We start from the raw sequence: 229107 nt of genomic DNA on the forward strand, positions 1-229107 counted from the left end.
CTAGAGTACTTATAACAAGTGCATGTTAAGTAAATATTTATTTGTTAAACAACCGATGTAAAAACAAAAGGAAGGTTCATTTTGTGCAATCTTCATTCTTCTGTGTAGTGCTTAACAGACTTGTTAGCCTGTTCATCTGTATCTTTTTAGTTGTTGTGACTAAATATTTTGTCTTTATTTCTTACTTTTGTCACTCATATTTTCACTTTTGTAAGTCACAACTACATTTTTCTCTGTAATCAGATATAAAGATCTTACATAAGATTTTCCTTAATGTTTTTGATAAATCTAAACCTTTCCTCTAAATCAAAATGTATGTTATTTTTATATTCTACTTTATATCTTTAACAAGAATGCGCCCCGAGTACATCCCCCGCACTATCTTTTTCTATGTTCAGTGGACTGTGAAAATGGGGGAAAATTTCTAATTTGGCATTAAAATTAAAAAGATCATATCAAAGGGAACATGTATACCAAGTTTCAAGTTGATTGGACTTCAACTTCATCAAAAACTACCTTGACCATAAACTTTATCCTGAAGCGTGACAGACAGACAAACGGAAGGAATGACGGACAGATGGAGGGACTAACGAACAGACGCACAGACAAGAAAACATAATGCACATAAATGGGGCATAAAAAAAAAAAAACAGGTGCTCCGCAGGGCGCAGCTTTATACGACCGCAGAGGTCGAACCCTGAACAGTTGGGGCAAGTATGGACAAAACATTCAAGCGTGATACAGCTCTGAATTTGGATTGTGATCAAATTTTTGACATTACATGGGTTTTTTTTACACAAAACAAATGTCAAGATTTTACAAATCAATTAAAGATTTCTTCTTCAAACTTTTTAAATCTAAAATTAAATAGTTGACACAGCATAGGTTTCTGACACAGAATGAATGTGGTCTAATGAACTTAAAAGTTGTTTTTTGCCTTTGAGCAATTCACTATGCTGTTGAATATTAATCCTCTCAAAAAAATGTTTGAAGAAATTTTCTTTTTATTTATGAAATCTGAAATGAGAAAAATTTAACCCCCCCCCCCTTTTTTTTCACATCCCCGTTTCCCTTTTTCCAAAACTGATATCAATTCAAATTTCTAATGGAGTTTGCAACAATAACTACTCTTTTAAATACATCATAAAATATTAAAATGTAAAATAAAGTGCTTGTTATCACTGAATGGTAAAGATTGGTTGGTAGTAAAAGTGAATATACATTGTTTATTGTATAAAACAATAAAAAAAACTTCATCAGCAACATTTTATATTGGCAAATTTCCAATGAAGTTATTTACATAAAGTTATTGGCAAATAAAAATAGAAAATGACATCATAGTCATGTCTGGCAAATTTCCAACATACATTATCTAAAAACATTTTAGATAAGATAAGGAAAAAAAGTTTCATCAGCAACATTTTATATTGGCAAATTTCCAATGAAGTTATTTACATAAAGTTATTGGCAAATAAAAATAGAAAATGACATCATAGTCATGTCTGGCAAATTTCCAACATATATTATCAACTACTATTCTATACAAAGAAAGATAACTCCAATTGAAAATTAATTGCTATTGCACAATATTGTGCAATTAGATATTTCTTGCTATTGTGCAATACTGTGCAATTGAAAATTTCTTGCTATTGCACAATACTTGATATGGAATCCTGATTTGGACCAACTTGAAAACTGGGCCCATAATCAAAAATCAAAGTACATATTTTGATAAAGCATATCAAATAAGCCCAAGAATTAAATTTTTGTTAAAATCAAACTTAGTTTAATTTTGGACCCTTTGGACCTTAATGTAGACCAATTTGAAAACTGGACCAAAAATTAAGAATCTACATACACAGTTGGATTTGGCATATCAAAGAACCCATTTATTCAATTTTTGATGAAATCAAACAAAGTTTAATTTTGGACCCCCATTTGGACCAACTTGAAAACTAGGCCAATAATTAAAAATCTAAGTACATTTTTAAATTCAGCATATCAAAGAACCCCAAGGATTCAATTTTTGTTAAAATCAAACTAAGTTTAATTTTGGACCCTTTGGACCTTAATGTAGACAAATTTGAAAACGGGACCAAAAATTATGAATCTACATACATAATTAAATCGGCATATCAAAGAACCCCAATTATTCAATTTTTGATGAAATCACACAAAGTTAAATTTTGGACCCTTTGGGTCCCTTATTCCTAAACTGTTAGGACCAAAACTCCCAAAATCAAACCCAACCTTCCTTTTATGGTCATAAACCTTGTGTTTAAATTTCATAGATTTCTATTTACTTATACTAAAGTTATGGTGCAAAAACCAAAAATAATGCTTATTTGGGCCCCTTTTTGCCCCCTTCTTCATAAACTGTTGTGACCTCAACTCCAAAAATCAATCCCAACCTTCCTTTTGTGGTCATAAACCTTGTGTTAAAATTTCATTGATTTCTATTTACTAATACTAAAGTTATTGTGGGAAAACCAAAAATAATGCTTATTTGGGCCCTTTTTTGGCCCTTAATTCCTAAACTGTTGGAACCAAAACTCCCAAAATCAATCCCAACCTTCCTTTTGTGGTCATAAACCTTGTGTCAAAATTTCATAGATTTCTATTCACTTAAACTAAAGTTATAGTGCGAAAACCAAGAAAATGCTTATTTGGGCCCTTTTTGGCCCCTAATTCCTAAAATGTTGGGACCAAAACTCCCAAAATCAATCCCAACCTTCCTTTTGTGGTCATAAACCTTGTGTTAAAATATCATTGATTTCTATTAACTTTTACTAAAGTTAGAGTGCGAAAACTAAAAGTATTCGGACGACGACGACGACAACGACAACGACGACGACGCCAACGTGATAGCAATATACGACCAAAAAATTAAAATTTTTGCGGTCGTATAAAAATATTTCAACTAACATTGATCCAATTTTCATCTGCTGACTTGTCTCCTGTTTTAATAATATAATACATGGCACCAAGCAGAATGTCTGTTGAAAAATGTTTCACATCAAGTTCCATAAAGAGATCCGAGTTCAAAGATGCCACAAAAGTCCTTGGCAACAGAAAATCAAAATCAAAATATGGCATCAGAACCTGTAATATATCCCTTGGTGGTCTGAAAAATATAACAAATTAATTATATAATCAGTAACTATTTTGTCCCAAAAGGCTCTATCAAAAATATATAATTAAGAATATACTGGATTAAATAATGTAGTATATAAATCAATTACTACCAATTATTGCAAAACCTGATGAAAGTTTTTGCACAGAGTCATCTACTCTTGAAGGTATTTGAACTCTTGTCAATCACTTTACCCATGGACTAAATACAAATGATATTGTTCTCTGTGTATTTTATTCACTTGGACCTTTAAGTTTCTTCTACGAGAAGTCTATCATTCATTGATTAATTTATATGACCAAAAAATGATCTTCTAAGTAGATACAAATTCATGTTTCAACTATAGTGTTGTCAAATGGTACCGTTTGGCCTAACCAGTTACTCGGATAATTGTTTGACCCATTAACTGGTTAACCGGTAGTTTAACTTGTTTATTTGAAGGCCTTATCTATAGTACCCAACACATGTACGTTTTTGTAATACAACTAATTAGATGTCTCATAAAATAATGTGGAGTGTTTCAATTTGAATTGATTAAGGCTGTTATTCGTACCATCAAGTATACAATATATTAGTTACATTCATGTTGATTTGTGTTTCACAATTTTTTAGTTGGCATATTGTTTTAAAGGGATTTTTCACTTTTCATCTTATTATGTTCATAATACCATAAAAAACATATTCACCAAGTTTTATTTTGATATGAAAAGTAATAAAGAAGAAATTGGGAATTATTAATTTTATTTCTTCAAACTTCCTGACTTATGTGACGTAGTTTAAGTCTTTATGCATGCCAGGAGTGAAATTAAACTTATTTAAGTCTTGTTCGTTAACCATCAAATAACGCTATTTAAAGCGCATCGACGACTTTTGGTGTAGCTATTAACCAACAAAAGTAAGTGATATATAGCCATGCAACTTTATAAAATTAGATTGTAGGATTTATGTGTGGATTTTTTTATACGAATTTTAGTAATTAAAGTGAATAATACAATAGAACATTTTTATGATTTTTTTCTACAAATACTTTAAACAAACATATGAAACTGACATGATCGATAGTGTATTAAAAAATACATGTTTGTATTCTGAACTTTTTGCTTCATTCCAGAAAAATTTTTCACTTGCTTGTACTGTGGAAATAAAATGTGTATTAATTTGTGACACTTAGTGAATGTTGAATGTGTAGTTAAACTCAAGGTAATTAAAAGATTAGCGTTACTAATTCTAATCTTGTGATCTTTATTCAGTGACATCTAGGCGTCATGGTTCACAATTTCAGGTGTGAACAACATTTCGTATGAATGATATACGGGAGTCAGTTATAGTTTTAGACACAGAAATGTAACAAAAAGAATTAAAATCAATTTACAAGAGTAATAAGGTCGCACAATAACTGGATAGCTGTTGAATATTTTTTTATATTTTGCATAAGTTTACTTTTAAATGAATTATGACTTCTGATTACTTTTGTAACGATAAAATACTGAATTATTTTAATTGAATAAATTTATAAATAAAAATAGCCTTCTAAACACAAGTGTATGAACAAAAAATTGTACTTTTTTATATTAGAATCGGCAACCTTTAATATTTCAAACAGATCATTAACAATTGCAATTATATAATTTAGTCCATCCATAGCGATCTTTATTTAAATATTTAGGAATTGATGTTCTCATCAAAATATTTTAAATCTCACAACACATGAATACTTCAGCTATTTGAAAAAAAAGATGTTTTAAAAAATTGACAGGAAATTTAAGAATCTTCTTCGAATGGAATCGAAAAATTACAAATAGATATTCTTTTCAAGTGTGAAAAACGTCAACCATTTATTCATAATCGGGAACATTTATTAATATAGTCTTCGTCTCACAACGTATAATACTTTTCATTTAACCAACGATGTTAAAAAACAAAAGACAACGAATTTAATGTCATCTTTCCCTATTTTTGAATGTAATTATAAGTCTGTTCAACTTCGGGCAAGAATACCCCTAAAGCAGAGAATTGATACTCAAAATTTAAAATCCATGGTGATCTCTTATCTAGCGGAATAAAACTTTAATATCTATTTCTCTTATGGTTGGGGCCTGTTATCTAACTCCCACGTGAATAGATATTTTTCGTATCACACCATACGGAGTGTGATATGAAAAAGTGATATCAAAATTACGTTAATTTGATGATCCCTAGACGATTTTGGTAAATTTTACTTTAAAAAATTGTAAATATCTGTCATAAGTTAAAAAGTACGCGTTGCAAAGAAAAACGGCCGTAGCAACACAACTCGCAACAAATAGGCCACGCACATACAACTTTTTGCCATAAGAGAAATAGGTTTAACAACTTGTGAGAATTAGATATCGCTTGATATCAACTCTCATTATTTAATTTCAATAATAATAAACTCGCCATAGGCTCGTTTATTATTATTGAAATTAAATAACTCGAGTTGATATCAATCGATATCTAATTCTCACTCATTATGAAACCTATAAAAATTTGAGCATTTTTATACAGAATGGACATAATATCAATTTTTGAATTTTTTGCGAAGTTTCCCTTTAAAGTATGCAGTGTCTTGCATATTCAAATATCATGTAAGTCTATGCAATATTAAATAAAAAATGGAATAATTCTTATATGATCTGCATATCTATAAATACTTGAATTAGATTGGTCAATTAGAATTTTTCTCTAAGTTTACACTTCGATAAACCATGTTTCCAAAACTACTTTTGTAATCTATTCATGCGTGATACACAAGCTTGCAGTGATCCCTTGATTTTCAGCAAATTGAGATTAAAAAACAATTGCATAACAGTTGTGACTATTCTAGTGCATATATAACAAAAAAAGAAATAAATTTATTGCACTAAAGCTTCGAAAATGTACAAAAATTAAATTTAATAAAATTCCGCGAAATTTCATGAAGGATTTGGCGAATTTACGTCATGGCAAAACACGACGTCATACGAATGGAAATTTTCAAGGTAAAGATTATTTTGTTACGTGTACGCTTCAAATTCGGATAAAATTTAATTAAAATGAAGTTTTTGAGGTAGGTGCTGTTTCATTTAAGATTCCGTTGTATTTATCGGACATTTATGGTTTTTAGAAAGTCAAGATGGCGGCGTACTCATTAATTACGACTTGCCATTGTGCTTTTGATGGTAAATATATATAGTAGCCATCAACAAAAAAAATGTTTGGCTGAAGAATTATAAGGATTAAACACATTTTTTCTAGAGGTTATTGATGTGTAAACCGGGGCGATTAACTCACAAACTGAATAAAAGTCCGAAGTCTGAAGTTAATCCCAATATTTATTTGTATTACCGATTGAAATTTCTGTATTAAAAAAAACATGTGTACTAATAATATTTACTCAAGATCTTGCTCCGAGCTAATAGACATTGTCTAGTGAGTTCTAATTAATTTTATGTTTTTTTGGTTAACAATAGCAATCAATTATATACTGGACAATTATATACCTGTCAATTCAATTACCACTACAATATGTTTTAGATAGAACAACATTATTGAATGGTTTCAATACACATTTATATTAAATCTATTAAAATTGAAAAAATTCCAGTTAGCGTTTTTAGTATTCCGATTTACTTTGTCAGACTGGTTATTGGGTCACATCCTAAATGTGATATCTTCATCATCAGACATGATGCAAAGACAGTTATTGAAAAATAATAGTTTATAGCAATTATCATCGTGCCGTTCCTATGATGGACTTGGATGACAATCCGAATTATGATGATTTAGACAAATCTGTTAGGTAAGTGATACAATTGCTGTGTCCACAGAATCCTCGGATGTTTTTTTGTCATCTAGAAACCACTTATCCCAAAGAACATGTATTCCTTTTATATTTGATTAGCATTTTAAACTAGTGACTATGTGTTGTGCAACTCTTTTTCCACCAAAATGATAATTATTTCCGCTTTAATTAGAACAGTATTAGCCATACCTACATGGATTCAACGTAAACTTTCTTTTGTAAATAACATTTTGTGCATAATTCAAGATTTAAAGTCAAACTCCTTCCTTTTCAAAATTATTAGAAACGGACCCTTTCACCTAGACCCGTTTCTAATCATTTTGAAAAGGAAGGAGTTTGACTTTAAATCTTGAATGACAAAAAAACATCCGAGGATTCCGTGGACACAGCAATTGTATCACTTACCTAAATCATCATTATTCGGATCATCGTCCGAGTCCATCATAGAAAAAACGGTGAAAGTCGCCGTTGGTTTTGGTGGCAGTATCCGTTTCCATCAGAAGTGGCCGTTATGGTTATGCACCGTGATATATGTAATATGGTTCATTTCCACATTGAAGACTTAAATCCATTCATGATTTTTATAAATAAATAATTTCCCAGAAAATTCCAATGTCTGCTCCAAGCTAAGCAAGCGTTGCTTTCAGAATAATTATGTGCTTGTGCCTAAAACAAAAGCCCTGTTAATTAAGCGCTGATTGGTTAATTCAAATGTAGTGTTAATTTTGATTGGTTATAATTAGTATAAACTCGAAAAGCAATTACATGTAGTAAAGATGATCTTCATCAAAGTTAATATTACAAACCTATTCCATGTCCCTTTTGATTTAAAGGTATTTAGTTCTTTTTCAAATGATTCGTTTCCCCACCACACTGGCTTATAATCTTTATGATTAACTTCTTCAGGAACATCTTGGTAAGGGTGATACTTTCTCTGCAGGTAATGGAGTAGCGGTATGCCACATAACCAAATTGGGTTGTTGCTACTTTTCATCATGTCTTGCATCTGAGACAATAATGTTGATGTTACAGCTCTGGAAAATAATTCAAATATAATGGTTGAAACATCAAAAGAACAATGCATTATTTAACATATAAACAAGAATATGTATTCATTCCCCACTCATAATTTCATGTGTCCACATTCAGTGGACATTGACATTGGAGTCAAAATTGTAATTTGGTATCCAGCAGTGGCAGATTTAGAAATTTTCATAAGAGGGGGCCCACTGACTGCCTAAGGGGGGGGGGGGCAATTCCGTCATGCTTCAGTGATTCCCTATATAACCAACCAAATTTTTTCTGAAAAAGGGCCCCCCCCCCCCCCCCCCCCCCCTCCAGTCTAAAAATTCGACTTAAAATAAACATGTGTACTAAGTTTCAAATTGATGTAGCCACAACTTAATTGTAAAGTTCTACATTATCCATAAACTTTGGTTTAAGGAGGGTTAACTGAAAGGTGACAAGCAAGGGTCCGGAAACAGTCATATATGCCAGTCTTGTTCTTAACTTTTAGTATTTTGTCCTTAATGAGTAATTGGGTTTTAGGACAAATTTCATTTTTTTACAGAAATAATTTCGGTCATTTTGTTGAGATGGAGTTTCTAAATCTCCATTTTGAACTCGGTTTTGTTTTGTTATCCTTTTACTGTAATAAAACTGCCACTCCAGTAAAGTGTTATAATCCTGAGGGCCCTCCTAATAACTATATTAATGCCATGGGGAAATATTGGCTAATGATCGCTAATCTCTTTACCTGTGTTTTTAATTCACACCTGTCTATTGATCACAAGCTCAGAACTAATATTATAAAGAAATTTAAAGTCAATAAAAACTGTCTGCATTATTTAATTACTTTTCAGCTTTGACAATTGTCAATTCTGATTTAAAATTAAATTAAAACTTGATTTAATTTAAGTTGAAAAATATTTTTTTTACTTACTAACACAGTGCTTTGTTGACTATGTAATACGCATGCTTGAAATTCTCTTCCCCAGATTAGACACTAAATCGTATATTCAAAATGATTTCATGCTTAATTTATTCAAGTCCAAGTATTACGATAAAATTATTCAAGCACTATTACAGTGACTTGACTGATAGTGTTGCTATCCAACAATTGCAATTCATTCAAAATTTTGACCAAATTGCAATTTGTTTTATTAAACCAAATTGTTCAACTGGTCAGAAATTTGAACAAATTGTTCAGTCAAAATGTGAAAGTGCAAGGTGATAAAATAAATCATACTTACAATCCTATAAGACTTTAACTCCACTGTGTTGATGTTATTTTTAAATTAGTTTATCAATCTGTATAGGTATATATAGCTATTACCATACTAAAGGTGAACTGTTTTATTTGTAATTGCTATAAAAATGTCCAAGCTAAGCTTTTATATAGTTTTTCTTTCAAAATGTATTCTATATTCATAAGAATCACACAGTATATGAATAAAAACATCATATTCAGTAAAATAATTTGTAAAATTGCAATATATTTGTAGGAAGGGGAGATAATCTTTTTTGGTTTCAAAAAGTCTTTATTCAAAAGAATTAGTATTTTAGGTTATTTCCCCAAGGAAACTTATCAATAGCATATTGTTATTTCACATATAGTTTACTGAATATATGATGTATTATTTTAAAAGATATATGATTCTTATAAATATAAAATCCTTTTCGAAAGAAAAACTATATAAAAGCTTAGGTTGGACATTTTTATAGCAATTCAAAATAAAATAGTTGACCTTTAGTATGGTAATAGCTATAATATAACATATATGATATAATATATCAATACAGTGGAGTTAAAGGCTTATAGGATTGTAAGTATATTTTATTTTATCACCTTGCACTTTCACATTTTGACTGAACAATTTGTTCAAATTTTTGACCAGCTGAACAATTTGGATTAATAAAACAAATTGCAATTTGGTCAAAATTTTGAATGAGTTGCAATTGGTATAATTATATTATATCATATATGTTATATTATAGCCATTACCATACTAAAGGTCAACTATTTTATTTTGAATTGCTATAAAAATGTCCAAACTAAGCTTTTATATAGTTTTTCTTTCGAAAAGGATTTTATATTTATAAGAATCATATATCATTTAAAATAATACATCATATATTCAGTAAACTATATGTGAAATAACAATATGCTATTGATAAGTTTCCTTTGGGAAATAACCTAAAATACTATTCTTTTGAATAAAGACTTTTTGAAACCAAAAAAGATTATCTCCCCTTCCTACAAATATATTGCAATTTTACAAATTATTTTACTGAATATGATGTTTTTATTCATATACTGTGTGATTCTTATGAATATAGAATACATTTTGAAAGAAAAACTATATAAAAGCTTAGTTTGGACATTTTTATAGCAATTACAAATAAAACAGTTCACCTTTAGTATGGTAATAGCTATATATAACTATACAGATTGATAAACTAATTTAAAAATAACATCAACACAGTGGAGTTAAAGGCTTATAGGATTGTAAGTATGATTTATTTTATCACCTTGCACTTTCACATTTTGACTGAACAATTTGTTCAAATTTCTGACCAGTTGAACAATTTGGTTTAATAAAACAAATTGCAATTTGGTCAAAATTTTGAATGAATTGCAATTGTTGGATAGCAACACTATCAGTCAAGTCACTGTAAAGGTAAAAAAATAATAAAAAGCTGATGATTTCCCGTGAATTTGATAAACAAAACTAATCCTGGAAATGAGTCAGGAATTGGTCATTTTAGTATTGTCGCAAAACATCTGGTTATAATTTTGTCCTTTAAAATCGAAAGAAATGTAAGCGAAATTTGAGGAATTTATCATTTTGAGTAATTAAAATCATTTCATTTTTTAACTTTTGCTCTCCCTGAATTGCTCAAGATCGATTTTTAGGAAAATGGTAGGGAAATTCATGAAGTAAATACAATGGAACAGTAAATCAAGTTTGTCGATGCTACAAGTATGACTGTTGAGCATACACAGTAATGTGATTTCGACAATCCTTGTCTGAAAAAGGGCACCAACTTTTAAGTTATCACAAAATGACTGAAATTAGGTGAAAAAAATTTCCAGATCCCTGGTGACAAGCACAGATCAGAAAATATAAGGCACTTCTATTGGAGGTACAGCATTAGCATTAGCATTTGAACATCAAATCATGAGCCAACAAATTAATAGTTTTGTGTGTTGATAGCAGATATTTTATAATCATTGTTCAATTGATTTACAATGTGACCTTACTGGCAAGAATTTGTAGCTTGATAAATATAGTGAACATTTTACTATCTTGTAAAACTTATATCTAAGAAATAAATTTTTGATTTTATCATTTGTTGTTAATAACCTCATACATACAGTTGTTTTCTAGGGGAATAAAACATTTCTAATTAAGCTCCTAAAAGTTAGATCTGAAACATGTTTATTCTTGATTGATGAGGATAGACTAGCTGTAAGTAAAATCAAGAAGTAGATTTGAAAGTTATAATCCTATTTAAGGAAAATACTGATTTTTTTTACCAATAAATTTGACCTTTCTGTATGACACACCCATTACTATATATATGCCTACTTTTGTACATTGGACATAAGAAAAATAAATAATATGATACATTTTCTGTTAATAAAAAACTAGATGCGTCAAAGCGACACGAATGGTCCCCTCACAAAAATTTGAAAAATCTGCAATTTCAATAACACATGTGGACACAAACATGATGGTTGTCTTACATATCAAAAATCAGCTCTAAATCTAGGCCTATAGATAAATGTCCATATAACTGTAATTTTCAACAATTTTCAAAGTTGTAAACCCTCAATTCTGGCAAAAATTAGTGGAGCGGACTGAAACTTTAACTTGGTCTGTAACTCATCATGGTTGGCTCACATACCAAAAGATCAGCTCAATATCTGAAAGCATTTAGGAAAAAGGGCCGTATAACTGTGATTTTCAAAAATTTATCAAAGTCCAAAGCCTGTAATTACAGCAAAAATTAGCGGAGCAGAAAGAAACTTAAACTTGATCTGTAACTCATCATGAGTAACTCACATACCAAAAATCATCCCAATATCTGAAAGTGTTTAGAAAAAAAGTCTGTATAACTGTGATTTTCAACAATTTATCAATGTCCAAAGCCTTTAATTTCGACAAAAATTAGCGGAGCGGAACTAAACTTAAACTTGATCTGTAACTCATCATGGTTAACTCACATACCAATAAACAGCTGCGCCATGAGCGCATGATACGCCCGACATCTTGTGTGGAAGTTTTATGCAATAATCATAAATAGTTTCTGAGAAAGTTTAAAGCAATAACCATATATTGTTTTTGAGACAAGGCGGGACAAAATATTCAATAACTCAAAAAAAAAATTTTGAATCATCACCAAATAGTATACAAACTTTTAGATTAATATAACAAAGACATGTGTAAAGTTTTAAGCAATAATCATAAATGGTTTTTGTAGATATGGTGCGACATGTAAAAAACCCCTCCCCCTTTTTTACAAAATACTAAATAACTCAACAAAAAAATTTTGAATCATCACCAAATAGTATATAAACTTTTAGATTAATATAACAAAGACATGTGTAAAGTTTTAAGCAATAATCATAAATGGTTTTTGTAGATATGGTGCGACATGTAAAAAACCCCTCCCCCTTTTTTACAAAATACTAAATAACTCAACAAAAAAATTTTGAATCATCACCAAAAAGTATACAGATCTTAAGATTAATATAAAAAAGACATGTGTAAAGTTTTGAGCAATAATCATATAGCGTTTTTGAGATATGGCGCGACATGTAAAAACCCCCCTCCCCCTTTTTACAAAATACTCAATAACTCAAAAATGAAATTTTGAATCATCACCAAAAAGTATACAGATTTTGAGATTAATATAACTAAGAAGTGTTTAAAGTTTTAAGCCACAATCAAGAATTGTTTTTGAGATACGGTGTGACATGTAAAAAAAACCAACACCCTGGTTTTAGTTACAAAGTGCCGTAACTCAAAAAGTTTAATCTTATTTTCACCAAAAAGTATACAGATCATTTGACCATAATAAGAAACAACTATATCAAGTTTCATGAAATTTGGATAAGTTGTTCTCAAGTTACGGTGCAACATGTTTACGCCGGACAGACAGACGGACAGATGGACAGACAGACGGACGGACACCGGACATTTGTATACCATAATACGTCCTGTCAAAATTTTGACAGGCATATAAAAAATTTGACCAATATCTGAAGGCGTTTAGAAAAAAAACTCTGTTTAATGGTTTGCTGCGGAATGACGGAATGAAGAAATGATGGAATTACCGAATTACGGAATTATGGAATAACGCCTTCTTCCTTCACTGACATCTACTGACAATCATATCGTAACTACAAATAATGCCAACTTATTTCTAAAATCTAAAATAAGAGTGAGGCCAAAATTAAAATATTGTTTGTTTGCCCTTTTCAGACCCTATGTTCTGAAATAGAGTAGTTAGGTAGGTAAAATATTTTATTTTTTTCAAACAAAAAATAACTTGGCTCGGTTTATTTTTTGTCATGGGTAGGCAGGTAGGTATACTACTTTATTTTATAGATACAAAATCTGCATAATGTCATTTTTGTCTGTTTTGCTTTGGCTGATAAGTTTCTGGGACTATTAGTATAATAGTCCCAGAAAGTTTTGAAAAAAAATTTCAGGTAAAATGTGAGTTGATTCATATGCACTACTATTTTGTTTTCAGACATCAAAATATAGAGCTGTGCCGCATATTTTCAACGTTTATATGCCTGGAACTTTAAAGAGTTTTAACTTGCACTAATATTCTGTACTACGTACCTTGTACGCTTACCTCTACTTAAAGGTTTTCTGTCAGGGAGAACTTTGTCCTGGTAAAATATGTCCGGGCAGACATACGTTACTAGTAGGAAAAGTCCCTAGAGTGTTTAAATTTTCGTGTGTGCCTGTTTCCAATAAAAATGCTAACGCTTGAAGATTTGAAACTCAATTGTCACGTATTTTACATCGCATTTATAAAAAATCTGTATGGAAAACTTGGGCGATTTTACTGCCAAATATTCTCCACTTTTCAGGCTTTTGTCACCTTTGGTTCATGCCAGATATAAATAATATAGCAATGCTGGTCAAAGGCATCATTAACATAATCATCCTAATCTACGGATCACAAAAGGCCATCCCTACATAGAATGCAATGTTCGTTTACAAAGTAGTTTGTACACACGTTTATAATTTTGTATTAAACGAACTTTTTTGTAAATGAACCCGGCTCTTCAAGTATAAAGATACAGAGTAACGTACGTCATATCATGATTTCAAAGCGTTCAACATCGATTTCAAACAAATGCTTTGAAACTCTTAATGCAAATGTTCATGCCAAACGCTCACACGATACCAGAGGATTCCGGTAAAAAAGTTTTGAGCGGGAAATACAAATATAAGATTTTTGGTTGGAACGAAAAAATAAAATAAAATAAAATCCTGCTGGTAAATACAAATAAAATATTTTAAGGCGGAACGAATTTATAGGGTTGGTCGGTAAAGGGCAAACAAACAATATTTTAATTTAAGCCTGAATAGAAGATTTCATAGTACCTGTTCGGTAACATGCCTCTCAAAATCATTGGTATTAAACTATATGGCACCAACAAATTTGTTTGCTGGGCCATAAAAAGAAATTTAAAAGTCAGATACCTGCACAATTCTTCTGTAGGAAAACATTTCTTGAGTCCTTCAAGTTCTGGACAAGATTTTTTGTTTTTGTCCAGCTTTGGTAACAAAGTTTCAAATAGGAATGAAATAACAGTAGAGCTTAGATTAATCTTGTATCTGTTATTTAGGTGTATAACAATCAATGCAATATAAAGCTGAGATTTGTTGCTGGCTTTGTTGCTTTGCATCCATTTCACTGTTAAGTTCAAATACTGCTGAAGATACTAAATAAAAAAAAATCAATTATAATTTTATATAATTTAATTTTGGATGTAACGCGTCTTCTGATTGGCTGATGTTATTTTGTTATGAGCCCATAGACATAATTTAGTCATGTGACCGTAACGTCGTCAACGTTTTTTCCTGGTTTTCTAAGGTTTAAAATGGAATTTAGAATTAAATTATAAGAAATGACTGTAATATTTTTTCTGTCTATTCGAAATAACATAAACAAGAATGTGTCCTCAGTACACGAATGCCCCACTCGCACTATCATTTTCCATGTTCAGTGGACCGTGAAATTGGGGTAAAAACTCTAATTTGGCATTAAAATTAGAAAGATCATATCATAGGGGACATGTGTACTAAGTTTGAAGTCGATTGGACTTAAACTTCATCAAAAACTACCTTGACCAAAAACTTTAACCTGAAGCGGGACAGACGGACGGACGAACGAACGGACGGACGGACGAACGAACGGACAGAAGGACGGACGGACGCACAGACCAGAAAACATAATGCCCCTCTACTATCGTAGGTGGGGCATAAAAACGTGGTGCACACTGTTAAATAACCCGCTACACGCGTTATTCAGTGTGCACCTCATTTTTTATGTTATTTCTTCATAGACAGAAAAAATATTACAGTCATTCCTTAAACAACAAAAGATTAGTGTATGGTTAAGGAATTCTTCTTATTCAATTGGTACAAAACCTGTACGATATTATTCAAAAGATAAACCAAGATGAAAGCAATTGTCGGGTAAAGAAAATAACACATTATAGTACTGGGAAGGTATACTAATATCATGACAAAACAAGAATGTGTCCACAGTACACGGATGCCCCACTCGCACTATCATTTTCTATGTTTAAAGGACTGTGAAATTGGAATAAATTCTCTAATTTGGCATTAAAATTAGAATGATCTTATCAAAGGGAACATGTATACTAAGTTTCAAGTTGATTGGACTTCTACTTTATCAAAAACTACCTTGACCAAAAACTTTAACCTGAAATTTGCACTATCATTTTCTATGTTCAGTGAACCGTAAAATTGGGGTCAAAACTCTAATTTGGCATTTAAATTAGAAAGATCATATCATAGGGCACATGTATACTAAGTTTCAAGTTGATTGGACTTCAACTTCATCAAAAACTACCTTGACCAAAAACTTTAACCTGAAGCCAAAAACTTTAACCTGAAATTTGCACTATCATTTTCTATGTTCAGTGAACCGTAAAATTGGGGTCAAAACTCTAATTTGGCATTTAAATTAGAAAGATCATATCATAGGGCACATGTATACTAAGTTTCAAGTTGATTGGACTTCAACTTCATCAAAAACTACCTTGACCAAAAACTTTAACCTGAAGCCAAAAACTTTAACCTGAAATTTGCACTATCATTTTCTATGTTCAGTGAACCGTAAAATTGGGGTCAAAACTCTAATTTGGCATTTAAATTAGAAAGATCATATCATAGGGCACATGTATACTAAGTTTCAAGTTGATTGGACTTCAACTTCATCAAAAACTACCTTGACCAAAAACTTTAACCTGAAGCCAAAAACTTTAACCTGAAATTTGCACTATCATTTTCTATGTTCAGTGAACCGTAAAATTGGGGTCAAAACTCTAATTTGGCATTTAAATTAGAAAGATCATATCATAGGGCACATGTATACTAAGTTTCAAGTTGATTGGACTTCAACTTCATCAAAAACTACCTTGACCAAAAACTTTAACCTGAAGCGGGACAGACGGACGAACGAACAGACGAACGAACGAACGAACGAACAGACGGACGGACGAACGGACGCACAGACCAGAAAACATAATGCCCCTCTACTATCGTAGGTGGGGCATAAAAAGAATATGAAATGCAGTTCATTATGCAAATTCGGCAATGTTCCTTAACACCAGTTTTGATTGAATCAAGTTTGCAGTCAATTCCACAGTTGACATTCAGAGTCACTAGTAACAACATTGTGCAATCTTGGTCAACCCTTTCAGAATTCTTGTTTTTTTACTTATTTACAAGTTATGCATTTGCATAGAGAAGTGTTCTGAAAAATATCAAAACTCTTTCATCAGATGTATTTCAAATTCAAGGCCCAAATTAACCCTTACCAGACCTCCTCAGTAATCAATCATCTTTGGAGTTATATCAGATAATGTCTCTCCCCAGTCTTCATCATTTTATCAGTAATTAATTTTTTGTTATTTAACTTTTACTTATTTTTTGTTATTCTTGTCTCACAAGTTTTAATATATACACTTTTGATACTATCATTAAAAAAAAGTAAGTAAGCATACGCTGAACGAATAATTTGGTCTATGATGCAATGTAAATATACAAAATTAATAAGAATAATGTGGAATTTTCAATGATAGTGTTTGGTATGACAATAAATTTTCACTTCTGTTCTCGTACTATGAACAACAAAATTATTTAATTGTAAAATATATTTCCAAACTCCATGTATATCTTACAATGTTTTTTCTTTTTAAACCTAAGTATGTTTAATTATTTGGCAGCATTTTGTCCAAGGTTATGCTTGCCTTTCTGATATTGTTTAAAACATCTCATCCCTTTTTTTTTTTTCTTTCTTATTAATTTTGTATATTTACATTGTGTCACAGACCAAATTATTTGTTCAGTGAATGTTTACTTGCTTTTTTTTAATATGTCTTTTGATTCAGGTAAGCCATTTCAATTGATAACTTATAGTGTGTCTTTCTATGTTGTGATGTTACACTATTGGATCAGGTTATGGTGCCGGTTATCACCTGTTCAAGTTACTGCTTGGCTGCATTTGTTTGCACCTGTCCTAAGTCAGGAACCTGTTGTTCAGTGGTTGCCGTTTGTTGATGTAGTTCATAAAATATAAGTGTTTCTCGTTTCTAGTTTTTCATAATGATAAAGACCATTGGTTTTCCTGTTTGAATAGTTTAACACTTGCCATTTTGGGGGCCCTTTATAGCTTGCTGTTCAGAGTGAGTCAAGGCTCCATGTTGAAGGCCTTACTTTGACCTATAATGGATTACTTTTACAAATTGTGACTTGAATGGAGAGTTGACTCATTGGCACTTGTACCACATCTTCTTATATCTATTGACTTAAACCCCAAAATATCAATTTCTGCCTTCACTGATATCTACTGACAATCATATTGTAACTACAAATAATGCCAACTTATTTCTGAAATCTAAAATAAGAGTAAATAGAAGATTTCATAGTACCTGTTCGGTAACATGCTTCTCAAAATCATCAACACTTGACCAGAGTTTCTCAAGATTCACATAATATTCCTTCAGACTGTCATAAATTATTCTAACTTGTCCTACTATCTCCTCTCCTTGAATATCTGTGACATTCTTTAGTTCAGGAAGAAAGGTTCTCATTACAATGCTTAGCTCTTCCCTTAAAGTCTTCTGATACTCACTGGTTCCTCGCCAAATCTTATAATGTTTGTATCCTTTTAAAATTAAATCAGGAACCACACTTTTGTCCTCTTTCTGCAAGTGCCCTCTGACAATTCCATCATATATGTGGTAAGTTTCTGAAACAAGATAAAATTAGATACAATTCTTTCACTGAATACAAGAGATAAGATAATAGAAGTTGCTTTTTTTTAAATCATAATTGAACAACATCAAAAACAACTGAAGGATATCCAAAAATTGATGTGCCTTTTTTAATTCAATCTTATGAAAACTGAGCCTACCCCAAGTTTTGTCACATATCTCAAACTTATTTTGTCTATCTGTAGAAAAATTACAACTTAACCTGTTCAGGTCATTTATTTATTCTTTTAAAGTTGAATATTCATTATTTTAATTCTGTAGGCTGTAAGACACTTTCAAATTGCATGATTAATTCTAAACAAAATGGAACATGCTATATACAATACATGTTTTATTGATGATTGGATTTCATGTGGAAAGTTCATGGACAAGATCTTTTTGCAATAGTCACAAAAACTTGACATTATCAATGATCAAGAAATGAGGCAAAGATCCTATGAAACTTGACATAAAATGAATTATTCTATACAACAAATACTATTAATTAAGGACACACATTCAAACTTACCAGTTACCATTTTAAACTTAAACATGTTGATAACACAAATATTTACATTTTGAAAACAATTTTTAGCTTTGCCGTATCTAATTTTTCTAGAAATAAAATTGAGAATGGAAATGGGGAATGTGTCAAAGAGACAACAACCCGACCATAGAGCAGACAACAGCAGAAGGTCACCAACAAGTCTTCAATGCAGGGAGAAATTCCCACACCCGGAGGCGTCCTTCAGCTGGCCCGTAAACAAATATATACACTAGTTCAGTGATAATGAACACCATACTAAACTCCAAATTGTACACAAGAAACTAAAATTAAAAACAATACAAGACTAACACAGGCCAGAGGTTCCTGACTTGGGACAGGCGCAAAATTGCGGCGGGGTTAAACATGTTTATGAGATCTCAACCCTCCCCCTATACCTCTAGCCAATGCAGAAAAGTAAACGCATAACAATACGCACATTAAAATTCAGTTCAAAAGAAGTCCAAGTCTGATGTCAGAAAATGTAACGAAAGAAAATAAACAAAATGACTATAATACATAAATAACATCAGACTACTAGCAGTTAACTGACATGCCAGCTCCAGACTTCAATTAAACTGATTGAAAGATTATGTCTTCATCATATGAATATCAGGCACAATCCTTCCCTTGAGGGGTTTAGTATCATATCATCATAACATATATGAGGAGAACATAACCCGTGTCATGCCAACAACTGGTTTTTAAATAAATGTGTTTAGTTCCGATGCAAAGACCCTATAAGTGAATCAATTTTAACGCCAAAATATGCAATCTTTAATGACCTGACAACAGTATGGTAACTATATCCCTTCTTAATAAGTCTATTTAAAGGTTTTGTTAGCTTCTGAGGTGAATACTGACATTTTTGTGCTTTTTAAAGAATATTTCCATAAAATATTGGATGTGAAATACCTGAACATATAAGAAGTCTGCATGTAGAGCTATATTTACGAATGATGTCCTTATACCGATGATAAAATTTAGTAAATGTTTTGACTAGTTTGTGATATCGAAAACCCTGGTGTAATAATTTTTCAGTAATACATAAATTTCTCTCATTAAAATCTAAAACATTGTTACATACACGAGCGAATCATACAAGTTGAGATATATAAACACAGTAAGATGGTGAAAAGGGAACGTCACCATCTGAAAATGGATAATTAACGATAGGAAATGAAAAATCATCTCTTTTATCATAAATTTTAGCATTACTTAAGCTTTCCGTTAATACCTTTTTTCTCCAACATGTTGTAGTTCAGTTGTCTTTGAGTTAATGATTTATCTCCATGGTTAAAAACAAACTCCGGAATTTCTTTTCTATTCACTATAGCACAGTAGTTGTATGATAACTTAGCAAAGTGTGATCTCTTAGGAACACTAACTATTCCTTCATACTCAGAAAATCCATCACCAATATCTCTGTTAAAATATTTATCTATTTTACAAGTTGTTGTTTTGGAGGGCAACTACTAAAATTACTGACTATTCAGGTTTTCTCTTAGATCACGTCTGATAATAATTAAGAATTTCCCAATTTTGAATCTCAAAAAAAGTCATTAAAATCTTTGTAATAATGTTAACTAATACCTTGACAATGAACATTTAAGCACATTGATAAGATAGTTGAGCCAAAAAAAGTCATTATTTTAGGGCCAAAGTACAACCCTTTTTTCAGGGTAAAATTATAGCAAATAGTGAAATAATTTATGCCTTGAGCAACAAAAATTATTTTTTCAGAATAATCATTTAATTAGTATCATGATGAAAGTAACAAGACAGCCCAACATTAAAAATATCATTTCTATTAAAAAAAATATAGCAGTAAAAGTCTAAAATGTTACAAGCTCAACATGTTAGGCTTGAATTAATATATCCCACTGAAAGTATGTAATGGGCTCTTTATTATACCACTTGTTCAATACTGTTCATAAACTTCTATAGGAAATGTTTCTTTTTAATGAATCAGCATTTCATGTGTATTTCAGAATAGAAACCATTTATTATCAAATGAAAAGATCTCTGAAGACTGACGTCTGTAGCTGGATATAAATTAAATATAGGTACCAGTCTTGTATTACAACTCCTGTTTCCGGTGCATGTCAAAACATGGAGGGAAACAAAATAGTCCATTTTTTTCTGAATTTTTTTCTGGACTCAATTTTTTCTGTTTGATTATAGGTTTATGCTGAATTGAAACACATATATAGATTTAAAAAAAATCTTGCATCTTTTTGGGGATATCAATCCAGGAAAGTGGATGGATATCATGTTTACTGTATATCTCACTGAAAAATTTAAAGAAATGCCAGAAATAAACCAATATTGTTTGAGAAATGCCTCTTGCAAAAATTTACAAGTTCCAAAAGCCAAAACAGAGCTTTATAAGAAATCTCTTATATATTCAGGATCTATTTTATGGAATAACTTACCAATATCCCTGAAAAAATCAACCTCAAGTACAAGCTCATTCAAAAAAGATTTAAAAAATTACTTGATGGAACATTAAGATGCTGTGCGTTTTTTATATGCATAATAATTTTCACACACTTACTCAAACTTATGATATTGTTAATGCCAATACTATACATGTCATATATGAATTTGTAACTTTTGCCTGTTTTGAAAATTGTATATTTCATAACAATTTTTTATTTCATTATTCATGTATGTGTGTCTGTTTGATATTTTGTAATTGTTTGTTATATTTCATTGTATTTCATGAGGGCCTCAGGGAAGATTAGCTTCATAGCTAACTGTGTAACCCTCTTTAAATAAAGAATTATTATTATTATTATTATTATTATTTTACTGAAAGTGGTGCAGCCTAGAAAAAACAGCAAACAGAAAGTAGAAAAAAAATATTTTGACTTCTGGGTTACGTAACTTTTTATTCTTCGTGGCATGACCCACTTTTTTTTTTTATTAAATCACAATTTCACATTAGTACATACATGATATGAACATGAAATTTTTTTTCTATGTAGCATTTTTTATTTTTTTATTTTCAAACATCAGCTGTTTAGCATGTACGCCTATGAAGCAGTCAATTACAAGACTGCAACCTATATATAAACGCACAAGCTTGTGAAATCAAATTATTATGACTGTTTTGGGTCTATTTGCTATATTTCATAGATTCGAAATATAAGTATATAATCATTTAACCTGTATAGGAAAGTTTTTTTGTGAGGCGATTCAGTCATCAAAAAGATTTTTTCAGTTGTCTCCCTTATTTCACTTTAAAATGTTGACATAACTTTTTCTTTAATGTATGAATATCATACTAAACAAATATGCAACTCATCCAAAAGGTCGATTTATAGATTGCATAAATACAGATTCAAATGAGTTGAATTATTGACTTGCAAGCCAATATTTAACATATCAGCTGTATTTTATTTTTTAGCTTATTCTAATGTAATGAAATTGAACCAAACTGACTTCTAATGGCAAAATTAATTTTTCTACACTCTGTTTTTGTTAATGTTTCCCATTTCCATTCTCAAATGTTTTGAAACAGCCAAACCCAAAAAATGTTGTGTTTTTTGTGTTGGTTTTTTTGCCTTATTTGTACCTTATGCCACTTTAATGTGCAGAGTAAATATTTCCTGAAAGTTATTGAAATTATCATTTAACAAGTCTAACTAAAAAAAATATTTTCATAGGCTCTACTGTTGTAAGGCCAACAAAAAACAGTGCAAGCAACATACCTTTTCCACTTCAACTTTTGCACAGCTTTATTTTGAGATATGCCTTCAATTTTTATTATAACAGTGTCTTCCCTAGAATCATTTAGTAAAGTAGGTGCTACAATAACATGAAAATGATAATCCCTCTGCACTTGATTGTTGTCAACATTTCTTTGTTGGTCCTCAGGTTTTTTTTCTGCATTACTGAAATGTAAAGGATACATATATCTTATACAAATGACAATAAAGACAAAATAAGAAATATCAATATTCCTCAAGTCCTCAAAAGTTATCATATTGAGACCTAGCTGTTGATCTTTTTTTATTTTTTTTATCACTACAAACTTGCAAATGTCACCTTTGTTTCGACTTTCCAAGACCTCAAAATGGCCTACTATGAAAAAAGATATTATACATTCCCTTTAGAAAATTTATGAAATTGATTTTTAATATTCTGTAAATTTCATTGTTAACTTCTAAATCATTTCCATAGAGATAAGATACATTCTCTGTGTTTATTTATTATTTTTGTTGTTGTTGTTAAGATTTTCTACTGTTACAACCACCTTCTTGAATTCTGATGTCCTGATGTCTTCTGTAGTTCATCTCCATGCTGTCAATAAAGAATAGAAGGAAATATTGAAGAAAAAAAAAGTTTTGTTTTTTAAAATTGCAACACAATGTAAATATTGTCAAGAAAAGTACATTTGAAATTTTATTTAGAATTAATGGAGAACACGGATGATGCCCCTGCTTGAAAACAACATTATACAGGAACAAAACACAAGACTGATCAAAGTGATGCTACCCAAATTTGAAATTGGTCTGAGTTTTGTGGTAATACATATTGTCAATAGGTGTCATATTGTTGGTTTGGGCAAACTTAAGTAACAGAACCGTTTATAAAGGGACATTACTCGAGAATGGTTAAAGTAACCCCACCAAAATTCCAATTTGATCTGTATTTTATGGAAATAAGCATTGTGTATAAGTTTGATAGCATTTGGTAGAGGCTTAAGTTAACTTTACTTAAGTTAGAGAACAGAAACTAAAAATTTGACAATTTTTCCATTTATAAAGAGGCATATCTCTAGAACAGTTAAAGTGACACCACTAAAATTCAAACTTGATCGGTATATTGTAGTAATAAGCCTTGTGTATAAGTGTCATACTATTTTTATGAGGCAAACTCAAGTTAGAGAACAGAAACTAATTTTGGGACTACGGATGTATGCATGTACAGTACGACAGACAAGGGTTAAATTTAATGACCCCTCCACTACAGTGGTGGCATAATTAAAAAAAATACTTAAAACACAATGTGTTGTAAAGGCTTGTTTTACAATCCCGATATTGGGATTTGGGTTGAGGCATGAAAATCAGGATAGTTGGCAGGTCTAAATCTCACAAATTCTAGGGTTTCAGCTTGAGCTCAACCAGATAAATAAAGTTAACCACTGGTTCACTAGGATCATAGACTATCTATTTTACAACTATCACTTGGGACACAATACAGTCCCATATTACAAGACACTAAGGACATGATTGCTTGTGTGCTAATCAATCAAATAATTTAAGCATTTGATAGGTTAACACTTCCAAGATACTAATTTTAATCAAAAATGCCTTGTTACAGATAAAGGTGTTTGAACTTTCCAATATTTTTGGAAATATGGAAAATTGATGGGATTTGATTTCACACTGATGATGAACACATGGATTAGGAGAGCTTAAAGGTAGAAAAAATGCAAAATTTTTACATATTTTACCTGCTTATATTCATCATGATTCTTTCCATGTGACTTATCGCCAACTGTTCCAGTTTCTGAATAACCTGATCCCTGCTGCCCACCTTGCCTTGACTGTTCTTTCCTAGCTTTTCTTTCCCTTTTCTTCAGTCTGTTCAAATCTGAGCGTCCTGGACCATGAGATTTCTTTGGATTGCTATTCCTGCTACCCCTAGCCCCTTCAGCGTTGTTATTTGTATCATCATCTGTAGAAGAATCACTTGTGTCGTCTCTGTCATTCTCTTTTAAAACACTGGAGTCTGTGTTAGTTGTCATTCCCATATAATTGTTTCCCATAGCAAATCCAAATCGATTGCCTAATATGAAAATTCATGTCACACATAATAAGTCATTAGTAAGTGCAGTGTACAGAAAAAAACATTTATAACCAGGGCAGAGTCTTTCTGATAGTGCAGTGTAAAAAAATTAGTAAATTAATTGGAGTTGTATTTCATTAGTCTACAATCTGTTAAACTGTAATCAATAATCATTTATTAATAAATTCTAAAAAAATGCACATGATCTCATGCTTTGCATATCCCCACTTGTAAGTAAAAATTGATAAGGGTTCTCCGAAACCCAGTGTCTCGCCTACTTTTGCTGTTAATCGCAGACTCAACAAAAGAGGGAAAAAATCAATAAAAATATACCTCTCAATAATTGTAATCTTTTGATTGAGAGAAGCTTCTATCCAAGTTTGGGTAAAAATCCAGGATAGTTTATGAATCTAAAAAATATTTTAAAATCTTACTGCAGACTGTATGTAATGTTAACTTCATGAAAAACTACGGTAAGTCCATTTATAAGTAAAATACAGATAAACAGGTACAAAATTTTAACAAAATTTCGTTCTAAATACTAGCTTTTGTTCATAAACAAGCTTCTGTCCAAGTTTGGTACAAATCCAAGAAATATAAGAAAGTTATTAAAATTTTAAAAACTTTAATCTCAGAGTGAATATATTGTTTCCAGGCAGAAAAAGTCCATTTATAAGTAAAATACGGGAAAAATGAAAAAAAAATTTCACAAAATTTACTTCTAGATACTAGCTTTTGATCATAAACAAGCTTCAGTCCAAGTTTGTTACAAATCCAGGAGAGTTTAAGAAAGTTTTATAAAATTTTTAAAACTTTAACCTCAGAGTGAATGTATTGATTCCAAGCAGAAAAACTAAGTCCATTTATAAGTAAAATATGGGAAAAATGGATCTTTGTTTTACAAAATTTACTTCTGGATACAATCTTATGATCATAAACAAGCTTCAGTCCAAGTTTAGTACAAATCCGGGATAGTTTAAGAAAGTTTTATTAAATTTTAAAAACTTTAACCACAGAGTGAATTTTAAGTTTCAGGTCTGAAAAACTAAGTCCATTTATAAGTAAAATACAGAAAAAGAGGAATTTTATTTTTACAAAATTAATTCTGGATACTATATTATGATCATAAACAAGCTTCTGTCCAAGTTTGGTGTCACAGAATAGAAGTCCCTTCATAATGTAAGTTCCAAAAGGAAAAAATATTCTGGAATATTATTTCCACAGGAATAAATATTACAATATATGTTGAAAACGGAATAATTGGTATAGAATATTTGTTCAAACAGGAATAGATATTATGACAATGTTTATAACAAAGTTTCCATTTGAACTTCTGTTAGGCGGAACAAATATACGTTGACAAATGTCATGTTTTTCTGCAGAAAAACTAATAGATATAGGAAGATGTGGTGTGAGTGCCAAAAAGACAACTCTCAATCCAAATAACAATTTATAAAAGTAAACCATTTATATAGGTCAATGTATGGCCTTCAACACAGGAGCCTTGGCTCACACCGAACAACAAGCTATAAAGGGCCCAAAAATTACTAGTGTAAAACCATTCAAACGGGAAAACCAACAGTCTAATCTATATAAAACAAGAATGTGTCCCAAGTACACGGATGCCCCACTCGCACTATCATTTTCTATGTTCAGTGGACCATGAAATTGGGGTCAAAACTTTAATTTGGAATTAAAATTAGAAAGATCTTATCATAGGGAACATGTGTACTAAGTTTCAAGTTGATTAGACTTCAACTTCTTCAAAAACTACCTTGACCAAAAACTTTAAGCTGAAGCAAACAGACGCACAGACGGATGAACGGACACACTGACGGACGAACGGACGCACAGATGGACGAACAGACGCACAGACGAACGGAGGCACAGACCAGAAAACATAATTCCCCTCTACTATCGTAGGTGGGGCATAAAAACGGGAAACGAGAAACACGTATAAATTACATAAACAAACGACAACTACTGTACATCAGATTCCTGACTTAAGACAGGTGCAAACATTTGCAGCGGGATTAAACGTTTTAATGGTACCAAACCTTCTCCCTTTTTCTGAAACAAAAGCATAACATCACAACATAGAAAAACACATAATAAAATATGAATTGGCAGGCCTAACTCCATCAAAAAACGTAAATTAACACACTATGAACGAATAAATTTGATCTGCGATATCTGAATGCAAATGCACAGTTAATAAAATATTAGGGACAAACATTCAAGGCCAAAAAGCAAACAAAAAAGTCCAAACAAAGCCATGGCAAGACACCACTGCGAAATATTTAACCCTTCGAAAATAATCACTTTTGAGAAAAAAACGGTTTTAATAATACAGGTAAATCTTGAAGTTTATACAAATGTAGTACGAATAAGTGAAAATTAGAAGAAATTCCAAATAATCAAAGCTGGTATATAGACAAGATCCATAATAATATAAAATAACAAAAAAGCATTATAAACAGTATCAACAGGTCGCATTAACACGAAAATACGATATGAGAGTACTAGCAGTTCCTGACAGCTAGTTAAAAGCCAAAAACAATTAATAATAAAAAATCATGCATCAGAGACTAAGTCCATTTATAAGTAAAATACAGAAAAAAAATGGAATTTTATTTTTACAAAATTAACTTCTGGATAAGCACTAGCTTCTGTCCAAGTTTGATAGAAATTCAGGATAGTTTAAGAAAGTTATGAAAATTTCAAAAACTTCAACCACAGAGTGAATATTTGTGGACGCCGACAGAATGTAGGATCGCTGTGTCTCGCTTTTTTTTACTAAAGGCTTGGCCAAAATATTCCAAAACTGGAAGTAGATGTCCAAGAGATTTAAAAGACACAGTCACACATTACAACTCATCACTGTTGGGCTGCTGTCCATATTTAAGGTAATTCTATCAATATAGTACCTGAGAAAATATTTGTTGGATGTCACAGGAAAGCTGACAAGGTGAATGCAATACAGCTTAAACTTTAAGGGTGAGTTATTATCATTATAGTTACCATCAGTAGCTTGGTAAAAAGAGTTGCTTGGATAGAGAGTACTCCAGGTAACAGGCACATAGTGTCCACTGGTATACAATGGAATGTATCTCTGTGTAGATGATGTAGGAATTCTACAACAAATTGTTTCTTTATAAATGACATACACATGAATACTATTAAGTTGTATACAAATGTATTGTGGTTAAAATTTATTCTATCATTCCTAAAGAAGGAGTTGGTTCACTAACTCATAAATTTAGCCCTAATATCTGACAAATTCACTAAGTTAAAATAACATTTTTTCACTTATACTGTCATAAGTGACGTGATTGCAACGTCATAATGAAGGTTCAAGGGCATTGGTCCGAAAGGTTGTTGGTCCGAAGGGTCTTTGATCCGAAAGGTCATTGGTCCAAAGGGTCATTGGTCCGAAAGGCCGTCTATTTACTATGAAGATTTGACAAATCCTTACTAGGGGGAGTAGGGTATGCCGAGTACAAAATATTCGGTTTTCTCCGGTTAATTTCGTCCATAATTCAGGATTATACGGCCTCATTTCGGCACAACTCAGCCAATTCCGTAGCTACATTATTGAGGGTCGGATAAGGGCGGGAACCGGAAGTCAGGGGTGGGAACCGGGAGTAAAGGGGTGCGGGTGTAACGGTTTATTTCTTCCTCTGTGATATTTTATCCTGATGATAATTTGTCCCGGTAATTTTTTTCCAGCCATGGTATTTCACAGGTTGATTTTTTCCAGAGGAGTGAAAATCTATCTGTGTTATGCAGATAGTATGTACCGGTATATATTTGCCGTACTATATTTCACAGAACCATGTGAAATAGAGTCTTATTAACTACTATGTAAGTTACTCACAACCAATATATACCCAACTATAATTATAAAATGTTTCACAAAGGTAGACTAAATTTGCATAATTTATCAAAGGGAGGTAATTATGAGCAATTTATATTTTAAAGACATTAATATAATATATTCTGAATCTATTTTATAGCGAAATTTTTATTTGAATCTTATTTTTTATATATTCATTTATATAAAAAGATGACTTACAACTTGATTTAATAAGACAGATAACATTTCACAGGTAAAAACTATCCAGCTGTTAAACATGCTATTGTTCCAATATATTGTTATGCTATGATTTATCTGATTTACATATAATCAACAACTACATCTCTGTCCCCAGACAAAACTATTTATATAGTTAAAAATATCATCATAATCAAATTTTTCTATTACTGTTAACGGTAGCAATATGCAACTATATTTCTACCTTACTTTTAAATTTATATGTGTACTGAGATCTGAAAACAACTCACTTTTACATGAATTTCACTAACCTTATTATTTTCACAATTACGATCTTTGAAATTACTTCTGATTTTCTTCCCTATGTTTCATGATAATTTTCTTTTTAAAAGGATGATATGGACTTGAATACATTTTTTTGTATTTCAGGAAATTTTTTCAAGGATAATTTGTGAAATTATTTCCCATTATAATATATATTTTTTTTTTCCCGTGTCACACTGTCCCTATTTTTATATACGATGGACACCCGAATGCAAAAATTGTAAGTTCGTACGAAGTTGGTCCCGATCTCGTTAAAATACCAAAAAGTGACCGAAGAAAGTACGATGAATAACGAAGTCTATACGATGGTGCCGAAATTATATACGATAGCAAAAGATGGACATACTATGGTTAACCGAAGACGGGTATTTAAGCTTCATATCTCAGCCGAAGCCTACACGATGGATCACGAAGGCTACACGATGGATTACGAAGGCTACACGATGGATTACGATGATAGCGCGATGGCCATACGATGTCTAAAAGATACGAACAGAATTTCGACAACATATCGTTTCTGTACGTTCCATGTATGGCGGGAAATCAATCTTTTTGTCTAATTCTTATAAAACTTAGTTTATTATCCCCTCGCCTACTACATGTAAGTTGCGTGTATATAAAATTGTTATTGACACTCTAGACCGAAAATGCTCAAAACTTGGTATGGTGTTACTCGTGAAAAATATCTTAAGCGCTATTGACTTTAAAGTTCAAAGGTCGAGGTCACAGTGGCAGTTGTAATACAAGGCAATATCACCCTTGTGGACACTCTAAAACCAATATGCTTCAAAAGATTTTAACCACATTTGGTGTTCCTCCTTGTAATGATCTGACATTTTTTACGTTCAAGGCCAAAGGTCAAGGTCATGCAGATGGACTTGTTTTTTCTCCTTGAAATAGCATAATACACAGGAATTTGTTGCTCATTTTTTTACCTGCTGGTTCTAAAGACAATAATAAAGGTATTTCCAGTTACTGAATGTTTTGGTTGATTTCTAGAAAAATAGTTTATGTATCAAATATGCATATTCAATTTACCATTTTCTGCATGTGTATATACAAATATAGTGTCTATATTTGTCCCCAATATGTTACATACAAGGGGATGCCACGCTCGGCATTGCCTTGTTTGAACTGTAAAATGTGTGCACTAGTCTGAATAATCACCCATAATTATGCCCATGTTTACGAGGGTATCACCAGCCCAGTAGTCAGCACTTCGGTGTTGACATGAATATCAATTATATGGTCATTTTTATAAATTTTCTGTATAAAAACAATTTTTCGAAAAACTAAGGATTTTCGTACCCCAGGAGTAGATTACCTTAGTCGTATTTGGCACAACTTTTTGGAATTTTGGGTCCTCAATGCTCTTCAACTTTGTATTTGTTTGGCTTTTTAACTATTTTGATCTGAGCGTCACTGATGAGTCTTATGTAGACGAAACGCGCGTCTGGCGTATAAAATTATAATCCTGGTACTTTTGATAACTATTTACTGATGTATCTTAAGGGCATACGATACAGTTTTGAACCTGTATTTAGAAGTTGATGAAAATTTGCATATAGGCTATTTTTTACCTGATTAAATCAAATATGTTATAAAAAATATACCTTCATGTGTTACTTTTTGAGTAAAATGAGGTCGAAATTTTGTATATTTGCTCAAAATTCAACTTTGTGTCCGTATTTTCTTTTTCGAAAAGAACAACATAATTTTTTTGTTTTAATAGATAAACACAAATTGTTTTTTGTTAAATAATCGGTAAATTATGCATTTTTTATTCAGAAGTAACTCGTATTTATCAAATGTTCATGAATAGAGGAAAAAACGTCATGTTTTGCTGCATGTTTATCAAAATTAAAAAAATTGCGCTATTTACAGTTTTATAAAATTTGGGTCACATAATCTCCTTGCAAAATGACACAAATTGCCGTTTTAAAAAATAGGGGTCCATGCACTCGTTTTCAAATTAAATCAGTTTGAATGAGAAAAATCAGTCGAAAAATGCATCTTTTCCCGATATGTCATAGTTTGACGTCGCAAAAATAACATTTTACATTAGCAACGTCATTACCTCCCCTGTAACTGTATCGTATGCCCTTAATTAAAGGTAAGGTAATGAGTTCGTTGATCCCTTTTATTCAAAAACAGCTTTTTCCAGGAGAATATCATAATAATATAGACAAAAGGAAGGATGTGCGGAAAGCAACAAATGCGGCAAAATATGACATATAGAAAACAAAATGGTTATGGAGTAAACATTCGTGTGACAACAACTCAGACGATACATAAAAAATCAGAATAATGAAGAAAAAGTTGGTTTCCCTATATACGTTTACCTGCAGTGTTGGTGTACGAGGCACGTTTATGATTTTCATTATGTTACTTGATATGGAAAATTGACAAAAAATAATATTTTATTTGTAAAAGTAAATCCTGAGCCTGTAATAGCTGCTCTTCTTGTTCCATTTGAATTAATAGAAACAACGCTGTCGCCTTTCTTGTTCTCATAGAATCATATGATATGAGCTCCATGTTTTGTGAACGTCTTTCTTAACTGTCATATTAGACTGACCAGTGCATATCGCGCATGGCACTTAAAATGTATTTTAACGCGAAAATTAACTTACATTTAGCTGGATTTATTGCCGTCGTAGTTCTATCTTGTCGCCTTCGTACTTTTATTCGATGGCAACACGACGGGATTACGAGGTCTTCACGAAGTCGTGTTGCCATCGTAAGACCTTCGGTTATCTTTGTGATTCATTCGTGTAGACATCGTAATGTCAAAACTGCCCGATGGAAACGATGGAAACACGAATGCAATACGATGTGCAAAGATGCATTCCCGGTGACATTACGATAGTGAGGATGGTGATACGAACTCAATTAGAACCCTCAACATCGGACGCACCTTCGGGGATTTTTTAACATGTTAAAAAATTTAGAATCCTTCCAGAAGTTGTCCCCGAAGGCTAGAAAAAGTTGCCGATGTTTCTACGATGGTTAAAGATGGCACTACGAATAGCCCGATCTGGATACGATCAGTCCCGATTTTGAAAATTTCCATTATCGTGTTGCCATCGGCGTAAAAATCGGGACAGTGTGACGCGGGCATTAACAATTTCGCTTTATTTCAAATACACTATTATTATTTCATTGTATTTTTAAAGGATAATTTTTTTCTAATAACTATTCAATAAGTTAACTACCCAGATAGAATTCCACGCCAAAGGATAAAATATCCCAGGGAAATAGTTTCCTCCGGAAAAAAAAATAACAACAACTACTGTGACATTTTTTCCTCCGGATCAAATTTCACCCGGATATAATTTTGCTTTACACGGGCAGACGGGAGCCGGCAATAAAGGGTGCGGGGAGGCGGGAACTGGAAGGCAGAAGGGCACGGGAACAGGAAGTTGGGGGCGAGAAGTGGATATTACTACCCCCTTCTTCTCCTATCCCCCCTCCTAATTAAGTTCGTATTTTGTCAGACAATTTTAAATTGTTTATTTTCACTCAGTTAAATAAAATAACTTTAGCAGTGAAATCATGATTGAGCTAGTCTCCTATCCTCGTGTGTGTGTGTGCCAATTCGACAATTCAAAAAATGGGAAAGTGGGGGTACAGGATTTGAGGGGACGGGAAAAGGTGCCGACCGTAGACAAGATGGGTAAAATATCGGAATGTGCTAGGAGGTAATGGTAATCGACAAGACAGAGATTGGGATGACAGATCAGGGATATCTAATCCCTGCTCTCCGCTACCTCTTTCCACGTACCTCCGCTTCCCCTGATCTCCCCTTTTTCACTTTTTCGTTTTACCCCTGTTTTTGTCGCTCCCCACCCCCTTAGTCACCTTGGCTTTCCAAACCCTTCCACCACCCTCACCAACCCTCTATCACCATACCAACGCTCCCTGTTGGATATGTGATAGAGGGGTGACGAGATAGTGATAACTTCCCTTAATGAGGGTGTAACCTCCCTTTTTGTACGCGGGATTCGGTCCGTTTGTAAGAGCGTATGCGGCACTTATGCAGGCGAGTACTGTACGCAAGAGTCCAAAATTTACCCTGTAAGCTGTACTCGCTGCCAGTGTTAAATAGACGTTCAAAAACTTAAATTGTACGCTGGATTCACTGCTATTTTTAAGCGTACGCTGGACTCGAGGGGGGGGTATACCCCCCTTAATTTTGTTCTTCCTCTATAATGTGAGATTGTATGACTCTCATCTCGCTGCAACAATCAATTGTTATATGTTTACAAGTGTCTTTTAGATTACCAAAGCGTCATAGAACACCAGTCTTCATTGTTTTGTTTGTTTTTGTTTTTGTTTTAAGTGACCTAATTGGGTTACTCTGAGAAGCCCCGCAATCGAATGACATTCCACGTTTCTTAACGTCCATATAAACTTCCATATTAATATATAGTCAAAGGACGGATTCAGGAAAGAGAGAGTAGGGTCAACCCTAGATCCAAATTATTTTGTTTTATTTTGTATTATTAGATAATGGATATATATGGTAGGTATGTTAATTGTAGCAACACCTTTTTTGGATACGCAATCAATACTGGAAGAAAAAGTTGGAAGGTTAGCGGGAAACATACATATATTTTGTTTGTCCGCTTGCTAATTTGTGAGAATATAAACCTAAGTCATCAATGAAGCGAAAAATGTAGGTTAAAGTGACATGAAAGTCATTGGGCCGTGGAACACTACTCAAGACACTTCCACAGGTTAAGTATCATTACTATACCATCTGTTCTTTGCGAGATATGGACCTTAAACAAGAACTTAACTGGAGTCATTGAAGCATAAAATGTAGGTCAAAGTGACTTAAAAGTCATTGGGCCGTGGACAACTACCCAAGACGCTTCTACGGGTGAAGTATCATTGCTATACGATGTTTACTTTCAGAGATTTGGACCACCGTCTCCCGCCCCATCAACCCCAGCACCCCCACTTTTCCATTTTTCCATTTTTTATTTTACCCCGTTTTTTCGCCCGTTTTCTCCCCGCTCCCCGTCCCCTTTGACCCCGCTTCCCGCCCCTTTGACTTCCGCTTCCCTCCCCTCTACCCCGTCCCCTCTGTCCACCCTCTTATCTATGTTGATAAACAAGGAGGTAGTTATTCCCACTTCCCGTCCCATTCACCCCGGTTCTTGTCCCTAACTCCCGGGTTCCTGTCCCCTCCGTTCCCGGTTCCCCGTCCCTTGTCTCCCGGTTCCCGCCCCATGTCTCCCTGGTTCCGGGCCTGTCCATCCCTCCTTACTAGGGAGATGATTATTAACGTAGTATTACTGACTAGTACCCTTCGGACTATTGACCCTTCAGACCATTGACCCTTCGGACTATTGACCTTTCGGACCAACGACCCTTCGGACTATTGACCCTTCGGACTATTGACCTTTCGGACCAACGAACTGATCCCCATAAGGAAGGGGAATTTCATTAAATCCTGATTTTTGGCACTATACTGCAAAATTTATGACCGTTTTCTGAAAAATTAAGAGTTGGGCAACACTTCAACCACTTTATACAACATTTTCTTTTCTTTATACTAAAAATGTCAATGGACGAGGGGGAACACTGATCCACTACTCCAACTGATGATCATATTTTACACCAAATTTAATATGCAAACCATGCAAAAGTTTCCAAGAAGTCAATGAACCATGAGGACAGGGAACAGGCCAGCCTATAATCTCTATGAAAATGAGAAGTGCAGTTGCTCATTCAACTGCATACCAATTATCACTGACCTATTACCAGTGAGTTCCTCATAAACTGATGTCAACCTATTCACAAATTAATACATGTAAACTAAGTAAAAGTTTTAAAGTCAATAGACCATGACTAAGGGGGCAGGGCCAAATAATCTCAATAGATATAAGATATGAAAATGCTTATTCCAATGCATACCAAATATCATTGACCTACAATTAGCATGTGGTTCCCCAAAAACACACCTAATCACAAACTCATACATTGTTGATTTCATCCCAGCTGTCAATGGAAACACCATATATCTAGGTCTCCAGACAAAATCATGAGCAAAGCCAATTAATAAGTCATTTGACCTTCATCTTATGCAACAGATGAGTATCCATATATGCACCAAAACATACAGCAATATTTCACAAACTTTTCTTTATTTTTCTTTAATTCCTTCTTAAGACATGTATGATGTATTACTTACCTTGAAAATTGAGGCGTATTAAATCCTCCTCTATCATAAATACTGTTGCCATACGGATAGTCCAATAAAAAAGTATCAGATGTAAATGGGTCATAATATAGATTGGTCTCAGCTGAAAAGAAGAGATATTAAATTCTATTAATAAACATATTATGTAGACTATAGAAGATATGATATGAATGCCAATGAGGCAACTCTCCATCCAAGTCAAAATTAGTAAAATGTAAATCATTATAGTACATTGATACCTTTAGAAAGTACTAAACCCCTAATGGGAAGGATTGTGCCTGATGTTCATATGATGAAATCATAATCTTTCAGTCAGTTTAATTGAAGTCTGGAGCTGGCATGTCAGTTAACTGCTAGTAGTCTGTTGTTATTTATGTATTATTGTCATTTTGTTTATTTTCTTTGGTTACATCTTCTGACATCAGACTCAGACTTCTCATGAACTGAATTTTAATGTGCGTATTGTTATGCGTTTACTTTTCTACATTGGCTAGAGGTATAGGGGAGGGTTGAGATCTCACAAACATGTTTAACCCCGCCGCATTTTTGCGCCTGTCCCAAGTCAGGAGCCTCTGGCCTTTGTTAGTCTTGTATTATTTTAATTTTAGTTTCTTGTGTACAATTTGGAAATTAGTATGGTGTTCATTATCACTGAACTAGTATATATTTGTTTAGGGGCCAGCTGAAGGACACCTCCGGGTGCGGGAATTTCTCGCTATATTGAAGACCTGTTGGTGACCTTCTGCTGTTGTTTTTTTCTATGGTCGGGTTGTTGTCTCTTTGGCACATTCCCCATTTCCATTCTCAATTTAACTTACTATAATTAAACAAGAAAAAGACATTATTGTTCAAATTCTGAAATATTATTTGAATTCTATCTGACAGGCACAATAAGAATGTGACTTTTAATCCCTAAAGGAAAATGCATGGCATGGACTGATGAAATTCCATTTCTATCAACAAAATTCTAAGATAAAGCTTAACTCTAAAATGCAAAAAAAATAATATATTGAATACATGTCAGTAAAAAATCCATTGTCAAAAACAATAAAAAAAATAAGAATGTGTCACAAGTACAGGGATGTCCTATCTGCACTATCACTTTCTATGTTCAGTGGACCCTGAAGATGGGATAAAATCTCTAATTTGGCATTAAAATTTGAAAGATCATATCATAGGTAACATGTTTACTAAGTTTCAAGTTAATTGGACTTCAACTTCATCAAAAACTACCTGGACCAAAAACTTTAACCTGAAGTGGAACAGACGGATGAACGATCGGACGGAGGCACAGACCAGAAAACATAATGCCCATAAATGGGGCATAAAAAATCTGACCCAGTTGTTGTTTGACAATGAATTCTTTACTGATATGTATTCAATTTCAACATATTTATTTTTTGCATTTTAGAGTTAAATAATATCATTTAATTTTCAATGACAAATTATTGTTTACAAATGACAGACCCGAACTTTTAAGATTGAATAACTTTTGAATAAAATAACTTCAGTCTTTTTAATACACAGCTGCGCCATGAGTGCATGATATGCTCGTTGTCTTGTGAAAAAAAAAATGTTTTTTGAATAACACGGGTTGTACATGATCATTGATGTCATGTTTAGTTATCCTTACTCATTTCTTATTCCTGCTCAATAGGAAGTTTACATAAGAGACAGAAAAAAAATTGCTCACAACATGTTTTATATGTTTTTAACCAAAAAGCTAGATAAAAATTCAATAACTCAAAAAAAAATATCAAGAACCATCACTAAAAAGTATAAAGATCTTAAGATTAATATAACAAAGAAGTGTGTAAAGTTTTAAGCAATAATCATTAATGGTTTTTGAGATACGGTGTGTGACATGGGAAAAAAAAACTTTCTTTTTATAAAAATTCAATAACTCTAAAATAAAATTTTGAGTCATCACGAGAGTATACAGATCTTTAGATTAATATAACTAAGAAGTGTGTAAAGTTTTAAGCAATTATCATAAATCGTTTTTGAGATACCGTGTGACAGGTGAAAACCTGCCCCTCCTTTTTTTTTGCACACGCTGAAATGTCTCGCCTTCTTTACTAATCATTGATATTATGTTGATAGTCCTAAATATAAAGCTTTATTACAACTGTCACATAAACCTAACATTAACTCAGAAAACTACAAATTTACCAATGAACCATGAAAATGAGGTCAAGGTCAGATGAACCATGTCAGGCAGACATGTACAGCTAACAATTCTTCCATACAACAAATATAGTTGACCTATTGCTTATAGTTTAAGAAAAACAGACCAAAACATAAAAACTTAACATTGAACAATGAACTGTGAAAATGAGGTCAAGGTCACATAAAATCTGAGCGACTGACATATAGATCATAAAATATCTCCATACACCAAACATAGTTGTCTTATTGCATATAGTGTTAGATAATAAGACCAATTTGAAAACGGGACCAAAAATTAAGAATCTACATACACAGTTAGATTTGGCATATCAAAGAACCCCAATTATTCAATTTTTGATGAAATCAAACAAAGTTTAATTTTGGACCCTTTGGGCACCTTATTCCTGAACTATTAATACCAAAACTCCCAAAATAAATCCCCACCTTCCTTTTATGGTCATAAACCTTGTGTTAAAATTTTATAGATTTCTATTAACTTATACTAAAGTTATGGTGCGAAAACCAAGAAAAATGCTTATTTGGGCACTTTTTTGGCCCCTAATTCCTAAACTGTTGGAACCAAAACTCCCAAAATCAATCCCAACCTTCTTTTTGTGGTCATAAACCTTATGTTTATACAAAATTCTCAGAAATGATCCTGAATATGTTTAATTGTCATTTGTTCCATGTTTGCAATGTGTTCTGATTCTTTGTAAATATTTTTTAGGGTAAATTTATTTCTGTTTGATGTGATGCTGTTCTAATCTTATTTTAATTGTCTTTTGTTTATACTGTATCTCTTCTGTGGTAATCTGTTATGTGATTGGGAAATGTGTGTTAACACCTGAGCAAACATCCAACCTCATATCTTCTTGCAAATTCTTTGACCTGACAATTAAACCATCCTGATCTAACTTTCGGCCCTATATTTTAATTTTGCTAATAAATGTGTCAGTGAACAAAATCCTCAAAGTCACACATAATGAGTTCATATTAATTTCATAGTAATTTAAATAATTTAATTACCCCTGATTTCTTTCAGAACACACTGTTTGAACTCATGATATGTAAAATTAAGGATTTAGTGCTCACATTATTATCAACCTAATTTTCCCTGCTATCACCTATCTTGTAAATAAACTCCTGGGAAATACTGTGTAGCAATGCCATTGGTATTCATGTTTGAATTAAACATAAATCATAATTTAATTTGCAACTTTTATTTTATATATATACATCACGATTATAATTTGGCCCTTGGGGAAACTACTCAGCTAAAAAATTTAATTTTTTGCTCCATGCCTAAACCAAGAGCCTAGCTATGTGCATACTGAAAAGTAGCAAAGTATAGACCCCTGGCTTGACATCACACCAATCCAATTGGAACGATGGTTCAAAATAAATGCATGAGGCTATCAGGAAGCCTATGAGGCTATCATTCCTAGAGGCTATCATGCCTATGAGGCTATGAGGAAGCCTATAATGAGACAATGAGGAAGCCTGTAAGGAGGCTATGAGGAAGCCTAGTAGTGTTGATGTTGAATTGGTGTTGGAATGAATTTGTATGAAATTTGACAGTTTATCCCCAGAAATTCTTGGGGAATGAGTGAAATTTTTGAAACAACCAGTGATAAAATTTCATAAATGAAATGAAATCAATAAACATAATGCTGAGATTGCTTCCCCTGTCATGGCAATATTGAAGGTGAAAGGAGGGGTCGGTGGGAGGCAAGTTTTTAGCTAAAACACTATTAGCACTATTAGCCAAGATTATTCTATAACTGCTTAATCTGCATTTAGATAAATGAATACTCAAGGCAGCATACACAGGTTTTTTAATACACAACTTCTTAATGGGATACTCCTAAGTGGGAGGAGTTAAAACTGCACCCAGATTAATGTATCAAGAAACAAAGGACAAAGGAAGCCAAATGCCACAAGTGGTCACTAATTAACAAGACATGTATATTTGTATTGGAACTGATGAAATTAGACCTCCTGCTAAGAACATGTGATAAACTTCATATCTAACTGATTGACATATGATAATAAATCTGTTTCATCTCAACAGCAAAGAAAATACACATCCTGGGAAAATCCTAAAATAATGACTACTGAGTAATTAAAATCAAATTATGTATAAACATAACTTATATAACATATAAGTACCTATTTATACAAAATTCTCAGAAATGATCCTGAATATGTTTAATTGTCATTTGTTCCATGTTTGCAATGTGTTCTGATTCTTTGTAAATATTTTTTAGGGTAAATTTATTTCTGTTTGATGTGATGCTGTTCTAATCTTATTTTAATTGTCTTTTGTTTATACTGTATCTTTTCTGTGGTAATCTGTTATGTAATAGGGAAATGTGTGTTAACACCTGAGCAAACATCCAACCTCATATCTTCTTGCAAATTCTTTGACCTGACAATTAAACCATCCTGATCTAACTTTCGGCCCTATATTTTAATTTTGCTAATAAATGTGTCAGTGAACAAAATCCTCAAAGTCACACATAATGAGTTCATATTAATTTCATAGTAATTTAAATAATTTAATTACCCCTGATTTCTTTCAGAACACACTGTTTGAACTCATGATATGTAAAATTAAGGATTTAGTGCTCACATTATTATCAACCTAATTTTCCCTGCTATCACCTATCTTGTAAATAAACTCCTGGGAAATACTGTGTAGCAATGCCATTGGTATTCATGTTTGAATTAAACATAAATCATAATTTAATTTGCAACTTTTATTTTATATATATACATCACGATTATAATTTGGCCCTTGGGGAAACTACTCAGCTAAAAAATTTAATTTTTTGCTCCATGCCTAAACCAAGAGCCTAGCTATGTGCATACTGAAAAGTAGCAAAGTATAGACCCCTGGCTTGACATCACACCAATCCAATTGGAACGATGGTTCAAAATAAATGCATGAGGCTATCAGGAAGCCTATGAGGCTATCATTCCTAGAGGCTATCATGCCTATGAGGCTATGAGGAAGCCTATAATGAGACAATGAGGAAGCCTGTAAGGAGGCTATGAGGAAGCCTAGTAGTGTTGATGTTGAATTGGTGTTGGAATGAATTTGTATGAAATTTGACAGTTTATCCCCAGAAATTCTTGGGGGATGAGTGAAATTTTTGAAACAACCAGTGATAAAATTTCATAAATGGCCATAACACAGATGGTAACAGCTGAGTGTCCCCAAGGATTTGTGAGGTTAGGGAGGGGGTACCTTCAATAAAGCCATGAAATAAAAAAAAATAAAAAAATAATAAAAATAATAAATGTTATCACATAATAATACACAATATCAAAATCAATTGAAACCTTATGTTTAAATTTCATTGATTTCTATTTACTTATACTAAAGTTATAGTGCGAAAACCAAGAAAATGCTTATTTGGGCCCTTTTTGGCCCCTAATTCCTAAACTGTTGGGACCAAAACTCCCAAAATCAATCCCAACCTTCCATTTGTGGTCATAAACCTTGTGTTTAAATTTAATAGATTTCTATTCACTTATACTAAAGTTATAGTACGAAAACCAAATGTCTTTGGATAAGGACGACGACAACGACAAAGCCAACGTGATACCAATATACAACAAAAAAATTTTCAATTTTTGCGGTTGTATAAAAAGTAAGTACCTGAATATTGTTGTGTTGGTAAAGGAGCTGGTCTACGTCTTGGTGTTTGCAGGTAAGGGGAAAACTCCAATGGATCTACACTGCTGCCACCTGTTGTCCCTGTATATAGAGGAGAAATTCTATTGTTTGTACTATTTATGCATTGAAAATTGTGAAACAGACCTATATGCTGGACACCACTCTTCATAAATCTGGGAAAAACATAGAAAACATACATGATGATGTTCAAGAAGATTTGTACAGGGTTGAAGAGTGGTGTAAAATGAACAACATGTTCATTAATGCAAATAAAACAAAATGTTTGGTTACTGGAACAAAACAGAAACTATCAATTCAGACCTATCAACCAAACTTGATAATAAATTCAAAAGTATTACAAAATTCTTCATGTGAAAAATTATTAGGTGTTAAAATTGACAACACGCTTAACTGGAAAAATCAAATTGACCAAGTTTGTGTTAATATATCATCCCAGTGGCGTAGCTAGGCTATTTTCAAGTGTACGCCCGAACCACGGGCGAGGGGTTTGGGGTCCCCAATCGGGTTCAGGTGCATTGTGAACACTCGTAAAGGGTCCTGTGGAACCCTGGTTCTCGCCTGGGATAACTTCCCGTGAAAAGAGAATCAATTTATCAGTACATTACAGATAATTTTTTCTTTATCTGGAATATTAACTTCTTCCCAAATTTCATGACAATGTCTGAAGGTTTTCTGATTTATCATGTAAAAAATAATAATCCCAGAAAATGAACAAATATATAACACGGTACCATTCGATTGAAAAGTATATGTCACTTGTATTCGCAATTAAAAGCTACTGTCTGATGATTTACAAGGCTGATGTGCTTTTAACCAGTTCTTTTTAATTTATTTAGATTAATTTTTTTTAACCTAAATTCAAGTGTACGCCCGAGCGTTTTGACGTAAACGTAGTTACGCGCCTGCATCCAGAATATACCTTCTTTCTAAAATAAAGAAATTTTCAGATATAAATGCAAGGAAAACATATTACAATGGGTATATTCTTCCCTTAATTGACTACTGCTGTATTATTTGGGGTGAATGTAAAAATGAAGGGATAACAAGAATTTTAAAACTCCAAAAAAGGGCAGCAAGATTAATTCTAGATGCAGATCCTTTATCCCCTCAGCCCCCTTATTTAAAAAACTTGGGTGGATGACAGTTGACAATAGAATAAAATACCACAAATATTTACTTCTATATAAATGTATGGGTATAGAAGCACCAATGTACCTAGTTCAAAAGTTTAAACTGAAATCAGATAATAATCCTTACTCCTTAAGAGGTGTCACTCAAGGTAATCTGATAGTTCCTAAGCCAAAAGCTGAACTATTTAAGAAATCCTTTGCTTATTCTGGATCAGTATTATGGAAAGGACTACCACACACAATGCGTAAAGCTCAAAACACTTTTACTTTTAAGCAAAGTATCAAGAAGTACCTAACACAACCCTGATAAGAAATGTTTGCTACAATGTATTTGTATATTTTTTATTTTTTATTATTTTTATTTGATTTTTTGACTACATGTAAGACCTTTTAAATGATAAAAACATTTTAAAAGTTATCTTGGGCCAAACCGAATCGATTTTTTTGGTTGATTTTTGTACAATATCATAAAGTAATAACTAATAGTGTAATAAATAAAATTTGTAATGAAAAGCCAAAATTTTTGTACCCGCGAGCCTCCTTAAACAGCATTATATCTTATGTTAATAACAATACATTGAACTACATGAGTGTAAATTAACTATGTGTAAATATCTGTTTTGATTGTATTGTAATTTGTATGTGAGGGCCTCAGGGAAGATTAGTTTATTGTAACTAACTGAGTTTACCCTCTTTAAATAAAGAATTTATTATTATTATTATTATAAATGCTATGTGCTTGGTGAATTTTTTATTTGGTCCTTGTTCCTTTTTTTTTTTTGTCTGTTTCTAATGATGCAGCACTATCACATTTTATACTAATTATACACAAGAGTGCACATGCTGAAATGTCTCGCCTTCTTTACTAATCATTGATATTATATATGTTGATAGTCATAAACATAAAGCTTTATTACAACTGTCACATAAACTTAAAATTGTCTATCTTTCCACTTTGTCTTCACCCGACTTGCCAATGTTGGTCGTCCGTTTGGCTGTGCAGGATGTATAAATATGCAGTCACGTCTGGTCAGAATGGGGACAATAAATCAGATGCCTAGTTGTAGAGAGAATGCAACTCTTTGAGGACTTCGTAGTTGGTCTACTGAAAGGCAAAATTTCTGCTCCTGTCCAATAATCCCTCTTTTTCCAATGCATGGCATTTTTAAATTTCCAGACCTTCGTCCTGGACGACACCTATCAAAGGACCTAGCTCTAAGTTGTATTTATTGTAATTTTGTTTTTCAACGGTCCTGAACTTGCATAAATATTTGACACTGGATGTAAAAAAATGAATCAATCAACTGGCTTCCAGTAATTTTGACTCTCAAATCTGCGTGTAATGGCCACAATTATTCAAATTTCCTAAGCAGGTAGGGATTTTACAGTAGAGGATATAAACAAATACGAATTTCTTGAATTTTGTTAGGCATCGACTATGTCTGTATACATGTTTGTGTGGCTAGGGTGAAGGTTTAAGATTCAAAAGAGTGATGGTTGATGTCTAGCCAAAAGGATAGTTCTATTATATAGTAGTGTTAACGTGCCTAATTTTTTTTTATGAAGGATCGTCAATATGTACTATTAATTAAGTTAAACGTATATATCAATCAGAACGGAATAGGATATGATAATACCAAACAGGGTGTACTGCTTAATTAAAGGGATCTACGCTGGGCAATGCATATTGTAAATATTTTTTTATATCACGAATTGTACTGCGTTATTTAAATCACCAGTCAGATGTTATGGTACATTATTCATAATTCTTCGAACTTTTCATCATGTATATTATAATTTTCATGATTAAATAACCAGTAAATTTAATATTTTTGTACATAAATTTTGCAGCTATAACGCTGAAAATCATTTTCCATCGGGGGGCTTCGCCCCCCTGGACCCTCTACCAGGGCTGGTAGGGGGTCATAAGCGGTCCTCAGGCCCCCTGCTTATTGGTGCCTACAGATTTATTTGAGAGATTTTAGTATAAATGTTGGAAAGGGAGATTTAGTCGATTTTTATGAATGACCTTGACCTTTTGTCATGCAGTCATGAAATGACAATGGTATATCCATAAGATGTCAGTAACAGTACAATTGTACTTGTACTTAAAGTTTTAGTATTGAAATAAGATTACTTATGTATAATTGTAAATTCGAGATGAAAGATAAAGATTAGAATAGTTTAATATGAATTGTATAATGCCTTTAATCATACCCGTACAGAAATTGCTAACAAAAGCACATAAGTTTCACATGTGAAGCACATGAGATGCAAGTAAGAATTGCATGCAAATCAGGTTGCTCATATGTGCAGTTTGGTAGTTCATATGTGCCCACAAAAATCTAACATAATGCTCACATGTGCAATTCAAACCTCAGGTGAGCTTTTATCATCCATGTTAGTTTTATGTTAGTTTTGTACTTTGAAAAGTTTTTCCATTCCCGTACAGAAATTGCTAACAAAAGCACATAAGTTTCACATGTGAAGCACATGAGATGCAAGTAAGAATTGTATGCAAATCAGGTTGCTCATATGTGCAATTTGGTAGTTCATATGTGCCCACAAAAATCTAACATAATGCTCACATGTGCAATTCAAACCTCAGGTGAGCTTTTATCATCCATGTTAGTTTTATGTTAGTTTTGTACTTTGAAAAGTTTTTCCATTCTTCTAACCATTCAAAACTAACCTACATCATTGCTCATATGAGCTTTTTCAAAATGACATGCCCAGTCATGTACTTCCTGTAAATTCAAATTCATGAAAAGCATGCAATAAATGGAGGTAGATGGATATGGAAAATGTTAAGTCCTATATTGTGCTATTTGAAGAAAGGCATTGTTGAAATCTGATAAAACCAGTGTGGCTGTGGTTAATTATTTGTAAGTTATATCATTTCTATTTCATTATTTTCATTTTTATGTCAGATTTTGAAATATATTACAATTTTAAGTCCTTATGGGAATATATATACAGGTTGCTTCAAAATAAGTACTACATGTATAAAGATTTTTCCTTTTAAAACTTTTTGAAATACAGTACTTATTAATCAAAGACATTCATTGTGTACTAAACTTGCAAGTCCCTCTATTAGTTTTATAATGTATATGTTATGTTTTTAGTCATGATCATGATTATTGTTTAAATAAAAAAAAAAGAAAATCATATGAAAATCATAATTTTAAACTGACAATAATTAAAGAATAACTCTTTTAACATGATGTATCAGTTATTTTATTTTCAACTGAATTATTTAAGATTTTCATTTAAATTTGAAAAAATATTCCATTTTGTTTTGGTCAACTATAATATTCACGTGTCCAATATGTGAGCAATTCATGTGTCCAATATGTGAGCAACTGCTCATATGAGCAATCTAATAAAATGCACATGTGAAACAAAAGCTCATATGAGCAGTTGCACGTGAGGTTTTTAACATGCAAATTAGGTTAGTTTCATATGTGCAATTTTTTTGCTCACAAAATGCTCACCTAATTTGCATGTTAAAAAACTCGTGTGCAATCATGTTAGTTTCTAACGTGAGCATCTTATGTGTAACTTATGTGCAACATGTTAGCACTTTTTGGTAAGGGTATTAAAGTCAGATTACTTATTATTGTCATTCATCGTTATATTTGATGTGAACCTTTGTTACCGGTAATTACTGTAAAAGTATGAAGATTGCTACTGTTAGTATTGTGTAGACTGTCGATGTTAGTTATTAAACTCAGTTCCATAGACTGGTGAGTTTATGTATACTTGAAATAGCATAATATATAGTGTTCATGTTAGACAGTGAAGGACATTTGATATAATATAGAGTTATCTACTGTTGATATATATGCTATGGTTATTTGTAGAATATGGATTTACATATATCTATTTAGTTAATTGAAATAGTGTTATATGATCTTGACATTATAGTAGTATGTTTAATTGTCAAAGTTGATGATTTTATATGAACAATGAGTGAATATTTGCAAGTGTTAATTATCATCATGCTTGTGTATTGATATTGTATAAGAACTATAAACATTCAGTGTTCTTACTTTATGTTGATCTGCAGTAATGTTATAATAACTGTAACACAGTATGATATAGTATTTAAAGATTAATGTGTGTAATATGTATCTCGTTATATTTTGTAGGGTTTATAATTATATGATTACATCATTGTTAAATAAAGAACCCTAGACTAAGATGAAATGGACTTGTTGTTATTTGACTGTCCACAAATCACCTTTTACATACATATACTATACCGATTGCTTATAGTATCTGAGATATGGACTTGACCACCAAAACTTAACCGTGTTCACTGATCCATGAAATGAGGTCGAGGTCAAGTGAAAACTGACTGATGGGCACCAGAACCTTCCAAGGTACGCACATACCAACTATAGTTATCCTACTACTTATAATAAGAGAGAATTTAACTTTACAAAATATCTTAACTTTTATTTCAAGTAGTCACTGAACCATGAAAATGAGGTCAAGGACATTGGACATGTGACTGACGGAAACTTCCTAACATGAGGCATCCATATACAAAGTATGAAGCATCCAGGTCTTCCACCTTCTAAATTATAAAGCTTTTAAAAAGTTAGCTGACGCCGCCGCTGCCAGGTCACTATCCCTATGTCAAGCTTTAGGCGACAAAAGTCACAGGCTCAACAAAAATGAAACAAGAGGCTCTACAGAGACTGTATTACTAACCTAGGTGTATGTGCATATTCAACAATGGACACTCTTCAATAGATATGTTTAATTAATTCATATGTTATACTCTCAGTCTCTAGCCAATTTAGACTTTGACATATTTGGTAAGGGCAAATCCAGCCATTTTCAAAAGGGGGATCCCAACCCAGGATAAAAAGGGGGAGGGTCCAACCATATGTCCCTATTCCAATGCATTAATCGTCCTAAAAAAGAGGGGATTCCAACCTCTAGAACCCTCCCCTAAATCTGGCACTGTTGTTTAACCAACTCTTTGTTTATTGCAGTCTAGACATCTTTTGATTATTTGTGTTGCTGTTTAAATGACAAATACCCAACATTCTGCTTATACATGTACATATACATGATATAAGTTTTAAAATAATTCTGTTTTTTTCACAAAAATTTCTATCAATAATCAGAAATTTCAAACCTGTTTGAAGTTTCCAACCACATGATAAACAATATCTAAGTTCCTTTACAACACTTGTTGAACACTTTGGGCAAGCTTTCCCACCACACTGTGCGCACTGAGTTGCTGGTGCTTGTATAGTAGCTCCACATTCTCTCTCACCTATTTTGTGTCTACATTTCATTATGTATCATACGTTTACTAGAATAGACCTAAAAATATTATGAATACTGTTTAAAAGGAGATGAATGGTAAATGGCAAAAAGACAACAAGAAAGCACATTCTATAACAAGGACATCAATATACAGTACTAAATAATGATTATATGTCAATTAATGTCACACTTGGTATCTGACAAGAAGTAATGTAGTAGCATTTTGAATTTTAAATGAATAAAACATCTACAATCAACAACAACTGCATAGAGTGTTAAATGTCAGATTGAATGAACAGTTTGTTGTGATGTTATGCTATTGTTTCAGAAAAAGGGAGAAGGTTTGGATCCATTAAAACGTTTAATCCCGCTGCAAATGTTTGCACCTGTCCTAAGTCAGGAATCTGATGTACAGTAGTTGTCGTTTGTTTATGTAATATATACATGTTTCTCGTTTTGTTTATATAGATTAGACCGTTGGTTTTCCCGTTTGAATGGTTTTACACTAGTAATTTTGGGGCCCTTTATAGCTTGTTGTTCGGTGTGAGCCAAGGCTGCGTGTTGAAGGCCGTACTTTAACCTATAATGGTTTACTTTTTAAATTGTTATTTGTATGGAGAGTTGTCTCATTGGCACTCACACCACATCTTCCTATATCTAGTTAGTGCTGACATGATTCAAGACATCTGAGGGCAGATTAAGATGAGGCTGGGTTAATTTACCTTCTTTTTAGAGTTTATACCCATCTACATAAATCCCTTAATGGATAAAAATAGAGCCTCTTAAAGGCACATGTTGCTAAGTAGTCTAGTTCTATGTTCATCTTCAACTAGAGGTCGGTCATTTACAAACGTATCAAACGTATCGTATACGTTGACGTATCCGCATCTGTAGATATATCAAAAAATATTATGTGATCCCGAGCTTATTAATAAGACCATGCTTCATTTAAAAAAAAACTAATTGGAATCTCTTCGAAACAATCAAACATACACTTTCAATATTTGTGATAGTGGTGTTTAAAAAAAAAGTAAGGGGTTCTATCAACTACTTTTACATGCCCTTAACAAGGAGCCAATGTAGTGCAGGTACACGAATATCGTACACAATCCTTTGATAATCTAGTTAAAAAAATATTTCAAGATCTAATATGAATAAACACAAAAAAAAAAAAAATCAAATGTACTACTTATATACATGTAAGGAACTTTGAATATTGTTCATTTGCGATTTTATCATAAAAGGTAATAGAAAAGTACTGAGTATCACTCTATTTGTCAATTAACAATTTGGTTATACGTGAGAACAAGTTCATACACAAACTGGCAACCGATTTTACCGTATTCACTCCTATCATGCATGTAAACTGTTCCAACTATCCGGAATATCTTTAAAAGTCATATAACATATTCCACAAAATCTCGATATTTCCTAATTGTTTTGTAAATTTCTGCATTAGAAATTATTCAGTCGCCCATTTGCATTATTGAAAGTACATAAAATTAAAGCTCGGGATCATATTACTGTTTTTTTGGTATATCTGCAGATGCGGATACGTCAACGTATATGATACGGTTGATACGTCTTTAAATGACCGACCTCTACTAAAGGCTCTCAAGAGCCTGTGTAGCTCACCTGTATTTACTGTTGTTTTTAAAATCATTTAGATAAGGTTAATATCATAATTAATAGATAAATAAAGAGCTGCTGAACCAACGCCTCTTATGTTTTGTGCTGGTAGAGTTCCCTTAAGTGGATACCAGATGGTATGCAGGGTTGTCAGATAAAAAAATCAAATACCGCTACATTGACAACAACACTTAAGTAAACTGCATCTTTTATTGTCGACATGTTTCGCCGATTAGATCAGCTTCATCAGGTCCTGATGAAGCTGATCTAATCGGCGAAACATGTCGACAATAAAAGATGCAGTTTACTTAAGTGTTGTTGTCAATGTAGCGGTATCATAATTAATAGTATAAGATACTATAGATTGTTAGATATTAGACCTTATTAGATACTACATGTATGATAATAGTTAAAATAAAAACCAAAAACTGTAAAATTTTCAAAAAAATTACTAATTCATGGGGCAGCAACCCAACAACAATTGGTTGTCTGAAAATTTCAGGGCAGATAATTATAAATCTTGTGAACATTTTACCTCATGTTAGATTTGCTTTAAATGCTTTTGTTTCAGAGATATAAACCAACCAGGTGCTCTGCAGGGCGCAGCTTTAGTCGATCCCTGATTAGTTGGAGCAAGTATGGACACAACATTCAAGCTTGATACAGCTCTGAATTTGGATTGCGATCAAATTTTTGACATAGTATGAGTTTCTGACACAAAACAAATGTCAAGTCTTGAAGATCTTACAAATCTATTGCGCAATATTGTGCAATTAAAGATTTCTTCTTTTAACTTTTTAAAAAGATTTTGGAATTTGAGAAATTTGAAGGAAAAAAAATGGAAAACAACTACCACCCCCCTTTTTTTGCAATTAGTCCAAAACCTGACATTCATTTCTTTATACATAATATTCAATTAGTGTAAGAGAGGTAAATCAGAACATACCCAACATTGTATGTTAAATGTTTTAGAATTACCTCCCTTACACTGCTTTTAAATTGTCTTAATTGTCCATTGAACAGAAATACCTAGTTTTCCCCCTTTTTTGCCCCTAAATCCGAAACATAACCCCTCAAAGTCAATACTTACCATCCTTTTAGTGGTATGGTATTTTGTGGTTTAATTTCAGAGAGATTCATACACTTAAACATAAGTTATTGTTTGAAAACTACAAAAATTATTATTTTAGGCCCTCTTTTTGGCCCCTAATTCCTAATAATAACTATTGGGACCATAATCCCCAAAATCAATCACAACCTTGCTTTAGTGGTATTCAATCTTCTTGTAAAAATGTATAAAGATCCATACAATAAAACACAAGTAATTGTCTGTAAACTAGAAAAATGCTTCTTTTTGTCCCTTTTTTGGCCCCTTATTCCTACATATTTGGGAAAATTAACCTCAAACTGAATCAATGACAGTGCATAACCCCCAAAATCAATCCCAATCTTCCTTTTGTGGTTATAAACATTGTGTTAAAATTTTATTGATTTCTTTTTACTTATTCAAAAGTAATTATCCCGAAACAATCTGTCTTCGGCCGACGACGATGATGACGCAGACGACGTCATACCAATACACAACCAAAATTTTTTTAAATTTTGCAGTCGTATAAAACTGCATTTCACCCCAATGTTCTATTTTTAGCCATGTCGGCCATGTTTGTTGGCAAGCTGGGTCATCGGACACGTTTTTTAAACTAGATACCCTATTAAAGGATGATTATATAGCCAAGTTTGATTAAATTTGTCTCAGTGGTTTCAGAGGTAAAGATTTTTACAAAAGATTACAACCAGTTGCTCCGCAGGGCGCAGCTTTATACGACCGCAGAGGTTGAACCCTGAACGGTTGGGGCAAGTATGGACACAACATTCAAGCTGGATTCAGCTCTAAATTTGGATTGTGATTAAATATACTGAAATGCAGTCTACTTTAGCGTTTGATAGTTCATTGATAACATTCTGGCATATCACAAACAAACAACTTGTTACGTCTCATTTCATTGGCCGAAAGATTTAAATACAACAACAATGTAATAAGTATGCACGTGAATTGACACAGGTGACCGACAATGGAATTTACTATGTTACTACGAACGTAAAAACAATGATTTGTATAGTTTACGAACCTTTGGTCAAAAGAAATAAATAAATGTTTTATTAACTTCAAATAGTGGGGTCGAAATATTATACTGATAGTTTGTTTGAAGTAATATTCTAAGTTCTTTGCATGCAGCAACTCAATTATCTTGTATCCGGCATGATGAGAAATATAAGGATAAAATAAAATACATGTGCCGCTTTTATACGGATGAATATATGAACCTAACTTTTAATTTCTTTCATACTGACGATAGGTTATAATCCTAACAATGTCGTAGTCACTTATAATAAGTATCATAATACTGATCCATTACAATCATTAATCAGTGGTTGCACTGACATTCCTCTTTTATTATTTTCATGCTATAAAACATACACACAGTACAAAAATGTAGCTATAAGCGTACCATAAACGGAGGAAATTGTCCCCCAAAGATAGAAACAAAATAACTTTAATCGTATCATTGGTGCACCTGAATGAATTCAGTGAAGGCATGTTGTTGTAATAAATTGAAATGTTACATCAGCGAAGATTATTTCTTATGCATGTGTGGAACTAAATAATAAATTAATACTTGTGAGAAATCGTAGTTTATAAGGAACAATTCTCTTGTTTGAATTCGGGACCTTTTATAGCTTTTATGGGCTTTGCTCATTATTGAAAGCCGTAAGGTGACCTATAGTTGTTAATTTCTGTGTCATTTTGGTCTCTTGTGGATAGTTGTCTCATTGGCAATCATACCACATCTTCTTTTTTTAAATATAAATGTACTGTTTTCGATTTTAAATGGATGAACATTTATCTTTCAATTTTATACTGTAAGAATAGAGCTAATAATTGAAAAAATATGTGAATTGAGTTTTTTTTTATCCTACATTGAACTTTTGATGTCGTCCCTTGATCTAGAAGAGACATTTAAATTGAATATTTAGATGTGAAAAGTGTTAAGATTTTAAAGTTTAAACTTTACTACCAATTGCGGAAAACTATAAAACCAATGAATTTCACATGCACATTTATAAAAGCTAGACTTGTGATTGGAATCATGTATGAGAATATGTCGATGGAAGCTTTTAACGACCTTGACCAGATACGTGTATATTAATCAGTCCATTCAACGTTATAGTATGTGTGTTCTATTTTCTAAGGTGTGAGGTTGAAGGTTTGAATTGACCAATGGAAACGATCATTCCTTAGAGAGTTAATCTAATAAAGTTTGTTTGACTGATTACGTCGCACTACCTTTCGCTAAGCTAAGCCGCATATGAGTGTAGTTGACACAGCATAGGTTTCTAACACAGAATGAATGTGGTCTAATAAACTTAAAATTTGTTTTTGCCTTTGAGCAATTCACTATGCTGTTGAATATTATTCCTCTCAAAAAAATGTTTGAAATTTTCTTTTTATTTATGAAATCTGAAATGAGAAGAAAAAAAAATTTCACATCCCCCCTTTCCCTTATTCCAAAACTGATCTCAATTCAAATTTCTAATGGAGTTTGCAACAAAAACTACTCATTTAAATACATCATAAAATTTTCAAATGTAAAAAAAGTGCTTGTTATCACTGAATGGTAAAGATTGTTTTAATTTATCAGTTGGTAGTAAAAGTGAATGTACATTGTATTGTATAAAACAATGATTTTAAGTTGATTCAACTACTATTCTGGTCAAAGACAGATAACTCCAATTGAAAATTTCTTGCTATTGCACAATATTGTGCAATTAGATATTTCTTGCTATTGCGCAATACTGTGCAATTGAAAATATTTGCTATTGCACAATACTGTGCAATTGAAGATTTCTTGCTATTGCGCAATACTGGCAATTGAAAATTTCTTGCTATTGCACAATACTGTGCAATTGAAGATATCTTGCTATTGTTGAATACTGTGCAATTGAAAATTTCTTGCTATTGCACAATACTTAAGGTAGATACATGGTATACCGCCATCTTGGATTGTACAATCACAGTAAAAAATCGGTCTAGTTATTTGCCTAAATCTGCAAATTTGGAGACAGATTTGCAATTTAAAGGTTAGACTGTTTAATAATATAAAGAAAACTTGGTAATTTTTTGTATAATTCAAAATATTTAAACAAATATCATTTTTTTGTTTTTAGAATCATTTTTTTCAAATGGGCCATTTAAGGGAAGATAACTCTTTTAGTAAAAAATTTATACTGGACTGACGGAAAATTTTTCTTTTTACTTGTAGCAAGAAAACAAGTTCGGTGACACCATTTTTTCTTTTTATTTTCTTAAAATATATTACAAAAACTATCTTTTCACAATTTATTTCAAAATTCTATCTCATAGATTATTTTTTATGCACACAAATGTGTTTTTCCATGAACAATCTAACCAAATTTAGGCAATTTTCAACGACATATAGCTTGAATTCTAACATGACGTCCTTCAAACGCTTTGAGTACACATCCATGGTAAAATATGAATATATTGCCAGTGCTGTTCCGATTGTACTCCCACGTCATATGCTTTTTTATGAATGAGATACCCGACGTCATAGAACAATGACGTTAGAATGTAAGCATTTTACGGGAAAATACACGCTTGTGAATCCGAAAATCAGACCATATTTTGGTCAAAGATGCCAATAACAATGAAATATAATATAATTTAATTATCATTCATCATTACTTTTCAATTGAATCAACAAACTTAATTTAATAATAACAATTTTTATTTTTTTATTTTCAGTACACAACACATCCTGTCAGAAAAATAATTTTACTGGAGGATGAAAATTTTGATACCTGGAATCAGCAAAATTTATATGAAATTTGTTATGAGAGATATATTCATGTACAGAATGGTAACCGAGGTGGTTCAAGAGTTATTAGCAGACATTTTTGTTGAACTTGTGCAGGATTTGAATAAATGAAACTTAACTCAGTCTTAAGCTGACTATGGGCTCAATGTGTAGTAAAAAGAGGATTTTGAAATATGCAAGACTCATCAACATTAAAATGTGCATAAGTGACAGTGAAATGTCACCATATTTAGTAAAAAATTCAGATTATTGTCTCAGTTGTTTTCATGAAAAAAAAATTTCAAAGGAATATCACTGTTGTATAATTTATAAGATTCCTCATTTTTGTCGAGCCTGCGAATGTTTGTTGCAGAAAGTTAGACAAAGGGACAGTGATCCGGCTGCTAAGGCGGCGATGTTAGATAATTACTTAAAAGCTCTATATTTTAGAAGGTTGAAAGACCTGGATGCTTCATCCTTGGTATATAGATGCCTCATGTTAAGAAGTTTCGGTCAGTCACATGTCCAATGTCCTAGACCTCATTTTCATGGTTCAGTGACTTCTTGAAAAAAAGGTTAAGATTTTTTGTAATATTAAATTCTCTCTCATTATAAGTTATAGGATAACTATATTTGGTATGTCATATCTTGCAAGGTCCTCATGCCCGTCAGGCAGTTTTCAATTGACCTCGACCTCATTTCATGGATCAGTGAACAAGGTTAAGTTTTGGTGGTCAAGTCCATATCTCAAATACTATAAGAGATAGGTCTAGGATATTTGGTGTATGGAAGAACTGTAAGGTGTACATGTACAACTGGCAGGTGTCATCTGACCTGACCTCATTTTCTTGGTTCAGTGGTTATAGTTAAGTTTTTGAGTTTTGGTCTGTTTTTCTCTTATTCTGTATGCAATAGGTCTACTGTATTTGGTGTATGGAATGATTGTAAGGTGAACATATCTAGCTGGCAGGTGTCATCTAACCTTGACCTCATTTTCATGGTTCAGTGGTCAAAGTTAAGTTTTTGAGTTTTGGTCTTTTTTCTAATACTATATGCAATTGGTCAACTATATTTGGTGTATGGAAATATTTTATGATCAGCCTTCAACATTTATTTTAGCAGAACCAATAACGTATACATATGTAGTAAGCTACATATACAAAAGACCCCTAAATAACATGACACAAGACGACCTGAAAAGGAATATATTCTGTGTCTGTATGCAAAAGTGAAATATATTTAGAAATAAAATCATATGATGCAATGGATGCAAATTAATAAATAGTCAATCTAGAAAAAAATCCTATAGATCCCCAATGTTATGGTTTATGCGGTTTATTAAAAAAGTTGGCAACAAACTTTTACATACTTCATTCAAATAATTTACAGTAAACAAAATAACAAAAAAAAATTGAACAGGTACCTTTGAATGGATATAAAGGTAAAGCACCTAGGAGAGACAAGCAATTGTTTGAAAGACTCATTGTTGAAGGCCGTACGGTGACCTATAGTTGTTAATGTTTGTGTCATTTTGGTCTTTTGTGGATAGTTGTCTCATTGGCAATCATACCACATCTTCTTTTTTATATTAGCACTAAAACAAACACACCAGGATTCTCTTTGAATTCCCACAACCTAGTCATACCTAGAAAAGCAAATGGTCACCCCTCCCCCTATGCAAAATATATTACTATATATTTGTATTACTAATATAGTAATTATAAATAATCATTGATCTAAGAAACTGCAGATTTGAAATCAGTAAAGTCAAGTAGATATTGAACCTTAACTGCAAACCAGAAATTGAGAACCATAAGCCCCTAAAAATCACGCATGTCTTTGATAAAATTAAAAGAGCACCCCACCCGAACCCCCCTTTTTGACCAAAAAAAGGAAACAAAACAAAACACATAACGATAATTGTATTAACGAACGAAAGGAAAATTATGAAAGAAATCGATATGACCAAACAGATAAGTTGTTCATTTTAAAAACTCAGCGACCGGTAACCTGGTAACAACATGCACGAAATGAATCTTGATCAACTACAAGTACGATGTCAACAAGTCAATCTCATGGTGATGATGTAGGCCTCAAACTGTTAGTTTACCAAGTAAGGCCTGTTTTGGTATAACGTTGATATGGATTCAACATATTGCATGACTTTCTTGACATTAAGATAAACAAAATTGACACAAAGAAGAAAAGATTCCAACTTTTAATGACATTTTACGTTGACATTTTCGGCGCCGGAAATTGACAACGTTGATCTATGTATTGAGACAACATCGGATGGGGTCGATTCCGGCATATTCTGTTAAAAAAATCAGTAGCACTTAAAATTTATTGATGTCTTAAAATATATTCATTTTGTTTCAATGATATTTATTTGATAATTAATTTCGAGAGATGAATAGCTATCGTGTACTTCAGAATCAAGGTTAAAGGATGACCACGCCCCCATAGTGGGGACATACAAAATAAAGATGACCGTTCTCCATTTCTACTCGATAGAAGTGCCTATTTTTTTCATAACATCTGCATTATGTACCAAAGATTATAAAATGAAAGTATAAAAAAAATCGAGGCGGAGATTTTTTAGAATCATCTAATAATTATAACAGACCAATAGACGTAATAGAGAAATAGGCGAAAATGGCGTCTTCTTCAATTTCGAAAAAAATCTATAATTTTACAATTTATTGACACATATTGATATTTTTATAGGGGTTACATATGTAAGGATTCAGCTATTCTTCATAGTTGAATGAATATTTACTTTAAAAACAGAATATTTTCCAATTGCTAATTCTACCCGCCATGCAAGGAAAAACCTTCAAAAAACTTAGACCCCTACTTTAAAATGGGTACAATTTTTTGCCCTACTTTGGACACCCCTTTTCTTTACGGATTTCGATTTGAAAAACCAGCGAAATTACGATGTAAAAAATTTAAGGTAATTGAAGGATAGGCTTTTTTTTGTACCCCTTTTTAATATCGCTATTTAATTCTACAGTGCAGAATATCGAAATCCGAAATTCTAGGTTCAGATGTGAAAAAATAAGATTTTCTTTTATTTTTTTGTTCAAACATGTAAATAATAAGTAAACTCATATATTTTTCTTTTATAAATGTGCTTACAATCAACAGCATTTACCGCCGGTACTTTGCTGTAAACGAATGAAATGTTTTTACAAAAGCGCGCCATTTTTCAGCTGACGTCGGCCGACGCAAAAAAGTCCAATATTCGGCGTAGGACTACTGAGCGCCGCCGAATCACATTTTGGCCAAAAAGGCACATCCGGTTGTCCTACTGTTTTGTGGTCATAAACCTTGTGGTAAAATTTCATAGATTTCTATTCACTTTTACCTGAGACTACTATAACACATACATGTGTTATAGTAGTCTCAGCTTTTACTATTAAAAGTTAGAGTGCGAAAACTATGAGTACTAGTCCAAATAATTGTGCCGTTTTAGTACGGCTTTTTGATATATTTTTTGGACTGGACGCCTTCCTTCAAAGGAAAGGAAGGCGTAACAGCAAAATAAAAAATAGCCTTTCTAGATGGCATAATTATTCGGACTATACGAGTACATGTCCTCATTACTCAGTCTTAAGGACTGTCGGCACGAATTGTCCCAATCATAATCAATCATGTGCAGTTTTCCTCTCTGGTATTCCGCGATGTATCATGAGGGGACTATCATGTAAATTTTCCCGCCAAAAAAAGTACTTGAGTCGAAGTTGGGGACATTTATATCAGCGTGATGATTACGTTTTCAACTAAGGTTTTCATAGTGTTAAAATATATAATTTCCTGAGCTGCCATGATGCGAAAACACAACGATGGCGTGCAAAAATTAAGGCATGTAAACAAGTGTATTCAAAGTTTTTTCATCTCATTCATTTGCAGTGTTTTGTCGTCTAAACCCCGCCCCACCCCTTTTATCACGTAAACTTACCCGTTTAATCAAAATATAATCCGGATAAAACTTCAAATGATCTCAAATTCGCTTATCATTTACAGTTTTTCCAATTCTACTTTCGCTTTCATATTCTCGTTTTTTGGAAATTCTAGTCACGGGATAGTGTTGATTGTAACGGGGCAACAACAGTTCCTATTCAGGTGCCGACCATAAATCTTTTGTGGGTTTGCAAAACTGGCCAAACTTTTCGAAATTTTGGTCCTCAATGCTCTTCAACTTCGTATTTTAATTATTTGGTCTAACAAACATTTTTTGATTCGAGCGTCACTGGTGATTCTTTTCTTCTTCTTATGGTATCGCCATGCATCTATGAGGGGGGATAGGACCTTTATCGGGACACCGGGATCGGGTGTTTTTAAGCTCGGGATTTCGGGATTGACCCTTTCGGGATCCGGGAATCCTTTTTTTCGGATTTCGGGATGTCGGGATTTGCTTTATTTAAATTCGGGACCTCGAGATTTCGTTTTTTCAAGTCCGGGATTTCGGGATCAAGACCCCTCCTATCCCCCCTCATCTATGATGAGTTGATTCGCATGTTTTTATTTTTTTTTAAAGGCAATTATTTGATTATAAATGATCCTAAAAGTCTTGGGAAAAGAATTCAGTGAATGGGAGTATCGTTTGTTTCCAAAACATTTATTAATTATTAAGATATGAATGCTCAAATGAGGGCCCTCATGGGGTTTTTGATTATGTGATTACTTGGCCGTTTTTTTAATGATTATTTGATTATTAAGCCAAATATTTCATGATTATTTGATTACCTAGGACTGTATTTTTAGTTTATGATTATTTGATTACTAAAGATAAGCAAATATTTAATGATTATGTGATTATATTGGCAAAAAAATGGTGATTATGTGATTACTAGGACCCCCCCCCCCCCCATGAGGGGCCTCTCAAATTCTGACACCATTTTTTAATTTTTTTTATTGGATAAGTAAATTTTCTTTGTTAATAAAAATGATTTTAAAACACATTTCTATCAAGTTTCCATATTTGTAAATTATTATTTGATGCGTTTTAATATAAATAACATATTTTATAAGTGATTTTATTTCCGACTCCTTCTCGGGATGATACCCAGGCTGATATGGAAAATGCCATGTATTAATCTCTATTTAAACGTTGCATACCCATAGTATTGGCTAAATAGTGGCGGTCACCTGAATGGAACTAGACCGATTCTCAGAGCTGAAATTATCACACTGATTTAGCCTGATGACACGTTGTTTTTTTAACTTTCGATGTAAAGTGTTGAATTAAAAAAGATAATAGCTTTAATGTTCATTCTTATCAAAATAGTTACAGGTTTCGTCCAGTTGCAGGAATATAAAATGGTAAAAGAAATATTGATAACTGATTACTAGTATTAAGTCTGGTCACGCATTAGCTTTCACTATCAAAATAATGCGTTGCCTGATCTTTCACGATCAAGTTTGATGAGCATTCAACAAAATTCAAGGTTTTCGTAAACAAATTAACGCTTATAAGGGAAGAACATACTTTTATCTTACTGTACTATCAGATACACCAAAGATTAAATTTCAAATATATCATGATATATTGAAATATGACCATTATAGGTACAAATAGCGTGTTTTTTCTAATTTTTTCCATAGACATGCATTGCGCCTTTTGTGTTTTTTCGTAAAGTACGGCATATTTTCTTTATCTTATTGTTCGGTGATGTTGAGGAAGTTGAACCATTTTGACAGACATATTTTTTTGTTCGGATTTGTTCCGCGTTTTGAAAATTAAGCGATTTTTTCACAGATTCTGACCTAGAATTTACATTAAAAGGAGTAGGTCCGGTAAGGGCCGATTTTGGCCTCAAATTTTAAGTTCATCTGACGAAAGATTTTAGACACTTGTTAAACACTGAAGTGTCTATTTCAGTTGATTCAATAAGTTTATGTGAATATTTAAACTGATTTACTCATTAAAAACGCTCCGATTCTAGCTTAAATATGATAAATCTTTCAAATATGCCCAAAAATGTCACTTTTCAGATGGTTTGTGTCAAAAATGAAAGTGGTATCCGTGTTCATCCACAACCTTTATATATTTTATGTATTATCATAAAATACAACTTCAATTTGAATATTAAGAATGAACACGAATGCGGCCACTTTCATTTAAGACGGAAACCGTCTAAAATTTAACTAAAATGCTAAAATTGTGAAGATTTCAGTATTTTAGCAGGACTTAATGATGCTAGTACACGATATATGCATTGTATTGTCAAAAACAGCCCATATTTATGTAGCAGAAGCATTTTACTTTTCAATGCATAACTTAAAGTATACTTTTGTAAAACTGCTATATTTTGGGTTCAAAAAGGGGCCTTAATTACTGAACCTACTCCTTTAGCAGATGTGAATTGATTTCCAATGAGATAACTATATACTACAGACTAAAGAATATCAGAGCTCAAATGCTAAAATGTCTCTTCTGCTTTACTTATGATAGTATATTTCTTCAACGTTTGTAATATTAGGGGTTTTACTAGAAGTGTCAAAAACGCTTAAGATTGTCAATGGTTTATAAAAAGAGGTCAAGGTCAGATGAACCATGCATGCCATACAGATCTCTACAAACATCCCGTACACCAAATATAGGTGTTCCGATCCTCACAGTACCTTAGAAACTGACAAATGTAAAAGTTAGGTTTGGTCAATTAATTTGGAACATAAGGTCGAAAGTACTATGAACACTGACCAACAGCCAGACATAGCAATCTAATTAAAATATAGATCTCCGATTTCGTTATACTACGTTACTACATATGAGTAGTAACGCAGTATAATGAAATCGGAGAACATAGACATCTTACTATCATTCAATATATCAAAAACACATATATGAAACATGCAGACAGACATGTACTCCTTACACCAAATACCGTGGCGCTATATCATACAGGTATAAAAGGCCAAACAACATAAAACGAACATTACCAAATGATGCATGATAATGAGGTCAATGTTATTTGAAACCTGGCAGAAGTCAAAAATGTACACGTTACAATCATAACAACAGAGTTATTCTAAAGCTTAACGAATACGAACTTGACCACAAAACTAAATCTTGATCCATGAAATGAGGCAAAGTCGAGGTCAGGTGAATCCTGTTTGATGGACATGTAGATTATAGTATCTAATATACAAAATGTAGTTATTCTATAACTCGTGATAAGTGAGTACTCCACATGACAATAAAAAACCCTTCATCCTACAATCAGCCAACTATTATACAAATAACATGATCACAAATGCACAAATAATAATTTGTTTGTATTAATTGTACAAGTACAAATAAAATCTCCTGTTACCCCGCTTATATCTTGAGCAAGCGATAATGTGGATTGTCTTTATGAGTATCAGTTCAGTTCCTCGAGGTCTACGTTTGAACAAAAGTTTCAAGTGCCGGGTGTAACTTGCAGGATAATAGCAATATACATAACATGCTTCAGTTTATTGAGGATCTTGGCCTATCTAGTTTTTCTCAATACCTATAACAAATATTAATTATCATATAATTGAAAAATAATTTGAATGTCTTCGTAGCATCAGATCTTTCACGATCTTCAAACAAGCGGTACGTGATCTTACACGATCAGAAAAATCAATTTTGTGTAAATATTTCTTTTTTTACCTAGTTTCAGATTATGTTTATACAAAATAACTATGCAAACCATTTGATTCATTCAAATAGAATGCTCTTATTCGGATAAAAGTAGAACTTTTATTTTATTCGAATTTGTGAAAAAAATCCGTGTTTGTTTACATTTTTTTATGTCCTTGAAGTTGAAATGTCGAGAAGCAATATCTGCCTTTTGTTGTTTTGTAAAAACTGTATACTTTTAAAACTGGATTTTCTCACATACTGATCATAATGTTGAACCATTTTGACAGACAGTTTTAGTTTGTTGTAAATTTGTCTGTGTAATTAATTAAATTAGATTATTTAATGACCTCAATGAATTCAAAAAAATGTTCAGAACTGAACGAACTATGTAAACTTATTAAGGAGATCAATAACAAATTGAATTTTTCTGGGTGAACAATTGTGAATGCCTCTATCTACTTTCGTACATTATTTATTTATGTAATTTTGAAATATGTATAAGTATCTCTATACCTTTGTAATTTGGTTTGTGAGAATAAAGATATATATTGTCTTCTCGATTAAATATCTTTCACGATCCATTACCAGAGCTTTCACGATCGTCTCGCAATACTCGACCACCGTTCGATATTCTTTCACGATCATTTCTCTCGTTAAACCGAATGATACCCGTGATAAAGATTAGGTGATAAATATATCATGATATGTTGGAATGCGAGTCCGACCATTATATATAGATTTGAAACGTGATTGTTTCTTTATGATTCTCATTAGATTGTGTCACCTTGTGATGTGAGGCTTTCACAAAAAATAATGCATAACTTGTTTCTTAAACATTGTATTTATTATTATTATTATTAAGGAAGTTGAATCAACATATTTATACCTTTTCTGAAATAATATGATTTTTTTATGGTATTAATAAGTTAACATACTTTTATTTTACCGGACAACTGACACTATAAAGGTTAAAGGGTAAATCACGAGATGTTTGAATGCGACCATTATATATAGATTCGAAACGTGATTATTTCTTACTGATTCTCACAAGATTGAACGTCGCCTTTTGTGTTTTCATAAAAATACTACATTTCTCCTTAACACGATACATAGTATTATTAAGGAAGTTGAATCATTTGTCTGCAGACATGTTTTCGTAAAGTTTGTTCCTCCTTTTAAAACAGCAGATGCATGCATTCACGATTTGATTGCAATGCTTGAACACCGTTAGTTATTCTTTCACCATTATATATACTGACTGGCACCCGATCGTGCAATAGTAATAATGCATTTCTTTGATTCTTTTTATATCTAACCGCATTTTACAACAACAAAAAAAAAAGAATATAATACAAATTTTCTTAAAACCTATTTTATAATGTTGAACAAAAGAGGGACGAAAGATACCAAAGGGACAGTCAAACTCATAAACCGAAAATAAACTGGCAACACCATGGATAAAAATGAAAAAGACAAATATACAAATAGGTTCACATGACACAACATAGAAAACATGTGGTACCCGTCGTGTTGCTCGTGTTATTTAAAACACAGGAAGGAATAAGTTGTACTTTTTTCGTTTCAAGCTAATTGTCTGTACTGAAAACATTTTGTAACAGAAACAATTACAATTTTAAAGAAATTCTTTTTTTTTTACTTTTGAAATCTTTAAAATCCCTCAAGATATGGTCAAAATCTTAATTCAAATTTCCGATTGAGTTTGCAAACATAATTACCCATTTACTTAAAAGTAGTGTAAGGGAGGTAATCCAAATTTAACATTTTACTTGAAAGTAGTTGTCAATTAACCAGGACACCCTGCCCCCTAATTCCTAAATGGTTTGATCCATACGCCACCAAAGCCAATTTTAACCATCCCTTTGTGGCATGTCACCTTGTGGTATAATTTCAGAGAAATCCATACACCGTTCCTCAAGTTATTGTCTGGAAACTAGAAAACTGCTAATTTCGGCCCCTTATTCCTAAACTTTTGGGACCACAACTCCCAAAATCAATCCATACCTTCCTGTGGTGGTTATAAACCTTGTGTTCAAATTTCATAGATTTCTATTTTCTTTTTCTCAAATTATTGTCCGGATGTCAAGGGTATTCGGACGACGCTGGCGACAACGTGATTCCAATATCCGACCGCAACATTTTAGCTGTCGTATAAAAATATGTACCGTTTCATGTTATTTTAGCTGCCTATGCTCATTGTAACAGGCCAATGATCGTGACCTGTAGTTTTTAATTTCCGTTACTTGGTCCCTATAGTGAAAAGTTGTCTCATAGGCAATCCTAGTCTTACTTTTAAATAAAGCACCGACGGAGAAGTGTAAAACATAATGCCCCCTCCGCAATGGGGAGGGTATTTTAAGGAAACAACCGAAGCGTTCAAAGCGCTTTTCTGGATTTAACTTAATCTGAGACACCCAAAGCTGAATGTTTGAAGGCCATGCAGGGACGGACGTTCAAGATGAAGTGATATATGTCTAATGACCCTAAAAAATAGCCAAATTCATCAATCATGAAATGTGACGATGAAACATAAAGTTTCTTTTTAAGTGAACTGGCTGTTAGAGGATAAATGTTTGTTTGGTTAACGTCCAGTGGCATATATTTCTCATCAATAAGTTGAAAATAATTAGTCGGTATAGGTTCTGAACTATTGGCCTTTCGGGGATGACCAAGGCCAGGAAAATTGGACTGCCACTCTAAGATTAGTGTTCAGAAATGTTACATTCTCAGGTTACATTGCTACATGGCAACTACGGGTCCATGAATAAGATGTTGCAAGATTCTTACAATTTGTATACTAGTATTTATTCAGCCTTACAGAAGTGCACTAAACTTTGTTATACTCGATGGCATATCTGTTTATAGGGAGCTACCATTTGATTTTTTTTTTGGGGGGGGGGGGGGGGCTAGGATGAAAAATTTTGTCCTGCTTTTTTTTTAGATGTAATCTCTGTCTTGCCTTTTTATTTTTCACTCTGTTCGGTCCTGCCTTTTTTTTTTTTTTTTTTAGTTTATCCTGACTTTTGTTTACCTAAATTGTCGTCCTGACTTTTTTTTTTGCAAGTGTCTCATCCTGCCTTTTTTTTAACTCAAAACTCCTGTCCTGCCTATTTTTTCAAATTTCATCCTAGCCCCCCCCCCCCCCATAAAAATCAAATGGTAGCTCCCTTATGGGTGAAACAAATATATTCTGCACCATTTGTTCTGTTCGGAACAATATGACATATATACAGACATCCATTTTCACTGAACTAGTACACTTTTTTTCATTTAGAGGGCCAGCTTATGCAGAGGCGGATGCAGGAATTTTCGAAAGGGGGGGGGTGCTAACCCAGGGAACCCAGGGCAAAGGGGGGGTGCAAAACATATATCCCGATACAAATGCATTGATCGGCAAAAATAAAGGGGGGGTGCGCACCCCCGGAACCCCCCCCCCCCCCCCTGGATCCGCCACTGTTATGTCTATTACCAGGTTGCGTTGAAGACCCATTGGTTGACTTCCGCTTTGGTCTGGTTGTCTCCAGGACATATTCCCCATTTTACTGCAACTTTGTATTTTCTTGTTTCTGTTTATGCCTTTTTATCGCACAGGGACTTTCCATTTTGAACTATCCTTTGAGTTCAGAGTTTTTGTGATTTTACTCGCTATGTAGATTTCAGCCCAAACAGCAACTCATCAAAACAAATCCCATCCTCCACATTTTATATTGTATTGGTAGTGATCAAGATTTCAACACTATGTAGACTGCTGTACCAGTATTTTTGCCATTTTTAAGCACGTTATGTTCACATTGTAAAGTCGATAAAATGGAATTTTAAGGGACCATCACTTTGAGGTTTAGCTAGCTATAAAATCGGGTTCAATCCACCATTTTCAACACTAGTAAATTTTCGACACTAGGAAATGCCCATACCAAGTCAGAAATATTGTTATTCATTCATTTAAAATGATTGCGCTTTAGATATTCAAATTTGCCAATCTTTCTTTTTAAGAACACGAGACAACTGCCAGATTAAAGAATGTAAATTTAAATAAACCATCTCAAGGTTAGGTGATGTTGGCTATCAAGGACAAAATAACTGCTCTTGATGTATGGTAAAACAACTAAATAAAAAAATTAAGAATTTCCTCTCAGACCAAGTGTAATAACTACATGTTTCACCTCAAAAACTAACAAAACCTTTGAATAGACTTATTAAGAAGGGATATAGTTACGATACTGTTGTCAGGTCATTAAAGATTGCATATTTTGGCGTTAATATTGATTCACTTATAGGGTCTTTGCATCGGAACTAAACACATTTATTCAAAAACCAGTTGTTGGCATGACACGGGTTATGTTCTTCTCATATGTAGTGTTTTCCTTTTTTCACTAAGGTCAGGTGGGTGTTTTAAAAAAATAACTTGCAACCGGGTGGGTTGGTTTTTTAAATGTCCAACCTTTTTTAATTTACTGGGGGTGCACGTGGGGGTCACAGAAATAAAGATTAGTATAATATTCACATTTAATGGAGTTGAACAAACATAAATCGAAGTAGTCATATTAATTGTCAAATATTCTTTGATTTTATTTTTTCAAAAAATTATCTCTTTTATCTCTTCTTTCATTTACAATTTTATGCATCAGCATGGATTTTTGCCTTTCGATCCAGGTTTCTGTCCTGTTTCTTACTTTTGTGTCGTATTTTTGGCACACAGAACAGTAGTATCCTTCCTCTGTGACTATAAGTCATTTGAAGTCTTGCTCATATTTGTCTTCACTTGCGTGTCTTTTCCGTTGTTTGGTTGATTTTTGTTCAATTTCCACAACTTCAACATTACTATCAATTTTATTTAACTTATTTGGTCTAGTATTTTCTTTATCATCATCGTAATCTGCCTTTCTTTTCCTCCGATTGAAGTCTGGAGCTGGCATGTCAGTTAACTGCTAGTAGTCTGTTGTTATTTATGTATTATTGTCATTTTGTTTACTTTTCTTTGGTTACATCTTCTGACATCAGACTCAGACTTCTCTTGAACTGAATTTTAATGTGCGTATTGTTATGCGTTTACTTTACTACATTGGCTAGAGGTATAGGGTGAGGGTTGAGATCTCACAAACATGTTTAACCCCGCCGCATTTTTGCGCCTGTCCCAAGTCAGGAGACTCTGTTAGTCTTGTATTATTTTAATTTTAGTTTCTTGTGTACAATTTGGAAATTAGTATGGCGTTCATTATCACTGAACTAGTATATATTTGTTTAGGGGCCAGCTGAAGGACGCCTCCGGGTGCGGGAATTTCTCGTTACATTGAAGACCTGTTGGTTCCCCCCCCCCCCCCCTATGGTCAGGTTGTTTTCTCCTTGGCACATTCACCATTTCCATTCTCAATTTTATGTAATTATATATTATGCAGAAGACGACAATTAAATAAAACAGGCAAAATAATCTTTATAGAAATGAGATGTGCCAATACTTATACAAGAGTGCACACGCTGAAATGTCTCGCCTTCTATACTAATCATTGATATTATGTTGATAGTCCCAAGTATAAAGCTAAGCTTTAATACAACTGTCACATAAACTTAACATTAACCAAGACAACTAAACAAAGACCAATGAACCTTGAAAATGAGGTCAAGATCAGATGAACCATGTCAGGCAGACATGTACAGCTAACAATGCTTCTATACAACATATATAGTTGACCTATTACTTCTAGTTTAAGAAAAATAAACCAAAACACAACAAGAGGCTGTCACAACGACAGCAAACCGGATTTATTAACATTTATTTGTGTCCTGGCCATGGGCGGATGGGGCCTGGCCCCCTTTCGTGGAAAAAATTTGGTTGATTATATAGGGAATCATTGAAGCATGACTGGAGCGCCCCCCCCCCTTTAGGAAAAGTTCTGGATCCGCTACTGCTGGCAATATCACAAGAACCATTACTGATGAATGGTGAAAGTGAAAATCGTCAATGTCAAATTTGACCTCCATTTTGTCATCAGTATCAACATATAAAAATTTGAAAAGCTTAGATTGAATGGTTCACGAGTAAATGCAACAACGTGAATGGAACGCCATTTTACAATCCTTAGAACCATAACTCCTGAACGGTAAAAGTCAAAATTGTCATTATTGAACTTGACCTCTATTTTGTCATCAGTAACATATAAAAATTTTAAAAGCTTTGGTAGAACAGTTCATGCGTAAATGCACGGACACGACTGGAAACTCCATTTTTCAATCTTTCAAGAACCATAACTCCGGAACGGTAAAAGTCAAAATCGCCATTATGACCTTCATTTAGTTGTCAGTAACAACATATTAAAATTTTAAAAGCTTTGGTTGGACGGTTCATGAGTTAATGCATGGACACAACCCGCTGTACATCCCCAATTCAATAACCGACATTTTTGTCACAAAAATCCGGTTAAAAACTTAACACTGTGCAATGAACCGTGAAAATGAGGTCACGGTCAAATAAAACCTGCGCGACTGACAAAGATCATAAAATATTTCCATACACCAAATATAGATGACCTATGGCATATAGTATTAGATAAAAAGACCAAAACTCAAAAACTCAACTTTGACCACTGAACCATGAAAATGAGGTCAAGGTTACACAGCATCTACCTGCTAGATAGATACACCTTACAATCATTCCATACAACAAATATAGTAGACCTATTGCATATAGTATGAGAAAAACAGACCAAAATACAACCAGATGCTCCGCAGGGCGTAGCTTTATACGACCGCAGAGGTTGAACCCTGAACGGTTGGGGAAAGTATGGACACAACATTCAAGCTGGATTCAGCTCTAAATTTGGATTGTGATTAAATAGTTGACACAGCATAGGTTTCTGACACAGAATGAATGTGTTCTAATGAACTTAAAATTTTTGTTTTCTCTTAGAGCAATTCACTATGCTGTTGAATATTAATCCTCTCAAAAAAATGTTTGAAGAAATTTTCTTTTTTATTTATGAAATTTCAAATGAGAAAAATTGAACCCAATTTTTTTAATCACATTCCCCTTTCCCTTATTCCAAAACTAATCTCAATTAAAATTTCTAATGGAGTTTGCAACAATAACTACTCATTTAAATACATCATAAAATATTAAGATGTAAAAAAACTGCTTGTTATCACTGAATGGTAAAGATTATTTTAATTTATCAGTTGGTAGTAAAAAAGTGAATATACATTGTATATTGTATATAACAAAGATTTAAGTTGATTCTGGACAAAGAAAGATAACTCCAATTAAAAAAAATCTTGCTATTGCACAATATTTTGCAATTAGATATTTCTTGCTTACTATTCTGGACAAAGAAAGATAACTCTAATTAAAAAAAAAATTGCTATTTCACAATATTGTGCAATTAGATATTTCTTGCCGTTGCGCAATACTGTGCAATTGAAAAGACTTGCTATTGCACAAAACTTAATATAATAATTTTAGATCCTGATTTGGACCAACTTGAAAACTGGGCCCATAATAAAAAATCAAAGTACATTTTTGGATTCAGCATATCAAAGAACCCCAAGATTTCAATTTTTGTTAAAATCAGACTAAGTTTAATTTTGGACCCTTTGGACTTTAGTGTAGACCAATTTGAAAACAGGACCAAAAATGAAGAATCTACATACACAGTTAGATTTGGTATATCAAAGAACCCCATTTATTCAATTTTTGATGAAATCAAACAAAGATTAATTTTGGACCCCGATTTGGACCAACTTGAAAACTGGGCCAATAATCAAGAATCTAAGTACATTTTTAGATTCAGCATATCAAAGAACCTAACGGATTCATTTTTTGTCAAAATCAAACTTAAGTTTAATTTTGGACCCTTTGGACCTTAATGTAGACCAATTTGAAAACGGGACCAAAAGTTAAGAATCTACATACACAGTCATGACAGTTAGATTCGGCATATCAAAGAACCCCAATTATTCAATTTTGATGAAATCAAACAAAGTTTAATTTTGGACCCTTTGGGCCCCTTATTCTGTTGGGACCAAAACTCCCAAAATCAATACCAACCTTCCTTTTATGGTCATAAACCTTGTGTTTCAATTTCATAGATTTCTATTTACTTATACCAACGTTATGGTACGAAAAACCAAGAAAAATGCTTATTTGGGTCCCTTATTCCTAAACTGTTGGGACCTAAACTCCCAAAATCAATACCAACCTTCCTTTTGTAGTCATTAACATTGTGTTTAAATTTCATTGATTTCTATTTACTTAAACTAAAGTTATTGTGCGAAAACCAAGAATAATGCTTATTTGGGCCCTTTCTTGGCCCCCAATTCCTAAACTGTTAAAACCAAAACTCCCAAAATCAATCCCAACCGTTCTTTTGTGGTCATAAACCTTGTGTCAAAATTTCATAGATTTCTATTAACTTAAACTCAAGTTATAGTGCGAAAACCAAGAAAATGCTTATTTGGGCCCTTTTTGGCCCCTAATTCCTAAAATGTTGGGACCAAAACTCCCAAAATCAATACCAACCTTCCTTTTGTGGTCATAAACCTTGTGTTAAAATTTCCTAGATTTCCATTCACTTTTACTCGGACGCCGACGCCAACGTGATAGCAATATACGACGAAAATTTTTTCAAATTTTGCGGTCGTATAAAAATTTAACTATAACCACTGAACCATGAAAATGAGGTCAAGGTCAGATGACACCTGCCAGTTGGACATGTACACCTTAGTCCTTCCATTCACCGAATATACTAGCCCTATTGCTTGTAGTATCTGAGATATGGACTTGACCATTAAGGATGTTCGCTATTCTGTAGAAAAATATTAAGCTTTTTAAAAAACTTTTTTATTTATGAAATTTCAAATGAGAAAAATTGAACCCAATTTTTTTAATCACATTCCCCTTTCCCTTATTCCAAAACTAATCTCAATTAAAATTTCTATTGGAGTTTGCAACAATAACTACTCATTTAAATACATCATAAAATATTAAGATGTAAAAAAACTGCTTGTTATCACTGAATGGTAAAGATTATTTTAATTTATCAGTTGGTAGTAAAAAAGTGAATATACATTGTATATTGTATATAACAAAGATTTAAGTTGATTCTGGACAAAGAAAGATAACTCCAATTAAAAAAAAATCTTGCTATTGCACAATATTTTGCAATTAGATATTTCTTGCTTACTATTCTGGACAAAGAAAGATAACTCTAATTAAAAAAAAAATTGCTATTTCACAATATTGTGCAATTAGATATTTCTTGCCATTGCGCAATACTGTGCAATTGAAAAGACTTGCTATTGCACAATACTTAATATAATAATTTTAGATCCTGATTTGGACCAACTTGAAAACTGGGCCCATAATAAAAAATCAAAGTACATTTTTGGATTCAGCATATCAAAGAACCCCAAGATTTCAATTTTTGTTAAAATCAGACTAAGTTTGATTTTGGACCCTTTGGACTTTAGTGTAGACCAATTTGAAAACAGGACCAAAAATGAAGAATCTACATACACAGTTAGATTTGGTATATCAAAGAACCCCATTTATTCAATTTTTGATGAAATCAAACAAAGATTAATTTTGGACCCCGATTTGGACCAACTTGAAAACTGGGCCAATAATCAAGAATCTAAGTACATTTTTAGATTCAGCATATCAAAGAAGCTAACGGATTCATTTTTTGTCAAAATCAAACTTAAGTTTAATTTTGGACCCTTTGGACCTTAATGTAGACCAATTTGAAAACGGGACCAAAAGTTAAGAGTCTACATACACAGTCATGACAGTTAGATTCGGCATATCAAAGAACCCCAATTATTCAATTTTGATGAAATCAAACAAAGTTTAATTTTGGACCCTTTGGGCCCCTTATTCTGTTGGGACCAAAACTCCCAAAATCAATACCAACCTTCCTTTTATGGTCATAAACCTTGTGTTTCAATTTCATAGATTTCTATTTACTTATACCAACGTTATGGTGCGAAAAAACAAGAAAAATGCTTATTTGGGTCCCTTATTCCTAAACTGTTGGGACCTAAACTCCCAAAATCAATACCAACCTTCCTTTTGTAGTCATTAACATTGTGTTTAAATTTCATTGATTTCTATTTACTTAAACTAAAGTTATTGTGCGAAAACCAAGAATAATGCTTATTTGGGCCCTTTCTTGGTCCCCAATTCCTAAACTGTTGAAACCAAAACTCCCAAAATCAATCCCAACCGTTCTTTTGTGGTCATAAACCTTGTGTCAAAATTTCATAGATTTCTATTAACTTAAACTCAAGTTATAGTGCGAAAACCAAGAAAATGCTTATTTGGGCCCTTTTTGGCCCCTAATTCCTAAAATGTTGGGACCAAACTCCCAAAATCAATACCAACCTTCCTTTTGTGGTCACAAACCTTGTGTTAAAATTTCCTAGATTTCCATTCACTTTTACTCGGACACCGACGCCAACGTGATAGCAATATACGACGAAATTTTTTTCAAATTTTGCGGTCGTATAAAAATTTAACTATAACCACTGAACCATGAAAATGAGGTCAAGGTCAGATGACACCTGCCAGTTGGACATGTACACCTTAGTCCTTCCATTCACCGAATATACTAGCCCTATTGCTTGTAGTATCTGAGATATGGACTTGACCATTAAGGATGTTCGCTATTCTGTAGAAAAATATTAAGCTTTTTAAAAAACTTTTTTATTTATGAAATTTCAAATGAGAAAAATTGAACCCAATTTTTTTAATCACATTCCCCTTTCCCTTATTCCAAAACTAATCTCAATTAAAATTTCTATTGGAGTTTGCAACAATAACTACTCATTTAAATACATCATAAAATATTAAGATGTAAAAAAACTGCTTGTTATCACTGAATGGTAAAGATTATTTTAATTTATCAGTTGGTAGTAAAAAAGTGAATATACATTGTATATTGTATATAACAAAGATTTAAGTTGATTCTGGACAAAGAAAGATAACTCCAATTAAAAAAAAATCTTGCTATTGCACAATATTTTGCAATTAGATATTTCTTGCTTACTATTCTGGACAAAGAAAGATAACTCTAATTAAAAAAAAAATTGCTATTTCACAATATTGTGCAATTAGATATTTCTTGCCATTGCGCAATACTGTGCAATTGAAAAGACTTGCTATTGCACAATACTTAATATAATAATTTTAGATCCTGATTTGGACCAACTTGAAAACTGGGCCCATAATAAAAAATCAAAGTACATTTTTGGATTCAGCATATCAAAGAACCCCAAGATTTCAATTTTTGTTAAAATCAGACTAAGTTTAATTTTGGACCCTTTGGACTTTAGTGTAGACCAATTTGAAAACAGGACCAAAAATGAAGAATCTACATACACAGTTAGATTTGGTATATCAAAGAACCCCATTTATTCAATTTTTGATGAAATCAAACAAAGATTAATTTTGGACCCCGATTTGGACCAACTTGAAAACTGGGCCAATAATCAAGAATCTAAGTACATTTTTAGATTCAGCATATCAAAGAAGCTAACGGATTCATTTTTTGTCAAAATCAAACTTAAGTTTAATTTTGGACCCTTTGGACCTTAATGTAGACCAATTTGAAAACGGGACCAAAAGTTAAGAATCTACATACACAGTCATGACAGTTAGATTCGGCATATCAAAGAACCCCAATTATTCAATTTTGATGAAATCAAACAAAGTTTAATTTTGGACCCTTTGGGCCCCTTATTCTGTTGGGACCAAAACTCCCAAAATCAATACCAACCTTCCTTTTATGGTCATAAACCTTGTGTTTCAATTTCATAGATTTCTATTTACTTATACCAACGTTATGGTGCGAAAAACCAAGAAAAATGCTTATTTGGGTCCCTTATTCCTAAACTGTTGGGACCTAAACTCCCAAAATCAATACCAACCTTCCTTTTGTAGTCATTAACATTGTGTTTAAATTTCATTGATTTCTATTTACTTAAACTAAAGTTATTGTGCGAAAACCAAGAATAATGCTTATTTGGGCCCTTTCTTGGTCCCCAATTCCTAAACTGTTGAAACCAAAACTCCCAAAATCAATCCCAACCGTTCTTTTGTGGTCATAAACCTTGTGTCAAAATTTCATAGATTTCTATTAACTTAAACTCAAGTTATAGTGCGAAAACCAAGAAAATGCTTATTTGGGCCCTTTTTGGCCCCTAATTCCTAAAATGTTGGGACCAAACTCCCAAAATCAATACCAACCTTCCTTTTGTGGTCATAAACCTTGTGTTAAAATTTCCTAGATTTCCATTCACTTTTACTCGGACACCGACGCCAACGTGATAGCAATATACGACGAAAATTTTTTCAAATTTTGCGGTCGTATAAAAATTTAACTATAACCACTGAACCATGAAAATGAGGTCAAGGTCAGATGACACCTGCCAGTTGGACATGTACACCTTAGTCCTTCCATTCACCGAATATACTAGCCCTATTGCTTGTAGTATCTGAGATATGGACTTGACCATTAAGGATGTTCGCTATTCTGTAGAAAAATATTAAGCTTTTTAAAAAACTTTTTTATTTATGAAATTTCAAATGAGAAAAATTGAACCCAATTTTTTTAATCACATTCCCCTTTCCCTTATTCCAAAACTAATCTCAATTAAAATTTCTATTGGAGTTTGAAACAATAACTACTCATTTAAATACATCATAAAATATTAAGATGTAAAAAAACTGCTTGTTATCACTGAATGGTAAAGATTATTTTAATTTATCAGTTGGTAGTAAAAAAGTGAATATACATTGTATATTGTATATAACAAAGATTTAAGTTGATTCTGGACAAAGAAAGATAACTCCAATTAAAAAAAAAATCTTGCTATTGCACAATATTTTGCAATTAGATATTTCTTGCTTACTATTCTGGACAAAGAAAGATAACTCTAATTAAAAAAAAAATTGCTATTTCACAATATTGTGCAATTAGATATTTCTTGCCATTGCGCAATACTGTGCAATTGAAAAGACTTGCTATTGCACAATACTTAATATAATAATTTTAGATCCTGATTTGGACCAACTTGAAAACTGGGCCCATAATAAAAAATCAAAGTACATTTTTGGATTCAGCATATCAAAGAACCCCAAGATTTCAATTTTTGTTAAAATCAGACTAAGTTTAATTTTGGACCCTTTGGACTTTAGTGTAGACCAATTTGAAAACAGGACCAAAAATGAAGAATCTACATACACAGTTAGATTTGGTATATCAAAGAACCCCATTTATTCAATTTTTGATGAAATCAAACAAAGATTAATTTTGGACCCCGATTTGGACCAACTTGAAAACTGGGCCAATAATCAAGAATCTAAGTACATTTTTAGATTCAGCATATCAAAGAACCCCAAGATTTCAATTTTTGTTAAAATCAGACTAAGTTTAATTTTGGACCCTTTGGACCTTAATGTAGACCAATTTGAAAACGGGACCAAAAGTTAAGAATCTACATACACAGTCATGACAGTTAGATTCGGCATATCAAAGAACCCCAATTATTCAATTTTGATGAAATCAAACAAAGTTTAATTTTGGACCCTTTGGGCCCCTTATTCTGTTGGGACCAAAACTCCCAAAATCAATACCAACCTTCCTTTTATGGTCATAAACCTTGTGTTTCAATTTCATAGATTTCTATTTACTTATACCAACGTTATGGTGCGAAAAACCAAGAAAAATGCTTATTTGGGTCCCTTATTCCTAAACTGTTGGGACCTAAACTCCCAAAATCAATACCAACCTTCCTTTTGTAGTCATTAACATTGTGTTTAAATTTCATTGATTTCTATTTACTTAAACTAAAGTTATTGTGCGAAAACCAAGAATAATGCTTATTTGGGCCCTTTCTTGGTCCCCAATTCCTAAACTGTTGAAACCAAAACTCCCAAAATCAATCCCAACCGTTCTTTTGTGGTCATAAACCTTGTGTCAAAATTTCATAGATTTCTATTAACTTAAACTCAAGTTATAGTGCGAAAACCAAGAAAATGCTTATTTGGGCCCTTTTTGGCCCCTAATTCCTAAAATGTTGGGACCAAACTCCCAAAATCAATACCAACCTTCCTTTTGTGGTCATAAACCTTGTGTTAAAATTTCCTAGATTTCCATTCACTTTTACTCGGACACCGACGCCAACGTGATAGCAATATACGACGAAAATTTTTTCAAATTTTGCGGTCGTATAAAAATTTAACTATAACCACTGAACCATGAAAATGAGGTCAAGGTCAGATGACACCTGCCAGTTGGACATGTACACCTTAGTCCTTCCATTCACCGAATATACTAGCCCTATTGCTTGTAGTATCTGAGATATGGACTTGACCATTAAGGATGTTCGCTATTCTGTAGAAAAATATTAAGCTTTTTAAAAAACTTTTTTATTTATGAAATTTCAAATGAGAAAAATTGAACCCAATTTTTTTAATCACATTCCCCTTTCCCTTATTCCAAAACTAATCTCAATTAAAATTTCTATTGGAGTTTGAAACAATAACTACTCATTTAAATACATCATAAAATATTAAGATGTAAAAAAACTGCTTGTTATCACTGAATGGTAAAGATTATTTTAATTTATCAGTTGGTAGTAAAAAAGTGAATATACATTGTATATTGTATATAACAAAGATTTAAGTTGATTCTGGACAAAGAAAGATAACTCCAATTAAAAAAAAAAAATCTTGCTATTGCACAATATTTTGCAATTAGATATTTCTTGCTTACTATTCTGGACAAAGAAAGATAACTCTAATTAAAAAAAAAATTGCTATTTCACAATATTGTGCAATTAGATGTTTCTTGCCATTGCGCAATACTGTGCAATTGAAAAGACTTGCTATTGCACAATACTTAATATAATAATTTTAGATCCTGATTTGGACCAACTTGAAAACTGGGCCCATAATAAAAAATCAAAGTACATTTTTGGATTCAGCATATCAAAGAACCCCAAGATTTCAATTTTTGTTAAAATCAGACTAAGTTTAATTTTGGACCCTTTGGACTTTAGTGTAGACCAATTTGAAAACAGGACCAAAAATGAAGAATCTACATACACAGTTAGATTTGGTATATCAAAGAACCCCATTTATTCAATTTTTGATGAAATCAAACAAAGATTAATTTTGGACCCCGATTTGGACCAACTTGAAAACTGGGCCAATAATCAAGAATCTAAGTACATTTTTAGATTCAGCATATCAAAGAAGCTAACGGATTCATTTTTTGTCAAAATCAAACTTAAGTTTAATTTTGGACCCTTTGGACCTTAATGTAGACCAATTTGAAAACGGGACCAAAAGTTAAGAATCTACATACACAGTCATGACAGTTAGATTCAGCATATCAAAGAACCCCAAGATTTCAATTTTTGTTAAAATCAGACTAAGTTTAATTTTGGACCCTTTGGACTTTAGTGTAGACCAATTTGAAAACAGGACCAAAAATGAAGAATCTACATACACAGTTAGATTTGGTATATCAAAGAACCCCATTTATTCAATTTTTGATGAAATCAAACAAAGATTAATTTTGGACCCCGATTTGGACCAACTTGAAAACTGGGCCAATAATCAAGAATCTAAGTACATTTTTAGATTCAGCATATCAAAGAACCCCAAGATTTCAATTTTTGTTAAAATCAGACTAAGTTTAATTTTGGACCCTTTGGACCTTAATGTAGACCAATTTGAAAACGGGACCAAAAGTTAAGAATCTACATACACAGTCATGACAGTTAGATTCGGCATATCAAAGAACCCCAATTATTCAATTTTGATGAAATCAAACAAAGTTTAATTTTGGACCCTTTGGGCCCCTTATTCTGTTGGGACCAAAACTCCCAAAATCAATACCAACCTTCCTTTTATGGTCATAAACCTTGAGTTTCAATTTCATGGATTTCTATTTACTTATACCAACGTTATGGTGCGAAAAACCAAGAAAAATGCTTATTTGGGTCCCTTATTCCTAAACTGTTGGGACCTAAACTCCCAAAATCAATACCAACCTTCCTTTTGTAGTCATTAACATTGTGTTTAAATTTCATTGATTTCTATTTACTTAAACTAAAGTTATTGTGCGAAAACCAAGAATAATGCTTATTTGGGCCCTTTCTTGGTCCCCAATTCCTAAACTGTTGAAACCAAAACTCCCAAAATCAATCCCAACCGTTCTTTTGTGGTCATAAACCTTGTGTCAAAATTTCATAGATTTCTATTAACTTAAACTCAAGTTATAGTGCGAAAACCAAGAAAATGCTTATTTGGGCCCTTTTTGGCCCCTAATTCCTAAAATGTTGGGACCAAACTCCCAAAATCAATACCAACCTTCCTTTTGTGGTCATAAACCTTGTGTTAAAATTTCCTAGATTTCCATTCACTTTTACTCGGACACCGACGCCAACGTGATAGCAATATACGACGAAAATTTTTTCAAATTTTGCGGTCGTATAAAAATTTAACTACAGATGTATAACCACTGAACCATGAAAATGAGGTCAAGGTCAGATGACACCTGCCAGTTGGACATGTACACCTTAGTCCTTCCATTCACCGAATATACTAGCCCTATTGCTTGTAGTATCTGAGATATGGACTTGACCATTAAGGATGTTCGCTATTCTGTAGAAAAATATTGACCTTTTTAAAAAACTATTATGAATTGATAGTATATAAATAAACTTAAAAAGTAGAAAGAATGGAGGGTCCGTGTGCTCTTTTTCGAGATATAAGCCATTGAAAATTTGGCGGGAAATAATTCTCTCTGGATTTTCTATATGTTTAACATTGACACCTTATTTGTTTCAATCAAAGTGATGGATATCACTCATGGAAAGATTAGAACAGTAGTTTGAATTATTTCATATTAAGGTATGGTGGGGGGAAATGAACATTAATAATGCACTATTGCTAAAAATTGCATTAACAGCAGGTCTTTAGAAGAAAACTTGCTTTTCCAGAATGAGAATAAAATGAGCTCAAATCAAATAATATGGGTCTCCTAATTGGCACAATTTTATTTAAACTGCAGTTTATATCTTATCCAAATAACGTTGCCTGTTCTGAACATGTTTCAAAAAAACAAAAAATTGCAAATCAAAAATTCTTCTAGTAAATGTTACCAATTATACTTGTAAGACATAAAATTTAGACCAACAACTAAGAACTTTAAAGAGTCAACAAAAATAATCTAAAAATGTTGTTTTGGGGCATTTTGTAAGTTGAAACAGGTTATATGACATTGAAGATTAAAAGTTGTAGAGTGCATTTTGGTTATTTTTTTGTAAAAGTACTTTTCAACACATGGCATTGAAAATGTACTTTTTCAAGATAAACAAATTAAAAAGCTTACTTATTGAAATGTGGATTCTTTCTTGATTGCAAAAATATATATTCACTTCTAATAAAAATTTAAATGACTAAAATAGACATACTGATTGATGGGGAAAAACCTAATAAACAATGGTTTGCTATAATTAAAACTTTAAAAAATTTAAAACTGTTTCAAGCCAATTCCTGATAAAAAAAAATGTGAACTAATCTAAATTGTTCATTAATTATAGATAAATATTGGAAATTTATCAAGTAAATTATAGGCTTTACTTGAATGAATACCTTTTATATATATTCATTTATTTTAAGAGATCTTGTTTATCCTTAATTAATCATTTATCTTTCAAATAAAATTTACAGAATCACTTTAAGTAAATTAGATCAAAAGTAATAGGCAATAAATAAATGATCCTTATATATATAATATATACATTTGTGTATTCAATTATGAGGTCAAATATTTGTTTATTGAGATGTATATTGTACACTGTATATTGCATTGGGTCTGTATAATTATGTGAGACTTAGGTTGATAGGTAATGTGGTCAATTTGATTGACAGATTAGGAGGTGGGGCATTGTAATTAAAGGTCCACCTTGTCTCTGATTGTTTAGTGGTAATAACAGTTGTCAATCAAACTATTATTGTACCAATACTCAATTACTTAATCAAACTAATTAATAAACAGTCTGCAAATGAACACACCTTAATGACATACATTCTTAAATGAACTGCTCCAATAATAAATCCATTTTTCAGTTTATATGAGTGTTATGTGCACATCCATGAAAACCATAGGGAACTATATTTCAGTGTGAATACATTTAGTAACAGTAGCTAACCTGTCGTGTTTTTAGGGAGGCTGCTGCCTTAGTAAAGATTTAGAACAAGTTCTAATCTTTCCAAAAACTATGAAAAAATAACAAGAATTTTATAAAATTTTGAAATATGGCTTTTTAAACTTCATGTAATAATATTATGAAAAGAAAAATAGGGGTTAGTGGGCAATTTTTTTAAATGACAAACCATGGATAAAACCAGACGATTCCGAAAATCTGCCAAAAAATCAAAAAATGGAGGAGCAAACATCCTTAAAACTTAACCTTGTTCACTGATCCATGAAATGAGGTCGAGGTAAAGTGAAAACAGTCTGACAGACATGAGGACCTTTCAAGGTACGCACATATCAAATATTGTTATCCCATTACTTATAATAAGAGATTTTTTTTTTCAAGTGGTCACTGAACCATGATAATGAAGTTAAGGACATTGGACATGTGACTGACAGAAACTTCGTAACATGAGGCATCTATATACAAAGTATTTAGCATCCAGGCCTTCCGCCTTCTAAAATATAAAGTTTTTAAGAAGTTAGCTAACAACGCCGCCGGATCACTATCCCTATGTCGATCTTTCTGCAACAAAAGTTGCAGGCTCGACAATAACTGCATCAATAATCTTGAATGATCCTTAAACACTCCTACTATTCAAAACAAGTTAATGCCACAAGACAGCCACCAGTCTCCCATCTGTTAAAAGCAAGTTTCTGAACAAGTTGACAAACTTTGTCCATATTCTTGTGTTAAACACAGAACTGAAAATACTTTATACAAAAACGGATATGACAAACTTTGTCCATATTCTGTGTTAAACACAGAACTGAAAATACTTTACACAAATTTAAACCGATAAATATTGATTCTGATATTCAACTGGGATAGACCTGCATCAGCCACAAACTGAGTATGTTAGTTCATAGCAATACACTTAATGTCAAACACATTAATTTAGGAGCACAAATAATAACAAGTCAAGTTTATTTACATTTACAATTTACTTCTTCTGAAGGCAATGATACAACAAATGAAAATACAATAAAATGAAACATGATAATGAAGTTTGGGTCCTCTTTTTGACTAGCATTTAGCCAAGAAGTAACACATGATTTACTAACTTGTGCGTATAAAAAATTGAATGAACTTTTTTAAAAACAAAATATACCTCCTCACGACACAAATGTTAAATCAAAGAAGTTCTCTCAGAGAATCATGACCCCTCCCCCCAGATAGATGACAAGATGTCCAATATGAAATGATGTGTCCATGTCAGCTGTATGATGTACGTGTATCAGCTTATTCAACTCCAGTCAACACTAGTTTTTATTGCAAGGTCTGGCGTTAATCTGAAATGATGAAAAAATAAAATCAGATAATGTCAAAATAGATGAACTCCTCCGGACTTGAGATGAATAACTATTAACTCTTATTCTGTTCACTCTGGGGCATTTACAAAATACTGGATAGATTGGATTTTGTTCACATGAACATGATAAAAAAACTTTATAAAAACCACTTGATTCTCTGACATGATAATAGTTCCTTCCTCCCTATTTGAACCTCTTCGAGACTAAAGTGCTTCAAGGAACTTCAGAAAATTTCATTAATCAACTGACTTAAGAGGATAAAGTTTTGATTGTTGGATAGAAAATTTCAAACATAAAATGAAGAGTTTAAGACCACTATACTAGAAATAAGAACTTCACCAATCTGGCATATCTCCACCCTGTCCCCAAAAGCAAGACAGGGTTCGAAATAAGCGCTATCCCGCTTGCCCGAGGCAAGTAAAATCTGCAGCGGGCAAGTGAATCTCATCACATAGTTGTCCGCCGGGCAAGTTGAAATTTTGTGTTTGTGTTTCATTCTATCATGTCAATTAATATAATAATATATGCAATAGGTCTTAACCATTTATTGTTAATGAATTTGTGCCAATAAAATATTTGTACAATTATGTCAGACGTAATTTTGTACGATGTACAACTGTGTATTATTGTATTACTATTTTCGCCGTCTTTATTTATTTCATATGCGCATGCCAGGAAAATCGTAAACATCGTAGTTTGTCCCGAATAATTCTATTGGTCAATTCCTATGCGTAAGCCAATGAGCGCCGTCGTTTTAGAATGTTCAGTCGCACCTGCTCGGGGATTTCCGCTACTAATCGTGAAAGGAAGTCGATACAATGATCCAATCAGAACGCGTTTTGCAAACAACTTTTGAGTTGATTTAAAAATGAAAGTAGAAAGAAACAAATGGAAAACTTTTTAGTAAATTATGTCCCCCCTTTAAAAAAACTTAAAGAATCCAACGTCAACAGGGTTGAGCAACAAAAAAAATATGAAGAGGGAAATAGAAAACGTAAATTTTTAACAAAATGGCTGGATGAATTTAAATGGCTGAAAGACACAGAAAAGGGGATGACATGTGAGGTTTGCGTTCAGTTTGGAAGTAGTGGCAGTTTTGTAATAGGATGTACAAATTATAAAAAGGACAATATACATGCTCACGAAAAGTCGGGCAAGTTAACAGATACAAGGGCAAGTTAATCTAGATATTGACTTGCCCTTTGGGCAAGTCAATGGTCTTTTCTTATTTCTACCCCTGCAAGACGATCTCTTAAGCAAACAACAAATTCACTTTAAACATGAAAATAGTTCAGCTATACTGAGGATAAAAAGGAAAGGTATTAATTTGGAGTAGAGAAGCACATTGAAACCCACCACCTTTCAAAAGCAATGCAATGGTGGAGACAGCAACACTTATCAGAATTGTTCGGACAGGCGTTGCTGATACATGCATAAAGGGTATGATGTCAGAGAAGCAAGCAATTACACAATTCACTATTTCATTTCTTAAAATCCAATATTGAGACCCACACTTTATGCTTGCAAGAAAACTGTGTTCCATTTCCATTTTATGAATAATACATGTTCTGTACAAAACCAATCATTCTGTTGTTACATGTTGATTCTATTCTTTTACTAGATAATTATAACCAATAGAAAAAAAAAGTTTAATTTTAAAATTTATCGTTTTAAAGTGTAAACAGCCAGTTAATATTCAAGATCAAGTCCATAATCTTAAATTAACACGACCTTTACCCTTTGCTCCGCATTTTTTGAGGTGTTGCTGTTTAACCTCATACATATAGCAATATTTCCACCTTATGCCCTGTTCTTGGTCTCTCCTCCGTTACAGGTATGTAATCCTTTAGTGGAACACCTATATAATAGTAATCAATTTGATCTAACTATCTCAGTTACTGACTTGTGCAACAAACTGACAGATATTCACACTATCTACTGTAAATTGTGTATGCATCAAAACAGTTAACTTCAGAGCAAATAATTTACACTTCTTAAAGATCAAAATCCGCTTTATAGTTAGTAGAATGTAACAGTCCTGTCATAAATAGAATACTTCTCATTGAAAACCAATTTCATTCAAAATTCTGAAGGGAAATTGAACAAGAATAATTCACATTTACAGAGTATTTAATTCATTTTACAGGAAACTGTACAATATCATATAGGTGATCTGAAAACTTCCTTCTTGCTTTACAAATCACTTTATGCATGTATATTATCTAACATTTACCTCTCGGCCATCAATCTTGTGTCCTTGATCTATGACTTTGGATACACAGTTTGGGTCTTGGAATGTTACAAAGCCAAAACCTCTGGATCTTCCTGTTTGTCTATCCATGATCACAACAGCATCAGTGACATTTCCATATTGACTGAAGTAGTTCCACAAACTGTCTATAAAATTAAAAAAATAAAATAACTATTTACAATTATTGCTCTATTAAAACCTGTAAATAATAGGTACACATTTGTCTCCTCCAATAAACAAGTGTAGACAAAATTAAATTTTAAATAAAAATAATTTTGATCAGTACATACAGTCTTCACGCTAAACTGCTAAATCTACAGGCCCGCAGCTCAATTTTTGAAATTTTTTAGTTAGATTCTGTTGGCCTGTAGGTCTGATTTTCACAGGCCCGCGAGCAATTTTACCAGCCTGGGCTGCCACTCGTCGTGAAGACTGTACATATTTATGCAATGTCTGACAGGTCCAACTATGCTTACATTAAAATGTTCAAATCTGGGGCTCAAACGAGTGAACTGTCATCAAAGTCGGATAAGTTTTTATTTTTGTTAAACATGAAATGCATTCAAATTTGATTTATCTGAAAATTCCAGATGCAGAGTTAAGTCTGTTCTGCCACCAACTAGACTTGACAAACTAAATACTCCCAAAAATTACATCTTGTCATATTTATTTAAACATGTACATGTATGGTACATTGTTATATAATTTAAAACAATGTCAAACAGATCTTTCAAATACAAGTTCTAACTCACTACTTACCATTATCTGTATCCCAGCTCAGGTTTCCGACAAAAAATTTACTGAAAAAAATACAAAATAAAATTAATATACACAAGTTGATGGGAGAGAGGGAGCAATTATGCCATAAAATCTTGTTTTCAGATTTAAATGTTGCATCTATGCTTGCAGTTTAAGCACAAATATATACATTTCCATATAACCATACTGGCTTACTGCAGGTCTGCTAAGTCTCAAGCTAAATGCGTGATACTCACACATGTTCATGCTTTTTTTGGCGGCATTTTCCTTAGATCTGTTGTTTTTTCTCTTTGATCTTTTAAATAGTGGCCAAATCTCATGTATTTTCTTATTAAAAGTTGGCCGAACTGCCATAGATCAGATCAACATACTGTGGAAATCACAGAAAATACTCGACTGCTTTGACATGAACATGCATTTTAACTTTTAATAATTTAGTCAATACACCTTTTTGCTATCTGTCCTGGGCATCACAGAGTTCTAGTAAAATGTACTCTTACCTAGGAATTTACTCCCCGTATTAGGAAGAATAAGGGTATTGTTAGAGATGAAGCCGGCCATTTTAGACAAACAGGGGCGGATGCAGGAATTTTCGAAAGGGGGGGGGGGGGGGTGCTAACCCAGGGCACCCAGGGCAAAGGGGGTGCAAAACATATGTCCCGATACAAATGCATTGATCGGCAAAAATAAAGGGGGGGTGCGCACCCCCGGAACCCCCCCCCCCTGGATCCGCCACTGACAAACTATAATTTATGGTTTATTTGCTACAATTGTTTACTTTCTGTGAATTACCGAACAGCGCCAACTTTAGTCCAAATAATTATGACGTCTTTGGAAGGCTATTTTAAATTTTTCGGCAAGGCGTCAAATATAAAAAATATACAATAGCCTTTCAAGATGCAATTATTTGGACTACGCCAAATTTAGGTCTTAATGATTAACTGTCTTAGATGAAATGTCGTCTTATTACTTCGTGCTCCATAAATCATGCTCTAATGAAATGATTCATTCAATTTAAGGTGTGTACATGTACCTCATACACGTGTGTCGGCACCATTTAAAAATAAAAATAAAATAATCATTAAAAGCATTCTTGAGCATAAATAAAGCAAAATCCTACAAGAAAATTGCATTCAGATTTAAAAAATAGAAACTAAAATTTTAGATGGCATATCAATTCGGAGATGTCGATGGATTTTGTTACAATATGTTTCCTTTGTCTGTCGCGTCATCCGTCGCACTTGAAATTCAATTCGCAAAATCATTAAAATTGATTAGGAAAGAAAAAGAAACTTGTTATAATAATGTTGTTTAACTTTTCTTACCCTGGATCGTCTCTACCGGCCATTATTGTTTAGTATTTCGTTTGAGTGGTATCAAAACAAAGAAGAAGCGTGCGTCTTCTTCAATGGATGGCTGAAAAGGACAGATAAACGGAAGACTTCGTGAATTTCCGGTAAATTTGTCACTATTAAGTTCTATCGAGATCGCTCATAGGCTAGATCAACAAGAAAACCGCTTAATACCACATGATACTTTTGAAGTAGATATACAAAAACGTAATGATAATATCAATGTTAAACTTATGTCCGCGATTTAAGTCTGTTAAATTTTGACGTGTATTCAATATTTTGTCTAAAACACTCCCACTTTATGATTTCTAGATTCAGTGGCGGATCAGTCACTGTTTGGGGACAATTGTGGTTTATGCTACCCCTTAAGGCTTTAATCAGTAAAATTCTATAGTTTCTGATGGCATATAATTGTTTAAAAAATTACTTTTTTACCATTTCCGGTGATTGCACCCTTAATGTCCTCGATCTCTAATGTCTCTAATACCGCACTGGCCTGCATGTCATTAACAGTTATATCATATCGCATCTCTTTATTCTATTTTGTGGGAAACTGACAATTCATTGTTGACTTGTGTGGGTTTTCTACAGCAGTTGTTAAAATACCTGACGTTTGAACAAAAAACAAATTACAATTTGGTCAGAATTTTGAATACATTGCAATAGGTGGAGGAAAACATTAAGTTGAAGTAACAGTCAAAAGTTAAATCACAAAAATACTGAACTTAGAGGAAAATCAATTCGGAAAGTCCATAATCACATGGCAAAATCAAATATCAAGTCACAGAAAACAAAATAAATATTAATAATCATCAAAAGGTCAACATTTTAACAAAATTATAAATACATGGATTTATTTATTCATATTTATCTATTCATATTCATATTTGTAAAATCAGGAACCTATTACACCCTATATATCCTTTCATTTGCATCACAGAAATTCCCCGAAAAAAAAACACAGCACAACTTTTCATTTACATAAACACAAATGACAGGAAAACATCGTCCTAAAAAGCATTATTTATATAGATTAAGGAAAGGCAATAATAAAATAAAAAAGAACGTCTAAAACTTCCCCTAAATATAACATTTCATTACACTTTTCCTGAGTAGTTAGTATATCAATCGTATTGAGGAAAGGGTTAGTGTAATAAGTCACGACCAGATGATCATGCCGTCTTCTGGGGGTATTTTCCGTTTTTGACTTTTATAGTCCCTGGGACATCAATTAATATGTGATAATCACAACTTGTCCTGTATAATGAACCTTTTTTTGTCTTAGGACTTAGGTCTATGATGTACATAGTCATATATATTTAGAATATCTTCTATTTTTGTAAAAAATAGAATTTATTATAACTATATTTAAGTTATTTTGTTAAATATAGAAACTATAACTTTTTAACGCAATGTGATATATCTTAGATGTTATTAAAATAAATATGCCCATCGGTATTTAGACTAACTCTAAATGCACCTTGCATAAAATGGCGGGAATCTAGATCCTGGACCTTGTTGATATACAACTTTTTTCATGCACAACATACGATTTCGACTTCGTACGAAGAAGAAAAGAAAAATAGACTTTTGACAAACCAAATTTTAAAATTAGAGCGCATGTGGTCAAACAAACTATCAATATTTGGACTAGTGTATGTATACTGTCGTTATAGTGGTTGTGTAAACAAATAGTGGGCTGCTTGTTTGTCATTACACGCACCTGTTGGCATACGCTGATTCGATACATGAAACGTCTCTTAAGATACTTTCTAACAGTATTAATCTGAAAACTTACACGAATTTGAAAAAAATAATTTCCAGTGACTAACTTTAAGTGCATGAATTCAGAGTAATTTAGAAATTGAAAAAATAAAAACAGTGACAGTTATTTAAAGCAAGCACTACCTCTTGTATATAGGATTTTTATATGGATCTTACTAGCTCTTACTAGTATATAAATTCTTGGTTAAGCAATAAAGACATCAAAGACATAGTGATGTATAGGAAATATCTCCTTGAATTGGGGTGTTCTGGTACCAAACACGGTCCATCAAATCAGAAGAAAACAGTTAGCGATAGAAGGGAAAGGTAACTTTTATAAAGCTTATTTCACTAGCTATCTTATTTATTTAAAACTGAGACTACTATAACTGTGTTATAGGGGGGTCTCATTGAGGGTTTCTGATCCTGGATCCTGCTTACTGTTTTGTCAGATTCCTGTAACCCGCTTACACTATGTACATAAGCAATTCTCATTTGTTTGTAATGTCCCGTGTCCTCCTAGACTTCATTTCCCGTTTTCACAGCACAATAATTTGACTTTCACGTGTCATGTTAACAAAAATTGGCAATCCAGCATCAAGCTTAAGACTCCAATGAGACCCACTTATAGTAGTCTCAGTTTCAAATGTCAGTTATACTATAATCACTAATTACATGTACTTGGCTTGTTTCATGGGACATAAGGGTCAATTATGTACAAAACCAGACTGAGTGTCTTTTTTTTCTGCTCATGGGAAGGTCTAAGGATGCTAAGTAATATAGTTTAGAGTGTCTTAGCACTATTCTTGTACCTTTGTTAAGTTAAATTTTATGCTACATTGTAGGAAAATTATACTTTTAACATACATTCATTGGATGTGCTGCTTGAATTGCTGTTACAAAGACTTTTAAGTATCTGTTGCATTCCCATACATGTACATGACATACATGTACGTATTGTATTTGATGAATAGTGTATACAAAATGTATATATTATTGCTTTAAATACAGATACATTTTCAATTAATGTAGACAACACACCACTGACAAGTGCAACTTTGAGAAGTAAAAGCTAAGATATTGGTGACCAATATCTTAGCTTTTACTTCTCAAAGTTGCACTTGTCAGAGGTGGAATTAGGGGGGATCAGTGGGTTGGACCCCCCTTTTCTGTGAAAAATTTGTTTGATTATATAGGAAATCACTGAAGTATGACAGGAGCAGGACCCCTCTTAGGCAGTCAGTGGGCCCCCACTTATTAGAATTTCTGGATCTGCCACTGCAGGCATGTGAACACACTAGAATTGTAATTAATTTAACATTAATATTTCTAAACCTTAAAATTGTACCTAAATCTTTAAAAGATTTGCTTGAACTGTTTTTATATTTCTAAGAAATAGTTGGAACAGTTTTTTCCCTTTTATGATTAGATATTGTTGTAAAACTTATTAGAGTAAATGAAAATTGCCAAAATTTCTGCAGAAACAACCTTGAATTTAGTTCTTCTACTGTTTCATATTCATCAGAAACAATATAATTTTATGAGGTCTTTTTCTACCAACATTTGTCCAATACAGTCCTATAAATAGTTTAATCTCACTAATTGTCAATATTAGTTTATTGAACCTAATAATGAAGATGATCTATTTTTTCCTTATAATAAGTCCAAATAAAAAAGTATGTGTGGTTCCAGTTACATCTAAAAAAAAGTTGGGGTAGGTACATGTAGGTAGGGATTTTTTTTTTTTTTATTTTATGTTTTTTTTTACATTGAATCTATGGGAGCAACATTCTGACTTTAACAGTGCTTAATGAAAAATGACAATAAAATCTTTAGGGTAGGCTATTTTTAAGGTGAAAAAGTAGGGACAGTAAGGGTTACTGGAACCACACATATATTTTTATTTGGCCTTAATCAATTTGTATGGGGCCTCAGTGGCCAAGTGATCGAAGTAGTAGTACTCCTGTATAACTAGTCTATAACTCTATAGCATATCAATGCTGAGGTTGTGAGCTGGATTTTCACATGTGGTAGGAGAGCTCAACTCCAGTCTCAGTTGACTAGGATTGTTACTTTTTCTACCAAAGGTCAGTGGTTTTATTTGGAACTACAGCCTACTCCACCAACATTACCAAGATAAATCAACTGCCATGAAATAGCTGAATATCGGACTCAGACTTCTCATATTAAAACTGAGTTTTACAGTGCATATTGGTGTGTGTTTGTTTTTCTACATTGGCTAGATGTACAATGTATAGGGGAGGGTTGACCATTTTTGCACCTGTCCCAAGTCAGGAGCCTCTGGCCTTTGTTAGTCTTGTATGATATTTAATTTTAGTTTCTTGTGTTTAATTCGGAGTTATAGTATGACCTCCATCATCACTGAACTTGTATACATATTTGTTTAGGGGCCAGCTGAAGGACTCCTCAGGGCACAGGAGTTTCTTGTGGCTTTGAAGACCCATTGTGGCCTTCAGCTGTTGTCTCTATGGTAGGTTGTTAATTCTTTGACACATTCCCCATTTCAATTAAATTGGGTTAAAAGACATGAATTAAAAAAAATAACAGTTAAAAAAATAAAATTGAACTTATCATTAAAATTGGGAATGGAATTTGGGAATGTGTCAAAGAGACAACAACCCTAACAAAAAGCAGAAAACAGCCAAAGACCACCAATGGGGCTTTAACACAGCGAGAAAATCCTGCATCAAGAGATTAATTTACTTAATCTAGAAAGGAAATGACAGCTTTAACTAAAAGGTGCTCAATCAGAATATTTATCAATTGACTTCAGTCTTTCTGTTGTCATTGTTGTTAAACACAAAAACTTGGATGATAACAATTACAGAAAATAGTCTTAATCCTTTAATCTCACTGACATTTTTAAACTAAAATCTAATCTTCAACAGGCATGTTTGCAGAGTAAAACCTGTCACAAAGAATTCTAACTACTAATTCCCAAATGCAACATCTGAAATCTGAGTAAGAAAGATAATAAATAATCTTTAAAGTTAAACATAAAAATTGTGAATATGAATTTATCTAAGGGAGATAATTATAAGAATATTGCTAGTGAAAAGTCTGTTTCTTTTTACTGGTTATATGTTTTCATGTTTAGGTCAGTCGGTCATATGTCACATGTCTTCAACTTCATCCAATTGATGTCTTAATCTCTATCATTTTATTGTCAGTTAGAAGAAATTGTTCTAGCACAAGTTATTAGTTTTGGGACCAAATCACTAAGCTTAAGCTTGTTTGAAATACCGTACAGCAGTTTTTGAGGAATATTTCAAAATAATTACATTAGATGTATGTTTCATTATAATACGTTATTCTGATTGGTTAAAAGCACATCACGTGTTATTCCTTAAGCAATTGCATTACACAATAAAACTTATCATTCATGATAACACGTGGTCCCACAATAAAGTGCACAGGTAAATTAAATAAGAAATTGATAAAATTCATGTTTTCAGGATCCTAGCTAAAAAATGTAATTATAAGTATTGAATGCTTCTTTTTGTAACTTCATAGGGTTGTAAAAGCGTTGACCGTGCGCACATTTTTAGAATGAAGCGCTTCTGCGCTTCATACAAAATGTACTTTGGTCAATGCTTTTACACCCCAATGAATTTACAAAAAGAAGCATTCAATTCTTAAATGAATTTCAAATAGAAATGTCCAACTGACAAAGACATAAATATGGTGCTCCTAAGTTCTGTACAGACATAAATATGGTGCTCCTAAGTCCTGTACAGACATAGATATGGTGCTCCTAAGTCCTGTAAAGACATAAATATGGTGCTCCTAAGTTCTGTACAGACATAAATATGGTGCTCCTAAGTTCTATACAGATGACAACGTTAACTCAATATCAGTCACTGGTATCAAAAATGGAGAACAATTAAAATTTATTTTAATAAAAAAATGAAGATTTATTAGAAAAATATCACCAAAAAATCATTAATCTATTGTCTACAAGGTGTTCTTAAAATAATATTTATCTCTTTGGTCTTGTGGATGTCACAGAACTGATGTTCTACATTTCTATCCTTGTGTTAATTTTTGTCAGTTAATTGGAACCATGTAATTTTTGCATCAAAATAACTAGTATTACGGTTGTGTCTTGATGGCTGTTTGGATTGCCTTACAGCATTTTACACAGTGAAAAGACTTTCAAAACTAAATCAAACAAAATATCTAAATGGCTAAAAAAAAAATGAATAACAGTTGACAATTACAATATACAATTCAGGTGATGCATTCTATCCACAAAAGTTAATTTAGCTATTAATTATTCTTCATTTGAATTTAAAAAACAAACTAGATAAATAGCTACAAAAGTAAAACACATTTTAATCAAGTATCATACATGTATATCTTTTTTAAAACATGTGCTTGTTAACAGATCTTCCAACAACTGCTTAAATGAACTGAATTAAACATAAACTTGTACAGAAGCAAATTTTCAGGATCAAGAAATAGCATCTGAAGAAAACAGTTGGAATAAAAAAAAAAATCTGAATTAAATTTTGATAAATAATTTTACTGTTTACAGACAACATTAAATTTTTACACTGACAGAAGCAAGAAACAGGGTTCATTGGAATCCTTTAAAATAAATTCTTGGGTAATAATTCAGAACATCCCAAATTTGCTGTCATCTTGACTGTCAGCATGCCTTACTGTGTGATATATTTTCACAAACATTTTGCAGTGGTATCATTTAAGTTAACCAACTTGTTAAGCAGGTAATAAACTTAGTAAATGCACACTTGTTTTATTTACAGTGAACCTGAAGTACCGGCTGAAAGTACTTCTACCAGTCACCAGCAAGAAACTAAAGTCGCTGTTAAACCAACACCGCTGCCATTTACCAAACCACCTGATGTTCCTGACAAAAAATCTGATCCAGCATCTACTAAGGTCAAGGATGATTTTAAAAAAAGAAATACGGAGGATCTTGATAAATTAAAAAAACAAGCAGACGACTTGATGAAAATGATCACAGAATCTATGACCACTCTTGAGAATTCAGTGAAGAAAGATGCCGTTTACCAGGGGTATTTAAACAAGGAATTCTCATCACCTGCTAGAATAATCAGGATTTTTACCAGTAGTACTTTTACAGGTAAGCAAATGACATTTTTTGACATATTTTTATTATTTTCTCTATTAGGCAATTTTATATACAAACCAGTGTTATCATTTCCAATTCTAATATGACGTTCTGCTTTAGCTTTGGGTACAAAGCCATGTTCTAATTTGAATAGAACATTGGCTGCACGTGATTGACGTCACAATTGAAATTGCAACGTCGGATGAATTTTGAACATCGCCAGAGATCAAAATGGACATTTTTTATGGTGTTGCTCGCTAGGAAATTATATAAAAAACATTCTAAAAGTAAGTTTAAATGTTTTTGTTCTTTTTAGCTCACCTGGCCCGAAGGGCCAAGTGAGCTTTTCCCATCACTTTGCGTCCGGCGTCCGTCGTCGTCGTCGTCCGTCGTCGTCCGGCGTCCGTCGTCCGTCGTCGTTAACTTTTACAAAAATCTTCTCCTCTGAAACTACTGGGCCAAATTGAACCAAACTTGGCCACAATCATCATTGGGGTATCTAGTTTAAAAAATGTGTGGCGTGACCCGGTCAACCAACCAAGATGGCCGCCACGGCTAAAAATAGAACATAGGGGTAAAATGCAGTTTTTGGCTTATAACTCAAAAACCAAAGCATTTAGAGGAAATCTGACATGGACTAAATATGTTTATCAGGTCAAGATCTATCTGCCCTGAAATTTTCAGATGAATCGGTCAACCCGTTGTTGGGTTGCTGCCCCTGAATTGGTCATTTTGAGGAAATTTTGCTGTTTTTGGTTATTATCTTGAATATTATTATAGATAGAGATAAACTGTAGACAGCAATAATGTTCGGCAAAGTTAGATTTACAAATAAGTCAACATGACCGAAATGGTCAGTTGACCCCTTTAGGAGTTATTGCCCTTTATAGTCAATTTTTAACCATTTTTCATAAATATAAGTAATCTTTTACAAAAATCTTCTCCTCTGAAACTACTGGGCCAAATTAATTCAAACTTGGCCACAATCATCTTTGGGGTATCTAGTTTAAAAAATGTGTGGCGTGACCCGGTCAACCAACCAAGATGGCCGCCACGGCTAAAAATAGAACATAGGGGTAAAATGCAGTTTTTGGCTTATAACTCAAAAACCAAAGCATTTAGAGGAAATCTGATGGGGGTAAAAATGTTTATCAGGTGAAGATCTATCTGCCCTGAAATTTTCAGATGAATCGGTCAACCTGTTGTTGGGTTGCTGCCCCTGAATTGGTAATTTTGAGGAAATTTTTGCCGTTTTTGGTTATTATCTTGAATATTATTATAGATAGAGATAAACTGTAAACAGGAATAATGTTCAGCAAAGTTAGATTTACAAATAAGTCAACATGACCGAAATGGTCAGTTGACCCCTTAAGGAGTTATTGCCCTTTATAGTCAATTTTTAACCATTTTTCGTAAATCTAAGTAATCTTTTACAAAAATCTTCTCCTCTGAAACTAATGGGCCAAATTAATCCAAAGTTGGCCACAATCATCTTTGGGGTATCTAGTTTAAAAAATGTGTGGCGTGACCCGGTCAACCAACCAAGATGGCCGCCACAGCTAAAAATAGAACATAGGGGTAAAATGCAGTTTTTGGCTGATAACTCAAAAACCAAAACATTTAGAGGAAATCTGACATGAAGTAAAAATGTTTATCAGGTCAAGATCTATCTGCCCTGAAATTTTCAGATGAATCGGTCAACCTGTTGTTGGGTTGCTGCCCCTGAATTGGTAATTTTGAGGAAATTTTGCTGTTTTTGGTTATTATCTTGAATATTATTATAGATAGAGATAAACTGTAAACAGCAATAATGTTCATCAAAGTAAGATTTACAAATAAGTCAACACGACCGAAATGGTCAGTTGACCCCTTTAGGAGTTATTGCCCTTTATAGTCAATTTTTAACCATTTTTCGTAAATCTTAGTTATCTTTTACAAAAATCTTCTCCTCTGAAACTACTGGGCCAAATTAAATACTTGGCCACAATCATCTTTGAGGTACCTTGTTTGAAAAATGTGTCCGATGACCTGGCCATCCAACCAAGATGGCCACCACGGCTAAAAATAGAACAGGGGTAAAATGTAGTTTTTTGCTTATAACTCTGAAACCCAAATCATTTAGAGGAAATCTGACAAGGAGTTAAATTGTTAATCAAGTCAATATATATCTGCCCTGAAATATTCAAATGAATTGGACATCCGGTTGTTGGGTTGCTGCCCTCCAATTGGTAATTTTTAAAGAAATTTTGCTGTTTTTGGTTATTATCTTGAATACTATTATAGATAGCAATAAACTGTAAACAGCGATAATGTTCATCAAAGTAAGATCTACAAATAAGTCCACATGACCTAAATGGTCAATTGACCCCTTAAGGAGTTATTGCCCTTTATAGTCAATTTTTAACAATTTTCATTAATTTGGTAAATTTATGTAAATTTTTACCAAATATTTTTCTCTGTTACTAATGGGCAAAGTTCATTATAGATATAATTGTAAGAAGCAAGAATGTTCAGTAAAGTAAGAACTTCAAACACATCACCATCACCAAAATACAATTTTGTCATGAATCCATTTGTGTCCTTTGTTTAATATGCACATAGACCAAGGTGAGCGACACAGGCTCTTTAGAGCCTCTAGTTTTTTTACTCAAAACTCCTGTCCTGCCTATTTTTTTCAAATTTCATCCTAGCCCCCCATAAAAATCAAATGGTAGCTCCCTTAGTACACATGTTCCCTATGATATGATCTTTCTAATTTAAATGCTAAATTAGATTTTCTACCCCAATTTCACGGTCCACTGAACATAGAAAATAATAGTGCAAGTTTCAGGTTAAAGATTTTGGTTAAAGTTTTTTGTCAAGGTAGTTTTTGATGAAGTTAAAGTCCTATCAACTTGAAACTTATTTCATATGTTCCCTATGATATGATCTTTCTAATTTTAAATTTCCCCCTATTTCCACAGTCCATTGAACATAGAAAATGATAGTGTGGATGGGGCATCCGTGTACTAGGGACACATTCTTGTTCTCCTTCGGTTGTGATCCCCTTTTTAGCTCACCTGAAGTGAGCTTTTCTCATCACTTGGCATCCGTCGTCATCCATCGTCGTTATACTTTTACAAAAATCTTCCCCTCTTAAACTACTGGGCCAAATTTAACCAAACTTGGCCACAATCATCATTGGGGTATCTAGCTTAAAAAATTTGTAAGGTGACCCGGCCCACCAACCAAGATGGCCACCATGGCTATAACATAGGGGTCAAATGTAGATTTTGGCTTTATAACTCTGAAACCAAAGCATTTAGAGCAAATCTGACATCGGGTAAAATTGTCTATCAAGTCAAGATCTATCTGCCCTGAAATTTTCAGATGAATCGGACAACTGGTTGTTGGGTTGCTGTCCCAAATTTTACAAAATTACAAAATATTTTCCTCTGTAACTAAAGGGCCAAGTTTATTACAGATAGAGAAAATTGTAAGTAGCAAGAATGTTCAGTAAAGTAAGATGTACAAACACATCACCATCACCAAAACACAATTTTGTCATGAATCCATCTGTGTCTTATGTTTAATATGCACATAGACCAAGGTGAGCGACACAGGCTCTTAAGAACCTCTAGTTGTATATCCCACATTGTGTTTTGATCCATGCCTCTTCTTTTTTAGCTCACCTGGCTGAAAGGCCAAGTGAGCTTTTCTCATCACTTGGCGTCCGGCGTCCGGCGTCATCCGGCGTCGTCCTGCGTTAACTTTTACAAAAATCTTCTCCTCTGAAACTACTGGGCCAAATTTAACCAAACTTGGCCAAAATCATCATTGGAGTATCTAGTTTAAAAAATGTGTCCGGTGCCCCGCCCAACCAACCAAGATGGCCGCCATGGCTAAAAATAGAACATAGGGGTAAAATGCAGTTTTTGGCTTATAACTCAAAAACCAAAGCATTTAGAGCAAATCTGACATGGGGTAATATTGTTCATCAGGTCTATCTGCCCTGAAATTTTCAGATGAATCAGACATTTCGTTGTTGGGTTGCTGCCCCTGAAATGGTAATTTTAAGGAAATTTTGCTGTTTTTGGTTATTATCTTGAATATTATTATAGATAGAGATAAACTGTAAACAGCAATAATGTTCAGCAAAGTAAGATCTACAAATAAGTCAACATGACCAAAATGGTCAGTTGACCACTTTAGGAGTTATTGCCCTTTATAGTCAATTTTTAACCATTTTTCGTAAATCTTAGTAATCTTTTAGAAAAATCTTCTCCTCTGAAACTACTGGGCCCAATTTAATCAAACTTGGCCATAATCATCATAGGGGTATCTAGTTTAAAAAATGTGTCCGGTGCCCCACCCAACCAACCAAGATGGCCGCCATGGCTAAAAATAGAACATAGGGGTAAAATGCAGTTTTTGGCTTATAACTCAAAAACCAAAGCATTTAGAGCAAATCTGACAGGAAGTAAAATTGTTGATCAGGTCACGATCTATCTGCCCTGGAATTTTCAGATGAATCGGATAATCGGTTGTTGGGTTGCTGCCCCTGAAATGGTAATTTTAAGGAAATTTTGCTGTTTTTGGCTATTATCTTGAATATTATTATAGATAGAGATAAACTGTAAACAGCAATAATGTTCAGCAAAGTAAGATCTACAAATAAGTCAACATGACCAAAATGGTCAGTTGACCACTTAAGGAGTTATTGCCCTTTATAGTCAATTTTTAACCATTTTTCGTAAATCTTAGTAATCTTTTAGAAAAATCTTCTCCTCTGAAACTACTGGGCCAAATTTAACCAAACTTGGCCATAATCATCATTGGGGTATCTAGTTAAAAAAATGTGTCTGGTAACTCGGTCAACAAACCAAGATGGCTGCCATGGCTAAAAATAGAACATGGGGGTAAAATGCAGTTTTTGGCTTTTAACTCAAAAACCAAAGCATTAAGAGCAAATCTGACAGGAAATAAAATTGTTGATCAGGTCACGATCTATCTGCCCTGGAATTTTCAGATGAATTGGATAATCGGTTGTTAGGTTGCTGCCCCTGAATTGGTAATTTTGAGGAAATTTTGCTGTTTTTTTGTTATTATCTTGAATATTATTATAGATAGAGATAAACTGTAAACAGCAATAATGTACAGCAAAGTAAGAACTAAAAATAAGTCAGTATGACCAAAATAGTCAATTGACCCCCTAAGGAGTTATTGCCCTTCATAGTCAATTTTTAACAATTTTCTTAAAATTTTAAGATTTTCAATAACATTTTCCACAGAAAGTACTGTTATAGATAGAGATAATTGTAAGCAGCAAGAATTTTTAGTAAAGTAAGATCTACAAACACATCACCATCAGCAAAACACAATTTTGTCATGAATCCATCTGTGTCCATTGTTTAATATTCACATAGACCAAGGTGAGCGACACAGGCTCTTTAGAGCCTCTAGTTTTATTGATAAACTGTTGATTTTTCTATAACGTTTTTGTTCATCAAATCAAAATGGTGACATTTCGAGCGTCTACTATAGGTCAGCTTCGAAGTACAAAAGTTCAAAATATTCCTATTAGAATCGAAATAATTCTATCACGCCATGCTCTATGCTCATTTTAACATGGGTAGGCATTATATTTGTAAACATTTAATACCTAGCTAACGCTCGGTATTAAGATATTAACAAATATAATGCCTACCCATGAGCATAGAGCATGGCATGAAAGAATTATTTCTTAATTATTATCAGTCACTTGCTTCACAGTGAATCACTGAATTTTTGTTTTAGCTAATTCATGTTCTGTGTACTATACCATTGATATACATGTGTACCATAAGAAATCAAATCCATAAATCCCCCTTGTATGGCAAGTGCCATGCTCTCTGCACATCAAATAAAATTGAGAATGGAAATGGGGAATGTGTCAAAGAGACAACAACCTGACCATAGAACAGACAACAGCAGAAGGTCACCAACAGGTCTTCAATGCAGCGAGAAATTCCTGCACCTGGAGGCGTCCTTCAGCTGGCAACTAAACAAATATATATACTAGTTCAGTGATAATGAACGCCATACTAAACTCCAAATTGTACTCAAGAAACTAAAATTAAAAATAATACAAGACTAACAAAGGCCAGTCTCAGGCTCCTGACTTGGGACAGGCGCAAAAATGGGGCGGGGCTAAACATGTTTATGAGATCTCAACCCTCCCCATATACCTCTATCCAATGTAGAAAAGGAAACGCATAACAATACGCACATTATAATTCAGTTCAAGAGAAGTCCGAGTCTGATGTCAGAAGATGTAACCAAAGAAAAAGACAAACAATCATGACAATAACTGTGTTTATTAAGTGTATGGATTTCTCTGAAATTGTACTACAAGGTTCAATACTACAAAGGAAAGCATGGGATTGAGTTTAAGGGTTATTGCTCCAAGGGGGGTTACCATTTTTTTAATCGATTCCTTTTTTTTTTCAAAAATTTTCAAATTTCAAAATTCACAGTACATTGTATTGTGCAATAGATTTGTTAGATATTTGACCACATTAATTTTGTGACAAAAACCTATATTATGTCAAAAATTGGATCACAATCAAAATTCAGATAGTATCAAGCTTGAATATGGAGACCAAATTTGCCCCAACTGTTCAGGGTTCGACCACTGGGGTCGTATAAAGCTGCGCCCTGCGAAGAACCTGGTTTAATTTGTTCTGGTTCTGAATAGATTTGCAATATTTGCCACTGGACATAAGGAAATCAATTAATCAAAAAACCCTTTCGTAAAATTCTTAAAAGGACAGTAGACACAAGAATATATGATCTGTCATAAACAATTATCATTGAAATTCCTGACATGACACAGGCCCATTGACAGTTGACAGGTTAAATTGGCTAGTATTTGACCTTCCCCCTTATTTTTACAAACTTTAAACTTTGATAACTAGGTTTGTTTATGAATTAGGCTTTCAACATTGTTCAACATGGTTGTAGTATTTAAAAGACACTCCAAAGGCATGTTGAAAGCCTAAGAATGAAAATTAATTGTACAATGGTTAGAAACAATAAGAATATGAACCATTATTGTTTCAGACACTATGCATGAGAGAAATAGAATGATGGAAACAACATTTCCTCGCCTTAAAAAATATTGTCAGCAGAGAGGTTTTGAGTTTCAAATCGTGGACATGAGATGGGGAATACGAGATGAGGCAACCAATGATCACATGACTACAGAAATATGTCTTTATGAACTAGCTAACTGCCAGAAATACTCAGCTGGACCAAATTTCCTAGTATGTTTAATTTAAAGAATTTATCTTTTTTTGACAAGAGATTGACCATAGAATGTGTTTAGATTCTATCTTACATTACACTGTTGATTATGATATTTATTAACTTAATTAGAGGGAGTTAATAAATTTTCATATATGAAATTGCACAGTTTTGTAGATTTTAAGAAGATTTTAGGGTAATTTCAAACACTAGTCTAGATTTACTGTAAATATTTTTGTTTTAGTAGGAAATATAAACACAACATTTAAAGTAGAAAAAATAAAGTGTATATAGATCAGTAAGAATAAGTCAAACTTGATCATATACATGGACTTATATGTAAACATCGTCCTGAACATGCATGAATTATTTGCAACGGGATGTTAAGCAACCAACAATTCCATCAATATATGTCATCAAAATTAATTGATCCTTATCAACTGCTGTTTAGTCTGCTAGAAAGAATCAAACAACATATAAAAAAGTATGTATTCAAATGAGTTGGTTTTCAGCAATGAATTAAATTTGAAAAACTTCACACTTGAAGTTATGTTTTTAGTCAGGTCACTTTACAGTTGAATGCTAATGTTATAGGCATCACGTATAATCCCATTGCAGGGATATTTGTTACAAATTTCACTTTTTTCAGACTCTGTTGTCTCATAAATATGGATACCGTTCCCTTCCAAGAAAGATTCTTGCTGAAAAATATGAGAAAATAATTGCATACATAGATATCAGTGATCAACAACAGCTTTTTTCAAAGTAAGTTTTTTTTAATAAAAAGATAAGTCATGAAATTGTTGAAATTGTTTTTTCCACTTCTTTGAAGAAAATTTTCTTCTGATGAATTGATCAATGAGTGATGTATTTCTCTTAGAAGAAAGTAAAAGGTCCCTATGAATAAGCAACACAGAGAAAAATAGCTATTGTATTTATTCAATGTCACAGAAGAACTGACAAAAGTTTAAATACATTGACCAAGTGAAAGTGATTCTGTGGAAAAGTTTCATTACTTTTGCAATAATAAGCACATCATTTTGTTTCTTTTTCCCATAATAATAATGTAAAATTTTGTTATTCCAGGTGGTATGTGAAAGACGAGAACTATGACCCGCCAAAATATATCCTTCAGCCAATCAGCACTAACCTCCCAGAATTCCTTGAACAAGATGACAAAGAGAAACAGAAAGCAGCCAGAGAAAAATGGTGGGAAGAAAGTGACACTATGTTAGATGTCTTAGTAACAGCGGCAGAGAAGGCTTTACCACAAGAGGAGGCATATAAACTCAAAGTATCAGGTACATTCTTCTTCACTTGATAGAGAAGCAGTAGGAGGAAGTGCCATCCAAAATTCGGGTGAAAATATTCTTCTGCAGATCCAGAAAATTTAATCATTAATTCCTGAGTTCCAATATTGGTAAATCCCAAGTTCCCTGCAATCCAAAATTCTTGCAAAAATAAGGGCCTACTTAGTGGCGGATCCAGAAATTTTCTTAAGTGGAGGCCCACTGACTGCCTAAGAGGGGCCTGCTCCAGTGATGGTCCAGTGATTCCCTACAGTCAATTAATGTTTTTCCCACAAAAGGTGGGGAGGGAGGCCCCCTTTAACCTCCTCTGTAATCCAAACATCTTGAAAAAGGTTCTTCTGCCACTCTTAGTAGAATTATTGCATTTTCAGATTTTATCAGCCATTATTCAAACACTTAAACTGGATGACAGTTGAACAGAGAATAAAATATCACAAGTTTGTGATGACATTTAAGTGCATTAGAAATGAAGCCTATCATATCTTACTAACAAGTTTCATTATGTTTCAGACAGAAATCCATACCCCTTGAGAAATGCTGTTCAAGGAAACCTCATCATACTCCCTAAACCAAAAACAGAATTGTTCAAAAAATCTTTTATGTATTCTAGACCATTCTTGTGGAATAATTTGCCAATACTGTTAAAAATATTACAAATGTTAATTCTTTCAAATACAAAATAACAGATCATTTATTAAAACCAACTTAGCTGTATAGATAATATTAAGAACTGATTATGTCATCATGTTTATTTTTTCATAACATTTTATCAAGTTGTATTGAACATTATTATCATACTTGACTTTTTGGAAAGTTTGCTATAGCTTGCTATTGCTACTTTCCTTAGGCGTTGGCCTCAAACTTCCAGTGACAGACTATCGCAATTATTCTGCTCCGAGTTAATGTAATACTAGTGTTTGAATTCTGATTCTTGGAAGATTCTTTTGAAATTTTGAGTAACTACTCATTTGACTGAAAAGATTACAGCTTGAATAAAAAAGTAATGAATGTTCACCGACGATTCAGATAAATTTAACTTCATTTTGAAAATCAATCTCGCGTAGATTTCTTGTGACTTTCTCTTCAGCGCATGGCAGATCCGCGAAGTAGTGTTTGTGATACTGCGTTTTCATTCATGAATATTTCATGAATGAACATTTTCCCACTCTACTTTTATTATAGTATATGTTCGTACTTAAACGTGGTAAAAGCCTGAGTGTATCAAAAGAATCAGGAATGACTGATTAAAATGCGAGAACAAGTTCATATTTTGACCAAAGCCGTCGGATAATTGACAAGTGATAATGCTTTGTTCAAAACAAAACACAGGTTAAAGAATATAAAATACTCGATAATTATGTCTAATGTCTCACGCCAAGGACGAGTAAAGGTAAATACCGGCTTTGATAAAAAAAATGCATTGTTTTTGTCTAAACATCGATTGGAAGGTTTTGATGCCAAAAATCATTTGAAAACTTTAAATTCCGTTAATTAAATACAAATGTTTCACATTCCAATGTGGATATAAGGACCTTCACTCGTTCAGCATGCTCAAGTGGATCAAACTGACAGCAGAAAAACATTGACCCAACGTCAATTCTTCTTCAGTCTTCTTCCAATAATTTACATCATACCACCTCTGGTGTATTATCGCAAATTCATATCATATAGCATCCGTATTAAAAGCAACCAAGTCAGCATCTACTTCTTAGAATATTATAGTTCAGGGTATCAAGACAAGTGCTGTGGAAATGATTAAGGTTCATGATGTGAACCCTATGGCTAAAATGGCTGCATTATCACCTCCAAATTTAGATAGATTACAGACAAACCTGTGCATCTGGAAAAGTTTTAAGGCATACCATGCCCTATATAAATAGAATTCAATTGCTTTGTGTGTGTCATCCAAACACAGAGGCAATGAGTACTAATTAATACATCAAATGAATGGCTTAAAACAAAAATTCTCAAATGTTATTGACTCATAAGAAAATGCTTAATTTCACAACAGCAACTAAAATGTGTTACAGGTTATAAGCACCTCTATGAATCTAGTGTATATAAACTTTTTATTCCTGTCGTCATACTGCTATTGTTATGCTCCCACCGTATTGAGCTTTATACTTGTTCTTCTGTAAGTATGTACGTCCTTCCCTTACTTGTATGTACCTCTGTACATCCCAAAATTCGTTTCTGTTCTCTTACTTTAGTTTGCCTGAACCGAATTGTATGAAACTTATACGCAATGCTTATTACCACAATTCACAAGTCGAGTTTGAATTTTAGTTGCGTCACTTTTACCATTCTAGCGTTTTATGCTACTTTACAAATAGAAAAGTTGTTGGAAATTGTTTCAAATGTTATGAAACGTATACACAATGCTCATTACAACAAACACTGATCAAGTTTGAATTTTGGTTGCGATAGTTTTAGAGTTATGCCCCTTTACATATATATATATATGTAAAAGTTGCTGAATATTTTCGTTTGTTATCATGGTTATCGAACTATAGTTCGCTCAACCAAATGTTATGAAACTTATACACAATACTTTTTACCATAAAACCAAGATCAAGTTTGCATTTTGGTGGAGTCATTTTTGTCGAGCCTTCGACTTTAGTCGAAAAAGCGAGACTAAGCGATCCTACATTCCGTCGGCGTCGGCGTCGTCGTCGTCGGCGGCGTCCACAAATATTCACTCTGTGGTTAAAGTTTTTGAAATTTTAATAACTTTCTTAAACTATACTGAATTTCTACCAAACTTGGACAGAAGCTTGTTTATGATCATAAGAAAGTATCTAGAAGTAAATTTTGTAAAAATAAAATTCCATTTTTTCCGTATTTTACTTATAAATGGACTTTGTTTTTCTGCGAGGAAACATTACATTCACTCTGTGGTTAAAGTTTTAAAAATTTTAATAACTTTCATAAACTATCCTTGATTTGTACCAAACTTGGACAGAAGCTTGTTTATAATCATAAGATAGTATCAAGAAGAAAATTTTGTAAAAATAAATTTCCACTTTTCCGTATTTTACTTATAAATGGACTTAGTTTTTTTTGCCAGAAACAAAACATTCACTCTGTGGTTTAAGTTTTTAAAATTTTTATAATGTTCTTAAACTATCCTGGATTTCTACCAAACTTAGACAGAAGCTTGTTTCTGATCATAAGATATTATTCAGAAGTAAATTTTGTAAAAAAAAAATTCACTTTTTCCGTATTTTACTTATCAATGGACTTAGTTTTTCTTCCAGTTAACATTACATACAGTCTGCAGTTAAAGTTTATACAACATTTATTAGATTCATAAACTATCCTGGATTTTTTACCAAACTTGGAAGCTTCTTTCAATCAAAAGACAGTATCGAGAGGGAAATTTTTATTGATGTTTTTCCTCATTTTGTTGAGTCTGCGATTAACAGCAAAAGTAGGCGAGACACTGGGTTCCGCGGAACCCTTACAAATTTTTACTGCTCTAGGGTTGTGCCTCGTTACAAATGGAACCAGATGTTCTGCAGGGCACATGCTTTATACAACCGCAGAGGTCAAAACCCTGAACAGTTGGGGAAAGTTATGGACACAACATTCAATTTGGCTTGATACAGCTCTGAATTTGTATTGCGATCAAATTTTTGACATTGTATATAGGTTTCTGACACAAAACAAATGTCAAGATCTTACAAATCTATTGTGCAATACTGTGTAATTAAAATGTTTACACAATGCTTATTACCCCATAACTCAGATCAAGTGCAAATTTTAGTAGGGTCACATTTACAGTTTTTATGTTGTGATCCTTTATAACGTCAATGCTAGCGGGGGCATCATTTGTGTCCCATGGACAGTCGTTCCCTATTTTTGATAAAAGCCTTTAATATAAATTCACTTTCATTACAGTTGTATTGATTAAAGTTACTGTAACTGTCTTATTTATTAAAAAGGATGCAGTATTTTTTTCAAAGAACCAATGCTATCCAAAAGAGTTCAAAGGAGAAAAATGTTACTGTATTAATAACTATAGGCCACCATACGGTCGTCAATAGTGAGAAATATTTGTACCATATACGTGTAGAAAGCTATAAAAGGCCCAGATATGAAACATGTGGAACAATTCAAACAAGAAAACTTGCGTGTTAATTTACTAAAAACAAATATGAAGGACCTAAACCAAAAGAAAAATACTTATTCACAGGCCCTTGAAGTTGACATGGCATGGTTACTTAAAGAAATTACCAGAGCTTTCTGTATATTTCATTATTTTAGATCTACAGTTTTAGGTTGCAATAGAAAATATCAAACTTTTTTATGATTAACATGAAAAAAAATGATTTTTGATAATTACTGACGAGACAATGGTTTAGTTTGAAACATCAAAGCTGTGATGAAATACATATTTGAAATAATACACGTCTATAACCTTTTCGGAATAATACACAGCTACAGTTGCAAACTTTCCAGAGGTGCTATCCAGAACTTTGATTATACTAATGTATGCATTTTATATATTTGCATTTTGTATGATTTTCATGATCAGGGCCTCAGGGAAGATTAGTTATATAGCTAACCGTGTAACCCTCTTAAAATAAAGTATAGTTGTTTTTGTTGTTATCAAATTATCATGAGGACCTCCAATCTAAGGAATATTGAAGAATTGCCACCGTCAATATGTTATATTAATTATTTTTGATGAAGGAATAATTGTAAGTGTTACATATCTGTCTTGCAGGGTTCATCTGTCTTCTTTACATGACTAGAAGTGTCAAAATTGTTTGGACAAAAAAATTGATATATTAGGATTTATGTAATCAGATTTATCAGTGGGAACTAACTGTGAACTTTGAGATAACATGAATTTTGAGGGAAATGTGACATTTAGCTGTTAGTTTCTGTGTCATTTGGTCTCTTGTGGAGTGTTGTCTCATTGGCAATCATACCACACCTTCTTTTTTATATTTGAGATATTAAAGAGAGGCAACTGTACATGTACTTACTCATAAAACAGGGTTGTTCATAATTCAAAGTACAAATACACATGAACCTTGGTTAATAAACATTCGGCTAGTTGGATAATCCCAGTAAATACACTACAATATGGTACTCATACATGTAGTTTAGATATACATGTACATGTATAATAAACTATGATAATAAGTTGATGACACACATATTACTTTCATTCTGTTTTTCAATAACCTATCTCATAGTGCTGACAATGCTTTGATTTAACATTGTGATAGGTATAATGTATATAAACAATGAAATTAAACAACATAAGTTTGAAATTCTTTTTATATTATTTCTTTTAGTTACTCATACTGAGGTCATGAGTGGGTTATCCAGCCAAGATCTTGGAAAGAAATGTGTATGGTTGAAACGTAATATTACAGATATAGAGGAACAGAAACCCTCTTACCAACTATCCAGATTTATAGGTATACATGAGTTTTGAAAGATTGTATATATTTATATTATTGTTCATCTTTAGAGAGCACGAAAAAGGAACGCAGATAAAGATGTAGCAACCTTTTCTGTTCCACTAAAAATGTCTATCATTGCTCACGAAAAGTACACATCAAGTGATATGTAATGAAAGTTTAGGTTGACTACTAGATTATGGTTACAACAATTGTATATTTGGTCATTATGGTGTAAGTCTATCTTTATATTTTTGTCATTTTACATAAAGAATGATAAAAAAAAGAGATACGAAAAGTTTATATTTGAACCTGTTGAAGGATTTTAATCTTTACTATAGAAAGTCTGACTGACAAATTGCAAATAAGATTGATTGTTGATACTTTAATGTCTCCATAGAAAATAAAAAGTATACACATGTATTCTGTTGTTAAAAAAATTGACTGTGAAATACATTGATTTTTTAGCTCACCTGGCCCGAAGGGCCAAGTGAGCTTTTCCCATCACTTTGTGTCCGTCGTCGTTAACTTTTACAAAAATCTTCTCCTCTGAAACTACTGGGCCAAATTAAAGCAAACTTGGCCACAATCATCATTGGGGTATCTAGTTTAAAAAATGTGTGGCATGACCCGGCCAACCAACCAAGATGGCCGCCATGGCTAAAAATAGAACATAGGGGTAAAATGCAGTTTTTGGGTTATAACTCAAAAACCAAAGCATTTAGAGCAAATCTGACATAGGGGTAAAATGCAGTTTTTGGGTTATAACTCAAAAACCAAAGCATTTAGAGCAAATCTGACATGGGGTAAAATTGTTTATCAGGTCAACATCTATCTGCCCTGACATTTTCAGATGAATCGGACACCCATTGTTGGGTTGCTGCCCCTGAATTGATAATTTTAAGGAAATTTTGCTGTTTTTGGTTATTATCTTGAATATTATTATAGATAGAGATAAACTGTTTACAGCAATAATGTTCAGCAAAGTAAGATTTACAAATAAGTCAACGTGACCGAAATGGTCAGTTAACCCCTATAGGAGATATTGCCCTTTTTAGTCCATTTTTAACCATTTTTCGTAAATCTTAGTTATCTTTTACAAAAATCTTCTCCTCTGAAACTACTGGGACAAATTAATCCAAACTTGGCCACAATCATCATTGGGGTATCTAGTGTAAAAAATGTGTGGCGTGACCCGGCCAACCAACCAAGATGGCCGCCATGGCTAAAAATAGAACATAGGGGTAAAATGCAGTTTTTGGCTTATAACTCAAAAACCAAAGCATTAAGAGCAAATCTGATGTGGGGTAAAATTGTTCATCAGGTCAAGATCTATCTGCCCTGAAATTTTCAGATGAATCGGACACCCGTTGTTGGGTTGCTGCCCCTGAATTGATAATTTTAAGGAAATTTTGCTGTTTTTGGTTATTATCTTGAATATTATTATAGATAGAGATAAACTGTTAACAGCATTAATGTTCAGCAAAGTAAGATTTACAAATAAGTCAACGTGACCGAAATGGTCAGTTAACCCCTATAGGAGATATTGCCCTTTTTAGTCCATTTTTAACCATTTTTCGTAAATCTTAGTTATCTTTTACAAAAATCTTCTCCTCTGAAACTACTGGGACAAATTAATCCAAACTTGGCCACAATCATCATTGGGGTATCTAGTGTAAAAAATGTGTGGCGTGACCCGGCCAACCAACCAAGATGGCCGCCATGGCTAAAAATAGAACATAGGGGTAAAATGCAGTTTTTGGCTTATAACTCAAAAACCAAAGCATTAAGAGCAAATCTGATGTGGGGTAAAATTGTTCATCAGGTCAAGATCTATCTGCCCTGAAATTTTCAGATGAATCGAACAACCCGTTGTTGGGTTGCTGCCCCTGAATTGATAATTTTAAGGAAATTTTGCTGTTTTTGGTTATTATCTTGAATATTATTATAGATAGAGATAAGCTGTAAACAGTAATAATGTTCAGCAAAGTAAGGGACGACATCAAAAGTTCAATGAGGGATAAAAAACTTAATTCACATAGTTTTTTCACTGACCCCCACACCCCCCTCTTAACTTAATTTGGGAAAAATTGATTGACCAATGGGGATATATGTAAAATCGATTTTAGATTAACAAAACTTGCAGCAATGTTGACCCCCCACCCCCAAACTATTTGATTTAAGTTTTTTATCCTACATCGATCTTTTGATGTCGTCCCTAAGATCTACAAATAAGTCAACATGACCAAAATGGTCAGTTGACCACTTTAGGAGTTATTGCCCTTTATAGTCAATTTTTAACCATTTTTCGTAAATCTTAGTAATCTTTTAGAAAAATCTTCTTCTCTGAAACTACTGGGCCAAATTTAACCAAACTTGGCCATAATCATCATTGGGTATCTAGTTTAAAAAATGTGTCCGGTGACCTGGCCAACCAACCAAGATGGCCGCCATGGCTAAAAATAGAACATAGGGGTAAAATGCAGTTTTTGGCTTATAACTCAAAAACCAAAGCATTTAGAGCAAATCTGACATGGGTTAAATTGTTCATCAGGTGAAGATCTATCTGCCCTGAAATTTTCAGATGAATCAGACATTCCGTTGTTGGGTTACTGCCCCTGAAATGGTAATTTTAAGGAAATTTTGCTGTTTTTGGTTATCTTGAATATTATTATAGATAAAGATAAACTGTAAACAGCAATAATGTTCAGCAAAGTAAGATCTACAAATAAGTCACATGACCGAAATGGTCAGTTGACCACTTTAGGAGTTATTGCCCTTTATAGTCAATTTTTAACCATTTTTTGTAAATCTTAGTAATGTTTTAGAAAAATCTTCTCCTCTGAAACTACTGGGCCAAATTTAACCAAACTTAGCCATAATCATCATTGGGGTATTTAGTTAAAAAAATGTGTCCGGTAACTCGGCCAACAAACCAAGATGGCCGCCATGGCTAAAAATAGAACATGGGGGTAAAATGCAGTTTTTGGCTTATAACTCAAAAAACAAAGCATTAAGAGCAAATCTGACAGGAAGTAAAATTGTTGATCAGGTCACGATCTATCTGCCCTGGAATTTTCAGATGAAACGTATAATCGGTTGTTAGGTTGCTGCCCCTGAATTGGTAATTTTGAGGAAATTTTGCTGTTTTTTTTGTTATCTTGAATATTGTTATAGATAGAGATAAACTGTAAACAGCAATAATGTACAGCAAAGTAAGAACTAAAAATAAGTCACTATGACCAAAATAGTCAATTGACCCCCTAAGGAGTTATTGCCCTTCATAGTCAATTTTTAACAATTTTCTTAAAATTTGAAGATTTTCAATAACATTTTCCACAGAAAGTACTGTTATAGATAGAGATAATTGTAAGCAGCAAGAATGTTTAGTAAAGTAAGATCTACAAACACATCACCATCACCAAAACACAATTTTGTCATGAATCCATCTGTGTCCATTGTTTAATATTCACATAGACCAAGGTGAGCGACACAGGCTCTTTAGAGCCTCTAGTTATAATTCTTCACAGAAAGAATACTGTCTGTGCCATTATGTATTTAGAATAAGTAGAATTTGTTTGTTTCATTCTGATTTCCATTTAACCGCTATATGCAGACATTTATATGAATTTTCAGTAAATGAATCTCAATTGTATTTTCGTTGATACCAATTTTCGTGGATTGAGGAAAACTTGCATTATTATATTGTGGATATTGGATTTCATGGTTTTGCCAAAGTCTGCATACAAGCCTATATAAAATTTGTCATTTGTTGAACATTAAAATTTGTGGTTCAGCTGTATCCACAAAACCCACGAATATTGGTATCCAACGAATAATAATGAATCCACAGTACTCTATACTTCCACATACATGACTAATACTCGTGTATCATGTGTATCTAATAATAATTCATAGGTTATGATTTTAAGGGTTTCAGATTTCATTGATGTAAGTTCAGTTCTTCAAATCTTGTGTTATGTAAAGGACATTAGGATAATATATATATAGTTATTGCTAGTTTATAATTCTGCAGGAGTCCTAGCATTCTGCTGTTAAAATACCTTATGAGCATTGTCTGTAAATTGTCAAATTAACAGTTGTTAGAATGTATAGAAGCATGCAACTGTTTAAAAGCATTAGCATTCTGCTATTAAGGTGGCTAGGGCCTGCAGTTTCTGTCAGAAGTGCCGTATTATTTCAATCTTTACAGAGAATGATTCAAATTGTTCGGAAAAAAAAAGGGGGTCCCAGACCATTTTTAAAGCTCAAAATTTTACTTTAAACAGATATGTAAAAGGGACCCTTTTTCAATGAAATGATAGGGAAAATAGAGGTGTTGACATATTTTTATCTGAATATCAAAACAACTGTCTGTGACACTTGGTCCAAAACTGTAATATAAGGCCAACTAAAATTAATTAGTAGATTTTCATCCAAATTTTTGAAAATAATGGGGCGGGTGGGAGGATTTTATTTTTTAAATTTTATTTCATATGAAACCCTTTTGTGACGAGTTCTTCATATATGCAAGTGTAATAATAAGCTTATATCATGTATACACAAGTATGAGTAATCTTACATAATATTTCAAATCCTTAAATAAATATATCTAATTGCGACTTTAAAAACTTAACAACAAAAACGTGTGAGAAATACTCTCTTCAGTTAGACTACATGTACCTACACAAAATGTATTTTGGTTTCTAAACAATGGTTTGTATTACCATAAAATGAAGCAAATGCATTGGAATGCAACACAATTATTATGAATACAGAATAAAATAGAAACTCAGAGAGTGTTGAAAATAATAGGGTTGGTACTTTATATGCAAGATGAAAATATAATTATCATGTAAAACATGAACTTAATAATAATAAAAAAAGTTGTTGTTTACCTAATGAGTCTTTTTGGGTGTATTTGGACATTTGCTGTTTGTCAACATAAAAAGACAGCCATGGGTAAAATCAAAGGGCTTGCATAAATAAAATGCGTATGTTAGTCGACTTTTTAAATTCAATAAACGGTCATAAATCTGACAAGTTCGTACTTGTGTTTCAATATCTATAATTCAGTCATGTTTTCTGTATCAATGGTTTCCACGAATCTTGTGCTTTGGGTATCATTTACAGTTTAAATTTCCTGAGACAAAGTCATTGCATAAATAAAAAAGTCCGCAGTTTTCTAATCACAGAAATTTGTGACATACCGCGATTTGCAGTCTTGGAAACAGCGTTTTTCTCGTAACACCAATATTTCATGTCACTCTCGTTATCAATCTTAACTCTCGGAAGATGGTGTTGTCATCATATAGCAGCGGAAAGGTCGACTTAATCATTTTGGTTAGATTTACTCGAGGTACAAAACCGAAATTTGAAACAGGAAGCATTGAATGAAACAAAATTTTAACGGTTACCGGTAACGGGAATGAACAAAATCCGGAAATCGTAAATTTTATAAAATAAAAAAATTCGGGGCGGGGCGATTTCAGAGGGGCGGGCGGGGATGAAAATCTATCAATTAATTTTAATTGGCCTAAAAAGCTGAAATATAGCTTCAAAGAATTTATATATAAGCAAATAAAAAATATAGGTCACCGATAAGGAAAATAAATTATTTTGCCTTAAAACACAAAATTTTGGCGGGGAAAATGGTGAAATTGGGTGAATTGTCATTTTGAGCCTTTCACAGATACACATAATAACGATAATAATTTTTTAGTGACAAAAATACAATAATTTAACATTTTTAATCGATTAAAATATTTAAAAAAAATATTGAATTTACGACACAACTTTTCGTGTGCATGGTAATTCATGCATGAAATTATGCGCAGTGGAATAGTCCTGATCCCCCTTTAAAAGGAAAATTAGCAGTTATTCAAATACATAGATAGCATGTTAAAATGTATGATTAACATGCAGCTGTAAAAATACATCATAGGCTTTCCTTTTTAAAAAATGCTTTGATAGCATTCTGTGATTTAAATGCATGTAACAGGATTCTATCAAAATGCATAACTTAAGTGTGCATTTGTGATTGCATATGTATTTTGTATAGATTCTGCTGTGAATGTGTGGAGATGATACAATGTATAACTGTATCAGTTACAGTACTATGCTTGCTTGCATTCTGTATTATACTGTAATGAATAATTTGCTGTGATTTATTTTTTTAGTTCAAAGATTCTGAACAGTGTTTTGAATTGCTTGCTAAAGTTGCTTTTATGTTTGCTATCAGACTTCAAATTCAGATATTATATGACAATGAATTAGCAACTGCAAAAGCAGAAGAAATATTTGATAAAAAAAACAGGGAGCTGTTTCAAAAGTACCTTGAGCAAATACTATAAAATTGGAGAAGGATATAAAAAGTCCTATAATAAAGCAATTGTTGACTTGATTTCAGTTGATATAATGATTTATCAACCCCAGAGATATGAAATACACACTCAGCCTTTATCCTCAGTGAATATCATATCTGTAGGGTTGATAAATCATTTTCTCTAATTCTATGAAAATTTATCCCTTTCTGAACCCATTGTATAAATTTTTTAATCAATGTGTGGTTGCCAGTGATCTCAAAAGATGATTGGATGATTTTTAGGGTCTTAACCTCTCTCAGCTTACTGGATGAATTAAAATAGGCTAACAGGTGTTAATGAAATTGAAAACTTTGTGGAAAGTGGAAGGCACTCGAATGGTATTTTAGTTTGGCTAAAAATGAAATTTATGTTTTAATCATTAGAGAAACTGATTCTTACATAGTTTCTCGTGGATTAATGTATTTATCAAATCTCGATAGTTAAATTATAAATTTGATAATTTAACTATCTGTATTGGATAAATCCTTTAATCCACTGGTATCAATGTAAGAATCTATATGTATCAGCCTCATCAAAATTCAATAATTGTATACTAGAAGATAAATAGCTGATGTGTATATAAATCATGTTGGAATAAGAAGAAAGAGATGTGATCAGTTCAAATTTAATTTACAGACCAGTTTAAGGTGGTACCCAACACTTTCACTAGAATTAATTTTGCTCGTTTAATTTTCATAAAATTTTGACAATGTATTTACTTTGAACCTTTAACAAAAATATAAAAGTTTTGAAAATTTTGAACCAACCGTTTTGTCAGAAAAATTACACTGGTTATATAGCAGTTTGACAAACACCAATTTTGATCATTGAGAAGCTTAATATTCCCTTTACAACACAATGTAATTAAAACGTTGAGCTGACTTTACAGAGTTATCTCCCTGTAGTATTAGGTACCACCTTAAAAAAAAACCTAAAGGTGAGTTGGAATGTTTGTACTTCACACTGTCAATGTGTTGATATGAGAGCACATGTTTGCTATGCCAACTGTTTACCTGTTTAACAAGTTTGTTTTGAGTAACAGAGAAAACTTAGAAATCATTGATCATAGATTACATGTTATTCTGTTTAACAAGTTTTAAGGAACCATTTCTTTCTATCATTTTCAACTCTGCCATGTGTGAATAATTTTCAGCCAAATTGATATCATGTGTGTGTATGTGCTGTATATATAATTGCACCAATTTCAAGTGAATTTTCTGATACATTATAGCTAACATATTTTTTGTAACAATACATGAATATTGCATTCGTCAATTAATATTACAAGTATAAGTCATATTTATAAAAATTAAAATTGGCACACTGGTAAATAATTTTGATACTTTTAAATCAAGTTTTCAAGAATTTGTTTTTTTACCATTGTTGCTACGGTTAGTAATATTGATACATCTAGGTACAACTAGGAAAAAGCTATGCCCTAATCATCAGTGAACATGATTTTAAAAAAGAAGATGTGGTATGATTGCCAATGAGACAACTGTCCACAAGAGACCAAAATCACACAGAACTTAACAACTATAAGTCACCTTACAGCCTTCAACAATGAGCAAAGCCCATTTTAGTTTATTTTATATCTAAATAAGTGTATGTCACACACAATGCACATCCTGTATATTATATCATAATTTATCAAAGAAGAAATTTTTCATAACTATAAAAAAAAAAGAAAAAAAAAAAGGATTGTATGAAAATGCATTAAACAGAGAAAAAAACTGCCCCTTTCCATAACTGTTTTTATTGTCAAATGCTTGTCAGGATTTGTGACTTAAATAACTCTCACTAGTTTCCTTTGCATAGGATATAAATTTTGTTACATGTATCAATGGTTTCGGGATACTGATACATTTTTCATTGAGGTGCAATTTTACCTCACTATCTTTCAAAATTATTTTTAAGATTGCTCATGCCATGGAATACTATATTTAGAGAAAAATTTCCCCTGTTTTAATAGTTTCATATTCACAGATTAATACCAAAACTATTGTAAAAATCTACAGGGTATATGAGTATCATATGTAACTATATATATTTCTGATTAGAATTAGCCATGTTTTAGAACCTTAAGAACTCTCTGAATATATTTGATAGTGGACTTATGAAAGTAACTGCAAGTTACTGTAGCAGTCTACATGGAGATATAATTCTGTATGATGTATTTTTCAGCTATTAGATCTTGGGGTCATCAGAGTTAACAATATGTAAATGCTTTGTTTTAAACTTATATATTAACATTTGTTCTTTAGAATGTAATGGTCCTGACGAAAAGGTCAAAATGGTGAAAACATTGTTGGAAGATTTGAAAGGAGATTTGACAAAGAAATTACCAGCAGAGAATATCTTATCCTATAATGTATCATGGCAAGAGAAGGGTGAGTAGATACTCATCTCAACATTTTGTTTTGTCAATCCAGAGACTTATAAAATTAAGGTCACTGTGACTTAGTATTCTTTTAACTTTTTAATGTTCCAATTTTAAATTATTTTATCACCGCCAATGTGTAGACTAACAAATCATGAATACAGATTCAATTTTAATTGCCTTTATATTTACTGTTGAAAAGATCTTGCCTCTTTCATCTATGAAATTGACATTTAAGACTCTCAGATGTCAGACCTGTCTTTCTGGAATCTTTGATATTTTTTTTTTATATAAAAGTTCATTCTTTAGATTTAGTCTTTATATAGTTCATATGACTTCCTAAATGAGATTCATCAACTGAATAATTCAAATGGTATTCATGCTTTAAGCAAATTCTAACCCCTAGCCATGAATACCGTCTAAATATTTTTGATGTGTTTTGCTCATTGTTAAAGGCCATTCACTGACCTATAGTTGTAAATGTCAATGTCATTTGGTGACTGATTGAAAATGATCTCACAGGCAATCTTATTTTTATTATGCCCCACCTACGATAGTAGAGGGGCATTATGTTTTCTGGTTTGTGCATTCATCTGTTAGTTCGTCCATTCATTTGTTTATCTGTCCCACTTCAGGTTAAAGTTTTTTGTCGATGTAGTTTTTTATGAAGTTGAAGTCCAAATTAGAGTTTTGACCCAATTGCACGGTCCACTGAACATAGAAAAATGATAGTGCGAGTGGGGCATCTGTGTACTGTGGACACATTCTTGTTTCTTAGTATTATGCAAACCTTTTAGAATTTACAGTGGATAATTTTTGGCAGATTTGACAATTTAAATTTAAGTTTATGATATTGTTGCTTTTAAACATTTTTTCAATGGACTATTTTTCCATATTTTGCTCTTGTTTATTATAATGTGAACTTGTAAAAAATGTATGCCATTTTATTTGGTTTTAACAGTTCTCTGAACATGGAATACAATTATATGTGCAGGTCATGGTGAGAATTCAATTTGCTGAATAATTCATGCAATATAGCTTTATAGTTTTCCAACCACTCACTCAACATTGGAACGTATGTGCCAAAGCCCCTAAATGTGCAAATGATGTTCACTAAAACCAAAGTTCTTGACTGAAATGAATCAAACTTGAAAGTTGTCTATTGAGATACATGGAGATATAAAAATACTTATTTTAGTTTTTTTTACAATATTTAAACAATTCATCAACATATTTAAAATTTTGTTTTTAATTCAGGTTTGGATCCTAGTATTAAAGAACACAGTGAGTATCTTGATAAAATTACTGACGATTCAGAAAGGAAATTAAAGCAGTTAATAGATGACATCATTGCAGCAGACAAGAAGAAGAAAAGTGAGCCAGTAAAAGATGAAATCAGACAACATCTTTTGTTTTGCCAGACAAAGTGTGCTGATTTTAAAGGCAAAGAAGATACTCTGGAGGTAGGCATTTCTACCATTTGATTATTTTTGTTTGAATCAGTTTTTGAGGGTTGAGAAATAAGAATATTTTTTAATTTATTCTTGATTTTATAGTTAAGGTCACAGTGCTCCACTTTTAATTGACGGGTAAAAACAAAACTTTGTGGTCAATTAGTCAAGGCAACAGCAAGAGACTGATAGACTGAATTTTGGGGATTTTTTTTACAAGTTTTATTCTTTGAACCATATGTAAAACATGATAAGCTAGAGAATATGGGAGAGATCCTTTTGCACCAAAAATGAGTCCTTTTGCGCCACAACTTTTTTCGTCCAATGCTACGCTTGCGCCACATGTTTTAAAATAACATGGTATCATTTGCGCCAAAAATAAAACATATGATTGCGCCATTTAGAAGAAAAATTACTTCCCTACTCCTTTATTTGGACTTTGAACTGGCAGTTTACACAGCAAATGTTTCCTGTTCTGAAGCATATCTTCTTATTACTGCTGCTGCATGGGTACTTCCCAATATAATGAATGTAGTAGCTTGTATAACTTCACTTTATTGTCCAAAAACACAAACATTGAAGGTTGAAATGTTGAAATGCATAAAACAGTTCATAATAATTCCTAATAATAATATAGCCCATACGCATGGTGGGAACATAGCAATGTGTCATCAACATATATGGCTAAAACATAATCAGCAAAAGTTTCTTATTTCTTCTCTATTGGTATATCTTTATTAAATATTCAGTAAAGCAATAAGTTTTATTCTCTCTCTGTACATTGACTGTCTTATGAATTTTAAGTAATTTCTCTCCAGATTCTCATCTTCATGGTGAAATATCTCCGAACATGTGATGCTTTTTATGCCAAAAATAATAATATATATATATATATATATATATATTAATTATTAATATTTATGATAGATATGTGTACAGGTAAATTGGCGCAAATGAGTTCCGAATATTGATGCAATTGATACATTTGGAAAACAAAATTTGGCGCAAATGGTACCCCAGAGAAACAGTAATTGGCGCAAAAGAACTGCTGCCAAGAAGACACCTTAAAAAAATCATGGTTTTGATCAGTGGGTCAAAGGGAGGGTCACAATACATATTTTCCATTTTTCAACATAAATCGTTTTAGCAGATATACAGTCTTCATCACAAAACCCCAGCAAAACAGTACCCCACAAGTTAAAAATCTGTTTCTTGTACTACAAATGCAGAAATATTAAAACTTTTCCTATGCACCCATAGTTTCAGATGATCTTCTTTTTATATTGATAAGAGCATTTTTCTTATAAAAAAATATTTTTGTTTTGTTCCTTTAGCTTACTGTACATGTGTACACTTTAGTCTAAGATGTAGCCAAGTAACATCCATCAGTTTGAAAGACTATTGATAATCTGTTTATCATTATTTTATCTAGGCCATGTCAATAATGTATAGACTTATGACATCATATATTCTCTTTCTGCTCGACTGAAAAAAAATCAAATATCGCTCAAGTAGTGTCATATATACATATTATCGAATTTGCTGCCTTTAATATACACATTGAGGAATCACAATTATTAGCTTTCAGAATGTCATAACTCATTCAAAAAACTTCATGATATATCAATTAGCTGATTTTGAAAAATGCCCATTTGTAAACAAAAATCAAATATTATTATAATCATTTCTTTTTCTTCAGGCCGTGCATACCTATTTAAAAAGTGACAAAAAGCATCCTCTTGTTATTCATGGTGAATCTGGTAGTGGTAAAACATCCCTTATGGCAATGATAGCCAAAAAGGCCAATGAATGGTTTGATGGGAAGGCAACCGTTGTCATTAGGTAAGATTTTTGTTTTGACATATAAAACAGGGATCCTTTTCATGCTTGAAAAGACTTCTTTTTTTCAGAAGGTTCCAACATTTTTGAGATGCTATTAATCAATTTGGAAGTTGTTTTTTATTCTTCAGTAAAATAAGTGTTATTTAAAACATTATTAGTTTAGGTTTTTGTAACTTTTAGTTATAAAATTATGAAAATAACCATCAAATTTTTGTTGAAAATTTTCCTTTTTTTGTTGTTTAAATGTAGTTTTTCAAGTACAACTTTTGCTCAGAAATAAAATAAATAACTTAAAAAAACTTCTATGGACAAATATCAGTAATGAATACATCTTGAAAACATAGGCAAATATAAATTATATTTTATTTTAGGTTTTTGGGAACAACTCCAAAAAGTTCCAACCTTTTTGATTTGTTATGTAGTTTGACAAGTCATATCAGAACCGCCAAGCTCTTGAATCATCTGAATGCTAAGGTAATTCTATAAATTTTGTAAATTTTAGCCGAAAACAAAATTAATGATTTGTTTGAACACTTTCATTCAAGTTTACAAATTCTGAAACATAGGATGCAAAATCTTCTGTTTTAAGGAGGGAAAATCTTCCATTATCTCTCTCTTTATTTAATATTTCACTATAAGTAGTAGCTTGTCAATCATTTATTACTAAAAAATTGTTCATATATTGATTACACATACATGTATTTAGTACATGTACTAAATAATTATATAACTACATTTTAATGTTAAATGCTAGAACTTTTAAATTATCAAAAACATTGTCTGCAAAAATGAGATAACTATAAGAGACAACCATTAGTAGGATCTAAGTACAATCAATCTCTGGAAAAAAAGTATGAATTTAATGGAACACTATTTTTGTCTTGCCTTGATGGAGTCAAAAATTGATGCCTAGGTATGCTGTTTCGACCAGTGGCATCAACAATGTACATGTATTAGTTTGTGATTAGGTCTAGTTTATGGTGAATCACAAGTGTTAGGTCAATCATATTTGGTATACAGTTGTGTTAGCATTGGCACATTTCATTTGCATGGAGATTGTTTAGCCATGTACATCAGTCATGATTCATTGACTGAATAATTGCATAACTTATGTAACATGTTAAAGTATTGCTGTTTTGATATCAACATTTGCATTATCAAAATTACAAAAAATAGAGACATTTCTCTGTGATATTAGTGTATTGACATTAGAAAGTTGTCAACTACCGTTATGCATTCCTCGAAAATAATGATTACATTAAAAAAAATAGCAGTCTTAAACTTAACTTTATTGAATTGTTCACTTTGAAAGTACTTTCTAATTTTTTATTTTACTGAATAACAAATTTCATGGAAGAGGGAAAAAATAGTTTTTTGTAGATACTGTGAATTCAAAAATTATTGCATGCATTTATTAATGCGATTTTGTCATTTTAGACTTGCATGCGTTTTTGATTTTTACAATTTTGAGAAAAATCATGTTTAATTCATATAAAATATTTCAAAATGTGAGTTTAAATTATTGAGTTTACAACTCTGTCCCATTTTTTGCAATAATAAAAACCTCGCAATAATTTCTGATTTTGTAGTTTTGCTAAAGTCTGCATATTCCATTTAAAACTTAAATGTGTTAATCAGGTATACCCACTAAGTACCCCACCAATAATAATGAATCCTGAATGTTTGCTTTCTTTTTATCAGAGTTTTAAAGAAGTTGAGCTTATCTTCAAACAGACCTTAATAGCAACCAAAGGATCTGATAAAACGAAAATCAGTGATCCTCTGATTATCATATTGGATTCTCTTGACCAGTTGGATCCTTCTTACAATGCAAGAGGGATGCAATGGCTACCACTCCTAGTGAATCCTAATGTAAAGATTATAGTATCAACGTTAGAAGAACCAAAGTATGAAGTATTTCCTAATCTCAAGGTATGTATGAAATTTTATACGTTTTTTTCTGGGTAATTAGGTAAACATTGCATGAAGTGCAATCAAAACCTTATGTTACTGACTTGATATCTAAATCTTCCCAGGCTTATCACTATCTTTTTGATACACAAAATATAGTGCATTGATCATAACATTCTTTACATTCTTTCCATGAAATTTATCAATGTAAATATACTCATCATAGATACCAGGACTAAATTTAGTATATACGCCAGATGCGCGTTTCGTCTTCAAAAGACTCATAATATATGCTCAAATATTCAAGTCTCAAAATGGTGTTGCCACTGTCAAGAAAATTGTGCAAGGTGCAGGAATCTAATATCTGTTCTTAAGATATAAATGATGTCATTGTTAAAGTCATTTAAAAAAAAATGGAGATATCTCCTATTGTTCATGTAGTTGAATCACTTACAACCAATGCTTAATTGACAATGCAATATTTAATTTTACTTCCAACAGATAAATTAGTGCAATCTTTACCGTTTAGTGCTGACATGCACTTTGATCAATTTTAAATGTGAATGTAAAATTTAAAAGATATGAATGGTATATTGTCAATAAGACAACTATCCACCTAAGGAGAAATGATAAGGATGTTAACAACAATATTTCACCATATAAATTATTCAACAATGAACAATATCATACTGCTGGTAAGAAATAAAATGCCAAAACTTGTCTTAATTTGAATAAGATTTAAAAGAAAGAACCAACAGCATAACTTAAGCTGATGTCACTCAAAAACCACAAAGTTTCATCATAATGTATTGACCTATACATCAATTAGTAATGTACTTTTCCATGTATCTGCAACAAAAATGAACATAAACATATTGAACTTTAATGTACAGTATAATCAAATCAGTGCAAAAATTAAAAAAAAAATGGATTTTGTTGAACTTCCCTTTGAATATTTCAGTAGTTTTAACTCTTGTGATATCAGAACTTTTGTTTGAACAGTAGGGTTAAAATATTGAGGCTATGTCTTAAAAAATTTTTGTTTTTTGTCCATGGATTTATGAGTTTTGAACAGCGGTATACTACTGTTGCCTTTATTTAAATAATTAATACACGTGAAACTTTAGAACATCATAAATTTATACAGCATGTACATTCTTTTTCAGAACAGAGTTCCAGCTGATGGCTTTATTCCTGTGGCAACTATCCCAAGGCCAGATGTGAAATTAATTTTGAATCACTGGTTGGAAAGAATTCAGAGAAAATTGACACCAGAACAGGAAGATTTACTTTTGAAATCATATGATCAGTGTCCCTTTCCACTTTACTTGAATCTTTGTTTCAGAGAAGCTTCTCAGTGGACGTCATATATGGATGTTTCAAGCATTCATCTGTTTCAGACAGTAAGGGAAGCCATAAATGGTCTCTTTGCTAAGATGGAGTCACTTCATGGATATGCTTTTGTGTCTAAAACCTTAGGATATTTAACTGCAGGTAATATTCTGAGATTATTATTGTACATGTATTAGAAATTTGATTGAGTGGAAATTGAACTTTACTAAAAAAAACATGCTTTAATTCTTTCAATTTGTTATTTTATTTGTATCAATGACCCACCTATCCTAGAACAACAACTTCATTTCAAAAAAATCAAATTATTTAATCATATGGATTTTCATTTTACAGCAAAAATAGGATTGACAGAAACTGAATTAGAAGACATATTGGCATGTGATGATGATGTGTTGAATGATGTCTATGTGTATTGGACACCACCCATCAGGAGACTTCCTCCATTACTTCTGGTGCGACTCAGACATGATCTACAGCAATATTTTGGTTTGTGTTATCGTTTTCTTTCAGAATTTGCACTTGAGAAAAAATACATTATTCTGAAATAATGCAATAACGTTACTAGAAATAGAATATTATTGATTCTTTACCTGTGATATTTAAGTTGACGTAGAGGGGATTTTTAAATGCATCTTATAAAACTTGTAAATTACCAATTTGATATGTAATAACATCTATATTCTAAAATAATCATAACAGTTTTTACAAAGGAATAGATAACCCATTGTTAAGATGGTGAAATAAACAGTAAATTGGCTGTCAACAATCTTCATGCATTAACTTATAATTATTAGCCCTAATCTACCAATGTTTTTCAAATTTAGATATGTTGTTACTGATGAACAAAAAGGAGGTCAAGGTTGATATTAACCATTTTTGCGTACACTGTTTGTAAATTATGGTCCTTGAAGTATTGGAAATTTTTTTTAGTGCTAAATATTTAGTTGGAATAAGTTTCTCACAAGAACCTTAGTAAAACTTTAAACAACTTTTAATTTCAAATGTTACTTTAATTGTATTTTTTTTACTCAGATATGAATTGAACAATATAAAAAAGAACATTATTTACATATGGCCCTTTATACTATTGTAAAATCCAAACATTGTAGCGTACCGCGCGAATGAGCGCTTCTCTTTCAAATCTCACCACTTCTCCCTATCAGTTTCAAAAAGAGAAGTCACTTCTCCCTATAATTCTGAAGTAGTGTGAGCCCTGCACTTTATGGTGAATCTGTCAGTAATGGTTGAAACTAAGTATAGTAATTTATAAACTGAGAAATACAATATTAAATAAAGTACCGTCTTCTATTTTATGTACTTTTTTATGTCTTTTTATTCCAGTTGAGAGAGGAGCAGATGGTTCTACTGTAATCTACTGGTACCATAGACAGTTTATTGAGGCAGCAAAGGATAGATACTGTACAGAAGAAACCAGTGTTACAAATCTTCATACTTCTTTGGCAGACTACTTTTTAGGAACTTGGGCCAATGGTAATAATATTAAACATCAGATTTGAATGGTAATGTTAATTGGTTGAAAAAGATAACAAATGTTTTCATTTGTCTTGCCTAGATCAATTCCAAATTTTGTACTATCAATGATTGGTTTTTTTTTTAAGGCAAGCCATTTTCATTATGCTCCTGATGCAGTGGAAGGGTAAGTTAGTGTAACCCTTGTCAGTCTGTCTGTACCAAGGTCCCAAAATTAGTTTCAGTTCTCTATTTTCAGTTTGCGCCTCAACCAAATATTATGAAATTTATACACAATGCTGATAATGATGCAACACAGATTAAGTTCAAATTTGGATGTGGTCACTTTTGCTATTCTAGAGTTATCCACCTTTATACCTTGATATTCAAGCAGAGGCATAATCTTTGTCCAATGGACACATTCTCCACTTATTCTATTTTGAATTTGACTCCTTTAAGATTTTTTGTTCCTTCCTTACCTAATTGTATATAAAATTGAGAAAGGAAATGGTGAATATGTCAAAGCGACAACCACCCGACCATAGAGCAAACAACAGCCGAAGGCAACCAATGGGTCTTCAATGTAGCGAGAATTCCCGCACCCGTAGGTGTCCTTCAGCTGGCCCCTAAAATATGCATAATAGTACAGTGATAATGGACGTCATACTAAACTCCGAATTATACACAAGAAACTAAAATTTAAAATCATACAAGACTAACAAATGCCAGAGGCTCCTGACTTGGGACAGGCGCAAAATTGCGGCGGGGTTAAACATGTTTATGAGATCTCAACCCTCCCCCTATACCTCTAGCCAATGTAGAAAAGTAAAAGAATAACAATACGCACATTAAAATTCAGTTCAAGAGAAGTCCGAGTCTGATGTCAAAAGATGTAACAAAAGAAAATAAATAAAATGACAATAATACATAAATAACAACAGACTACTAGCAGTTAACTGACATGCCAGCTCCAGACCTCAATTAAACTGATTGAAAGATTATGTCTTCATCATATGAATATCAGGTACAATCCCTCCCGTTAGGGGTTTAGTATCATACTATCATAAAATATATGAGAAGAACATAACCCGTGTCATGCCAACAACTGTTTTTTTAGAAATAAATGTGTTTAGTTCCAATGCAAAGACCCTATCAGTGAATCAATGTTAAAGCCAAAATATGCAATCTTTAATGACCTGACAACAGTATCGTAACTATATCCCCTTTTAATAAGTCTATTTAAAGGTTTTGTTAGTTTCTGAGGAGAATACTGACATTTTTGTGCTTTATAAAGAATATTTCCATAAAATTTTGGATGTGAAATACCTGAACGTATAAGATGTCTGCATGTTGAGTTATATTTACGAATTATTTCCTTATACCGGTGATAAAATTTAGTAAATGTTTTGACCAGTTTGTGATATCGAAAACCCTGGTGTAATAATTTTTCAGTAATACATAAATTTCTCTCGCTAAAATCTAATACATTGTTACATACACGAGCGAATCGTACAAGTTGAGATATATAAACACCATAAGATGGTGACAAGGGAACGTCACCATCTAAAAATGGATAATTAACAATAGGAAATGAAAAATCATCTCTTTTATCATAAATTTTTGTATTAAGCTTCCCGTTTATGATATAGATATCAAGATCGAGGAAAGGGCAGTGGTCATTGTTATCATTAGCTTTATTTAAAGTAAGTTCTACAGGATAAATTTCTTTAGTATACATACTGAAGTCGTCATTATTTAGAGCCAATATATCATCCAAATATCTAAAAGTATTGTTAAATTTTTTTATCAAATGTTGTTTTGATGGGTCTTTGCTAATTTTAGTCATAAATTGTAACTCATAACAATACAAAAACAGGTCCGCAATAAGTGGTGCACAGTTAGTCCCCATTGGAATTCCAATAACTTGACGATATACGGAATCTCCAAAACGAACAAAAATGTTATCAAGTAAAAATTCAAGTGCATAAATAGTATCAAAGCATGTCCAATTGACATAGTTCTTTTGTTTATTGCTACTAAAAAATGATCTAAAAGAGTTTGAACATATGTACTCGCATTCCGACTTTTTAAATGCCCAGTTAATTAGGGATGTGAATTTTTTCTTAATAAGAATATGAGGCAAAGTGGTATATAGGGTAGAAAAATCAAAACTTTGAACAGATTCAAAATCACCAATATATGCATGCAATTTATCAAGTACTTCCAACGAGTTTTTGACACTCCAAAAGTAATTAATTCCACTATTTTCAAAGGCCTTATTTGAACAATTTATTATCAGGTTTTTAATTGTACCAAGTGTACTAGTAAGTAAAACAGACAATTTAGTAGTTGAACAATGGCTGGAAGATGAAATAAATCTATATTTGTAAGGTTTTTTGTGCAGCTTCGGAAGCCAGTACATAGTTGGGACTTTCATTGTGTTTGGTTCTGCTTGTAAAGAAGTAGCTAAAAGTTTATGTTTGTTACAGATGTCGTTTTCTGAAAATGAAGTCAGTTGGAATGTTGGTGAATTCGTGATTTCCTTTTGCAGAACCTCTATATAAAATTTACGTCAAACAATAATGATATTATTAGCAGCTTTATCAGCCGGGACAAAAACAAATTCCTTGGCTAGTTCTGTTAGTTTATTTTTGATACGCGAAATAGGGTTTTTATAGTTTTTGTTGAGGGTAAAATGTTCTTTAAAATGTTGTATTCGAATATCAACTATCTTCATTACTGAATTAAAAAAAGAGTCCAAAGATTTTTTGTCAGCTTTTTCCCGTTTTGCCCATTTCAAACAGTAGGCGCGGAGTGAGTCGTTGATGATATTACGTCACTCATTCCAGTTAATAGTTGACGGGGGACGATATTTAGGTCCTTTACTGAGGAATGATTTTAACTCTCGGTCGCGAACGATGTTAAGGTCTCCTGTTATAACATGGGAAATTGGTCCATAGGTGTATTCTGAATTACTGCAATTACACGACATAGGTGTATTTTCAGTGATATTTACATCTTTACACAATTGGCTATAATTAAACACATATTTTCAGGTAGATTTCTTGTAAATATAACAAATGAGAGGGAGTTCAGTATTATCAAAATATCCAGGAATTTGGTCTTTAACAGAATGGTCGTTAAAAATACCGGCAATATTTACAAAATCAAAACCTTTATTGACATACTTTATTTTAATAAAATGTTTTTTATGATCTTCAGGGCGATCAATTTTTGGAAACAGTTTAGAATAACAATATGCCATTATAATTTGGACAATTTCATACTTAGGACTGTAATATGAAATTGTGTTGCAATCCTCTAAAATTTTATTTAATTTATTTATAGGTAAAGAACAAAGCTTGGTTAACAGATAATGTCTGCCGTTGTTTTTTGAAATGGAAATTAGGTCCGAAATATTTGTATGGTTGGTCCGAAATTTTCTTTGATTGCGATTTTTTCTGCGTCCATGAGAACGATTTTTACGAACAGTTTTAGAAACTATATCCAAAATGTTAACAGAATCGGTTCTTGATATATTGCCAATTCCCATGATATTATCATTAAGACCGAGAGGGTAGACTGTCTGTAATTTTTTAATCCAATTTAATTCATTTATTTTTCGTGATCGTACAAACTTGGAATGAGATTCACCAGGCTGCTTATTTACTACTTCTAAAGGTTGAACTGTTAAATATTTAATAGGATGACTGTGCTTCTTAAGATGTTGATAAATGATACTTTTGAATTTATTGGGTCTTTTAAAACGATACAGGTGTTCTTGCGTGCGTTTAGATAAATATCGCCCAGTTTCACCTACGTACTGAATACCGCATCCCGGTTTGTTTCATGTGAGTAAATAAATAATACTGTTTGTTTTTCAAGTTATATCAGTTTCAAAATTTAGAGAAAATGTGCGACCATTAAATGTGGACCTTACTGTATTGTTGGTGGAAAGACGGGGACACGTAAGTCATTTTTTGGCATGACACTTATCGATAGAAGGGTAACCACGATTTTTATTGTTAAAAACGTTAGCTATGGTAGTATTTTTAGATAAGCGATTCTGAAGATTGAGACGTGTAGATACCCTTTGAACGAGTTTAGTATTTAATATTTTTCCATTTCTAAGCTTCATATTTGTTTTTTGGTATGTAGATTTATTACAAAGGAGCAAAGACTGGCGTCCAGAATATGAACCATCACACAGTAGATTAAATTGTGTAAAAATGATAAAACTGTTCGGCTCAAGACGTCAAATGTTTATTGTCATAAGTTACCCGACAAATTTAAAAAAAGATAGGGTATATCAAGGTAGCGACTGACGTCTGACTAAATAGATGAATGGGGCTGAATATTAAAATACAACTTTTTGATAGATATTCCTAAAGTAATGAACATAGAGAAGTTCTCGCTCGGACACACACTCCATAATCTAGTATAATATAAGAGCATAAACCTTAAGCACGGGGAGGCACTCTACTGTCTCCACACGGCACTAAAGACAAACTCTGTAAAAAATAAAATTGAGAAAGGAAATGGTGAATATGTCAAAGCGACAACCACCCGACCATAGAGCAAACAACAGCCGAAGGCAACCAATGGGTCTTCAATGTAGCGAGAATTCCCGCACCCGTAGGTGTCCTTCAGCTGGCCCCTAAAATATGCATAATAGTACAGTGATAATGGACGTCATACTAAACTCCGAATTATACACAAGAAACTAAAATTTAAAATCATACAAGACTAACAAATGCCAGAGGCTCCTGACTTGGGACAGGCGCAAAATTGCGGCGGGGTTAAACATGTTTATGAGATCTCAACCCTCCCCCTATACCTCTAGCCAATGTAGAAAAGTAAAAGAATATCAATACGCACATTAAAATTCAGTTCAAGAGAAGTCCGAGTCTGATGTCAAAAGATGTAACAAAAGAAAATAAATAAAATGACAATAATACATAAATAACAACAGACTACTAGCAGTTAACTGACATGCCAGCTCCAGACCTCAATTAAACTGATTGAAAGATTATGTCTTCATCATATGAATATCAGGTACAATCCCTCCCGTTAGGGGTTTAGTATCATACTATCATAAAATATATGAGAAGAACATAACCCGTGTCATGCCAACAACTGTTTTTTTAGAAATAAATGTGTTTAGTTCCGATGCAAAGACCCTATCAGTGAATCAATGTTAAAGCCAAAATATGCAATCTTTAATGACCTGACAACAGTATCGTAACTATATCCCCTTTTAATAAGTCTATTTAAAGGTTTTGTTAGTTTCTGAGGAGAATACTGACATTTTTGTGCTTTATAAAGAATATTTCCATAAAATTTTGGATGTGAAATACCTGAACGTATAAGATGTCTGCATGTTGAGTTATATTTACAAATTATTTCCTTATACCGGTGATAAAATTTAGTAAATGTTTTGACCAGTTTGTGATATCGAAAACCCTGGTGTAATAATTTTTCAGTAATACATAAATTTCTCTCGCTAAAATCTAATACATTGTTACATACACGAGCGAATCGTACAAGTTGAGATATATAAACACCATAAAATGGTGACAAGGGAACGTCACCATCTAAAAATGGATAATTAACAATAGGAAATGAAAAATCATCTCTTTTATCATAAATTTTTGTATTAAGCTTCCCGTTTATGATATAGATATCAAGATCGAGGAAAGGGCAGTGGTCATTGTTATCATTAGCTTTATTTAAAGTAAGTTCTACAGGATAAATTTCTTTAGTATACATACTGAAGTCGTCATTATTTAGAGCCAATATATCATCCAAATATCTAAAAGTATTGTTAAATTTTTTTATCAAATGTTGTTTTGATGGGTCTTTGCTAATTTTAGTCATAAATTGTAACTCATAACAATACAAAAACAGGTCCGCAATAAGTGGTGCACAGTTAGTTCCCATTGGAATTCCAATAACTTGACGATATACGGAATCTCCAAAACGAACAAAAATGTTATCAAGTAAAAATTCAAGTGCATAAATAGTATCAAAGCATGTCCAATTGACATAGTTCTTTTGTTTATTGCTACTAAAAAATGATCTAAAAGAGTTTGAACATATGTACTCGCATTCCGACTTTTTAAATGCCCAGTTAATTAGGGATGTGAATTTTTTCTTAATAAGAATATGAGGCAAAGTGGTATATAGGGTAGAAAAATCAAAACTTTGAACAGATTCAAAATCACCAATATATGCATGCAATTTATCAAGTACTTCCAACGAGTTTTTGACACTCCAAAAGTAATTAATTCCACTATTTTCAAAGGCCTTATTTGAACAATTTATTATCAGGTTTTTAATTGTACCAAGTGTACTAGTAAGTAAAACAGACAATTTAGTAGTTGAACAATGGCTGGAAGATGAAATAAATCTATATTTGTAAGGTTTTTTGTGCAGCTTCGGAAGCCAGTACATAGTTGGGACTTTCATTGTGTTTGGTTCTGCTTGTAAAGAAGTAGCTAAAAGTTTATGTTTGTTACAGATGTCGTTTTCTGAAAATGAAGTCAGTTGGAATGTTGGTGAATTCGTGATTTCCTTTTGCAGAACCTCTATATAAAATTTACGTCAAACAATAATGATATATGTATATTTGCGATTTCCATTGAATAAGGTGTACAAAATATTTTGGCCTTTAACATTTCAAAACTTTTGTCAATACTTTTGCATGTGCACTTTTAAATTGGTGGAATTTATTTTTGGTGACTTTGTTCTATCCGCGAAAATAAGCGAAAATTTACACCCTGCGAAAATTTACACCCTGCGAAAATAGTCCGCTTTACGGACAGAAGACATTTTCTTTTTTTTTTCAATATTTGGTTTATATATAAGTATTGTAAGAACAAGTCCAATTTTTGGAATGCAGATAACCTTTGCTTTTCATTATCAGGCAATAAAAAGCCATATGTGAATAGAAGTGGTGAGAGTGGATTAGCTGACAGACATGTTGTGACTCAGCCAATCAAATTTGGTGATACATACAATTTAAGGAAGCTGAACAACCTTCCATACCACCTTACTATGTCAAAAAGGGTTGGACAGTTGAAGGATGAATGTTTGATGAACTTACCATTTATAAATGCCAAACTAGAATGCTCTTCGGTCAGGTAAACACAATTAAAGTTTTTGAATATATAGCATAACTGATCTTAGTATTTAAGGTGCAGTGATATTGTTGGCTTTTTTCCAAACTACCTCTACCCTTTTTTATTGGGAAAATATGCGTAATTTTCATCAAACTGGGAACTTTAGAAGTAACCATGAATTTGACTGAAACTTCAATTTACAGACCCCCTTTTCAACAGTCAAACTCTGCTTTGAAATAAGACCCCTTTTTGTCTGTGGTGATACATAAAGAGACCCTCAAATCTGCACAAATAGAAGTTTTATGCATGAAAAATGTATAAATGAGTGTTTTTCAGTTTGAATTCATGCACAATTACTACTGAGACTGCAATGTTTGGGAAAAAGTTGTCTATTTGGGAATAATTTTAAGCCATTTTTTTTCAAATTGGGATTCTTCTCTAGTGGAAAAAGCCTTTATTCTCCATTAATTTAAGGCAAGCAAAATCACTGAGGTGGTACCCAACACCTTCACTGAAACTAATTTGACTCGTTTAATTTTCATAAAATTTGGCTAAAGTATTTACTTTGACCCTGTGACAAAAATAAAAAAATTTCAAAATTTTTCAACCAACCAGTTTATCATAAAAATTACACTGGTTACATAGCAGTTTGACAAATACTAATTTTGATCATTAATAAGCTTAAGGTTCCCTTAACAACACAACATAATTAAAAAGTTTAGCTGATTTTACAGAGTTTTCTCCCTGTAGTGTTAGGTACCACCTAAACATTGAAAAACACTGAAAATTATGTGATGTGCCAATTGCCTTCATGAACTATTGTATGAAAATTGTGAAGGAGGTACATGCGTGGACAAACAGGAAATTAAATGGTCATTTTCATAATGATTTATTTATATATAAAAAAAATAGCCTATACATTGATTTTTTTAAAACGATTTTGCGCTGAGCAATAATGAGCTTCAAGATATTGATAGGTCTGTTAAGGTCTGTTTTGGAACAATTGTATATTGGGGAAAGGTCACTTTTATAAATATTTGATGAGTAATTATTTTTTTTATTTAAAGATTGCCTGAACAACTAATCATTTAGACTTTACACGTTTAAAGTGTACTAAAAAGAACCTATTTACCATCCCTATATTTATTCTGAAGCAAAGCTATTTATTAAAATGTTAAAAAGGAGAAGGAGTTGATATTTAAAAAAAATAAAACTGTGTCTCATTTTTAGGTCATTGATGGAAGATTATGAGATTGCCAAACAGATGATCAATGATTCACAGTTAAATATGATTCAACAAGCTCTCCTTCTATCAGGGGATTCTATTCTGTTCAACGCAAAACAGTTTGCACCACAGATGTTCTTAAGACTCAAGAATGTCAAGGTAAAATATCTATTCAATTCACTTCATGCAAATTATTACTGTGGACTGATTAATTTCTTTGTGGAAACCAATTTTTGTGGAATATATAATCCTTTATAGTTACTCAATTATACGTCTTTTCCACTTGTCAGAAACTTTCAACTTTATATCTAGCACTAAAAAGATCTTTTGTAAGATGATTGGATGGTGTACATTTTAGACTAGCAAGTTTTATCTTACCTTGACTTTATTTTCATATTCATTGGTGGATGTTTAGTTTTTGTATTTTGATCTGTTTTTATACGCCTGTCAAAATTTTTACGGGACGTATTATGGTATACAAATGTCATCTGTCCGTCTGTCTGTCTGGCGTAAACATGTTGCACTGTAACTTGAGAAAGACTTATCCAAATTTCATGAAACTTAGGATAGTTGTTTCTTATGATGATCAAACCATCTGTATACTTTTTGGTGAAAATAAGATTAAAAAATTTTGAGATACAGGACTTTGTAATTAAAACAGGTATGTGTTTTTCACATGTCGGCCCTATCTCAAAAACATTTTCTAAGTATTGCTTAAAGCTTTACACACTTCTTAGTTATATTAATCTTAAGATCTGTATACTTTTTGGTGATCATTCAAAATTTTATTTTAAGTTATTGAGTATTTTGTTATAAAAAAAGGGGGAGGGGTTTTTCACATGTCGCGCTGTATCTCAGAAACAATTTGACTTAAATTTTACACACTTCTCAGTTATATTAATCTAAAGATTTGTATACCTTTGGCTTTGATTCAACATTTTATTTTAGAGATATTGAGTTTTTTTGTAAAATAAAGGGGGGTTTTTACATGTCGTCGTATGTCAGAAACTATTTATGATTATTGCATAAAAATTTACACGCAAGAGGACCGGCGTATCATGTGCTCATGGTGCAGCTGTTTATTCAAATATTTCAACTATTTTTTGTGCTTGAAATGATTGTCAAGTGTGCATATTTACCTGGCAGGGTTCTTCAGAGCGTGACCTTATTTCTATGGTTCATTGGTCAAAGATTTGACTTGTTAGGTCTTTTTGTCAGATACTACAAGCAACATTTATTTTCAAACATAGCAACATTAAATGAATAAACAGTTTTATAAAAACACAGTTTGATTTTATGTTTAGGAATTACAGACTTTTACTGACGCATGTAAACAAACAGATGTGACCTATTTGTGTCCTGACACTGAGCTATTAGTGAAGGTTGGAGGACCATTGGTTTATGCATTAGGAGGACATAAATCTCAAGTTGATTGGGTGGACATGAAGAAAGATGGAAAGATAGCTGTCACTGCTTGTAAGATTTCATACTTTACATTCTCTACATATTTTGACTGAAGTTACTTTCCTATTGTGATAGGAATTCTAACATCTTACTAATTTTTCTAAAGAAATTTGATGCCCTTTGTGGGCACAGTGCTAGGATCTCTGCTTGTTAAAGAGCACTTGTAAAAACTCTTCAAGGGATCCTTTGGTTGTCTGCTGCAAAGCATAATGTATTGCCCTATTGCTTAGTAATAATATCTTTTTCCAGTATGAGTTACTTTACTTCTGAGTAGATTTCATACAAAAATGTCATTATTCGAAAAAAAATATTTGTTGTAATTTCAGCAAGTGATGACCACTCAGTAGGCCTGTGGGACGTTCAGGATGGTAAAGTTATCCGAATCATGGAGAGAATCGTTAAGGATCCCAATGAAGTACATTTTGTGGCAGATGATTCCCTTATTCTTGTTTATTCAAGTAAATCATTGATAGCAGTTACTGAACTAGGAGAGAAGAAGTACACATTTTCTCATGAGGCCATGAAATCTTTCTGTGTTTGTGGTAAAAATAAAGAAGTACTTGTAGGATTCATGAAGACTAGAGTAGTCCATCTCTATGATATGAGAACTGGTGAGAAAACTGATGTGATTAATCCAAAAGATGGTCTGACGGAAGAAGAAAAGTTAAAATTGAAAGTGTCATTTGGATTATTTGCTTCAGGTAAGCTTAACTAGTGTTATCAGTATTGAGGGTCTTGAGGGTCCTTCATATCTGTATTCTTTAATTGTTTGGCCATTTTTCTCTTTTCTGTTAACTCCCATCCACACCATCAGTATTGATTCAAACTTTGCAATGGCCATGGAGTAAAGTGTACAGAGTAAAGGTTTGAACATAAAAAATGAAACTTTTCTTTATCTTTAGGATAACAACTATGCAATTTATATTATTGTCTAAATGAGAATAGTTCACCCTTTCAGTGGACAAATAAATCTAAGGCAACCCCTTTTACAGATGGGAATAGATTAATTGCTATGCCTCTCCTCTTTTAATGAATAGACGATATACTATGAATTCAGAAATTATTGTGTGCATTCATTACTGTGATTTTAGGAGAACTTAACAAAAATGAGTTTGTTTATTGTGATGTCAGGAAAATAATAATTTCAAGGGATGTAACTCTTTAAAAAAAGTCAATTGTCCACCATTATAAAAACTTTTCTGAGATAGCTTTTTGAAACAATTTCAAAACCAAGCATCTGATTAAAGCTGAAGCAATAAAAATAAAACAAATATGGAAGATTGCAACCAACAACAAATACTCAATCACAAGCTCTTTGGGCAACTGCTTATTGTCACATGCATAACAAGTTGTTGGGGACATGGAAATACTGGGTGTCCATCTCCGTCCAGTTCTTGTTACCACTCTCTTTGGTACAATTCTTAAGATTTTTCTAAATCTTATAGTATAGGTTAATATCAGCAATATCTCAGAAAAGTTTTTATAATGGTGGACAATTGATTTTTTTTAGAGAGTTATGTCCCTTGGAAAATTAAATTTATGAAAAATGGTCTGTTTAGCGCTCTCAAATGTACAATTCTTGCCAGAATTCAATAAAACTTAAATTATAGGTTAATAACAGCAATATTTCAAACAAGTTCTATAATGGTGGAAAAACAACTTTAAAAAAAAAAAAGAGTTATGCCCTTGGAAATATAAAATATGTGCAATGGGGTGGACATTGGAACTCTTTTCTTTTATTATAGAGTGGGGTGCTCATTTTCGCCACAACTTTCCATGTTTTCTTCAGTTTATATTCAGGTCTTTATGTTTTTGAAGTATACTGATATTTCTATATAAAGATAACTTCAAAAGCAAAATATTCTTAACTTGAAAACGTGTTCTTTGGAAAAAAATCATCTGAAAAGTTAGATTAAAGGCTATTTGAAATTTCTGGATCTTTTGTCAACAAGGGACACATATTCGCCTTTTTTCACATCTATTTAAAACCAAATAACTGCAGCTTTAAACAATATTTATCAATTCAATCTCATCACAGATGAATAGCAGACATTCCAAAGGTGTCAAAGACTGAAATGTAGGGCAATTAGTCAAAGAAATTACTAAGAAACACTTCTTTGAAATAGTGTTTTGCTTTCAGGAAATTGGCCTAAAATCGTTGCCCGTTTTTATGTCCTTTGCAGTAAGTGCCGAAATTTTGTCTTAGTTTAAAAAATAATCTTATTTGTTATAAAAATATAATTTACTGGCATATTTCTTCAATTTTTGCCATCCTTTGAAGTTTTTACACCTCAAAATCATAAAACGACGAAATTGTGTCCCCGGCGAATATGTGTGCTCCACTCTACATCTAATAAATCTGAATATAACATATTCATTAACTTTTATTTTCAAAAACTTTTTCAGGTTCTGATAAATATGCTATTTGTACTGATGATGATGAGAATGCTATATGGGTGGTAGATTTAGAAAAAAAGCAAGCCTACTGCTCACCTAGAATCAGATTTCCACCAACTCCTGCCATTGCAGATGAAGATCCAGATGATTTTACCATAGATGCTTCTGCTGTTACAAGAGATGGGAAATACATTGTGGCATCAAATATGTATGATAATGTTCCTTACCTGTTTGATATCAAGACTTTTGAAATTTGCAGAAAATTATCAGGTAGGTTATTAAAATGTTCTTATACAATTTTTATTAAACAAAAGATTTTAGAAAAAGTTTTTAACAAACAGAACTTGTAGTTGCTTAATATGAAAAACTTGATTTAGGTTGACTTAGTACTTTAAAAGTAATTGTTTTCAATTTGCTAACATTTATTAAGGAAGCATTTGCTTGAACCGTGGAAAACTTTTAATTTTATGCACTTGACCTTCTAGTATTGTTTTTTCACTTGACCTTCTAGCTTTGTTTTTTCTTGCAATTATGAATATAATGAGTTACAAAAATGGATAGATAATATCGTTTTGAAGGTTATTTTTGCGGGTGTAAAATTTCATGATTTTGATTAAATATGGTATGCGAAATATTTTGGTGTTTCTTATTTGGGGGATTCAAACATTTTATCAATATCTTTGCATGTACTCTTTGGAATTAGCAGAATTTATTTTGGCTATTTTGTTCTATCCGCAAAAATAATCGAAAATTTACACCCCGTGAAAAATAACCTGCTATACGGTATTACTAGTTTAATTTGAAAACTCGCCCCATTACCTCATGACCTTCATGGGTAGTCAAGATTGTTCATATAATGCTATAGGGTCTAATTCAAAGTCTTGAACTCTTTGGGTTCTTTAATATGCTGAATCTAACCATGTATTTATATTTTGGATTATTGTCCCAGGTTTTAAAGGGTCCATATTGAGGTTCAAAGGGTCCAAAACTTAACTTTGTTCAAATTCAACAAAAATTGAACTCTTGGGGGTTCTTTGATATGCTGAATCTAACTGTATATTTAGATGAATAATTTTGGTCCTAGTTTTCAAATTAGTCCACATTATAAAGGCTGAAAGGGTCCACATTAAAACCTCAATTGATTTCATCAAACATTGAATTCTTGGTGTCTGTGATATGCTGAATTTAACCATGTATTTTGATTTGGAATATTGGACCAGTGAATGTCCGCTTTAAAATTTTAAAGTTCTTTAGACATAATTCATTCTGTTTCAGAAAACCTATTCTGTGTGAAATATTTAATCACAATTCAAATTCAAAGCTGTATCAAGCTTGAATGTTGTGTCCAAACATGCACTAACTTTTCAGGGTTTGACCACTGCAGTTGAATCAAGTTTCGCCATGAGGAGCATTTTATTTCAATTATGCTTAACAATAAAGTTGAATCATGTGATTACTTTTGATAATTAGGTGATGACTCGGATACAATTACGAAATACAAGTTCTCTGTTGATGGCAAGAAGATGTATGGAGAGTCCAGTAAGACCATTGTTGTGATAGATCTGGAAACTGGAAACAGGCAAAAAGTTTTGCATCATAGCAATCAGATAGACTGCTGTGTGTCAAATGATGCAACAACTTTTGTCACTGTTTCTGATGATAGTGTTCTAAGAGTTTGGGATACTTCCAAAACAACATTTTCAGAAGAGAAATTATCAGATTTTGGTACATCTGTACAGTAAGTTTTGTGGACTAATAAATTACTGTTAACCATACTTACTAATAATAATTGCAAAAATATTGCGTTGAATATTAAAGTTAAGATATTAATGTATTGTACCGGTAGTCGTAGTAGAATCACACTTTATAAGGCATTAACTCATGGGTCTTTTCCAATATTAATCAAGTTTTGTTTCCAAAATTGTCCATCAAAAGGTTTGGAACAATCAATGAATTAATCTACTATCCTCTTAAATCTAAAAAGGCATACACCAAGAAGGAGAAATTTGACTAGCATTCAACAACAACTGTTTATAATAAATGATTTATTCTCTTATAAAGGTTTTTTAAGCTTTTAGCAAATGAGAGGTATGCTCTCATGATATCTTCCTTTGGAAAAGATAAAAAGCACAGAATAATGGTTGTTGATACAGTTGAGAAGAAAATTGTGTCTCAGGCAGAATCAGAGGTAATTATTTTACTGTTTTGACATAAACGTAAAGAAAACGCTCATGTTTGCTTTATTATGCAAAGTTAAACTGTCAACAATCATTCAAACCACATTATTAGAGGTCATATTGTAAAGACTGACTTATCTTGGAATTTGCAAAACTTGAACTAATAATTGGACATCACTTTGTTTAAAATCTCCTTTACTACAGCTTGAATACTTGAGCTTGTAAATACAAACGGATCATAAATGTTATGGACCATGATATCAATATTTCCTTTGTTTGTTGAGACTATTGTGCAAATTAACAACATTATCAATTAATGTTTCCTGTATTTTACATTTTATGTTACTTTGTACTTTTATATGGGTGCCAAAGTTAAATATATGATCATTTAAAAGTAACACAACTGAAAGAATTGGAGACTTATTCTTTTATATTAACAAATTTTGGTGCCCTGACCAGGATATTTCAACACATTGTTCCCTTTGTATTGTCAGTAACAAGTATGTGTGATTATTAATTTGTCAAATCATAGAGTCTTAGACCAAAGTAAGTAAAACTGTGAAAATGCCTCTAAACACGGAACTATTAATTTAACATGACTGATTTTTATGCCCCACCTAAGATAGTAGAGGGGCATTATGTTTTCTGGTCTGTGCGTCCGTTCCTTTTTCTATGTGTCCATCCGTTCGTCCGTCCGTTCATCCGTCTGTCCAGCTTCAGGTTAAAGTTTTTGGTCAAGGTAGTTTTTGATGAAGTTGAAACCCAATCAAATCGGAACTAAGTACATATGTTCCCTATGATATGATCTTTCTTATTTTAATGCCAAATTAGAGTTTTTACCTCATTTTCAAGGTCCACTGAACATAGAAAATGATAGTGCGGATGGGGCATCCGTGTTCTATGGACACATTCTTGTTTTTATTTATATTGAATCTTTCAGGCAAAATCAAGGGATGTGCTGTTCCTTAATGACAGTAAGGCAATAATGTGCTTTACTAAAGACAACAAACCACATGACCTTCATTTGATTGATCTGAACTCAATGACAGAGAATCCGGTACAAGGGAAAATGTTCAAAGATTGCTACACAATACTGAAGGTTAATAATGGAAAAGGTAATTTGGAAAGCTTACAAATAAAAGGGATACTTTTGCACACCTTCAATATATGTAAAAACAGTCAGCAAAGTGAAAACATCTGTAAAATAATACCTTTTTAACATCAAAGCATTTATTGCATATCGTAGTCATATGAGCAGGTAGAGTCATTGAATCAATTGGAACTAGCTGTTTACAAGTATGAGGTTAGGAATGCCCTTTACCTTTTAAGGATGATCACTTGTCATGTTTTGTGATTTTTGTCATTTTTCAGAATCATCTGGTTTTATCCATTTGAATGCCTTAAAAAAATTTGCCCATTGACCCCCATTTTTGTCGAGCCTTCGACTTTAGTCGAAAAAGTGAGACTAAGCGATCCTACATTCCGTCGTCGTCGGCGTCGTCGGCGGCGTCAACAAATATTCACTCTGTGGTTAAAGTTTTTGAAATTTTAATAACTTTCTTAAACTATACTGGATTTCTACCAAACTTTGACAGAAGCTTGTTTATGATCATAAGGTAGTATCCAAAAGTAAATTTTGTAAAAAAAAAATTCCATTTTTTCCGTATTTTACTATAAATGGACTTAGTTTTTTCTGCGAGGAAACAAAACATTCACTCTGTAGTTAAAGTTTTTAGAATTTTAATAACTTTCTCAAACTATCCTGGGTTTGTACTAAACTTGCACAGAAGCTTGTTTATGATCATAAGATAATATCCAGAAGTAAATTTTGAAAAAATAAAATTCCATTTTTTCCATATTTTACTTATAAATGGACTTAGTTTTTTCTGCGGAGAAACATTACATTCACTCTGTGGTTAAAGTTTTTAGAACTTTCTTAAACTATCCTGGGTTTGTACCAAATTTGGACAGAAGCTTGTTTATGATCATAAGATAGTATCCAGAAGTAAATTTTGTAAATAAATAAATCCATTTTTTCCATATTTTACTTTTAAATGGACTTAGTTTTTCTCCAGGGAACCATTACATTCACTCTGTGGTTAAAGTTTTAAAAATTTTAATAACTTTCTTAAACTATCCTGGGTTTGTACCAAACTTGGACAGAAGCTTATTTATGATCATAATATTGTATCCAGAAGTAAAATTTGTAAAAAGATTACTCAGTTTTTTCTGTAATTTACTTTTAAATGGACTTAGATTTTCTTGCAATCATAAAATAGTACATGTAACAAGAGGAATATTTTTATTGATTTTTTCCCTCATTGTTGTTGAGTCTGCAATTTACAGCAAAAATAGGCGAGACACTGGGTTCCGCGGAACCCTTACAAATTTTTCTTTTTATAAATCTTTTATATGTATAATTATAGGCCATCTGTAAAAGTCTTATAAAATCTTTGTTTATTTTTTAATAGTATTTGAGAACTTTAGTCTTTCAATGATAAAGCTAAGAAAAATCAAGAGAGAACATTTTCACGCCAAAATTTCAATGGCTGATATCTGGAAAGCAAGCACATTGACCTATATATTTTATATTGCTTTTTTGATTCCTTAATTAAACACCTATCATTATATACTAGTGTTATGAAAAGCTTGTTATTTTGAAACTTAGTAGCAATCATTAGCATTAAATGGTTAAAACGTGATCATGATTCCTTAGATAACCATTATTGAAAAGGGGTCTAATTTAATTATCTGTTACAGTTATTGTGAGAAAGAATTTAATGTGATTTTGTCATAATCAATCGGGTTTTTAATCGTCTGTTCATTTTATTGTTATGCACCAAAAATTATTGTTAATGTCATTTTGCAAAATTTTTATCCGTTATTCCTCCTGAAGGTACCCCCATTCAACCCTCATGTAATTTTACTACAAACTGAAGTGCTAACGTACCCATTCGAGATACACAACCCTACAACATGATGAAACATAAAAAAACTCAAATATTTTGATGCATTATTAATGATAAACAAATGATATTTGAAATCCATTTATCATATTGATGATACTTGATATAGTTTTGAATGAAGTAAGAAATAAAAAATGGTTATGACAATAGAATGTGATTGGGTAAATACTAATTACCAGCTTGTAGCATATTAATCTATTTCAATAAAAAAATCGTTATAATTAATAAAATTTGTAGATTCAGCTAACAAAGTCCTTATATTTGTATAAAGTAACATTCGTTTATAGTGGAATTTTTTTTTAATGTTGAATAAGCTACAATTAAAAATTGCTTGCTGGTCCCTCTCTGTGATTACCATTAGATAACGCTGGTTCATTTCTCAATCAAGCTATCATCAAGGGAAGATAAATAATTTGATATTTGTTCATAGTCTTTTTCAAAAATGATGAACAGTTCTTTATATTGGTATGTAATCATTTTAAATGTTTCAAATTTATGAAATCATATTCGTACATCAATGTTTTTGATACACCAATAACAAAAACTGAAATATATTGAATTGATACATTTTGTAATTATTCAAAATTATATCAGAAATCTAAACTTAATTATAAAATAATGAACCTGTTAAGGGGAGAGAATACGCGCATAACTTTTTTGAATTGGCACATAATACAACGGAATGTCACTCTTGCATACAAATGGCATATCAATATAATTAATTAACTGTGCAATTGTCCTCCACCTTCAATGATGATTCTAAATTATAAATGTAACCAAAAGTTGTTAATCTATAGATAGTGAAGACTAATGAAAGCTAACCCACTGTAAAAATATTTCTTTGCAATTTTTTAAAACTTCCTCAGAAAAATGCTCGAGCCACTTGACTTTCATAGCTCAAAATTAATGTTTTTACACAATATTTGAATAAAGTAGTTAAAGATTATTCGCTTCTCAAAGTGTAAGACGCAATAAAAATCGTATGCTTGCACCATTCTACCGAAATATGGATTTAATTAAGTCCTGAAAATTTCGACATTTCTTCGTATATTTTTATCAAAACCGGTTTTAACCAAATCACAAGTACTTGTTAAGATCCGACTAAATACCTATTTCCCGATATGGTCAGGTAAAGTTGCTACAGCTTGGGTTCAAAATAGAGAAGTCAAAGTGATAAACTGAATTCAGGAAAATTCCATTGCTACAGATACTAGATATCATGGTTTTTTCTTAATTTAATTTTCATACAGGCCTATTAAAGATAGAATAATTTATTCTTCTTTCACTTAAGGGTTTTTTCTTAATTTAATTTTCATACAGGCCTATTAAAGATAGAATAATTTATTCTTCTTTCACTTATACCTAAAAATCCATAGATATAAGTACCCCAATATTAATCAAAGAATCAAGCAAAAACATAACAAACAAATAACTAATGTGGAAATAACGGCCACAGTTCACTTAGAATGACGAGGTCTGACATGATTACAGAATGACGACATGATTGATTTAACTGACAAATCTGTGCACCATTGGTAGCAATGGATGCTCAAGTTTCTCAAGGTTCAGCCTAAAGAGAACGAGGGTTATGATCCCCAAATACGTCGGGTCTTATTCGCATCACCCCCTGGTTTCAGGGAAGTAAAGATTAACAGTTTCTATATCATAAAATTTTATATGCACGCTGAATACATAGGCCATACTATGTATCATAAAACAGTTAAGCTCGAACTGGTACCAATTCAGAACCGGCCACTCAGGGTAGACATGAGATGGTCTCAACAGGACTTCCTGCGGTACCGCAGGAAAGTAAAAACCTAATATGATCCGACGTACAATTACGGGAAACGATCATAACCCTTAATCTTGCCAGATCCTAACATCCTTTTTGATTGTGACGAATGATTTTATTACAAAATATAAATGAACAATTAGAATCAAGTAATCAAGATAAATGCTGCATGATCTTTATCCAAATAAAGTCAAAAGTTAAATACAATCATTGACAATCCAGCCGAAGAACTAATAGCAGGTATTGATAATTCCATTCTGACACTACTGGTGTCTGAATATTTAGATAAAGGTGGTAGCCATTCGTGAAAATTCATTGACATATATAGTTCTCGAACGTATGATTCAGCTAGCAAATCCATCGACTTGTTCGTCTCCTCTTTTTTGTCCAAAAAAAAATATAGATCCGGCCTGTTCTGGTCATTCTGAAAAGATAAATAAAACAGCAGCAGACACAAGAATTGTTATTAAGTGGGAGATTGCAAGGGGAGGTGGGTGGGTTTTTGAAACTTTTACATATTTTGCTACAAGAGTGGCTAGTGCAATGTAATGCTGACGAGTCATGTGATCTTGATTTGGGGGAAATGAGAACCACATCCGAATGATGCAGTTATCATTTCTCTTTAATTAAATTGGTTTATCTTATGAAAGAGATAAATCGTAATAAAAGTGAATCCATGTGTATGTCCAATTATTTAAATAAATTGGGTATCAGAATGCACTTATGATTGTGATTATTTAAGAAAGATAGAGTGAACAAAGTTATAGGAAATAATCACTGAAAATTCTATGTATCTTTTTGTATATGTTTGGGAAAGTGCAGAATTCTATTTAGGCTTTTATACATGGTATAAAATCTATATGTATGGGTTCAACAAAAATGCTTTTCTACACCTCTCAATAATGAAAAAGCACAAAAGAAAAATCATATATCTTATTTTAGAATTTATGGTACCAACTAGAGGTGGAAAGAATGTGAAGTTTTACAGTACAGAGACCCTTAAGGCAAATCACATCATGAAGATAGTAGATACTTCTAGTGTTGGTAGAAGTTATGAAGTGAGTACTTTTTCGCTTGAAAATAATACTTACTATGTGGCTCGTAATTCTGGATAGATAAAATAAAAAAGACTTTTATAATTTATTTCATTTTGTACAATAAATATTTCCTGTAATTTTCAGTCCTGTATTTTGTTCTGCCTACTATTTTAGAAGCAACCTTATACATGCTTGTCACAACAGCATTGGTGTAAGCTGCACTAAATTCAAATGGCAACACATATGGGGGGGGGGGCCTTTTTTTTCGGGACATAGGGATCAGGTGTTTTTAAGCTCAGGATATCGGGATTGAACCTTTCGGGATCCGGGAATTCTTTTTTTGAATTTTGGGATGTCAGGATTTAAATTTCTTTAAATTCAGGACCTCAGGGTTTCATGTTTTTAAGCCCAGGATTTCGTGATCAGGACCAGGGCCCTCCGACCCCCCTCACATATTGATGTGTTTACAATTTAGTGATTTTATTGAAACAATTAATTCTGGTGCAAACATACAAAACAGACACAATGCAAGTGCAAGACGTGAGGGTGTGGATGGGGTTTCTTATATTCTTTAAAAAAAAATTAAGTTATTTTTCTCCATACTTTTGTACTGTTTGCCCATTATTCTCTCTCCTTTATGTTTGAGCACCTAACTATTCTCTACTATGTCTTTTTTTGGTCCATTTTTAGCTGAATTTCAGAGGGAAAAATCTTTTATTAATTTGGTTATGTACAGTGAATATCAGCTGCCAAAATGTGTCCATGCATTAACTGGAAAACTTTTTGATGAGATTTTTTCAATTATAAATATGTTGTTTCCTGTGACTTCATTAATGGTAAAGTTTAATTCTTATGATTTTAGCTTTTTTTATGTTGAGTTGTTGACCTTAAATTATTGAAATCATATGCAATATTAAGAGGTATGTCGTTTTTAAAGTGAGTTAACTGTAGTCATAGTAGTCTATTTTTCCTTTGTTTTTACTTAGACAAATAGTGATGGTTCCATGGTAGTACTTGTAACTGATGATGATAAGAAAATCATGGTGATTGATGTTGAAGCAAAAACTATTGTAAAGGTGTTAGAAGCAAAGGATTTGAAGAAGGATCTTAGAATGGATGATGATTTTTGTGGTGCAGAACTGTTGGTGCCAGACAACATGAGCTACATTGTTTTTACGGCCTATACAAAAGATTCGACAACTGCCATGTACTTATGGGATTTAAAGGAAGGTAGGTAAAAAAAATTTAAGTTATGAAAATGAAACCATAATTCAGTCTTTACAAAGTTTATCTGAAATATTTTTAAATCTCAGATATATAATATGACAAACAACATTGAATCATAAACAACAATCATGAGAATTAAACCAATCAGATGTGAATTTTTTAATTTGGATTTTACCAATCATTTGAATATCATCTGATTAATTCAGAATCTTGTGATCCTTTAGTTTTATTGATATATTGATTATTGATGTTTAATGACACTTTCACTAGGAAAGTTTTTTAAAGTTCAAGTTTTGCTTCCTTAATGAAGTGTAAACAAAGTTGAAACTTGTGAACTATATATATTGCAGTTTTAAAAGATTCTAAAAATCTATTTGGACGAGGAAGTCTTTAAATCACTGGTTTCTCTCTACAACATTCATCACTTGATAGACAACACTATATTTATATAGTTATATGGAGATATTGAAATTAATCCACTGGTTTTATCAACACAAAAAATGTGATAGGATAATGTATGTCTGTTTCATTTATTCAAAGCTCTCATTCAAAACTTTCCAATTAATATTCCTCTACAATATTATTTGATAATATATTGTTTTCCAGTTGTAAAGAATATACAATAATAAATGCTACCATTAAATAAGGAATTTAATTACCATATTAAACCCTTGTTATGTAATTTCAGAAAATTCACATTATTTTTTCTCATGTTTTCCAGATAAGCTGAAAAAAGAACTCACAGATTTTGAAATGCATAAGAAATATAAAATACTCAAAGAAGGAGACTCAGTTGATGTGTGTTCATTTGTACTCCTGGATGATGATACCATTATGTCAACTCATGATGATAAACTCCTCCGTGTCTGGTCTACAAAAAATGGTATTGTACTTTTCCTTATACACATATTTATAGATTATTTTTGATAATCTCAACAAGATCCGTTTTCTCACTAGAACCTGTTCAGTGAAAGTGAGAAAAGCAATCGAGTTGAGATGACCAATGATAATCTGTTTATCGCTATTTTACCTAAGACGATTGTCAATATCATGTCAATTTCATTAGCAACGCCAATTGCTTCCTTAGATTCTAGTGATAATTTTCCATCTAAAGCGAGTAGCTTGATATGAAAAATTACCACAAAAAAAGATCAAAGGAAAAATGCACAAAAGAGCGATAATGAAGAATACTGTGTTTTTCAGTGCCAAAGTAGAATTTCTTTAGGCATTTGTTGATTACACATAGTTTACAGTTTACATCTCTCTGCACCAAATTTTCTCAATCTATTTTAGACTCTAAATGTGACATGGGTTTATAGAAATATTGCAACTTTGGTATTCTGTCAAACAGTAGTAGAACCCTTGCATAGGAGGGCATCTGTTTAGCTGTGCAGAATGTATAAATTCAAAACCATTTACCATCAGAAAGGAGACATTAGATCTCCTGCCTAATGAAGAAAAAAGCCTTGCGCTCTGCATGTTAAATAAAGAATCCTTGCGCTCTGCATGTTAAATAAAGAATCCTTGCATCAAATTCGCCTTGTAGAATCTACATATTATTTTTTTTTCTTGTGTATAAAAGAAAATATACTTTATATGAAATGTATATAATTGTAGTAAATTAACCTTTTACAAGACATTTCTGCCTAAATCTGCCTTCAGTTTCTCTGTTGTGTCCCTAAACCACATGGTAGATCAGTCAATCATCACAATAAATTTAAATCCTTGGTAAAGTTATGAAGTCAATATATCTTTTTACGAATGAAAGTCAATATATCTTTTTATGAATGAAATTCAAAGATATTCACTTTTGATGAATGACACGACATTTAGATATATACGTATAGTGTCTTGAAATATGATTTTTTTTTGTATGAGGCTAAGAAACGGGGGAAATGCAGGGTTTTACCGAGCATTTTCCTGGTTTAGTGCCAAATACAAATAAATTTCATATTTCAAGACACTATACGTATATTGTCTTTATACTGAAATCGATAAAAAATATATAATTTAAAAAAAATATGTAACAAATATTGTTTAAAAAAAAAGAGTTTGGAATTTCCCTCTAGGGGTACCATTTTGGGGTATTATCCTATAAGCGTAGTCCAGGTGGTAAGACATTGACATTTTAAGGAATTAGAAAGGGATAATGAACTTAATAAATAACATTTAATAAAAAAAGGTATATAAATTACCAATTTGAAGACATAATTAGTTAAAATCTATAAAAGTTTGACAATTGTTACTACACGTTGTCATGGTTGTGACGTGACATTTTTGACAAAATACAGTAGTACCGGTAAGAAGGTGGGGCTAATAGGTTAGTTGAGGTCATTGACGTATAAAGCTAACGGTCATACGTATAGCTTTATCTGTATAGGAAAATAGCTGATTGCAGTATAATGTCAATTAATATCATCTGTGCTTCCATATAACTTTTATCATTTGCTGTTTTTTCATTAGTTTGTTCAAGAACTTGTAGTCATGTTGTCTTTCTGACTAAAATATTCAGCTTTTCCCTAATTCCTCTGAAAATTAAAGAAATAACAGAGAAGGCAGAGGAAGCCAATGGCCAAAAAGTTTTGAAATAGATTATTTACTGTGAATTCGTTTATTTTTGCATGCACCAATGCAATTTTTGTACAATAAGAACAAATTATATATTTGTAGATAGATGATTTCATGATTTTACAAAATCTGCTGCATACAAGCCTATAGAAAATTTGTTCTTCATTGAATGTTAAAATTGGTAACCCTGGAATAATTATGAATCCACAGTATATAAACAGGAAATTGTATTTAATTTGATAACATCCTGAACATGAATGAAATATTTGTCACTGGATGTTGAGCATACTACATACAATCAATTAATCTATTTTAGGTTCTTTGTTGAAAAGAATTATTGGACATAGATCAACGTCATCTAACATTTATTATACTCCTAAGTCACCATATGTTTTGACTTATGGACATTCTCAGGAACAAACTCTTCGTATCTGGGACAAGAAAACATACCAGCAGATAGCATCTTTCAAGCTTGATAAAGAGGTAACTTTTCATCTTTTAATCTTGATAAGGGGTATATTTTCATCTTATAAGCTTGATAATGGGGTATGTTTTCATTTTTCATATGACCGCAAAAAAAGGTTTGGGATAGTATAATGGTATGACATCACCTGCGTCATCGTCTGCTTCGTCATCCAAAAACACATTTGATTTCCGGACAATAACTTTTAGTTTAAGTGAATGGATCTCTATTAATTTTTTTTAGAAGGTTCAATACTTCAAAAGAAAGCTTGGGATTGATTGTTGGGATAATGGTCCCTACCGTTTAGGATTAAGGGGCAAAAAACAAGCATTTCTCTAGTGAAAGTAATACCACAGGTAAAAGATTGGGATTCATTTTGGGGGTAATAGTGCCAACAGTTTAGGAATTAAGGGCCAAAACCAAGCATTTTTGTAGTTTCTTGACAATAACTTGTGTGTGAGTGTATGGATATCTGGGTCAAAATCTTTAATTGTTTTTACATAGGCGGTAATGGTAACGTTTTTTCCTGTAGCTCAGTCCATATCGTTAACTTGGATATGTATGATAGCTTGTTTCGAAGCTGTGACATTTTCACATATGTGGTTAAATTTTCGGGGTACGAAGTGAGATTACTTTTTCCGTAAATTAGCAAACCCCGAACATCCTGTTGTGATGCGGCTCCTTGTGGTAAAATATCCCCTTTTTAACACAATAAGTTCTTTGAAAATTTAATACTTTGAACACATTCAATAGCTCCATAGTTTTTACACATTTATTCTATGTTCCTCTACTTTCCTAATCACCACAAATAATTAAGTTCAGTCATTTGCTAAAAATAGAAATATGTCCAATATCACTACACAGAGATTTTTTCTTTACACGTGACTTTTGAGTTCCTCATTTCAAGGCGCATTAGGGATGTTGTCCCATATTGAAATCCATACTTCTGATTTTTCCAAATATTTTTATGTGATCTTCATCGGTATAATATTCTAAATAAATCTTTGTATTTTTGTCCATTTCTGAAAAAAAATAAAGTTGTTTTAGCACTATAAGGCAATGACACTTTCGTCGCTATATTCATTTATTTTGAATACAATGAGTATGTATAAGTAATTTCTTCCAGATTACCTCCACTAGTCAAAACAAGGACAAAACTTCTGATTATAACCTTTAATTACAATACACAGACCCTGATAAAGCATTCTATAAAATTTTCTTGTGCCTTAAAGTGCATTTTGACAGAGAAATTATGCAAAACTGAAGGTTTTATAAAAAAAACAACACCAAAATAATTATTCTTACTAGTGGAAATCTTGTATTTAATACTGTTGAAACCACTCTAAACTACTGGGAAAGTCATCCATATCATATAATTAGAGTGCAATATAGTGCAAATTTTCAAAACTTGTCCTTTCACATAATTCTATTTGAGAAAAAATGTTTTTTACATGTTTTTCAGTGAAAACCTTTTATCAGTGAGAAATCCACATGAGGTCTTAACGGAAACATTGTGACATCACATGTATTATGGCGTCATTAAATAACGACAGATCAAAATAGCGCTAAAAATAGTTTGCAGTGTTACGTGAGAAACAGTTGCCGCAAGATTTTACTCGAAATATTGAGTCCAAACGATCTGTAACTAAGCCTTTTCATTTAATACCAAGACCATAGCAACAGTTTTCATATTAGCATATTTTTAACATACTGACTGTAATTTCTATTGCATAAATACCAGAAATAAACAATTTAGAGCTTGCCTAATAAAACAAAATGCTTACCAGTTATTCAGGACTTTTTAAAACCTCTAGTTTGCCATCTCAGGTTGAAAAATAATGATATGTCTGGAACTCAAATAAGACAAAAAAAATACTCAGGCTGTGTTATCATTTGATTTAAATGCATAAGTATTATTGAGAGAGAAAAATCTATTCTTGAAAGTTTAATCACAAAGAAAGACAAATGCTTCTCCCTTGTGGCTTAGCCACCTTCATTTAAACCTTTTGTATTAGAACCATGGGTAGTGGCTAACTAGCTTAATAGTTGAATAGGTGCAGAAATATTGTTTTCAAGAAGGTTTGACCCTCCCCCTTTTTCACTGAGAAATGACAATATCTTTTGTTTTGCTCATGTGCATTAAAAATAATAATTCATGATTTTCTTAAAACATGTAAATGTGTTTGTCTGTTTTTTTGTGCATATGATATCTACTGACCAGGGGTCAAATCATTGGATAAAAGCACATGCGATGAAGAATCTCATATTACTCGTATGAAGTGTGTTATCTCCCTTGATTATCAGGTATTCCTGTAGACCAGAGTGATAATTACATAACAAAGACTATATTGTGTCATGTTTACTTACAATTTAATAATATTTAAAAGTTATTTCTTGCCTTTTTAATGTAGTAAACAAATTCCTTTCGGATCTCTCGGAAGTAAACAAATTTATGATTGTGCCTAAAACAAGTGTTCAGCCCCGTGCCAGTTATGCATTTTAAAAGCGAAAATTTCCTCGAGTTTTTGCTGATCTTCATCAAAAACATTTATCTTAAACAATTTATGATATCTAGGTATAAATAAAAAACTACTTACCATCATTTTCGGTGGTGTACAAGGTGAAATCATCCATAAATCAGTCTGACAACTTCTGGAATTAAGCTTCTAATTTGGGTCAAAATCTTTAATTGTTTTTACATAGGCGGTAATGGTAACGTTTTTTCCTGTAGCTCAGTCCATATCGTTAACTTGGATATGTATGATAGCTTGTTTCGAAGCTGTGACATTTTCACATATGTGGTTAAATTTTCGGGGTACGAAGTGAGATTACTTTTTCCGTAAATTAGCAAACCCCGAACATCCTGTTGTGATGCGGCTCCTTGTGGTAAAATATCCCCTTTTTAACACAATAAGTTCTTTGAAAATTTAATACTTTGAACACATTCAATAGCTCCATAGTTTTTACACATTTATTCTATGTTCCTCTACTTTCCTAATCACCACAAATAATTAAGTTCAGTCATTTGCTAAAAATAGAAATATGTCCAATATCACTACACAGAGATTTTTTCTTTACACGTGACTTTTGAGTTCCTCATTTCAAGGCGCATTAGGGATGTTGTCCCATCTCTTGACATTGTATCACAAGGTTCTATATTACAAAGGGAAGTCTGTGAATGAGTTTGGGGGTAGTTGCCCCAAACAGGAAGGAATAAGGGGCCAGAAAATGGCCAAAAACAAGCATTTTCTATTTTCTAGACAATAACTTGTGTTTACGTGAATGGATCTCTTTGAAGTTGTACTTCAAGTTTCCATACTGCAAAGGCTTGGTTAGGGGTAATTAGGGCCCCGCCAAAGGCGGGTCGCCCTATAGTGATCAGTCTGTCCGTCCGTCCGTCCGTAACACTTTGTGTCCGCTCCATATCTAGAGAACCATTATGATTTCATACTTTATACTTTACATGTTTATTAACCACCACCAGAGGGCGTGTCATGATGTATGTACAACTTCCTAGGTCAAAGGTCAAGGTAAAAAAACTTTGGTTTCAGTTGACAACCCTGTGTCCTGTGGTGAAGATCGTGTCCGCTCTATATCTTGAGAACCGTTATGATTTCAAAGTTTATACTTGACATGTATATGAACCAACACCAGAGGGTGTGTCATAATTTATGAACGACTGCCTAGGGCAAAGTTCAAGGTCAAAAACTTTGGTTTCAGTTGACAACCCCATGTCCTATGGTAAAGATCGTGTCCGCTCTATATCTTGAGAACCGTTATCATTTCAAAGTTTATACTTGACATGTTTATAAACCAACACCAAAGTATGTGTCATAATTTATTTACAACTTCCTAGGTCAAAGGTCAAGGTCAAAAACTTTGATTTCAGTTGACAAACCCATGTCTTATGGTAAAGATACAATTTTTTGATGCACATTATTCACAGCGGGGCCCACAGAGATGTCTCCCATCTCAATGATATCTAGTTGCTCCAAGGAGGGATTCAAAAAGTTTTGGGGGGAATTTTTTTCCAAATTTTTTTGAAGGGTTTATATTTTTTTTCAAAATTTTTCAAATTTCAAATTTTTGAAAAGTTTCAAGAAGAAAGAAAAAACCTTCAAGTGCACAGTATTATGTGATAGATTTTTAAGACCTTGACCACGTTTTTTTGGTGTCAAAAACCTACAGCAATTTACGCATGCTATTTATAAACTTCATAATAGTTTAACCATAACAGACTTAATGTGATGTTTTGTTTTGTAGCTGGATTCAATTGAATGGTGTAGTGATGGCCTATCATTTGTGAGCTATAGCAGAGATCCTACTTTAATTGTACGATGGACACTAGAGGGAGCCAATGTTCAAAAAAGTAGTTTGTCAAAGTATCCTGCTACATTTAAAGGAAACGGTAAGTTTGTAAACTTTTCATATAGAGTTAAAATAAATACTGAATTTCAAATTGTCTTTTATAAAATGCACTTGTTGTAAATGCCATTACATTTTCATTTTCAATCATATATAACAAGAATGTGTCCCTAGTACAAGGATGCCCAATCTGCACTATCATTTTCTATGTTCAGTGGACCATGAAAATGTGGTAAACTCTAATTTGGCATTAAAATAAGAAAGATCATATCATAGGGAACATGTGTACTAAGTTTCAAGTTGATTGGACTTTAACTTCATCAAAAACTACCTTGACCAAATCTTTAACCTCAAACTTGCACTATCATTTTCTATGTTCAGTTGACCATGAAATTAGGGTGAAAACTCTAATTTGGCATTAAAATTAGAAAGATCATATCATAGGGAACATGTATTCTAAGTTTCAAGTCGATTGGACTTCTACTTCATCATAAACTACCTTGACCAAAAACTTAAACCTGAAACAGGACGGATGAACAAACGGACACAACGAATGAACGAAAATGCGGACGAACGGATGAATGGATGCACAGACCAGAAAACATAATGCCCATAAATGGGGCCTAAAAATAAGTGAAATTTTTATGAATATAGAAGTATGCAAAATTCTGTGTTGTTTGACATTTGTTTCACCTAAAGAAAAATACTGGAAATACTATGAACAAGGCTGAAATTATTCCCTCACCCCTTGCAAAGTCCATTATTTACTAAGGAAAATGCAAATAATAATTCTGATAACTATTTTTTGTTGTTGTAATTTATAGGAGTAATTACTATATAAATATGTTGGTAAAATACTTCATATTTATCTTTGCTTGTCTGAAAGAAAATATCATTTTTACCTTCAGTATCTGACTCTGAAGTGATACCCATCCTTGACATCAAAGAGGTAGAGGTCAGTCTGGATGACCTTGACCAGGAAGAACAAGCACCTGATACAGATACTGATGAAGATGACGATGAGGATGATGAAGATTAAAGAAGCTATATACATTTTTTTATTTGTTTTAGAGAGAAACCATTTGATTTCAAGGGGGGTTATGGTTTTTTTGTTGGAGTCAGAATATTTTCTTTTGTAATCTGCTTGACCACAATATATTTTATTTTTATCAAATTTGGGATGAGAATTTTTTTTCAGGAAAAAACTATAATCCCCCCTTGAAATTAAATGGTCATTCCCTTATGAATTAGCATTTATTAAAAAATTCACATATTAGTCAATACTTTCTGTGTATTTTATGCATATCTGACATCACTAATTAGTACTAGTTTAAGATAAATTTTTATATCTGTGTAGTTGATATTTACATTTTTCTTCACATGTCATAATATTTGGTTATATTTATCTGTTTTAGAAAGCTCTGGTAATATAGGTATTTTGTAAAAAATATTTTTGCAGGTTATATCTTTTAGTGAAAGCTTTTTAAATATATAATTGAAAAGCATTCTTCAGAATACTTCAGTTCCAAAATCACAAACAGTATATAACTTTCTGCACCTTGATTTTGCATGTTTTACTTCACTTATTATAACTGACTTGTTTTGTTCTGTGTTTTTTTGGGGTAAATTTGATAAATTAATCATATCCAGTGCAATAAAAAATCACATAATTGCAGCAATAAACTGTCTATATTCACTTTCATCTTCTATATAATTTTGGCTGTTCATTAATGTTATTTCACCACTGTTTTTAAAATCATTTACCTTTATTGTCATCGTGTTTGACCATTTTGTTAATCATAAAGAATAAAGTGCACATGTTTTTATGCCCCATTTATGGGCATTATGTTTTCTGGTCTGTGCGTCCGTTCGTCCGTCTGTTCGTTCGTCCGTTCGTTCGTCCATCCGTCCGTCTGTCCCGCTTCAGGTTAAAGTTTTTGGTCGAGGTAGTTTTTGATGAAGTTGGAGTCTAATCAACTTGAAACTTAGTATATATGTTCTGTATGATATGATCTTTCTAATTTTAATTCCAAATTAGAGATTTAACCCCATTTTCACGGTCCACTGAACATAGAAAATGATAGTGCAAATTTCAGGTTAAAGTTTTTGGCTTCAGGTTAAAGTTTTTGGTCAAGGTAGTTTTTGATGAAGTTGAAGTCCAATCAACTTGAAACTTAGTATACATGTGCCCTATGATATGATCTTTCTAATTTAAATGCCAAATTAGAGTTTTGACCCCAATTTTACGGTTCACTGAACATAGAAAATGATAGTGCAAATTTCAGGTTAAAGTTTTTGGCTTCAGGTTAAAGTTTTTGGTCAAGGTAGTTTTTGATGAAGTTGAAGTCCAATCAACTTGAAACTTAGTATACATGTGCCCTATGATATGATCTTTCTAATTTAAATGCCAAATTAGAGTTTTGACCCCAATTTTACGGTTCACTGAACATAGAAAATGATAGTGCAAATTTCAGGTTAAAGTTTTTGGCTTCAGGTTAAAGTTTTTGGTCAAGGTAGTTTTTGATGAAGTTGAAGTCCAATCAACTTGAAACTTAGTATACATGTGCCCTATGATATGATCTTTCTAATTTAAATGCCAAATTAGAGTTTTGACCCCAATTTTACGGTTCACTGAACATAGAAAATGATAGTGCAAATTTCAGGTTAAAGTTTTTGGCTTCAGGTTAAAGTTTTTGGTCAAGGTAGTTTTTGATGAAGTTGAAGTCCAATCAACTTGAAACTTAGTATACATGTGCCCTATGATATGATCTTTCTAATTTAAATGCCAAATTAGAGTTTTGACCCCAATTTTACGGTTCACTGAACATAGAAAATGATAGTGCAAATTTCAGGTTAAAGTTTTTGGCTTCAGGTTAAAGTTTTTGGTCAAGGTAGTTTTTGATGAAGTTGAAGTCCAATCAACTTGAAACTTAGTATACATGTGCCCTATGATATGATCTTTCTAATTTTAATGCCAAATTAGATTTTTACCCTATTTCACGGTCCATGGAACATGGAAAATGATTGAGTGGGGCATCCGTGTACTTTGGACACATTCTTGTTTCATTCTATAGTTCTTTCAAAATCAAGTAAAAAGTATGTGTTTGTTTGAGTTTTGTATGGAAAACCTAAGTTAGTTCGATTAAGTATTCCTCAAATACAATATTTAAATGAAAGTTTAATAGTTAACCCTTTTACTTAGAAATTTTCCAGCACTATAACACTTTGGTTACTGTCATTAAAAAAAGGTTGTGAATTATCACACTTATCAAATCTTGAATATAAATTGTTTAGGAGGTATTGGTTTAATACAAAACTATAAGCAAGAATTGATCAATTTATCCCCTTTTAGTGATAATCTTTGTTGTTGATAGCAATATTTTTAAAAACACCATAATGTCTTCTTATTTCTAAGATATTTTATTTGCTAATGTAAATTTAGAAATTATTGCATTTGTTATTTCAATTTAGTCATTTTAGACTAAAATGCAATATTGAGAAAAATCCTATTTAGTTCATATACAAAATTTAAAAAAGCGAGTATATATTGTTGAGATTATAACCCTGTCACATTTTTCGCAACAATAAAAACATCTCAATAATTCTGACTTTACAGTTATCTATTTACTATGCAATTTTAGTTCAAAATATGAGTACATCTTTTAAAAAAAAACTATTTTTTTTAGGGAAAGTGTGCAGAAGATCTCAGTTAATTCAGCAAAACAATTTGTTTAATATGTCAATAATGTAGTTGGTTGTAAATTCAGATTTGATATTAGACAATGTTTTTTGTTTAAAAAGATATTATGTAAAATATATATTTTGATATATTTTACAAATGTTTATAATATAGATATTTTGATATATTTTTTAAAATTTTATTTATATTTTTTACACTTGTTAACTTTTTGTATACAAAAATAAAAGGGGAGTAAATGGTCACCACCTGGTCAGTTTGTTTACCCCAAAGAACAATTAGTGTCTGGATAGGTGCTAAATCCAAGTTTCTTTCTACATTGGCATACATTTAGTATAATTATGACTCTCTCTTTTAGACTTTAAAAAAAATAAATAAGATGATTACTATTAATTCACTAGTACTTGCATTTATCCTTGAAAATAGATAAAATTCAATTTTCAATTTTTAGGATACGATTGCTGTCAAGCAATCTGTAGACTTTTACCATTGACTCCTTTCCCATTCTGCCCATACCCTCACATCAACCGTTTTGTTCTAAATATTGAGGAGCATCTCATTTTCTTAAGATTGTCTTCTCATAATCTTAATGTTTCGATATTTCCCTTTTTTTATATGCATGTTTTTTCAACACAGAAAATCAGATTTAAGCAGTATTTATATTTAGTGTTTTTTTTATCGAGGATTGGCTATTTTTTAAAGTTAAAAACTATTCAGATTGCAAATTTTTTTAAGAATAATACTTATATCAATGAAAACAATAGCAATTGTATCCCTTGAAGCAATCATTGTGATAAAGGATTTTGTTCTTTTGAATATTAAACTGTTTTTCAAATGATTATAGAGGATTCCTATGATAAAATTGAGAAAGGAAATGGGGAATGTGTCAAAGCGACAACAACCCGACCATAGAGCACACAACAGCTGAAGACCACCAATGTGTCTTTAATGTAGCGAGAAACTCCCGCACCTGTAAGCGTCCTTCAGCTGGCCCCTTAAAAATATGTATATTAGTACAGGGATAATGGACGCCATACTAAACTCCAAATTATACACAAGAAACTTAAATTAAAAATCATACAAGACTAACTAAGGCCAGAGGCACCTGACTTGGGACACGTGCAAAATTGCGACGGGGTTAAACATGTTTATGAGATCTCAACCCTCCCCTATACCTCTAGCCAATGTAGAAAAGTAAACGCATAACAATACGCACATTAAAAATCAGTTCAAGAGAAGTTCAAGCCAGATGTCAGATTTAGTATGGTTTGATTCGACATTGTTAGCATTGAATGTGTTCAGAGTTTTATTTAAAAATGACAGCTACATTCCTTTGCAATTATAATTTCTGTAAATTTTTGCATTTATAATTTATTTTAACAAGTCTTTCTTTTTCATATTACTGTTGAATAATAATAAAAATAATGCAATGTTCAGGGAGAAATTCATGGCCTAGCCAACCTGTAACTTGTTATATCTATGAAATTGTTATGCATGAATACTTATATGTTAACTATGTATTAGATTTTATTACTTACACTTTTATAGTCAATAACTTTATGATTGTTCCGTCCACTTTTTAGGTTATAATAAAATTCTTACTTTGTTGTTCTGTTTTAAATTGTCCAGAATATACATTGTACATGCACTATGATGATCAATTTTAGGAACCCCACACCTTTTTAGGTGACAGTAATATTGTGTAATCAACGTAATATATATAGATTTTACCACTGCATCGAGTGTGATACCATATTTATCCACTCCAGAGGGTTAAATTTTTAAAAATATTTAAAATTTAACTGTCGAGAGTGGATAAATATCGTATTACACGAGATTTGGTGGTGGAATCTTGTTTCTCTAATGATTTTCAAACAATACCCAGGCAAACTTTTTTCTTGTTTGCGACTGATCTGCAAAAAGATGTGTTCTTTCTATGTGACATCATCAGGCATGGTCGCCTTTTTTCATGCCATCACTATAGGAAATTCAGAGGAAAACAAGAAAATTCGATGTCATAATCGGATTTTAACCAATGAGGAACTGAGATCAAACGAACCAGATGTTGATTAAATTTTGTTATGCAATGGGTGCAGATAGGGATAAATTGACGAAGAATTAGAGAATTCCTTTTACTATGCTATCAAATCAAAGTGAGGAAAAGAACTAGTGGAAAGATTGATTGGTGTTTTAATGCCACTTTCAACACTATTGTGCTATTTTGTGGCAGTCAGTTTTATACTGGTGGAGGAGGCTGGAGCTGGTAGGATCCACTGACCATTTGGTAAGAAACTGAAAATCCTAGTCAATTAAAAGATTGGAGTCGAAGTGCACCAGGCAAGTGAGGGATTCGAACTCGCAACCTCAGAGTTGACTGGCTAGTGATACACTAACTCGTCTATTTAGACCACTTGGCCACAGAGGCCCCTTGAAAGATTGAAGAGTTGTTAAATTATTTACTATATGGGCCGACAAAAGAAGTGAAACTGCGAGCTACTGCTCACTGATGATACCCCCGCCGCAAGTGGATAATATTAATTGTGTAAAAATATGCAAGTGTTCGGTAAACAGGAAGTTGTCGAGTGATGAATCTGAAAACGCATCACACGGTATAGCTGACTTATATAAATCCTGAAACCAAATTTCAGAAATCCTTGTATTGTAGTTCCTGAGAAAAATGTGACGAGAATTTTCAACTTGGCTATCATGTGTAAAATCAGACAAGTGTTCGGTAAACAGGAAGTTGTCAAGTGATGAATCTGAAAACGCATCACACGGTATGGCTGACATATATCAATGTTGATACCAAATTACAGAAAGGGTGGATGTGTAGTTCCTGAGAAAAATGTGACGAAAGTTTCATGGGACGGACTGACTGACGGACGGACGGACGGACTGATGGACGGACGAACTGATGGACGGACTGACAGACAGAGGTAAAACAGTATACCCCCCCCTTTTTTAAAGCGGGGGTATAAAAACCTAGCACTATTACAGACAGTTGTATTTACTAAACGGATGGACCAACAGACCAGAAAACATAATGGCCTTTTACTATCATAGGTTGGGCATAACAAATAAAAGCAAACAAAATACTACCAGTTTATAAAAAAAATAATTTATAACAATATCATTGCATCTTGGTATAATCATAAATATAAATAACAAACAAATCTGCAGCAAAATCATGTCAGTAAATATAGTATTCCAAAAATCTTTTTTAAATACAGCATTTTGATGATTTTGGCATAGTGTTATATATAATACTCATAAATACAACTTTGATAGAAAAAAGCCAATCAAAAAGGAAAGAAATGACTTCATTCATATCATATCTAATTGTAAATGTTTAATCTTAAAAAAAAATATCTCATTTAAGATGACCTAGATACCATAAATTCAGAAATTATTTAGTGCATTTATTACATGTATTGCAATTTTGTCATTAACCAACCGACTGGATTTTAATTTTTGTGATATTGAGAAAAATCCTGCTTCATTCAAATAAAAGTTCCAAAATGTGATTTTAAATTTTTAAGATCAATTTTTATCGCAATAATTTTCAAATTTACAGTATTCAAGTATCAAATGGACAATACACACTAATTTCATGATTAATATATTAAGTCATCTACTGATGAGTAAACTTACTGCTTATCTGTATCTATCAAGCAGATTTGTTTTCTTCAATATAAAGCTGATGTTATATTTACGACTAGCAGAATAAATATTTACTAAAAGTACTACACGAGTCATCTTGATCTTGCTGTGAGTTAGAACTTCACTGTTGAAGATATTCCAGTAACTTTCAAGATCAGGAACAGCAATAAATCAGTTGTTGATAAAATTGGTGAATATATATATATAGATTCTTACATTGATACGAATGGATTATCGGATTTATCCAATCGAGATAGTTAAATTATCAATTTTAAAGTCCGAGCCACGAGTAACTATGCAAGAATCTGTTAATCTAATGATTAAAAAATACATTTTCTTTTTTTGTTAACCGAAAATCCCCTTCGAGTGCCTTTCACATTGCAGGAATTTGTTAATTTCATTAACACCTTTGATTCATCCAGTTAGCTAAAAAGGTCATGACCCTTTAAATCATCCACTGATCTTTTGAGATCACCGGCAACCACACATTGATTAAATTTTTTTTATACAATAGGTTTGGAAAGGGATAAATTTCCATAGAATTAGAGAAATATATATATATATAAGTTTATCTTTGTACTTTTGTCTAAGATGATTCAACTCTCAGCGTATCTCAAATTTGACATAACTAAGAAGTTGACAACTAGAGGCTTTACCCATTGTGATTCATAGTCTGCCTAGTAGATTTAATTTCCGTACACAAACAATCAAATAGGGTTCCACACGTAGCGAATATGACTAATTTACCTTCAAAATTTTCATTTGAACGAATGTTGTTATGGGGTAAACTTTGATGTGATGCCAAACCATGAATACAAAATCCCACAAGAGATAGCCTGGTAAACTAATGTATTCACCGATAAAAAAAAAATATGACCAGAACTGAATCAACCTTAGAAATAATGAAGTAAAAAACTGGTCAAAATATGATCTATAAATGATATGTTGTTGTTTAATGCCACATGATCTTAATGGTAGTACTATAAAAATGAGGAGTTTGATTGCCAATGAGACAACTCTCTACCAGAGTTCAAATGAAGTGATGTAAGCAAATAATTACATTAGATGTATGTTTCATTGTAATACTTTATTCTGATTGGCTTACTGCACATCACGTGTTATTCCGTAAGCAGTTGCATTGCTCAATACAACTTTTCATTCATGATAACACGTGGTCCAACAATAAAGTGCACAGTTGAATTAAATAAAAAAATATATAAAATTCGTGTTTTCCTGATCATAGCTAAAAAATGTAATTATAAGTATTGAATGCTTCTTTTTGTAACTTTATAGGGTTGTAAAAGCGTTGACCGTGCGCACATTTTAAGAATGAAGTGCTTCCGCGCTTCATACAAAATGTACTTCGGTCAACGCTTTTACACCCCAATAAAGTTACAAAAAGAAGCATTCAATTCTTAATTATAGGCCAATTGCCTCCCCAATAAGATAAACTAATATATTATGTACCTCTATCTGTATAAAAAAAGTTCTGATAGCACATATTTGAACAAAGTGTGTGCATCCTTTTCATCTTCATTGACTAATACATTCATTATTCATTCATACGGAGATGCCCAGACATGGATCATAAAATGGGGAATGAAAATTAAATTTTATTGGGCTGTATAAGTGTTGATTTAGTGCACATTTTAATTATGAAATGTGTTTCAGTTAATAATTTGAAACCAAATTTAGATTACAAAAAGAAGCCTTCAATTCTTCAAACAATAAATCTCAAAAAATGGAAAGAAAAAAATACATTTGCAATATAAGGAGCCAAATAATGACTCCTACTATACCTTATCTAATTAAAGAGGCTGTATCTGTAAAAATTGGGACGACATATAGAAAATTAAACAAATAATAAAAAAGAAGAAAATTTAACACTAAATTTCTACACTATAATTTTTTGATTGTAGTTTTACAATTGATATATTTGACTTGCTTGATGGATGAACTACTCGCCAAATCAGACTTGCGTAAACAAGTGAATTAAAATGCACAATATCACTTAGTTTAAAACTGAAGTAAACATGATTCTTCAATTATTGTCATTACTATGCAAAATTTATTTGGTTCATTACAAAATTCTGTTTCAGATTATAATAAAACTTGTATGAATTTTGTTTCCTTCTCCTAGTCAAATTTTAGACATAAAAAAAAAACACATAATACTGAACTTTTTTGAAATACTTTAAAAAAAATATTTTTTCCTTTATCAAAATAAAACATCTGATATATACACACAAAATTATGGAAAATGTTATGCTTAGATTGAAAAAATAATAAATACCAGAGAAGCTCAGGACTAAACTTTCTTTAATAAAGCCTGTAATATGCATCAATTCTAATATATTACAAATTTGCATTCAATTTGGCAAGTAGTGAACAAGGCATTAACAAAGTGTCAAAAAGTTGACTTGTATAAAGAAATACACATAGTAACTTCCACCATACAGTAATTCCAAGTTACATCTCAGAAAAACCGATTTTCATTTAAATCTTTGCAGTTCAGCTATATATTATATAAATGATGATGTAGATTTAAGGACAAGGTCATGCAAGACACAAAAACAGTTTAGTGTGGATTCAATAATATTTATGGGATACTTTTTTTTTTTTTTTGTGAATTTTGTTGATATAGTAGTAGGTGATCTGTAAAAATTAACTGTTATGAACCCACAGTTACATTATAATCCTAGCTACTAAACTAAGGTGTCAAGCATATTAAGTGACTTGATTTTATACCCACCTTTTTCTAAAATTTCATACAGGTAGTTGGTGTACACGGAAAAATGTATATTTTTTCAATTTGCAACAGATAAAAAAGATGAAAAATCTACCAAGCATCTATATAAAATGGTCTAATGAGATTAAAATTCAAGCTCATGCAAATAAAATTGAGCATAATCTTAAGTGACTGAAATATATCTTGAATAAATATAAAACATCACTAATTTTAATGTACTTCCTGTTTATTAATATTGCTGTGATTTTTCATTTACATATTTATTTTGAATTTAGGGTTAAATAAAAAATTGAAACAATAACATAGATGAAGTTATTTAAGGCAATAGAATATGTGTTCGATATATTTATTACATAAAATAAAAATAATAGTAACAAGTTTCTTTTCATGTCTTTTTTCACACTATCATATCCATTTTTGTTATCAGCAACTCATGTAATAGTAATGAAGAAATTAATTTGAGATCTGCTGTGTTTTGACAACAAGTGCATAACAAGTCAACATAACAAAATTATTTATAACTTACTGTCAGTATCCAATCACCTTTGGGGTATTTAAAAACCTATTGCCTGACCAGTATAAAAAATTGTCAACACAATTTGTCCATTTCAATTGTACAATAGGTATTGTGAGAGCTCATCAACAGGTGGTTATTTTACTACCCAGTAAAAAATCTTCACTATTCCTAAAAGTAAAATTTAAATGACTGATAGCTAGCTTGCTTTCCTCATGTATCATGACCAATGTTCTGAATAGACTATTCTATTTAGATATGGGACATTTTAAGCCATTTCTTTTTGTGTCTCTAAATAGTCAAGATGGAAATTTCAATGGGTGAATTTAGTTTATGAAAAAAGTAGATATATGTTTGCTTCATGGTGTTTTTAATGTGGGATGTATTTTAAGTTTCTGATTCCTGATATGGAATTAAAGTGTTTGTGAAATGGATTTTTTTTGGATAGCCCATCTAATTGTGAATAATTCTACAAGATGAATTATGTGTGGCTTGGTGTTTTCTAATGGGATATATTTTCATGTTATATTACGATTCCTAAAATGGAATAGTAGTGATGCTAAGTTTCATTTAATATTCAGGATCTACTTCAATTGGAATTACTGTTAAAAATTTATTTTCAATATATCAAAAAAAGTACAACTGGCTTAGTGAATAGAAATTTCAGCGCTTTATTCTTCATTATGAAAGTGGGATTTACCAGCAACGATTCATTTGTGATTGTAAGCAAAATGAATAAATTTACAATAAATATCTTTATAAGAAAAAACAAATAGTGAATTAAAGGTAAAATGTCCCATACCTAAATAGAATAGTCCATTCAGGACATTGGACATGAGAAAAGCAAGCTAGCTATCATTCATTTAAATAAGCTCTGTCAAAAACAAACCAGGTAATTCTACAGGTAGTTAAATGACCACCTGTTGATAATAGCTCTCACAATACCTATTGTACAATTTAAATGGACAAATTGTATTGACAATTTTTTAAACTGGTCAGACAAAAGGTTTTTAAATACCCCAAAGGTGATTGGATACTGACAGTAAGAAAATAATGCATCTATGAACATTTCTTAAGAATATTATTATTGATTAATTTAAACATATAGATTTGTATAATCTCCAAATTACTCGTGTAAAATTGCTAAAGCAGTGATCATCCAATAAGACCACTTTGTACTTCAAAAACAGTGAGACTTGTAGTAAACACAATGTAAAAGAAGTATCTGTCATGGGGCTGTTTCATTAAAAATACATGGTACCCAGGGAAAGCACTTTAAAAATGGGGTAACCACCAATAGAGGCTAATTAGAATTTCGCTTACATTTCCACTATGCAAAATCATAGATGACACCCATCAATTGTTGAGATTTCAAAGTGCATTCCCTGGGTCCCATGTATGTTTTTATGGAAAAGCCCTAACTGAACCCTTGTCTTACAACATGAGTGAATATTTTTGAATAACTTAACAAATGCAAATCGAGCACCTGTGCAATTGTAACAATCTTTTCGGTAACAATGGATGAAAACGATTAGCCATATGCTACAATAAAATGAGCTGAGAACAGAAGAAATAAGCTCAAAATATCAAAAATACAGAATTTTCCTTGAATATCCAATCATATTCAGTGCTGTCAAGTAAAGTTCTTTATGAGTTAAAAACAAATTAAATCCACCATCAGGCCTTTTCCCTAGACAGTTAATAAATTAAGTGACCTAAAACAGGTACACATCAATCTATACCAATGGCACTCTGAAGCTGTTCAAAATATGGACTTCTTAATGGTAGAAAATGTTTACGATCATTAGGAATGGTATCACACTGAAATATAAAAGTTAACAGCCAATAAAATAATAATGTAAATTCAAATATTTTAGCATGCATTTATTAATGTGATTGTTGAGTGTGATTTCAGAAATGAAACATTGGTCCATAGGTACCTGTAGAAGAAGAAGACTATTTCCAACCAATATCTGTCATAATTTTGTTGTGGAATTTGATATAATTTTGACACAAATCATCATATTTCTTGATTTGTCTTACTTATTATATTCCTTGATTTTGTGCGTTTGCCTTTTCTATTTGCAAATTTATAGCAGTTTTCAAAACCTTTATCTCTTGGGCAAAAACAAAATGGTCTTAAAGCCCTTACTCCATTAAATCCTTTCAGTAAATATCAACAAAAATTGATAAATAAATTCTACCTCCCTCTTTAAATATCTATAAAATACTGTTGATTTACTATTTGCATGAGTACTAATTTTCTTGGAGTGAGAAAAACCTGTGATGTTTGATTTGGCAGATGTTTTACAAATTCTGTATATATTTCTTTAAAAAACACTGATTTTCATTGACCATTTTTATCGTGGTTCCCATGTATTCACAAAATTCATGAAAATTGGAATCCAAAGAATAGTAATGAATCCACAGCCAGACAATTGACTTATATGTGACTTTAACTTACATTGAAAGTAGAATTATCTGCTACATTCACCACACTCATCACTTTTGTCACACTTTCTTTTTCCTTCTCCTCAGTCTGTGTATCCTCCTCCCATGGTTTTACTCTAAACCTTTTATCTATAGGGAACACATGTCCTTCTGTCGTGAACACATATTTTGAAGCATGTTTATTTAAATGATTGTCTTCATCAAACAACTGAAATTAAAAAGGAAAAGAGAAATCATCATTTGAATCAAAGTTATAATTTATAATAAAATTAACGATAACGAGAATATGTATAACATTTCAATGTTCAGCAAATCCTTAAATCTGTGTGCAATAGTGATGAACAAAGTGTTGTTTTTGCATCCCTTCCCTTTATTTGGTAAGAAATAGGTCATTACTGAAGAATTACTTACCAAGTACAGATATTTACAAGTTTCACTAAGGAAGAAACTTTCCATTCTGTCTTCCAATTCCTTTGTATTGACATCATGCACTGTGCAATAACCACATCTACAAAACAAAATAATAAGTATTGAGTACTTAAGTCAGGTTTAGGAATTGTTAACAGATATTCAGACTCCTTGTTTTTTTCCTCCAAAGATATAGGGAAAATATTTTGTCCCATAACATCCATGTTTCTTTTCATTTATGACTTCAATAGCTCACCAAAAGGTCACTTACCAAAATTTTTCTTTCAATTGGAGATCCAATTATACACATGCAAATATAAGGTAAAAGTCCAAGTCAGCCTTTTTCCAAAACATTTAAAAAAATATATCTTGAAAAGGAGCTTAATAACCTACCAATATTGCTAGCTAATTTTGTTCCTAATCTCATGTTCTTCTGACTTCTTCATTCATTTTTTTTTCCTTCATTCTAGATTTTTTTTTAATATCACCTCAGTTCATCCTTAAATAGATCTATTTCTGAATGTCTTTTTACTTTCTATGAAGTCTACCATCAGTTCGAACCAACAAAAAAATCTTGTAATGTGGACATTTTTCCAGGGTTATTTTCACTCATTCTATCTGATGGCTAAAATACTTAATACTTTCATTTTAAGCCTCATCTTTCCTTACAGCTGTTTTAATTTGCATTTAATGTATAATTAGCGTATAGCCAGTTATTTTTGCAAGATGTAAATTTCTCTTATTTTTCGCGTATAGAAAAAAACCTGCTTAAATAAATTTTGCCAATTAAAAAGTGCACATGTAAAGGTATTGATTTTGTTTTAAATGAATTAGTTGACCATCCAAATAAGCCAAACAAGCACACCACAAAAAATAATATATAATATCATAACTTACTCTGCTTTTGCATAGGTATTAATATTTTGAAGGATTTCTTTTCCAACATGGAGGTAGAATGGATTTTTAGTTGCTTGATAAAGGAAGTATGTGGATTCAATAAGTTCTGGCCTCAGTGGATAAAACATAACTTCTGGTACCCGTAAATTCCAGTTGTATCTTTCTGGTAAAAATCCATATTTTTTCCATATAAAATAAAATAAGGCATGAGAACATATAGCTTCTTCAATGTCTCCATTTAAAACCTGGAATATATAAATATTAACATTAAATAAACTTTAATACATCACATAATATTTCAATTTACAAAAAGTTTAGAAATTTTCGGGGTATTATTTTTTTTTTAAATTATCAAGATGACAATGTAAAATACTATGGACTCATTCATTCTCGTGGGTAACAATTTTCATGGATATTTGATTTCATGGTTTTTGATAAGTCTGCATACAATCCTATAGAAAATTTCTACTTCATTGAACATTCAAATTTGTGGTTCACCTGTTACCACTAAATCGGCGTTATGCATTTGCGCCGATTTTTTCTTTCATTTGCGCCAATTTTTTTTTTCATTTGCGCCAATTTTTTACAGGTAAATTACAGGTAATTACAGGTGAATAGATATAATAAGATGTGTTATGAGTGTCAATGAAATAACTCTTCATCCCAGTCTTTAAAGGCGCACTAGACACATCTTCAGACTTTTTCCTTGGCCGTACCCGTAGTTCGTAAGACTCTGTCTTTCGGTCAACAGCACATGAGTATGTTCTTTCTGTGTTTTGACAATAGTCTTCCCATCAGAATCCGTTGTGTCTCTGGCTTTACACGCTTTGGGGGTACATCGGTAAGATATGTTATTTTTCAGGACACTCGCCTTCCGATATGTATGGCCGTCGATGATATAAAAAAGGAAAAGAATTGACTCCTCGGTCCGTTTAAGTGGACAATATGTCCGTCGTGTTACAACAAAGTTCCAGAGCAATATGAATGAAAATAAACTTTAAAATGGTTTACTTTTATTAATAGTTACTTGGATGGAGAATTAACTCATTGGCACTCCTACCACATCATCCTATATCTATTTAACATAAGTGAACAACGTTGATATCCAGATTTACCAATTTACCCTCAAATTATAGTTCAGGTAAAAGTATTAAAACTTACCTGTAAATCCAATTAGGAGAAATTATAAAATCGGCGCAAATGAAAAAATGAAATCGGCGCAAATGAAAGAATGAAAATTTTCAAAATCGGCGCAAATGTCATACGCCCCACTAAATCAACGAAAATTGGTATCCCAGGAATAATAATGAATCTACAGTAACCATAACTAAAAAAAATATTAAAATAATATAGAATCTATATAAATATCCCACCAATGTTATCTGAATATCATTCAAAACATTTTTTTTACAAAAAGCAATATCCTTTTGGTCACAGTATTATTTACATACAACATATCTTATCTAGGTCACACAAGTTCAATGCTACCAGATTTGTCCAATTACATCATAACAATGATATGCTTGTCTCATATAAAATAACCACATTCAATATTAATATTACAGCGGCTAGAGGTTGATGTATCATATACCCAAAGAATTCTTGTTATCAGCAAAACTTATTTGACAACAACACAATCTAGATAATCAATAGTAAAATTAAGTATTGTATTTGAAGCTTTAAGGACGTAGATCGGTAGTTTTACTGATGAAAATTTAGTTTACCTGGCGACAGGTAAACGGGTATTTGCGACAGTAAAACTACCCATGGACGTCCGCAAAGCTTCAAATACAATACAGTTATCTCTATTCTAATGCAAACAAGTGAATAATTTTTAATGACAATCATTATTTCAGTGTAAAAACGTCATTGAAGAAAATTCCACGAAAGATGTTATTTCTTTGGTCCCTACACTTGGTGACGTCATAATATGCTTCCGGCTTCAAACATAAACACCAGGCGTTTTCTGGCTTCTGTGCCACTTTAGAATGTAATAAAATTTGATACAAGGAAGATTTTTAGGTGCAACATGTGAGTTTTTTGGCTTATTATTGTAGAAATTACATGTCAATACATTCATAATTTCGGCTTCCTTAGTTACAGACAAGGAGATTACGAATTTTACTCTAACTGTCATCCAATCAGAACCAGTGATACAAAATAATTGCATTAGAATTATACATTCTTACTAACCTGAATACCAGGCCATGCTGCCTGCAGCGAATCAATCATATCTTACCTGAATACCAGGCCATGCTGCCTGCAGCGAATCAATCGTATCTTACCTGAATACCAGGCCATGCTGCCTTCAGCAAATCAATCATATCTTACCTGAATACCAGGCCATGCTGCCTTCAGCGAATCAATCATATCTTACCTGAATACCAGGCCATGCTGCCTTCAGCGAATCAATCATATCTTACCTGAATACCAGGCCATCCTGCCTGCAGCGAATCAATCATATCTTACCTGAATACCAGGCCATGCTGCCTGCGGCGAATCAATCCAATCTTACCTGAATACCAGGCCATGCTGCCTGCAGGGAATCAATCCAATCTTACCTGAATACCAGGCCAAGCTGCCTGCAGCGAATCAATCATATCTTACCTGAATACCTGGCCATGCTGCCTGCAGCGAATCAATCCAATTATTTACAGTATCTCCTGTTTTCATATGGACATTAACATACAAAGGGGGATAACCTGAACCATTATTACACTTTAATCTCCTGAAAGTGAAAAAATAAATCTAAGTAGATAAAAAAATATTTTTAATATCAAAAGTTTAGAGAAACATAATTGCTGTTTAAAAATTAAAATATCTATATTGTTTCTGTGTATACTACACCTTTTTTAGCAAGTTTTTTATTCTAATTGATCTCGATTTCTTATTTAAATGTAATAGAATTAAGTCTGTGTACGTCATGCACCTAGTCTCTTTCAGCTGTTACTCTCATTGCAAAGCCTACTGATATTTTTTTAACAACATGATGACAACTCTTGTTTGCTAAATATTGATCCGCTTTAATTTGATAAAAAAAGTCAATCCACCATAACGTTAAAGGCACACCTATAAAAATCCTATAGGCATGTTTGCAGAATTTGACCAAATCACAAAATCAATTATTATTGACAAACAATTTTTTCTAAATCAATGAAAATTGGTACATGGTACATGGTATTCATGAAAATAGACAAACCCACACGTCAAATCTGTCATTAAGGTCACCCCTTAAAGCACAAAACCTGTCTTGTTTTTCTTTTCTTGTCCCTTTGAAGTTATATCTATGAATTTTAAATATCACTTCAAATTACCTATCTAGAAATGTCATGCTGGTCTCAAAAATGTCTTGAGGATGTCCTTTATTTACAGGTCTGCATGTACTTTTAATTCAAATCTTCACCAATAAAAAAGCAACTTACCCTCTACGTAAATGGAATTTTATTGTTTCATAAGCTTCATTAAACATTTCTAAATCTTCTACTTCACCAAATAATATATAACTCTAAAAAAGAAAAAGACATCTATTATATAGTTTTTTCACAAGAGTGGCAAACAGATTTATACAATGCATCTATTCATCTATTTCATGAATTATAAAATTAAGGTACATTTTTTTTCACCACTGAATCTCTGTATCAACAGCCACTCTTTAATTTAGATTTTTTTTGTTTATGGCAAGTCACTTATACCTTATAAACTATTAACACATAAGACTAGCCTCCAACATATATGTAGTTTCATTACAGTCAAATATTAAAAATAAAGAACAGATTTTTTGATTTTTTTTGTACACAGCTTTTTTTCTTCATTTTGTTGGGCAGAATATACATTTTCATCTTGTCTTGGGGAAACTTATTTTTATATGCATGGGTTTTAAAGGTTTGATGATTTTTAGACAAATTAAAGAATGTTTTTCACCATATGTGCTTTCTATATAAATTTTGACCTATTTGGGAAAAATTCATTCAGTAAAACATGTATTTCGTAACCGGCATAAAGGAGATAAATGCACTATTTCCAGGATTTTAGTTTTGTGTGCAAAATGAGACCCGAAGAGGGGTAGATCTTACATTCAATTATTTATGAATATTTAACCAGCATGGATGTTAATGATTATAACAAAAGGTCTTCTTTTTACAAACCTTTAACAGATATTCATAAAATGAATCATGACCTGCTCCTAAACCACTCATTTCTCCTGTCCATTCTCCTGTCTGGATATTTAAAACACTTCCTGAAAAGAATATCAAAAGAATTCTTAGCATCCTACTGTAATGACACAGGTGTTATGAAATAAGATGTGTTAAGGATGTACTTAGGTGGGGTTTTGGAATAAGTGTCAAATGTTCAGACTCTGTGGTGTTTTTCCATATGATACAAGAGGGGGGATAAGACCTTTATCGGGACTTCGGGATCGGGCGTTTTTAAGCTTGGGAATTCGGATTGACCCTTTCGGGATCCGGGAATCATTTTTTTCGGATTTCGGGACGTCGGGATTTACTTTATTTAAATTCGGGACCTCGGGATTTCGTTTTTTTAAGTCCGGGATTTCGGGATCAGGACCCCTCCTATCCCCCCTCATACAAGGTATTTTGCCCCATAACACCTACTTATCTTTAAACATAAGACTTAATAGCTCATAAAAGGTCATTTGACAAAATTTAAGCAGATTCTTGATTTTCTTTCTTTTGATTTCAGACCCAAATAGTACAATGCAAATATAAGGTAAAAGTCTGAGTCAGCCTTTTCCCGCCTTATTTTATAAATCAAATATCTTTAAAAGGAACTCCATGACCTATCAATATTTTCAGCTAATTTTGATCCATTTCTAATATTCTTCCAGCTTAAAGTATCAATTTTGATTTCTTGATTTTTATTATTTTACCTTAGATCACCTAAGTACATCCTTAAGTAGTCATCATAGTTTATTAAATCCTCCATATACAACTTTTTCTTCTAATATAAAAATTTCAATTTAAATTTTTTTATAATTTCACTTCATACAAGTTTTCAGGTACATCTATTTAAATAATACAATATTATATCCCAATCTTCCTTTTGTGGTATTAAATCTTCTTGTAAAATTTCATAGAGACTCATACACTTAAACTTAAGTTATTGTCAGGAAATGAAATGTGTCTTCTGACAACGATGAACAAAAATATTTTACAGTTGTATAATAGATATATATGTATTGAGGATTTAATAAACTAGGATGACTACTTTAACACATCTCAATTCATAATATGGGAATTGTTATGCAAATATTTTAATGGTTGAGAGTCTTGACCAGGTGTGTGTTCATTATGAATCAAAGTTATTTGGATGAAATGATGTTATAAAATGAGAGCTAAGAAACAAAAGAGAATCTTTGAAAATCAGAAATGCTATCTTTATTACTCCAGGAAAAGTAACCATTTAGAATTATAGATGCTATTATAAGGTTATTGTGATCAGCTTTTATTGTCAGAAAGATTTATAAAGTTTGAGATCATTTTCAATGAGATGTCTACTCTCACCTTACTTGGGGTATGTGTAGTAATAATATTAATCAACCATGATTACCTAGAATTGTTAATACAGATTTAATTTACTGCTATTAATAGTGTATGCTTTGTTAGCTTAGCAGTTGTTTATTATTTTTTTTTACAAATGAAAACATGTTCTTATTTATATTTTGGAAGTACACGTTATAAAATCACTATTGATAAAGGGAGATAATTTGATAAGGGAGATAATATATTTCAGAATTATAAATACTTTATAGAAACATTTTGTTTGGGAACTTCATTTGGAAATTCATTATTAAAATTAGGTTTAAGTAAGTGTTAAAAGTTTAAAGGACTTGATTAATAATTAAACTTATGATAAAGTTAAGAAAAGATTTTTTACTGAGGAAATAGAAATTTGTGACTTGGTTATGACATATAAAATTTATATCAAGAAATGAAACTTACTGATATGATCTTTGTTTTTGTTTCTTTCATTTTGTATATAAGACGTAGCCTAAAATTTATATGCAGTGATATTACAAAAATTAATGTGAAATTTTTATATTAGAAGAAAAGGATTTAATTAACTATGATGACTACTTAACACATCTTCTTTCATAATGCCGGTGTCATTACACTAAATCAAAAAATATTCTGTATAACAAGTATTAAAATTGTTCTAAATGGTAATTTTTCATGGTACTTCACCAAAAATCAACCTTATTGAATTTGCCATAAATATATGCAAGGATTTTGAATTGAGCCAGGTTCACATAGCTATCTAACAGGCAAGCACATCTTAATTAATGTGACAAATTGCTCTGGACATGGTCTTAAATGTGTGGCACATTTTTGCTTTTAATCACAAACAACTATGAAGCTAAGAAAATTAAAACAAAGCAAATACCTAGCAATCCTGTGACATTAGACTTAAGCTGCCATAAATTTCTAACTGCTCTTCTTGCATAAGATTCATATATAGGATCACCCAATAATCTGGACAAAACAGCAAATTCTAAGACCAGAGTTCCTGCTCCTGATGTACATGTTGTATTGACACAGTCAACTGGCACACCATTCTCTAAGTTCACCTAAAATATAAAAAAAACACTTGTGCTATGTTTATATGGAAAAGCCTTTATTAACATATCTAGGTACTACAATTTTATTTTTTTTATTTTGACATTTGCATAATCAAGTGACTCATCCTATTTCTGTTTTTTATCAAAACCTTTTTCTCCCCTTGTTTTCCATGGATATAAAAAAAAAACATCATTAATTTAACGGAGTGTCATGTTATTGCATGTACATTGAATTTTGTAGTGGATACCACTGTATTTGTTTTACTACTTATGATACAAAAGTATGACTAAAACACAATGTTAATGTAAAAAAAAGGCCAAATGTATCAGAGGGAAAATAAAAAATAAAAGTTGAAGGAAAAGACCACAAATGAAAAGACAAGTAACTGTTTACAGAATGCTAAATAGAAAAATAATGACTGAACAACACAATTAAATGAGGGTGATCACAGCTCGGTGCTCCAAAATGGTAAGCAGTTTCTGTTTCAGATGTGGCACCGATCACAAATTCAGTGTTAAGATTCACTATGGTAGGACTTCAATTTTTCATATTATACAAACCCTAGGATATGGGATTCCTGTCTTTGTGTTTTCAAAAGCTGGAAGTAACCTTGTGCCAAGGTCATTAGCCAGGGTTAATAGTTCATTATCATATCCAGGTATACTCATGTTACCAAATGGCTGTTCTGGGTCAGTGATGATAAGATGGGCTGACAATAAGGCACCTAACATTCTGGAAAAACAAAAGAAACAAAAAAATATAATCACCCCTTTTTTTCATGTATAAGCTGCAAGTTCATAGCAGTGCTTAACTTAAATAAATATACATGTACTGTATTAAACTAACTCATTTGTGCAGATACTTAATTTCGTGGCAGACACTTTCTAGCCTACTTTGTAGAAATTTATTATAACAATTTTCTTATTCTCTTGATGAGATCCATATATATTTTTACCTATTTACAATAATTTAAATTCCCATTATTTTTCTTCTAGCAAAAGTCACAAAAAAATTGCCCCTGGCTCTGAAAATTAGTTGGTTTACTGTTCGTCATTCATTACTGAATTATAAAAGTAATCAGGGTGATGGACAGTATTTTGAACACTTCATCATGTTAATGCTTGTGTGAAGTATTTTAATCTTCACATATAACATTTTGTAGCATAATCCATCCTAAAATCAACACAAGCCATCAATATTTCTATAGCAGATAATTTATAACAAGAGGCTGTCACAACGACAGCAAACCGGATTTATTAACATTTATTTGTGTCCTGGCTATATCACAAGAACCATTACTGATGAATGGTGAAAGTGAAAATCGTCAATATCAAATTTGACCTCCATTTTGTCATCAGTATCAACATATTAAAATTTGAAAAGCTTAGATTGAATGGTTCATGAGTAAATGCAACAACCTGAATGGAAACGCCATTTTACGATCTTTCAAGAACCATAACTCCTGAACGGTAAAAGTCAAAATCGTCATTATTGAACTTGACCTCTATTTTGTCATCAGTAACAACATATTAAAATTTCAAAAGCTTTGGTTGAATGGTTCATGAGAAAATGCACGGACACGACGGAAAAAAACATTTTTCAATCTTTCAAGAACCATAACTCCTGAACGGTAAAAGTCAAAATCGTCATTATTGAACTTGACCTCCATTTTGTCATCAGTAACAGCATATTAAAATTTCGGAAGCTTTGGTAGAACAGTTCATGCATAAATGCATGGACACGACTGGAAACTCCATTTTTCAATCTTTCAAGAACCATAACTCCTGAACGGTATAAGTCAAATTCGTCATTATTGAACTTGACCTCCATTCTTTCATTAGTAACAACATATTAAAATTTGGGAAGCTTTGGTAGAACAGTTCATGCGTAAATGCACGGACAACTCCTTTTTCCAATCTTTCAAGAACCATAACTCCTGAATGGTAAAAGTCAAAATCGCCATTATTGAACTTGATCTTCGTATAGTTGTCAGTAATAACATATTAAAATTTTAAAAGCTTTGGTTGAACGGTTCATGAGTTAATGCACGGACAACAATTGATTGCCGCCCGCCCGCCCGACAGCCCGCCCATCCCCAAATCAATAACCGACATTTTTGTCACAAAAATCCGGTTAAAAAGTAGACGTCTGAATATACTTTCATGTCTACCGATGAAATACATTTTGTATTTATGTTCCATGCCCCAACCCCTTCACCTCGAAATTGATATGCAAGTGCCATCAAATCTTTTAGAAGCTTTTTTCTGGAACAGACCTAATACACATGTAGCAGTGTTTCTAAATTATTGGACCTCTCGGTTGTGGAAGTAAATTTGGCACATAGCAACCATAAAATTTTCAGCAAACATATGTCATAATGTTGATTTATTATTCAACAATATATGTACATGTACATGAGAAACATATATTGGGAAATCAGGACATCTCAATAATTACTTCAAGAACCAAGAAATACAAGCATAAGGAAATGTCACAAAGAAATTAATGATGCTGCTTGCATTAATTGGTTACAAAGAATTATACATTAATTTACAAAGTGCATTTGATATTAAGTTAATAATTATTGATTTATATTGTAAATACATTTTTATTTTGTCTTCCAGATGTTACATGTATAAGTTTATTAACCTGTATTTGTTCAACAATCTGACATTTAAATATTTTTATTCATAAAGTTGTGTGTAAGAATTAATATACAAATTAAAGCATTATACAACATTGTACAATGAAGAAATAATTTCTTACTTAGTACAGATATCATACTTAATACCAAAATATGGATACAATAATGATAATTCTCTCAATAACTTTTACATACATGTAGAAAAACTGATGGTTAAACAAACATTACTACAGTGTAGCATGCTAACATTGTTCTTTATTCTCTACTTAACAAAGCTATGAAATATAGCTTCAGAGAAAAATGTGATAAAAATTAATTGCATACATGTATACGAAAGTGAGAAGAAATATTGTGTTTGTCAATTCAATGAGACAGATTTCCACAAGAGACCAAATGACATAGAATTTAACAAATGTGTGTCAATGTACAGCCTTCAACAATGATCAAAACCCATACCACATAGTAAGTTATAAAAGGCCACTATGTTTAAGAATATATATATTAAAGCATTAGGTTAACAGAAAAGGATGAATCTAAAAAGGATTTCACAATATAGGATACTCTCATAAATTTGATTCCAAATTTCAGGAAGTTCTGATTTGTAGTGCTGAGAAAAAATGTGAAAAAAAAATCAGACATGCTTTAACATGAAAATAGACATCTAAATTTTCGACTATCACTGGACAAAGAGGATAAACTATGTCTGTACCAATTGCCTAATTTCAATAAAGGAAACAATACTTCAAATAATATAATGGAGTAAAATGTTTTACGTGTATATACATTTCACATAAAAAAAAATCTTCCCTTTTCATCAATTTAACCAATGAAAAAGAATATCACTGATTCAGTTGCAATAATTAACACCATATTGCCTAATATAGTATAATTAAATAGTTAATTTTACCTTATAGTTACTTCAAAAACTTGCACTGTGTTTGATTTGAAGACAAGATTATCTATCACAATCTGTACTGCATTCTTAAATTCTGTGCTGTTTCCCATTATCTAAAATAATAAATAATCTCATAAATATGATTTATATAATTTTGTATACTGAATTGATGCATTGAAAGGATATTAACAAGAATCACCAAAAATACAGGACAGTACAACAGACCACATCCAGGAATTGAAACAGGTACATTCATGGAAGACCCATGCCAGCAACTTAGAACCATAGGAGAGGGACTTGTAAATAGTAATTTTGTTTATTTTCTTTTGTTACGTCTTCTGACATCAGACTCAGACTTCTCTTGAACTGAATTTTAATGTGTATTGTTATGCGTTTACTTTTCTACATTAGCTAGAGGTATTAGGGGAGGGTTGAGATCTCATAAACATGTTTAACCCCGCCACATTTTTGCGCCTGTCCCAAGTCAGGAGCCTCTGGCCTTTGTTAGTCTTGTATTATTTTTAATTTTAGTTTCTTGTGTATAATTTGGAGTTTAGTATGGCGTTCATTATCACTGAACTGGTATATATATTTGTTTAGGGGTCAGCTGAAGGACGCCTCTGGGTTTCAGGAATTTCTCGCTGCATTGAAGACCTATTAAAGACCTTCTGCTGTTGTCTGTTCTATGGTCGGGTTGTTGTCTCTTTGACACATTCCTCATCTCCATTCTCAATTTTATATAAAATAAACATATTTATCAAACTTTACAAGGGGACAAAAGCCCACTCTCCCTTTTATATCCCTCTGACATCAATCACCAACACCCAACTCCTAAAGGGGTCTTTAAATGACAACATGTACTAACAATTTATAATTTTGCTGAATAGATGTACATTTGTATTAGTTTCAAAGTCTGGAAAAATAATACTCCCCATACAATTTCATAAAATAATAACAGGTGCGCTAAGTATATACTGTAGAAGCAGTAATTTCCGTGGAGGATTAAATTTTGTTTATTTCGTGGAAAGAATATCTCCACAAAATTAAAAACCCACAAAAATTTAACATTTATATAATATTATTTCCATTTATTGGATTCCACGAAATTAAATCCCCATGAAATCTTATTAAGACACAAAAACACGAAATTTCAACCCCATGAAAATGAGTGTTTCTACAGTAGATGGGTGTAATGTTTCTTTGGAAACTACAAATTTGGATTGAAATGAAGTAAATTATACATGTCATAATCAAATTTGATAAGACCTGATAGATAGTGGTGGTTTCACAGTATTTTGTTGAGAACTTGCATGCTGGTATAAAAACTATAAATATAACACATGTATATAAACTACATGTACATGATGAAGAACTTCATTTATATGCTGTAAATTGAATTACATTGTGATATATACACATGTATTATTGGTGAAAAGGTGATCAAAGTTTTGCAGAGGTTCAGTGTAGTTAATCAGGATAAGTGATCTGGAGATATCTGATGGATAGAGTACTCAGTAGTGAACCTACAACTGAATATCTATTGATTAAAAAAACCATGTAAACAGCACACAGAGGCATAGAAGAGATTGAAGACATTTTTAAATCAGTCCCTGGGAAATTTGGGTTAGAGTACCGGTCTTCCTGACAAACATGTTTAACCCTAAACCCAGTCACATTCTTTAAGTGCCTGTCCCAAGCTACAAATGTAGGTCAGGAGCCAGTGGCTGGCATTGGTAGCAGTCTTTCTTTTGTTGTTGTATAGATTAGGCAGATGGTTTTCTCTTTTGAATTATATCACTATTTGTAATCCAAGATCATTTTATATCTTTTATGAGTAATTATTTTTGCTAACTGATGAAGGTGGTATGGTGACCTGTAGTTGTTTTCATCTACATTGTATGTCTCGTAGCAACTATACCAAATCTCCTTATTTTCATTTAAACCATAATTACCGCAAGTGTATCCAATGTATCAACCAGACTAAGCATATAGTCACCAAGGGCATCATTAATATTGATGTTGGATCTATAAAAATACAAATAATAATGTCTACCTAAAATACTGTGTATTTTAACTTTTCATTAATTTTAGGATTAAGAAAATCATGCAATAAATTTATTTCATACCTAAAACTATTAAAAAAACAACAGCATCCTGGATTACTGCAAGGAAATGCTTTATTCTGGTCTATATGCATAATATATTTCTCCACTTAAAGTGACATTTTCAGGACAATTTAATGATAGGTAACAAGTGGTCAAGTACATAAAATGAATTTCAGTCATATTGGATTACCAAAAGGTTAACAATTATGTCACAATTAATGGTTTGAAAACATTAAAATGAAAGTGAAAGTAAAAGTTAATAATGAATTGTCAGTATCGTTTCAAAAATGGAAAACACCTCACTGAACATTCTGTACCACTTCAATTGGATGCATGTGTTTTGAGTGTGTGTAGATGTAATATATATATAAATGAGAAGATATGATCTGATTGTCAATGATCAGCAATGATGAGACAAATCTCCATCAGAGACCAGATGATATAGAAGTTAACAACTGTGGCCACAGTGCAGTCTTAAAGAATGAGCAAAAACCCATACCCCAAAGGCAGCTATGGCCCTGAAATGACAAATGTAAAGTAAAATAATTCAATGAGAAAACTGTGGCAAGATTTAGGTACAAAAACAAAATATGATGTACATGTTCAGCAACAAACGATACTAAAACCACTGAATTGAAGGCTCTTGACCAGTCTTCACGCTGAACCACAGGCCCAGGAGCCCAGGCTTGTAAAATTGCTCAAGGGCTTGTAAAAATCTTATCTACAGGCCAACAGAATCTAACTAAATTTTTCAAAATGTAGACTTCCAGGCTTGTAGATCTAAAAGTCCATTGTGAAGACTGCTTGACTTCGGTAAGTTGGGACAGGCACATACTGAGTGTAAAAGGAAAGATGATTCCTTTTTTTTTTAATCTTGACTTTGGGAGAGAATTTTTGAAAGAACTTTAAAACAAATTTTGGTATGAACTCTTCAATTGTTTGAACAGAATTGTAAACCAAAATGATTTGTTAAGTCTGTGACAATGTTCGTGATGTCTCTCTTCTTTTAGTTTCCGCACTCCATCATAATATTGATGACTATGTGCCGTGCATGCGTGGGTAAAATTTACAATTTTATGTTTACATTAAAAAAATTTAAAAAATTTAATAAAGAAATAATAACTTGTTTTTGATTTTCACTGTACATATAGATAAAACTATTTACAAGGTGTTACATTACATGGTGTAGTATTGGTTGAGAACAGATATAGGAATCTGCTCTCTGAATGCTTCAACTGTGGTGCATTGGACAGCAGTAACTGGTAAAAGGTTCCATTGGACGATTGTCTTATAGTCGCCGTCAGCTGAAATTTGTAGCAGTTATCGGTAAAAATAATCTAAACTATCAATCGCGTTCACTCGAGATATAGTTTTTCACATTCTATTCATAAATCGCAAAAAAAAAAAACCACTACTGACCTACCTTTTAAGTGATCACACTGTAATAATCCTGACCTTCACATTATCCAGAATATTTTCCATTGTAATTCCGCCATCTTCGTTTCTATGAGGATCATTTGTTTACATATGACATTCGTCACTGTACGCAGTTTCCTGAAATGTTCCTTTCATTGATGTGAAAAGGTTTCCCGCGCTTTATGCAAATTTTATGAAATTAAACTCCACGGAAACACTTCCGGTAAAAACAATGGCTGATTCCACCATTCAAAATCGTCTATGAAAAAGTGAAGGTCAGGATTATTACAGTACGATCACTTAAAAGGTAGGTCAGTAGTGGTTTTTCTTTTTGCGATTTATGAATGGAATGTGAAAAACTATATCTCGAGTGAACGCGATTGATAGTTTAGATTATTTTTACCGATAAACGCTACGAATTTCAGCTGGCGGCGACTATAGGATAGAATGAAAATGTATATGAGTCTTTTTTTGCCTGTTGCTTTTGTTGGACATATCAATCTGTTAGAAAGTTTTCTTACGGATTATCATGGTCATGTCCACGCCCTTCACAGTCTATCGGGTCCAATTCATCTTCAGGATAAGCATACTTCATGTAGTTGTCATAACCAAAATGAAACATATCTCTAGCTGCTTGTAAAAGTTCGATTCTCTCAGACTCGTTGAAATAACCATATTTCTTTTCATTAAAATCAAAATTGTCATCAAGTTTAAAGAAATTTAAGACGAAACCCAAGGAAAGGCAGAGCGTGTAGACAAATAGACAATTTTTCATCGTATGCCATCACTTTCAATAAAGCAGTCTGCTAAACTCAAAACATCAACATCAACAGGAAGTGCCGAGCAACTAATTCCGGTTGTGAATTTAATTCGCATCAAAATATAGTTTTATCTTTATTTTTATCACAACCTCACACAATCAAAACATAGAATAAAGTTATCCTATTTCTTAGCGTTAAAAATTTTGCCGTAGATGAATGATTATAAGTGGAAAATAAATCAGTTTCCAAAATTTGCGGAGTAACACAAAGTGTTTAACCAATGAAAATTGTGAACGTCGCCAGAAAAGACAAAAGTTAATTCAGCGGGAAACATGATTTTTTTTCACGATCTTATCTATACACATATGACCCTCCCTCCACCTATGTAACGTATTACGTCTATATAGGTCATTGGCAAATTAATTTATCATTTATTTATATTCTTACCCGCAAGGAATATTTGAGAATAAACGATACTTGATCCATATGTCATTTATTAGTCTAAAAATAAACAATAAGCAAATTATGCATGGACTCGATAAATATAAATCAGCATTTCGTGTGTATCTTAGGCAGCAACCATTTGATTTTCTGGGGGGGGGGGGGGGGGGCTATGGTTTTTTTTTGGAAAAAAAAGTTTGTTTCCAGTTTTGGGAGAAAAAAATAATTTGTTTTTGATTCTGAGCAAAATAAAATGTATGTTTCACCCTCAGCTGCCACTATATGTAATGCTAAAATTGAAAGAAAAAAATTGTTTTCGAATTGTCGTGAAAAAAATAGATTGTTTTTCGCTGCAGGCGAAAAAAAAAAGTTTGTACAGAACAAAAAAACCATAGCCCCCCCCCCCCCCCCCCCCCCAGAAAATCAAATGGTTGCTGCCTTATTCTAACAATTCAGGTGACATCAATTAACTGTCGACAATCATATAACCGAATATAAACAGAAGCATTAATATAAAAACATATAGCTACATCGTGCAGTTGTACTTTTATAGGTTTGTTTGATTTCGTGTAATGAGTTTTAAAAAAGTTAAATCAGTATCGTTTTTATCCGGCTGTTTAAGCTGGAATGATTTTGTTTCAAGTTGTGAGTCGAATCAGGCGATGAAATGGATCACCTATGTTTCACTTTTAAGGTTGATGTTCTATTCCTTTTAATGGCTGAACACGTTTAATACATGCGTAACAAACTCATTACTGACTTGTGGGTTTAATTAAAGGTCACATAAATACGGATTCGATGAGGTCGAATTATTCACTTGCAAGTGATTATTCATCAGCGACAAAAGAAAGAGCTTGACCAAAGTATAATGGCTCACATACTTGTGAAGACGTCTGCGGTCTAATGCTGATTTCTTTAACCTTAACATGACATTTAGACAGTTATTTTCGTATTTGGATTGATCTAGGACTTTTATACTATAATCCCGGGATTGATGTCTTGTTTGTTGTTTTTATTGATCGTCCTCATTTTTTTTACAGCCAGTCTTGTTTCGTTTAATATGATGGTTTCTCACTATGGATAATGGGAGGTCCATTACTAGAGTTATGATAATATCAATCATCGCTAATATAAGACACAAATTATACATAATTGTATTGCATGCTTAGGTGCACTTCAAAATCGGGTTAGGACCAATCTTACATATCTCAGTTTAAGGGAGTCTGATGAATATGTCTCAAGTGTGATCGTAGATATCAAACCAAGGGACAGCACTCGTTAGTCTAAACTATAAGGGTTAGCCTAGATTACTTGCGTTTCTTTCGGCGAAGTTTAAAAACTTTGAGCTGACGAAGGTTGTTCGAAGAGAGAGTGGCAAAATTTTTAAGCATTACACAGAGTATAACAATCTTATCAGGAATTCCAAAAATAATGGACTATTTCAAATTGGTGACACTGGTAATTTAGGACTAAACTACAAATGGAAGCATTTTTTAAACTTTGAGTACAATACCCTTTTTCTGCACACCAGACCAATAGCCCGTCGAAATCATCGTCATCTAACCTTTTATATAAAAAAAATCTTTTCCTCTGAAACTAATGGGTCAAATTAAAACAATCATCAATGGTGTATTAAGTTTTACCCGTAACTACCAACTAACATTGCCGATTAGAAATAGAACACAGGGTATTATGCAAGGTTTTAAATTTTTTTTAAAACAGGTATATAAAGAGAGAAATCTATTCTCAAACGACTTCTTGTAGAATTGAATAGAGTTGTCTGAACTTGTCTAATTGGAAATCATACCACTGTAACCGGAGAGCACGAATTTCATTACAAAATTGCTTGTCTCCACCGGGACTCAAACCCGGTACCTCTGTGTTACAAGGCAGCGCGTATACCGACTGAGCTAAAGAAGTACTTCCTTAGCTCAACCGCTTACGGCTGACTAAGTATCTACTTAAGTTTTTCTAAGTGAAGCAATCCCGTCACACCACATCTTCTTTTTTTTTTATATCTACCCACAATCAGAACAATCATTTCTAACGAGATTACCGGCCTATAGAAAAGCATCAATTGTGTTTTACAGTCAAGAATACAAATCTTCTTGGACTGCACTTATTGCTCACTAAAGATGAATGAACATTTCTTTGATAGATGAGACACATATCTATTTATATACACAAAAAAAGATATTTATTTCATACAATTATTATTTACACAGATACTATTGGAAGATCGTCTCCCACAGCGGTAACGTCTTCGCTTTTTTCAATAATTTCAGCATTCTGATTTCCTTTCTTCATCTGTTCTGTTCGTTCGGCATCTTTTCTGAGTTTTTCCTCTGTCTTCCTAATTTTTCGTTTTATGATTGCGTCTCTTCTCGCAATCACCTCCTTTCTTCGCTCTTCGCTCTTCCTTGCAGTATTACCTATGAAAAATAATACATAATTTCCGGTAATTCAATATTTTACAAAAGAAGAAATAGAATGATAAATAAATAAATAAATAAATAAATAAACTAATATCAGCTATGTACACTTTCTGTTTCTAATCTTCATATACTCAAGCAAAAAAAAAAAAGAGAAGTAAAAACATGAAAATGCTTAATCTCACCTTTGCAACTCTTTTTAAGTATTTACATGATTCATTTTAATTACATTTTTTCAGTTTAAAGATCATTTACAGTGTATATAAAGTGCGAATCCAGCTAGTTCATTTTTACTGTTATATGCGGGTATGTCTATTGTAGAATAAAGGATCATGGGAAAACTGTATTTGTTTACGTTTTGAAAATATCAAGTTAAAGGATTTTAAGATAAGTTTTAACATATTTTCATTGTGATATGTCTTTATAATATACAAACATAGCATTAAAGTTCAAATAAGTGTTATAAAAGCGTCATAATATAGCATATATCGATTATTGAAAGCGATCCATTTTAACTATAGATGCGATGAATTATCACTGTTAGTGCAGTCATTATTAATGTAGAAATTTCAAAGATGCGAGGAATTTTTATTGTAGAATTATGTGATAAATGCACTTGCAACAAATGAAAAAAAACTTAGTTGATGACTTTAGGATTTATGATACATGTATTTTCAAATTGAAATACAAACTCCTCATTCATTCTTCATCAAATATATAGCTTTTCAAACTTGTAACAAAAGCGATTCTCAAAATGTCATATTGTATTCTTCAGATTACGTTTCTCCTTGATTTTAACTTATATAGGGAATCACTGGAGCGTGACAGCAGCGGGCCCTCTTAGGCAGTCAGTGGGCCCCTACTTATGAAAAATTCTAGATCCGCGAATGGATACTACCGCAGAGGTAAAACCATGCACATTTGGGTTATTGTACACAAAATGCATGCTACAATTCATTTTTGTTGATTTTAAACCCTTTGGAACTCTATGTGGGCTATTTCAGCAACTAGGCAAAAAATCCCCAAACTAGATACAAGGTTAGAATCAGCATGTCAACGAATTCTAAATATCTATATTAAAGGACTTTTGTCTATAAATTTGGACACCACAAAAATTGAAAAAGGGACCAAAAATATAAAAAAAAATGCATGCATCGGATACATTTGTTATTGAAGGCATGACTGTAACAATAGGATGAATATACAAAAATATCTTATTCTGGGGTCTCATTTGGGGGGGGGGGGGGGGGTTCTGATCCCGGATCCCGCTTACTGTTTTTGGCAGATTCCCGTATTCCGCTTATTGTTTTGTCAGATTCCCGTATCCCGCTTATACTATGCAGTTCTAATTTTTTGTAATTATCCGTGTCCCGCTAGACTTCATTTCCCGTTTTTCACTACACAATCATTTGACTTTCACCTGTCACGCTTGCAAAAAATCGGCAATCCGGCGTGACGCTTATACCCAAATGCAACCCACTATTTTACTCTATTTTGACTCATATTAAGCCCATTATAAATATATTAAAAAAGTAGCGTGGATTTTTTTATCCCTTTTCATTCCGTCTCGTTTCGTTTTTGAGCCATAAATAGATGTCGTATGTGACAATGAGACAACTCTCCATCCGAGTAACAATTTATAAAAGTAGACCATTATACGTCAAAACACGGTCTTCAACATGGAGTCTTGGCTCACACCGAACAGCAAGTTATAAAGGGCTCCAGTGTAAAACCTTTTAAACGGGAAAACAAAGATGTACGTAATTAGTGGTGAAATGAATAAAAAAAAAGGATAAAGATCCCTATACGCTTTATAAGAAACTAAATTGAATACATTTGAAATAAATGTTATTTCTATTGAATTTATTAGAGTGTTTTAAAACCAAACTTTCCTCCGTAAGTTAAATTTTATCAAATCTTTCTCTACTTTATCTATTGTTTGAGCAAGTCGGCTAAATTAAGGCTTTACAGATAATTTTCTAATGCATGTAAAGCAAAACTTTGGTTGGTTTGCTTGCTTTGTTTGTAAAATTGTTTATACAAGCTTTGTAAATAAGATTGACATTTTTAAACAATATGAATAGGCATAGTTTAACCTGTATTTTTAATATTTGAATTAAATTGGGTGTTATCATAATGATTATACAATTAAAAAAAAAAGCAAGCTAATCAACTAAAGTCTTGCTCTACATGCGTAAAGAAATGAGCTGTAATAGATAAAAAAAAATAAAAGTATACAGTGAAAATGCACCGCATATACAATACTAATGATTCGCTCCACAGTGAAAATGAAAGAATAGTATCATTATTCGACAGTAAACATGACTAGCATTACGAAATCATCATAGTGGAATTTAGTTAAATATGAAGAAACTGAATGGCAAAACATATTCTACGTTACACAACTTTAATAATTGTATTAAAATGAATATTTTTTACTGCAACAACATCTTACATGTTAGTTATAAAGCACCTGCACGATCTGTTCGTGAAATGTCCTAAATATTCACCTATTTTGGTATATATTTCACAGCTGGATGGCTTTATGCGCGATAAAACCCCGCTCGCATCTCTTACTTTGTTTTATTAGTATAATGTATTTCTGAACATATACATTTTAACTCATTTTCTTCATTTTCTTCAAAAATTAAAAAAAGTTCGTCTGTTTATTTATCATTCTACATTAGACATTTATGGCATATACAGTAAAAATGATATTTTAGGATCCGCACTTTCATACACTGATTTACATGACTTGTGTTTAACGCATACTTGGCGTTTTACGTTTTATATATTTGTCTACTAATTTTCAATCTTTTTGTATTTAAACATTACCCTTTTCAGCTAGTGCCCCGTTTCTCCTTATTTCCGTCATTAGGTCTTTCTCTTCTCTGTCATATTGAATGTTATTTCCTGAAAAGTAGAGATAGGTGAATGATAACATTACATGTATGTGTCATTACAAATATATATCCATAGCCTGTTTCTTTTAATTCAAATTATGTTTATATTGACAATTTACTCATGACATATGAGGGAATGAATTAAAGTTCAAAGGGGAACTGTCAACTCAGTCAATGAATTTCTACATTGTTTAATATATTGAGTAAAACATAGAGATAATGTGATAAATAATGCGAACAAAACATTTACCTTGTTTTAACGTGGTGTCTTCTTTTTTAAGTTTGTGTCTTTCCGGACAAACTAAGGCCGGAAGGCGTCTTGGTTTTTTCGTTTCATTACTGGTATGAAATAAGTCTACAGAAAATTTAACACCTCCTGACTTCTGTGTGATAAATCCAGTCTCTGTTAAGTCTTTGATTATATCGATTGAAGTTCGATCTTCTTGTCGTGACGGTTCACCCAAAACAAAGTCAGTTGATCTCCTTGTTGGGTGAACCTTGTTCGATTTCCTGCAATTTTTACAACAGTTCAATTTTGTCAGCATAGCCCCCATGGTTGGGGATGATCTTTTGGTACAGCTTACTTGCAGTAAGATGCAAATCAAAAGTGGACGTTTCCAAGATCATAATAGTGACGTTGTAGAACAAGGCATCGCGTTGCATGCTTGGATATTCTTTGACATGTTTATTTAAGCATTGCCAATTTGGTATTTTACTACTTTAATAAAGGAAAATAATATCGCCCCAATTTAATTGATATGAAATAAGAGCAAGCTAAAATGACTAGAGCATTGTATGCTTTACTAATGTTTAAATTATATGTTTTACATATGTAAAACTCAGTTTTACTCGTATATTGCATAACAGAAATTTTAATTTATACATGTATTCAAATAAACAATATACAAAAAGCTGACGCCATCGCAGCCGCCAAATAAGCTTCGGTATATCTTCGACACAACAGTCATTGGCAAGGAACAATACCTTCCTTTAAGTTCATTGTTTTAGTGGCATACACTAGTTTTGATTCCACGTCGATTTATTTAACGAAAATTTGCATACAAGCTAGTTTTCAACTTGTCAATGTGTATACGTAATAAAAAAAATACCTTCATGTGATACAAAGAAATAAACGGAGTCGAAATTTTAGACATTTACCAAAAATTACTTTTCTTTTTAACATTTATATCCTTTGGATAGACATACCTTACTCAGAGACATATATATGTGTATATATGTCTCTGCCTTACTTGTTTGTTTTAAAAGATATTTGTAGAAAATATTGTTGGCACAAGAATGCTCTAATTTTGGAGAAAAAGTTCAATTATAATTGTCTTTTTGAAATACAAACTTTAGATTTTAATTACTAAAAAAAAGCACGCTAATTAAATCTGTTAATCTCTTATAATTAGCATTTCGATGTAATATATTACATTTTTTCTGTATTAAATTATGCTCACTGAAATTGAAGATATCGGAAGTAAGCATAATGTGGGAGGACAATTGTTTTAGAATATTACAAAAAAAATGCAAAGCTTAGGATCATGCATGAACTGCAAACATGTAAATGTAAAAAAAATATTACGTTACTTGTGGTAGCAAGTGTCACCTAGTGCGAGAGTACAAAAATGGGATTCAGATGTACAGTTCAACAAATATTTAATTTCAATTGTTCGCTTGTTCACTTTATCCATCTAATTGTAATAATAACAATTTGTAAAATTAAAAATAAAGATTTCGATAAATGTTTCTTTCAAATTTAACCCATTTGATTCAATAACATGTATTGCCAGCTGGACCGTACGGTCCAAATACTCATATGGTCTGGAACATATATATGACGTTCGAAATGCAACGAACGCCAAAATCGTATACATTATGAGCGACCACAATATCTAGCACTACGTCTTAACTTAGGCCCCTGCCTACATTCGATAGGAGCCTTATTAAAGTTATCACTTTGTCTGTCTATCAATCCGTCCATCTATACTTTCTTATGTCGTATGGGATAACTCAAGTTTTTTCCGACAGATTTCAAAATAATTTTAAGACAACATTTGGTACAATTAGGGGAAGTTCCCTTTTAATATTTTACTTTTTATATTCGAGATATTGGAATTAAGACAGTATTCATAATATTAACTATTTCATAATTCCCTGAAATTTTTGGTATCCATTTTTTCCCTATTCCAATATTTTTTCTCTCACATTCCAATTTACAAGGTTATGCTTTATTCCTCAACCCTTATACTTTTCTTTTTTTTAATTTTATTTCCAAATACTTCAAAATAAAGCCTTTTTACTCATTCTATAACTTGTTCCCAGATGTTCGTGATGTTGGATGGGCCGCAAAAAAAAAATCATGAAATTGAGAATAGAAATTGGGAATGTGTCAAAGAGACAACAACCCGACTTCAGAGCAGACAACAGCCACGTCAACTCTGTGTTTTTGTTAGATGTATTTCTATGTGTATCCATCTCATGAGTTAAACCTTTTTCAACTAAGTTTGTTCTTATGTTGTATTGTTACAACACTGTGTCATGTTAAGGGAGGAATGGGATCCAACTAACATGTATAACCTTTCCAAAGTGAAAAGCCTGTAATTCAGTGGTTGTCGTTTGTTGCTGTGTTACCTATTTGTATTTCGTTCATTTTTTTTATTGTACACAAACAAGTGTGGACACAGATCAGTGTGGATAATTTATTTGGATGTTTGACAGTGTTTTCTGACATTGAGAGGTTTTTTCCCCAAGTAGGTTTCTATGTTGAACTGTGGTGCACAGTGACAGCCAACCTGCACCAAACCCTAATCAAATACTGAAGTACTAAACATCGGATGACCGCATGTTCTTGTGGATGGTCAAAAGCACTTGTCTCAGAAAAAAAATATGCACATATCTATACCTGAAACTGAGGTTAATGTACAGAGAATATTTTTTTTCAGAGACAAATTCGTGCGTGGATGATGAATAAATGACAGGACATCCAACCTCACCGTAATAACTATTATATTGTAGTGATACAAATCAGTATACACCGGTTTGTGTTTATATACTAGTATTATATTACTATAACAGTTACACATATATATAATTTTCTTCCATTTGTATATCATTCTATTCTACTATTCTAGTAAATTTCTATGAAAATAAGGCTCAAAGAACTTTTTATATTATTTATATTAACAATAACAACGTACGTACACACATGTTGGCGTATGAATACACAACGTCAGAGTGGGCGTGTCTCCATAAAAATAAACAACATTGAAAATAAAACTAATACTTTTAACCAATTAAAAGACAGTAAATACACCAAATTTATTTATTTCTATATATATATATATATAGACACTTTTATATAAAAGTAGGACTCCGGCTAAAGTGCGAAGACACTATATATATATAAAATTGTCCTCTCACAAAACATCTTCGCTCAAAGAAGCATCCTTTTGATAATGTTACTTTCCAAATTAAAGGAGTAAACAGCGAGTGGGACACCACGTCGAGAAGGGGAAGAAAAAACTTTTGAATCCACCAGCTCCACATTTTAGAACCTGATGGTCTTAATGAAAAATAATGTAATATTGGCCAATGCACGTTGCAAAATTCAACCACCAATTTTGTAAATAATCTTGAACTTCATTCAAGTTTTGAATTCTTTACAAGGCAGCTAAACTAATGTGCAACATCTACGATGAGCTTCAAAAGTTTCTTATCATGTACATCCGATTTCAACGTGTTGCAGCTAGTTTGTCTAGCGAAATATTGCGTTTATTGTTATCGCATTGTAAATATAGACGTTACGCACAGTGTTCGGTTTAGTAATGATAACGTTACTCGACGTAGTTTTCAATTATTTCAACCGACTTCTGTACAAAACGTTAAAGCTTTGCACTTTTTTTTAATACAGCTGACATTTTAATGTTTAACATCTTATTTAAATTTTTTAAGACTGTAAACATGACTGATTAAATATGTTTGACAAATAAACTTTCCATTCTCAATTGTATTTATTTCCTTATAACCTTAATTTATTGAAAGTTCATATTTCAAATATTTGTCACTGCCCAAGCATGTCAATTGTTCCAAAATGCATATCCTCGATGATTCTTAGGTTAAGTAATCACAAGTTTTTAAGTCTAGGCATACATGTATAGTATATATCACGTGTAAACAGCCAGTATCAAAGCTGTTTAATGCTTTAAGAGTATAGATGTTATCAACCCGCATTCATCTGTAGTTTCCAAACTACAATAAGGGAATAATTTTAGGGTCTTTCTATCCGTACTACCAATATCCCAAATATGTGTCTTTCGAGAAGATTACAATGAAAAATAATCCTCGTTCGGCTCAATGGCAGCAACAGCTGTTATATATCCTCTCTTTGCTTGATCTATAATCTCAATTTCATCCTCAGCTTTTGGAAAGAAAACGGCTGTTTGGAATAGCTCATTATATCTAAAATTAAAAAGTGATCTACAGTCCTTGAAATAGAATGAGTATTTTTCACATGGAAGTCAAATTTGATTATTGATTTATTACCTCTTAAAAGAAATAATTAAAAATTATATCCAAAAAATATTATTATACAGAACGTGTCAAATGCTAAAGACACAAAAATGCTAAACTTTCAGTCAATGGAAAATAAAATTATATTACGTTACATTGACATTCCGTACAAAGACACAAAAATGCTAGACTTTTAGTCAATGGAAAATAAAATTATATTACGTTACATTGACATTCCGTACAAAAAACGTTCAATTTGGACGTGGTAACATTTTGGGGAGACATGGACATTTTGATGGAAATTGATGAAAAAATTACCGTTACCTTAACATTGAAGGCTTGAACAAATCTTTAAAACAAATCACATTTCAGTAGTAACATTTGTTTTCATAGTTCATTTGTCTGTCACAAATTTAAAATACCCTAAATTATCACGGAACTGAAAAATCTTGAACGATGGCTTTATGGTAACATTTAGGGGAGCCACGGAAAATACTGAAAAAATGAGAGAAGCTGTGTTAGACATAAAAATATGTTCGTAAAATTCAATAAAATCACATTTGCATGTAGAGGTGGCGAACCTTTTCTATAATTTATGTGAAAATATTGTAATATCGAAGTGCTTGCTTTCATTTTTGTATACTCGAATTTTCAAATCTTACAGCTCTATGGAGTTTCGAAAATGGCCACTAGATTGCGAACTGTTATGAAAGTTATCGTAACCGTTTCACACCATGAACATGATCATATTATGTCCCACCTGTACAAATTTCTTCGAAATCCATTCAGTAGTTTTTGCCAGTTTTTTTCTTCGTTTATATTTGGATAAAATTGAGAATGGAAATGGGGAATGTGTCAAAGAGACAACAACCCGACCATAGAAAAAACAACAGCAGAGGGTCACCAACAGGTCTTCAATGTAGCGAGACATTCCCGCACCCGGAGGCGTCCTTCAGCTGGCCCCTAAACAAATATATACTAGTTCAGTGATAATGAACGCCATACTAATTTCCGAATTGTACACAAGAAACTAAAATTAAAAAAAAATAATACAAGACCAACAAAGGCCAGAGGCTTCTGACTTGGGACAGGCGCAAAAATGCGGCGGGGTTAAACATGTTTATGAGATCTCAACCCTCCCCCTATACCTCTAGCCAATATAGGAAAGTAAAGGGATGGTCAGTTATTGTTGTTACGTCTTACACGGCAAAAACGGCATTTTATGACGGAATCATTGTTTAATTATGTAATAATACATAACATTAAAATTTTTAAAATCAGGTCTTATTTAATTTTGATTAAAATGATGAATCAAGACAAGTAATTATTTAATAATACGCAGAATTGATATGCTTTTGTCCTACTTGTGCACCAAGAAATGGTCAAATGAAACATAGACCGAATACCGTGCGTAACGTCATAGTAAGTATGCGAACGGCAAACAATGGCATTAACGTCACTGACGTTCCCGTGTTAACGTTGACTTCCGCCCAAGTCATTTTTAATGAAATCATTTTAGTGTTCAGATTTCAAGAAACATTTCTTTATCAGATATCTACAATTTGAATTGTACACGAACATATATTGGTGAACAATCGGCCATGGGTAAGTTTTTATTATTATCTTTGTATCCAAAATTGAACTATATTTAACATATATATAACATATTTAAACCACGGAAAATGCTATTATTTATTCATTTGTTTAATCGTATAGAGTTAATTCGTACCATTTATACCAACTCAATGATACGCGGCAATGGGAACCCAACGAAAATTCGGTGTAATATATTTTTTATAGCTTCCTTTACGGTAGTGGTTTTCCTCATTGTTGAATTCCATACATTACCTTATAGTTATTTGCATTAAGGCCTTTAAGTCTCAGTTGGATAATTGACTCATATGAAATTATACCATATATTTTCATACCAGTTGCTCTGAAAGGGTAAATTGGATGCTAAAGTATGGCGGTGATAGCACCCCCATTTTTCATTAGGCTTTAGTGATACCTGCTAGTCATTTACAAAAACGGTAAAACAACCAAAAAAAACTTACCTCCGGGTGCGGGAATTTCTCGCTACATTGAAGACCTGTTGGTGACCCTCTGCTGTTGTTTTTTATTTGGTCGGGTTGTTGTCTCTTTGACACATTCCCCATTTCCATTCTCAATTTTATTACATCCGAGGAAAAAAAATCTGTATACGAGTATAAAAGAAAAGGTATAGATGAAAAATCACTAGACTTTTCCTTACTTTTGATAAAAGCATGCAACAGGGACTTATATATATATTATATTGTATTGATGTCATTTTCGACAGCCAGCACTTTAATCAATTTTGGTATGGTTCTAGATATCCATGGTGAATGCCGATTGTCATCTTATATGTTAGACATCTTGAGGATTACTGGTCCTTTAACAGAGAACCGTAAGTAGAATGAATTAATTGGAAACTTCGTTTGATAGAAAATGAGGTTTTTTTTCGACTTTTCAGTGTTTTGCTATGTTCTTAAAACATCTATATCTGTTCCGGACCATATGAGTATTTGGACCATACGCGTATGGTCATGACCATATGAGTATAATACTCGTTTGATTATTAACGGGCCGGACCATATGAGTATTTAGACCATATAGGTAATTTTTTTTAAATAACATTATAAAAGTTTCAATAATACACAAACTGTATCTAAAAAAACAATGATGGTTACATGACAATGTATTATTTTTATAATTCAAATACTACGTAAAAAATAAATATTGATGCCATAGTTAGTTTTCATCGCTAATTACATTCTTCCATGAAGGCTTGGGGTGACATTTACTTCCACACGGTATCATACCTTTTTTGCATTAATAAGTATTGGTTGTGCACGATCCTTTGCATTAACACCTTATGTTTGCGAGTGAAAAGCTAGCCTTTTCGTAGCTGCGTACATTGATACCGAGGTCTTGGGCCATTCCGATATGTCTACGGTGTTTTTAAGAAGCTGTAGATCTCAAATATCGTAGCATGACTGCAATACATCATACTCACAAGATAACTTAACTTTCCATTTACTTCTTTTGTAACAATTCATTAAGAATTTTTGGAATTTATTTTTTTGAGTCGGCATATTGCCATTTTCTCGTAATAACAAATCGGTATTGACCATTCGGTAATGATCGGTATAAAATGTGTTTATTATAGTTTTGACAAGTAAATAAAATTAACTGTGTGAAACTTCTAATTTCTATTTAGCTAATCGTTTTGATATAATATAATAATGATAGCGTCTTTTTAATTAACGGTCATACCATATGAAGAGTTTAGAAGTATTAAAGGTAAACTGTAACAGAGTGTTAATTACCCCGACCATACGCGTACGGTTGGACCATACGTGGACCATACGCGTATGGTCCAAATACTCATATGGTCCGGAACCTAACCAATCTTGCATAGTCCTGTATGATTTTATTTTGTTTTCTCTGACACCTGCTTTAGACTTGTTTTTTAAGAATCTATAAGTTTCTTTTGGAACTTTTGTTTTATTCAAATTCAAATTCAAATATTAATTGCTTATTGAATTCCTTCATTGTGTTAGCAATAAATAGTTACGATTTTTGAGCTTTTATCCGTCTCAAAACAAATCATAGTTCAGATAATAGCATGTAAAACTGTCTCACCAATACAAGGAGGAAAGATGAGTTTCAAAATTCAAGAAAAACATGTCAAATCAGTTCCCTTATGGAGATGGTTTGTTGTCAGTTTGAAGGAAAAATGAAAATAGGAGGTTGATAAAATCACCCGGGACATTTAATATAAAAATAAGATGACGTGATATGATTGCCAATGAGACACACTATCTACCAAAGATAACCTGTTTTGAGGGAATCCGTGGCGAACATGTTATTAGGGCGAACGGGCCCGATACAGTTTTGAGGCAACACGTACACCCTTATCAATTATTCATTTTGCTACTCTTCCTCACATACATGAAGCATATCATGACATTTCATAACTTGAATAATTCAATCCCTCTCCGTGTCCATTTTTCGTTCATGCGTTAATGTAGTAGCCATCGTAGATCAGCGGAATATAACGACTGAATTATTCGTGTAAGACATTAAATTTTCATTTTTAATACAATACAAAGTGTTATCGCTATTTTGTGCATTTTTCGTTTGATCTTTTTTTGTGATAATTTTCATATCATTCAGTTCTACTCGCTTGAGATGGAAAAAATATTGCTAGAAACTAAGCAGGCACGTGGCGTTGCTAACGAAGTTGACATGAAATTGACAACGTCGTCATAGGTAAAATAGCGATAAACAGATTATCATTGGTCATCTCAACTCGATTGCCTTTCTCGCTATCGCCGTCCCGGCTCAAGCGAGAAAATCAATCTCGTTGAGATGATCAACGATAATCTATAAATACACAAATGATATCGTGCATGGGATTTAACTGTAAACCTTGTTTCCCCATTACACTGACACTAACAAGCACTGACAGAAACCCTAAAACATTTGTTATAACATAAGTCCAATGCAAGATATATAAAACAGACTAGCTAATAACATCGCTTAAAATTTATTTGCCAATTATGATAAAGCTATTCAATATATTAAATCTTGATTTAACTTCAAATAATTTTATACAGAGATTGAGCAGTTCAAAGATTTATCAGAAATACGGGAAACCAGACAAAGAATTATGGACATAAAACGTAATGGGCGAGAATTCTTTCTTCAGGTAAGATAAAAAGATACCCAGGTCTTTGTAGATTTGAATCGCTTTGCCATCAGTATTAAAAATATTATGTTTAGAAAAGTTTATGCAGTGAAAGATTTTGAAGACATCAAATGAAATGACACTTTAATATTAATTTGTAATCGAATGGCATGGATATTTCTTTTTTTATCATTATTATTAATAGATCTCTTCAAAATAAGTGCACATTGAAAGCATTTTTTTCACATTGAGATACAAATTTTCGATTGCTTCCAGAATTCAAATAACAATCGTCATAAATTGGCATTGCGATCACCAAGAAGGTTCGAAAACAACACCGAGAGGTTCGAAAACAACATCGAGAGGTTCGAAAACAACACCGAGAGGTTTGATAACAACACCGAGAGGTTCGAAAACAGCACCGAGACTGAGACTGATGGTGATCGATTATTCAAAGCAACAGCAATACTCAAAGAATTGCTTCCTAAATACTTCAGTCGTCAGTATGGCAATATGAAAGACAAAGAAACACAAACAGAAAACAACACAGAGAAAACAGTTGATATGAACAAACTGAAAACTTTAATGGAGTTTGCAGTTGAAAAGATTCCAGGTATGTTTTAAAGTGATGAAAAATAAATTGTGGCCATGCTTAAATGCAAATAGCAGTGTTGTTTCTTATTATAAGGCATTTCCACTCTTCATACGGAAATAACTTAAGTTGTTTTTAACCACGAAATTTTGTGTATATGAGCATAAAACACAAATGATTTTAAGTTACACGAAAACTAAGACGATGAAGAAGAGACATAAAAACATGGTAAAAATATGGCTGATATTTCATATATCGTCCATGGGTAAATATATTCAGAAATATTATAAACATATATGTTGTGTTTTTTTATGTGTATTTTATTGCGTTGCTTGCTTTTCAGATAGTTCGATCAGCAATGTAAAGGTTTTCCTTGACTGCTGCATGGGCCAACTTGATAACAAAAATGATGAGGTAAGCACATTTTTCTAATCCTATAAATAGCAGTAAAAATGCTCATTTGTTAAGAATGATTGATAACATACATATTTAAGATATTTAAAAAGTAAAAAAGAGATATTGGATGTACATGTTTCTGGAAAAATCATTTCTTGTACCCCTCACCCATTTTCTAAAAATTTTGGATAAAAAGACTGACTTGATTGGTAATAATATATTCCACTTACATCACATGTGTTGGAAATAATATCAGAACGAGATTTTAATGAAACGTCAGAAGAATACATTCTTAAGATCACCCAATACGGAAAATAATCACGATGATAATTGCTTGAGAAAATAAAGCATCAGTACCATTGATATTTACATAATTTTTACAATAATTTCAATAACTTGCATTCTATTATATATATTTTTTTCATTTTCAGGCTATGTCATTTTATTGTAATAGATATACACATGACAATAATGATTTGACTGATGGTAGTAAAAATGAACTATTCAGAAATAACACAGACATGGACGAAATCTGGAATAGTCATAGGAATTCTAAATATATGATCGATGATGATTATTTTGAGACCCGGATGCAATCAATTATCACCACAACAATTGACGCTTGCAATAAGCGCGCCAGGAGCCTAGGATGTAAACCCAGTAAAGATAAAATTATAGTTGATTACTTGAACACCAGAAATCGTATTGCCGGTGAAAAAATGTACTATAATCAAAATAAAGTATCTGCTGAAGTTGCAGATTCCGTTGACATTTCAAATCAAAAGTATACATTTGATCATGAAATGCCCCGGGAAAGACATGGTATCTCATTAGAAACAACATACAAGAACAATGAGGAAATGTTTTTAAATGTCATGGGTTCCAGTAGAACAGTAATTCCCCCGACAACGTTTGAATATTATTCTTCTGAAGACGATCTACGGGCAGCAAATGTTTCCCAATCAACAACAACATTAATGTCATCTACATACGGAGATAAATCATCAGACAGGGAGATATTTATTGAAAAGGCACAAACAAACAAACCGTTTATGATAATGAAACAAAATCACCAAAGTGACGAAGAACACATTGACATTAAACCTAATGAATCAAAGTCACATCCGTCTACATTTTCATACTATCTACCAGAGAGTGCGGTGCCATTTAACTGGACAAGAAACGGTCCTGATCCATGCGATGACGTTGTTGATGACGAATACTATAGAGAAGAGTTAGTTGTGCCAAAACTGGATCTTATGTTCACAAGGTTGGAGGATGTGCCGATATCGTTTCATGATACTGATAGTTCGTTCTGGTCAGAAAGCCAATCTTCTGGCAGAAGCTTTCAGATGTATTTACGAAGTAAAAGTGAAGATACAGACATAACTGGAAAAACCGAAGAAGAATCATCATTTAATCTTTCTGCTAGACCAAACGTAACCAGTAATCTTTTAGTTGATCCTGATTTTCATATAGATGAATCTTTTGAAAAGATACCAGAATGTGCAGTGAAACCCACCAAAAGCCTAATTGAAAGAATTGGTAATGATTCGAACACAGGTAAACATACTTTTACTTTTCTTTCGGTGTTAATTATCCGTCTTTGCATATAAGTCTTTCTATTGTAGGGTTAGTTCAATTTGTTCACTACACTGCCTTCAATCAAAACTATTGATTAGAATGTGACATTTAGATATTAAATTAAATTCTTTTTATATTTTGTGGGTTATGAAATGTCCATTATTGATAGCTTCGTCGGGAATATAACTATCTTCTAGATATACTTTACTCGTGACTAAACATCTACTTTTATTCAAAATCATTCATTTGTAAGTATGAGCAACCTCTTTTCTATTAGGTTCATTACAGAATGGGCGAGTAAGGCCAATTGACTGCAACACCATAATTTGCTTCGTTTTCGTCTATCCCCAAATTAAGAGAAATGCATATTCTGCAGGATTAAAAAAATAGCTTATCTTTTACTAACCCTTAGTATACATTAATTTGTACGTAGTAAGTGGAAAATCAAAAGTTATCGTTCGTGTATCAACTGGCATATTTGAATGCAACAACTCATACATTTGTAATAGATCTTTCCTAATGCTTGATCTTTCTTAATACACTTGACAAGAAGCAGGGGCGGATCCAGCCATTTTGAAAAGGGGGGTGGGGGGGGTCCTAACCAAGGACAAAGGGGGGTTTCCAACTACATGTCCCCATCCAAATGCCTCAATCGTCAAAAAAAGGGGGATTCCAACCCCCAGACCCCCCCCCCCCCTTGGATCCGCATCTGCAAGAAGTCAGTTTTCCATTCTATTTAATTTTAGTCAAATCATACAATTGTAACAGAATTTGTACACGATCAAACTACTTTCATAGTTATAAAAAGGGAACTAAAAACTACCACACTGCGTATTATCCGTAACTTTTCTCTGTCTCAAAATAACGAAAAACATTTAAAATATGACATTATTATTATATAACTTTTAAGACAAGACATTCTTGACCCTTCAAGGTGTGTACTTGTACGTCATAGTGAAAGAACAGAATTAAACCATATTACAAGTAAATTCATTGTTAATAATTATACATTGAAAAAGTGCATAATATTGCATATGAAATATTTTTATTTATTTACATGTGTATGAAGGCAAAACAATATTTTTTTATAACTAAGTTGTATTCGCTAACAATGATCGATATTTATAATGTATCTAAGTGTACTGTTGAAAAAAACATTTTGTTAAGGTAAATAGTAAAATGTCGTATTAGTGAAAAAAACATTTCTTTTTTACTATAACAGAACTGAGAGAAAAGAGAAAAATAATTTTAGAGAGTGCAAATACACGAATTTTACACGAAAAGAAAGAACTAGTTTCTGTCGATGTCAGTTCTAAAACTTCTAATCAAGAAGAAAATGATTTCAAAACATTCGATCTTGAATTATTATCTCCTAATACTAAGACTGATATGAAAAGACGAATTTTGAAGTCGGCAAAATGGGTTCTTGCTGTTGTCACATACATGGAGACGAAAAAAGATTTAGACGATTGTAAAAATCTTTTCCAGATTGAAAATTTGAACAATGACGTAGTCACAAGAGACATAAATAACTATAAAAATCTATCATCAACAAAATCACATCCAAGTAATGATCAATTTGGCAGTCGAAGTTTATATGAATCAGACAAATCAAGCAACTCCAGTCAGTCCAGAGGAAGAGGATGCTCGTTTGAAAAGTTTAATAAACCAACTGAAACAGTTTTCATTAGCAGTCCTAGCAGTTTAGTTCATGTATCTGTTTCAGGGAGTGCTTTGCAAAATGAAGCAGACAATTTGGCTCATAATGGTCAAATAAGGACAAAACTAGAGGAATCGACAGATGACAATGAACTTACAATGCAGTCGATTAAGCCCCAGGGACGAAATAGTCTCGACAAACACATCAACGAGGATATAATAGATAACCAACCACATAAATCCTTTTCTAGTGAATCGCTGAGCTCTGATATTATTCCAAATATCATAAGTAGTGTAGTTGAAACTATACAAAGAGACCACGCTAATCGTATGTCCGATCTAACCGACGACTTGTCAAACGAAAGCTGCTCTTGGAATATTCCAACGATCCCACCGGAATCCCCACACAACGGTTTGAACACGTTGTGTGACACTTCTACAATTAAACCAGAATTCCGTGCAGACGATCACATGGTAACGGACCCCATTACAACGGAAAAACTTAGTAATGTCAGGGATACATCCATTAACAATGAGGACACGTTGGTACAAAAGACACAACATGAACCACAGCAATCTTTAACACGTAATGAAAGTAAGAAACAAAATGTTGTAAATCACAATTATGAGATCGAAACACCCCTCTACGGTGATCATAAAGAATTTCCGGTCCATTTAAAAAATGATCTTTTGCAAAATAACCCCTACGATCAACAAAACTGTTACATTGTTGAAGTCAAATCGGTACCTGAATGTCTACGTACACCATTATCAACATCGGACTGGCCGTCCGTAATCCAAGGCATTGACAGAATTGAAATTAGAACCATATCTGAATGTCCATCAACGCCTTCTAGCAGATCAGACTGGGCATCTACAAAATCAGACTTCAGCGAAGAGGTATGTCAAACCGGTCTTTTCGAATGTTCAGAAAAGAAAAATAGGACATACGATGGTGTTTCAGTGTGCAAGGAAGAAGATGGCATAAATAACAACAGAAGAAATCAGAATGTTGATGCTTTCATTGCTACCAAGAAAATCGAAGATATTTCAAATCCTCTGAACCAGCTCGATAGTGATGATCTACTCCTAAAAAGCATAGAGACAACGGATGAACCCAGTTACGTGTCTGGTAGCAAGACGAAAAACATTGCAGGTATAATAGTTATAATAGCATTTCTGTTCTGCTTTCATGACAAATGAGTAGGTCCAGTAAGACCCCTTTCTGATCCCAAAATATAGCAGTTTTACAAAATAGGTCAAATGTAAACTCTTAGCTATTTATTAGAAAGTAAAATACTTCTGCTACATAAATATGGACAGTTGTTGACAATACAATGCACACATATCGGGTACTAGCATCATTAAGTCATGCTAAATTACTGAAATTTAAGCATTTGAGTTAAATATTAGACGGTTTTCGTCTCAAATGGAAGTGGCCGCATTTGTACTCATTCTTGATATTTAAATGCAATTTGTATTTGATGATAATACATAACATATATAAAGGTTGAGCGTGAAGACGAATGCGACCACTTTCATTTATAACAAAAAAACATCTGAAAAGTGACATATTATGGCATATTTTAAATATTTTTCATATTTAAGCTTGAAGTTAATGACTTATTCGGTTAAATTTTTCACATAAACAAATTGAATCGACTGAAGTAGATAGACACTTAAATGTTTAAAAACTGTCAACAATCTTTCGTCAGATAAACTTGAAATTTGAGGCAAAAAACAGTACATGATATATAAGGCATGAATTTACCGGACCTACTCCTTTTTATAACAAATATAATTGATACTGACGTAGATGTTCAGTTGAAGTAAAATATCAAAAAGTATAACAAACTATCTATATATCCCAATACTTACTGTTTATGGAATTTATTAAGGGACCATGCACCTTTTACAGGCTGTGTTGTAGTTTGTCGTCTGCTCATTTTTCTTCTTGTCTTCTTAATTTTGATCTTCGTGTTTCCAGTCCCAATAGAACCTTTGATACTGTATTCCCATTTGTATCTTAAATTTTTACTCTATTATTTTGTTTTTAAATATGCAACGTTTTACTGGTTTTTCCTTTGGTGAATAGAAAAATAACTTCAAAAGTCAAAAACATCGGAGAACCGAATACAATAACAGAGAATATAGTAATCAAAGATACCAGACTTATGATTTAATACGTCAGACGCGCGTTTCGTCTACATAAGACTCATCAGTGTCGCTCAGATCAAAAGAGTTAGAAAGCCAAACACGAACAAAGTTGAAGAGCATTGAGGACCCAAAATTCCAAAAAGTTGTGCCAAATACGGTTACGGTAATTTACGCCTTGGATAAGAACATCTTTAGTATTTCGAATAATTCATACTTTTGCAAACAGTAAATTTACAAAAATGACCATAACCTATAATTGATATTCATGTCAACACGAAATTGACGAATACTAGACTACCCTCGGGGACGAAACGACCACCAGTAGTGGCATTGACCCAAGGGCGTAAATAGTTATCAAAGGTACCAGAGAAGACGGCATTAGTTGAAATTTTTCAGTCAAGCGTTTTCACATCATATTAATATGCAAACGACACAACAGTTTATAATGCCTTTTATAAATTGATTGTTGCTGCCCTTTTTTCAAATATTAAATACGCCATGCATATTCAGGACGAGAACAAATTAAAAATTCATATAAAATATATCGATTCTGCAATGTTAGTCGATCAGGATGATGGTTGGGTCATTTAGACTGAAACTGGAAATTCAGGCTGTATCAATTTACGCTTTTATAAAACAAAGCTACCATTGACTTTTTTTCAGAACATCAAAGTACTGAACATAAAAACTATTTCAAAATTGGTCAGTGTGACAAGGAACATTATGCTGATACTTATGAAATCAACAACTTTGAAGATACATCGAAGAAAAGTGACCAGTCGTCTACATTCAGTGTTTTTTCCAACAAACCCGATATAAAACATGATGTGACAGGCAACATGAATATTTGTTCATTGAATAGTAGTCCTTCAGGTGACACAGCACCTGTTGATCTTGTTGTTTCAGCTGCAAACAGTGAAACAAACATGAAAAAAAGGCATATAGACAATGAAGTTTTTACTGTTGATGAGATTCTTAAGACCAAAAGTTATTTGTCGTGCTTAAACAAAGAACATGAAACACACCTTGACATTGATTTAGTCGAAAATGTTGGACCAGCGGGCAGTAAAATTAAAGAAAATACAGTTAATTTTGATGAAGCATCTGTCAAGAGCAATGGTTCCTGGGACAGCGACGGATCAGAACGTCAAAACTTACTAAATAATGATGATGCATCTGTAACAAGTTGTTGTTCTTGGGATAGCAATTCAGAAATTGACAAACCCGATGTAAAACATGATGTGGCAGGCAACATGAATATTTGTTCATTAAATAGTAGTCCTTCAGGTGACACAGCACCTGTTGATCTTGTTGTTTCAGCTGCAAACAGTGAAACAAACATGAAAAAAAGGCATATAGACAATGAAGTTTTTACTGTTGATGAGATTCTTAAGACCAAAAGTTATTTGTCGTGCTTAAACAAAGAACATGAAACACACCTTGACATTGATTTAGTCGAAAATGTTGGACCAGCGGGCAGTAAAATTAAAGAAAATACAGTTAATTTTGATGAAGCATCTGTCAAGAGCAATGGTTCCTGGGACAGCGACGGATCAGAACGTCAAAACTTACTAAATAATGATGATGCATCTGTAACAAGTTGTTGTTCTTGGGATAGCAATTCAGAAATTGACAAAAACGATTCTATAAATATGACAGCTAGTAAACATATTCAGAGTTTGCTTGAATCAGACAGTACAAAAATACATGGAAATAGACAACTGAAGCCATTACATGGTATGTATGAAAACTCTTTAGTCTAACTTAGTGGTTTACGATGTCCCGAAAGTTCATTTTATTCTTTTAAAATTTGATCATTTTTTAAAACTGCTCCTAACATAAATATCATTGATTGAACACCAGGTTACAACACGTTGTTTTTTTTACTGTTGTGAACGTTAAATATCGCGGCAGTACCTTTTTATAAACGTAACGTCGTTCCCGGCATATTTGACAGTTGCCGATTTAACGTTACGAAATTCCGCCAACATGTGGCGTTCGAATAACATCTTTGTTTTCTAGCTTGTTATGAATCCTACATTTCTTTAGTTACTTATATTTACATGCTTTATATTGTTGAATCGGTGTCGAGACTTATGACATCGTGCTTGCTTTCTTTATAATTCATATTTATTTACGCACTGACAGTTATTTACATGATAGACCTTGACTGGCAACGAACTATATTCGTACACGCAAGGATAAGGCGTGCTAAGAACTATAAAAACCGGACTTTTTTTTGTAACGAAACGAATTTGAACCGAGCTTGAAAGAATCCAAGAGGTAATAACGCATACACGAAAAACACATTAAAATTATATTTCGAAATAATCGAACAGTCCAATAGTAAAAAAATCATATCCGTTATCCCTTTTCCATACACACCAGAGAGATGAATGATCGATACTACGGTAACTATATAAGTAGTTGTTTTAATGCATTTTATATCATATAGAAATAAGAAGATGTGGTATAAGTGCCATTGAGACAGTCAACTCTCCACAAGAGACCAAATGACATAGAAATAAACATTTGAATGTTATGATAATAACTGGATCATTTGACATGGAATAAGTTCCTTTATAATATCAGTTCCTAATGGAACAAATATCATATAGACTATAATTTCCACTAAAAGAAATATGTGTCCTTCTTGCAAAAACTGAAATAGAATATGTGTTCCAACAGGAAAGGATATTTTTTACTTGTAATTGTACAGGTCTATAACAAAAAACAAAACAACTCATGACTATATATGTATCCCATACCATTCAGAATTGTTTCCGTTATGGAAGACAGTGTGAGTTCCTTTAGATAGTCTTAAGCTTTATGTTGCTTTATTGAAGTTTTCTTAATTTTTGAGGGATATTATACTTTCAGAACAAAATGAAACCAAAAACATCATTGCAGACATTCAACATATTGATCAATCTACTGTACGAATTCCTAAAACGGATGCGTTGTTTGGTAATGAATCAAAGACACAACTATCAAACAAAGATACTGATAGTAATAATGAATCGATAGAAAGCACAGGATCTTGGCAACATAGAGAGTACGAAAGAGACTGTTTTCAACAAAAATCTATACAATCTGAAACTAAATCAAAAGGTAAATGATAATAAATGAAAAAATGTTGAATCTCAAAATTGGTTTAAAAAAAAAACTCATTCTTTGTAAATCGTTTTCTCTAAAATAAAATCCTAATTTTTACAACATAAAAAGTTTTTTAAAATGCTATTACTTGTATTAAAGTCATATGGAGCTTCAAATTAAAGGACAAAGTCACTATCCAGGCTTCTTTGTTGTTTGTTTAATAAGGTGACAACCGGTAAACTGCGGCTTCAGAACACGACTTATGAATTATATTCCTAGTACATTTGATAACCAATTGATTAGCTTCCAAATTTTCACATCATAATAGTCCCATTTTTTTTTAACGATTATACGAACAAACTCATCATAGATTCTAGGATTGAAACGATATGGATGCGTAAAAAATGATAAAACCGTACACAGAAGTTTTTGATGTATAAATGGATTGGTTCAAGAATTGGATAAACACAATCAAATTAAAATATTAAATCTTTTAATTGCTCCCGTTCTGATATGTCGCGCATCAATGGGATAAACATTATATTTCACCAGTCACTCGTTTCATATGACTTTAATATAAACTGCCATGAAAATAGTCCCAAAAAAGTACTGTGTTGAATTTAAAGAATACTCCTACGGTTACATCTAACTATAATATTACAAGTTAATATCGTATATGTATTCGTATACCATCTATATATGTAGGAGTTGGATGTGCGGTGGGTACGCTAAAGTGCGATGGTCACGCTGAAGTGCGTTGGTTACGTTGATGTGCGATGGTCTTCACAGACATGTGATGGTACTTTCGCTGATATCTTCTCCGAGCTGCGATGGTCCTTTCGTTGATATTCGTTTGTCTACATACATGACGCGTGATGGCTTTTAGTATGAAAAGTATATGTTTTCAATTGCTGTTTAAAGCATTCATTATTGTCCGAGCTTTTGGTCGAGGTAGTTTTTTATGAAGTTGAAGTCCAACCAACTTGAAACTTATTACACATTTTTGTTATGATATGATCTTTCTAAATCTAATGCCAAATTAGAGTTTTTACCCCATTTTCACGGTCCACTGAACATAGAAAATGATAGTGCGGATGGGACATCCATGTAATAGGGACACATTCTTGTTTTGTAATCCATTGCACTTCAGCGTTACTACCAACGTACTTCTGCGAAGCTACTAACAAGATAGCGTCACAATGCCACCATCGAAAATCAACGTGATAAAAATCGCACTTAATCGTCTCGGCGTGACTAACATGTTTCAGAGTACCATCGCGGTTAAGAGTCATACACATATATTTCACATATTTTAATCAACAAATTCCTCTTTATTATACAGGTAAATTTGAGATTCCAATAGATGACGAAGATGTATTTTTATCAAAGAAGCGTCTTTCAACGTTACACAAGTGTGTGCCAGATGAAGTTCATTCAAATAGACATTTGAATGAAGAATTAAACAGAAATCAATTGGAAAATACAGAAATTACATTTGAAGACATCGAAAATCTTGATGGAGCAATTAAAACAGTTGGAAGAAATGTTTTGTATCGAGGAGCATTGGTAATTGATGACGGTGGCGGTGATACAACCGACGACTGTTCAGTCATCGATATGCCAAAAAGTGAATTAGAAAGATGGCAAGAATCTAAAAATCAATCATTACAGAAATGCGATGAAGATCAAAACATTGCCATAGAACAGATACAAACATGTTTATTTCAAAGGATGATACCTGATCACAAAAATAACCAGAATGATGACATTATCAGTAAATCAAGTATTCAGGCTTTATTGCCATTAAGAGGAACAACAATATTGAATAAAACACAGAAGATGTCAAATGATATTACTTCTACTAAATCTTTCGATTATGTGTACAATTCACCAGCTCAAATGCCAAGTTTTAAACCATTAGAAACAACCCACATAGGAAAGCCCTTAAAACGTCAGGGAATTCTCGCCCCACTCAAACCAATACAAGAAACGATCAAGCAAGAAAAAGTGAAATCGCCAAAAAGAAAGAAAATAACAGAATCCAATGTTCAAAAATCAAAAACTAAAAAGAAAGCAAACAAAATAAAAGCTCAATCGGTACATCAGACAAAAGACGTTCATGAAAATTCAAGTACAGAAACATTTTCTATGCCATCGTTTGAACTTGCAGACGATTTTCAACCTGAAATTAATACACAAAGGGACAATTACTTGAGATCTAATATCCAAATGGATGACGACTTTATTCAGAACTCGCCAGATAGTTCAGAATCATCTTGTAAAAGAAATTTCCGTGATTATATGGATAAAAGAAAGATGGACGATGATTTTGCGATAAATTCATACGAGAGTTCAGATTCTGAAAATTCAGGACGAAATGTAAACTACAACTGCAACGAGGATCCTACTACTGGTTTAAATGTAGTTGTTTCTCAGAAGAGATACAGACAAAAAAAGGCCCCATTGAAATCTGTTATTGGTAAACCACCTGTTTGCAATAACACGTTTAGCATTAAATGTGTGAACACTACATGGACACCTGATTACCGAATATGGGATCCTCTTCGTATGATTGATGGATCTATTTGTCAAACATTTGATTACATAGGGGAGACGAAAATTCAAATTTAGGCTTTTCAAAGGCTTTCCGTTCCACAGGCAGGTTTTTAAAAAAAATCAAATGATAAGATTTGTTCATTAGAAAAATATTTTTGTTGATAAATGTAAAATTTAACATTCTGTTATTCAGAATAAAAACCAAATATTGAAAAAGTGTTCATCTCTGTACCGCTGCATGCATACTTTATGCTACACAGTCACTTATAACATGACGTGAATGAATAAAGAAAGAAAAAAATAAGACGTATTATTAAATGAAACAGATAACCGAGGGAAATAACAAGTTCATCTTACATTCAGCCAAGACATGACAACTTTGAAAACTAAAAACTTGCTGAATATAAATTATCGTGTTGTTTTGTTGGTTTCGAAACAGGCAACATCACAGGGGGAAAACCCACACGTTCAAACAACACATAACTAGATATTACAAATAAGCATACAGTCTAAACAGATCAACAGAAACCTAAACAAAATCCACCCGGGAAACCATAGATGGTGGCACCCTTTGTGTTACTCATTGCAAGAAAATATCGGATATTATCGAATATTATGAAAAATACCCAACAAGTAACTTAAAACTCATTATTTTAAGAAAGTGAAACGCTAAGACACTAATACAATCTTTAGAAGGTATCCATTATTAAGTTGAAAAGTTAGATATGGCTTCAAGTGGCCATGATAGCTCTAAATTGTCTTCTTTCAAAGATAGTCATCTTGAACCACTGTTCCAGTTAAAACCAAACTTGCAATATGTGTCCCTTCGAATGTTTGCTACTTTGGTGCTAATTGAAATCCAAAATTGGCTGTCGGATAAGGTAAAAAAAAGGGGGGGGGGAAGTTGTGGTACGATTGCCAATGAGATTCCTCTCCACAAGATACCAAATGACATAAAAAATTAAGTTTATATATAAACCCTGTGTGAATTGAAATAAGCTTTTCTTTTCCAGAGAGTATGAATTCTTATTATAGACGGTACTTTCCAAGTGGTGCTACTTTTATCCAGTTAGTCAGAGTTGTCTTTTTTGTTTTCGTAAATTTCGATATACAGTTTTCTTTGTAATATATTATTGTAATCATTAATTTGTTATATCAAATTGTAAAAAGTAAATTAGCATGTCCCTAAAAGTCTTCTGTAATTTTGCTTTAATTTAGCAAATAAAATATGTTTAAACTAAACTACCACTGCTCACTTACTTATTATAGAATCTAAACTGTGGGGTCACCAAAGGTTTTTAACGCCTTTAATAATAAAATAAATCGAAAAACTAATCAGGAATAACCTTTATGTTTTGATTTATATAATTGATATAAATCAAAACATCGTGTTATTCCTGATTAATTTTTCGAATTACTTTATTTAGGTGTTGAGAACCTTTGGTGACCCCACAGTTTAAGTGTCTTTCACAATGTACATAGTGAACAGTGGTCGTTACAGACAAACGTTCACATAATCTGTCCCAGTCAATGGGATAATTTAGGTCGTCAATCAATGGCACAGCCACACTATTTTGAATATGATTCTAATATATTTTTTCAAAGTTGCATGATTTTAGTGGGGAAACAACTTTTTTTTTTGCTGTATATTAATTGTCTAATTTATTGACTTTTCATAAGAATTTGGTTCAAATATTCGCACCTAATGTCATTTACAAAAGTTGAGTCAACGTATTTGTTTAAGTTAAATCAGTTTGAATAATAAAAATCAGTCGAAACATGTTTAACCTACAAAATTCTTTAAGTACCTCATTTAGCGGTATTTTGTCCAAGGTTATAGTTTTCTTTTCTGATATGTTTGACATCTCATCCATCTCTTATTTTTTTTATTTGGTATTTACTTTGCGTCATAGATCCAATTTATTCGTTCAGTGTATGTTCACTCGGTTGTGTTAATATGTGGTTTGATTGAGTCAAACCATTTCATTTGATATTCTATGTTGTGTCCTTTTATGTTGTGATGTTTCAGTAAGGGTGAAGGTTGCTTCCTATTAAAATGTTTAAACCCTCGGCATAATTCATAGACGGTTCCAGGGGGATGGAGCTGAGGGGCCCGGGCCCCCCTTTCGTTGGAAAAAATTGGATGATTATATAGGGAATCACTGAAGCGTGACTGGAGCGAGTCCTCCCTTAGATGAGTCAGTGCCCCCTTCTTTACAAAAAGTTCTGGGTCCGCTATTTGTTAGCACATGTACCAAGTCAGGAACCTGTTCACCGGTTGTCGTTTGTTGATATGGTTCATAAATGTTTCTCGTTTCTCGTTGTTTTTTTTTGTTTGTTTTTTTTTTAAATAGATTAGACCTTTGGTTATCCTGTTGGATTGTTTTTACACTTGTCATTTTTGGAGTCTTTTTTAGTTCGCTGTTCGTTGTGAGCCAAGCCCAATGTTGAAGCCCGTATTTGAACCATAATACTTTAGTTTTGCAAATTATGACTTGGATTGAGAGTTGTCTCATTGGCACTCATATTATAGACCACCATCCAACACTATAGATTCCATAAAAAGCTTAAACACTTCACTTCACGGCTAATACATTCGAACAAACTACCAAACTTTGTACTCACTAGAGTTTTCAACATGAAAAATATGAAATTCAGAGCAGAGGAATACAGCAACTCACAAGTAAGAAAATCAAGCTATAAGTATAGGCATCAATGACAAGTTTATAAAAACAATTGATAAAACGTTTATCTAAGCAGCAGAAAAACCAACACCTCAACACGTCAAGATAACATATCAGACTTACTTAGACCTAGTAATACCAACTAACTCGCCAAGCATTGAACAAAATATCAGCCCAAGATGGAATGAGTGAACATAGCAAAGTCACCACTGACATGTAAAGTAAAAACAAGCAGTATTTATAAAAAGGGCAATATGAATAGAATATTCAAACGTATTTGAAAAGAGTTGATCAGTTTCATGCAAAATTAAAAAAGAAACGAATACCATAGAATTGTTGAGTGATTTTAAAGGCAATAATAATAAATATTGGAACTAAAATGCAAACAACCACATTGAATTTACTTTTAATCCACAGAAAGATTAAAACCAATATTACAAAAAAAAAAAAAAAACCCACAGATTTTACAATATACACAATCTGGACATAATTAAGCTCCTATAAGTAAAAAACGGTAAAATCTTAACTGAAAGAAGAACGTCAAAACTATATTTCACAATTACTGAAAGTCGACGAAAAGGGACAAAGAGATTTGAAATATGTTGAATAAAAAAGATACTGATGTGGAAAAGCATCACAATACGAAGGAGGCTCTGTCACTGACAATTGAATATCAGTAATGACGACTACATCTTTAAGAAGACAGAAAAAAGATTGCAAGCACGGCTTCAGTCCGAAAAGCTGATAAGAATCTCAATTAGTAACAACAAATGAAGATATAACCAATAATCTGGACAACAAAGAACAATTAAGTTGGTATGTAAATATTAGACTTGAGCAAAGCGTTCGATGTAGTACCACACATGTGCTTTTTCAGAAGCGAGACCATTACGAGATAAAAGTCAAACTACTTGAGTGGATTAAGGCTAGTCTCACAAAACGTCAAACGTGTGTAGTAGTTAAAAGTTAAACATTAAGAAACGCTTTTGTGAAATCAAAGAACAGTTCTAAGTGAATTGATGTTCCCTTTGTACATATAAAGGGTATTGGAGATGAAATAATGTTTTCATTGATGACATAAATGAGTGACAAAAAGACCATGCCAAAGTGCTAGTAGTTGACTTGGCATCAAATGCAAGATGAAACTTATTGCGTTAAAATGTTATGTATTAAAAATTTCCATTAAGAAAAAGTCTACAATTCATAATTACCAAATGTACAGCCATATTTTGACAGATGCAGACCAAAACCTACATTTAGGAGCTATTAGATATAAGCAGTTATGGTATATATAAGTGCCAATGAGACAACTCTACATTCAAGTCACAATAAGTAAAATGTAAACCATTATAATTCAAAACGGAGCTTTGGCTCACTCAGAACAGCAAGCTATAAAAGGCCACAAAAATGACAAGTGTAAAACCATTCAAACAGAAAAACCAACGGTCTAATCTATATAGAAAACGAGAAAGGGGGTTTAGACATTTCAACATCGCTACATAGAAGGACACATTATAAAATATCAATTGAAATCGCCTAAGTCAATCAAAAGACGTATTAAGATGATTATTAACAAAAACAAGTAAACATACACTTCACGATCTGTGACACAATGTGTATACAAAACTTATAAAAGAGAAAGGAAGTGAGATTTAAAACAAACCAGGATAACAACTAAAACCTTGGACAAACTGCCGTTAAATGAAAGAACGTAAGCAAGTAAAAATACCAAATTTTGTTGTAAAGAGAACATGGAGTACGCAATACAATGTGCAAATTTATTTTTCTTCCCTCGACGGGATTCAAACTTATGCTACTGGGATATCGTGGCACCAAATCGCATTGCACTATGACCGACGCGCTAGACCACTCGACCACCTAGGCTATTAATAAAAAAAGAGCTTTTGGTGGCCGGGTGTTACCTTTCCTCGTCAGTTTTAATTTAGCGTCGTAACACAGTACATGATATATAAGGCATGAAGATGGAATTGTTACAGATCAGCTGAATTATATATTGTAAAGGATCCTACAAATTAATGTTAGATGCAGTCACAGAAAACATTATATTATAAGTATGTCTGAACCAGTGACGACTCTACAACAGATTTATATATATATTTAATTTCTAATTATAGAACCAAATCATAGTTCCGAGAAATGGTCTTTTATGCAGCAGGGATGGTTTAAACCACAATCGTGACCTAGTTTAAAGTAATTATGTGAACAATTGTTAAAAAAATAAAGTAGAAACAAGGAAGTATGTTTACCTGAATGATCACCGATATATTTTAAAGTCATATACACCACTTATAGTTTTGATAATGGATAATTTATGTAGGTATGAGAATATGCACGGCATTAAGAAAAAAACCTACTGGGAAATCTATGGAATGAAATGTTTTCCTTACAAAGGAAAGCGGAAATATTCCCCTTGTATTAATCAAATGTTTGATGGTGGCATAGTTTTGAAAAATGACGTGTTTGGACTTTCTATTAGACAGTTTGAACGAGAATTCAAAAACTGCCTAGAACGAAGAAGAAAAAATGAACAAACTATTATCAACATTCGATTTCCAGTTAAAACAAGCAATGAGTATATAGAATACTTGGAAACCTTTAACGGTAAGTTAAGAAAAAGAATTATCCGGTTATTTTTTCTCAATTAAAACAAAAACTATTATTCAATTGCATTTACTTTTATTTGGGACAAACGTTACTAGCGCCATTACCAGTGTTATATGAATAGCGGAACTTAAATAATGTTTGGGTAATGAGATCCTTTTTCATTAATTGTCTCTCTAAATAGATTACTAAAACTCTGTAGTTTCATGTGTGGTAAATGTTTTTTGTTTATAATGATGATGAACACATTGAACGCGTGTCAGATATGGTTTTTGTGTCATCTTATGTTTTTCTTGAATAAGCATTATCACTGGTATTAAAGAGATAATCGTAACTGAAATTACGATTATCCCAATATGGCGACGGTAGATATAGGTAAAATCTTTACACTCATTTTTCTTAAAAGTAGCATATTTTTGTCAATAGTTACTCAGCTGCAAGGTTTATCTATACCATTTCATCATATTTAAATCGTCACGGTGCACCTGAATTGTCTAAGCGCTTTGAAAATTGCCGTTGAAAAATTCGGGATGATAATCGTAACTCGGAAAAAAAGATAATCGTAATTATGGTATTTAAAAATAAAAAGATAATAGTAACTTGAAAGTGGTTCATTGATATTGACACTAAAAACGTATGTCTGATAGCATATTGTGACATTATGGCGATGAACTATTTATGAAACGTTCCAACATCTTATGACATCTCTGTTTATGCATATATTATTAATAGATTTTATGAAAACAGCTACATACTGGTATATCATAAAATTGGAAGGGTGAACAAGCTTCAAGAAATTTGAAAATGAGGAAAACACAAACTATGTTAATATACAGAAATTTCATAGAACTAGGTATGCTACAAAATATTTGTGTTTTTTTTTTCAGTCCGTCAAATGCCTCGTAAGACTATAGGTAAGGCTAATATTAACAAAAAACAAAAGTAACAATCAACAAAATTAATAATAAACAAAAGTAACAATAAACGAATACTACGAATATTTTATTTCTCATAAAACTACAATTACATAGTTATAGAGAACATACATAAATATAACTATAAGGTACAATGTTTACAAGCATGTGTGAACAATTTACTGAAATTAAATAGGAGGACTGACTTGCACATTTATAACTTTGATAAATTTACATAGTTTTTTCTAATATTACAATATAACATGAATTAAACAGTTGATCAAATTTATAGATATTAGGGTTAGACCAGCAGTATGTAGGTAAACATTTCTTTCTTTCAAACATAAACGATCCACAATTTATAATGTAATGGTACTCGTCGGCAATGTCGTTTGAGTCTCAGAGACGGCAGATTCTGTCTTCTCTCGATGAACCTTGCCATCTTCAAGACTCAACCGGCAAGTGGTGACTTTGTAAGGGAAAACAGAAAAATATTTTTCTAGTTGAAAATTATTTTTAAAAATACGATAGCATAAAGTTCTAGGTGATTCTGCAACAAATTCAAAGCATTCTTGTTGAAACTGATCTTTGCGTTCTTGCTCAATACATTTTAACACCCATTTATCAGCAAACTGTGCATTCCATATATTGGACACACCACAATTATCAAAAATAATTTTAATATATGATATCCACTAAGTATCTATTCCGTAATCATTATAATATAAAAATACAAGTTTATATAAAACAGCACAAATTTTACTTTATTTTCCACTAAGAAGTCTACTCCAGAAATTAATCATTAGTAGTTTTACAGACACAGTAATAAGATATCTGCCAAGTTTGGCATACACTATGAAATTTGGAGTAGACTGTTTTAAATGTAAAATCATTTTACAAAATTGTAAATGTGCACGTTCAAGTATGTCTATATTTTCAAAACCCCACATTTCTGATCCATATATCAATATTGGTAAAACCATTTTGTCAAATATATCAAGTTGACAGTCTTTTGACAAATTGTTGTGTCTACCTTTTTTTAAACACTATACATAGCTTTTGTGACTTGTTCTTTTAAATATTTTTTATTTGATAAAAAGGATCCACTCCTAGAAAAAAAATACCTAAATATTTGTATTCTTTTACAATTTCAATGTCCTCACAATTAACTGTGAACTTGAGATTTGCTTGCATTCTGCCTCTCGAAAAGATCAAAACTTTAGTTTTATTTGTATTTATTTTCATTTATCATTCTTCACAATATTCGATAAATGTATTAAACATGTATTGTAGATCAGTGCTATTTTCTGCTAATCAAACAGTATCATCTGCATATCAAAGTTAAAATAATTTCAAAAATACTGTCAGCTCATTTTCGATTTCTTGTAATATAAATTTTAAGCCTATTACGTTTATCTTTTCAAAAAAAGTTTGAAGATCATTTAAAAATATGGAAAACAAAGCAGGTGAAAGGTTTTCCCCTTGCCGCACCCGATCTCACAAGGAAAGAAATCATATGTTTTACCTTGATTTATAATACGAGATTTGGCATAATTATACATACTCTGAATAACACGAAAAAATTTCCCGATTTACTTCACTCTGCAATAATTTGAACAGAAGTAAGTTTCGCTATAGAGAGTCAAACACTTTTTCAACAAAAGTAACAATAAACTGGTAACTATTCTAGATCCTTTACCATCTAAACTGTTTAAAAGAATACATGAGTATTTGATCGAAACAATTGAATTTAATTTTTAAAATCATATATTATATCAGTATAAAATAGAAAAAAAGTGAATCCAAGGGAAAAACATGGACGGCTATATTTATTGAATTATAAGAAAAAGGGAAATATGAACACGAAATTCGATAATGCAGTTATGAAGTTATTGACGGAAAATTTTGTTCATTTCGCACAGAATTCTGACTTTCATTTTGAGCAACATCTTCGCTAGCCAAGGGTTACGATCCACTCCCGCTTTCTCTCTGAGAACGCGGGAGTGGATCGTTACCCTTGGCTAGCGAAGATGTTTGAGCAATGAATTAAAAGGATTGCACTTTTGGGATATGAGATATAGCTAATCCATCCTTTTTCTCATCCCCCCCAAATAACCCCCCCCCCCCAAAAAAAAAAAAAAACAACCAAACAAACTTAAACGCGCGCACAACATTGAAACTTTGATAAAAATATCTACTTACCACAATAACTTCTCTATTAGTTTATAAGATATCTCTATAAGTTAATAATATATCTCTATTAATTGATAAGATATCTTATAAAGTATGTATTTAAAAGATATCTTTATAAAGAAGTAAGATATCTTATATACCTTATAAGATAGCTTATAAATTAATAGAGATATCTTATTAACAGCTTAATAAGCTTCTTCATTTTCCATATCTTTAACAGGTACATGTATATATCAAAAGGTTATGCACATTGTTGTAAGTTATAAATAGAGATATATAGGTAAATATCCTAGATATTAACCTAAAAGTTTCTTTATTTATTTTTATATGCACCAATGTCATCGTTAAACTGGGCATTTGCATTTTTAACACACAAAATACCATAGAAATGCTGAAAGACACATTTATTACGTTTCAGTTACTATTATCCGATAAAGAAAATTACGATTATCAAAGAAGAAAAATACCATAGAATTACGATTATCATCCCGATTTTTTCAACTGCTATTTTCACAGCGCTAAGACAATTCAAGTGCACCGCTACGATTCAGATATGATGTAATGGTATAGATAAACCTTGCAGCTGAGTAACTATTGACAAAAATATGCTACATTTAAGAAAAATGAGTGTAAAGATTTTACCTATATCTACCGTCGCCATATTAGGATAATCGTAATTGCAGTTACGATTATCTCTTTAATACCAGTGATTATACTATTAGTCGTAATAAAACTGTGGATAAAAGTTTGATGTATAGTCTCTTTTTTATATTTAACTCAAATATAAGTTAGTTTTTAAACGACACATACATATTATATGCTTTTTAAAAACGGGATAACATCTAAATTTTGTTGGTGATGTTGTTTATAAAGTCGTAGATTCAGATAGGCATGGTAATCTTTTGAATCAAATTATACTTGAATGACTGTTTATGTCGTCTTTACAATAAATCGTTGGATGCGCAGTGGTTGGTACTCTCGTATGGCAACACATTGTTTATCCATAAGTTGTTATTGATTTTAAACTAGACTGCGAGTACACTTACATGTATATCGGTGTACTTTTGTTTTTATATTAGATATTGTGTTGTGTTTAGAGCAGATCTGTTGAGTCATTTGCAACTGACTTTTACTTTTTTTTAATAACGTGCTGTTACACCACTGTCCTAGGTACTCCTAGATAAAGGGGATAGTGGAGCACTTACAAATATTTAACCCTGATACATTTGTATGTTCCTGTACCAGGTCAGGTGTCTGTAAAAATGAAAACAGCAGGTTATAAATTTCATTCGTCCGAAACGTTTTTCTGGATTAAACTTCATCAGGAATGCCAAAATCCGAATATTTGAAATTTTAGGATGACTAAAACAGAAACAGTTGAAGAGCTATATACTAAAGTTTCTTTATACTTTCAAATTTTTTAAACAATTTAAGAAAGGTTTGAAATAAATCATGTCAGTACCGAAGCACTGACAACTAAGCTGTTGATATCCTCGGGAACTGATATTCCACCAGCGATGTGATGTAAAATGCAAATACAAATTATAAATGTCATGCGTCCGAAGCACTTTTCTGGTCTAGCCTTCACCTGGAACCCTCAAAGCCGAATATATGAAAGTCAAGCATTTTATAGCGGACTATACTGAACGAATTTTCTTATTGTTGATGGTCTTACGATATCGGAGACTGTAGTTTATTACTTTAATATCATATTTACTCTGGGGAAAGTTGTCTTATGCATTTCATACCACATCTCTTCCTTTTTATAATTCAATGTGATCACCAAAATAATTTCCTTGTTGATACTTTAGTTTCACTATTACATTCAAACATTTTAAAAAGTGCACCGTTATCCTAGACTTTTATCCTGAAGATAAAATAAATTGTTTTCAAATACTACTCTTAACATATATATTAGTTTTTAACAAAAGTTTGGTAACGAAATACTTCAGATTATGAGAAAATCTATACATTGTCTTCCTTAGTCATATTTTCAGCTATCACTGAACTAAATCCATCTGCATTTTACCAATCTAATTCATAAAGACAGTAATAGTATACTGCTGTTTAAAAGTCAAAAATCGATTTAGAGAAAAAAAATCCGTGTTACAAAAACTAAAACCGATCGCAAGCGGAAACACATTTCACTATGAGAGGATAACAACGGAACAACAGAAACACTGAAATGCAACATACAACTGCCTTATTCCTGACTTGGTACAGGCCTTATTCCTGACTTGGTACAGGACATTGTAAGGAAAAATATAGGATTGAACCTGATTTTATGGCTAGCCAAACTTCTCGCTAATATAGCAATGTTAAAAATAATTCTTAAAATGACAACACTATGCGACAAAAATACAGTACAAACAAACGCAAGAACACTCAGCACAGAAAACGCATAAATAAATGATATAATAGTTCAACATGTAAACCACAGAATAACAACCAGGAGATCATTCATTCACGTCAAAATAGGACACCACAAATAGTGGCGTATTTTGTGCCGTATACGGTCATCAATGCTCTTCAACTTTGTACTTGCTTTATAAATATTTTGATATGAGCGTCACTGATGAGTCTTATGTAGACGAAACGCGCGTCTGGCGTACTAAATTATAATCCTGGTACCTTTGATAACTTTATACATTATCTTGAAATTTATACAATTATATGGAACGAGATCCAAAATAATAATTCAGAGTTCTCAAAATCAAAATGATACTTGTTAATCAGAAGTCTTTTTTGTCCGCGACCGGAATGCGTATTGAATACCAATCGGAATTGGTTTGTTTATTTTATTTGGTAGGATATTGAAGTTGTGACATAATAATAGTAGATTTCCTGTACTATAATATTTTTTTCCTATATTCCAATTTAGAACCAAGAATCATTATGCTAATTGTAAATTAATACTAAGTTCTCATTTTATTTAGAAATAGGTGCTGTATCGAACATATGAACTCCTTTTGATAACGATTATTAAAGTGCGTTGCCTGATATATGTTTTATTTTCATCATTTATTTCTTCTGAATCTATTTTTTACAGAAGACCGATCTCATATTGCAGATCAAAGCATTATTCCAAGTTTGAGGAAAATATTAGGTAGCGAAATGGACATTAGAGAACGCCAACGACTTTTCCTTCAACATGATTTGACGGTAAACCTAGGTAACGACAGTTATGAACATATCTCAAGTGGTAGTTTAGCAGAAGGATTAGATTTGCCAGGAAGTGATATAGATATAATGGTAGTAATGACAGAATTTCAAGTTATCAAAAATATGAAGCATATACATTTTCCGATGGAGTCAGCTCTTTTACTTATGGAAGTTGATGCTCTACATCCTGGTTTTTCCAAACTTAAATTGGTGAATGAAGGCGCTTGCAAGAATGATTACTTAAGAAAATGCTTAATACAGACTATAAACGGGACCTATTGGTCAAACAAGCTGCTGATGTCTACTCTGACTAAAAGGAATCCTTTTCTGCATTTTCACATGCACGGCCCTTGTCTCTCTGATAAACATGAATATCAAGATTTAGCATTCTGCTTACGATCGCATGATTGGCCATGTCAAGCCGAACAATGGATTTACAGACATAGATCTGCTTTATGGCCGTCTAGTTCATTAATTGAGAAAATTGTGAGCTATGGCTGTATATTAGTACCAATTGGACCAAAAAATGACGACAATGAATTACTTTGGAGAGTGTCATTTTCTGTTGCAGAAAAATATTTGTGCCATTCGTTTAGCTATACACAGTTTTTGTGTTACTCTCTTTTGAAATTGTTCCTTAAACATTATATAAACAATTTCAAAGGGGCCAAAGATTTATTATGTTCTTATTTTTTGAAAACCGCCTTATTTTGGCTATCGGAGGAGGTTCCGGTGGATCAATTTCGTTTATCCAATTTTATAGATTGTTTTTTCCTTTGCTTAGATAAACTTAGCTCGTGGATAAAGCTGTGCTACTGTCCAAACTATTTTATACCAGTACACAACATGTTCATTGGGAAAATCGACCAATCCAACAATTACATTTTGCTCAATATTCTAAACAAAATCCGACAAAACACTCTCTGTTTTATTTTCAATCAATTTGTGTTGACACAAATATCGGCTTCAAATATGATGACCGAGTCTTCTGTGAAATTAGAATTTTTGTGTTTCAAAGTATATAATGGAAATTGTACGTCAAACATTGACCAAGGATACAAAACATTACATTTTATTAAAGAATTATCTACATTAGAGCAATCACAATTCTCGTTGGGAATGAATGATTATACTCAGGCAAAGCTTCATCAGACAATTGCACAAATGATTAATTTGCCCTGCAATTCGAAAAAAAACTATGTCTCACGTAAGAGTATTCATGGTCATCTACAAGAGGGTACAAAGACAGATGCAGTGTCGGGATGGATCCTGTATGCCTCATTTTATTATGTTTGCAAACAGTATAAAACAGCATTGAAGATAATTGACTACGTAATGTCACGTTGTACACCTGATATGCTACTTTTAAATGTTGCTTCTTATAGCGAAACTACCAAGAAGCAATACAAACAAAAAACAAGCCGTATTAATATGACTCTCAATGAAAAAATGAGACTGGCCACCACAAGGAATACACAATATGAAACTCGTTCATCTTTGATACCACAAGAATTACAAGATCTGGTTAAATTTGAAGGGTTGACTGTTCCATCTACGATAATGTCACTATGTCTACGTTTTCTTTCTTTTTTCCATCTTAATAATACAGAAAGTGCACAAAATGCACTTAAATGCTTACAGCTAGTAGTGGAGAATGTCAGAATTACCAAATATCGGTCTGTTTCTTTAACAATAGTTGGAATATGTAATGAATTATTGGGCGATAACAAAGAAGCAGAAGACTGGTATGATGAAGCTTTACTGGACGAAGAAATGTGTAAACTTGCTTATATCAAGAAGGTTGGAATGTCTCCCGATACTAAGGTTTTTGTAGTAGGGGGCAAGTTGGGAGAGACCGTGTATGATCCAAGTACAGGACAAACTAAAATATCTTTTACCATCCCTGCAAGTATGTTGGAGGATTCCACAGACAGGTCATAAAATCAAAGATAATTTTAAAATTGTTACACGATGATGACTGCTGTACCCATATTTTGACTTTTTTATTTATTATGTCTGTTTAGTTCACGTATCATTATAAATATAACGGAATTTGATGAGACTGTCATCAAAGTGAGAGGGTTAGCGCTATAAAACCAGGTTTAATCCACCATTTTCTACATTTGAAAATGCCTGTACCATGTCAGGAACATGAACGTTCTTGTCCATTCGTTTTTTATGTGTTTTGTTATTTGATTTTGCCATATAATTATGGACTTTCCGATTAGATTTTCCTCTAAGTTCAGTATTTTTGTGATTTTACTTTTTATTACAAGTAGGAAAAATATTATTTTACTTAATCATGATAATTTCACATGCTTGTATTTAGTTTGCTTAAATCATAGTATTTGATCGTATATGACTAGCCAACTAACAAGGAGTTTAGTTGTTTGTTCTGATTAAAATCCTGGCAAGTTTGATTAAGGACTCATTTGAATGTCTTTCTGTAATTGTGTATTTGTGTATTTTATATTTGTCACGTGATCCTATGCCAAGTTTCATACTTTTATTCTGAAATTAGCCTTATTACGATATTTTACCTTTATATTCTCAACCTGGACTTCCATTTTATTGTCCAACTTTTATCTTCAGTGTTCAGAATATCAGGTTATTAGTTGCTAAGAAATTGTTCCGAGTAGGTTTTTATATTGCACGAGCTTGCACTAGTAAAACAGTTTATAGTCTTAAACGGTGATTTTGATCTTAAGAACATCTACAAAATATAACCGATGAATAGTTAAGTCAATTGTCAGACTAATCGACTGCCTTCAGTTCAGTACTGTTCAGTCAATGTTGTTGGATTCAGTTCAGCACTGTTCCGTAAATGTTCAGTAATTTGCTGTTTAAATATACAGATAAAACACACAACTGCTTAACATAGACTAATTAAGAAATAATTCATGGGGGCTTGAATATATCGTGATTTTATCACGGGTTGACCCTTGATGACAAATATTTAACCCTGAGGAAAGCGTCACCATTTACGCGTCACGAACCCCCTATGAAATTTACTAACCCCCTACGGATCCATAGGGGGTCACCACGTGATGGCGCTAAACCAATCACGACGTGATATTTTACCAGCGGTGCGATAAATTCATATTTTAACACGGGTGTGTACTCAGTCAAAGTGTTTGAAGGACGTCATGTTAGAATCTCAGATATAAATGCTGTACACAGATACCAGGCTACAATAAACCACGAGGCAATTATTTAAAAATGAAGAGTTAAAATTACGTGCTAGGAGGCAACTATAGGTATATAACCATGCGGCATTCAACAAAAATCATACCACAAAGCGGGCTACAAAAAGGTCCCACGATGAAAAATGTGAAACACTTCAAGAGAGAAAACTAGCAGTCTAATTTATAACAAAACCATTTTCGAAAAACAAAAATGAAAGACATGAACCAATCACAATAACTATACTTGAACTGCGCTTCATTCTAAAAATGTACACACGGTCAACACTTTTACGTCCCTATGAAATGACGTAAAGAATCATTAAATACTAATAATTACTGTTCTTTCGCTATGATCACGAGGACATGATTGCTATCAAGTTTTTATTTTATTTAACTTAAATAAAGTAATAACTGTGCACCTTAAGTTATTGTGGAAACGTGTGTCATCATGTTTGTTCCAATTGAATTTCGTGCAATTCATCTGAAATGAAGAATGACGCGAGATTGCTGTTAGCCAATCAAAATAACGTTTAATAATGGACCAAACAGTTAATGAAATTATTTGCAGATGACCGTTGTCTTTGTACAAAATTTAAGACTTGTGTGAATAAGATAAACATTGTTCTTATATATGACCACGGTCATCATAATGTAAAAGCAATCTGAACCCAAACCATAATATGTTGAAAGAAATCCATTGTGTTGTCCCCTAATTTAATACTAGTTATCATAATTTATTAGTTCCTGTCAATATGGAGATACATGAACAATAAAAGTATTACTAACCTTTGTGCAACCATATTTCACTTCTCTGGCAAAGATGGTGAAGGTAGACATATCGAAACAAGACAAATGACTCATGTTACTGACAACCCTGATAAGCTATTTATGTAACAGAGAAGCTTGTTTTTCTCTTCGAATAATCTCCGACAGCTTTACTGCCATTGGTGAAATCGACGAGACACAACAAACTCCCGGTATAGAGATTCCTCAAAACAAAATAAGAACAGTTTATATGGTATAGTTTAAACATGTCACTGTCCAAAACGGAAAGTAAAATAGCAAAAATACCGAACTCCAGGAAAAATTCAACGCAGAAAATCTTTTATCAAATGGCAAAATCAAAAGCTCAAACATATCAAACTGTGATAGCCTCTTTATTTTCATCTTCGCTAGCCAAGGGTAACGATCCACTCCCGTTCTCTGAAGAGAACGGGAGTGGATCGTAACCCTTGGCTAGCGAAGATGCTTTATTTTGTTTATATTGTAATTGTAAAATAAGGATGTATAATTATGTTAATATTGAATAAAACTTTAAAACATGGAAATGGAAAACGAATGTCATATACCTACAATTCATATCTTTTAAAAAAGAGAATATCTCCACTCAATATAATAATTAAGCGTTTTTTCTGATTCGCAAAAGTCTTAAACATTTCTTTCTCAGCTTAGTATGAACACAAACACAATCCTAAGCACTGTCTTCCATCTAAACATGTTTTGAAATTAGAAACTGTAAAAAATGTAAAATCACAAAAATACTGAACTCCGAGGAAAATTCAAAACGGGGAGTCCCTTATCAAATGGCAAAATCAAATGACAAAACACATTAAACGAATGGACAACAACTGTCATATTCCTGACTTGGTACAGGCATTTTAAAATGTAGAAAATGGTGGATTGAACCTGGTTTTATAGCGCTAAAACTCTCACTTGTATTACAGTCGCATCAAATTCCATTATATTTACAACGATGCGTGGACAAAATAGACATAATAGGTAAAAGAGTCAAAATATGGGTACATCAGTCAACACTGTGTCACAATCTCAAAACAAACAAATATTTAACAAAAAAGCACAAAAAGCATCTATGAAATTTAAAAATCACATGCATTGTGAAGGTGCGCAATCAATAATTTTAGGATTTAAACACCATATACACAGTTAACATGCAGTAAGGTTATTAAGGAATGTATTTTGCATACGTGTTTAAAAAACGAATTTTATAGATGCAATGTCGATACCACCAATTTGATCGAAACGAAAACTCGGGTCGATCTAACCAATATTACTTGATTTCATTCTTCGGATATATAGAAAAGTATAACAAAAATACCAAAACTCCCAGGCACATATAAAATATGAAAGTCTATAAAAACGGACAACATTAAACGATATCAATCAACAACATTGACCATATAACTTTTATCTTATAAGTGTGAAAAACAATTAAAAGTTTTGAAAGATATTTCAACAGTTCATTTTGATGTAAAGCTGTCGGCTATAAACATGTGATTTATTTCTATCTCTTGGCCTTTTAAACTCACACTAAGCTATTTAAAAAAAATATGCTAGTCAAAATATTCAAATAAATATCTTTGAATTTTAAAATAGTTATATTGTGTACTATTATACATTACTTTTAAAGTCCCTATATTGATGCTAAAATTTAAACTCGCGACTTTTTGTATATACACTGGATATTATGGTGGAGGATACTGTTCGTTCATATTTTGCAAACGATTTAATGTGTTTTATTGAACAGATACTTTTAATATAATTTATCGGTCTCAACCGAGTGCTCCTAAATAGAAAAGAATTCCTAAACAGAAGGGAATTACGAAAGAAGGAGAAGCTGGCTAAAAAAACTAAACCTTATATAACATGAAACGTATAGAGCCTGTAATTCAGTGGTTGTCGTTTGTTTGTGTGTTACATATTTGTTTTTCGTTCATTTTTTTTTACATAAATAAGGCCGTTAGTTTTCTCGTTTAAATTGTTTCACATTGTCTTATCGGGGCCTTTTATAGCTGACAATGCGGTATGGGCTTTGCTCATTGTTGAAGGCCGTACGGTGACCTATAGTTGTTAATGTCTGTGTCATTTTGGTCTTTTGTGGATAGTTGTCTCATTGGCAATCATACCACATCTTCTTTTTTATAGTATCTATAAAAACATAAAGTTGCAACTGCATTTAAAAAATATCGCGTAAACTAGTTCCGGACTGAACTTATTGATTCAAATTTATATTTAACACTACAGTGAAAGAAAGTCGATTTCATTGATTTCTATTTATATAACAAATGACAATAAGTTAAAATAACTACGTACTGAAAAGTCGCTACAAAAGCAAAATATAATATGAATAATATTATATTATAAGCAAGCTGTTATGGTGTCAAATTCATTTTATTTTTATATAACTGAATATCATAGATATGGGAGGATATATTCCAAAAACAATCTGTATATTGGCTTTGTTCTTTGTCATCATACCCTGTCTCAAATTATATTATTCTGTGAATGTTGACAGCTTTAAACAGATTTTGAGAAAAAGTGAAAATAAATCTAGAGGAAAACTATTAAAATGTAGCTCTATTGACAATCTTTGTATTATCAAGTCATCGAAAAAAATTATGGAAAATCATATCTTAGGAGTTTTGGAGAATAATTTTGCACAACTAAGAGTTTTATCAAACCAAAATACGAAAAACGATTCAACCAGGCAGAGAAAAGACATCCCATGGTTAAGCAAAGTAGACTTGGAACAGATAACAAGGTCTTGGTTTACGTCGCCAATAGTTGTAATAAAATACAAATTGATATTCTTTTGGAACGAAAAAGCTGGGTGCACATACTGGAAAAAACTCCTTCAAGTTATACAAGGACTGAAAAATAATGAGGTGCACCATCCTGATTTTAATGGTCTTAGTTATCTTATCAATTACAAAGATAATGAAATAACAGATATGATGTTTGATGACTCATGGACGAAAGCAGTTTTTGTGAGGGAACCGAGAGAGAGAATATTGTCATGTTATCTAGAAAAAGGATTAAACAATGCTCATATGATGAATCATTGTGCACAAACAGTAAAATCATTTATAGAATTTTTAAATCTAACAAAGACCTGCAAAGACCCCCATTGGTTTTCGCAAGTAAGGGCTCCGAAGTATTTTTATAAGAATATGATGATTGGTAAAATGCCTGATATTTTAACCTTTACTGAAAAACTTTTAATAAAAATTGGAGCTTGGAATGAAAGTGTTAAAGATTGGATATATTCAGAAGACCGTAAAAATAAAACAAGGTATCATGCGAGAAAAGCCGAAGATCAGTTGTTTCAATATTACAATGATACCAAAATTCAAGATATAATTTTTGAAAAGTATGCAGATGATTATGACGTGTTTAACTTTGAAAAGAAATACTTTGTCTTTGACAAAAATATTCAAAAATAACTAGATGTTCAACAACATCATCTCTACAGAAACAAATTAAATATTCCAGTTTTGCATTTTATTATTCTTTTAGAAACATGAATGTTTGTATTGAATTTTAAATTCTGTGGCAACCTTACCATCTGTAAACACGAAATCACATAAAAAATATAACAGGATTTACGTTAATTTACATTTTGAATATATACTGGTAGTTTATTCTTAAGAGTCTAAGTGTAACAATAAGGGATTACTTATTGTAATCAAGAGAGGTAATATGCTGTCAACGGTTTATGATATCTTATGACATGCGCAAGCCCGAGCATTCTTGTCTTCTGTTTTAATAAACTCACAAAGTATGTTTTTCTATTTCATGGATGATATCGAAACAATTGTATGAAGGAATACATTCACATCCTTAATGAGTGCCAATAATTTAATTTAGATATGGAGAACGGATTATTTTTTTCCAATGGAAAAATTCATAAGAAATATAGAGACTTGGTTTGTAAAAGATTATTTTCATGTTTCGTCCTTAATATGCATGTAGTATTTGTCATTGTAATCACAAATCAATTAATCATAAAATAAATGTTGAAATAAGATGAGATATTTTTGAAAACGTTTAGCATATGCCAACCCAAAGATTATCTACGTACCTTATGTTTGCAATGTTTCTGAAACCACGTCTTAAAATAAAATGTTCACTTCCGTTTAATTTAATCGGGAAAATAATAAAATGGAAATTCCATCAAAGGTTTATGTGTCAACAAAATCCCAAAGAGACAAATCTTAAAACTTTATAAAAATAAAAGAAAACAAAGAGCTTATTAAAACTAACAGAAATAGAATTTCAGTTTAAACAGTTTTAAAATCTACAAAGTTTAGAAAAAAAAGTCCATCATATCGCTCTCTTAGTCAATACCATTGTCCTGTGGGCAGTCCATCATATCTCTCCCTTAGTCAATACCACTTTCCTGTAGGCAGTCAATCATATCGCTCCCTTAGACAATACCACTGTCCTTTGGGCAGTCCATCATATCGCTCCCTTAGTCAATACCACTTTCCTGTGGGTAGTCCATCATATCGCTCTCTCACTCAATACCACTGTCCTGTGAGCAGTCCATTATATCGCTCCTTTAGTCAATACCACTGTCCTGTGAGCAGTCCATCATATCGCTCTCCTAGTCACTACCACTGTCATGTGGGCAGTCCATCATATCGCTCTCTTAGTCCATACCACTGCCCTGTGGGCAGTCCATCATATCACGATGACGACCAGTTTTTCAACTACTATTATTTATAAAAAAGAAGATATGGTAAAATTGTCAATGAGACAACTCTCCACAAGAGACCAAAATGACACAGAAATCAACAACTACATGTAAAGGTCACCGTATGGCCTTCAACAATAAGCAAAGTCCATACCGCATAGTCAGCTATAAAAGGTCCCAAAATGACAATGTAAAACACCTTACGTAATTATTAGGATTAAGATGTTTGAATTTTATCACAACTTTATGTGTTACAATTTGTGGGCGCATTTTCAAGTCGTTCATCATTCTTATGGGAACCAACTGCGCTCCTGTCTCTGTCTTTATTGTTTATTTATATACAGTACACTTCATCATATGACAACCTTTTTTTATAGATTTCGAAGGAAACAAACTTTAAAGCTAGCTGGTTAGGCATTCAATATCATGATCCGAAAAATAGAAGCAGGCTTTTAATGAATAATTCAAAAGATGATTATTTCGTTGATCGAATTTATCTAATCGAAATAACAAATAAAAAATATTACAAATTGAAACAGTTAGTATAATGTAAGGAAATGTGGTATGTGATAAGACACTCATACACATGAAACCATATATGTCGAGGATGCGGTAATAAGTAAACCAATACCATAAAGTAATTTATTAAAAAAAAAACAACAGCATGACAATTGAGAAACCATTCAGAAGAGAAAGCCGACGGCTTTATTTATATGCTAAACAGCAACAAACAAAAAATCGAATACGAGAGAGCATACAGAATGTGTCGGGATTGATTTAATCATTTTTATGAGATATCATCAGCATACGACTCATC

At 32.4% G+C, this 229107-nt stretch overlaps 6 protein-coding genes and 3 long non-coding RNA genes across 13 annotated transcripts; 3 read left to right on the forward strand and 6 right to left on the reverse strand.

Annotated features, from left to right (window-relative positions):
* Positions 1-18670: 18670 nt before the first annotated feature.
* Positions 18671-41332, reverse strand: LOC143061002 (uncharacterized). The gene is made up of 7 exons (XM_076233666.1): positions 41240-41332; positions 35398-35509; positions 27839-27951; positions 24483-24817; positions 23280-23326; positions 22735-22917; positions 18671-18674 (listed from the first exon to the last, which is right to left on the reverse strand). Exons 4-7 carry the CDS (start codon positions 24795-24797, stop codon positions 18671-18673), a joined length of 549 nt encoding a protein of 182 aa, XP_076089781.1. The 5' UTR covers positions 24798-24817; positions 27839-27951; positions 35398-35509; positions 41240-41332.
* Positions 41333-76641: 35309 nt separating this feature from the next.
* LOC143078935 (uncharacterized) lies at positions 76642-77754 on the reverse strand. The gene is made up of 2 exons (XR_012979314.1): positions 77232-77754; positions 76642-77086 (listed from the first exon to the last, which is right to left on the reverse strand). It is a non-coding gene; the product is annotated as an uncharacterized LOC143078935 (long non-coding RNA).
* A 3271-nt stretch (positions 77755-81025) lies between these two features.
* On the reverse strand, positions 81026-85902 carry LOC143075404 (RNA-binding protein Musashi homolog Rbp6-like). 2 transcript variants are annotated; one of them, XM_076250801.1, is made up of 4 exons: positions 85749-85900; positions 84424-84464; positions 83647-83810; positions 81026-81392 (listed from the first exon to the last, which is right to left on the reverse strand). In XM_076250801.1, exons 1-4 carry the CDS (start codon positions 85769-85771, stop codon positions 81363-81365), a joined length of 258 nt encoding a protein of 85 aa, XP_076106916.1. In that variant the 5' UTR covers positions 85772-85900; the 3' UTR covers positions 81026-81362. The 2 variants fall into 2 exon arrangements, with proteins under 2 accessions (XP_076106916.1, XP_076106924.1); XM_076250809.1 differs by lacking the exon at positions 81026-81392 and adding an exon at positions 82839-83271 and having other exon boundaries at positions 85749-85902.
* A 1343-nt stretch (positions 85903-87245) lies between these two features.
* On the forward strand, positions 87246-153955 carry LOC143075382 (NACHT domain- and WD repeat-containing protein 1-like). 3 transcript variants are annotated; one of them, XM_076250774.1, is made up of 28 exons: positions 87246-87866; positions 92330-92670; positions 99739-99941; positions 100571-100686; positions 101008-101222; positions 106541-106666; positions 115278-115403; positions 116651-116856; positions 118544-118686; positions 119058-119160; positions 120388-120618; positions 121764-122091; positions 122284-122436; positions 123292-123441; positions 130346-130562; positions 131772-131925; positions 133071-133242; positions 133557-133931; positions 135637-135897; positions 137098-137365; positions 137689-137815; positions 138745-138919; positions 143505-143620; positions 144586-144829; positions 145548-145709; positions 147711-147877; positions 152121-152265; positions 153131-153955. In XM_076250774.1, exons 1-28 carry the CDS (start codon positions 87775-87777, stop codon positions 153259-153261), a joined length of 5247 nt encoding a protein of 1748 aa, XP_076106889.1. In that variant the 5' UTR covers positions 87246-87774; the 3' UTR covers positions 153262-153955. The 3 variants fall into 3 exon arrangements, with proteins under 3 accessions (XP_076106889.1, XP_076106898.1, XP_076106904.1); XM_076250783.1 differs by lacking the exons at positions 87246-87866; positions 92330-92670; positions 100571-100686 and having other exon boundaries at positions 99806-99941; XM_076250789.1 differs by lacking the exons at positions 87246-87866; positions 92330-92670; positions 99739-99941; positions 100571-100686; positions 101008-101222 and adding an exon at positions 110581-110599 and having other exon boundaries at positions 106586-106666.
* On the reverse strand, positions 148574-150895 carry LOC143075373 (uncharacterized). Its single transcript, XR_012978299.1, has 3 exons — positions 150455-150895; positions 149642-149710; positions 148574-148879 (listed from the first exon to the last, which is right to left on the reverse strand). It is a non-coding gene; the product is annotated as an uncharacterized LOC143075373 (long non-coding RNA).
* Positions 153956-155286: 1331 nt separating the features above from the next.
* Positions 155287-157527, forward strand: LOC143075420 (uncharacterized). Its single transcript, XR_012978309.1, has 2 exons — positions 155287-156620; positions 156655-157527. It is a non-coding gene; the product is annotated as an uncharacterized LOC143075420 (long non-coding RNA).
* A 6364-nt stretch (positions 157528-163891) lies between these two features.
* On the reverse strand, positions 163892-181079 carry LOC143075427 (ER degradation-enhancing alpha-mannosidase-like protein 1). 2 transcript variants are annotated; one of them, XM_076250826.1, is made up of 12 exons: positions 180758-181079; positions 178668-178740; positions 176728-176828; positions 173737-173908; positions 173001-173184; positions 170744-170835; positions 170021-170103; positions 169206-169326; positions 166599-166843; positions 165705-165801; positions 165307-165501; positions 163892-164663 (listed from the first exon to the last, which is right to left on the reverse strand). In XM_076250826.1, the coding sequence occupies exons 1-12, from the start codon at positions 181009-181011 to the stop codon at positions 164574-164576; spliced, it is 1707 nt and encodes a 568-aa protein (XP_076106941.1). In that variant the 5' UTR covers positions 181012-181079; the 3' UTR covers positions 163892-164573. The 2 variants fall into 2 exon arrangements, with proteins under 2 accessions (XP_076106941.1, XP_076106949.1); XM_076250834.1 differs by lacking the exon at positions 178668-178740 and having other exon boundaries at positions 180758-180890.
* Positions 181080-183655: 2576 nt separating this feature from the next.
* LOC143061018 (uncharacterized) lies at positions 183656-187413 on the reverse strand. Its single transcript, XM_076233668.1, has 3 exons — positions 187024-187413; positions 186706-186783; positions 183656-183870 (listed from the first exon to the last, which is right to left on the reverse strand). The coding sequence occupies exons 1-3, from the start codon at positions 187325-187327 to the stop codon at positions 183656-183658; spliced, it is 597 nt and encodes a 198-aa protein (XP_076089783.1). The 5' UTR covers positions 187328-187413.
* Positions 187414-192815: 5402 nt separating this feature from the next.
* LOC143061034 (uncharacterized) lies at positions 192816-208252 on the forward strand. Its single transcript, XM_076233669.1, has 10 exons — positions 192816-192890; positions 193636-193710; positions 195926-196017; positions 196273-196609; positions 196932-197002; positions 197416-198547; positions 199791-201383; positions 203048-204121; positions 205265-205495; positions 206823-208252. Exons 1-10 carry the CDS (start codon positions 192887-192889, stop codon positions 208109-208111), a joined length of 5898 nt encoding a protein of 1965 aa, XP_076089784.1. The 5' UTR covers positions 192816-192886; the 3' UTR covers positions 208112-208252.
* The last annotated feature ends 20855 nt before the right edge of the window (positions 208253-229107 follow it).

The sequence above is a fragment of the Mytilus galloprovincialis genome, chromosome 1 (assembly GCF_965363235.1).
Source record: "Mytilus galloprovincialis chromosome 1, xbMytGall1.hap1.1, whole genome shotgun sequence".
NCBI lineage: Eukaryota > Metazoa > Mollusca > Bivalvia > Mytilida > Mytilidae > Mytilus > Mytilus galloprovincialis.

Coding starts and splice junctions, on each gene's coding strand:
- LOC143061002 (XM_076233666.1), bottom strand. CDS start 24,797: ATGGGAAACAATTATATGGGAATGACAACTAACACAGACTCCAGTGTT. Junction 23,327..24,482: donor ATCATGATGAATATAAGCAG/GTAAAATATGTA, acceptor CTTTATTGACAG/CATGGAGATGAACTACAGAA. Junction 22,918..23,279: donor GGACATCAGAATTCAAGAAG/GTGGTTGTAACA, acceptor TTTACATTTCAG/TAATGCAGAAAAAAAACCTG.
- LOC143075404 (XM_076250801.1), bottom strand. CDS start 85,771: ATGGCCGGTAGAGACGATCCAGG. Junction 84,465..85,748: donor GCCGGTAGAGACGATCCAGG/GTAAGAAAAGTT, acceptor TATTTTTTTCAG/TAAATTTTTTGTCGGAAACC. Junction 83,811..84,423: donor GAGCTGGGATACAGATAATG/GTAAGTAGTGAG, acceptor TTAATTTTATAG/ACAGTTTGTGGAACTACTTC.
- LOC143075382 (XM_076250774.1), top strand. CDS start 87,775: ATGTATAGGAAATATCTCCTTGAATTGGGGTGTTCTGGTACCAAACAC. Junction 143,621..144,585: donor GTGTTGGTAGAAGTTATGAA/GTGAGTACTTTT, acceptor GTTTTTACTTAG/ACAAATAGTGATGGTTCCAT. Junction 152,266..153,130: donor TGCTACATTTAAAGGAAACG/GTAAGTTTGTAA, acceptor TTTTACCTTCAG/TATCTGACTCTGAAGTGATA.
- LOC143075427 (XM_076250826.1), bottom strand. CDS start 181,011: ATGAAAAATTGTCTATTTGTCTACACGCTCTGCCTTTCCTTGGGTTTC. Junction 165,802..166,598: donor AATACCTATGCAAAAGCAGA/GTAAGTTATGAT, acceptor TTTGTTTTGTAG/ATGTGGTTATTGCACAGTGC. Junction 164,664..165,306: donor CAGATAATTCTACTTTCAAT/GTAAGTTAAAGT, acceptor TTTATATTTCAG/TGTGATACCATTCCTAATGA.
- LOC143061018 (XM_076233668.1), bottom strand. CDS start 187,327: ATGGGGGCTATGCTGACAAAATTGAACTGTTGTAAAAATTGCAGGAAA. Junction 186,784..187,023: donor AGACACCACGTTAAAACAAG/GTAAATGTTTTG, acceptor TCTACTTTTCAG/GAAATAACATTCAATATGAC. Junction 183,871..186,705: donor CGGGGCACTAGCTGAAAAGG/GTAATGTTTAAA, acceptor TATTTTTCATAG/GTAATACTGCAAGGAAGAGC.
- LOC143061034 (XM_076233669.1), top strand. Junction 196,018..196,272: donor GGCGAGAATTCTTTCTTCAG/GTAAGATAAAAA, acceptor GATTGCTTCCAG/AATTCAAATAACAATCGTCA. Junction 198,548..199,790: donor TGGTAATGATTCGAACACAG/GTAAACATACTT, acceptor TTACTATAACAG/AACTGAGAGAAAAGAGAAAA.